This window comes from Myotis daubentonii, chromosome 4 (assembly GCF_963259705.1).
Source record: "Myotis daubentonii chromosome 4, mMyoDau2.1, whole genome shotgun sequence".
In the NCBI taxonomy this organism is placed as follows: Eukaryota; Metazoa; Chordata; class Mammalia; order Chiroptera; family Vespertilionidae; genus Myotis; species Myotis daubentonii.
This window is the reverse complement of record NC_081843.1, coordinates 61,041,610-61,329,967: the sequence shown is the minus strand read 5'-3', so window position 1 is coordinate 61,329,967 and position 288,358 is coordinate 61,041,610. Positions and strand designations below refer to the sequence as shown.

The 288,358-nt window shown below is 42.2% G+C and overlaps 2 protein-coding genes and 2 long non-coding RNA genes across 19 annotated transcripts; 1 reads left to right on the top strand and 3 right to left on the bottom strand.

Moving 5' to 3' along the window:
• Window positions 1-92,860: 92,860 nt before the first annotated feature.
• Window positions 92,861-99,259, bottom strand: LOC132233405 (uncharacterized). Its single transcript, XR_009452618.1, has 3 exons — window positions 99,052-99,259; window positions 96,282-96,392; window positions 92,861-96,075 (listed from the first exon to the last, which is right to left on the bottom strand). It is a non-coding gene; the product is annotated as an uncharacterized LOC132233405 (long non-coding RNA).
• Window positions 99,260-99,409: 150 nt separating this feature from the next.
• Window positions 99,410-213,435, top strand: CAST (calpastatin). 16 transcript variants are annotated; one of them, XM_059694040.1, is made up of 32 exons: window positions 99,413-99,630; window positions 115,642-115,704; window positions 137,584-137,655; window positions 162,079-162,138; window positions 165,591-165,656; window positions 166,234-166,275; window positions 167,786-167,842; window positions 168,357-168,470; window positions 169,487-169,570; window positions 173,120-173,188; window positions 174,389-174,487; window positions 175,906-175,986; window positions 176,797-176,835; window positions 177,324-177,416; window positions 177,545-177,634; window positions 178,761-178,862; window positions 181,851-181,934; window positions 182,880-182,927; window positions 184,216-184,311; window positions 186,015-186,110; window positions 190,065-190,166; window positions 190,668-190,751; window positions 192,735-192,785; window positions 192,948-193,019; window positions 194,711-194,812; window positions 197,792-197,893; window positions 199,025-199,117; window positions 200,380-200,415; window positions 200,809-200,901; window positions 202,163-202,234; window positions 211,698-211,763; window positions 212,674-213,435. In XM_059694040.1, the coding sequence occupies exons 1-31, from the start codon at window positions 99,556-99,558 to the stop codon at window positions 211,746-211,748; spliced, it is 2,388 nt and encodes a 795-aa protein (XP_059550023.1). In that variant the 5' UTR covers window positions 99,413-99,555; the 3' UTR covers window positions 211,749-211,763; window positions 212,674-213,435. The 16 variants fall into 16 exon arrangements, with proteins under 16 accessions (XP_059550031.1, XP_059550029.1, XP_059550024.1 ...); XM_059694038.1 differs by having other exon boundaries at window positions 166,234-166,284; XM_059694042.1 differs by lacking the exon at window positions 99,413-99,630 and adding an exon at window positions 100,161-100,314 and having other exon boundaries at window positions 166,234-166,284.
• A 2,667-nt stretch (window positions 213,436-216,102) lies between these two features.
• Window positions 216,103-254,831, bottom strand: ERAP1 (endoplasmic reticulum aminopeptidase 1). The gene is made up of 19 exons (XM_059694037.1): window positions 254,687-254,831; window positions 248,527-249,072; window positions 242,963-243,101; window positions 239,312-239,446; window positions 236,209-236,329; window positions 235,284-235,438; window positions 234,827-234,940; window positions 233,492-233,623; window positions 230,191-230,322; window positions 229,961-230,032; window positions 228,485-228,639; window positions 226,978-227,057; window positions 226,235-226,418; window positions 224,927-225,083; window positions 223,889-224,073; window positions 222,849-223,010; window positions 221,457-221,597; window positions 220,850-220,931; window positions 216,103-216,553 (listed from the first exon to the last, which is right to left on the bottom strand). Exons 2-19 carry the CDS (start codon window positions 249,057-249,059, stop codon window positions 216,398-216,400), a joined length of 2,835 nt encoding a protein of 944 aa, XP_059550020.1. The 5' UTR covers window positions 249,060-249,072; window positions 254,687-254,831; the 3' UTR covers window positions 216,103-216,397.
• An 18,814-nt stretch (window positions 254,832-273,645) lies between these two features.
• On the bottom strand, window positions 273,646-282,369 carry LOC132232412 (uncharacterized). The gene is made up of 4 exons (XR_009452422.1): window positions 282,292-282,369; window positions 278,791-278,856; window positions 277,449-277,568; window positions 273,646-273,973 (listed from the first exon to the last, which is right to left on the bottom strand). It is a non-coding gene; the product is annotated as an uncharacterized LOC132232412 (long non-coding RNA).
• Window positions 282,370-288,358: the final 5,989 nt, after the last annotated feature.

Below are 288,358 nucleotides of genomic sequence, written 5' to 3'. Positions count from 1 at the left end.
CCAACACCCTGATCGCCCTGCGGCTCTGTGTGTGACAGGGTGCGGTGCCCCAACCACCCCACCCCACGGGCCCTGCTCTATGTGTGACGGGGTAGAGCCATAACCTCCCCATCAGCCCTGCCCTGAGTGTGAGAGTGGCGGCGCCTCAACCCCCTGATCGGCCCTGCTCTGTGGGTGATAGAGGGTGGCGCCCCAACCCCCTGATGGGCCCTGCTCTGTGGGTGACAGGGGGGAGCTCCCCAACCCCCTGATTGGCCCTGCTCTGTGCATGACAGGGGGTGGCGCCACAACCTCCCCATCGACCCTGCCTTGAGTGTGACAGGGGGCGGAGCCCCAACCCCCCAATCAGCCCTACCCTGAGCGTGACTGAGGGTGGCATCGTAACCTCCCGATCCGCCCTGCTCTGTGCATGACAGGGGGCGGCGCCCCAACTCCACAATCAGCCCTGCTCTGAGCCCGACCAAGGGCTGCACCTAGGGATTGGGCCTGCCCTCTGCCACCTGGGAGCAGGCCTAAGCCAGCAGGGCTTTATCTCCGGAGGGGTCCCAGACTGCGAGAGGGCACAGGACAGGCTGAGGAACCCTCCCCCTCCGCCCCGAGTGCACAAATTTTTGTGCACCGGGCCTCTAGTTTTATATAAAAGGGTGCATCATACTCTCATAGCATAACAACATTAAACATACAGTTGAATCACTATTACCTAATTTCATACTTCCTGAGTATCATTTGGAAGCCCATATGGATTTGCTCATGACTGTTCCATCCCCATATCATTAACAGTCACACTGTGCATTATTGCATTAGCCATCTGGTTCTTAAGCATCGGTATCTCATGAGCTTGAGTCAATGTCAGTTGGTCCATGAAACATATCTATTCTCAGACACTACTTGAATCAGGCTTCAGAACAAAGGACTCCTAGATTCAGGATAACTCACTAAATTTAAGCCACTTTAAGGGTACTTGATAGCCTGCTGAACTGTCCTTGTAATATCCCTGCCTTAACTTGAACCTTCCTAAACTCTAACATAAACACTCCTCTTGAAGAAAGTGCTTAGACAAGACTAAGTTCAAAATGTAATTCTGGAGTGTGGCTTTTGAAAACATGTGAATGAAACTTAATTTACATTCTGCCATTGCTGTGAATCAGGATGGCATCAAGAAATGGCACCAAATACAATGTTAAGTAGAGGATTGAGGTGTGTGACATTATACGTTAGGAATAAAAAATGCAAACACTTTTTATGCAAGATTTTTCTCTAGCATTCCTCTAATCATTAATAACCTCCTCCTTTTTGTTTTTATCTAACCTTATTATCTAAGTTTTATACAATATGACTACCTAAAATTTTAATGGAATTGGACACATGGCTAAATATATCACCTGTTACTGTAATTATTAAGTAACTTTATGCTTGAGGTCAGAACTTATTGAGGTTGGGAAAACAATCCCTTTTCGAAAAGTTATTTGTTTACTAATTCAATGTGTTATGGGGAAGATTGTCCTTAAAACAGTGGTCCAACCCAAGGTTGAAGTGACTGTAAAAGACTTAGAAGCCCTAGCCAGTTTGGCTCAGTGGATAGAGTGTGAAGCAGTGTGAAGCAGTGTGAAGCTCACCTTGGCCATGTGTTTCCTGATGTACCTAGGCCTGCTAGTCAGAGGTTTTGCATCAACAGTGTGGCCCTGAAGTTCAAACCACAGCAACCCTGACTCTCTCCAAGAGTCCTGAACTGAAGGATCCAGATTCAATTCCTGTTAAGGGCGCATACCTGGGTTGCGGGCTCTATCCCCAGTAGGAGGTGTGCAAGAGGCAGCCAATCAATGATTCTCTTTCATCACTGATGTTTCAATCCCCTCCTGCTCCCTTTCTCTCTAAAATCAATACAAATGTATTTTTTTTTAAAAAAGAAGACTTAGAGAATTGTAGTCCCTTTTCCTGGGAATTTAGTGTTCTGTGACAAATAGAACTTAGATATTTCTTCCTGAAAGTAAGAAGTCTTAATGACATCCAGAATTTTAAAAAAATAAAATTGAAAAGTAAAAAAACAACAGCAAGTATTTGCAAAATATATTGATGAAGCATCACTTCTCTCATTTTTTTATTTTTGTTACATCCAATGATATATTTCCAATGTGAAAAAAAAAAATGCATGACCCAAAACTAATAGCAGCCTAATAATAACAGCCATTTTTTGGATGCTGAATGTGAACAAGGCACTTTGGCAAATGCTTTGTATTTTGCAGAGTGCCCAGTGAGATGTGATATCCTATCTAATAAAAGAGAAACATGGTAATTGGCGTACGACCGCTACCCTTCCCATTGGCTAATCAGGGCAATATGAAAATTAACTGCCAGCCAAGATGGCGGCCGGCAGCCAGTGAAAACTAACATCAGGCTTGCTTGCTTCAGTGACGGAGGACTCCAACCTTCCCCGCCCGCTGCTTCAGGCCTCTGAGATGCAACTCTAAGCAACTATGTAACAAACATAGAAGCTAAACAAAAGCCCAGAAACCTACTTTAGTCTGCCGGGCTTCAGCCAGCAGGATCACAACATTGTAAGCAAAGGCCAGAAACCTACTTTCAGCAGCAGAGGCCTAAGAGCTGGAGCCAAGCCTCAAAGCTAAAGCTGGCCCAGAATTTAAAAAAAAAAAAAAAAAAAAAAAAAAAGGAGTGGTTGGGAGCTTCAGTCACTCCCAGCCTGAAAACAGCCCTCAGCCCCTCACCCAGACTGGCATGGCACCCCAGTGGGGACCCCCACAATGAAGGATGTGTGACCAGCTACAAAGAGCCATCATCCCCTCACCCAGGCTGGCCAGGCACCCCAGTGGGGACCCCCACCCTGATCCAGGACACCCTTCAGGGCAAACCAGCCAGCACCCACCCGTGCACCAGGCCTCTACCCTATATAGTAAAAGGGTAATATGCCTCCCAGCACCGGGATCAGCGGAGCCGCGAGGCCTCCTGGCACTGGGATAAGCATGACAGGGGGCAGCGCCCAAACCCCCTGATCGCCCTGTGGCTCTGTGTGTGACAGGGGGTGGGGCCACAACCTCCCTATCCACCCTGCTCTGTTCGTGACAGGGGAAGGCGCCCCAACCCCCTGATCAGCCCTGCTCTGTGCCTGATAGGGGGGAATCTCCCCAACCCCCTGATCGCCCTGCGGCTCTGTGTGTGACAGGGTGCGGTGCCCCAACCACCACCACCCCACCACCCCATGGGCCCTGCTCTGTGGGTGACAGGGGGAGCTCCCCAACCCCCTGATTGGCCCTGCTCTGTGCATGACAGGGGGTGGCGCCACAACCTCCCCATCGACCCTGCCTTGAGTGTGACAGGGGGCGGAGCCCCAACCCCCCAATCAGCCCTACCCTGAGCGTGACTGAGGGTGGCATCGTAACCTCCCGATCCGCTCTGCTCTGTGCATGACAGGGGGCGGCGCCCCAACTCCACAATCAGCCCTGCTCTGAGCCCGACCAGGGGCTTCACCTAGGGATTGGGCCTGCCCTCTGCCACCTGGGAGCAGGCCTAAGCCAGCAGGGCGTTATCTCCCAAGGGGTCCCAGACTGCGAGAGGGCATAGGCCATGCTGAGGGACCCCCCTTCCTCCCCCAAGTGCACAAATTTTTGTACACCAGGCCTCTAGTATATATATATATATATTTTTTTTAATTTAGAGACACTTCTGAATAGTTGTTGCTAGATGGAGGTAGCAGGTCCCTTAGAGTAGATCTTTGTTGGAAAGGCCCTTTTGGAAATTGTTTGACTCGATGTTTAAAATTATGCAAATGAACAGGGAGTAAGTGGTGACTGCTATCTTGGAGGAATGATGTGGCAGGCCTCTGTGTATATGGCACATGCTCAGCTCTCTGAAGCTCTTTGGATGAGTTGTGTAACATGAGAGGTTTTAACAAAGCTCCTCCTCCCAAGGTCCCTGGTGTTAGGAAAAGTTTAGTAAATTTATTTAGAGAAACATGTTCTTTTGGGGAGAAATAAGAACATACCCCAAACTGTCACCTTTTGAGATTCAAATCTCTTCAGACTTCTATAATAAATGAAAACAGCACAAACTGAGATAGATGTTTAGTCAGAAAAAGGTGCCAATGATCCCAAAGGGCAGATTGGCTTGAAGGAAGGAGGCATAGCTTGGTGACCTGGATTCAACACCAGACCCAACCACCTTGTTATAGACTCGACCTCATAAGAACCTAACTATGCCCACTGATCCTGGAAAACCCCTGCAGTGCATCTGGCACATGCTCAGCTCTAAACTCTTTGGATGAATTGGGTAAAGGAATGAGAGGTTTTGAGAGTATAATTACAAACACTTGTCCTGCCTTTGCAACTATAGATCTAGGTTTCAACAGAAACTCTTAGGCACAACAATTTCTGTTCTTCTTTCTAAGCCAGATTGAGGGTGACTAGGGGGTAACTAGGGTGAGGTCTTTTTTCATGAATTCAAAAAATTAATAATGGCACAAGGGTTGCCATTTACAAATGTGCAGATTGAATAGTGCACAACCACAGAAAATAATGTCCTCATTGATTAAAAAGAGAATGGTTCTCCTGGTGGTACAGATTGTATATAATTAATTCACTACATTTCCAAAATTATGTTATATTATACACACACACACACACACACACACAAACATACACACGCGTGCAAACACGTACTACCCAAATCTATAATAAGGAGAGGGCATTACTCCTGGTTTCCTGGATGTACTATGTGTTATGACAACATGATCACAGATGAGTCATGGCTGATAGTAGATATCAGACATACGATTCACTTGGCAGGCTTGCCTTCTCCCTTCCTGCCCTTCTCAGCCTGACCTCCACCCCCATCGCAAGACTACCAATAACAACAATACCTAGGGTATGTGGACCCTCCTGCTTGCTGACAAGTGGTGATACCACTTAGATAACAGGCCCAAACAGCCTCTAGGACAGTGGTTCTCAACCTTGGCTGCATAGTAGAAACACCTGGGAATCTTTTTAAAATCCTGATTTCTGGCCTCATCCTCCAGAAATTCTGTTTCTTTGTTATTAATGTTGTGGCCCCACCCCATAACAAAGAAACAGAATTTCTGGAGGATGGGACCCAGAAATCAGGATTTTAAAAAGATTCCCAGGTGATTCTAATGTGCAGCCACGGTTGAGAACCACTGCTCTAGGAGATGCTGCTCTCTCTCCACACAGCTGGGTTGTGGGGTGGCATTCCTGTCACATAGAAAGAGGCAATTAAACCAATTGTGGCTTATTAGTGCCACTTAGTTCAGGAACAGTGAATTTCGGGCTCTGAATAAGAAAGAATCTACTTCTATGAGATATGCTTGATGACTTCTAGAGGTTACTTCTGTGTCACTTTGGACAGTAATGAAGAGGAAAATGCAGCCACCGAGCAGACTTTATAAGAGACTAGAGGCCCAGTGCATGAAAATTCATGCACTGGAGGAGGGTCCCTCAGCCCGGCCTGCCCCCTCACAGTCCGGGAGCCTTCAGGGGCAGGAGGCGACCCTGCGATCAGGGGAAGGCGATACCCCCATCACACCTCTGCTGCTGCCACTGCCGGCAGCACAAGCCTTGGCTGACCCTGGTTACCTGAGCCTTGGGAAGCCCTGGGCAGCTGGGCAGCCACCATCTGAGACTTGCCTACACCGTGGGCCGGCCCTGGGCAGCTGGGGGCTGAGGGGAGACTCTGGAGGCATTTGCACAGAGCGGCAGAACCTACCTGGGGGCGGGCCCGGCCATGCCACGCCTGCCACCCCAGCATGGCTGAGGGGACTGGGCGCTGTCATCTTTGAGGGTATGGCAGTCAATTAGCATATTCCCTCTTTATTAGATAGGATTACATCTGGACACATGTGCTCCCTGGTGCTGTAGATGTCCACAGAGAGGAACCATATCCTCACAGAGCTACCGCTGGTGAGGGCCCGATATCTCCAGGGAGTATTAACTCCCCCTGCAGTGGCTTTTCTTTTCTTTTCTTTTTATTTATTTATTTTTAAATATTTTTTAATTTTTATATTATAGTTGACATATAATATATTAGTTTCAGGTATGTAAAACATATATATATATATATATATATATATATGATTACAAAGTGATCACCCCATAAGTCTAGTGCCCACCTGATTCCACACATAGTTGTGATGATATTAGTGACTGTGTTCCCTGTGCTGTACTTTACATCCCTGTGACCCTTTTTTCTTTTTTTAATCCTCACAGGAGGATATGTTTTTATTGATTTTTGAGAGAGAGGAAGGAAGAGAGAGAGAGAAACATCCATTGGTTGCCTCCTGTACGTGTCCGGCCTGGGGATCAAAGACACAACCTAGGTATGTATCCTAGGAACCAAACCCACAACCTTTTGGTGTATGGGACAATGCTCCAACCCGCTGAGCCACCTGGCCAGGGCGCGTGACTATTTTTATAACTGGCAATTTGTGCTTCTTAATTCCTTCACGTTTTTCACCCATCCTTTCAACCCTCCTCCCCGCTAGCAACCATCAAAATGTTCTTGGTATGTATGAGTTTGTTTGTTTGCTTGTTTTGTTTCTTAGATTCCACATTAGATTCCACATGTAAGTGAAATTAGATGGTATTTGTCTTTCATTGCTCTTGGAACAAAGCTCAAAATGCCTCACATGATCTGTTATGTCCTGCCTTACCTAGGCCCACTTTCCTTTTCAGCTCCTCTCTTTCTACTACTCTCCTCCCCGCTATGCCTGGAGAACATAGCAGGCCACTATCCACAGGATCCAAATATCCAATACACCTCAACCAGAATTTCAGCAGAGGGGTGTGTGTGTGTGTGTGTGTGTGTGTGTGTGTGTGTGTGTGTGTATGTGTGTAAACTGACAAAGTGACATGCTGACCAAAATGCATGTAAAATGCAAAGGACCAGCAGTAGCAAGTCAGAGTTAGTCGTGAAGAATAGCAAAGCTGGAGGAGGTGTTCTATTCACTATCAAGGCATATTATAAAGCATTAATAATAGTGTGGTATTGGCATAATCATATGTAAATAAGATAATGGAACAGAAATAGAGAGTCCAGAAACAGAGCCATACATATGTGGATACAACTGATGGCAAACTCATGCTTCAGTGCAGTGGAGAAAGATAGTCATTACACAAATGTTACTGAATTGATTGCATATCCATATAGGGGAAAAAATGAACCTGAATACCTACCTCATACTATACACAAAAATCAAGTCCAGATGAATTTCATATGTAAATAAGAAGTGAAAAACAATACAACTTTTAGAGAAAAACATGGGAGATTATTTTGGGATAAGCAAAACCTTCTTAAATAGAATACAAAAAGTACCAGATATTTAAAAGCAAAAACAAAACTCTTATTTTTATCAAAGAACACCATTAAGAGAATGAAAAGGCAAGCCCCTCACTGGGAGATATTTGCTATACAAATGTCTGACTAAAGACTCATGTATCAGAATAATTCAATAAGAAAAAGATTCAATAATTCTATATTTCATTAAGAAATTCAATAAAAATATGCAAACCGATAGAAAGATGGGTAAGAAATTCAAAGAGACATTTTACAAAAGAGAGTGTGGAAACATGGGAAGATACTCAACCTCGTGAGTCATCAGAGATACGCATATTGAAATTATAATGTGACATCTCTCTGCACACTCACTAGAATGACTGAAATTAAAAAGACTACCAAACCTTGGTGAGGCAGCCCAAGGAAGCTACAGGGAAGTTTCGTTTAAAAGAAAGACAATAAAAGGATCCCTCGAAAGTGATCATTGTTTAAGTTGGGTCACGGGTGCACGGGATCTGACTACATTATTTTCTCTAATGTTGTATGTGTTTTTAATTTCTATAATAAGAGCAATTTGTTTCTAAAATCTATATAATATCAACCCGATTTACACTCAAATCAAATCAGCAGCCGCTGTAGTCTCTTTCTACTTCACCTAGTATGTTAGCTCCTAAGGAAGCATCCACCCAGAGCTTGTTGCTCACATAGGAATGCTCTCCTCCTGGTCACTTGAATCTTTGGAGAATTCTTTCTCATGTGTTCTGTTTTTCTCTCCTTGGAAATAAAGATGTGCATTATTTCCTCTCACTCAAGATCCCCACCAGCCAATTACATTCTCTTTTATCCTCGTGTTAGTGCCTAAGGAATGACTGAATAATAAACATAAACTTCTATAGATAACATACAGGGAAGTATATGAGACCAAAGAATAACATCCGAGAAGAGGAGACTAGATGTCAAGCTAATGAGAGGTCCCATGTCAAATCAAAAAAAAGGAAATGATTAATTATGGGAAGGGAGCAATAGAGATGTCCCCAAGTGTGTCAGTAAAGTGGAATGATGCAAGTTAGAGTCCAAAATAACAGACCCGTGGGTCTGATTTGGGAGTGGGGGAAAAATATATATATATTTTTTTAATTTGTAGGTCACATATAGTGGCCCTATTTTTACAAAAAAGAAAAAAAAAATCAAGAAATGCTTTAAAAGTTCAATAAAATAAAGCTACAGGGAAAAAGTTACATTGGATTTTTCCTGGCCCCAGGATGTGCAGGGAAATGTGGAATGGCATGGAGTGAGCTACAGAGTGTGGTACCAAATACAAATAAAAAGAAAGTTAACAAAGTCATTAACAACGTTATAACTAAAAGAAAGTCATGAGAATGCTAGCTGAGGTGTCAACTTGAAAATTTAGGAAGAGAGACTCGATCCAGATAAAAGGCCAAGTCAGATATCAGCGGGATCAAACAGGGAAAGAGGTTATGGATTGTAAAGTCCTGGGGCAAATATACAAAGTCATGTAGTAAAAACGAACTTAAATATGTCAGTAAACACACACACAAAATACATGGACTAAACTCTTCACTTAAAAGACAGAGATTAGAAGAGTACATTAAAAAACATCTTACCTATAAGCAGTTAACCAGAGTCATATCTAAAGTTAGACATAACAAGGCATAAGCTTGCCGTACCACTGAAATACCAATCAAAAGAACACATGTGTAACGACATTAATATTTTAAAAAAATTATTTTAAGACAAAAAGCATTACTAAGAATAAAAATGTAATGATATAGTCATAATAGGTTCAATTCACCAGAAAGACATAGTGTATGGTGTAAAGATCAACAAATTAATGAACTGACCCCCATATCCACCACTCAGTTTAAATAATATTCAAAGAAATGGACAAATCATTAGAGTAGGAAATGTTAAGACACTTCTTTCAGCAATTTTAAAAGGCAAAACCATCAGTAAGGATTTGGAAGGTTAACCTTTTCTTTCCCACAGTAGCTGTAACACAAATCCTGTACTTCAAATCCCTGACATTGTCCCTACCCTAACCAAGAAAAACAACACATAATTCTACCCTCTTGCCTTGGCCCACATTGCTGCCCAGCCTCCAAAGGAACAAAATATCTTGACATGTATTGTCATTTATATTTTCTGGTTGTTTTCTCTTTCATATTATTTGGACTAGATGGTGAGTTGATTGATGGCAGAAATCGGTTCTAAATTACCAGGATCTCAGCACAGGGTTGAGTTCACAGCAGTATTTTTTTAACTAAAGAAATTTAATTTTAAGAATTTATTTAATTTAAATTAAATGTTTTAATTTATTTAAACTAAGGATTAATTAAAGAAATTTCTTTGCTTTAATTAAAATCAGTGCATGTTCATTGTTATAAGTGAACAATCCAAAGATGTATAATGAAAAAGTAATTGCTGTTCTCACCTTCACCTCCCTAAGGAAGTCAGGATTACCTAATATGTCTGTCTGTCTATCTCTCATCTATCTATCCAAACTTACTTACTTATATCATTGAGTGGGGGGAGCAGAGGGTAAAGGGGTTGGAGTTTATATTTTTTACTAAATATTAGGTCTACTATAAATGCACACTTAACAGATCTTGGACATTTTTCCAGATTACCAAATATGGCTCCAACTCATTAATCTATATGACACTTTGACCATAATTCTTCTTTCCTCCTTTGCCGTGGGCCAGCTCAGCCAAGGGTTTGGTGAGCCTGAGTGGGGGCGGCGAAGGCTGTAGAAAAGACAGACACAGAGAATAACCTGGGTCTAGGTCAGTGGTCGGCAAACTGCGGCTCGGCAAACCATGGCTCGTGAGCCACATGTGTCTCTTTGGTCCCTTGAATGTGGCTTTTCCACAAAATACCGGCTCTTCCACAAAATACCGACTTCTGCGCATGGGCCATGAAGTTTCAGTCGCACTGTATGTGCGCACCAGCACGTGGTATTTTGTGGAAGAGCCACAATCAAGGGGCCAAAGAGCCGCATGTGGCTCGCAAGCCACGGTTTGCCAACCACGGGTCTAGGTGGATCTTCCTGTGCCTGGCTGAGGCCACAGAGAGAGATCCAGACTGGCAAACTGAGCCCTTATATTATAGCCAGAGGTAAACAAGATAGTGGTCAGCATAGTTACAATGTTCTTGTGAGTTTCACTTATTTTGGCAGCACTTGCTGCACCTCCCACAGCCCATTAGCTACCCAGATAAGATCTAGGGAGCCTCATAAGGTCAAGCCTAATTATGCTAAGATGGCTGTGCTCTCTAAACTGGGACTTATTTGTTGTGGCTTTGCCAATAGGTCAGTCAGAGGCTTAACCCTATAGCCCAGTGATGGCAAACCTATGACACGCGAACTCATTTTTTTGGTTGATTTTTCTTTGTTAAATGGCATTTAAATATATAAAATAAAGATCAAAAATATAAGTCTTTGTTTTACTATGGTTGCAAATATCAAAAAATTCCTATATGTGACACGGCACCAGAGTTAAGTTAGGATTTTTCAAAATGCTGACACGCCGAGCTCAAAAGGTTCGCCATCACTGCTATAGCCGTTCCCTACACTCCTTGGTTATTGGCTTGGGGTTGTTTGTTTCCAGTTTTTCTGCCCCCCAACATACTGGTGCTTTTCATTTCTGTAGGAAAAGTTACTAAGAGGGGGATTTGTGGACCCTTTTCATTTTAACTTTAAAAGTTAGCTCTTTATTGCGTTTCCAAAAGCTGTTGTAATTTACATTTCCATAAGCAATATATTGCAGTCGCTGCTCCCTGTTTGATTTTTGTCAGTTTGAAATGTGAAAACTGGTATCTTGTTGGTGCTTTGTTTTGCTTTTCCCTGGCTACCGGGCGCTGAGCCTTTTCACGGAGTAACTGTAACAGGATGTCCTTGTCTGCGAGCTGTCTGTCTGTATTCTTTGCCCTCTTTTCTGTTTATTGTCTCAGAATACTTGCTCACAATATATCTTTTGTGTGAGATGGAAGCGAGGGAGGGTGGTCGCCCCATGTCCTCTTTGGCCTGAATTATTAGAGCCTGCCTCAAACCTCCCTTTCGCTTTGGCTGCGGAGACATGGTTCCATCTCTCGGAGAGTTGAATGCTACCATTTAAAAAAAGAAGAAGAAAGGGGAGCACAGCACTCCCTACATCACATAATCCTCTTTGCTATCTGTGAAGCCTGCTGCTGCTGCTGCACAATTCACGCGCGATTTATATGCCAGCAACCGAAGAGCAGGACATAAACGCACCTGCAGAGACCCTGCGGTCTGAGTGCCAGTGTTCAGGAGCTGTCTGCTTAGCGTCGTGCTGCTCTATTGAAAACCGTGGGCTCCTTCCAATGGCCTCGCCCGAGGGAATAGAAGCCCCAGGCTTATCAGCCAAACTGGCAGGGCCAGGCCTCCCGGGCACCTCCCTCTTCCCACCTTTCTGATCAGTCCCCCACACAGTGTTTTTCTCTTCTTCCCCTACCCTGCACCCGCTTTTCATGTTTTCACAGGAGTGCCTCACATTCCTAACATTAATGAGTTTCAGGCTGGTTTTTAAAAAGTAGAAAAAATAGAAAAAGTAACCTCATCTTGCCAGCCAATATGCTTCCAGCCAATATGCTTTCGCACAGAGGGAGAAGAGTGCGCTCAGGCTGCAGGGGAGCTGACATGCAGGGCAGGGGGCAGCTGTCCGCTTTTATTAAAATGCCCCCTTGACCAGAGTCTGCGTTCTTTGAGGGCCAAGTGACTATCGTCCAAATGCGGGACCCTGGCACGTGCTCTGCTGCTTGTGTCCATAAGCCCTGTGGGCAGGCGGGTTGTAGGGAGGAGATTAAGGCGGTGCTGCCAGCCCCCAGCCCGTCACAGCCCCGCCCCCACGCGGTCTGGCCCCTTCCCCTTCTCCAAATGGGCTTCACCAGCACAGCCCGTCAGCACAGGGATTGTCTCCTCTTCTCTCCCCCTGCGTGGTGGCAGGTGACTCGCGGGTCCTGTCAAAAAGTCCTCCAGACAACTCCAAGGAGAGGATAACAGGGATGTGCTTGCATATTTCAGCCCACACACAGGCCAGCTTGAAATGTCAGATGATAGCTGTGTCTGCGCAAATATTAATTTCCCCAGGAGCAGATTTTAAAATTAAATCATATCCCAAAAATGTAGTTGGTGTTGAGGATAACTTTTTCTTTGATATATTTTTTTTTATCGTAAAGGAACTACTTAAACAGTTCTGCTCCTTTCCTCTTTAAAGAACTTTATTGAGGTATAATTTATCCCTAAAACTCACCCATTTTTAATGTACAGTTTGAAAAGCTTTTGTAAGTGTATGCCATTGTGCAACCATGAACACAATTCCGTTTTAGAACAGTCCCATCACTCAAAACGTCCCTCTGACACTTGTAGTCTGTCCCTGCTCCCACTTCCAGTCCAGGCAACGACTGATCTGCTTTCTGTGTCAGCTAGTTTTGCCACTTCTAGAAATTGCATATAAATAGAACCCCATGATATCTAGTCCTTTGTGTCTAGCTTCTTTCACTTAGCATAATATTTTTGAGGTTTAGCCATGTTGTTGCATATACCAGTATTTTTTTCTTTTTTATGGCTGGGCAGTATTCCATTGTATGGATATACCACATTTTGTTTATCCAACTGATGGACACTTGGATTGTGTCAACTTTTTTTACTATGGTACATCTACTATGAACATTTGCATATAAGCACTTATGTGGACATATATTTTAATGTCTCTTGGGTAAATTCCAAGTAGTAGAATTGCTGGATTGCATGGCATTTATATGTTTAACTTTAAAAAAAACTTTTACCATTTGCAACAGCATGGATGGAAGTAGAGAGCATTATGCTAAGTGAAATAAACCAGTCAGAGAAAGATAAATATCACATGATCTCACTCATTTGTGGAATATAATGAACAACATAAACTGATGAACAGAAACAGATCCAGAGACAGAGAAGTATCGATCAGACTGTCAAACCTCAGAGGGAAGGAAGGGGAGAGTGGGGGAAGAAGGAGAGATCAACCAAAGGACTTGCATGCATGCATATAAGCATAACCAATGGACACAGACGCCAGGGGGGTGAGGGCATGAGTTGGGGGCTGGGGGGACAATGGGAGGATAAGGACACGTATGTAATACCTTAATCCAGGGGTCCTCAAACTACGGTCCGCGCGCCACATGTGGCCCGCCGAAAACATTTATCCGGCCCGCCGGGTGTTTTTGCCGCCGCTGCCTGTCCTGCTTAGCAGCCGACTCGTCCTGGGCCCGCAGTGCGCATGTGTGGAATGTCTGAGGGACAGTGAACTGGCCCCCTGTTTAAAAAGTTTGAGGACCTCTGCCATAATCAATAAAGAAAAAAATAAAAACCTGCCAAACTTCAAACAAATTCTCAAGAAAGATAATTACATCTCACTTGCAAGGTTGTATTTGCTATGAAATTACCCAATCTAAAATAATAAATAAAATTTTGCAACATTATTTGGCAAAGATTTTTAGAAATAGATTCACGGGGAATAAAAGTAACAGAACTAAGGAAGGGGAATATTCTTAAATTTTATTCCATTCAGTCTTCAGCCAAGAGGACTCTTTTAAAAATTTGACTTTAGAGGGAGAGGGGAAGGGAGAGAAAGAAAGACAGAATTGTTGTTCCTCTTAGATATGCACTTATTGGTTGATTCTTATTGTATGTGCCCTGACCAGGGATCAAACCTGCAACCTTGGTGTATTAGAATGATGCTCTAACCAACTGACCTACCCAGCCAGAGCCCCAAGAGGCCTTCTCTAGAACTCTACTGACGAAGGAAAAGCACAGAATCACCACTGCCTCTCAGTCCTTTTGCTTCCCCTTTCCTTGCCCCACTTCAGCTGAAGGTGCCACTTTCAGATTTCTTTAACTAAGAGCCTTCTGAAGGGGCAGAGGGTCATGGGTGCACAGGTCTAGCCAGTCCTTCGGCCTCTAGTGGAGTGGAAGCTGCTAGAGGGCACTTCATTGACAGGGCCACTCCGGGCTTCTGGGGCTCCTTCCACCAGCCTTCTGAGTGCCTGCATAGTGGTAGGCTAGGATTTCCCTGATCTTGTAGTAACTGTGGATTCTGCATCCCTGGTATCAGAAGAGAAGCTAGTGGCTTGAGATGGCACAAGGCCATGGCTCCAGAGAAAGGAGAGATTTTTTCCGTTGCAGTTCTGCTACTTATAAGTTTTATGACCGTAAGCAAATGACTAACCTTTATAATGTTCCATTTTTACCTGACAGGGTTGCCGTGAGGATTAACTGGGATAATGATAGAATGAATATCATGTAAGTTCTTTGGTGGCAGGGAATCTTTGTACAGATCTCAGGAGCCTACAACAGTGCCCAGGGACATCGTAAGCCATCTGTAAATGTTTATAAAATGACTAAAGTTCTTAACATAATACCTCAAGAGATTATTCATTCATTCATTTAATCTTTTGTTTAATATTTATTGAGCACCTATTATATGTTTGTCAAGAGCTAAGCTGAGCCACAATGTATCAGACTAGCTAATTAAGACAACAAGGCAAATTAAGACTATAGTCACTTACTGTGATAGTATAAACAAGAGGTTGCACTAGAAGAAGCACCGATTCCCCCACCATTCCGTTTTCCCCATGAAATGACACCTGTTAGGGTTAAATGGATCGGCAGAGACATGGAGAATTGTGTCACTATCAGAGTCCAGGTCAAAAGACACCTGCCATCTTATGGACCCAGGGGTCAGGGGTTGAGAAGGAGATAAGGGTGGAGGGAAATGTGCTGGAAGTGAAAAAAATACTCAGTCCTGAGTAGAATGGAGAAAAGTATCTTCCAGTTCTCTGCCCTCCTTTCCTTATTAGGAAGTCTCAGCAGTGATGCCTGATAAGTCCTCCATGTACAGGCCCCAGTGAAGAGGCCTCCAAGTGGAGATCGCCTGGCTAGGAATACGGATGAGAGTAACAGCTTGACGGGCCAGGCGAGTCCTTGATTGCAACACCCTTCTCGACTGCAGTGCAGGGCTGTACACCAAGTCTGGTGTGGGGAAGACAGCTTGCCTCTGTCAGGCCTGCCAGGTCGAGCCTTGTAAGTGCCTATGGTCTGGCCTGAAAAAATCACACACAGATTTTGTCCAGGAGCCAAGCTCCTCCATGTTGCCCTTAGAGTAGATGCAGCCTCTGCTCTCACAGAAGCATGCACACTGCTGAGTAGGCAGCCCATAAATAAGTAAACAAATAGCTGCATAATTGCACATGGTAACGATGGTCCTGAGCTGGGGGGCGGGGGGGGGGGGGGGGTGCGCGGGACCAGGCTCTGGGGAGCTGTCCCTGCATTAGCCTGAGTGCCAGCACCATCAGAGGGACTCCGGGACGACTGAGCTGAGAACTGAGGAGAAGGAGCCACATGAAGGGCAGGGAGCAGGGGCTGGGAGGAGTAGAGCAAAGAAGCTGCATAAATCTTTATTTGTCCCCACTTTGCGGCATTGGGCTTTATCTAATTATAGATGCTCTGCTGGAGAGGCAATGAGGCTTCTGCTGAGCTCACCGGCATCTGTGCAATAATCCACACCTTTATCACAGTGTTTTCTTTGATGTAGAAACTGGTGCATCCAGTCAAATCTGTGGTTATCCAGCTCTCAAACACATGAGTCAGATGTTCCTAGAATCTAAACAATCTTTTGTATATTAGAATGAACTCTGTTGTGTATGTGGAGAGATCCAAAAGAATACATTTTGCTGAAACACTAGCATCAGTCATCTTACTTCCGGGCTTCATTTATGTGAGAAGCAGCCCCTCCCCCCAATTTGTTTAAACAATAGTGCAGGTAATATTCCTGTTTTCCCTGGGGCCCACTCCTGCATTTCCAATTCTGTTCTGTATTTCAAGACTGGCATTTCCCAGGCTCTCTTGCCTTCTGCTTTTCAGAGAGAGTCAGCTAATGGGGGTGGGGGGGAGGGGGCACTGGATAAATACCAGAAGGCATTCTCTCATTTTAAATCCCACAGAGCAAAATTCAGTGCTTGGTCACCTCTGTCCCCTTGTGGTCCCCTTCACGGGAAGATACACCAACTACACCAACAGCCCAGACTGGGTCTGCACATCATTTGTGTGCAGTGGCACAGGTCCTGGCTTATTTCATTTGGTGTGGCCAGTTCCATTACTGTAGTCCAGCAATGCCACCCCTCCCGTGTTTGTTAGGTATAATCCATTACAAGAATAAACCCAAATTTATTCATAGGTGATCACAAACATGCAAAAGGTTCAGAAGATTGTCCAGATATTCATTTATTATTCCCATAGAGGTTTCTTTTTAGACCATACAGAATTAAAAGTTATTTTTCCCTTTGCACTCTCTGCCCTGTCCTCAGGGTATCTGTGATCAAGGCTAACAAGGCCTGTCCCTGTTTCTAGCCCCAAAAATCAAAGATAGATTTTTAAATCCTTCAATGTGCAGCACCTATATAGACAAGCAAAGCTGTCTTTGCTAATATTGATCATGTCTCAGATCCTAACTTCAGTGTCTGCACGTTCTGTGAGACGTGTCTTTCTCCTTCGAGGGTGAGAATAGGGAGAAATAAAGAAATTGACACCAGACTCCATTCTGCAAGAGAAGAGAATACCCAATGTATTAATTTTATAATAATGAAGAAAAATCAGAAAATGTATTTTTAAAAAAGTTTTAGGGCAAATAGAATTGGAGTAAATAGAGATGGATAAGGATTTCTAACAAAAATCCATACAATTAAGGGGTCTTTTTTCCTTTAGTCTTTCTCTACATAATTGTTGTCTTATAAATAAATCTTTTTCAAGAAATACAGATAAAAATAGGCTGATAGATAAATCTTCAGTATATACCCAATTATCTATGAAGAAATTAACATGGTAAACATGCATGTAGGGGGTGGGGAGGAAAGAGAGTCTTGTACACATTCTTTCTACAAAAGCAATTCTTTTTCTTCATACAGAACGTGTGGCAAGGGGCATACAAATGCTGTGAACTGAAGGAAACATCAATATGTTGCTTTTGCTCAAGACATCTCTGCCCGGTTCACTGATCTCCCACACTCCTGAATAACACCATGAATCTTTGAGTTAAGTGAAAATAACAAATTAGATTTGTTCTGAATAATTCCTTACATTTTTAGCATGTTGCCTTTTCTCTTGCTGTGAGGCAAAGAAATAAGTTGACCTGGTGCCTTTTAACATCCATTCTCACTTCTCAGGCAGAATTGGGAGAGTGTAGAAATGTACACATCAGTGAGTTTCTTATTGGTGTTAAAGGTGTTTGCAATGGCAGAGTGATGTGCCCTAAATCATACATTTGCTTTGAAAAATATATATATATATAACTCATTCTCACCCACTCCCCCCAAACAGATTTTTCTTCTTTGATGGAAATGTTGGGTAACAACACAAGTGAGAAGAAGCATGTGATTTGAGTCAGTTAGCTAGAGTTCAAGACCTGCCCAGTTGCTTGGCTCTGTCATATCTAAGCATGCTCGGCTCTGACAGAAGTGCACTTTCACTTCCAATATGCATTTATAATTGGGAAATGAAGCGTGATATGCCATCTTCGTAGTGAACTTGGGTGCTCCTGGGGAAAATACCCATCACTACTAAACGTATGGAATCACACACTCAATCTGAAAGGAACCACAGTGATCATTTCATTCAGCCCCTTACCAACATGAAGAAAATTAGGAAGCCCCAGGCTGTCCTGATTTCAGCACTAGGAGGCTCATGTGCCAGGAAAGCCCTCAGTCCTGAGCCGTTGGAAATCCTAAGATTAGGTCTAGATTTCGGGTCTTCTGATTACTGATTCGGTGAGGTTTGTCCCACCCATTTTTGTTTTTACTGAGATATTAGATGATCTACCATTAAAGACAACTCAAAAATAAGTGTAAATGCTAATTATGCATTCCTCACATATTTAAGGAATAAAAAATGTTGGTTTTGGTTTCATTCATGCATTTTTTAGAGGCTTATTCCCATATGAGACATGCCTAAATATTATTTTACTTCATTCTCTCTCCTGTCTCTCCTTTTTTATTCCTGGAAAGACGTAGATTTGTGTTGTTATGCATGGCTTAGGCTAATAAATCAAATCAGTAGACATTTCAAATAAACAAACAAAATGAATTTGAGAGGTTATAAGTGTTTGCAAGTGTCTCCGTGGAGACCAGAAAATGGATTGTCACCATGGAGACTTACATAAACACTGCCTGTATGATTTTCATGTGAAATCAGATACAGAGGATATTTGGGAAAGAGGATGTATAAATGGAGCTGGCAATTAGGATGGTTGGAGTGAGTTGTGTAAGGCGGCTGGCGGATATTAAAGCAAATTGACAGTCTAAAATGTGTCTGTGCTCACCATTGCTCCATCAGTGAGCAAGAAAAACCTTCAGGGAAAACCCCAAAGCTTAGAGACTGAGAAGGGTGTGTTTCATCAGCTACTAAAATCCTACAGGGTTGGAGGTGGTTTCTACCCACTCTTTCACTTTTTTGTTCACACTGGCTATCCGTTATGTCATAATGTGATGTGATAAGAATGACAGAGGGTCTTTATTTAAGTCTTATCACATTGCAGGGACTGTGATAAGCCCATTAGTGATTTTATCACATTGAACCTCAGTACTTATAAGGAAATGCAAATATTGTTCTCATTTTACCAGTGAAGAAACCAATACACAGAGAAGTTAAGTATCTTACCCAAGGTCACACAGCTAGAAAACGGCAGTCAGGATTCTTATCAGGTAGTCTGGTGGCAGATCCCATGTTCTTAAATACTATACTCCAAAGAGAAGAAGAGGTCCTTGTTTTTGAGGTACCTCAAATCTAAATAAGGAAATAGGAATGGAATTGATGTACAACACTAGGGCAACAATATGTATTTATAGCACATATACACATTTTAGCTAGTATTTAATTATAGGTTATTATCCACATGAATCGTATTCCTTTACCATCTTTCCTCTACAGATATTCTATCATTGGGGTTCTTAGTTTCAGAGAATAGAATCCATATTAGCTAGCTAAAGGAGCAAAGGACTGTATTAAAGGGTATCAGTGTGGTCATAGGATACAAGGGTCAGAGAGTCAAACTTGAAAGCTACAGAACCCAAATTACATCCTATTCCTATTTCAATGTATACCCACCAACCCGCCAATCACATTTGACTTAAAATGTACATTTAAACTTTCAAGGTGGGTAGACTCCGGGTTAGACTCAGTTGGGATAATGCTGCCTTCTCTACGCTCTAATTTCTCACAGAACACCCGTGGACAGCATCCCACGGCCAAGCTTCTCGAATGGTTACAACGCTCTAGATAAGGGATTCCCAGTGGCCTCGGGAAGCTTTGTGTTGGGCCAACCAACCGCTCCTGAGAAGTGTTGTCTGGCAGCAAGGATCAACAGAATCGATTGCAGTCTTAAGAAGGCCGTGAGTATCAATCACCTTGGATAAAGTCCTTTGACTCAAATCCTGTGGAAGACTCCTTTACAAATGAATGGTACACAGCATGAGACGCAACCTTGATTTTGCACTAAGTACTTAGCAGATAGCAAAAGGACCTTCTTTTTCTGAGGGGAAGCAAAGGACAGTGTGAAGTGCACTGGATTTGTACTAAGATTGAAGTTGTTTTGAATATTAAATTAGAAAATAATGAGGGTAGTGCCTGGCCCCAAGCAGACCTTCTGTAACTGGTGGTTCACTTCCTCCACCCTGAGACCATGAACATAATTCCAGACGAGGCTTGGATAAGCCAGACTGGAAGCAGTTCATTTGTTTTTAACCCTTTAGATACTGTCAGTTAAGTTGTTTCCATTTTTCATTGATTGAAAGTTTATAACCAAATCTGTGGCCCAACTTTATCTAGCAAGTGCCTAGGATTTTATGGCAAGATTTTTAATGCACACCTAGCTTCATCTTACTTTCCAATCCTCTTTTCTCTTTCTCTCTTTAAAAAACTATTTAGTTGTATTTTATTTCACTACCTTGCATGCATCTTTTCATGCTTCAATCCATTTTTGGAAAAAAGTGGCAAAACCACTGAGCCACCTCTGCAATACCCCAATCACTCTGATGTTGGAAGAGGAATAGATCTTTGAACTGTTTGTGCCACTCACACTGAGGGTAACAGGAGAGCCTATCAATAATTGATCATGTTTCATTCTCACTGGTGTCGATAGTTTTCCCTCCCTCACCCTGAAAAGGTAGCTAAGCTTTATGTTCCCATGGGCAGGCTCTGGTGTTATGGGGCCAGTAGTAGAAGTGGCCAGGTACCTGGCCAGTAAACCAAGCCTCAACTTTTGTTTTCAAGGCATAAGCTCATGAAAGCGAAGTAGCAAAATACTTAAAAGGTAAAAGGAACTCCAATGTTTGAAGAAAGTAGAATTGGATCCATTTAAGGCAGGGGTTCTCAACCTGTGGGTTGCCAACCTGTGGGTCGTGACCCCTTTGGGGGTCGAACGACCTTTTACAGGGGTCGCCTAAGACCATCGGAAAACACATATATAATTACATATTGTTTTGTGATTAATCACTATGCTTTAGTTATGTTCAATTTGTAACAATGAAAATACATCTTGCATATCAGATATTTACATTATGATTCATAACAGCAGCAAAATTACAGTTATGAAGTAGCAACGAAAATAATTGTATGGTTGGGGGTCACCACAACATGAGGAACTGTATTAAAGGGTCGCGGCATTAGGAAGGTTGAGAACCATTGACTTAAGGGGAAAGAGAGGCTTTAAAGCTTCCTTGAGGATGAAGGGGTCAGGGCTTTGGCCATAGGCCGGGGCGTGAGGACCAGCGCCTGGCTCATTCGTAGTATTGGGCACACAGGCATCCTGTGTGAGAATGGCCATGTGCTGAGACTCAGGCAGCCAATGTGGGCTTGGAAGCACCTCCCACACTTGGGCATGTTTCCTATGCCCGAGCTGCCCACTTCCCAGGAAGCAAGACCTGGATGAACCCAACAGTAGGGTGTTTTCTCTTCCGCTGGACTTACAAGTCAGCTAAGACTGTAATTTAACCCTGGAGAAGTGGGGAAGTGCCCCCAAACGAGATTAAGGATAAATTCTCTACCATCCATCCCAGGCAGATATAAGCTTGGGGAGAATCTTCTTTTCCAACATAACGTTTACATAACGTTCTCAAAACCAACATGTTGTCATGTTAATGTTTATTCTTGCTACAAAGGGTGGAGCTGGGAGCAGAACTCAGGCCCCCTGGGTGTTGACCTTGCAGTATCCTTGTGTAGCTCTGCTGTCTCTCAGAGCCAAGGGTAGGGTTAAGCGAAACAATATTGATTACTGAAGAATGAGTCATCCTAATTTCTCAGCTTGCTTCCTTGGCTCATCATTTGTTCTGTTTTCCCCCATATTAATTTAATCCTACATGGTCACCTTGTAGGCTAGAAACTTCTTGAGGGCAGGTACTTGGTCTAATCTATGACATGGAGCACAGGTGCGTTGCCTTGCTCATAGCTTGTCATTTCACCAGCCCTTTGTCAGACCATCATGGCGAAATTTATTAGCCAGGACTTTTCTGTTTGAGCTGGATCGCTCAGAAATCAGACCTAGAGAGGAGCTATCCCCTTGACCAAGTTGTGAGTAGAGGTGGGATACCAGGATTCTTTCCCTCAATCTGGGGGCTTGTTACAGATTTAAATGCCAGAACCAAGTCTCCAAAGGAAATCCAGGGAGCTATAACCAGTGATATTAATAATTTAGTAGGTAGTGGAGGGTTTTTTTTAACTTTAGATGAAAGCAGTGGGTTATGAGGAACCATTCTTCAGCTGAGTCATAGAAACAAGTTCCTGCCCTCTTGCAGTTAAAAAATCATGAAGCATTTTCAAAAGGCTATTGAGAATGAGGCTTGTTTACATCCTTTTCCTTTCTTTACTTAAATATTGTCCATATGATTATACTTTTGGAGGTTTCCACTTTTAATGAATTGTAATCTGGTGTTTTTAAATGTGAAGCCTGGTTACCACTTAGTGAAACTAAAGAAAAATATAAGCATTATACGGAAGCCAGCAACAAAACAAAACATAAATGTCAGTGAGTTTTACTGTGCTTTGCTACAAGGGCTGGCAGGCTTTGAAACTTGGCATGCCAAGGTTGGCTCTCTCCCCAAGGTGGATAACCCAAACTGCTAAGTCGAGGCTGGAAACATTTGTCAGCTACTGCGTTTTCCTGTCCCGTGGTAGTTCCCTGGATCAGAGGAAACTGTGGTTGGGGGGTGGGGTGGCACTTGATCCCTGACAATGAAATCGGTCTGTGTCTCATAATTGGCCCAAGTGCCACAGATGGCCGGTGTCTGCATTGGTCCCTCATAACTGGTTTTCAAATATTACCTTTTGCAGCCACAGTTCTCTGAGATGCCATTGCTTTTGCTATTAGAAACATAAAAAGACATCAGAATATTTCCCTTGGCTGAATATGGGAAGAAAGTCCAGGACCTTGGAGAACTTACTATTTCAGGACTGATGATGTCACATCAGCACATCCTCTATGTGCTGCCTGCTTGTAGTTAAAAATGCATGAAGCATTTCAAAAGGCTCTTGAGACACAACACTAGACCTCCCTCCCCCAAGTTACCCAGCTCCTTGACCCTGATCTCATAGAGTCTAAACCATGAAGATTCTAACCTTGCCAGAGTCCCCCATATTCATGGAGAAGTTCAGTAAATCCCTCTTTTTTAAAAAAATTTTTTAATTGATTTCAGGCAGGAATGGAGATAGAGAGATAAAAGCATCAATGATGAGAATCATCGATTGGCTACCTCCTGCATGTCCCCCACTTGGGGGGGGGGATAGAGCCCGCAACTCGGGCATGTGTCCCTGGCCAGATATGAATCTGGGACCCCCCAGTTCATAGGCTGATGCTCTATCCACTAAGCCAAACCGGCCAGGGCTCTTTGGTCTCTTTTTGTGTGCAGTACTTACTCTTCCCTTCACAGCAGGCGCACAAATGGTAAAAGGCAAATATCAGGACTCTCCAGAAAACCTGGAATTGTCACTGAAATAATAGGAATAACGATGATGATGATGATGATGATGATGATGATGATGCCACCTCCCTTCTCAGAAAGGCAAGGATGCTTCTTTCCCAGAAGGCCTCAGAAACCATCTCAAGTTTCATTGGACCAAATCAGATACAGACCTACCCTAGGGCCAATAACTGTGGGCAGGAGGTGGGACTATGCTGATTCCTATAGGACCCAGTCAGGTCTCCCACCTCTGAATCAGAGGGATATTGAGCCAAGGGTGTGTAGAACTTCACCCAAAGTATGAAGGCCTTTGTGGGGGTGGGTATGCAAAACCAAACAAGAACTGCCCATTTCCAATAGGAGGATGAATGATGGCAAGACAGCCACAATGTCCACAGCAACTAACACTATTTATTTAGCACTCGTTTTATTTTTTCAGTTTTAAAAACGTTTTCATTTAATCCTCACAAAACATCTGTAGAAAGATGTTCCAATTGTATGCACCTTTTCAGATGAGAAAATTTAAACTCAGAGAAGCTAAGTAACTTGGTACAGTCACACAGCCAGGAAGTGGCAGAGCTGATATTCAAATCTGCATGGCCTGACTTCAGAGCTCAAACTTATTCATTCTCCTCATAAGGAAGCACTTCTGACTTAGGCAGGGCACCCGAGGGAGGCAGGAGCCATTCTGGGCCTGGGAGACCAGCAAAGCTGCAGAGCCAGAGCCAGTTAATTAGCACAACTTCCTCTCCACCTGTGGTTCTGGCAATAGTCACCTCTCCAGGCAACCATCTACACCCTCCGCCAGGCCCTCCCCCTTCACTTTACACCTCCCCTGAGAGCAGAGGAAGGCCTTCCAGGGGCAGTATGATTTCCTGTGAACAACATCCCCATAGGGTGGCAGCAGCTGGCAGAAGACCAGTGCAAATGCTTCAAGTGTCCCCCTGGAAGAGAGGGTTAGAATGGATGCCCTCCCCTAGCAGTAGGCTCCCCTTGGATGTGATAAGACAAGCTCTTGTTGCTACACAGAAATAGCTCTTGTTACTACACAAATGATGTACTCTGATTTAAAACTGGGTAAAAGGATAATTTCTAGGAATTTTCCTATTAAAACAATGAATTAAAGCATATGAGATAGTCTTTTCTTATGATAGCGAATAGCATTTGTAAGGTTGGCCCAAATGGTAATAGAAGGCTCTTGTGCTTGACTAGACCGGGCAAAATATCACACCCACAGCCATTCGTGATGTCTTATCTGTCAGTTTTCAGGGCTCAGTTCTCTGGATAACCAGTCTTGCTTGGGTTTCTCTTTCTTCCCTGAAGAAGTGGGTGTTGGGAATCAAGCCAGGAATCGGTAGCGGAACAATTGACATGTACCTGATGAACACAGCTCCTCCTGACAGTGAGATCCTCCCGATTCATCCCATCTAGTTCGTGACATTTTATTGGGCAGGTTTAAAGGAGTGAAATACAGAGAGCTGTCTGGATTAGCAGGAAAGTCTTGCCTCTTTATTGTTCCTGTTGAAGCATCTATCTTATATAAAAACTGCTGTTTGAAATTTTAACCCTGCTATTTCTGGCTTCTGTAAATGCTTGCTGGCTTAAATAATAAGGAAAATAAGACTACTCCCATTTCAGAGAGGCCATTAAACCTTCTCCAGACGAAGTTATCAGTGCTGGCGTCAGGCCAAGCCTTTGGTTGAGGTCTCAAAGCCCCAACACATAGGGCCCTTTAAGAACTTGCAAAGGGAACCGGAAAAACCCCATATTGGGGAGCCAAAGAGGTTAAGATAGTATAAATACAGGAAACTTCTTGTGTGATTTCACCCAGAATTTGAGAGACATTTTCCTCTGGGCCCGCACGTAATAATAAATGTAACTCCATCTTTCTAAGCGTTGCTTGATTCTTCTCCGGTTTTTCTGTAACACTGTGTTCTCAGGTGGTGTCATGATTCATAGTTCATTTTGAACTGAACAGTTGTGGCCCTTATCAAACAAGCCATGTTAATTTCATACAGTTGGATCAAAAGGGTGAAAGGAAAAGACTGGTAGAAATTTATTTGGAGGTATAAGCCTATAAATGGTTAAAGCGTACTTCAGAAAATTATATATGCCAGTTGTTCTGAACTAAACCATGTTCATAAGTATTACCATCATATGTTTTAATTGAGCCACATTTTTCAGGTTTGAATTAAAATTTAAAAATTAAATAAGCAATATGATAAGCTGTTACAGTATTATTGAGGTCCTTTGAGGCAGTTTTAAGATGGTTATAAATAAGAAAGCTTTTGAAATTTCACTATTTATTTTAAATGCTATCTACACTTATTTGTTAATTTTCTCCTATTATAGTCAAGCACTATGTTAGTATTGGAAAAGCAGTGATGAATATGACATCACAGTCCTGCCTGGAGTAGGCCTTACCACTTAATAAGAAGGAGGAAAAATCTGCATAATAAATAATTTCAAATTTGAGAAGTTCTATGAGGGTTGATAATAGAGTGCCAAGAGATAGACTAACAATGTGGAAAGGAGAGTCCAACTTATGCAGAGTAATTATGTAAGGCTTCTCTGAGGAGACACCGAAGTCTGAGAAGAAACTAGCCAGGCAGCTAGAGAAGAAAACAGTATTCTAGGAAGAGGAAACAGGATGTCGAAAGGCCATGCAGAGGGAGGGCACCTTAACTGAGATAGGGAGCCCAAATAGGGGGGATACTGGAAATCAGTATTTGAAGTATCTGTGAAACACTGAGATTTCAAGTAGAAACCTAGATAATAAACCTAGAATAGTGATTTTCAACTTCTTTCATCTCGTAGCACACATAAACTACTAAAATTCTGTGGCACACCAAAAACATATTTTTTGCTGACCTGACCAAAAAAATAGGTATAATTTTGATTCACTCACAGCAAATGACTATTGTTGTGTTGGTGTCATATTTTGTATTTGGTAGTTTAAGGCAGTAGTTCTCAACTTTCCTAATGCTGTGACCCTTAATACAGTTCCTCATGTTGTGGTGACCCCCAATTTCATTGTTACAAATTGAACATAATTAAAGCATAGTGATTAATCACAAAACAATATGTAATTATATATGTGTTTTCCCATGGTCTTAGGCAACCCCTGTGAAAGGGTCATTCGACCCCCAAAGGGTCGCGACCCAGAAGTTGAGAACCGCTGGTCTAAGGGAAAAGTGCCCTTTACTAAATAGTCCATTGCTGCAAGTTTTAAAAATTCTTGTGGTGTACCAGTTGAAAATTGCTTGCCTAAATCCAGAAGTAAGGACAGGGTGACATCCCCCCTTACTCAACCCTGCATTCTGATTCTCTGGGGAGAAAAATCCTCTATATAAAACTGAAGGCCTGCACTCTGCAGCTTCTAGAAATTATCTGGTATAAATGGCCTACCTTCATAAAGAGCACCTTAAAGTAAAATCTGTGAGCTGAGAAGGTCTGCCCCTATACCCAGAGCTCCCAATTAACTTTTTTATCGTTTCCTTCTTAAATGTGAATAGACAAAGTTCACTAGAATTTTTTTTAAAAAAATCTCTAACATGAAAGAAAGAGATCAAGATAGATCAATAGGCAAAAATGACACTGGGGGAAGTGAAAATTTAATACATGGAATAAAAAAAATTCCAAAACTTGATTTCTCATCAGAGAGATTTGAGAAAATATTGCATCACAACACAAAGAAAAATACAATCAAAATACAGGAAAGATGTCTTAAGTAATAAGATATGACTGCCAAAAAATAAATATTCAATATAAAGATTACAAGTGAAAATGAAAAAAATTACTTGGAAAGTAGAAAAGCCAAAGAGATAGACAATATTATTTAAATATAAAATTATAAATGTGGAAAGAAAACTAAAGAATATATTCAGGTGTTAAAAAAAGGACTAATGGAAATTTAAAAAAGAGAAAACAAATGATAGAAAATGATTATCAAAGAAATAATGCAAGAATATTTCCAACAACTTAGTTGCATGAATGTAGATTTAAAAGGTCTAACGAGTATAACAATGAATTTAAAAAATGGAAAGACCCACACATAGGCACATTGTGTTGAAACTTAGAAACACCAAGGATATAAACATAATCTGAAATGCTTTCACAATGCAAGGTCGGGTGTGTGTGTGTGTGTGTGTGTGTGTGTGTGTGTGTGTGTGTGTGTAAAGGAAACAACTTAGAAATCACCTTCTTAGCAGACTTGGCAAAAGCAACACCAAGTGCTAGAAGGCAGTGGAGCAACGGCAAGTTTTGAGGGAAAATGATTTTCAAACTGGTATTCCTTATTACCTAAACCATCATGTGTGAGGATAGAATTAAGCTTCTTTATATATGTAAGGACTCAGAAAAAATGTGCCTCCCATATAACTTTCCTTGTGCTGCAATAAAACCAGAGAGCAAACAACAGCAACAAAAGATGGCATGGGATCCAGGAAACAGTAGCTCTAATCTGCAGCTTGGAAGGGAAGTCTCAGGACTATAGCCCAGAGAAAAAGAAGGCAGAGGGTCCTCAGAGGAAGGTCTCCAGGCCCAGACTAGATTAATGGTTCTCAAATCGAGCTCCACAGAACCTGGAGACATTTGCAGGAACATGGAAGACTGTGAGACCAAAACTCTTTTCATAATAATACGATGATATAACATGGCTTTGGCATCTGTACTGATTATGCATAATAGCAGTTAAAATTGTTGATGCTGTATCATAAATCAGTGTGGTGGTACCTAGCAGACATTGAATTCTCTATCCAGCACTCTAGATAAAACCAAAATGCCACTTTTCATTTAAGAATATAATAGATGAAGTTGTGAAAATTACTAATTTTATTAATCTGGGTCCTTGAATACATCTTTTCAGTATTCTGTATATCAAAACCAGTGTGCATAGTCTTCTATCTACCCCAGGATGAAGTTGTTCTTGGAGATAAGTACTTGTGCAACTGTTGAGCTGTGAGCTGAGTTTAGATGCTTTTGCCATGGAATACTATTGTTACTTGACTGAGCAAATGGTAGGAAAACTATGGTTATTCAAACTTGGAGTTCGAGCAGACATTTCCTAAATGGAATGAAATGAGCCTGTTGCTTCAAAGAAGAAAAAAACTGGCGGCATTTATTGCCACTGATAAAATACAAATTTTCACAAGAATTTTGGAAAACTTGTATCCACTACTATGAACCTGACACACTCCTCATACTTAAAGTTTCCTGATAAGATCAGTGATAATATCAACAAATGCTATTTTTGATATTGTAAAATAAAATGTGTCACCATTTGGAAAATCTGCATAACTCATTCAATCAACATTTTCTAAATAACCAGTGCATGATGTTACAATATCACACATGAGCAAAAGAGCTCTTCAAAGTTAGAGACAGACCAATAGATTGTTTTTTAAGTCCTCACCCAAGGATATTTTTCCATTGATTTTAGAGAGAGTGGAAGAGAGAGGGAAAGACAGAGAGAAATGTTGATGTGAGACAAACACATCAATTGATTGCCTCCTGCACGAGCTCCAACCAGGGTCCAGGCCAAGGAGCAGCCTGCAATCGAGGTTCATGCCCTTGACTGGAATTGAAACTGGGACCCTTCACTCCACACGCCAATCAGAACAATAGATCTTAATGTGACAGAATGTGAAGATGTCAGATTCCACACTGCAATCAATGTGTAATAAACTATTATTTGTCCTATTTTGGTGAAATATTTAAAAATATTCACAATAGGAATTATTAGCTCTTCAGTGAACAATATTTACAAAGTCACAATAATGTAAGCACTTGGTTGATTTTCAGTATTTAGAAGCAACTTATTGGCCTAATTATTGTTAGAGAAGAGACGGTAAATAATATCAACCTTGTCAATTCCATAGAGCAAGTACAGAAGCCAGAAAGTGGGACATACACCTGGGAAAAAGAGGTGAAGAATAGGGCAGGAGGACTAGTCCCCTACCTTACAAAAAGATCAAGGTGTTACCTATAGTTGATGGAATAAGAATTTGATAGTGTTGGCATTTTACTAACTGCTGTAAGGAAACAACAATTAGCAAAGCCAGTGTAATTCTATTGAGAGAATAGGGAAAGGAGGAGAGAGAGGAATAGAAATTATGCAATGAAACTAAATCCTCATTTATTATCATAGAAGCAAAGAGATAATGTCAAAGAATCAAGAAATTTAAAAATATTACTTAGAAATATGCAACTAACTATTAGAAGAAGCTGCGTATAAAAATTAGAAAGTATTGCTCTGCCTGATGTGGCTCACTTAGTTGGTTGAGTGTCAGTCCCTGCACAGAGGGTCGCCGGTTCAATTCCCAGTCAGGGAACATACCCAGGTTGCAGGTTCAGTCTTCAATAGGGGTGTGTACAGGAGGCAACTGATCTATGTTTCTCTCTCACATCATTGTTTCCCCCTCTCTCTAAAATCAATAAAAACATATTTTTAAAAATTAGAAAGTATTGCTTCTGGAGAGGAGGACAAGGCATGGGTCATGGTGGAATGAGTTAGATAAAATATAACCAGTTAAATTTGAATTTCAGATTTAAAAAATATACTTTTTTGGTGTAAGGATGCACATGTCATGTTTAAGACACACTAAAAAAGTAATTGTTGTTTATCTAAAATTCAAATTTAACTTGGTGTCCTATAATTTTGTTACATCTGATAACTGCATGGATGGTGCTTTTGTTTTGTCTTGTTTTGTTCTAATGGCCCTTTTATATGTTTACATTTTTAATCAAATGTTAAATTTTTATATTTTTTTTAAAGAAGGAGGAGGGTGAAGGTAGACCAACAGTGTCAGTGCCAGTGAGAGGTTGGCTAGATGAGGTTATAGGCGTGTCTACTGCATTTGGCACATGAAGAGCAATGGAGGCTTTGACAAGAACAGTTTCAGTGCAGTGATGTGGCTGTACTGAGACTGTTTGGATTAAAAAGTGAATAAAAATTCAGGAAGGGGAGTTAATTATAAAATCAGAAAAGAGGAAAGTAAGGCACAGGTATGAGATTTGAAGAAAATCCTTGGATTACAAAGTAATGATACGTTTTTCTTTCTATGTATCCCTCACATATTTTAATCTTTTTTTGAGCTGTCACATCAAATCTGTGCAACATTATGAAGGATATGAAATTCTAAGAATAATTTGGGATTAGTAAGTGTCTGACCTTCTGGTGGAGGATATTTGGAACAATATGAACGTTCTTTGTAGAAAGGAGGAAGTAAGTAAAAATAGAGTGATTTGCCAAATAGTTCAGTCAGATATGGGGCTGGGTGGGAATTTACAACCCCATTCTCACTGATAAAAGTCACTAAAGCAACCTAACTTCTTTCATGAGGACTTGGAAGTCTAACTCCCATGAAATTTAAATCTACCCAGTGCCTGTACTGAGCACATGATATATGCAAGGCCTTGGTTAAATACAAATATGCCTAAGACATGGAGCCTGCCTCCAAGGAAGAGAAGCTTTCAACACACAGTGGCTGGACTAGTCCAATTCCTCTGACTACCAATTGACGTGCTGGCTTGGTGCCAGATTGAAGACTACCCCTGCTGAGCTCTGTCCCACACACCCTTACCCCGACCCAGTCACTATGCTTCACTTCCCCTAAAGCTTCTCTCAGAACTGGATTTGAACTGGCTTCTTTACCAAAAGATATAAAACCAACCTGACTCTTTTCAGCAGGTTTTATAAAAAATGTCTGAACACATTTCTCTCTAGTTGAAACAATATGCAAGCCATTCTGACGTCTTTTAAGCTTTCCAAGTACTCTTTGTTCCCCATCCATTGTGCTATGATTTTAAAAAGCCAGCTAATTTGTATTGCTGGAGTCACATATGTGTATGATGAGCCATCAATAGCTTTGAAATGAGAACTTATTAAAACCCTTCAGTTATATTTCTCTGAGCAACACAGGAAGAGTAAAAAAAGAAATCCCCATCTTTTCATCTTTCATGGCCAGTGACTCATCATTTCCTCTCCTCCCTGGAGGTTACCCTCCTTGTAACCTCATCTCACTTCTCGATCCTCCAAATGACCTCGAGACTCTGCCACCTTGAAAGCAGCAGGAAAAGGAAACAATAGCAGCAAGAGGTGGAGGACTTTTCCTCTGTGTTGGAGGTGCTTCTTCCAGGAGTAATCAGGTTGTCACCAAGGCCCTTGGGCCATGCTTCTTTCTCTGTGAGGCCAGTTTAGCACCCTTCCCCCTATCAAACCTGCAAGATGTAATATTTTTGAGAGGAGGAGGAAATTATGTTGCACATCATGTAGCGAAAGCCTCCTTTATGTCCTCACTGAGCATCTCAGCAATCCCCTAAAATGTCTCCCTACAGCAGCATCCACTCTTCCAGCCTCATCTCCCACCTAACCGCTCTCTTCTCAGCCCCTCAAGCAACCAGGCTCTCTCTGTTCTCTTCCTTAGTGTTAGGTTGGAGAGAGCCCAGGATCAGAGACATGTGATGAGACAAGGGACTTCCCCTGGGATTTCTCACAGATCAACGTGCCAGACACAGATACCGGCTTCTTCTCCCTGAATCCACATACCCCCACACAGATAGGGACTTCTTCTGAATACCCCCGCCCATCCCCTGCGGCAGAGAATTCCTCAGCTCATGTCCCCGCCCCTCACCCAACTGCAGTATAAAAAAAGCAACCCCCTCCCTGTTGGTGTGAATCCACGTGCCCTGTCCTGGGGGTACGTGGGTCTCCCGGGGACGCAGAATAAACCTTTTCCTTTCCTTTCTTTTCTGATTCACTGGACTCTATTTCTTGCGCCGCCTCCTGAGCCACCTAACCTAACACTTAGGACCTGTGAATACCCCTTTCAGATCATGTAAAACTACACACAAGGCAAACACTGATGAAACAACAGCCAAAAGAGAAGTATGCTTTATTAAGCAAACCAGGGTCGCCTTGTATCCTTCAAGTTTTCCAGCGAGTAGCTTCCTTTCAGCCACAGAGGTTATCAAGAGCAGTGTGGGTTCTAAGGATGGCTCTTTGATGGGATACAATTACCAGTTCATTTGAAGCATTTAATTAATGCTTAACAGGTAATTAAATGGTAACATATATGGGTGTGATCCTTATATCATGAAGGAGAATTCCTCTTCTCCTAAATTCATCTTTTAGAAAAAATAATGAATGGTTGAAAGTCTTTTGCAAGGCTACTTGCTTTGGAAAATATTATTAAACTTCAGAACATCTCTTGATTTATGGATTGATAATATAATTAAAATCCGTGGGAAAACTAGAAAATGTTCAAATAGCTATAAAATGGTTCTGGACCAACCTCAACCTTAAATTTTTGTCTTTTATAATAAAAAACTAGAGGCCTGGTGTACAAAAATTTGTGCACTCGGAGGGGGGATCCCTCAGCCCGGCCTATGCCCTCTCTCAGTCTGGGACCCCTCGGGGGATGGCCACCTGCTGGCTGAGGCCTGCTCCCCGGGGGATTGGGCCTAAGCCAGTAGTCAGACATCCCTCTGGCAGACTGGCAGCCCTCGGGGGATGTCCACTTGCCAGCGGGGAGCAGACCTAAGCTCCAGTCGGACATCCTTAGCGCTGCTGAGGAGGCAGGAGAGGCTCCCACCACCACCGCTGTACTGGCAGCCATCAGCCTGGCTTGTGGCTGAGCAGAGCTCCCCCATGTGGGAGCACACTGACCACCAGAGGGCAGCTCCTGCATTGAGCGTCTGCCCCCTGGTGGTCAGTGTGTGTCATAGTGACCAGCCATTCCCAGTCTTTCTGCTCTTAGGGTCAGTTTGCATATTACCCTTTTACTATATAGGATAGAGGCCTGGTGCACAGGTGGGAGCCGGCTGGTTTGTCCTGAATGGTGTCCCGGATCAGGGTGGAGGTCCTGCTTGGGTGCCTGGCCAGCCTGGGTGAGGGGCTGATGGCTGTTTTCAGGCTGCTCGCACCCCCTTTAGGGTGGGGTCCCCACTGGGGTGCCTGGCCAGCCTGGGTGAGGGGCTGATGGCTGTTTTCAGGCTGCTCGCACCCCCTTTAGGGTGGGGTCCCCACTGGGGTGCCTGGCCAGCCTGGATGAGGGGCTGATGGCTGTTTTCAGGCTGCCTGCACCCCCTTCAGGGTGGGGGTCCCCACTGGGGTGCCTGGCCAGCCTTGATGAGGGGCTGAGGGCTGTTTTCAGGTGGGCCAAGCCTGCAACTGAAGCTCCCAGTCTCTCCTTTTTTTTTTTTTTTTAATTCTGGGATTTATTTACGTTCTGTAAGTGAAACTTTGTTGTGGCTCCAGCTCCGAGGCCGGCTGGCTGAAAGCAGGTATCTGGGGTTTGTTTAGCTTCTATAATTGCAACATTGTTGCTTAGACTGGAGCTCAGAGCCGGGCTGCGGCAGGCAGGGAATCTTGGCTTCCTCCATCACTGGGGCAACCAAGCCTCATGTTCGCTTCAGCTGCCTGGCTGCCGGCCGCCATCTTTGTTGGCAGTTAATTTGCATATTGCCCTGATTAGCCAATAGGAACCCTAGCGGAGGTATGGTTAATTACCATGTTTGTCTATTATTAGATAGGATGTAATATTGAAATACTGTATCATCAGTTATACATAAGGCTTCCATACCTCTCTCAGCTTTATGGTCTTCTGGTCAGAAATTGAATGAGCTTTGGGATACCATCTCTGTTTCACACTGTTGGATAAGAAATATCAGGTTACTTCACTCTGGCAGTTTTGGGCTTTCAAAAATATTTTTAAGGAATTAAAGATAAAAAGTCAATATTACGTGACTCATAGAGGCATTTTTTAATGGTTCTGCTGCTGTCATGTCATCCTAAGAGAAAGCTCTTCAGATTTGGTCAATATGGTGACACTACATCATTCTGAATTTTATATGAAAAGACCACAAGATTATTTTCATTATAATGACCCTGCTATGATGATTCCATCAACCACTAATGTTTGCAGTTAAACTATATGCAGACTTTGTTTTGGCTTTTATGCTATTATTGGCATACAACTTGTGCATATATTATACACTCCACAATACATTTTTTTTGTTTCAAACAGCTGATTATTTTTAAAGAGATTTAAATAATAAGAAAAATTTCAACCCACATAGTTTCCATTTCCAGGACTTTTCATTCCTTTGTATAGATCCAGATTTCCGTATGGTATCATTCTTCTGCCTTAGGATCTTCTTTAACATTTCTTGTACTGCATATCTGTTGTTGATGGATTCTTTCAGGCTTTCTAAGACTAAAAAAGTATTTATTTCACCTTCTTTTTGTTCTCCCAATAATTTTTATATTAGTAGACCGACTGTGCTTAGAACTGTTTTAGAGTTACAGAAAATAAATAAGAAAGTAGTGCAGAAAGTTCTCATCTATCCCCCACAGAGTTTCCTCTATTATTGACATCTTACTTTAATATGACACATTTGAAACAATATTGACATTCCATTATTAACTAAAATTCATAGTTTATTCAGATTTCCATAGCTTTTATTGAATGTCCTCACTCTGTTTCAGGATCCCTAGACAGTTTTGAGGGGTATTCATCAAGTATATTATAGGATGCTCCTCTATTGGATATTGTCTGAAACTTTTCTCATGATTAGACTGGGGCTATGAATTTTGGGGTAAAAGAGCACAGCGTTACTCTCTTGCACCCTCTACTGGCAAGGGAGAAACACTTACAGGAGCCAGCTCCAGCATCCCTGGGGGACAATGAAGGGTAGGTTTAGAGCTGGATTTAACTGATACAGACACAAATGATAAAATTCTGTGCTACTAGCATATAAATGGAACACCAAAAACACCAAATTAGATTTAAATGCATTCTGGCACTTGGCATATGAAAAATTAGGCATTTCAAATAAGTGCAGGGAAATGGATTATTTAAAAATTGGTGTTGAAAATAGCAGAAGGGCTGTTAGCAAAAATAAATTGAGCTAGATCCTTATTTTACCTACTAATTTAAGAGAGAAACCTTGATTTATTGTTGCACCTATTTATGCATTCATTGGTTGATTCTCGTATGTGCCCTGACCAGGAATCAAGCCCGCACCTGTGGCATTTCAGGAAGATGCTCTAACCAACCTTATTTTACTTCTTATACTAAAATTCTAAATAGATCACAATGTAAATATTCAAAAAATGCATGGGAATGATATATATGTAAAATATCAGAGTAGAAAAGTCTTTTTAAGTATAATAGAAAACTTAGAAGTCATTAACAAAAATATTTCTACACTAAAAAAATATATAGGGTAAAATATTTTGAATAGTCAAAAGAGAAATGACAGCCCTAGCCAGTTATGCTCAGTGGATAGAGTGACGGCCTGTGGACTGAAGGGTCGAAGATTCAATTATGTTCAAGGGCACATACCTTGGTTTGAGGTTTTAAGCTTGATTCCCAGCCTAGTCAGGGGTCTGTGCAGAAAGCAACCAATCAATGTGTCTCACGTCGATGTTTCTCTCTCTCTCTCTCTCTCTTCTCTCTCTCTCTCTCTCTCTCTCTCTCTCTCTCTCTCTCTCTCTCTCTCTGGTGAGGATTAACAAAAAGAAACAAAAAAAGAGAGAGAAATGACAACTGAGAAAAATGCTTGCAACTACAGATCAGATGGGGACACAAATCTGTGTAGGCTCAAGAGGCCTCACCAATGAACAGGGAGGGCAGGCTTCATATGGGGCGGAGGCTCCTTGCCAAACTGTGTTCCTTTAAATCCAACTAATAATGGAATCTAATCATTGCAGCAGGGGCATAACCAGTAAGCAGTAATCTTTAAACATTTTTTAAAAACACTTATTTTTTAATATAGTTAATACATGTAATATGGACAAAATTCAAAAAGTATCTAAATGTAGACACAGTTCAAGTATGCCTTACCCCCACTCCCAAGAATTCAATATTCACCTCCTTAGAGAAATCACAAACAAATCAGTAAGAGATAAACAATTAAATTATTTGCAAAACTACATAAACAAATATTTCATAGAAAAAATGATACAAATGGTCTGTAATATATAAAAATGATCACTATAAAGGAAATATAAATTTCACTCATAATAAGAAAATATAACTTAAAATCACAATGAAATGCAAGTTCTTACCTCTTAAACTGAAGCACTGAGCAAAAAGTTGTATAACACATTGTGATAGTAGGGGTGTGGGAAAATAACTCATGCATATTGGGTTGGAGTATGACACTACTTTCATCACAGGCAGTTTTGCAAAATTATTAAAGTTACATGGAAACATACTGTTCCACTCAGCACTTGTATTTCTACAAGCTTTACTATAGATATACTAGCACTCCTTGCACTATTGTTAGTGATAGCAAAAGATTAAAAACTAACTCAGTGTCTGCTATGGTCTGTTTGTGTGTCGTCCCCTCCTCCCCCATTCATACGTTGAAATCCTAACCCTCAAAGAAGGTGGTATTAGTAAGTGGGTCTTTAGGAGGTGCTTAGAACATGAGGGTGGAACCTTCACTAAGGGCACTAATGGGGTTATTTTATTCTTATAAAAGAGACCTCCCAGCCGTAACCGGTTTGGCTCAGTGGATAGCATCGGCCTGCGGACTCAAGGGTCCCAGGTTCGATGCCAGTCAAGGGCATGTACCTTGGTTGCGGGCACATCCCCAGTAGGGGGTGTGCAGGAGGCAGCTGATTGATGTTTCTCTCTCATCGATGTTTCTAACTCTCTATCCCTCTTCCTTCCTCTCTGTAAAAAAAATCAATAAAATATATTTTTTTAAAAAAAATTTTAAAAACGAGACCTCCTAGAGACCCCCTCACTCCGTGTACCACGTGAGGACACAAGAAGGTGCCTGCAATGAACGAGGAAGAGGGCCCTCAGGCGACCATGCTGGCTTGCTGGCCTTGGACTTCCAGCCTCCAGAACTGTGATAAATACATTTCTGTTGTTTTTAAACTGCCCAGGCTGTGCTATTGTATTATAGCAGTCAGTCTGAATGGACGGAGACAATGTCTATTAAGGGGATTGGCTAAGTGCTTATGATATCTCCACTCAGGGAATACAATGTGGCTCATTTTTAAAAAATGAGGTGGCTTACTCCCATTTGGAATGTGGGATAATGTCCAAGAAAAATTTTAAGTGAAGAAAATCGAAGTGCAGAAAATATGCTTAGCATTATACTATTGCCATGAATATGCATATGTATGTATAAGCACGGGATCCCTGGAAGGAGACACAAGAAATTGGTAATGGTGGTTTTCTCTGAGGAGGTGAACACTGAATTGTTGGGAGTGGGGGGAAGGCATACTTGAACTGTGTCTACATTCAGATACTTTTTGATTTTTGTACCATATTGCATGTATTACCTATATAAAAAATAAGTATTTTTTTAAAATGTTTAAAGATTATGGTTTACTGGTTATGCTCCTGCTGCAATGACTAGATTCCATTGTTGGTTGGATTTAAAGGAACACAGTTTGGCAAGGAGCCTCCTCCCCATACGGAGCCTGCCCTCCCTGTTCATTGGTGAGGCCTCTTGAGCCTACACAGATCCGTGTCCTCATCTGATCTGCCGGTTTCTTTGCATTTCACTGAGTGTTGGCAGCACTCTGTGCTGTAAGCGTCTGTGGAGAGCATTCGTCTTAGAAGGTGTTGCTTGAATTTCTGAGCGGTGGAGTGACGCAGGCTCAGGAGTTATAATTTTAATTTAAGAGGCCCTGTTTCGTGATACATTTAATAAATAATGCTTTCTTCTTCATAAGGCTGTCACCTCTGCTTCTGCACAGCGTTTGATATGCAAGAGAGAGATATGCTTTTATTCACCCCACAGAATCACCAAATACCTTAGTTTTTTAGGCAATAGATGCAGTAAGGGATCCTCTTATGTCCTACCAATTAGAAGGAATATGGAACACTTTTGCTCAGTACCGTTTACTTTATTTGCTTTGGGAATATAAAAGATGCCTCTCACAATATATCATTTCCAGAGAAAAGGTGAATTGACCATATGGTCTTCAAAATCAGCTTTTTCACTTAGATCTGCTCTGATTCCAAAGACTATTTTCTGAAGCTGACTTTGTTTTCCAGATTTTTTTTCCCTTTTGAAACAGAGCCCCATCCTGGTGTCCAGAAAATATTTTGAGTTCAAGAGGATTAATACACATTGAAAGAAGAAGCAGCTTTTCCACCAGATACCACTTGGCTATAATGAAAGTCCTTTAGGCCCCAAGGCGTTCAACTAGAGAACGCATTCGTTAAGACGCCAAGCTAAACATCACCTCCTCTGTGAAGCACCTACCCACTCACCCGAGCAGAGTTACTCTCTCCTTCCTTTGAATTTTAAAATATGCACATACCTCAATAAAAACATGAAAGCATGCATCACATGTATTATAAGCATTTTTATACACACTTCTTCCCTCCCAATTGGACCCTTTCCTCTAGCTAAACCAGCAGCTAAGTGTGTTGTTTAACATGATGCTTGGCCCATTATAATCACTCTTTAATTAATAAATAAATGAGTGAGTGAATAAGTGAAATGGTACTGAGCCCTCTGAGAAGGAAGCATTTAAACAGGTGGACCCCTGGGTGAGTCCGGGAGAGCCACTGAAAATAGGCTGCCTAATTTCTCTGGAGCCAGCCAGCCAGCCTAGAGGATGTGTAGAACAAATACAGGAGAGATGGACAGGACAGAGGGAATACCTGCTCTCCCACAGGGTAATTGGTGCTCAGATCAAACCTAGAAATCCTATATTCACCCTCCCTTTTAGTGGGAAACACTGTCTGTCTAGCTAGAATTTCAACAGACATATTCCCAACTGCCTTTATTACCATGACCTAAATATAAATATCATGGCAGGAGCCCATGAGGTGGGAGCACGATTTATTCTAACTGGAAATAGAGGTGGAAAACATCAGCCTTAGTATCCTTGATACTAGAGTGGGGTTTCCATAGCAACCAGCTGAGTCACTAATGAAAAACGAACAGTTGTGCTATGACTAGGCTGACATTCTGTGACATTCTCTTATTTTACTGTAGCTCTAATGATGTCTTCAGTAGGAATGACAAAGGGGAAGTGTCTGACCTCTCTATTAAACCTGCAACTGCCTTGACACGTTCTGCCTTGAGCCTAATGCATGTGAATTTCTGTGTGCAAATTCTGTCTTGGAGAAAAGCACTTTAGGAATCTGTCTGGTTCATATATTAAACTTGTTGATTCCATTGTTCCTTTAATGAGGCCCCTTCTCTTGCAAATTAAGATGGCAGTGCTGCAGATGAGCCTCAAAGCAAAACAGGAAGGGAACAGAATAGTGAAAAGATGCAACGGGGGCATGCTAATCCATCACTGATGACATGAAACTGAGGAAAACAACCCAAAGCAGCGTCTGCCCCTTCTTCAAACAGGATGAACCACAGCCAATTAAGCAAGAAAGCTAGGACAGGCTGCAAAGACAGGGAGCCCTGCTGGATATGGTCAGAGAGCTTCATGACCCACGAACTCACTGGTCGCCACAGTCAGAGCCCTGAGCTAGGCACTCTGGGTATTGCAAAGAAATGGTATCCTCAAGTCATTTGAAGTCTAAAGCTGAAGGAGGGGGTGAAAAGGATTAGTAACTTAAAGTGCAAACTGCACGCGACCCCTACCACTGCCAGGAAACATGTGCAGGAACCCGCACATTTGTAACGCTAAGTTTTCAACATTGAAGTTGGTAAAATAGAAAACTGCCACAACGTTGAGTATACAAGTGAAGTTTTAAAAATAAAACTGATCAAGACACTGTCGCTGAGTTTGTGAAACAGAGAGAATGCTTTATTTATGTTTTTCCCCAAAAATGTACTTGTTTGCAAACATATGGACTTGTTTTAAGCCCAACATTGGGTTGCTTTCATCTGCACAAGAAGGGCCACAAGAACTGGTGTCAGCATTTGCTGCACACTGTGTGGGAGTTTCTGAATGTGAGTGTAGGCATATACATCCCTTCCTCGGCAGGAGAGAAGAGAGCTCCTTCATTATTAAACAGCCTTCCAGCTACTCGCTCTCTCGTCAGCATAGCAATGCTTGACGAATTTCCTTCTTCTATGACTTGAATCATGTTATTCTTCTCCTCAAGATCTTATTTACCCTTTCACATGTCACTCTCCTGGTTCAGAACAGATGGTGGTTCCCCTGCAAAACAGATCACACCCAATTCTGCTGCCTGATTTGAAATGCCTTCCACGGTTCTGCCCCAGCATATCTATCCACACATATATCTAGTCCTTCCCAGCACCAACCTTCCTTCCTGCCAAGCTGTCTCCTGCCTGACCACAAAATGGCCTTACTAATTCTCCCCCCCCCCACAGCGTTCTCTCTGCCCATGCAATCCTAACTTGTCCAGTGGGAGACAGCAAGGGCCACTTCCGAGTTCTCGGAATGGCTGCTGCTTTTGCAAACGGGCCTTCGCTCCCCTGACTACTCAGCATTTTCCTAACATCTTCTCATTTTTTTGTGTTGACTAAATTGTTTGCCCCTTGAGAGAAGGCCCCCCATTCTATCTTTCTTTTCATGTACATATTCTCCTAGTTCATTTACAGTCAGTCATGCCAGAATGCATTCATTCAATAAATGTCTATGGACATTAGGCCAGGGTAGCTCAAAAGACCTGTGGGCATCTTCATGTGGGATGTTTATACTGCGCGGTGTCTGGAATGTAGAGAAGGCATGATGCCGGTGGGGCGGTTTGGAACCAGACAATGGAGAGGATTGGAGTCACCTAAAGATTTTGTTATTTAATCAGCCCTCCTTTGGTGGAGCGTCAGGGTCTCATTCAGGGGAGGGGACAGCAGGAAGGGCAGGTGACAGGCTTTGCTCTTGATTTAACCAGAGCAGTTTTGCTTACATCTATTCTGTGGATTTAGATTTCTTGCACTTAGAGCTAAAATTTATTTTGAAGTGAGGGCTCTTTCTGACTGAACATTTGGAAACCTCTTTTCTGGGTACTGGAGAGCCTTTAGCGTTTGTAAGTGGGGAGGGATGAGCAGGTTCTGGCTCTGAGTCGGGCGGAACCCGCAACAGAATTCAGTGTGTCACTTAGCCCCCTGGGGGCTTTCGCACCGGCAGCATCATGCATCTCTGACAGATGTTCTTTCACTCTTTGTTTGCTACTAAGACACAGAAGGTAAAGGTGGTTGAATTATCTCTTTAATTCTGAGAGGCTTTGGGGAGAAAGTATTCTGTCATTATATTTTGTCTTCATTTACCAAGAAATAAGGTGCTTCCTTCTCTATTCTTTCTGTGCCTATTTCTTTTGTTTTCATAGGGGATATTTACTTTCTTGGCTTGTCACACAAGGGAGTATTTTAAAGGACTGGTAAAAGACAAGTAAAACGGATCTCTATCCATATGTATAAGAACTAAATCTATATCTAGGTAGCATATAGTTAACAAAAGCCAAGCATAAGGGACAGTGGAAGTGGCGTGGAAAGGGAATAATTTATGTATGAGAAATCAGCACAGAATCGGCCTTTGCTATTGATACTGAGTCAGAGCCCAAAATAGAAGAGTGGCTGGTGCAACGCAGCCGCCAACCCTGCACAGCCCAGGCCTCTGATGCCGCACTCCAGAAACAAGCCCAAGGCTGCCACCTCCTCAGCTGCTGCTGTTGCACGTTTTAGGCTAATGAGTGGAAGAAACTCCCTGAGGGTTTCTAGGTGCCAAACCAATAAAACACCCTTCATTTTATCGAATGCCTCCCTGCTGAAATAGACATTCAAAAAAAAAAAATCCCTAACACTTCAGCTCCTGAAAGAAACAGGCACAATGAGAGAGACCTCTCACTCATAGCTGCTTCTGTCACAAGAATGTGACACGTGTGGCAATCAAGAAAAAGCATCATGTCAGAGCCAGAAGCATTCGGGCTTGGAAGTCAGATGGTGCTATGTTCAAATTCTGGCTCAGCCACTTGAAGACAGAGGAACAAAAATTAGGAAAAATTATCTTGTTCCCTGTGACTTGCACACAGAAAGGAAAGTCCACTGGGAAACCGACTAAACACCGTATCTCTCAGACCTAGAGGCCACGCCCATCCTGCTGTCCTTGTAAGCCACATCTCTCTGCACCTGTCACCCTGCTCCAAACATACCAGACTCTGCACATCCCCCTCCCCGAGCTTCCATAGCAAGCCGCTGATTTCTACATCCATCTTCAGTTTCCTTTATTGTGATTCTTAACTTCTTCTTGTCTCACTGCTAACTTAGGGATGATAGAATTTTAAGACTAAAAGTCTCAAAACAGCCATAAACAAGTCATGAATACAATACAATCACAGCTCCAGTATAATATGCCGTGGTGCCTATAAAAACACCCACGGTGATTGCATTCTTCATTTGGACACCCCTCAGCACTGTTTTACTGTTTGAACAGAACTGTTTGCTGCCTGCCTACCCTCTTCCATGTGCCCAGGGCAAATTTCTCCTATGAGTCAGTAAACTGGGCAATCTGATTATGGCCCTGGTTTGACATTCTGCCTCACCTATTTCATTTGCTGAACACGCATGGCACCTGGTTCTCAATCACATTTCTCAGACTAAGACCTTCTCAGTCTAATTCCATCTGAATGACATCACAGGGACAGGTTGCATCCTCAGATAAAACAAAAATAAGTGTATATATAGCTGGATCTAAAATCGGTGGCTCACTGGGAATGTTGAACAGCACTGTGGTTGAAAACCACAAGTTTATGAATTTGTCGGACTGCCTCACAAGACTGTCAAATCCTTAAAGGGTCTTGGGAAAAGTGCTTATGTCTTGTTCACCACTGAATGTCATGTGCTGAGCACATGTCCTGGTCTTCTCTTCCCTTACCCCCTGCAACTGTAGATGACCTGGGCATCAAAATAAGGCTTGCCTGGGTCCCTCGGCTGAAAATACAGCCTGCTTGCTGCTAGTCTCTGCACTTTGGACAGGCTTACTGCTTCCTCCAGCATGTGCCAGCCAGGAGAACAGCTGTGAGCCTGTCGGAGCCGAGAGGAGCTCTGTATTTGTCCACCAAGTGTCTGTACTCCTGGGGGTATGGCTCATTGCACCATGCGCAGCCTGGTGGGAGTTGGTGAGAAAACAGGAAGAAAGGTTAAATGAATAGAAGAGTTGGTGAGACAACAGGAAGAAAGGTTAAATAAATAGCATGTGTGCTCAGGACAGAATAGAAATAAACTGGGCAGGGAGTTGAGTGGTGACAGGAACAAGTTACCTGATGACTAATTGGGGGGAAAGACAAAAGCTGTGATACTGAAGGACAAGGAAGAGCAACACATGTTGTAGGTAACTGCTGTGGTTGCTGAATCTATCCCATCAGGCGATTTTATTTTATTTTATTTTATTTACGTTTTATGGTGTATGCCCTTGGATTGTGCACTGAGTGTGATGACTCAGATGGTTAAGAGCCAGATGGTCTTCTACCATATCTCCATGGGAGTCCCCAGAAGGGCAGAAATTTGAATTTTAAGGCATTTTCTGTTACCATAAAACTTAACTTTTCTTATTTTTTTATTTTGTTTATTTATGCTTTTTACAAAATTACAAGCGCAGATTGTAAATATAAATGTACAGTCTGATGAATGTTGACAACTGTGCCAACCCACGTATCCTGCTCTGCAAACAAGATAGAAAATATTGACATCAATTTAGACAGTCCCCTTGTGCTCTTTCCCAGACAGTCCCACCCACCACTCCCTCGAGCAACCACTCTTCTGATTTTCATCATAGTAGGTTAGGTTGGCCTATCCTAGTACGTCATAGAAATGCAATCATATAGCATATACTCTTTGTTTCTGGCCTCTTTGGATCAGCATGATGCTTTTGGGATTTTTTTCATGATTTATGCATTATTTTTTCATAAAATACTAACATATAACACATTTCTATTGCTGAATAGTACTCTATTGCAAATATACAAAATTTGTTATCCAAACCCTCATATATTTGCTCATTTTCTAATTGAATTGATTGGTTTGGTTGTATTAGATTTTGACAGTTCTTTATGTACCAATCCTATATTGACTATGTGGCCTGTAGATGTGTTCTCCCATCACATGGCTTAGCTTTTCAATGAGGGCTTTCACATATCAATAGTTTTTATTTTGATGAGGCCCAGTGTTTCAGTGTCTCCTGTTATGGATTGAATATTCTGTGTCAAGTCTAAAAACTCTTCACCTGCCCCTCGATTCCTAAAATTTTATCCTGTTGGGTTTTTTTCTAAAAGTTATATAATTTTACACTTTACATTTATGTCCATGGTCCATTTTTGGTTAATTTTTAATGAGGTATAAAGTTTAAGTCAAGATTTATCTTTTTTGCCTATGAATGTTCAAGGACTCCAGCACCTTTTGTTGAAAAAGCTATAATTTATCTATTAAATTATTTTTGCACCTTTGTCAAAAACTAGGTCAGCATATTTGTGTGGGTCTATTGCTGGGTTCTCTATTATATTCTGTTGATAAATGTGTTTATTTCTCTCCCTATGCCTTTACAAATACATAGTAGAATAAGCTTGTCTATTAAGTAAATACATGTATACATACAAAATAAATAACCAGCCTTACTGGGATTTTGACAGAAATTGCATTGAACCTTTAGATCACTTTTAGGAGAATTGGAATTTTTATTGAGTCTTCCAAAACAGAAGCACAGTAAATCTCTCCATTTACTGAGGTCTTTTTAAATTTTTTTCATCAGCATTTTGTAATTTTTAGCATGTAGATCCAGTACCTATTTTGTTAGGTGTATACCCTAGTAGTTTATTCTCTGGCATAATTATAATGGTATTGTATTTTTAATATCAGTTTCACATGTTACTCATATAAAAATGAGATTCATTATTGTGTGTTGTTCTTACTGAACTCACTTAGTTCTAAGAGGGTTGTCTGTTTTTGTGTATTTCATGGGATTTTTTACATAAACATTAAGACATCTACAATCAGAAAAAAGTTTCATATATTCCTTTCCAATTTGTATGTTGTTGTTTTTTTACTTATTGCAGTATTATCTATACTAATAAAAGGGTAATATGCAAATTGGTCACGACGCCCTCACAGTCACAACCAGATATGCTAATTAGTCCATTGCTAATATTCAAATTGACCATCACTCCAACATACAAGATGGCTGCCCCCATGTGGTCAAAGATTGCCGCCACAAGATGGCCTGCAGGGGAGGGCAGTTGTGGCAATCAGGCCAGCAGGGGAGGGCAGTTAGGGGTGACCATGCCAGCAGGGGAGGGCAGTTGGGGGTAACTGGGCCTGCAGGGGCGGGCAGTTGGGGACAACTGGGCCAGCAGGGGAGGGCAGTTGGGGGTAACCGGGCCTGCAGGGGCGGGCAGTTGGGGGCAATTGGGCCAGCAGGGGAACAGTTAGTCATCTATTAGGCTGGCAGGTGAGTGGTTAGGGGGTGATCAGGCTGGCAGGCAGAAATGGTTAGGGGCAATCAGGCAGACAGGCAGGTGAGCAGTTGGAAGCCAGCAGTCCTGGATTGTGAGAGGGATGTCCAACTGCCCTTAAGGGGGTCCCAGATTGGAGAGGGTGCAGGCTGGGCTGAGGGACACCCCTCCTCCCCAGTGCACGAATTTCGTGCACTGGGCCTCTAGTGTTGAATAAGAGTAGTGAGTGAACATCCTAACCTTGTTCCTGATTTTTGCTGATGGTGTTCAAATAGTTTCAAAGGAATTCCCCTTCAATGTAGGGGAGGAATGGGCCTAGCTGGGCTGCCTCCATTGCTAGCTTGGGAGCCAGGAAATACTAAGTCTGGGTTACCTTCTCCTGTTATGTACATAAGGCCTGCAAGATACCCAGCCATTGTGCTGTTTCTCCTGTCTGGAGTCCCAAACCAGTGTGCCTTCTTCTTACCAGTTTTCAGAGTTTCCTTTGGCTCTTTTGAGTTATTTCCAGGGTCAATAGTTGTAGGGATGAGCAGGGAGAAATAGGTCTACATTATTTTCTTCAGGTTGGAAGTAAAATATACCTTTAAAAGAGAAATTATTTTTGGTTTTCAACTGCCCTCTTTCTGTGTTTAGTAATTCTAGGGCCAAAGCCATTGTTACAATAATCATTTCCAGACATTGCTGATTTGAGGTACTAGCACAACCCCCAACTTTCTTCTGGGACTAGGTGCCTGGATCTAGCTCAGAAGCAGATGGTGAGGATTAGGGGTCAGCAGGTGATTGTTTTGAAAAAAGAAATGAAGTCACTCAACCACCACCACATGCATAAATACCTTCAGTTAAATGTTGTATATTATATTGCCTTCTTTATCTTTCCCCTGAAGGCTTATTGTAAAATTCATCTTAATTGGATTTAATATGTCCATAAGACAAAAAAAAAAAAGGGTAGAGGGGATTATCAAGGGCCTGACCATACCTCTTTATTCAAAGCTTTAGATAAATTTTCCCAAAAACTGAGTAATGAGAGCCTCTACATTAAAATTCAGATTCAATATTTTAAAAGCATATCATAAATCAAAATCATGGGTTGAAATGAATACAATGAAATTCATTGGGAATAAGGGTAAAATCTTTTATTTAGGTACAAAGTGTTCATTAATAAATACATAAATAGGGAAATGGTTTAACAATAGTTTATTTGTAGGCAGAATAAAGAACTTAATTACTATGACTTAAAAACTATGGTAACCTATATATATAAAAGCCTAAGTGACCATCACAACCGAACAAATGACTGAACAGGCTGCATGGGGCAACCAGGCTGGCAGGGGGGTTAGTGAGGGACAACCAAACAACTGAGCAGCAGGCTGCAAAGATGGCACTGCCCACAGCCAATAAGGAGGGAATATGCTAATTGACTGCCACACCCTCAAAGATGGCGGCACCCACAGTCACAAGATGGCCAGCAAGGGAGGGCAGTTGTGGGCAATCAGGCCAGCAGGGAGGGCAGTTAGGGATGACCAGGCCTGCAGGGGAGGGCAATTGGAGGTGACCAGGCTGGCAGGGGAGGGTAGTTAGGGGTGACCGGGCCAGCAGGGGAGGGCAGTTGGGGACTATCAGGCCAACAGGGGGTCAGTTAGGTGTGGATCAGGCTGGCAGGGGAGTGGTTAGGAAGTGATCAGGCAGGCAGGCAAGCGGTTGGCAGCCAGCAGTCCCAGATTGTGAGAGGGATGTCCAACTGCCTGTTTGGGCCAGATCCCTGTGAGGTCCCAGATTGGAGAGGGTGCAGGCTGAGCTGAGGGACAACCCCTTCCCCCAGTACACAAATTTTGTGCACCGGGCCTCTAGTCTTAATATAAATATCAGAGACAGGGGCAAGAATTAAAGACCCTTCATGCTCTGTTATAGTCTTTCTGAAATTTTAGTGTGCATGCTGATTACCTGGGTACCTTGAAAAATGAAGCTTCTGATTTAGAAGACCTGGAGAAGGGCTTGAGAGTCTTCAATCTAACAACTTTCAGGTGATGCTGGTCCTGTTAGTCAGTGGACCACACTGTGAGACCTTACTGTGCAGGTCACTTTTAGGAGATATTCACTTATGAGCCAGCAGCACATCTTAAGAGACTCATTGAGAAGTGAACTTGTAAGTCAGGATAGAAGTTATAACATAGTTCCATGAGTAACAGTAGAAAAGTCAACCCTTCATCCACTAAGAGCTCTTTCAAATTGATAATATAAACCATCCAAAGACAACAGGTAAACAATTGAACAACAACAAATCACACAAAACCCAAATACAGATAACCAATTAATATTCGAAAAGATGTTTGACTTGAGTAGTGATCATGGCATGCCAATTAAAAGAACAGTGTGATATCATTTTGCTCCTGAATAGGCAAAGTTTAAAAGCTTGATAATATCCATCCTAGCTGGTGTGGCTCGGTGGATAGAGTATCGACCTGCAGACTGAAGGTTCTCTGGTTTGATTCCAGTCAAGGGCACATGCCTGGGTTGTGGGCTTGATCCCCAGGAAGGGGCATGCAGGAGGCAGCCAATCAATGATTCTCTCTCATCATTGATGTTTCTGCCTCTATTGCTCCCTCTCCTTTCCTCTCTAAAATCAATAACAATATATTATTTACAAAAATAAAAACTTGACAAAATCCAATGGGAAAATAGGTGTTGTCATACCCTATTGTCATGTTGGTGGAGCATGAAGTACCACAGTCTTTTTTAAAAGCAATCCAGCATTAGCTATTATAATAAAAAGGGTGCACATATACTTTGACTCCATAATTCCACTTGGAGGAAGTCTTTGCTGATGAAATAAACCTAGAATTATGGCTATACTCACAAAGATGCCTATTGCAACATCATTGAGAAAAACTCTGCATGTTCACCCACTAGTGATAGACGGTGTGCCCTGTGCACTGTTAGAGAGAACTTGCTATAAATTCCTGCCTCCCAAGGGTGGAATGATAATAGAGGAGGCTTCTTACACCAGAATGCTCAGCCAGAGGCCATCAGAAGTGCTATTGAGGAAATCCTGTGGAGGCCAGACATTGGTCTGCATGATTTCCAAGTTTCCTTCCGACTATAAAATGCTCTGATTCTATCCACGGGGCACAGTGACCCTTAATGAAAGAAAGAAGAGGAAGGGAGGTGAGTTGTCTTCCCCGTTTTTTGTCTGCTTTCCTCGTTGTATAATTGGGACTTTGGGAGCAGGTTTAAGAGCTGGAATATTTTCATCAGCATGTACAGAGGCCACAGACTCAAGCTGTTTCATTTAGAGACATAATACATGAAAAAAACTGGTTATTGGTTTCTCTGTCCCTAATTGCTGAAACGAGATCCCTATTTCAGGAATGCCTCCTTTATATTCACAGTCACTAACGGAAAGTGACTAATTTGTGACTGTGCAGGGACACAGCGCCAAACACCCTGAGCATATGGATAAGTGACTCTCTGTGTGTCTAAGATCAATGGAGCCTGACGCCTGCTGCTTTGCCTGAGCGTGGGCCAGCATAAATGCTCTCCATCCGGAAAGGGAGCCGGCATCCCGTTACACACTGGGATGGGGTGACGCCTGCATTTCCCTTCTCACTGGTTTGCACACTGTGGTGCTTCCTCAGAGGTGCCTCTTGGCCCAGCAAGCATTTGTTTAAAATAAGTTTTAATAATTATTTTTTAACAATTTAAAGAGTTATTTTTAAAACTGTAAATAGAAACTAACCAGCAAACACATTCAAGTGTGATGGATATATGCCAAATTTTAACATTTGATTGTCTGTTTAGAAAGTAAATATCAATGTCAATGCTTAAGATGAGTTCATATAAAAAGTACTGTTTTGCTTGTTCTATGGTACATTATAATATTTCATTTGAAAAATAGAATGTTGCACTGCTATAATGTTTTATAATCACTGCCCCAAATAACAAGTTAGGAAAGATGGAAAAGTAAAAGTGGAATGAGTGAAGCCTGAGAAGTTACTATTAGAATAATTAATTCATATGTATCTCAAATCTTTAAATAGTCCTCACTTCCTTCAGAACATTCCACCTGAACACTAAAAGCTCTTTATTCCACTTTAGAACATTTAAACCTATTTTGTTTCTTTTCAGAAACTGAGATAATGTTCGTCTTCCCTCATTCTTAATGTTTTACTGTCATTTTGAGGGAGAGGGAATTGGACTGGGAGTTGGAGCTGAGTTGAATATTGGTGACAAGGGTTAATGTGATGACTTGCATGACTGTTTCTGTTCAAAGGGAGGGGGTTCTTCTCAAAATACTCAATTCTTTTTCTTTTACAAACATATTTTGAGAAATTAAATGAACCAGGAAACTTTCCAGCTCAGGGTCTGGAGTTTGAGCACCTAGGTTCAAATTCTAGGTTCCCCATTAGTACCATCCTTAGATGTGAAATTGAGAAGGCTCACCCCTATTTTGTAAAACTACTGTTTGGAATTCTCTGCTATTCTTTAGATGGCCTCTTATTCTAAAAAAGTAACTTTGCTTTCTAGCCTGCTTTAGCCTGCTTGAATAATGAGGAAGATAAACTTAGCTGTCTGACCTTGTAGGCCAGAGACTAGATACGCCCATACTCTCAATGCCATCCCAGGTTCATTTTTTAATTGGATAGAACTGTGTAGTTTTCAGGGCTACCAGCGAGATAACCAGTAAGCACACATAGGGCTGGCTCTTTCATAAAAAGGGAAGTTCTGCTTGTAGCTCTGCTTAGAATTTGAATTCATTTTCTCTAAGCCCACCGCGGTGAGTAAAGTGTAACTCCAAACTCTCTGAGCATTGCTTGATTTATTCCGGTTCTCTGTAACAAAATAAAGAACTATCTGGGAGGTTTTATTAACCAAATTTTTAGAAACTATTGTAATAATTTGACAATAATTAAATGTCTTTACAAAAATAAGAACAGTAGCTAACATGGAAAACTTCTGTGTCAAGCACTACTTTAGGCACTTTCCATACACTGTCTCATTTATGTCTCACTAGCTCCCTATAAAGTATATGCTTTTGTTATTCCATTTTACAGATGAGGAAATGAAGCTCTACGACAGTGGTTCTCAACCTTCTGGCCCTTTAAATACAGTTCCTCATGTTGTGACCCAACCATAAAATTATTTTCGTTGCTACTTCATAACTGTAATGTTGCTACTGTTATGAATTGTAATATCTGATATGCAGGATGGTCTTAGGCGACCCCTGTGAAAGGGTCCTTCGACCGCCAAAGGGGTCGCAACCCACAGGTTGAGAACTGCTGTTCTACGAAGTTAATTATCTTCCCCAAGGTCAAACAGTCACCAGGTACCAACTAGCTCTTTGAGAACTAATAAGAAGACAGGTCAATAACTTCTTGAGAATTATCTTTCGTTTCTCCCCATGTCTAGAAATAACTTTTTTATATCTGGTTTTGATAATTTGAGATTATCAAGAAGAATTATAATATCAAGAAATACTATAATGTAAATGAGTCAGAATTTGCTCTGCTGAAACAGAAATGTTATATCTGCAGGTAGACGAGGAAGCCACATCTCCTAGCCTGGAAGTTGAATGTCATACTAAGCAAATCAGAGACAAGATCTTGCCGCAGCAACAGTGTGGTGAGGAAAGCTGCTCTTCTGGGTAAGTTATTAATCTAGTAACCAACATGACAGAAGGCTACAATTCATGAAAGCAACCGTTTCCTGAAGGCTCCCACTTCCATGATAGCCCTAACCCTGCAATCAGGACCACAGTGAGGAAAGAAAAGCTGCTGATCCACACAGTACAGGCACATCTCGTTTTATTATACGTGGCTTTATTGCATTTCACAGGTGTTGTGTGTGGGTGTTTTTTTTTTTTACAAATAGAAGGCAAGACCCTCCACCAGCAAAAAGATTACTGCTTGCTTTATTGCGATACTGGCTTTATTATGGTGGTCTGGAACTGGAACCACAATATCTCCACAAAGCATGCTTGTAAGTAGTTCCAGTATAAATTACGTACGTACCTACTGCAAGTTAATCAGGGGTTAATGCAGAAAAGATAGAGAAGAGCAATAAAAATCGCTACTATTCATCAGGTGTCTACTGTGTGTTAGCCAGGCACCATGTTGAGCCCTCTCTATAAGTTATCCCATGAAAACCCCAAGTGAACACCCTCAGGTATTTTTTATCTCCATATTACAGATAAGGAAATAGAAAGTAAATTAGACTGCATAGCATGTTCAAGATCACCAAGGTAGGAAAACTGCCTTCAAACCCAGGTTTATTAGGTTTAAAGACTAGTCTTTCTACTGCTTCAAGCTGCCTCAGCTATTACTGAATGTTATTTGTTTCTATAATTGCTATGGTTATTTAAGCAATAGAGTTTTGTTTGCAGAAAATAAGACCCTCATTTTCAATTCACCACTTCAGCTAGGAAGGTTTGTTAAGTAGTTCTTAGCTCTGAAAAACAAAATTGACCCATTAGCAGCCACCTCTTTCAGCTGCAGGAGCCATTGCCTCTGTAGCTCAGAAGGTCTATAGCAGGTGCCTGAGGTCTGCAATCCTACCCAGCAAGGTAATAATGCATTTGGTCATTCCAAGGGTAAAGAGCCAGGATTGAGAGTGGTTCACTGGGAGAATGGATGGAGACTTTCCGACTGGGAAAAGGATAGTTATGTTGGTAAGAATAGGAAGGAACAATAATACTATTTCATGAATAGTTGCTACTCATTAAGTTGGTAAATATTTTGAGTGTCATCTCTGTAAGAAGTGAATTGTTGGGGCACAGAAGGAAAATGATTGTTTCTTTGTTTTTAAAAAGGCATGTGACTTAAACAGAAAGAGGGGTAGAAAGTGGGTAATAAGAACATTAGACAAATTAATCATGATAAATAATACATTTACTGACAACTTCAGTGCCTCGAAGATGTTCCAAGGGCTTTTAATTTCAAGTGATAGTCAGTTGTATTCAAATCCAGAAGAAATGGCTGGTTGAGAAACGCTGAAGACCGTTAAAGTCCCAAGACTACCAAGGTAAGAGCATTCTTTATTTTTTCTAATTGTGCATGGTATTTAAATAAGGAAGATTATGGGAGTTCTGTTTTGCTGTTTCAGAAGAGTCTTTATTTTCATGAAAAGTAGTCTTTCTTATGGATAAAATTCTTATGAGAGCACATATGCAAAGGGCCTGGCACAGTGCTTACCGCGGTGTAGCTCCACTCTCTCTTCCCGGTTGGAACTCGAGCTGTTCAGACTCATTGCGTGATCCTGCACCATCTGTGTGAATTACCTGGGCTGGAATCACTTCAGAGGAAATAATAGCTTCTGGAGCAGCGGTGCTCAACCGCAGGGGTCACCTAAGACCATTGGAAAACACATATATAATTACATATTGTTTTTGTGATTAATCACTATGCTTTAATTATGTTCAATTTGTAACAATGGAATTGGGGGTCACCACAACATAAGGAACTGTATTAAAGGGTCGTGGCATTAGGAAGGTTGAGAACCACTGTAGAGTGATGTTGCTTTCATTAACCAAAAGCTTTACAATTAAAGTAGCTATTATAGCCCATGCTAAATTCATATTTTCTTCATAAAAATAAGGTATCAGTTCACCATGTTTTGTCATTTGATAACTATAGTGGTGTAAGTCAAATTCTGTCGATGTAGATAAGAAAAAATAAAGGTGTTTTTTACCCACTGGTTGAAATTACAGTGAGGTGGCTTGAAAAATGATTTATGTTCAGATCCCAAGAGAGTAATCAATTTACACTCCGAAGCATGAAATTTGATTGCCCTTTTCTCTAATGTAAAACACCATGTACTACAATTTATTGACCATAAAACTACTCATCCATAGTCAAAGCATTTCTTTTATAATTTCTCTATGCAATCTCCAGAGAAAGGATTGATGTAAGATTGATCAACTATTTTACTTCATCTAGAGAAAGCCCCACCCACCCTTTTTTAGCTCTGCACAAAAGGGAGGCCTCCATAAATTGGAAATGGAATTCTGCAGTTCAGTTTCATAACTTATTTCATTCAAATGCACAGTAATTTTTTAGGCCTCCAGAATAATTAGTCTTCCCACATAAATATTTTTTATTCCCTGAGTTAAAGTTTGACATTTTTCTTTTTCAGCTTTTTAAGGTTATTGCTACAACTACCCTGCCTTCCAAAGACATTTTCATTCAGAAAACAATTATTTCACTTGCATTACTTTAGAGATAGTACACTTCTAAATAAGGTCAAATTCTCTTTCTATTAATAAATGTATATTCAAATGTCTCAAATGATGCTTATATTACAAGGATTGATAGACTAAATTGCCAAATGTTTAATAAACTTTTCAGAGACGTTGAAGAAAGGTGTTTGGATTTTATATAAGTAAATATTTTCATAAAATTTTTTATAATTTGAATTTGAATAGGAATATAATTTATTTTAAATCTCATAGCATATCAATGCTTTCTCTTAAAAAACTAGCATGTATAAAATTAGAACATTTACATTTGTTATTTTGAAAATGCTGGAATTTTGGGAATTCCTTTCCTCTTTCAAAGAAATTATAATGCCACTGAGCTTATCTTAAATGCCACTTTCTGCTTTATCTAAAAGTCATTTTTACATTTTCCTTTAAGTTTATTTCCATTTGGAAATGAAACATACCATTTATAGTCTCCAAGTCTGCATTCATTGACAGCTGGACAGAAACAGTAACAGTTTCTAGAGCAAAAAATCTTAGTCATAATCTGAGGAGAAAAGAATATTTTCTTTAAGGTCAAGTGATTCTTTTAATAGTTTCTCTACATCAGAGGTCCAGGAGAATATAATAATTTTAATATAATTATGCATTTCTTTGAGGATGTTCAATCTAGCAAAAAAATCTTGATAAATAATCAGCTCTCATCTTTCCTTTGCAAGGGTCTTTCTTTGATTACAAACAAAAACAAAAACAAATTTAGTAGTTTTCTGCATTCCAGGCAAGTGTTCCTTATAAGAAGAACTGTTCATAATAATGACTTTAAAATAGATTTTAGAGTGTTACCAAGAACAACAATTTGAATCTTCTAATATATTGGATGTGTAACACTGAACCAAGGCAGTTTTAGTCAAATACAAAAGTTGGACTTTACCTGCAATTCAAAAGAGGCTGTTTTATACTGTTTCTTGTTTGATATTCCGGTAACTAATATTTGAAGTCAGGACATTTTATGAGTTTTATACATTTTCTAAGTTATATTAATTTTTTTTAATTTTGCAATTTTCCAGAGAAAGTTGTAGTAATGAATCATCCAGTTCCTTGTTACACAAAGTATGGTCCATGAACCACACTGGTGCCGCCTGGGAGCTTGTTATAAATGCAGAATCTCAGACCTACTGGATCGGAATATGCGTTTTTAATAAGATCCCAATGCACTGCATAAGCATATTAACATTTGAGAAGCACTGAGCTAGTTAACATTGATAGTTGGAAGGACTAGAGACTGTCACAGAGCTTCCTGCCTTACGTGCTGGGCTGCAAATGGGTTGCAGGTGCACTCAAGTAAGGGCTCCCTCAGCCCTCAGCAGATGGGTAGGGACTGACACAATCAGAACCCCCGACAGTTGCAAGTGTCCTTGTCCATTAGCTCCTGCGTGCCATACAGATATCATCATTTTCTACGTGTGCTGCTACATGAAAAAGGCAGCAGACCACTGCTCTGATGAATTAGATTTAAAGGTTAAATATTCTGATGGGGAATATTTTGATGTTTGGGTCACAGACAGATCTAAAGTGAGGAAGCCAGGATGAGACTGGAAATTTGCTTCAATTCTCTGGCTCCTTGCATAATAAGTAGAACTTATGCAATAGCTAAACGATGTTGGAAGAATAGTTCCTGGCTCATAGATTTTATTTTCCCCCCTAGCTCTTGCTTTAAGATAAACCAGCATAGACAAAAGCATGCTTAAAATTCTTCAGCAGTAAATCCTTGGTAATGGCAACAGAAGGATCACAGAATAATAGTAGGATATAGACCAAATTTTAAAAACAATACTTCTATTAGCCATATTTGTTAAAGCATCCGTCCAGGGCTGTGAGGGGAGTGGCTTAGAAATTATATAAGAATCTAACGCTATAGCAATTGTGGCTGCTGTAAATGACATTGTACTTTAGTTAATATTTTCACTTTCATTCCTCAATATGAGTCTGCCTTTCTCAATGTTTTTTTTGAAGGGACAAAATTAAAGAATCCGACTGTCTGAGCTTCTCTCTTGTAGTACAGCAATGGCTTCAAATCGGTTTCTCTTGCTATAGTTTCCCTCCTTCAAGCCCATCATCCACATAAGAAAGGCCCTTTGCGAATACAAGTCATTTTATGTCACTTTTCTGCTTATACTATCCAGTGACGTTGCATAGCTTTCTGGATCATTTAATTCCCCCCATTTGGCACTCACATACCTTTAAGACTCCTTAAAAGGACGGCACCATCTTTTACTTTTAGGATCCAGGGCTCATATTTATCACGGTTATGAGGACCACATCGGGAAACATGATGAAAAATACTTCCAGAATACCTTTTAATTTTCAGGCTTAATTAGAATTCTTAAGGCTTTCTAGATATCACAGTCTGACCAGGAATTTACCCATTTGCCCTAAGAAAGAGAAGATAAGGTTGGATATTGTCACCATTTCCTCAAGCACCTATATGAAATGCTAATTACAGAAAGTACAAGAGAGAAAATACTGTCTTTTTGTAGGAACCATGCAGCTGGGGCCTGCTATCAGGATATAATTGTACAAACTGGAATAGCTCTCAAGCAGGGCACGTAGGTTACCGTCCCAGCTCCATAAAGTGCCTAGGGGGCTCCTCTAATTACCACGGACTGGAGATTTAGTCTTGTATCTCTTTCAAATCATGTCAGCAGCAGCCACGACAGCCTGCACCTTCCCACATCACACTCCTTCATTAGTGTGCTCTGACTCACCCTCCTCATATCCGACCCAATAAACCTTTCACTGGGTGATTTATTTCTCCATCTACCGAGTAGCACTGAAGCCGCTGCCTTCTTTCTTCCTTCTCTATTTTCTACCAAATAACTATCAAGTGTTTCCTCTGTGCAAGGACATTTATATAGGCTATTTTATTCATCATATTTTTAAACTTTAAATTGCAGTTGACACACATTATTATATTAGTTTCAGGTGCATATAGGCTATTTTATTTAGGCCGCACGGTAACCCTGTTGAGTAGACATCACCCTCTATAAATGGGAAAAGTGAGTGTCAAAGCAGTTGTGCGGTTAGGCAACAGTATTGAGTCATCCTGATGGGCATCCAGAGGGATGGGGGGTAGAGGGAGAGCAGGAAGGAAGAGGGAGAGAGGATGGAGGAAGGAGGGGAGGGGCCAGCAATCTGCAGTACAGTTAGCTGAGCCCCATCTCTGCCTTCCCTCCGGTTCAATAGAGCTCCTCACATTCCCAGTGTTCTATGCCCAAATTTTATGGGAATTCATTATAACAGAAACTTGAATAACCTACTTGATGAGAATTGGTTGGACTTTCTGTCCAGTCAGAGCAAAACTGTTGTGCAATTCTATAAATAAGCTGTGACTCCCATGCTTAATGAGAGTGTAAGTCAGCCTGAGGGAAAATATACTCTATCTTTGCTGTCGATTTCTTTGTGTCCCAAATGCAAGAGAAGTGATTTTCTTTTCCTGCCTTTTCCCCATATACTTCTCTCTATCCACGTTGGGATAGGGCCCCAAATCTGCCCACAGACCAGCCAGTTTCCCTGTTCCCAACCTACGCCCCGGGCAGGATCAAGAAGGACTATCATGTCCCACCCACCCAAGCACCAGGTGAAACAAACTCATCCCCACCTGCCCTTTCTCTAGGCCAGCAGCCTTGATTTCTTCAGGAGAATGAGCGGTGGCCTGGCTCTAACCCAGCCGTGGGCAAACTACGGCCCGCGGGCTGGATCCTGCCAGTTTGAAATGAATAAAACTAAAAAATAAAAAGACCGTACCCTTTTATGTAATGATGTTTACTTTGAATTTATATTAGTTCACACAAACACTCCATCCATGCTTTTGTTCCTGCCCTCCGGTCCAGTTTAAGAACCCATTGTAGCCCTCGAGTCAAAAAGTTTGCCCACCCCTGCTCTAACCTCTTTCTTCCTCTCAGTGGCTTCTAAGCTGGGCCACAGGGGCTGGTGCCACAGGACAAACCAATGAACACAGCTCTGCTTCTGTTTTTTTCTATGAAAAAGGTGATGATCACTGTTGTGGACTTGAATGCTTGTGTCCCCCCCAAACTCGTAGGTTGGAACCCTACAGTGTGATGGTATTAGGAGGTGATCGCATTAGGAGGTGGGACTTTTGAGAGGTAATTAGGATTAGGTGGGGTCATGAGGGTGGAGTCCCCATTATGAGATCAGTGCACTTATTAGAGTCATGAGAGAGCTTGCTTCCCCTCTCTGCTGTCTGCCATGTGAGGAGATAAGAAGTCCACTGTCATAACCCGGAAGAGGGCCCTCGCCAGGACCTCATGCTGGCACCTAACCTTGAACTTCTGGCTCCTAGTACTGTGGTAAACAAATTTCTGTTATTACCTACCCGTCTATGGCATTTGTGTTACAACAGCCTGAGATGCTTAAGACCATCACTGAGCTACAACTTGGTGAGACTTTTAGCATTATGGTTATGTGTATGAAAAACTTCAAGTTGTCAGACAAATGCACAATGTAAAAACCATTGCCTGATAACTTAGGGAACTGAAGAGAAGGAGGACCTGGTGGCTGCTTGAATTCACTGTTGTCCCCAGTGCTCAAATCAGTGGGTGGCATGGTCCCCCGGCTCTATTTATTTGGGGGATTCAAGAAATATCCATTTCTGTAAGTCGGGTGAGGTACAAGTTCAGCCATATATTTAACCAAGTTATAAGGAAATTCATCGGAGGCAATATTGAGACTGGCCACCTATTCAGTCTGATAAGGGTCTGATAAGAACCTGAAAAATCTTACAGGGTATCCAGAAAACACTTCAGACCATCTGCCTTTCTGGGGTCTTCATTCCTTAATCCACCATGGACACCACTGACTAAGCTCACAGAGGTCCCTCCAAGTCTGATAACCTAGGTCACATAGGAGGTACAGAAAGGTTTGCAAAGAGGTGGGTTCGAGGACACCCACCGCCCATAGACCTGTCTCCCTTTCTTGTCACAGGGAAATATTATTGCTTTCTCTTCTCTTTATCTTCTCCCTCAAAGAGCTTATTTAATTTCTGTATTTCTCATTCCCCTCTACCCGAAACAATTCTGCATTATTGTTTCATTGGGTTTGGTTTTTTAAAAAACAAACCTCAAAAGTTATTAACTTTAGATTGCAAGTTTGAAGTGTTTCATATCAGTTCTTCTGGATGTAGTGACTAACCTTGACTTTGGGTTGGTGAGTGTACATGTAGTGGTTTAACCAGGCTGCATGGGCACGGTGGAAGCCATGTGCCCAAGAAGAAAAAAGTCTGATATGCCTGGTGTTTGAAAATGAAGCTGTCCTAGATTAAAGCATCTCAAAACTCACTAACCCACCCTCCCTGCTCCTCCTTTTTCTCTCTGTGTTCCTTCTGCTTGTCTTCTCTCTGTGTACCTACTTCCCATCTCCCCCGCTACCATTTATCTGTGATAGGACTCCCTTATTTTCCCTCAGCCTCTTCCCTTTCCTTTCTCTCTCTGGTCTCTTCCTTCTGTGTGAATGTCTCTCTCCCATTCTTCTTCGGATTCTCTCATTCTCTTACTCTTCCTTTCATTCTCTTTTCCATCCCTGGTTGCCTCTCCTCCCACCCTCCTCCTGTTGCTTTCCTTACTATCCCTCTTTAAAGATTACAAAATGGAAAGGAAACATATTTATTAGTGCTTGTCATCGTTTGTGTTCTAGTTTTTATTTAACAGCAGGTGAACATCTATTTTTTTAATGAGAGGAAATACCTAAACAAGCTGCTTTTGCATGTGTCCCTCAGCTGATTGTTGTCTCAGTATTCTGTGGCTTTGAGAGAAAACAACGGTTCTCCAAGTCTAGGGCTCTGCTTAGAAGGTTACCAGGGAAACAATAGATTCTCTGATCAGTTTATATTGGAAAGAATTTTTTAAAATCTCCCTGCTGTTTAAATAAAAGAGAAAAGAAAGAGAAAAACACAACCCATTATTTACTAAATTAGATTGTTAATCCAAAAGGGACAGAGCTGTTATTGCAGTGAAAATAGTGATTTTAGTTTCATTATACAGAACTTATCTCTCTTGGTGGTACCCTGGCGCTGACATCAATCTTTCCACTAGGTTAGTTTCGTAATGTTCCCCTGTTGCACATTTACTTTGTGAATCTGAAAGTAAAGTTCAGAACACATCTTACTCTTCATAGACCAAGTCCAAAGCCCTTCTCATAATTTGTATTATCCTGTCAAATGATTAAAATCCCTTTTGGCATTTAATGTCAACAGAGAAAGTTATCCAGCATTTGGTAAGCATTCTAATGCTAATTACTCCCTTTTGTATCCAAGAGCATAGTCTCCTGCCACCTAGTGTCTCAATAAAAGATTGCAGTAAATGATCCATTCAGTCAAGGTCTCCCGGGCTCCCTCTGAACTCATTGGACTCCTAGGGTTTACGTTCAGAGTCTTCTCTCTGGGAGAGGCTACTAGACCTGGCGTCTCCACTCTGAACAGCAGAATCCCATCTCTCACAGCCGGGTGAAGTCCCTCTGGTCTATATGTGAGAATATCCAAAGGAGTGCTCTTTCTCCAAACTTTATGGGAGAGCAAAGGATGGTTGAAAATAGCTGAAACATACCCAAACCGTGACATGAAAAGTACATACAGTACATACACTTAATGTTATATTGTTACCTCAGCAATAATTACATGTAGTGATTGCACTGACATTTTAATTTAACATTTCACATATGTTTAAGTGTAATATGCGCTGGGCACCATGCCAGGAACTGAGAATGAGGCAGTGAGTGTCGGATGAGGGTCCTGCCCTCACAAAACTGATGTTCTTTGGAGGAAGATGGGTGACAAACAAAACAAGATAAATCCATATTGGGATATATATTATAAAGGAAATAAACAGGACCATGAAATAAACTTATTGGAGAAGATGATTTCGTTTAAGGTGGTCAGGGAAAGCATTTCTGAGAAAGTGGTATTGAGTGGGACTCAAACAATAAGAAGATGCCATTATAAAAGTAGCTGGTGAAAGTTGCAGAGGGGTCAGCAAATGCAAAGGCCTGGAAGAAGAAAGGGACATGATGTGTGCAAGGGCCAGAAAAAGGGGCACTACAATTCAAGTGTGATGAGTGGGAGGTAGAATGGTGTCTGTTCTTAAACATTGCCAATTTAGGACATGAAAAAAATAAAATTGTCCTCTGAGATTTAAATTTTGAAATCAATGCGTAATGGACTATGTATTTATTGGGACTGTTTAAGCCAAACCAAATTAAGAGGAAACAAAGTCATGTTGCAGGAGAGGGAAAAGAATTTATTGGTATATGTACCCAGAAAGGATATTAAATGTTGAATGTTGAATTCGGTCATTCTAGCAGGAGAAGCATGGATTCTGGTAGCTCTGGGCTTACATATCCTAAGCTAAAGCTTCTCTCCTCTCAACTCAGGGAAGGATTCTGATTGCCCTGACTCTGTGCTCAACCCTTGGGTCCAGGGAAGTGAGGAACTATGCCTCACCGCCTGCACCATGGGGCCAGGTCAGTTACTACAAATGGAAGGGAAATGTGTGGTGACACAGATATGGCCCCTGGGATATTGAGTTATTTTTGTCTACCAGAGATGAGAAGAAAGATATGCTAAATCATATTAAGACTAGAATGCCAATAATATGAATATGTTTCTTTTTTGTTTCTTTTATTTATTTTTTCTTAATCCTCACCTTAGGATATTTTTTCCATTGATTGTTTAGAGATGAGACACGTCAATTGGTTTCCTCCTGCACATGCCCTGACTGGGGCGGTGATGGAATCTGCAACCCAAATATGTGCTCTTGACTGAGAATTGAACCTGTGACCCTCAGGTGCACAGGTAGATATCTAACCACTGAGAAAACTGGCCACGGCAGTAATATGTTTCTTTAGGTTATAAATAAAAGGGGAAAACAAGGTACTGGATAATGTTAATACTATCCAAAGGGGGAAAAAATGTGTCCTTCTGAAGGAGTCTCCATCAGCCATTAAAATACAGATAGAGGAAAGCCACTGAGATGAACCTTGGTGAGTCTCGCCTAAATGCTGTCTGGGGGAGAGGAGGTCTTGGCCAGCGGCCCTAGGGGAAGGTGTGTTGTTGAGCTACCCAATCTCTGAGCTAGCCCCTCTGTGGGCCATTTTATTTTAACTCTACATGATCAGTGCGTTTCTGATTTTATTTTGAAGTACATCCTCACTGAAGAATTTAAGAATCTTTACTATAGTCAGGATAGTCTTAGTTCTTTTCCCAACCAGGTCTTTTTCTTCTTGCATGATTCAGACTCTGTTGATGTGCTTCTATGTCCCCATACCAGTTCAGGTAAGATTTTGCTTTCTTATAATATGGTAACAGAAAAATCTAAGTCTCTGCATCAACTATTGCTGTTAGCTCACAAAATTTGGCATCGTTTTTGCTAAGGACACTTTACTTCTCTCTAAAGGGCTATACAAAATGCCCTCCTGCTAGTTACTTGCTGTAAGAAAATAGCTTCTCACTCAATTTCTATGGTACTGCTGCTCAGCTGTGTGTGTGTGTGTGTGTGTGTGTGTGTGTGTGTGTGTGTTTCCCTCTGGCTCTTAGCTGCCTTGTTAACAGTATGATCAGCATTCCACCTTTTGGAGAAGGTCTTATATGGCATTACTTTTGACATAAAAGTAGCATTTAACCCTGCTGAAAACAGATCTAGTGTTGGACAAAATTATGAATGATAGTAAAGATCAAAACAAACTCCTAATTGAATCACACAGATACCCATAAAGCAGTGACTCTCAATTCTGACAGCACATTTGAATCACTTGAAGAACTTTTCAAAATACTGCAGCCCAGGGCCCCACCCTGAGATTCCAGTTTAATAGATCTGGGTGGGGCCCAGGCACCACTATGATGCTGCTAGCCAACAGGGACAACCACGGACTCCAAGTGAGCAGATCAGAGAAATGAGAAAGAGCTTTGGAGGCAGATAACCTGAATCTGAGCTCTACTTCCCTACCTACTGGCCTTGCCGCTTTGGGTACATTAGCTTCTCTGGGTCTCTGTTTTTCATCTGCATAGTCAGAACAATACCTGCTTCGCGGCGTCATCCTGAGGACGGGCTGTGACAACGTAATAAATGTGGATGGAGTGGCTGAGAGCCTTGAGGGCAAGGACAGAGGAAGGGACCAGAGGAGGATGAGAAGCCAGAGCAGAGAGGCAGACAAGGGGACCAACCAAGCTAACAAACCTGCCTCACCCTTATAACGATTCAGTTCCTGACTCATATTTTCTTGAAATCTAGGGAAAGGCAAGAGGTTAGGTCAGAAAGAACAAGGACTTTTACTCTGAGGAAGCCCTGCAGTGTGGAAAACCTCGATGCTCCCAGTCACCCTTCTCATGCTCTCTGACATGGGAAGGTGTGCCCCACCTGTGCACAACCAGCACCCAGCTCCTGGGGTTTGACGCTTGCTCTAGAACATCACACTCCTCTAGTGGTCCTCAGGATGTAGTCCCAGAGCAGCAGCAGCATGTGGAAATTTATTAGAAATGCTAAATCTTGAGGCCCCTTCCTAGACCAACTGAATCTGAGATTGTATTAAAGTATTATAGCAGGTGCCCTCTGCAATAATAATGGTTAGCAATAAGTAAACACCAGAGCACTTTTCTTTTCTTTTCTTTTTTAAATATATTTTACTAGAGGCCTGGTGCACAAGATTTGTGCACTCAGGGGGGTCCCTCAGCCCGGCCTGTGCTCTCTTGCAGTCCTGGAGCCCTCGGGGGATGTCCGACTGACGGCTTAGGTCCACTCACAGCTAAGCCATCAGTCAGATATCCTTAGTACTGCTGTGAAGGAGGGAGAGGCTCCTGCCACTGCAGCTGTGCTCGCCAGCTGTGAGCCCAGCTCTGGCTGAGTGGCGCTCTCCCTGTGGGAGCACACTGACCACCAGGGGGCAGCTCCTTCATTGAGCATATGCCCCCCTGGTGGTCAGTGGATGTCATAGCGACCGGTCTTTCTGCTGTTTGGTCAATTTGCATATCAGGGTTTTATTATATAGGATTGAATTTTTACAGAGAGAAAGGGAGAGGGATAGAGAGTTAGAAACATTGATGAGAGAGAAACATCAATTCAGCTGCCTCCTGCACACTCCCTACTGGGGATGTGCCTGCAACCAATGTATATGCCCTTGACTGGAATCGAACCTGGGGCCCTTCAGTCCACAGGCCAACGCTCTATCCCAGTGATGGCGAACTTATAACACGCGTGTCAGAGGTGACACACGAACTCATTTTTTTGGTTGATTTTTCTTTGTTAAATGGCATTTAAATATATAAAATAAATATCAAAAATATAAATCTTTGTTTTACTATGGTTGCAAATATCAAAAAATTTCTATATGTGACACGGCACCAGAGTTAAGTTAGGGTTTTTCAAAATGCTGACACGCTGAGCTCAAAAGGTTTGCCATCACTGCTCCATCCACTGAGCCAAACCAGTTAGGGCAAAGAGAGCACTTTTCATTTCATTCACTATCTATATATATAAAAGCCAAGTGACTGGACCGTCTGAACGACTGGAACAACTGGTTGCTTTGATGTGCACTGTGGCCCTGATTGGCCCCCAATCGCAATTGGGGGTGGGGCTGGCTGGCCAACCTCTCGTGTCCCCTCCCCCTGGCCAGCCTGCCCCATCAGCCCCAATCAGGGCAGGCTGGCCAGACTCCACCTGTGCACAAATTCATGCACCAGGCCTCCTTGGCTCAATACATTTAATAAATGAGGAGATATCCAAATCATAAAATTCTCCCTCAGAAAGAAATAGGCAATCATCCTTTAGACTTCACTTGCTAAAACTGTCAGACAATACTTTTTTTACGTATTAACACAGGTATATCTACCTGTGTATGAATGCATGTTCTTCCCTATGTTTAATGTGTATTTATTCATTTGTTCACCTTTGCAAGGACTTCCCTTCACTATCACGTTTCTAGATGGCTCAGGTTACTCTGCTGCTCTTCCTAATTAAGTGTCCAGGAAGGCAGGCTGGTCTGCCACTGGTGAGCCTGTTATATGTCCACAATGCTTTTCACAGTGCAGGGAGAGACTGCCACTGCAGGGTGTAAAAGCTTAGATTCTGCAGTCAGCGGGAATAGGCTTAATCCTATCACCATGTATAATATGTACAATGCTAGCTTGTATTTTGGGACAAGTTATGTAATCTCTCAGAGTCTTGTTTTCTCATCTATTAAAATTGAGTTAATAATACTACCCATGCCTACCTCATAGGGTTTTTGAGGAACATGTTAAATGCTCAATAAAAAATACTTTTTTGTACTATGACTTTCAGAAGTCTCTTTTCTTGTGTTGATGATATGAAATACAGATTTTTGAAATAAGAAGACAGGATTGGAATCCTATGGTTTTTGTAGAATTTGAGGTAAAGCGTTCAAAGCAATGCTTTTCAAACCTTAGCATGTGTGCGAACCACTGGAGGGTCCTGTGACAATGCAGCTGTTGGTCCAGATGTGTGAGGTGGGGCCTGACATTCTGCACTTCCAACAAGCTGGCAGGGGCACCGGTGCCGCTTGTCCGGACTGAAAGCACTACGCGTGTGTCCTCAAGCGTGGCAAACACTCCGTAAGCGTCAGGCCTTGGTATTGTGACTTCCAGAAGCCTCTTTGCTTAGAATAACAATTTGAAATACTTGCAGAGTTTTGAAGTACATGGGCATTAAGTGGAATCTATATCTTCCCAAGCCAGGAGGTGCGTATAAGATCTAGCTATTCTTAACTGCTTTGTTTAGGGAAAAGTGGGGAAGGGATACTTTTTCCTCTTTTTAATAATGAGCTGCTCCTGCACACACACCCGCAGAGGGCTTTTCTACATGTGCTTCCATTTCCTTCTACCTGAAATGCCCCCCCCCCCCACCCCCGTTTCTTCCTGACCCTCTCAGGTATTAGCCTGACCTCAAGGTCCGGCTCTTTCAGGAGAAATCTAGCTCTCAGCAGGTTCTACTGCACAACGTTGCATCATGTGACCCTACAGGGATAACAGCACATTTTAAGTTAAAAACCGCCCACACCAACATACTTGACGATGGATGTTGCTCTCAGGACCATTTTAAGAGATTGGGTTCATGATGCTGCTGCCATTGCTTACAACTGTTTTGGGACTTGTTTGGGGGCAGTTGCCTCTGTATTAGAATGTGCTAGGCTATGTCGCATGACAAAAATTCCCAAAATGTCATTAGCTTAATGCTGTAAAGTTTATTTCTCTCTCTCATCATACTCCATTGCAGCTCAAGGGGCCTTGGTGGAGGCTCTGCTCCAAACAGCCACTCGGAATTAAGGCTCCCCCCATTGTGTGATTCTGCCGTCTGTCTTGGAAAGCCTGGCTATGGGCTGAGGAGGAGGAAGAACGTGAACAGTTGCTCAGGAGGTCTGTGGTCGGGACTGAAAGGCGTTCCCACATTCCAGACTCTGGTCAGGTGATTCCAAGGTGGCGGCTAGCAGGATCCAGCACATGAGTGTGCCGCCACAGGGGAAAGGGCCCTGGAGAGCCTGGCCGGTCCCGCCACACACTGGTTCGTTTGCATGATGTGCAGGAAGATGAGCTGCTCTGTTACAGAGCTTTTCAGCCAGGGCCTGAGGCCCCGCGGTGCGCAGTGATGAGTCACAGATACGCAGAGGTACCCCATCCTCCCACTCTCCGGGGGCTGGGCAGAGGGTTCTGGCAGCCGGAGGGCCCCCCAAAGATGATGGAATGATCATCTTTCTTCACCTCCTCCTGCTCTTTCTCCTCCTTTCTTATTTCAAATATGCTAGCGGCCAGGTATTCTGCCCCTTGTATTCCCCTCGTCATAAGTTGCTTGCAGCCACCGCGGTCATCACCAGCCTCATACAGGTATCATCCTGTCGTGGAAAACAAAAGGAATCACTATTCTGTGGTCATACGGAGTCATTGACCAAAAGTCATATTAACTAACTCGGCTCTTCTCCAAACTCAAACTGAGCTCCCAGATGTCTTTCTTATTATAGAAACTCAAGCTAGAGTGCTGTATATGCTAAACGTTATTCCAAAAGGGGTTCCAAAATTATTTTAGTTACTAGTGATACCTCCGAGGTAAATGTTACAAATCGTGCGGGGCTGCTTGGAAAGGGATCGCCTTCGTTTTTATGTGTGAAATGGTGTGCTTGTTAAAATAGCAGCATCATTATTGCATCGCCCGAGTAGACTCCCTCCTGCCTGGAATAATCATCTTTCTTCTCCTCCTCCTGCTCTTTCGCCTCCTTTCTTATTTCAAAGGTACTAGCGGCCAGGTATTCTGCCCCTTGTCCTCCCCTCATCGTAAGCTGCTTGCTGCCAGGCCCCTGATAGGTGCCCAGAACATAAATGCTTGGTGTATTAATTTGCTCTGTAGACATGTTGATAAAAGAAAATAGATTTAAGCCAAAGTATGTTTTAAATTTTCCTCCCAGAAATAAATATTTAATATCAGAATTATTTATTTGGCCGGATTTCAATCCTCTTTAATAATCACAAATGCATTTTAATATGTGCCACTCATTTTATGGACATTATCTTTCTCTCTAAACTGTTTCAAGCATATAAAAGTTCCAGAGAACATTATAAAAAATGTATCTAAGCACTAACCTTAAATTATTAAACATTGCAGATCTTACTGAAACTCTGTATCCTTCCTGGAATGCTATCATCTCTTCCTTTACAGAAGTAGCTACTAACCTAAATTTAGTATTTATTATTCATATGCCTAAATGGTATTATATTGTTCGTATATCTTCGACAATTGCCTTTTTTTTTTTTTTTTTTTACCTAACATAAGCTTCTGAGGTACGTGTTATGTGCAGCTCTAATTCACTTGTTTTATTGGCTATATAGCATTCAGTTCCAAGAGAAAATATATTCACCCATTCTGCTGTGTTAATGTAGTTCTAGGTTATTTCCAATTTGGGGCTTTTGCAAGAGCTTCTATAAAGTCCTTGTGAATGCTTTCTTGGCGCCTGTGGTAAAGCATTTCCAGGATAAATGCATAGAAGTGGGGTTGGTGGCTTTATAAGGGTGTGCTTTTAACTTTACAGGTCATGCCAAAGTGTCCTCCAGGGATGCTCAGTTGGCGTTCACCCCCCACCAACCTTCATGGAGAGTTCCTACTGCTTCTTCACTTGGTATCATCAGACTCAAGCTGTTGGTTGTAAATTGCTATCTCAATTTTCTTTTCTTTTTAAAATAATTTTATTGAGGGATAATTGACATAATATTAGTTTTAGGCATACAACATAATGAATAGATATATATGTCTGTGTGTGTGTGTGTGTGTGTATGTATGTATGTATGTATATATATATATATATATATATATATATAGAGAGAGAGAGAGAGAGAGAGAGAGAGAGAGAGAGAGCTGATCACCACAATAAGTCTAGTTAACATCCGTCACAATATGTGGTTACAAACATTTTTTTTCTTCTGTGTCGAGGATTTTCAAGATCTACCCTCTTGGTAATTTTCAAATATGCAATACAGTATTATTAACTACTAGAGGCCCAGTGCACAAAAATTTGTGCACTCAGGGGGGTCCCTCAGCCCGGCCTGGGTCCTTTTGCAGTCTGGGGCCCTCGGGGATGACCACCTGCTGGCTTAGGCCTGCTCCCTGGGGGATTGGGCCTAAGCTGGCAATCAGACATCCCTCTGGCAGCCTGGGAGCCCTCGGGGGATGTCCACTTGCCAGTGGGGAGCAGGCCTAAACTGCAGTCGGACATCCTTAGTGCTGCTGAGGAGGCGGGAGAGGCTCCCACCACCACCGCTGTGCTGGCAGCCATCAGCCTGGCTTGTGTCTGAGCAGAGCTTCCCCTGTGGGAGCTCACTGACCACCAGGGGGAAGCTCCTGCATTGAGCGTCTGCCCCCTGGTGGTCAGTGTGTGTCAAAGTGACCAGTCATTCCCTGTTGTTCTGCTGTTAGGGTCAATTTGCATATTACCCTTTTATTATATAGGATAGTTACCATGCTGTTTATTATATTCCCATGACTTATCCTATATAATAAAACCCTAATATGCAAATAGACCGAACAGCAGAATGACAGCTGTGGCAGCTGTGCTAAGGACCCCTCGGGGGATGTCTGCCTGCCAGCTTAGTCCTGCTCCCCCCAGGCCTAAGCCAGCATGCAGACATCCCCCAAGGGGTCCCAGACTGTGAGAAGGCACACGCCAGGCTGAAGGATCCCCTCCCTCCCCCCAGTGCACAAATGTCATGCACCAGTCCTCTGGTTTATTTTATGACTAGAAGTTTGTACCTTTAGACCCCCTTCACACATTTCACTCACCCCCCACCCCTGCCTCTGGCAACCACCAATCTGTTTTCTCTATCTATGAATTTGGTTTGTTTTGGTTTTTGGTTTTAAGGTGTGTTTTTTAGATTCCACATGTAAGTAAGATTAGATTGTATTTGTCTTTCTCTGTCTGACTTCAAATGGCAAGATTTCATTCTTTTTATGGCTAAATAATATTGCATTAGATAGATAGATAGATAGATAGATAGATAGATAGATAGATAGATAGATACATAGATAGATCCCATATCTTGGCTATTATAAATAGTGCTGCAATGAACACAGGTGCATATAGCTTTTCAAGTTAGTGTTTTCATTTTCTTCAGATAAATATGCAGAAGTAGAATTGCTGAGTCATATGGTAGTTCTACTTTTTGATATTTTATGCTATATCATTTTCAACTTTCATTTCTCTGTTAAGTGCTGAGACTGAGCACTTTGTCTAACAGACGTTGATATATCTTCTTTTGTGAAGGGCATGTTCACATTTTTTCTCCACTTTTCCACTGGGTTATCTTTCTTTGTTTTTATTTATGTACTCTGATACAAATCCTTTGTCAAGGAAGTATTGAAATATCTTCTCCCATTCAGTTTCTGGTCTTTTCATTTAATTTATGGTATCTTTCCATGCACAAATTCTGCTTTTCAAAGTGCTCCTTTATTTAGGCATTCACAAATAGCTTTCAAAGAAATATTTACTTTTTGCATAATTGCACACCTTTTGTTAGATTTTATATTAGGCATCATATTGTTTATTATTACTGCTCATGTTAACCTACATTTTCTGTTTAAATCTTCACAAACCCATGAGTTAGATATTTTATAACTAAGGAAACTTGATTTAGAAAGATTAAGTAATTCACCAAATGTCACAGGTAGGAAATGACCAGGTAATACTAACACCACTGGTCCAAAGGACTCACTTGAGAACCACAGCTCTGTAAGTCTCTGCAATGACCTTTAATTAACAATGACTTAAGGGGAGTGCTCCACCAGAGGGCAGCAGAAGCTCATCATGTCATCTCGAGCGCATTTCCACTTCCCTCTGGATGCAGACCCCCGATTGTCAGGCTGTTTCTGGAAAATGAATCAGGTCCCCTTCACTCCTGCGGCTCCGTGACCTCCTACCTGCTACAGCGCGCCCGTGTTGTAGGGACTTTCATCAAGCGCACCCCGCTGGGCAGGGTATCGTGCCCACAGCTTCCTCCGTGAAGCTTATTTCAAGAGGCTTGTAAAGGAGGATGAAAAATTGTTTTCCACCACTTGCTTTTTCATCACAATGAGTTCAATTTAGGCACTTAACCAAGAATGGCAGGCATAATTTGAAATATTTGGCAGGATATGAGAGGAGGAAATGATTCATTCCCTGTGGAGGGAGGGAAAACTGTTCAGGCAAATAAACCCGAAACAGAGTCCAAAGACCAGGGGACACCCAAGCAACACGCCCGCGGACCATTAGCTTCACGCCAGAGCCCAGGTTCAGCTTGTACCGAGAGGCCTCGCCCCGCACTCAGGCCTTTTATTTTCTCTCTGAACCTGAAAAGGAATTATTTTTAAACATGAAAAGGAGTCCATTATCTCCTAATGGCCCCACCCTGAGCTTGGTAAGGTAGGAACCCTCCAGCCTCCTTAAGGAGGAAACGGACTATTGATTTTTAGTTACTCAAAAGCATGAGCTTGTGCCCGGGGAGGCCCCGCCTCCACCTTCCGCGCAGTCAGCAGGCTGAGGCGCTTGGTGCCACTCAGTAGTCCTGGGCGGTCCCACCTCCTCAGCCTCCTCACTCCGTGGTGACCATTGATGTCAGCACTCATCTTGCAGAGACTCCCACCGGTTTCAGATGGTTTCATCAGGGGGCCAGTGGGCACCGTGGAGAATTAAACAAACGAAAGGGGGCAGTCTGAGGCTGTGCTGGCTGGCACTAGCACTGATGGGACCCCTAACATGCTCCAGCTCTAGGGGCACCCTGGAGGCAGGGAGCCTGAGAGGGGCTGGGGCAGAGGACCAGATTGTCAGGGGCCCTATTGTTTAAGGTTCCTGCTTCAACAATGTCCTAGGGGGCAGGAAGGAGGACAGAGAGCAGGGCTCATGCCACTGAGGCCCAGAAATGAAAGCTCAGCGAGGTCAGGCCACTTCTCTGGTCAGCTGGGCTACACAGTGTGGAGCTGAGCTGAGGTCCAGGCTCTGATGTGTAGGCTCCAATACTCAATAGAGGTCTAGTGAACTTATCTGTGCGAGAAGTTGCACTTTGTAACAAACAAACAAAAAATACAAAAGAAAACACCGGACATAAAAAGCCAATCACCTGGAGATGGGTCCGTTCCAGAGAACAGGAAGGTCCTTGGCAATTGGCTGTGGACGGTGGACCCCCGCTCTTTCCTCTGGGTCTCAGGATTCGTCTCACACAGGGCGTGGTGCCGGAGATGGGCTTTCAGCCACACTTCCCCGAGCTTCCCTGACCACACCTTCCTTAAGGCTCTCGGAGTTCTGCCTTTGATCCATTGAGGCTAGACTAGAGCCTGAATCATAGGCTAATACACTGGGATAAGTTGCTGCTGTGAATCATTTCATAAAACGAAGACACCTTTTGTAAAAAATAAAATTTCTTCCAAGGTAATTCTTGTTAACTCACCAGTGGTTGTTAACTACCTTTTGATCACAGACTCCTCTACCCTATAAAAGAGTACACACACACACACACACACACACACACACACACACACAACTTCAGGGAGGGTCGTGTACCCCAGAAAATCCTATCCAGAAACCCTAAGCTGGGAACCCCTGCCTTAGTGGCCATTATGTGGAATTTTATTTAAGTTGAGACACAAAATCCTATTGGTGTCATTTAGTAAGGATTAAGCTAAAATAGGAAGGGATGAAATTGGAAGTCATCTTAAATTTGTACCTTTTTAGGCAGGCATAAATAATAGTGCTCTTAAAACCCCATAAAGGGTATGTTAATGGGAAAACTTTAAAGGTATTGTAATTCTTTAAAGTGGCTACATTGGGTGGAAAGCAGGCAGAAGGATGTGGAGAACATTCCAGCACCGTGGGACAAGGACCCGGGCTCTGCTGCACGCAGGGCAAGGCCCTGCTCCCGGGCAGCACGGGGCTCCCCTGGGTGTGAGCCGCTGGGTGTGTGGAGCTGGAGTCCTAGCTTAGATGGTAAGACAGCGCAGAGGACACTTTACATCTATCACACAATCCTGTTAGCTCTGCTCCAGGGCCCTTCTCTAGAGATGGGAGCAGATTCCCAACCTGAAGGTGAAAGTTGAATAATCTTAGGATGTTCTGAGGATATCTGTCTGAGCTCCGTGCTTCTTGGAGCTTAAAGCTAAGATGCACTTAGCATGATACTCTCTAGGTCCCTCCATGCTGTTTCAAAGGGTAAGAGGTCCCTCTTTTTCATAGCTGCATAGTATTCCACTGTGTAAATGTACCACCACTTTTCTATCCACTCATCTGCTGATGGGCACTTGGGCTGTTCCAGATCTTAGAGATAAAATTAATAAAGAAAAATAAAGGTAATATAACACAGCTTTGTGGTCAGACAGCTGGAGCGACCAGCTACCCTGGTTTGCCTGGTACTCTTCTGGCAGTTCTGCATCGCAGGAAACCCCTCAGTCCTGGGCAAAAAGGGACAGTTGGTCACCCTACTTGAACCCTAGGTAGTGACCTTGGGCCAGATGCTTAATCTCTCTGAGCCTCCGTTTGCACTTCTGTAAAATAAGGCTGACGCCCTCGCCCTGTGTTCCAGGGGCTTCGGGAAGACTAGATTAGGGACAATGCATGGCAATGCCCAGTGTTTGGTGGGCAGTCAGTAAGCAGAATGGCAGTCTTTTACTGTTGTTCTTTTTGTTATTGTTGTCCTCCTGGTCTTTGCCTGGAAGGCCAGGCTTTTGGGATGCCTCAGGGCTACAAAAATACTTTCAGTGCCTTCCTCCCTGTCCCCTAGGGCCTCTGAGGCAGGTCATGAGGCCCCAAGTCCATGAGGGTTAGTAGAACAGGCCCAAGATGGAAATGTGATAGAGGCAACGCATCTTTAACTCTCACTTTCCAAATCCTTCTCTCTTCTGCCCACCCTCTTCCTCCTCAAACTCCCCACGGCACCTTGAACTCCCTGTCTTCCACCTCCCAGTCTGCCTCAGGAAAGGAGTTGCTAGAAGTCATCTGCACTTTGGGTGGTTTAAGAGAACCTCCTGAAAGTGATGGCATGTTAAATCTCTCGTCTTGAGAATAAAAGGCTATGTCTCCTTTTAAAGGAGGTTCGCAGGAGAATTTGACCCTTTGACAGCTGTATCACTTAGGCTAGGTTCAGCTGCCAATACCGAACACATAAAATTATAGTAACTTAAGCAACAAGGAAGTTGATCTCTCTCTCTCTCTCTCTCTCTCTCTCTCTCTCTCTCTCTCTCTCTCTCTCTCTCTCTCTCTCTCTCTCTTTCTCTTAAAAGATCTGGAATAGCACTTTCGCAGGCATCATGGACAAGGCATCTTCCATCTTTCTCCCCCTCCACCTCAGTGCTAGTTTCTAACTTAAAGGTCACTTCCTGTTCCCAGAAAGCTGCTGGAGCTCCAATTGTTACAGGTCATTTAAGGGCAAAAGAAAGAAAAAAGCTAAAAGGGCAGAAAGGATACCTGCTAGTCAGTTCCCTTTAAGCAGCCTTACCGAAAGTCCCACCTCATTGGCCAGGGCTTAATCACATGGGCACCACTAGCTGCAAAAGATATTGGGAAATGTGCAAAGGAAGGAAGGGAGAATGCACCAAAAAATGTGCCCCCCTCCCCGCCATGGGGAGCTGCACTGGTGAAAGGTTTCACCATTTCCCTGATAGTTGGTTTATCAGAATCACTGTACGGGGGTAGTGGTGACCAGTGGGAATTAGGCACTGCTCAGTGACCAACAAAAGAAAGAACAAAGGGAATTATACTAATATTGGAGGGATTTGAGTTCAATTGCTAGTCACTGGGTCAGATTTTCGGGGAATGTTCTGTCTCAGGATTTTAAAAACCTGTTTTAAAAACCTTTATCGCATATCTGGAGGTTTAAGGATTGTTATATTCTTTTATGATTTTATTTATAGCTTTATAGTTGTTTCTCAACTATGTAATAAAATTAACTTATAAAAGCAGTCAGGCCCTGGCCAGGTGGCTCAGTTTGTTGGAGCATCATCCCACACACCAACAGGCTGCCAGTGAGATTCCCAGTCAGGGCACATGCCTCGGTTGTGGGCTCGATCCCTGTGGCATGTGCGGGAGGCGACCGATCAATGTTTCTCTTTCATTTCAATGTTCTCTCTCTCTCTCTCTCTCTCTCTCTCTCTCTCTCTCTCTCTCTCTCTCTCTCTCTCTCTCCTCCTCTCTCTCTCTCTCTCCTCCTACCCCTCTCTCTAAAATCGATAAAAACACATCTTCGAGTGAGGATTAAAAAAATAAAAAATAAATAAAAGCACTCAGAAACTCTTTAAAACAGAGACTATTTCTTTCCCAACATTTATTGACCATGACTCACATAGGAAATACGGAATGACCAATGAACCTTCAGCTTGCGACTTAGAATTGGTAATATAGCATTGGTAATACAGTGGGGCTGATTTCTGCGGAAATTTTAACCCTGTGGGACAATTTCTAGCCTGTCCAAGAAGGAGTAAATCATGTCAGCTTAGTTGCTATGTGCAAGCAGGAGCTGGGATTTCTCAGCTAACATTACAAATGACATCAGACGGATGCAATGCACATAGTGCTGAGCCTGATGCCAAAAACATTCTCCTGACTTTTTTCTCTGGATACATGATTCTTTTAACATTCACGTTTAAATCTCAGAAGTATAGGCAATAAACTAAATCACCTTTTCAGCTAAAAAGCTATGAGTAATAAGTGCTAGCCTAGAGTTGCCTGCACAAATAAGACAGCTATGATCCATGAGGAAAACACCCCTAGATATGTAAGTCTGATTGACCATAAAGAGAGTAGGAAACATTAAATGCCCTAAAGAGCATTTACTATTTAGGGAAAACATTGAACACAAAGTCAACCAGGAGGTATATTTATTTTAAACTGAAAAACAAGAATGAACAGTCCTTTTCTCAAGGGAGAAACACAAGATTTGAAATGGACAGTCAGTTGCATTTGCCGACCCATTCTTTGTGGAACCTCTTGGAGATGTTACACCACCAGCCACAGCAGTTGCGGCCTGAGCACATTAGTCCTGATGGAGGAAGAGTGCTTGGCCCTGTTTTCTGTATTCAAAGCATTCATGTCCAATTTTGTATCTTAGTGAAATGCCTCATTGCATGAGGAATATAAATTATTTTTCCTTTACAAATATATTGTTCCTCTGGCATTTCATAAATTGCATCATATCCAGTGTGCTTCAAAAATTGTTGTACCCAGTGCTCTTAACTGTCCTCTTCTGTGATTGTCTTAGTGACAGGTCACAGAATCTAATATGCATTAATAGCATCTGTTTTCATCAGCTCCAAAACAGCAAGTGGAGTGACTATTACAGTGAACTGACACTGCAGATTCATAGTATAGCACCTGGGCTTGAGATGGAACCCTTGGGTTAATTCTTTCAAAAATCAGTAATATTAATAATAGCAGCTGTCAAGGGAAGTACCCGCTTTGAGCCAGGCACTCTAAACGTAGCTTTACATTCATAGTCTCATTTAATTCTCCTGACAACCTTCTAAGGAAGGATTTACATCTCCGTTTTTTAACAGAGGAAAGTAAGGCTCAAGGTTTTATTGATATCAAATGGCAGAGTCATCATTTAAATCTGGGCTTGCCTGAACCCAAAGCCATGCTATTTTTCACATTTAGCTGCCTCATGAAGGTTCAGATTTCATTCTCCTCTGATTATTTTAGCATACCTTCTTGAAATAAAGGAGAGGAAAGTTAGGGCTTTTTTTTTTTTTTTTTTTAGATTACAATAATTTTGTTAATTTTGTTAATGACACTCGTGCCATATTATTTTAACTAGATCTAAGTGACACCCACAGCTTTCTGTACATTTTCCTAGATTAAAACTGGGCCTGTCTTTTAACCATGTGCTCTACTGGGGATTTCCACAAATGTTTGTGGGTATAGTGAGGAAATAACCACAACTAATTCATGGGAACAGTGTTCTGATACCCACCCCATTGTGTGTGTGTGTGTGTGTGTGTGTGTGTGTGTGTGTGTGTGTGTTCTTGGAAGAAATTCAAGGCACAACCTTTCTTTGAGAAACAGACAGCTATTCTTAGCCAGACAATGAAGCATTTCGACCCACTGACTAAGTATATGACATTGAACAAGTTTAAACGAGTCTGGGAAAATAGGATAGATAGTGTGATTCCAATCTTGTGAACACACACTAGCACATGTCTAGTTCATTGTTTAATATATGGATGTAATTATCTGGAAAGAATTATACCAGCATCATAACAATAGCTACTACTGAATGGTAGCATTGGTGATTTTTCTTTTAGGTGTTTTTATAAATGTCCTAAAACAAATGGGTGTTACTAATATAATGCCTTCCTGAAGTGATATTTTTTTAAAAGATATTTTATTGATTTTTTACAGAGAGGAAGGGAGAGGGATAGGGAGTTAGAAACATCCATGCGAGAGAAACATCGATCAGCTGCCTCCTGCACACTCCCCACCGGTGATGTGCCTACAACCAAGGCACATGCCCTTGACCGGAATTGAACCTGGGACCCTTGAGTCCGCAGGCCGACGCTCTATCCACTGAGCCAAACCAGTTAGGGCTGAAGTGATATTTTTAATGTGCATAAAAATTCCCAAAGCATTGAGTGAGTTGCGGGAGGCAGAGCCATGTTTCATGAGACTTCTTAGTATGGCACCCATCTCTTATTTATGAATATAATCATTAATAATAAGATCTTTGCTATTTATTTGCCACTTTTTCATTAACTGAAAAGATAAACTGGTCTCAAAAAAAATGGCAAACTCAAAGTGTTTACCATGGGTTTAATCTCTATGAACCAGTATGATTTAATAAGCAAATATTCTCATCCATTTATATGGCTTTGTACTTGTGTTCCTTTTGTGTGAGAATTGTTTCTAGAGATAAGAAATCACTGCATCATTTTTGTTATCTATTTCCATGGCAACACATGGATTCAGGGAAGAGTTCTTGCTGTCTTGGCTATTTGTTATGTGCAATTTTTATAGACACATGGTCCTTCTAAGTTAATAAGGTTAATGCCCTGCAAGACTGCCTCAGTTGTCATTTTTCATGACAATTTCTCTTAAAAGGTCACAAAACAAAAATCGTTTTAGGATTACCAGTGAGTATAGAGCAGTGATGGCGAACCTATGATACGTGTGTCAGAGGTGACACGAGAACTCATTTTTTTTTGGTTGATTTTTTCTTTGTTAAATGGCATTTAAATATATAAAATAAATGTCAAAAATATACATCTTTGTTTTACTATGGTTGCAAATATCAAAAAATTTCTATATGTGACATGGCACCAGAGTTAAGTTAGGGTTTTTCAAAATGCTGACACGCTGAGCTCAAAAGGTTCGCCATCACTGGTATAGAGTATAATGATGATGGTGTTCCTAGCAAAGGTTCTACTTTCTCTTGAATGCACACACACACACTCTTAGAAATCAGAATATGATTTTTTCTTAATCTTTAATAATAAGAATAGACAAAAATTTAGGCCAATATTCTCTCGTTGAAATGTTTTTCTGGTGAATGCGTGAAGCTAGAAATAAAATTGCGAAAGCTAGGAGGCAGAATTCTGATCTCTTACCACAGTCTCTGTAATCTTGGGCAATTTTTCTAAACTCTTTGTGCTTTCAATTTCTCATCAGTAAAGTAATATAAGCTAATAAAAGACAGGAAAACCAGTTTTAAAAACGAGTTTAAAAAAACAAAATAAAAAAAGTAGGATTTCCACTCCACACAATTTCTGTTCTTGTTTTCTCCATGAGTGCAAGGTTCAAAGAAGGAAAGAAAGACTACAAGAGGCCTCCTTGCTGTTGTCCAAGCACACATATAACCCCCCAGAAAAGTTCAGTTTGTCATTTACTAGTACTCCAGGCTCAAGCAATGTACTCCTAGGCCCCAGAATTCATGCGGCTGGGGTTTATCTAATAGTCCATTACCTAATGGTCTATTAAATTTGTACCTACCAAGTTTAACTAGGCTTTCAGGGATTTACTTCCAGATTTTCAGGCAGCCCTTCTTTTAATCTCCCTAGTACTTTTTTTTTTTATGGAACTTATTAAAGGATACTAGAGTGCTCGTAGAATTTCCAACAGGGCCAGTCTTGGAGAACATATTTAAAACCAACATAAGTAAGTGTTTCTCTGGGGACTGCAAAGCCAGAGAGAAATAATAGTCACAAGTCAGATTCTGCTGGCTGAGCAGACTGGTGGGTGGCTGTAATCTGGGAAATCCAGGAAGACACAGTGGCCTTGGCCTTGGTACGATCACTCTAATCCAGCGGTTCTCAACCTGTGGGTCGCGACCCCGTTAGGGGTCAAACGACCCTTCACAGGGGTCGCCTAAGAGCATCGGAAAACACATATATAATTACATATTGTTTCTGTGATTAATCACTATGCTTTAATTATGTTCAATTTGTAACAATGAAAATACATCCTGCATATCAGATATTTACATTACGATTCATAACAGTAGCAAAATTACAGTTATGAAGTAGCAACGAAAATAATTTTGCGGTTGGGGGTCACCACCACATGAGGAACTGTGTTAAAGGGTCGCGGCATTAGGAAGGTTGAGAACCACTGCTCTAATCTAACCCACAGGTGATCCAAGAAAAGGGAATTGAACTTTATCCAGCCCTGGGCCCTGTATTAAAACTCCAGGCCTTTGGGGCAAGCTGATTGCAATCCTTTTTCTAGGGCTTTCAGGTATTACTAAAGTGTCCCAAGTTTTCCCGGCTGGTAAGTAGCTAAGTCAGGATTCCACCCCAGGTCCTGGATACTCCACATGTGGTTTGTGGGTGGGCGGTGTCAGCATCACCAGAACTCATTACTCCACACCTCGTAGCCCACATTTCCTGACAGGTAACATGAGAGTAATTCCTGTTCACCTACTGTAGAGGTTGGAGGGGTTTTGACAGAGGTTTTACTGCTCTGCAAAAGAATGAGAAAATTCAGGATAATATAGTGAATTTTCCAAAAAGTCCATTGAAGGCAGTTTTAAGGGCTTTTTATACTAACTGACCGCCTTGCTCCTTTGCTATGACAATGGCCTTTTTTTCATGAGTGATAGTAATTGTATATGACAACGTTTTTCTCTCTCAAATATTGTTATTTAACAAAATACAAAGTTGGACACTCTATGTTGCTATTCCTTTTTTTATTTTATTTTACGAGTCTGTGAAACCCAAAAATCTGTGATCCACCATATGAAAATGCTTGGAAAGCTGCAAAAATGTTTAAAAAATAACATGAGGTGTTGCTGTTTTCTTAATTAAGCACAGATTACTTCCTGAGAAAGAAGTTTATGCTCACAGATGTCAATGTTTTACTGTCTCCTGGATTGTGTGGCTGGTTCATGGAAAGAAAGAGAAGAGCCTTCTGGGGTGACTTGCAACTTGTGCCCTTAGGGTACCACTAGAAGCTGCTCAGGGCCCTCTTCAAGTCCAGGCCTCAGGCACCCCGAGTTTCCTGGTCCTAAAGGAAACCCTGGAGGTGAAATTCACCTACTTGCCATACTTTCATTTTCATTTCACTGGTCATGTGCTTTACCCCACAAAGTGAAGAGGAAAAACTGGTTGTTTGCTTGGTTGCTATCAGTGACTTTATTGCAGGAGCAGAACACTCCTATATTAAAAGTGCACATAAATATTACCCTTTACTGTACAAATATTTAGAAAGGAAGTAAATTCTTTTAATTATTGTTGAGTTTTTTAAAGCATTCTTTTAAAGCAGTGGTTCTCAACCTTCCTAATGCTACGACCCTTTAATACAGTTCCTCATGTTGTGGTGACCCCCAATTTTATTGTTACAAATTGAACATAATTAAAGCATTGTGATTAATCACAAAAACAATATGTAATTATATATGTGTTTTCCGATGGTCTTAGGCGACCCCTGTGAAAGGGTCATTCGACCCCCAAAGGGGTCGCGATCCACAGGTTGAGAACCGCTGTTTTAAAGGGACCACTTCAGTGAACAAAAACTTTTCTCCACTTAATTGTCTAATTTGCCTTCATCACATGAAGGCCCCATATGGGCTGGTATGCCCAAACAGCTTTGGCAGTTTACCTGAACTTGTTCAAATTACTCTATAAAAAAGACAGTTAATAAATAAATTACTCTAGAAGATCAGACACTCCCCCATGGCTAACATGTTTGGAATTCAAAACCTCTTGTGCTCAGAAGAGACTTCCCCAAAGATGACAAGAATCAGTGTTGACCCTTCCATAAACACAACATTAAAACTGTGGATACAAATTGAGTAAGGTTTCTATTTCTATGTGATAAGTACGCCCTAGTCATACATGAAGCATTAAAAATATAAGGAAATTTAGAAATCATCCAACCAACCTCCTTTAAGAATCCGGAAGGTCGAGTGACATAGCTGAGATCATGCAGGCTCAGAGCCAGGCAGACAGATCTGCCCTGAGCCTGGCTCTGCTGTTTGCCAGCTGCAAGGATTTCGGATGTCATTCATCGCTCCTTATCTGTGAAGTGAGGATAATAATATTCCGAGATAATCTAAGTCACAGAGACCTGGGCAGTGAACTGGCTTTCTCAAAGTGACCCAATTAGTTTAACCTTCAGAACCCAAATTAGAAAGTTGTTTGGGTGCTGTTTTCCCTGCATCATAAAAACATAGCCAGTGAGCGAAGAGCTTACTCCTGAAGGGAGCTGTCATGTGATTACACAGCTGCTTTTTATCTCCGTGGCCCTGCTCAGGGCGAGCATAATGCTGGGAAGGGGGTTCTGAGTGAGCTTGAAGTCTGCACTGCATAGCTCGTCCTGAAGTACCCAGAGGAGTTTAGCGTCTATAACAGATACTCCCTCTCCATGGAGGGCATAAGAGACAGGCAATGCCTTTGACTGCTCAGAGTCACTCACCTGTCTTTGAAAGGCAATGCCTCCTCGTTAAGTGACAGTTTGAAAAGTTCACCTCAAAGAGCCTGGCACTGGAGGTATGCAATGAAGTTCATTTCCTCTATCCCCTTATTCTCTTTCCTTAAAAATAACATCACAGGTAGAATTAAACGGCTTCTAGCCAAAAAGGGAAACATGGCCTTTTCTTTATCAGTCGATGGTCTTAAAAGTCTAAATGGTTTTAAAGTCTTATATTTCAAAAACCAAACCAAGGTGAAGGATAGCAAAATGTCATCTTAGGCCTAACAGTGTCTCCGGAAGAGTTAAGGAAGATGAAGTGGTCCTCCTGCTTGCTACCTATTGTTTAAAAAGGAAGGCATTCGATACTATTTCTTATGGGCTAAAAGAGGAAGAAAAACTATCCCATGGACGGTATTTACAGTGAAAAAAGTAAAGAAACAAGCCTTGTTACAATGTCAGCCGATGGTAAGGTGGGCTTGTGTGGTAGAGGGGGGACCAGCGAGCAGAGCCCCTTCAGGCAGACTTATCCAGCTGCAGAGAGCGTGGTCAGTGGGCAGCCTCCACTGCCAGCTCCTTCCAGTGGGCCTCCCCTGCCAAGAACGGCTTGGCCTGAGGCTGTGCCCTCATTGGGCAGCCTGTATGGCCACTGAATGGGCGCGCAGGGGTGGGAATAAAGGGCCGTACACTTGGCAGGGTGTGACCACCCTGTTGAACAGTTCTCTTTCCAGAGCCCCCTCTGGGTTGGCTAAGGAATGGTCAACCCTCCACCATCGTTAATAGCTCATGCCACAGACTCTTAGCATCGTCTTCAGAGAACCACACCTGCAACCAAAGTGTTACACCTCCCTAAGAAGTATGGGTTGGCACTTGCCTCAGTGTCTCTCCGGCAATGAGCACATTGCTAAACCTGAGAGCTGTTATAGATCACCCAAGCTGATTTCAAACGCTAACGTATCTCAACCTTTCTTCCAACCTCATCCTCCACATGCCTCCCATGAGCCTTTCACTCAGCAGCATGGCTTTGCTTGCTTCCCATCTTCAGAACCCACGGGTCTGCTGCCTGAGAGCAATGCCCTCGCCATCCCTTCCTGCCCCACCTTAACTAGCCCTTGCTGCCCCACCTTAACTAGTCCAGGCCAACCCCTGCGTCACCACCCTTATTTGGGGTTGACTTTGGCAGCGATGATTTCTTTCCTCTGTCAGGTGCTATAAAATTTGCAAACACAGAGTTTAACCACAGCCAAGCCCTAGACCAGCTAAGCCTGGGATATTGTGGACCAAGCTGGACAGAATCAGCTTCAGAACAAGGCAATGCCACGCGCTCTGGGCCGGTAATCTGAGGAGGCTTGGTCTACTATCCCAGCTCTCTGCCTTCATTAGTCATTCATTCAAGTGATTTTTATGAGTCACTGTCCTAGGCAGTGGGCATGTCACTGAAGAAAACAATCGTGTTCCCTGTCCTCAGAGCTTACCATCCAGAGTTAGACATAAAAATCCAACAAACAAGCAAATAACCATAATTGCCTGAGTAGGGACACTACCAGAATGCAGTGACTGAAGATAAAGGTGAGCAGTGGGAATCCACCAGGTGGCAGGGGCAGGGAAGGCCTCTCTAGAGAAAGACTTAAGTTGGGCCTGAAAGAGAACATGAGCCCTGGAGAGCCAGGGGGGAGTGCATTTCAGGCAGAGGGATGATCCCCAAGCATTCTTTGTTTATTAATCAACTAAATTACTTCATGAGGACCAAAATGCAAATAAATAGCTTTAGGATGATGCGTTCATGGTAATGAAAGCCATTTTCTAATCACACAAAAAGCTAGTGCTGTATTGACTTATTTTAAAAGATTTGTTTTTTGTGTTTTAGCCTATAACTGATTTAACTGATTCTTTTTTAAAAATATATTTTAAATAATTTTTAAATTTTTATTTATTTATTTATTTATTCAGAGAGGAAAGGCGAGAGAGAGAGAAATAGAAACATCAATGAGGAGAGAGAATCATTGATCGGCTGCCTCCTGCATGATCCCAACTGGGGATTGAGCCTGCAGCCATGTGCCCTTGACTGGAATCGAACCCGGGACTCTTCAGTCTGCAGGCTGATGCCCTACCCACTGAGCCAAACCAGCCAGGGAGGGGATTCTGCTTTTTTAAAAAATATATATTTTATTAATTTTTTACAGAAAGGAAGGGAGAGAGATAGTTAGAAACATCGATGAGAGAGAAACATCGATCAGCTGCCTCCTGCACACCTCCTACTGGAGATCTGCCCGCAACCAAGATACATGCCCCTGACCGGAATCGAACCTGGGACTTTTCAGTCCGCAGGCCGATGCTCCACTGAGCCAAACCGGTTACGGCAGATTCTACTTTTATTAAGTCAAGTGTGGTGGACTAATGTTTCCTGGGCTCATTATTGGTGAATCTAAAACATAAGAGTGGGTAATCAACATGCTATCTAAAACATAAGAGTGGGTAATCAACATGCTGTTGTCTGTGTCTATGAGTTTTTTTTGTTTGTTTGTTTTTTGCTTAATCCCTTAACCTTTTTCATCCAGCCCTGCAACCTTCCTCCCCACTGAGAGCTGTCACTCTGTTCTCTCTATCTATGAGTCTATTTCTACGTTGTTTATTAGTTCATTTTGTTCATGAGATTCCACATATGAGTGAAACCATATGGTATTTGTCTTCCTCTGACTGGCTTATTTCACTTAGCATATTGCTCCCCAGGTCCAGCCATGGTGTCGTAAAGGGTAAGGTTTCCTTTTTTATGGCCAAATAGTATTCCATAAATGAAAAAACACACACATAAGAATGGGAATATAAAGCATGGAGAAGAGAAAACAAATAAATGTACAGATAGTTACTGAAATAAACTAAGATCTCTAAAACAAACAGCTTCATAGTGGGAGGTGGCTGGGATCTTTATCTACTCTTGTGGCTGGAAATGTGTTTATTCCAGATATTGTTTTTGTTTGTTTGTTTAAGTGGATGCCCCTCTGGATATCTCAGCAATTAAAGCTTAAGTCAGTCACTTGCATTACAAAAAAGAAAAAAAAATTTCAGGACTTATGCTACATGTATATATTTTTAAAGTTTTTTAAATAGTTGCTTGCAGAGTCCTGAACTGAATAACATATTGCTTCATGGCTCTGTGCTTTTGAACATTTGATATTTTCTGCCTAGATTTTATTTCTCCACTGTCCACTCATAGGACCTTTCCTTGCTTATTCTTCACAACTCATTTTAAGCATCTTCTCTTTTTTGAATAGCATTTCAAAAATTGAGATAAACTTCATATGACATAAAATTAACCACTTTTAAATGTGTACTTCAGTGGTTTTTAGTGTATTCACTATGTGCTGCAATTGTTGCAGTCAATACCACTATCTAATTCCAGAACATTTTCATCACCCCAAAAAGAACTTTAGTACCAATTAGCAGTTAGTCCCACCTCCACCCCATCCTTTCAAAACCATTTATCTGCTTTCTGTCTGGACATGTTATATAATAAAAGGCTAATATGCAAATAGACTGAACAGCAGAACCGGTTGCTATGACGTGAACTGACCACCAGGGGGCAGACACTCAATGCAGGAGCTGTCCCCTGGTGGTCAGTGCACTCCCACACTGGGAGAGCCGCTCAGCCAGAAGCCCTGAGACAAGCTCACAGCTGGTGAGCACAGTGGCGGTGGCGGGAGCCTCTCCCACCTCCATGGCAGGGCTAAGGATGTCCGACTGCCAGATGTCCCCATGGGGAGCAGGCCTAAGCCATCCGTTGGACATCCCCCGAGGGCTCGCAGACTGCAAGAGGTCGTAGGACGGGCTGAGGGACCATCCGTGCCCCTTCCTCCGCCGAGTGCACAAATTTTGTGCACCAGGCCTCTAGTCTTATATAATTGGAATCAGACAACATGTGGCTTATTGTGTCTGGCTTTTATCTTTCATTTAGCATATTTTCAAGGTTCATTCTTATTGTAGCATAGATCAGTATCTTATTCATCTTTATGGCTAAGTAATATTCCAATGTGTAGTTATACCATTTTCCAATAAAAAGAATCAGGATGCCTTGAAGAAATGGTTAATTCTAGTGCTGCAACAGGGAATACATAAACGGGCCTGAAGCATCTTGTAGGGCCAGAAAGGATGTTCAGAGATAAAATGATGGGGTATGTCAAAGGGAAACAGCTGACTGGAAGAGCTCCCAATGGCTAATGCTGGAACATTTCAGCAACACAACAAATGATGTAGTATAAACTATAACCCAAAGTATAAAATGTATATCCATGAGTCCATACTGATATAAATAAATCAGTAGGGGAGAAGAGACAAATACCCCATACAGAGGAACTGCAACTAATACTTCCTCCTCAAGAAAGTAGAGCTTAACTTTCCACCCCTTGAATGTGGGCTGTCTAGTGCTTCCAAAGAGTATAGACAAGTATAAAAAAGTAAATTTATAGTCATAGAACCTGACAAACACTACAACAGCTAAGTGACCCAGATTAATATGGTCAGTGGTAAATCATGTTGAAAGTATGTACCATTGATACATTCTTATAACAAAGGGTTTTAAGAATGACCCTTTGTTTCTATGGTCCTGAAAGTCTGAGAAGCCTTCACAGCACAGGGAAGCCTAAAGAGACATGAGGACTGACTGTAACGTGGTGTCCTGGATGGTGTCCTGGATGGGGTTCTGGGACAGAAAAAGGACATCAGGGAAAAACTCAGGAAATTAGAATAAAGTCTGGTTTAGTTAATGGTAACGTACCCATGTTGGTTCATCGGGTGTGACAAATGTACCATGGTAATGTGCAATGTTAACAACAGGGGAAACTCTCTCTACTATCTTTGCAACTTTTTTTGTAAATCTGAGACGATTCTAAAATTTAAAAATTATTTAAAAAAGGAATTAGTAATAGATTTTCATACAAATATATACTTGAATCAGAAAATCTATAGAGTAATAAATACCAGAGACAAACACCAAGGTGCGCATCAAAAGTTCCATTTCCTGGAGGCCGTCACATTTTTGAGATGGTGGGTAAGTAGACAGCATAGTGGGTAAGCAGACAGCATAGTGGGTAAAGCAGACAACCTTTAGATCCACCCAGCTGTGTCCAAACTCCAGGTCTGCCACTGACTGTCTAACCTTGAGCAAGTTACTTAATCTCTTTGAACATCAGTTCCTTTATATGTTACCTGTAGATAATTAAATTGGAATACCTACTTTCTAGGGTTATTCTGAAGACTGGATGAGGCAGTGTATTAAAGCACTTAGTACAGTGCCTCATGTATGACCATTGTGTATTAATGCTGGTTGCGATTATTGCATTACATTTATTATTGTTCATTGAAAAAAATTTAAATCCTAGAGCATCCTCTGGACAGGGGCAAGCCAATTTTGGCAGAAGTCAGAAGCAACTTCCTCCAGCTGATGAATGTTTTTGATCTGTCCCCATTCAGCCAGCATTCCAGACATTCTCCAAACCGTAGGGTGATCCACAGCTGAGCAGTACTCCAGGAAAGCCCTGCTCTAGACCCACATATCTTACTGAGCTGGCAGCCAGAACTCATCCTGGTGTGTTCATCCCCGAGAATGGGTACTTTTTTCCATTTCCTCATGAACTTAATTGAGGTTCTAGTTTTGTTCGTGTTTGTGCTGATAGGATGTCTGGTTATTGAAACAACTGCAGCATTCGCTAGGCAACCAAGAAAACAACTTTAGGATGATGTGTTCATGGTAATGAATACACCAAACCCCAGCCCCATAGTATCCCCATCCTGAGGTAATGGCATGCTCATTATGGGCCCACAGACCTGAGGCAACACTGAAAACAGAGTCACACAATGAAGTACTCTGGCTGGCAAGTGTATCTCTCAAGTTATATTCTTGAAATCTGGCTGTTTTCTTTTAACTTCCATTCCTCTCACAAACACCATTTTATTAAGTTAATCCTATATAATAAAGAGGTAATATGCAAATTGACCATCACTCCAACACACAAGATGGCCACCCCCATGTGGTCAAAGATGGCCACCACAAGATGGCTGGCAGGGGAGGACAGTTGTAGGTGATCAGGCCATCAGGGAACGGTAGTTGGGGGCAAACAGGCCATCAGAGGAGGGCAGTTTGGGGTGACCAGGCCTATAGGGGAGGGCAGGTGGGGGCAAACAGGCCATCAGGGGAGGGCAGTTAGGGGTGACCAGGCCTGCAGGGGAGGGCAGTTGGGGGGTGACCGGGCCAGCAGGGGAGGGCAGAAAGGGCCAATCAGGCCAGCAAAGGAGCAGTTAGGCATCGACCAGGCTGGTAGGGGAGTGGGTAGGGGGTGATCAGGCTGGCAGGCAGAAGTCGTTAGGGCAGTCAGGCAGGCAGGCAGGTGAGCAGTTGGGAGCCAGCAGTCTCAGATTGTGAGAGGGATGTCCGACTGCCAGTTTAGGCTCCCAGCTGCCCTCCCCTGCAGGCCTGATTGCCCCCAATTGCCCTCCCCTGTGGAATCAGACCTAAACCAGCAGTCGGACATCCCTCAAGGGGTCCCAGATTGGAGAGAGTGCAGGCTGGGCTGAGGGACACCACCACCACCAACACCCCCACCACCACCCAGTGCACGAACTTTGTGCACCGGGCCTCTAGTTTCCTATATAAAAATGTAAGCAGCCCAATTCTCTCAAAGGTAAAGAGCTTACTTCAGTGCTTAGCAAAACCAGATTTTCCGTTAATGTGTTGTTTCTGTCTGGAATTTACCAAGACAAAATGGTCTATTTTTTATTTATCAATTTTTATTTATAAGAGTTATACCCATGTGACACAGTTTTCATATGAATTATCTTATCCTTTCTATATATCCTAATCTACCCCTCCCACTCAAAGTATAGTCACCTCGCTTTTCCTTCATCCTTGTCCTCATTTCTTCTTTCAGTGTGTCTTTTACCCATTAATAAATATTTCCTGCAGTGTATCTAGAAGGCATTTAACCTGGGCTGATTTGCTGAGCAAACCATATTTCCTCACTATAGAGAAAAAGAAACCACAATTGGTCATCAATGTGACTCACCCCTGCTTCTACCACCACACCCAAACCACATGTTACTGCAAATGCTTTGGTTAGATTTAACCAAGGAAGAAGTCATTAGCAGAGTAAGATTTTGTGTATCAACATAAGCCTAATGTCCTATCTCTCTGGTGTTGATAATAGTCTTAATCTTTCTTATTTCCGATCACTTCATATTACATGAATAATGGTGTTGGATTTATTTTTATTCCCCGCCCCCCTATATTTCTGTTGTTTCAAGCTCAGAGGACAATGTGCCCTTTCCAAGAGGCTCCTCAGTGGACTACACACCCATTCTATGTCCAGATGTTTTTTTTTTGAGAAAAAGTATCTCTTTGATTATAATACTCAAGGTCATTTTGGGCCCTTGCATAATCTTGATTTTTATTTTATTTTATTGCAGTACCTCAGAGTGTCCCTAATTTTTGGAGAGAAGGGGTTGAGAGCACGCACAGGACCATTTGGAGTATCCTCCGCACATGTTCTAGTTCCTCCTTCTTTGGACTAGTTTCCTAGAGCTCATTATGGCCTCATCACTCCACCCCCTTTCTCTCCACCCATACTTGATAGGACTGAGGGTAGACCTGACTTGAGCTGACCCAAACAGGGTTGCTTTCCTCATTGGGAGGTGGGGCCTGGATAGAAAGGTTAAGAAGACAGAGAAAAACTTTCTAAATGACAACAACTATAAGAAGAGTGTAGAACTGGGATTCGCGCACTAACTGGTTTGGCTCAATGGATAGAGCATTGGCCTGCGGACTCAAGGGTCCCAGGTTCGATTCTGGTCAAGGACATGTACCTTGGTTGTGGGCACATCCCCAGTAGGGAGTGTGCAGGAGGCAGCTGATCGATGTTTCTCTCTCATCGATGTTTCTAACTCTCTATCCCTCTCCCTTCCTCTCTGTAAAAAATCAATAAAATATATATTTTAAAAAAAGAACTGGGATTCACTACGGGAAGTGACAACCCAGCAAGCCAGCCTGCAGAGAAAGAACAGGGTAGGTCCCTGAGGGAAGCAGAGAGACAGATAGCGATAGAGGAGGGTGAGCTTCCTTGTTGCCTTACAGCCATGAGTTCCAGTCTGAAGTGAGGCTGGTTGCATTTCAACTCTTTCGTTTTGGCAGGTCCCTTAGTTCCTGTAACTAATCCGCCCTCTTTTTTGTTTGAACTTATACCGTTGTTTTTTTTTTCTGTTACTTAATAACAAAAGAGTTTCAATAAATACAGAGCATAACTAGAAAATCGCTCCTCTCACTACTGCACATCACGTTCATGATTCTCTTTATGCGGAAAGACTGTGGGCTACACTCAAACCCATTCCTCCCTATTTGGTTCTCGGAGAGGATAAAGAAAAGTTGCCCTAAACCCTCCCTTCTCCCAGCCCTACTCACCCTTTCCACAGGAAGCCAGCTGTCTCCCCCTTCCCTGCAGTTTTCCACATTGCACTGCCTGAGAGTCTCATCCCCTGATTATTTAAATCCTGCCTATGCTTCAGGGTCCAGCCTAAGCCCACCCACCATGAGGCCTGGCCGATCACTTACCCCACAGTTTTCTCTTCCCTTTCTGATCTCTTCAAACACTTCTAATACATATTTATTGAGACCAAAAACTATTCAAGGTCCTATTTTAGGTAAATAATGCAGTTACAAATATCTTTATCTACATCTCTGTGTATTACAGAGATGTAGATAAAGATAAAATTATATATCAATAACTTAACTGTGTATTGGGATTTTGGGGTAATTTTATTTCACTTTTATTTTTTTCTGTTTAGGTTTTATGAATAATAATTTCTACAATAAACACAATAAAAGGAAAAGTCGAAGCTCCTTGACCTGGCTTTTAAGGACTTCCATAATTTGCATTCTTTCAAAATTTAGCACAAACCTATATTGTCTTAAGTTGTTCTCATTTATTTAGGTTAGCTCCCACTTCCAAATGTATTATAATATACTTAATATTTTTATTGATTTCAGAGGGGAAGGGAGAGGAAGAGAGAGATAGAAACATCAATGATGAGAGAGAATCATTGATTGGCTACCTCCTACATGCCCCTTACTGGGGATCGAGCCCACAATCTGGGCATGTGCCCTGATAGGGAATCAAACTGACCATCTTCTGGTTCATAGGCCGATGCTCAACCACTGAGCTACTCTGGCCAGGGCTACTGTTCATCTTTCTGTTTCCATAATTCTGATGTAACAGTGAGTTATGAATTGATTTAAATATTCTTAAAAACATGAGTAGTCACGCAGAAGCTCATACTATGTGTAAACGTGTGAACTCCTTCTGAAAGTTGCAGTAGTCAGCCTTTCATTGTTGGAGTCCTTGTGACCACCATTTCTGTCACCAGCCTTTTTGTTGCTGGGAGACTTCAAGTATCACATCTTACATTTTGCCTTTGCATCATTTCAATACAGGCAAGATAATCACATGTCCAAATAATACATGTCAAGTGTGAGTCTTAATAAGTAAATGGCACACACTCATTCCTTGAGTGGGCTTGGCCAAATGCTGCAGATCAGGAGGTTCTCTGACACAGGGCGTTTAGTGGAAGCTTCACAGAGGAATCACCTAAACATGTATTTTCCACCCTGCAGGTGTGTCATGAGCTGATTGTATCTGCAGTTAAACTTATAATTAGGTGCTGTGGATTACTCACCTCACTTTTCTGCTTCATATCCCTCCCCCTGGGTTTTAAGCACCATTTAATGCTTTAGCTAAAGTGATATTAAATCAATTATCTTTGCTTAAAAATATCCTTGTGACAACATTTGCTTTGATTATCAAACATAACAAAGGCAAACAGAGTTGGAAGAAAGCCTTAGGGTTGTCTAGAACTTGCATGACCTGTATCACGTGCCCCCCTGACAGTGGCTGCCTTACCTCTGCCTAGGTGACTACCGCAGGTAGGATGTGTACTAGTGAAGGGTGTGGGCTTTGGGCTCAGTTAAATATAGGTCTGAATCACAGCTCTGGTACTTAGCTGGGAGATTTTGGGCAATTTACTAAATTTCTCTGAGACTCAGTATCTGCATCTGTAAAATGGGTGTACTAATCCATACTTTGCCAACAACATTGTGGCATCAATTTATATTTCAACCAGCAATGTGGAATACTAGCTCCTTCTTTACATTATTGCCGGTGTTATGTGCTATTAATCCTTCTCGTGTTTTCCAATCTAATAGGATAAAAATAGTGTCTGATTATGGTTTTATGTGTTTTTGCCTTATTTTGAATCAGGTTGGAGAGAATTTTCACTTGCTAATAATCCATGTAATATCCTTTTTCTGTGAATTTTCTACTTGAGTCCTTTATAATGTGATGTTTCTATTGAATTGTTGGTTCTATTATTGGTAAATAGTCATTTTTGTATTATCTTTTTTATATACTTATTTTCTGTGAGAAAAATTTAATATTAATCTTTTCCTTTTGGGCTTCTAAGTTTTATGTCATATTATAGAGAGAGGTTTCCAATCTAAGATTATGAAAAATAGTCTCTCATTTTGTCCTCTGAACTAGTAAAGTTTGAGATGCTTTTACTGTGTTTCCTCACTCATTCACATCTTAAAATAAAAAAATCATAATTTTAAAATTTTATATATACTCACATTTCACCTCTGGGAAAGTAAGAGTCACTCTGTCTTATAATTTAGAACATATTTCTTTCCAAAGCACTAGAATCTAAAAAAATTAAAGTGTAGTATTAGACGTTAAAGAAAAAGAGAATCCCAGTCAATTGTAATAAATTCTGAAATAATTTTTGAAGTAACTGGTGAAATTCAAATAAGTCTGGAGTTTAATTAATTGTACTATCCCAATGCTGGTTTCCTGGTTTTGACAAATGCATCTGAAAAATATGAAAGATAGTCATATTCAGGGAATCTGAAACTGGGAACCCTCTGTAAAAATGCAACATTTCTGTAAACCTAGAATTATTTTAAAATAAAATTTTATTAGAAAAAGTTTTATGTTTAACAAGAATTTTCTAAAAATAAACACCCCTAAAATATTTGAACTAAATTTTTACTTGTAATACCCATTTTTAAAGATAATTTCCCAGCAATACATTTATTGCTTGAAGTAGCTGACCAACATGCAATGTGAATCCTCCCAGCAAGAAAACTAGTCCTGCTGTGAGTGTCTCTCTATAATCCTTGGAGGAGCTGCAGATGTTAATGGGTAAATAGAAGATTAGGGGATAGCCTTGTCCTATAGAGCCGTGGTGGGAAAACTTCAGCTCGCAAGCCACATGCAGCTTTTTGGCCCCTTGAGTGTGGCTCTTCCTAAGCCTTAGGAGTACCCTAATTAAGTTAATAACCATGTACCTTCCCATATAGTTTAAGTTTAAAAAATTTGGCTCTCAAAAGAAATTTCAGTCGTTGTACTGTTGATATTTGGCTCTGTCGACTAATGAGTTTGCTGACCACTGCTACAGATGGATCTTAAAGTGCTCTTGTGAAATTCATAGTTATCATGTGGAAGACAGATTTGTAAGCAAGTATTTTTTAATAACAACTTTATTTTACATATTATACATTTCACCCATTTAAAGTGTACAATCCGATGTTTTTAGTATATTTTTCCATTTTATTCAGGCACATAAATTGCCAGTTTTAGAACGTTTTCATCACCTGAAAAACAAACAGCCTGGCCAGTGTGATTCAATGGTGGAGCTTTGACCTCTGAACCAGGAGGTCATGGTTTGAGTCCTGATTGGGCCACATGCCCAAGTTGCAGGCTCAATCCCCAGTAGGGGGCGTGCAGGAGGCAGCCAATCAATGATTCTCTGTTATCAATGATGTGTCTATGTCTCTCCCTCTCTTTTCCTCTCTGAAATCAATAAAAAATGTATTTACACTAGCAAACAAAACCAAATTCCCAAACCCTTTCTTTATCACACCTCCTGGTTGGTTTTGGAGCATATACACGTTTCAGAGCATGGGGGAGTTAATGGGAATAAGGTAAAGAAAGGATTAAGATGTTCGGGCTGAATGTTCAGACTGTGTGCCCACTCAGGCATTTTCAATTGCGGTAAAAATTAAAATGCTTTCAATTACCTTTGCAATGCTGGACCACTGTTGCTTTAAATACAATCTGCATTTAGGACGGAGCCATGCAGATTCTGGACCTTATTTGGGGTATAGACAGTTACAATATAATGAAATGCCAGGGAAAGTTGGAGAGAGCTTTGGGAATGGGAAGAGAGGGATATTTTGGGGGATGGGAAATGAGCAAAAGCAAAAGCATATCCAGGATCTGAAAGAGGAGAGCAAGGGGGATAAAGGCATGTGGAGCCACCAGGTCAGATCTTGCAGCACCTGGGAGACCATATTAAGGGGTCTAAACCTCATCCAGAGGCATCTAGGAGCCATCGAGGACTGTAAACCTTGAAGAAGGCGATTCCGCAGTGCTAGTTATTTGCTGGCCCGCAGATTGTACTAACCCTGAGAACTGAGCTCTTTTCGTAAACCAAGGATGGAAAGCTGCAAACCTGAGGGGAATTAGCGATGGATGCAGAAGACAGATGGAGACTCTTAGAACTTCGTGGCAAGCTGGGAGTGTCTTATACCTATCTCCTGGCCTGCTGCCAAACCTATAGAGCAATCTTTTTTGTTTTAATGTTACTAGATAAAACACAACATAAAAATTTTATTTTCCCTTTATTTCTAACCATTCTTAGCAATCACCATCGTAAAAACATTGTTTCTCTATATCTAGATAGTCATATTAACAGCTTGGCTGCTCTGTGAAACCAATTGCTCTTCAGTGACACCCTTGGAGGCAAAAGTCATTATAAGAGGGGGAGAAATTTAATTGAATGGGTAATATTTTTAAACCTAATGTTCTGTTCAATAGCAATTTGACAACATGCTTTTGCAATATTTATTCCCTCCTCCATTCTATCTGCAAAATTGTATGATATTATATAACATTGAAGAGTGTAATGGGTGATATAAGCTACCTGAATCCCCTTCAGGAATAAAAGAGCCCTTATCTCAGCCTCTGGGAGTGCCACCAACAGACAGCCCTCATCTTCCAGTCCCCTTTGGGGGTTGCCACAGCTCAAGGGAGCTACCTTCCTCCCCTAAAGCCATGTTCCCTTCCCTCAATCATATCCAGGGACTGGTTGATTCCAGGTTCAAAGGCCCTTTCTTGCCAGCACCAGCCATCTCTGAGGCGATCTCTAAAGGGCATCCCATTTCATCCTTCCCTGCAGGTTATCTGCGGCTTCTCCTAGATAGGCATCCCAGCTCAACTGCTGCCTTTGCCCATCCTCGCCTCCCTTCCGCAGACATTTAATCCCAAGAGACTCTCTAATAAATCCCTGGGGGGGAAAAGAAAAGATGTAATCTCAGTCCTCTTTGGTCCACATAGACAAGAAGCAGGAAATTTTGTCATGCTGAAGAATAGGCCTGAAGGTACTTTTAGGTGTTTTACTATCTGGAGGGAACATAAAGGATGAGACAGAAAACCTAACTATAGGCATGTGTGTGACTTGAGTTCTTGTCAGTTAGTTCTTGTCTGGTAGTGAAAACTTAAAACTACTTCCTCTGCAGTTTATTTTTTTCTCTTCTGCCTCTGTCTCTCCATCCTTCTGTCTCCTCCCCTCCCCTCTACTCCTTCTGCCATCCATGCACAAGCCCATGTGATCTGAGAAGCACAGTGTCTTGGTCCATTTGGGATGCTATAGAAAAACAAACAAACTATGGACTAGGGAGCTTAGAGACAACAGGAATGCATTTCTCACAGTGCTGGAGGCTGGACGTCCAACATCAGGGTGCAGCATGTTTGAGTGAGGGCCCGCTTCTGAGTTGAGTCGTCTCCTTGTTTCTTCACATGACAGAGAGGCAAGGGAGCTCTCTTGGGCATTTGTTTTCAAGGGCATAAAGCTCTGCCCTCATGACCTAATCACCCCCCAGAAGCACCCCCACCTACTAATGCCATGGAGATGGGCATTAACATTTCGACTTATGAATTTGAGGGGGACACAAACATTCAGACCATAGTACAGAGCAAGGCTCCGGTGGTCTACACATATTCTCCACCTGACCAGCACCTTCCTCTCCTTTGTTTTCATAAACCCAAACCCCGAAGGATGGAGAGAACTTCACCACGGAGGCTTCATTCTACAGTCAGATGCATGAAGCTCCTACTCAGATCCATGATGGCGTTAGGGAAAGGAGGCTGAGAGCTTTGCATATTTGCTAATTAGTCGTTGCCTGTCTACAAGGATTCTTTTTTTTCTTTTTTTTTTTTCTGATTTACTCAGGAAAACATCACTATGGAGTGGAGCAAAGTTGACCGAGAGTCTGGAGATGGCAGAAAGGACAAGTATGCTTCAGTGGCATTGGAGGACACTGGGATGTCAGCCAGAAGCTCCAGGGTAACGTCCCTTCCTGGGGTGCGTGGTGGTAGAAAAAAACACCACCCAAAGTGAAGGGGCCTGTCCAAACTGCGGGCCCCGCAGAGAAACACTGTCTCCTTCCCAGTTTTACCCACTGACTGTTATCAAAAACCTCTCAGCTGTCAGATCAAAAGGACACTCTTCATACATTGTCCCACCCAACCTTTGAGTGACATTTTTTTATTGTGGACCAGCCCTTCCTTTTAGAAGGCCCTTCCCTTGGCCTTTAGCACCACTTCTCTCTTAGCTTCCTTCTGCCCCACTGACACTCTTTCCTGGGCTCCACTGCCTTCTTCTCTGGATTCCATCCTGCCTTTTTCTCATTTTATATGCTTCCTGGTGAGAAGTGAGAAGTTCCTGAACAATTATAGGGATGAAGAGGAAGAGATAAAATGTGGAGATTACTTGGAGGGGATTTCAACTCACGCAAGTCAAACCGGGGGTGGGGGGGTGGGGGGGGAAGAAGCTGCCCCGGAGCTCACCGGCCCCTAGGTCAGCATGGAGAGCCCCTCCTCAGGACCCTGCAGCACTCCTGAACCACCGCTCCTGGCCATAGTCCTAACCTGCGGTCACTTGCTTGTGGATTTGTTTGTTTGTCTTTCCTTCTGGACTGTGGGTCCTTGAGTGTAGGAGGTCCCTGGTCCCTCCACAGAGCCTGACACACAGCAGGTATCCTGTTACTGAGCAAATAAAAGGATAAAATTCTTATAACATATAAGTGCAAATAGAAATGTAGCGAAAGTTGCCATATATATTTAAAAGGAGCTTCCCCAAGATACTTAACTGCTGGTTCTGGTATTAAAGTTTCAAATTCCTCACTGACGATTAGAGCAATTGAGACCATCACCCGCTTCTTTAACTTTTTTGAAATTTTTCTTTACTCACAGTCATCAAATCATTGTATTTAGCCTGCAAATGTTCTGTTTATATGAGTTCCAGCTATCTCTTCCAGAGTTTGGTATCAACTGTCTCATGAGCACAGTATAGCTGCTTGATAAATGGATGGATGGATTACTCCTGAACTTGGACTAGCAACTTCAGCCAGGTGGATGGGCACTTTTTATTTCCTCAACCCTTTCTTTTTCAGGCCACATCCCACCAGGCAGCCAGCCCACTCAAGCCTCCTTTCTCTTCCTATAATCACTAAAATCCACAGAATCCCCAACTCCCAAAACACATTTGTACTATTCACACATTGTATGTCTCTCAATGACACCCAAGTGATCACATGTTATAAATGCCACATGGCTTCAGCTAAAGTGTAAATCTCTAGAGAGCAGAAAATGTGTATTTAAATCTTCATTATCTTTTGTTGTTGTTGTTGTGTTAATCCTCACCCAAGGATATTTTTTCCAGGGTACCTGCCCTTGACTGGAATGGAACCCACAACCCTTCAGTCCGTGGGCAGACGCTCTAACCACTGGGCAATCCCGCCAGGGCTAAATCTTTATATCACTCCCTCTACAATTCCTTTCACAGTGATATACATGGAAGCCTTTCAGGAAATATAAACCTAATTAGTTTAAATTCCAGTTGAAATATTCCGTAGGAAAACATCTCAAGCTTTAATGAGAACCGTTCTTCCAGATGAATGTTCTCAGTGATCAAACCCCTGGATCTAGGGCCTCTAGGCTCCTGAGTTAGAAAATGGTTCCAGTTCCTGGGCCCGAGGTGGGCATGCCTATCACTCATCCCTATAGTTTTACTGCTCACTTAAATTACTGTCGTTGTTTGGTCACAATCAGAAACGTATTTTTTCAGGCTTATAACACTTTCCCCAACTATGCATGTAATTGATGCCATCAATCAATTTTTCTTAAAATGACAATCATAAACCCCATATCCAAGTTGTTTCATTTTTTATGTATAAATCCCTTTTATGTATAAACTGGCTGACAGTCTCTGCACGAAATTCATGCACAGGGGTGGTGGGGGGGGGGTCCCTCAGCCCAGCCTGCACCCTCTCGCAATCCGGGACCCCTCGGGGGATGTCCAACTGCCAGTTTAGGCCCAATCCCCTCCCTGCAGGATCAGCAGTTGGATATCCCTCTCGCAATTCGGGACCACTGGCTCCTAACTGCTCGCCTGCCTGCCTGCCTGCCTGCCTGCCCCTAACCACGCTGCATGCCTGCCTGATCTCCCCTAACCACTTTGCCTGCTTGCCTGATCACCCCTAACTACTCGCCTGCCTGTCTGATCAACTCTAACCACTCTGCCTGCCTGCCTGATCACCCCCAACCACACTGCCTGCCTGCCTCATTGCCCCTAACCACTCACCTGCCTGCCTGATCGCCCCTAACCACCTCTGCCTTGGCCCCCACTGCCGTGGCTTTGTCTAGAGGATGTCCGAATGACAGCCAAAAGGTCATTTGGCTGTCCAATCTAATTAGCATATTACACTTTCATTATTATAGATTCCAACAGACTGCAGCTTGCTTGTTGGAAATACTACATACCTAGGCAATAAGTAGAACACCTTAAGAGGAAATGCGTTTAAATCATCCCTCCTTCCTCCCCCCATTAAGAATGAGGCTAGCCCTAACTGGTTTGGCTCAGTGGATAGAGCGTCAGCCTGTGGACTGAAAGGCCCCAGGTTCGATTCTGGTCAAGGGCATGTACCTTGGTTGCGGGCACATCCCCAGTAGGGAGTGTGCAGGAAGCAGCTGATTGATGTTTCTCTCTCACTGATGTTTCTAACTCTATCCCTCTTCCCTCCTCTCTGTAAAAAATCAATAAAATATATTTTTTTAAAAAAAGAATGAGGCTAGCCAGTCTCTTGAATAAAGGGAAATCAGAATCCCTAAATGAGAAAAGGCAAGAATTCCATGCTGCCAAAATCCCTGTAGCATGACAAATCTTTCCCTATAATCTGGCCTCTCTCTCTTCAACTGCCTAAAACACAACACTGTAGAGAGTGGGGACCCGAGGCACAAAGTGTCAATGCCATTGCAGGGCAACAGGTTTTATGGTCAGGCCTGATCACAAACAGGCAACAACCCTGGCTGACAGTCTCTGCAGAGGAGCGTTTTCTAGCCGGGCTTGTAACATTTCACTTCCACCCCCAAACCAGGAAGTGCTGTGCAAGATGAGCCAAAGACAAAAGCAATCAGCCCCAGAAAGAAAACCCGCCAGGCTCCGGAAAGGCTATAAAGGGCTTCAATTTGGGACTGTTGTTCAATTTGGATTGGGACTTGGCAGTTTCCTCCCAAAAAACATTATTAAAATTTCCAAATTGCAACACCACGCCTCGCCCCACCCCACCCCCACCCCCAAAAAGTAAAATGTCAAAACAGACGCAGGCGCTCGCGCGCGCACATTCACAAACACACAGACCAATTTGTTTTTGTGGTCCGCTTTCCCATCCGCACGGTCCCGGATCAGATTTGGGTTGGCAAATTCTTCTAGCTAAGCCGGGGCGGACTGCAGAAAAGGTGTCTATTTCTCGAGATTCTAAGGGCGAAGAGTCCAGAAGTAGGCGGCCACACCCGGGTCCCCGCTCTCCGGTTGCACAACTGCACCAGTCTGGCCAAGTGCCCCTCGGGCCTCCCGCCCTCCTCTCTGTGACCCGCAGGGAACCGAGCGGTCCGGGGTGCCGGGCCGAGGGTCACTGGGCGAAGACGGGACCGAGAGTGTTAAGTTTCAGGCCCGGACCGCACAGCCCGCAGCGGGCAGGAAGGGGAGGGCCCAGCGGGGCTCGGGGCAGCCCCTGCACGGGCGCGGGGCTGGATCGGAAAAGCCGTCTCACGGGCGCGCCCGCCGGCCCCTCCCCGCCCCGGGCAGCCTCCCTTCCAGTCTCCGCTGCGCCCTCCCGGAGGCAGCGCTCGTGGCCGCCTCGCCATGTCCCAGCCGGGCCAGAAGCCCGCCGCCTCCCCGCGGCCCCGGCGCGCTGCAGCGGCCCACCGCACCCAGGAGGTGAGTGGCGCTCCCGTCCGAGCCGCAGGGCCGGGCACTGGGAGGACCCCAGCCCAGAAGCCGCGGGCAGCCGCCTCTGGGCGTAGCCGGCCTGGCCGCCACCCCGTGCGCCGCCTCCCGTTCTGGGAAGGACTCGGGCCCGCCGGGGCCGGGCAGGTGCAGGAGGTGGCCAGGGATTCCCGGGCCGGGGCTGAGTGCGCTGGGCGTGGCGCGAGCCGGAGCGGGGGTGGCCCGCGTCGGGAAAAGTTGATGGGGAGACACGAGTGAAATGCTATGAGGATGAAAGGGACCAACGTTCATTCGGGACCCCCTGCTCCGCCCCAGGGTGGGTGGGGTCGTTCAACTGGACCGCAGGCTCCAGTCTTCCGCGTAAAGTCGGGGCTGCAGGGCGTGGCCGCAGGGCGTGGCTGCCGGGAGGAATAACACCTCGCGCCTACCAGCCCGGAGCCAGATGGGGGCGGGGCCAGCCCGTTCGGGGCGGGGCCTGTGTCCGGCCCAGCCCAGGTGCCCGCCCACCTGACAGCTGCGGGACTCGCTGAGCTCTGTGCCACCCAGGCCCAGAGCAGGTGGAGTGGAGCCCAGCGCCTTCAGCACCGCACCCTGAGTTCTCGCTGGGTCCTGCGTCGAGTTGCTCAGAGCAAACCGGTTATCACCATGGCATTCGCTAGCTGGTGGTACAAGACGGTAAATAAAAGCGAACGTCCTGGGCAGGACCGGGAAGGGAAGGGGAGGGAAGGTGTTCTCTTTGCCTTTCTGGGCGTGCGGACGAGGTATTGTCCGGGGTTTGGCGGGGAAGGGGTGGAGGCCGGGTGCGACCTCCGCTCGTGTCTTCAGGCTAGGCTCCTGGAGAGGCCTGGGCTCACCCTGCCGTGGTATGTGGGAGCGCGCCCGGACGTGCAAGTCCGTGTGAGCAGATGCACCGGGCTCAGCTCGTGCTCAGAACTTGAATGAAACAGGAATTTTTGCTGTAGGAATTCCGCCCCAGATCGGGGATTCCTGGGTGAACTCGGACTCAGCTCTGGAGAGCTAATATCTAGTGTTCGTTTTTAACCCATGAGTAAAGCTTAAGACAGGAATGTTGTTGGCCGTGCATTCTCCAACGCAGAGGAGAGGCAGTTGGAATGGAGGCGTGGAGAAAACCCCAGACTCCAAGGAGCAGAAGCAACTGAGTGTGGTTAAGACCCTTGTGCGGAAGGTGAAGGGTAGCGCTGCTCTGTACTTTATTACTTTGGATGAGGGACAAAGATGTTCCATTTGTTTAGTGTTTTGAATGCCAGGCCAACCGATTAGGTGTGATATCCAGTCAAGCTGGCATTTGTAATGTGTAGGAACTAGGAGGCACGATTTAACATTAGATTACATTACTTATGTATACCAGTCTCTGCCAGCATGTGGTATTGTAAAAAAAAAAAAAAAAAGCAAGGATGTTGTAATCAGACCCTCTTTAGAAAGCAGTCTTGTGTTGGAATTAGTACACCGTCTCTTACTAGCCAGTGACCATATACTGAACATCTAATGTGCCAGCCAAAGTGCTAGCCTCCAGGTACACAGTGGAAAACAGGACAGGGCTCTTCTTCTCCGTGGGCAATGAGACAACTTTTTTGAACCTGTTTCCATATCTATAAAATGGGGGTGGTAATAGGCACCACGTAAGGGACTCATTAGATTCACGAATCAAAGTACCGTGGGTATATACTTTTAAAATATTGTGAATTCCACTTTCCCTTGAGATATTTCTTCGTGAATGTTTCCCATTATGTATTCTGGGCTTTTAAAAGTTTGCTTTGAGCCATTATTGTCCTGAGGTTATCAAAATGCACCACGTGAAGTCTGCAAATATGGATGTCAGTGGTTCAGAGCTGATATCAGTCAGAATCCTTCCAAACTGGTGGTTCTCTCAAGGAAATTGTGGGGAACATTTGGATGAAAGTAGTTTAAATCTATGCTTTTAACTCTTACTTTTAAGAGCAGGGTGCCATTTTGTTAAAACCTCTCTTAGAATCCAATTTTGGAAGTATAGTATTAGAGAAATTGTTTGCTAGTAGGAAGGTCCTAAAGTCAACAATATGCCTGTGGCCAAACTTTGACTTTTCCTAAACCAGTGCTGTCCAGTAGAAACATAGTGAGCCACCTATGTCATTCTAAATTTTCCAGTGGCCACATAAACAAAAGAAACAGATAAAGTTAGTGGCATATTTTATTTAGCCCACTATATCTCAAACATCATTTTAACATGTAATCACTGTATAAGTCATTTATTTTATATCTTCTTTTTCATATTAATTCTTCAAAATCCAGTTCACACTTGCCACATTTCAAGTGCTCAGTAGGCATGAGTGACTAATGGCTAAAAATGTGGACAGTACAGCTTAGGTTCCTAACCAGTTTTGTATGGTGATTGTGAGGGGGTGATCAAAGGCAAAATGTGGACAGTGCAGCTTAGGTTCCTAACCAGTTTTGTATGGTGATTGTGAGGGGGTGATCAAAGGCCATTTGAGAATTAAATGCAAGTTAAGGGCCATTTTTCCACAAAACAATATACACATACACACCCAACAGCCCACCAGTAAATCTCCTAAAGGTTCATGGAGCCCATTTATAACATATATACATACATGATATATATGCAGGTATGTATATATAATAATATATAATTTTATAAAATATATTGATATATAATAGCATGGCTTTTGGTAAATCTCATAACAAATATCTTTAGTGGGATCCTTTAAATACTGAAAAAAATTGTGACTGACCTAACTTTAAAAATTTAGGCAGAATATAATTAATTAAAAGAAATATCTGTGATGTGTTTGTTTGAAATAATGCCACATTTCCCTTAAACATTGCAATGTGTATTTCCACATTGAATGACATCAGTATCATTGATCTTCTGAAGTTAGAGTTAAAGAACATCTGATGAGCATCGTAATGATGAAGAATAAATTTGGTTTACACCAGTAATTACATTCCTCAGTTCTAAGTTGACTTGATTAGTCCATATTAATTAAAGGTGTTCCTTAGCCTAATTAGACCTGTGGGCCCCGTGGCGGCATGATCAAGGAGCCGAGTCATTTGGGAGGCCCATCCTTGCAGCCAGCCTGGGAAGAGTGTCTGTCACAAGCCTTCCATGGCTGGACAGACCACGTGGCTGCAGTGATGCTTAGGAGTAGGAATGCAAATTACAGTGTCTGCAGAAAGGGCACAGGCTTCAGGTGAAGAGAGAATGGAGGTCAGACACTTCAGTCTTTAGGTTGACAGTTGATGAGTTACGTTGCCTCCCATTGCAGATAAGACTTTTAAACTAAGAGTGATATCTCATGATGGTGTTCTTTAATCAGTTTTGACACTTCCCAAAAAGTTAATTATATTCTACAAGTGCTTTTTAAAGAATGATATAGCTTGCTGGGGGTGTAGAAGTGGGTGGTCATTTGAGATTCTTAGGTGTATGAATAATTAGTTCTGAGTAGGTTGTTTCAGTGGAATACAAGACTTCTCTAAGCAGCCCATTTCTATTCTCTCTTTTCCTTGAGGTTTTTTTGTTTTTGTTTCAATTGTGGTAAAATACACATAACATACAATTTACAACTTTAGCCATTTTTAAGTGTAAAGTTCGGTGAAATGAAGTATATTCATATTCTTATGACGTCATCACCACCATCTATCTCCAGAACTCTTCTTATCTTGAAAAAATTGAGACTCTATACCCATTAAACAGTACATCCCAATTTGCTTTGCAAACATGAATTCAAATATATAGCATTGTATTTAAGTATCTATGTTCTTTACCATTTTCCTTTTTTTATTCTATTGTAAGGACATTTAAGATGATATTGATATATAGGACATTTTGTTTATTCATTCATCTGAGAATGAACACTTAGGTTGCTTCCATTTTTAAAGGAACCACCTTACTGTTTTCCAAAGTGGTTGTACCATTTTACATTCCTACCATCAGTACACAGAGGGCCCAACTTCTTCACATACTCAACAATACTTGGCCCACTGCCTTCTGACTTTTAAGGTTTGCAATCTTATTGAATATGCCTTGTATGTGACAGTCAATTTTTCTTGCTGCTTTCAATATTCTGTCTTTGTCTTTCAACAGTTTGATTGTAATGTGGATTTATTTGAGTTCATCCTACTTGAAGTTTGTTGAGTTTCTTTTTCTTAATATATATTTTATTGAGTTTTTACAGAGAGGAAGGGAGAGAGATAGAGAGTTAGAAACATCGATGAGAGAGAAACATTGATCAGCTGCCTCCTGCACACCCCCCACTGGTGATGTGACCACAACAGAGGTACATGCCCTTGACTGAAATCGAACCTGGGACCCTTAAGTCCCCAGGCTGACGCCCTATCCACTGAGCCAAACCGGTTAGTGTGAGTTTCTTGTTTATATTCATATCTTTCATCAAATATGGGAAGTTTTAGGCCATTATTCTTTAAATAATCACTGCCTCTTTTTCTCTCCTTCTTCTTGTGGGACTTCCACCAAAGATCTGTTAAGTTCTGTTCACTTTTCTGTAGTCATTTTTCTTTCTGTACCTCAGATTCAATAATTTCAATTGTCCTATATATAGGTTATTATTATATTTCTTCTGCCTCCTCAAATCTTCCTTTGAAAATCCCTCTAGTGAATTTTTCATTTTAGTTATTGTATTTCTCTGCTCTAGAATTCCTTTTTACTTTCTTTTTAATCTGTCTTTTTACTGAGGTTGCTTTTGTTACATACTTTTTTTTTTTTAGTTTCTCTACTCACTGATTTTTAAAAATAAGTATGTATACCTCTCACATTAGCATTCTCAATGAGTTTGGGGTTTTTTAATTAAAGTAAAATGGGTGAGTAGGGAAATACATAGTTTTGATAAGAGGACTCTAAAATTTTCAAAAATTTTTATCACAGAAGAAGAGAGAATAACATAATGAATTCCTCATGTACCAATCCCCTGACTTCAATAATTATCAACATTGTAACATTATGCCAGTCTTGCTTTATTTATCCAACTTCCAGCCCCACCAACATACACACACACATACACACATCCTTCCAAAGTATTTTAAAGTGTGGGAATTGCACATTTAAGTGTCATCCCTGTGACCAACTCAGTATAGGTTGTTTGGAAAATGAATTGTCTTTACCCTGTGTACTTCATTTTCTTAGGTATAATATGGAAATGTGAGACTAATATAATACACAGTCATGAGACAAAGTCGTAAACATAAACTTATCAGATGAGCCTAGTTCCTTTGTTCTTATAAAAATAAAAAATAAAATTTCTGTTCTAATACTTACAGCCTTAAACTTTTGCTTGCATCTCATATTCATTTTACTGTCTCATAATTCGCCACAATCAGATTAGTGCCAAAGAAAAAGAAGGGAGTGAAATAGCTTTTATTGTATTCTTAAAATGAGCCAGGCAGTGGGCCAGGTTCCTCATTAACTCAGCCAATTTCATAAATATCCCATAAATATCCCTGGGGGTAGGTTAGCTCCATTTTACAAAGGAACACACACACACACACACACACACACACACACACACACACGTTAAATTATTTGCCCAAGGTCACATATCCTTTCAGATTCATGCTCTTTCTGTCCTATTAGAGTTTGTCAGGGAAAGGAATTCAGGCGATTGGTTACCCAGGTTATAGAAGAGGCTGGGAAGCCAACTGGAGTGGGTGAGGCAACCCAGAGATTAGAAGTTGCAGGAAGCTGCTACAATTCCTAGGCTGGAAAGACAAAGGGAAGAGCTGGATCACCCTGCAGAAGCTGGAACCACCATTGGCTTGTCCTTCAGGAGACCCTACTGCAGAGGCTCCCAGAGGCAGAGAGGAGGGGAAATACTGCCCACCCACCACCTCCGGTCTCTTGCTGGTGCCTCCCACTGGCCAAACCTAGGCTGAGGCCACCCATCTTGGGAGCCAGCAAACATCCCTGCTACACCAACAGGGCAGGCTCAGGGCGGCCCAGAACTCCACTAGGAAGACTGTGTTAAAGCAAAGCCAGCGTTACATCTTGGTCCTCCTTGTTTGCTGAACAATCCTGTTTTAGCAAGCAAAATACATAGAATAGATTTGAAGGGTTTTGGTAGGAAATATCAAATTTGCACATTGTCTCTAATTTTTCTATATATATACTAGAGGCCCGTGCACAAAATTCATACACAGGGGCCGGGGGGGGGGGAGGGGGGTGACAGACCTCAGCCCAGTCTGCACCCTCTTCAATCTGGGACCCCTTGGGGGATGTCCGACTGCCGGTTTAGGCCCAATCCCTAAACTGGCAGTCGGACATCCCTGTCGCAATATGGGACCGCTGGCTCCTAACCCGTCACCTGCCTGCCTGCCTGATCGCCCCTAACCAATCTGCCTGCCTGCCTGATCCCCCCTAACCCCTCTGCCTGCCTGCCTGCCTGATTGCCCCTAACTTCTCTCCCTGCCGGCCTGATTGCCCCTAACCACCTCTGCCTCGGCCCCCGCCATCGTGACTTTGTCCGGAAGGATGTCCAGAAGATGTCTGATCTAATTAGCATATTACCCTTTTATTAATGTATAGATATATATATAGATATATAGATATATACTAGTAGCCCTGCGCATGAATCCGTACACCAGTAGCTCGCCAGTAGCTCCCTGCTGACCTCCAGTAGCTCTCCGCCTGCTGGCCCACCCTCCTGTAGCTACCCCCATCCCCCCTCCACCCCTCATAGCTTGCTGCCCTGCCCCCTCCTGTAGCTCTCCACTGCCCGCTTGTAGCTCGCTGCTCCACCCTCCTGCTGATCCATGATCTGGTCATTACGCAGTCGCTATGCTTCACAGCGTAACAACCATTTGCATATTACATCTTTATTATATAGGATATTAGCTTTTTGTTCTTTTATCTAGTTTATGGACCTGAAAAGAACAAAAGTGCTTCACAGGGAACATTTATTGAAAAGTATTCATTCAATTAAGATTTAGTTGTCATACCCCCACCATGGGGAAAAAAAAGAATATAATTACCATGTGGTTAGGAAGGCAAAATATACATTTATGAAGTAATCAGTAAGGAAGAAAGTCTACAATAAAGTGCTAATTAGTTTGCTTTACTAAGAAAATAGAGACTTATGTGCAGACATGAAGATATGATGTGCCATGCATTGGGCAAGGCTCAGAGTTAGTCAGGAAACGCAGGTGTGAACACAAGGCCCTGAGCCATCAGAGCTCACCCAGGAGGCCCAGAGCTGCCCCAGCCTGCCTGACCAGGACAAGCCCCCCATGGAGGCTGACTCAGTGGGTGATTTGAGGAGCAGAAATCTCCACTTCCAGTCATGGTGCCACAAATCTCCCTGCAAAACCAGTGGTTTCCAATCCTAGCTGCATATTAGGAATTTCAGAAACTATACTCACGTCCAGGCCCCACCCTGAGCAAGCTAGCTCCAAGTCCCGGGCTCCCGTGTGAGTGTTTCCAAGCGTGCCCAGGGCCATGTGGCCCTCTCTGAGGGGTGGAACCCCTGCTGACCGACGGCTTTCTGATCCTTAGGAGGCCCCGGTACAAGCCTTCCTCAGTAGGTGCAGTGGCGGTGCCGCGAGAGCTGAGCTTTGTGCACATGAAAGTCCAGAGGGCACCAAGATAACATTTTATTGCTTCACGGTTTTGGTACAGTGGGCGCTGGACATGCAAATACTGATCTCTGTGGCCTTGTCTCCAAGTTGAAGAAGGAAAACTTTTAAAAACAACTTTAAAATAATATATAATTCACAAACCATAAATTCACCCATTAAAACATACAATTTAATATTTTTAATGTACTCATCGGGTGGTACAACCATCGCCTCAATTTAATTTTAGAATATTTTTGTCGCCTCCTAAAAGAAACTATCTTTATTATTATTTTTTAAATAAAGCGAAGACATTTCAGCGTTGGGTGCTCTTTCACAGCTGGCCTTGGACTTGGAAAAGCTCATTTGTTTCTGCCATCTCTCCTCGTTCACATGTGTAGAAGTTTGTTGGTTGTGTCTTATTCAGTGCAAGGTATGCCCTTGTGTGTGTCCGTGCACGGTGCAGTAGGGAGGGTGCCCAAATGCTGGAAGGTCCTCAGCTGGGTGGGAGCACGGGCTCCACGTCTTACTGCTCCTGGCTCCTGTTATTTCCGGACAGGTTCAGGATTTGGTTTGCTAGGGAAGACAGTTTTAGCATATAAATGCTATCTCCTAGAATGAGGAGAAAGATAGCTGTACTTCCCTAATATGTGGTGATGCCAGGGGCTGGAAATCGTTTGGAAAATTATTCCTTCTTGAGGGAGGAAAGGAAAGCCCTTTATTTGATTTGTTTCCCTGCTTCTGAACGCCTATCTTCGGTGGGGTGGTCTTCCCCATGAAATTTTCCGTGCTTTAGGGCTGGCCTCCTGCTCTACCTGTCTTTGGCCTCATCTCCAGCTGCTACTACAGGATGAAATGTACAAGTATTGTGTGTCTGATAATTTTATAAAACAAACCAGTCTTGGAAAAGAAGGGTTTTGTTTTCCTTTTGTTGTTGTTGTTTTTGGTGCTGATTTTCATTTCAGAGCATTGGATTGAGACTTTTTTTTTTTTTTTTGTTAATCCTCACCTGAGGATATTTTTTCCATTGAATTTTAGAGAGAGTGGGAGGTGAAAGGTTCGGGGTTGGATCAGGGTCACACAGAATGGACTCAAGCATCAGTGTAATCAAAATGATATTTATTCACGGCACCTGGACTGATTTTGAGAAAGAAACCAGTGGCAAATGGGGAGGGAGCAGGCTTTTTATGTGCTCAGGGAGAGCTGCAGATGGGGCTTTGGTTTGACACACATATCAGGACCGTGCCCCTGGTCTAGTTTTACAGCCTTGCCCTTTTGTCCTTATGCTGGTGCCAGACGTCCTCCTCTGGGGGCTGTGCAAGAATTGTGGTCTTCAGGAATTTCTGTAAAATAACCACTCAAGGGGAGCATGTTTGTGCAAGGCTTAGGCTTGCAGAACAAGCTTTCTTTTGTTAGCCCCTGCTAAGTTAGCCCTGTTTCTTGATTAACCCTTTCAGAAGGGAGGGGAAGCAACAGAGGGAAACATTGAGGTGAGAGAGACACATCAATTGGTTTCCTCCCGCCTGCACCCCAACCGGCAACTGAGGTACATGCTCTTGACCTGAATTGAACCCGTGATTCCACAGTCTGGGGGACCAACGCTCTAACCACTGAACAACGCAGCTAGGGCTGGATTGAGACTTTCTGGATGTGAATCTCAAGAGCTTAGCTAGCTTTTAACTAGATGCAACTTAGCCCAGCCTCTGACCATAGACTGTAATCCTGACATGTGTTGTGACCAGGGAAGACCTCACCTTTCAGATTCTCTATTTTTTCCCCATTTTATTTATCTATTTATTTCTTTATTTATTTTAATTCTTTATTGTTGGAAGTTTTATATATGTCTCCTTTTTCCCCCAGTTGACCTTTCCCTGCCTGCTCCCCCCATCCCGCCCCAGGACATGCCCCCACCCTCCTATTGCCTGTGCCCATTGGTCATGCTCATATGCATGGATACAAGTCCTTTGGTTGATCTCTTACCGCCCCTCCCCCTCCCTCTCCTGCCTTCCCTCTGGGGTTTGATGGTCTATTTGATGCTCTATGTCTCTGGATCTATTTTTGTTCATCAGTTTATGTTGTTCATTATATTCCACAAATGAGTGAGATCATGTGATATTTATCTTTCTCTGACTGGCTTATTTCACTTAGCATAATGCTCTCCAGTTCCATCCATGCTGCTACAAATGGTAAGAATTCCTTCTTTTTTACCGCAGTGTAGTATTCCACTGTGTAGATGTACCACAGTTTTTTAATCCACTCATCTGCTGATGGGCACTTAGGCTGTTTCCAAATCTTAGCTATGGTGAATTGTGCTGCTATAACACAGGGCTGCATATATCCTTTCTGGTTGGTGTTTCTGGTTTCTTGGGATATAGACCTAGAAGTGGGATTACTGGGTCAAATGGGAGTTCCATTTTTAGTTTTTTGAGAAAACTCCATACTGTTCTCCACAGTGGCTGCACCAGTCTGCATTCCCACCAGCAGTACAAGAGGGTTCCTTTTTCTCCGCATCCTCACCAGCACTTGTCATTTGTTGATTTGTTGATGATAGGCATTCTGACAGGTGTGAGATGGTACCTCATTATCATTTTGATTTGCATCTCTCGGATGATTACTGACTTTGAGCATGTTTTCGTATGTCTATTGGCCTTCTATATGTTGACTTTCAAAAAGTGTCTATTTAGGTCCTTTGCCTATTGTTTGATTGGGTTGTTTATCTTCCTTTTGCTAAGTTGTATGAATTTCCTATACATTTTGGAGATTAAACCCTTACCGGAGATAACCTTGTCAAATATGTTCTCCCATGCAGTGGGCTTTCTTGTTTTGTTCATGGTTTCTTTTGCTGTGCAGAAGCTTTTTATTTTGATGTAGTTGCATTTGGTTATTTTCTCCTTAGTTTCCATTGTCCTAGGAGCTGTATCGGTAAAGATATTGCTACAACATATGTCTGATATTTTGCTGCCTATGGACTCCTCAGAGATTTTTATGGTTTCCCATGTTACGTTTGAGTCCTTTAACCACATGATCATATCAATTGATTCAGAAAAAGCATTTGACAAAATTCAACACCCTTTTTTGATAAAAAAATCTCAGCAAAGTGGGAATAAAGGAACCATACCTTAACATAATAAAAGCCTTTATTTTTGTGCATGGTGTAAGTTGGTGGTCTAGTTTCCTTTTTTTTTTTTTTTGCATCTATCTGTCCAATTTTCCCAACACCATTTATTGAAGAGATTGTCTTGACTCCATTGTATGCTCTTGCCTCCTTTGTCAAATATTAATTGACCATAATGGCTTGGGTTGATTTCTGGATTCTCTAATCTATTCCATTGATCTATATGTCTGTTCTTGTGCTAGTACCAGGCAGTTTTGAGAACAGTGGCTTTGTAGTATAGCTTGATATCTGGTACTGTAATCCCTTCAACTTTGTTCTTCTTTCTCAGAATTTCTATGGCTATTTAGGGTCTTTTTTTATTCCATATAAATTTTTGAAGAGTTTGTTCTAGCTCTGTGAAATATGCCCTTGGTATTTTAATGGGATTGCATTGAATCTATAGATTGCTTTGGGTAGTATGGACATTTTAATGATGTTGTTTCTAGCAATCCATGAACACGGTATATTCTTCCACTTGTTTATATCTTTCTCTATCTCTTTTTTCAATGTTCTGTAGTCTTCTGCATACAGGTCTTTTACCTCCTTAACATTAAAAAGATCACACACCATGACCAAGTGGGGTTTATTCCAGGGATGCAACAATGGTACAATATCTGCAAATCAGTAAATGTGATACTTCACATAAACAAATTGAAAGACAAAACCACATGATCATATCAATTGATGCAGAAAAAGCATTTGACAAAATTCAACACCCTTTTTTTGATAAAAACTCTCAGCGAAGTGGTAATAAAGGGACCATACCTTAACATAATAAAAGCCTTATATGACAAACCTATAGCCTACATAATACTCAATAGGCAAATACTAAGACCATTTCCCCTAAGAACACGAACAAGACAGGCATGTCCACTTTCACCATTCCTGTTCGACATAGTATTGGAAGTGCTAGCCATAGCGATCAGACAAGAAGAAGAAATAAAAGCTATCCAAATTTGAAAAGAAGAAATAAAACTGTCATTATTTGTAGATGACATGAATTGTACATAGAAAACCCTAAAGACTCCAAAGAAAGACTTCTAGATTTAATAAATGAATTCTGCAAATAGCATGATACAAAATTAACACTCAGAAATCTTTGGCATTTTTATACACCAAAATGAGCTCACAGAAAGAGAAACTAAAAAAAATCCCATTAACCATTGCAACAAAAAAATTAAGATACCTAGCAATAGACAGATCCTCTATTCTTTTTAGTAGATGCTTAGCACATGTTAGTTTCTTTTTCCTCATGGAAAACTGCTTGGATTTATCGGGTTTGTGGTTCGATTCTCTTCCCTGACCTCTCTCTCCTTCCCTTCTCATGCTCATCACCTCTCCCCATCTCACCAGCCTCACATAGTAGTAGCAGACAAAGTTTTCTCTCTTTGTTCTTAGAAAGTCTTCCTGCAGATTCCTAAACTGGATAAGATTTGACATATTTCCCAAATATTTCATTTCACCATCTCAATTATGTCAAAAGTGCTCAATTATTCCTTGAATTAAAACATTAGGCACTTTGACACTCTCAGTAAAAAGATATAATTGATTTTATGTCATTAATTAAATGCTGAGTGTTGAATGAGCCTCAGAAAAGGGTCAGGGCAATGGTTCATTCAGAAAGTTGCTATTTACTGGAAATTGAATGGCATTAATAATTCTTGTTAATTCTCTTAAAGTGACGATGGTGGAGTTATATGGGAAAAGTCCTCAATTTAAGGAGATGCGTGGTGAAATATTTAGGGGTGAAGTTTCAGGATATTTCCAATTTACTTTCAAATATAGGTACATATACAAACATAGATAAGTAGATTTATGTATCTGTCTATAATATATGACAGATACATAGATCTGCGTTAATAGTTGTTGAATCTAAGTGGTGGGAATATTGGCATTTAGTGTATTCTTTTAACCTTTTGTATGTTACCAAAATCTATATATAAAAGGCTAATATGCTAAGTCCCTCCGACCGTCCGACCGGTCACTATGACACACACTGACCAACAGGGAGCAGATGCTCAGCACAGGAGCTGACGTGACGCGCACTGGCCATTTACAAAGAAATGTCACTGCAGACCTGGCACCAACAAAGTAACATTCAGCTTCCCCCAAGTGGGACACAGACCCCCCTACCACCCCGGAGCGACACCCCACCAAATCACAGCCAATGCTGCTGAGACCCCATGGCGCAAAATGTGGCCCACAGCCCAGCCCATCCTGGAAACAGTCGCTGTGGGCACCAGGTAATGACATTACGTAGCAACACCTGGCTTCCTCTCCCTGGCGACTGGCCTCTTTGGAGTTTCTTCAGCCCAGGAACACGGCTTGCTTTATAGCCAGGTGCAAACATTTTACAGTTTGACCAAATGTCTGTTAAGCATTTTCCCGTGCCTCATCTCATTTGATCCCCACAGAAGTCCTGGAGTAGGTAGATAGGAGACTCAGTAGAATCCTATTTTCTTTTCATTAGCCAGAAAGTGGAGATTTAGAAAGTTTAGAAACTTGACCTGACTGAAAAGAAGTAAGAAATGGTGGACCTTGAAAATGACTTCAGGTTTTCTCACTGCGCAGAATATAGTCAAACACTACTGCAGTTAAATATTTTACCCTTTGTTCTCTCTGTGTGATCTACAATAATAATCTGCCTTGTGTTGATACTTACTGCTGTGTTGCTGACAATTACCTGAAAGAGAAGTTGGGGTGCTTCACTGGGCTGGAAAAAAGTTTAGTAAATCAGAAAGCAGGTCTAATTAAGCAAGTTTATTCTATGTATGTATATAATAGGCTAAGTTGACTCACGCACGTGCGATACATATAAAGCTCTGGCTGCGCCAATCGGATGCGTGTGTTTCAATCTGTCATTGTCGATCGTGAATTTGGTTGACACTATTCTATTATAGAGAAAGGGCAAATAGTGACATTAAAATATTTCCTCTGATTAACTTCTTTTCAATGTGCATGAATCCGTGCACTGGGCCTCTAGTTTTATAACAAAAAGCTAGGTTAAAAAAGTAGAAAATGGAAAAATATCATACATACAGTTCCTAAAATTTTTGCCACTTGTTTATGTGATTTTTATTTGTCATTATGCTTTTGAATATTATAAAAAAGCTTCCTATTGAGAGCAAATATTTCTTTTGAAATGACACAATACCAATTCTTAAAATCCGTAAGTTTTATAAGTTGTCATTATAACTTAACATTTAAAAAATATTTGTTTTATATATATATATTTAGAACCAACATTATTTTGAATAATTTTGAGCATTTCAATGAAAGCATGTAACTAATATTATTGCTTAATCTGGAGAACTGCAACTTTAAAACACCATCAGGAAACAACTTTTTAAAAATTTCTAAAGAAAAATACCTGAATACCAATAGAGAGAAAAAGCTGTACATTTACTGTGGGGTAATAAGTCATAACATATATTTGCTACATGAGTAGAAAGCAGATTGAGCGCTTCTGGAGAACATGGACCCTTGCACTGACTAGAGCAAACTGCCTCTTTATTTGTAAAATGGAATAATAGTACCTCCTGGCAAGTAAATGAGACGCTCAAGGCAGCGTGTTCAGTAAAATAGTGGATACTGTTGTGTTATTACCTATATCTAATCTGACAAAGACATGGGATTGGAGATCATAAATGCATGTGATATCATGGCTCTAAATGACCAGTTCTGGAAGGAGACAGACTGAGTAAATTTCTATCTGTCCCTCTAGAATTCTGTCTCCAAGTGCCGAAGAATTCTTCCCCCTAGTCTGGCCTTTAGGGATCTTTATTCTAAAACTTACCAATTCCCACCGTGGTGCATATGGGCTTTTAAATGGTGTTTCCCCCCCAAGATTTATTAACTACTCACTACTGATTGCTCTCAACTGTGGACAAGCAAACTCCTGACAGGGACATGTGGGTAAGACGAGCCCTGTGTACAGGGCTTCATTCACAGGCTATGCAGCAACCTGCTTTTCTGTGGATTCCACTCACCAGCTCATGAGAGCTTTCATATGGGGAAGAACTTTCCATTCGTCAAAGTGATTTCTTCATAGTCTTTCATACAAAAATGCCCATGTGTTGGGCATTCCTTGGCCTTTCTTTTTTAATTTTACTAAAATATCTGTTGATATGATTTAAGGGAATAGTATTCTATCTTGTTTGTATAATGACAAACAACAGATTTTAAGTGAGAAGACTTGCTTTTTCCCATTTGTTAGGTTCTGTCCTTGTGAAAAACACAGCAATTGACTCTTATTCTTAGTATTTTATCCACAAAATCATATGAGCCTCTTTTATTGTCAAATAAGAATGTATATGAAAGTGCCATGTAAATAATAAAGAATGATATAATTATTATTACTATTACAACTCTTCTTAATATGGCTAATTTCAATTACATATCATGTTATGATTCTGCTCTAGGGAATGTAATAGAATTTTAAACTTTGGTTGAACTGACGGTAATTGTGATTGAACACAATGAGGAGCTTTTTTTAAAAAAAAATATTTAGGCCTCCTTTTCTCACTTTTTTGAACATCCCACAGTGTGCAAAAATGAAATAATTCTTTGTACTCTTTTTTCAGGAATATGCAATTTTCAGTTTTCAAAATTATTTTACCTTAGCATCAAAACAAATGAGCCTGTAAGCTACTTGAAACTTGTATGTACCACATACAAATACTTGCATTCACCCCCAGTGTTCTAGTGAGAAAAATAATTCTGTTTCTGGATATTATGAACTTTTAAAGCCATAGTGAGTGGAGGTTGCAGGTGTGGTCTTGCCACTTCAGGGTTTCTCTCTCTGAACTGGTGAATACTTAGGAGAGCTGTAGGGAATTTTAAGAGCCATCGAAGTGATGGTTGACTGGGAAGACCTGGTCCTCCCTCCTGTCCATGCTGACTGAGGCTCAGGTATGGCTTTACCCTCAGCATGACCCTCAGACATCTCATCTCCCTCAGGAACCAGACATCTCCCACACTGCAATTTGTCATTTTGTAGGAGATGAGATGACACCTTAGCATTGTTATCAGTCTGTGTCTGGTTAATTACAGACTGACTTTCTACACCCCAAATGCATGTCTGTAGTTCCCTTGAGTTTTGAAACCACCCACGACAGTGGGTATAGAATTATCAACATTCCTAGGAGGAAGATTAAAGGGGTCCTTGTTCTTAACAGTCTATATATTTAGCCCTTTGGGATTAAAGTCACTATTATATTATCTTGTATCACCTCCCTCTCTTAAACATTATCTTTTTTTTTTTTTTTTTACAGCATGTCTATGAAAAAGACAGTGGATCGCCTTCCAGGTCAGGAGAAAAGAAAGGAGCAGATGAGGTAATTTCCACAATACTGGGTTTTCATTTTCTCTTGCTTTTAAATTGCGAATTCTTCCTTGAAAGAAATAATGAGGTAGCAAAGAGTTCCTAGTGGTATATTGCCAAATTTAGTTTTAACTAAATTTAATTCAAGAATATAAATGGAAATCATTAAAAAATAAAATGCTTGCCCTGGCTTGTGTTGCTCATTGGTTAGAGTGTTGGCCCACACACCAAAAGGTCACAGGTTCGATTCCCAGTCAAGGGCACGTACCTGGGTTACGGGCTCACTCCTTGCTCTTGATTGTGGTGCATGCAGTAGGCTACCAGTGGATGTGTCTCTCTCACATCGATGTTTCTCTCTCTCTTTCTCCCTCTCCCTCCCTCTGTCCCTTCACTCTCTCTGAAAAGCAGTGGGGAAAAAATATCCTCATGTGAGAATTAACAATAAAGTAAATGCTCCTGGAGAAAGAACCTTTAGAAAAAGAACTAAATTATTTAGGGTATTTTTCCCATAGGAATTGGTGAATCTTAAATGTTCTCTTGTAAACATGGCAGATTGAGAAGGGGAAACCAAATGCTGCAGCGGAAAAGGAAATCTTTTTATTTTATTTTATTTTTCAGTTATAGTTTACATTCTGAAAACTATATAGTTTGCATTCTGAAAATAATGCAATATTATTTTGCATGAGTTTCAGGTGTACAGCATGGTGGTGAGACCATTATATATATTTTACAAAGTGATCCCCCCAATATTTCAAGTACCCACCTGGCACCATACATAATCAATACAATATTATTGACTATATTCCTTATGCTGTACTTCACATCCCAGTGACTATTTTGTAGCTGCCAATCTGTACTTCTCAATCCTTTCACCTTTTTCACGCAGCCCCCAACTCCCCTCCCCTCTGCAGCCATCAGTCTGTTCTCTGTATCTGAGTCTGTTTCCATTTTGTTTGTTTATATTGTTCTTTAGATTTCACGTGAGGAAATCTTTTTAAAATTAGAGTGCACCGTGAAAGGAGGACAGTGATGGCCTGGATTAACCAGTCATTCAAGTTCCTAAACAAAAGGAAGAGAGAAAGAACTATTTTTACTTGGAGTGATTCTGTGGAAATGCTAGTAAAACCAAACCTCCCCCCCCCCCCCCCCCCCCCCCCGCTTTGAGATGGGTTTTCTGTGAGCCTGTGAGTGTCTCCTTTCAGTGACGATGCGCCATTGTGTGCACATCAGCACTGGCCTGCTTCTCCATGGGAAGGTCATGAGAGAGTGCTGTCCTTCAAAAGGGCACTGGGCTTGCCTCCCTTTTGCTGCTCTTTACCTTTTAAATCTCAATAGGTGTACTCACCTTCATTCAATAGAAATTGTTTCATTCCAACTTGCTAAATAGCTCCTGAAAAGGATGTGCAAAGTTAGAAAAGCACAAAGTGATCATTTTATTTTTCTCTATTTTATCAACATGTTTATAGAAAGTTCGCTCCTCTTTCTGTTTATTTTCTGCACTTTTGAAATACTCAATATATTCCATATGTAAGGAGGACATAGCGGCCAGAACCAGCCAGGAATTATATGCACTAAGGTTTACTTTTTTTGCTTTCTACTACCCATGAGAATATAATTTAGATTATTTCTTACTAAGAAAGTTTGCAGTAAATTTTTGTGACCATGGAAGGCAAGTGTTTTTTGAAAGGGAAAAAGTAAAATTTTATTAAGCTTTTTACCTGCTTCTTGGTTAAATTATTAAAAAATAAATTTTCATATGAAAACCACATTTTTTTCTCTTTACAAGCATGAAAATCTATATAATATTATTCAGTTCCCTTATTAATCTTACTCTTAAAATATATTCCTAGATAAGTTTTCTATGAAATAATGTTCTTTTTTTAAAAAAAATTGATTTTAAAAAGGGAGAAAGAGGGAGAAGAAGGGAAAGAGAAAGAGAGAGAGGCTGGAACTTGCATGTGAAAGAGATACATCAACTGGTTGCCTCCCGTATGTGCCCCGATGAGGGATCAAACCCATAACCTATGCCCTGATCGGGAATCAAACTGGCAACCTTCTGGTGCATGGGACAATGCTCCAACCAACTGAGCCACACTGGCCAGGACTATCAAATAATTTTCTGTTTGAAAACTGTAGTGTTTCTGTATTCTCCAAACAAGAATATAATATTTTTAGATGTTATTCTCTATTAATATTACTCAAGATTAAACTATTTGTACAAAAAAAAGTATCTTTTTGAATACAGTCAAGTGCTTAGTAGTCTAGTTCTTATAGGCTACTTCTCCCCAATTATGTTATCATTACATGTATTACTGGAGTGTGCATGCATTGTTGGGTGCATGATTGATAACACAGTGTTAGGACTTATTTTTTATAATATCTGGACTATAAAGTGTCTCATTTCCACTTTTATAAAGGGCTTGGCAAAACTGATAAGGAACCCTGTTACAGATGCAGCCAGGGGAGAATTCGAGATTTCTGCCAGAGGAGGCAGACTAAATGAACTTCTACCTCAAGAAAAGGAGGAAGGGATTTTTCTTCTCTTTATCAGCCATTCAAACAATCCCAACATTGTTTCATAACACTTGAGACATTCAGATTTACAGCTCCTGTACTTGTGTCAGAGCGTGGACATGTGGGTCTGTTCTGCTCTGTCCCAGCCAATAGAAGCAAGGAGAGGGCAGAGGCCTGTCCCTGCTCCCATGGAGTGAAGCACTGTAGAGATTCATATAGTCTGAGGTGGAAGATTGTTTATTATCTCAACAAATTCTGCCCAGGCCTATCAACAGGGTGGACAGGCCTGTGGGTGGGATGATTTGGTGAGCAAGGTGTGTTTGTCTCCAAGGAGCCTCTCATTCTTCACGTTATGTGAAAATTAGTCATTGAGGAGATACTGTGGCCTTGGAGACAGTTCAAGGCAGTCAGCCTGCATTAGGCATCATTTTAGCCTTTGCATTCACAATTATGAAACTGTGTACAACCTGGAATTGTTATCTGCCCTGCCTCCCACTGTGGCTGCTTCTCAAGATTATCAGAGAAGGGTTTCCCGAAACCGATTCTTTCTCCCAAATATTTTTCTTATTATTGCTCTGCTGAACAAGAGGTAGGATTAGGAAGTGTATTTTGGGTTTTGGTAATCCATTTTCAAACTAGCATGCATTCCAAAGGTTAAATACCGCATTGCCCTCAACATATGTAAACATATTGGTTAGACTTTCAAGGACAGACCTAGGCCTTTGAAATAAAGACAGTTTGAAAATTTGCTTTCTAGGCTCAGGGTACTTCCTGGTGTTTTTTCTTCCCCCTTTATTATTCTGCATTTCATTTGGAGGTGCAAGGAAACAAGGGTACAGAAGAGGACTTTGGGAAGTTGCAACCAGGAGAAAACAACTGGTTTTAATTCCTCCGTCTCTGAGAAGGACCTAACAAATTCATAACGATTGTATAAACAGACAAATACATTCTCATAGGCATTAACTCTAATCTAATCTCAAGTGTTTGCATTGCAAAACCGCCTTACAGTTTTCTCTCTTTGACCTTTACCTTTGCATTCTGGGAGAGTTTCTGAAGCTTATCCCCCATATTTTTATTTCTATCATCTAAAGTCTGCTCTTTGAAACTTAAAATACAGATTTAAATTTTGCCCCTTTTTTTGTGGGGGCGGGGGAGGGTGTTTACTTGTAACCCTCTCTACTGTCCACTTACCTTTCTCTCTCACTCTGTTGTCTCCCCATCTCAATCGGTCCTGGACCTACAGCTCTCGGGCTTCATGGAGCTAAGACCATCTTGTTTCCTATTAAGGATGCAAACCTTTTTCTAAAATTTCCTTCTTGTAGCATATCATTTTGTGAGATCTGTTCTCTTTTTTCAGTCTTCAGGGAATTGATGCTCTCTTTCTTCCTCGGCAGTGTCTTTTAGAGTCCAGATTTCTTTATTTCTGTTTGATCATTTGTAAGTAGAACTCTGTGTACATCTGGTTTGCCCATACTCATGAGCCTGTCGTCCACAGCCCCGCTCTGCCCATGTTTAGGCCAGTTCAGTCTCCTCAGATCTCCATCTGTTTGGCAGGTGGATATGTACACTACTGGTAAAATCCCCACTATTCACAGGCTTTCATTCAGTACAGAAGACTATCATCTGTGTGAAATGACATGCGTAGAAAAACTTCACTCTGTAGCCCATTTACTGCTAAAGGGGCTCTTCTTACCCCTGTCCCCAAGAAGACCACTCTACTCAGGACACCTACTCTCCCAGGCTGCAGCGTGCCACCTCCACACCCTGCCCACTACCCTGCCCTCCCACGTCTTGCCCACTCCACGTAACCCACTCCAAATGCTACTTAGTTGGTCCTCAGAGTTTGTAACCTTGGCTTAGTTCAGAAAGAAGAGACACTCACATAGAAAGAGGCACCGATGGGGAATGAAGGTAGACTGCCTCATGCCTAGGCTTTCTAGGTAGTTGCATTTCTAAATGAGGAGCCTGAGCATTCCGGGAAAAGAAAAGGGTTCTCAGGGCCATGTAGGCTTGCCCTGTTTCACCCCTCATGACGCAGGTGGTTCACCGATTGTGAGCATACAGAGTGCTCTGTCCATGCTAGCTGCTGCTGTTATTGTCGTTGTTGTTACCATTACTTTATTATTATTAATTTTTAGGGCAACAAAAAGAGCTCCCATGACGATAAAGGCGAGCCTTGTCTTGATTTCTAACCATGGGATGGGACAGGACTCAAATTCCTTTCTTGATTACATATTGCAGAGACCTACCCATGAATAAAGGAAGAAAGTTTTGTAGTTCATTAAGTTTAATCTTTTGTTTTTAAAACCAACCAAGTGTAACACCTAGAAACATATGCCAAAAACTGTGTTTAAAATAGAGAACTTTTGCATCATCATTCAATAAATAGTTTTATGAGAAGCTGTTTTATGAGAAGGGTTTAAGCTAATAATATTTCTAGACTGATGGGTCTTTAGCTGGAGGTATTGTAGGTCCCTGTGGAGCTGTTGCTGCTACGATTGTGAGGGAGTAAGTGGAGATTCTGCACAGAAGCCTCTTCTCTCTCAGTGTCACACATGGATTTATGTGCTGAACATCAGATAAAGCAAAAAAAAAAAAAGTTGAAATCGGTGTTTATATAAAAAGAGATAAGTGTTCCAAGATGCATTTCATGTTACAGATTTCTTGAATTATTTCCCAGTTGTCTATAGGTAAATGGATTCAATGATTAATTGAACAATAGCAAATAGGGACATTATTTGGAAAGAACTCATGAGTGATTTCTAAACACATGTTTACCTCAATTCCCAGGGCTCTAGACTTCCTGGTTGGTTATTCACGTTAAGATTGGCATCCCTGGGCTTTCCCTTTTGCAGATCAAGCCTCTGATTCCTAAGTAGTCTAATTGAATCTGCAAATACAGTTTTGAAGAAAAACATTTCTCTTTATAGGAAATTGATAGCTAAAATGATATCATATTTCCATTTCAATTTTGGTTTCACTTAGTACCGGGATAAAAAAAGTTGCTTCTCTGAATGTAATTTTGTTATTCATTTTTTTCTGCTTCCTTTCTTTAAGCCCTGAGTTACACTCAGTAAAACCTGAAACTATATATCTATTTCACTGAATAGTGAAAGCTGAACAGAAAGCAGAATCACTAATGAACTGTAAAAATAACACATTTAAAAGATAATGAAGGTTCTTACTACCAGCTACACAGATTGCTGAAATACTTCTTAGGTATGATGCTGTGCTGTCTACCCAAATGCTAATTGTATAGTTCAGGGGACACCCAGTGGTTAAAAGGAGGAAATTCCTTGCGGTTGTGCAGTGTTAACAAATGGATGGAATAAAACATTTCTAGCCTCAGTGGTGGGAACACAGTTGATTTTGTCATTCTGAATTAGGATATGTTAGGGTATGTGTGTTTTAAGAAAGAGGCTTGCTTTTGAGTTTTTGTGTAAAATTTCTTCAAATATTTGAAAATTTATAAATTATAAGATTGAAATGTTAGAAATATGATTAAACTTTAAAAAAATTTTATTGCTGAGAGTATTACAGATATCCCCTTTTTCTCCCCATTGCCCTCCTCCACCCAGTTCCCGCCCCATCCCAGGCCTTCACCACCCTGTTCTCTGAGTCCATAGGTAATGCATATATGCATATAATATCTTTGGTTAAACTCTTCCCTCCTTACCCCCCTTTCCTCTGAGATTCATCACTCTGTTCCATGTTTCCATGCCTCTGGTTCTACTTTATTCATCAGTTTATTTAATTCATTAGATTCCTTGTTCGTTTATTTTGATTTTTCCTTTAAAAAAAAGCATAAATGATATTTAGAAATGAGAACTAAGTGACTGAGATTAATGCACAAAACAATAATTAAACCTTTTTGACCCAGAAATACTAATTGTAGGAATTTGTTCCAAGTACATAATCGGAGATGTATTTGATGGCTATGCTCAAGTATATTTATCCTAGCTTTACTTTATCATTATAGCAAACTAGGGGAGAAACAGTTGTACAGCAGTAATGAATCAGTGAAGTTATGGCACAGATGTAGTGACTGAGGCATCTTTAACACCATGCTTTGAAAACATTTAATGAGAGAGGAAAATGTTTGTTAGGTTAAAAAAAGGAAGACTTACAACCCCATTTATATAACATTTAAAACACATATTACTTATTTTTGTATTTGCATAAAAATAGAAAAATAACTGAAAGTGGTTGTCTTGCATGGCAAGATTTTGAGTGATTTGCATTTTCTTTCTATTTTTCTCTTTATTTTAAATGTATGTTTTTAATCAGAGTAGAAAAAAAATCACAGAATAGAGTTAATCCTATATAATAAAAGCCTAATTTGCAAATAGACCAAATAGCGGAATGACCCATGGAATTACTGGTCACTACGACACACACTGACCACCAGGGGGCAGACACTCAACACAGGGGCTGCCCCCAGCCTGCAGCCCCAGGCCAGCCAAGGAGGGTGCCAGAGGGGGTCCCCCGCCTGCTGGTTGCCCTGCAGAGGGAGGTGACTGGCGGCAGCGGAGGGTGGGGTTGGTGAGCGGGCGCCGCCAATGTGTTGCCCCACACATTGGCCCTGATTGCCAGACAGGCCTAGGGACCCTACACATACACAGATTTTGTGCACCGGGCCTCTAGTAAAATAATAATGAAAGAGAGTGTTTTAACAATGATCAGAACTACGTCTCTGCCTTTGTCTGCTTAGGCCTTGAAAGAGAGAAGTGTTTTAAATGTGAGCGTTTTTCCTTGGGAACCCATAAGAGGTAATTTCAGAGCAAGGCTGCTGCTCTGTGTGTATGTATGTGTGCATGGGGGTGGGGGCAAGGCGGGGGAGGGAGTGCATGTTTGAATATAAGTGCATCTCTTAGATATGGATAAAGAATAAGGATTTAAGCAGCTTAGAGGGCAAAGACTCTTAAATATTTTTAGTGCATGGTCCCTTTGGCATCTGGTGAAAACTGTTATCTTTTCCTTTGAAAAGTACACATATACGAGAATACAAAAAAATATCCCCTAAATGTGACCACAATTTAAAGAGGCTTAAAGGACATTCCCGCCCCTGAAGGGGCAGTCTTATCAAGTAGGGATATGTAGGAGGCACCATGTAATAATGATTTCCCAGGTGGCTTGTTGTTCATGCCTGAACTTCCACCATTAGCAACTTCCTTAACCTTTGAGTTGAAACATTACCTTCCCCTGGGTCCTCTTTTAAATTGTCAGTATTCCTAGGAGGGAAATTACTATATTAATTATTAACACTTTAGTGAGAACTAGTTTACAAAATGGGAGGAGAATTACATAAACACTATTTTCTATAGATTTGATAAAGGTAGTTGAGAACTGGAAATCATTTGTTGAGAACTAGAGATTAAGAATAGCTAACACATATATAGGCATTACATACACTTACACACACACACACACACACACACACACACACACACACACACACCTTACAACTGCAGTCTTCTGAGGAGGAAATTGAGGCACAGCTTAAGTAACCTGTCTGGGTCACAGTTATTTAGTAGTGGAGCTCAGAATTGACTTACTTTACAGAGTCTGTGCTTTTAACTAGTAATGATACTAGTTATAAAATTACCTATTTTAGAATTCTACCTAAGGCAACGCCATAATTTATTTTGTTTTTACTGTTGACCATTTTTGCAACTCCCTTCTCTAACTCTTTCCTTCTTTCTTCCTTGTGCTGTGCCCTGTTTTCATTCAAAAGATCATAAAGTAAAATAGTCATTCCAGCTCCCAGTGGAAGAAAGTGTAGGGACAGACATTCCCTCTTTTTTAGGTAGAAAATGTGGCATGGAGGGAAGCCAGGCCTCAGCAGAGGCAGAGGCGGGAGAAGATGGGATTCTCCTGCCTCCAAGTCAGCCCAGCCACCTCGAAACTAGAGACTTGAGCTGATGATGAATGGGCGCTGAGTCATCAAGGAAAAAAACCCCACCTCACTGACGTGTGGCTCCCATAGTGTGTCATTAAGGCCGTTGTATATGGTACATCTCATTTAATTCGTTTCTGGGTAATCTTGTGAATTAATGGATAACTTACTTATTATGACTGACTTATCAGTGTTTCCCAAGGCCACCACATCCTACTTGCTGCGTTGCCTTTGTGGTAGCACACATTTAGACTTCTTTTGGTAATAAAAGCAGTTTGTACTTCTTTGCAGACTGTTTACAACCAGGGTATGAAGGAACACCTCTACATGAGAGTCACAGATTTATAATTGCCAGTGTTGGGAAATCTGCTTACCCTTTTGAAAAACGATCTATTTCTAGAGACTGTTTTCCAATAAAGCATGTGTTTTCATGTGGAAATACAATACTTGTCATTTCATAGTGTGACTACTAAGAAGTGGAACTGATTTGTTAACAAATATGTCAAAACATATATTTTAATGAGAGTTCTTGTCCTGAAAACTACTACATTTCATCAAGCTTAAGATGCCACTGATAAAAAAAATCACTGATTAGAAAATGCTAAGAAAGAAAAAAAAAACCTAGCAATTAATTTCTGACCAAAGTTTTCTTATACTGGCTTTAAGAAGCTTCTGCATACAAGAGGTGTGAAAGAAGAAAGTGACATTGAGTCAATAAAATAAAATTCAGTAGTAACCTGAAAATTTATGTAGTTAAGGTGTTCTCTGTTGTTCAGTTAATTTTGAAACTAATTTTACTTTTACATTCAGAACATAAAAAAGTTTTAACTTCTCCCTCAATATTTTTTTTCACTAAAATCAATATTATCCAGTTTAATAGCCTTCCCATATTTACCAGATATGAATCTGATTAACTTTTGATAGTTTAAAAAAAATGTGATCGCCATTCGGAGGATAAATATTTGTTTTGCCTTTAAGAATAATCAAGTAATAGGTGACCGTTTCTGAAGACAGTTAAACAAACAGGGTTTCAAAAATAGCTTAAGCAATTATTTGAGCATGCCAGCTGCCAAGTTGAACCTTTGAGGCTTTCAATACTCATTTAATGCAAAAGTTTTTGTGTATTAGTGCACTCAAAATTTTTGCCACATGTCACATCTCATCTGTTACTCATAGATCGTCGCCAGCTACAGAAAGAATCCCCTGGCCTGCTCTCCCTTGAGAGCTCCCTATGGAATATTCACTATCACTGGTTGAAAAGTGGTCCAGCCCCTTTTCCCTGCACTTTGGGTGGAGAAGACAATCAATGGCTTGCAGGCTGCAGGAACCCTGACCAGCTACGTGGCAGGGAAAGGCACCGAGTCTCAGCTGGGGCAGGAGGAGGAGCTCTCACCCCACAGACGCTATTTCCTCGTCTCCAGTCACCGGGAGTCTTTGAGGATGTCCATCTAAAACCAACTTGCCCCTTTCTTCACTCTTACTTGGGATTTGCTGAGCTTGAGTGGTGGGCTTACACTTTTTTATCAGATATTTTAACCATTTTTTCTCCAAATACTTGGTTTTGTTTCCTCATCTCTCTCCTCTCTGGAGGCTGGGGTTGTACGTGTATTAGCTGCTGGAAGTTGCCCCACGCTCACTGATGCTCTGGTCCCTACCCTCCGGTCCTCTGCTCTCCAGTTCTTTACTCTCTGTTTCATTCTGGGTAGTTTCTATTGCCACGCCTCCAAGTTCACTGATCTTTTCTTTTTCAGTATCTCACTGGTTCTTTTTTAAATATATATATGTGTGTGTGTGTGTGTGTGTGTGTGTGTGTGTGTATACATATCTACGCTAATAAAAGAGAAACATGGTAATTGGCGTACGACCGCTACCCTTTTCATTGGCTAATCAGCGAGATATGCAAATTAACTGTCAGCCAAGATGGCAGCTGGCAGCCAGGCAGCTTGAAACTAACATGAGGCTTGCTTGCTTCAGTGACGGAGGAAACCAACGTTCCCCGCCTGCAGCTGCAGGCCTCTGAGCTGGCAGTTTAAGAAACATTGTAATGAATACTGCCGGACTTCAGCCAGCAGATTCGCAACATTGTAAGCAAAGGCCAGAAACCTACTTTCAGCCGGAGGCCTAAGAGCTGGAGCCAAGCCTCAAGGTAAAGCTGGCCCAGAATAAAAAGAAAAAAAAGGAAAAAAGGAGCAGTTGGGAACTTCAGTCACCCCCAGCCTGAAAACAGCCCTCAGCCCCTCACCCAGGCTGGCCAGGCACCCCAGTGGGGACCCCCACCCTGATCCAGGACACCCTTCAGGGAAAACCAGCCAGCCCCTCCCATGCACCAGGCCTCTACCCTATATAGTAAAAGGGTAATATGCCTCCCGGCACCAGGATCAGCGGAGCCATGAGGCCTCCCGGCACCGGGATCAGCGTGACAGGGGGCAGCGCCCCAACCCCCTGATGGGCCCTGCTCTGTGTGTGACGGGGGCAGCACCCCAACCCCCTGATGGGCCCTGCTCTGTGTGTGACGGGGGCAGCACCCCAACCCCCTGATTGGCTCTGCTCTGTGCATGACAGGGGGTGGCACCACAACCTCCCCATCGACCCTGCCTTGAGTGTGACAGGGGGCGGTGCCCCAACCCCCCAATCAGCCCTACCCTGAGCATGACTGAGGGTGGCATCGCAACCTCCCGATCCGCCCTGCTCTGTGCATGACAGGGGCCGGCGCCTCAACTCCCCAATCGGCCCTGCTCTGAGCCCGACCAGGGGCTGCACCTAGGGATTGGGCCTGCCCTCTGCCACCCGGGAGCAGGCCTAAGCCAGCAGGTCGTTATCTCCCGAGGGGGCCCAGACTGCGAGAGGGCACAGGCCGGGCTGAGGGACCCCCCCTCCCCCTGAGTGCACATATTTCTGTGCACCGGGCCTCTAGTATATATATATATTTCAGAGAGGAGAGAGAGGGGGAAAGAGATAGAAACATCAGTGATGAGAGAGAATCATTGTTTGGCTGCCTCCTCCATGCCCCCTACTGGACATCGAGCTGACCTGGGCATGTGCCCTGACTGGGAATCGAACTGTGACCTCCTGGTTTGTAGGAAGATGTTCAGCCACTGAGCCACCTCGGCTAGGCTCTCACTGGTTCTTTATCCTAATGTAGTTTTCATCTGAGACCTTGTATTTATTTAATCCTTAAAAGTTTGATGTGGATGTGTGTGTTTTGAGTATCTTCTATGTCTTGTGTATGGTTTTTAAGTATCTTCTATGTCTCTCCTTAATATACTTTTGAAAAGTTTTTTATTTTGAAATAATTATAGATTCCCATGACCTTGCAAAGATAGTATGGAGGGATCCCATGCACCCTTCATCCAGTTTCCCCATTGTCTGTATCTAATGTAGTCATAGTACAATGTCACAGCTAGGAAATTGACATTGGTACAAAATGTGTATATCAGTTCTAAGCCAATTTATTACATGTGTGATTCGTGGGGGCAGTACTGCCATCAAGAGACTAGACTTTTGAACATTGTATTTCCCTGCATACAGAAAATCAGTTGTATTTTCCTGCTTCTATGCATGCCTTGTAATTTTTTATTAGATGCCAAACAGATGTGCATTTTGGCTTGTTGGGTGCTTGTTTGTTGTTGCCTTAAGTTTTCTTGAGCTTTGTTCCAGGACACAGTTAGGTTACCTGAAAACAGTTTGATCCTGTGGGTTTGCTCTGAAGCTTTGTTTGGCTGGACCAGAGAGCCTGTGGATGGGACTGCCTTTCATCTGCGTATCCCGCCCAGTGACTCACTGCTGGGAACACGTCCTGGCCTGGCCTGTGCGAGCCCCAGTGATTGTGCCTCTGCCCCAGACGCTGGCTCTCCTCGGTGTCTGGCTCTCTCTCTGCAGCTCTCCTCTCGGTGCTCTCCCTGGGAGCCCCTGGAGGCCCCTGGCCAGGGAGCTGCCAGCTCCTCCCCCTCATACCAGAGAGACCAGCAGCTTCTGCCGGTCCCCCCTTCTCAGCCATTCCAGTCGCCTGGGAGCTGCGGGCAGCAGGCTGTGTCAGCCCTCCCCTCCCTTCTCTTTCCTCTTAGGGGCACTGTCCTGGGCGCCTGCTGTCCAGTGTCTGAAAACCACTATTTCATGTAATGTCTGGGAATTTTTAGTTTAAGATAGGAACACTTCTCACGTTTGAATCTAAACATCCTTACCTAAGAACGTCATTAACACAAAAGAGAACGAAACCTGTACTCGTAAAGGGGCTTGGAAATAGTTCTGGAGTTGGGTTATTCAGGTTTTCTCAGCCAGAAGCCTTGTCGTTGACTTACTTTTTTGTCCCTATACTAACGAGTTTAGTGCTTTCCAGATATTCTGCTGAGGCTTAAATGTGCAACAAAAACTGTTGAACTCGCCTCGGCAATATCCTGACCTGACACCTCTGTAATACCTCATACAGGCCCTTGCAACTTTCAGGAAACACACTGAGGTCATGCCCATTCCTGTAGATTGTAATGACTCTGAGTCACTCCTCTTCCTCCCCCACTCCCAGACCCGTGTGACAGTGTTGGCACCTGGGGGCCCCATCCCAGCAAGGCCAGAGGGGCCATCACCTTTTTTAAATTTTATTTTAAACTTTTTAAAATTGATTTTCATTGATTTCAGAGAGGAAGGGAGAGGAAGAGAGAGATAGAAACATCAGTGATGAGAGGGAATTGATTGACTGCTTCCTGCACACCCCCCACCGGGGACCAAGCCCGCAACCCAGGCCTGTGCCCTTGACCAGAATTAAACCTGGAACCCTTCAGTCTGCAGACTGACGCTCTATCCACTAAGCCAGGGGTTCTCAATCTGTGGGTCTAGACCCCTTTGGGGGTCGAACGACCCTTTCACAGGGGTCGCCTAAGACCATTGGAAAACACATACATAATTGCATTTTGTTTTTGTGATTAATCACTATGCTTTAATTATGATCAATTTGTAACAATGAAAATACATCCTGCATATCAGATATTTACATTACGATTCATAACAGTAGCAAAATTACAGTTATGAAGTAGCAACGAAAATAATTTTATGGTTGGGGGTCACCACAACATGAGGAACTGTATTAAAGGGTCGCGGCATTAGGAAGGTTGAGAACCACTGCACTAAGCCAAACCGGCTAGGGCGGGCTGTCACCTTTGACATCGACTGCAGGACAGCTGGGACCCGCTGCTCTGGCAGGTCCCCCCAGTGGGCAGGCCTTCCAGCGTGAACGCTATGAGTGGTCCCGGGCTCCCCATAGCTGGGGTGTATTGAATGATTGTACATCCATCTGTGGGTAGGTGCATCATATTTATATTTCCATGTGATCTCCAGAGCTCGCACAGGGCCAGGACAGGACATGCCCCCACTAGTCAGAATCACTGGGTAGAGTACTCTGAAGGGTATCATCTCTGCACTGAAAAAAAGTTACTCCTAGTCTCAAAGCTGCTCTCATTCAACAAAGCTTAAGAGCCAACCTCAAAAGCATCAAATTGTTTCCAAGTAACTTAAGTGTGTCCCTTATTAGAATTGCAGTCCTAAGGAAAAAATCACTTTTTTTTTCCTATCCAGTGAAAAAACAATTATTTTCTTCTTGATGATATAAATAATAAAATCTCATGGGAGATTCTCAGGACTCCGAATGCGTTAAAACTAGTCCCATGAGTGTTCCCCTGGGGAGATCAGTGTGTTTGATTGATGTCAAGGACCGTGGGCCTGTCCCTTTAGAGCAGTGGTTCTCAACCCTGGCTGCACATTAGCATCACCTGGGAATCTTTTTAAAATCCTGATGTCTGGGCCTCATCCTCCGGAAATTCTGTTTCTTTGTTACTAATGTTGTGGCCTCACCCCATGCCGGGAGCCGGTCCTAGACAGAACTCAGAACACAGAACTAAGGACACAGGGCTTGGAAGACAGGACCAAGAGAGACAGAGCCTAGGCACAGAACCTACACAGAACGTTCTCTAGAGACAGAAGAACTTCGCTGGCGAGAGCATGCCAGAGGATCCTGGAGAGGGACTGGCCTCGGAGCCTGGAGGCGGAGCCTGGCGAGAGAGCATGGCAGGGGATCCTGGACTGAACCTGACTGCGGAGATTGGCAGGACAGCCTGACTAGAACCTGGTGACTGAACCTGACTGGAGTACCTGTACAGAACCTGGCTGGAGACCCTGACAAGCGAACCCGGCTATGATGATCAACTGAACGCTATCTCTGTATCGTTCCTTCTTCGCCGACTCCGTCCACACCTTTGGGGAACCCCTGGACCTGCTGGGGTTGGACCCCGGCATCTGGCGCCCGAACAGGGACCCCTAGGTAAGCGCCCCGCACTCGGGACGGATCGGACTCCACCGTAGGAAGAAGGTGGATAGTCTTCGCCGACTCCGTCCACACCTTTGGGAACCCCTGGAACAGGATTCCCCTAGGTAAGCCCCCCTCCCCCATTGAGAACCCCCACACTCGGGACGGATCAGACTCCACCGTAGGAAGAGGGTGGATAGTCTTCGCCGAATCCATCCACACCTTTGGGAACCCCTGGAACAGGATTCCCTTAGGTAAGCCCCCCCCCCCCCCATTGAGAACCCCACACTCGGGACGGATAGGACTCCACCAGGGTGCTACAGACCCCCCTATAGAGGATAAGTAGGGTAAGAAGGTGGATAGTACAGAACTTAGATTGAGAAGATGTGCCATACTGAGTCCAAAGAAAGAAGACTCTGTATTGATTCTTAGATTGAGAAGATGTGCCATACTGAGTCCAAAGAAAGAAGACTCTGTATTGATCTTTAGATTAAGAAGATGTGCCATACTGAGTCTAAAGAAAAAAGACTCCGTATTGATCTTTTAACATATATGCTTGTTAGCAGAGGAATTAAGGTTACTCCCAGTCAGACAGAACATTTTATACAAGAAATACGTCCATGCTTTTCTGAGGAAGGAAAGGTGCCGGAAAGGTAAATGTAGAGGCATGGGAGAAGGTAGGCCCAAGGAGCCTTATCCTTAACCCCACTGCAGCCTTTCCACCCCGGGAAAGTGCAGGATTGGCAAGCTCTCCCTGGGGTGATAGATCAGGACTCAGGTAATAGCAGAAAGCGCCAATCCTACTCTTAAAATGGATACAAGAGAGCGTTTCAGGTTTTTCTTTTTAATGCTTGCTTTTAAAAAATAAAAAAGGGGGAATTTGCCGGGAGCCAGTCCATCCTTGCTGTTTCAAGGGACCTGGCATATATGGCATACGGTTCTTAATATGTTTGCTCACCTTCTTGGCGCTGTGTTTTAACCAAAGTCACCTCTCCGAGAAAGGTTGAATCCCCAGGTAGGGATTTTCTCCTGAAGTTAGGGAGGGAATAAAACCCCTCAACTAAGTGCCAGGCGGGTAATTAATCCCTTTAACTACGAACAATCATGCTTAAACTACATAATCTTTTCTCCCTGGAATGGAGATAAGAAACGCCCTAACCTTTGTAATAGAGATTGATAGGATTGAATCAACTGGTATAAATACAGTTGTAACAAGACAGAAACACTCAGAACTTAGAACAGAATCAAGAAGACAGAACCTACATGGATCCTAGAGACAGAAGAACTTCGCTGGAGAGAGCATGCCAGAGGATCCTGGAGAGGGACTGGCCTCGGAGCCTGGAGGCGGAGCCTGGCGAGAGAACATGGCAAGGGATCCTGGACTGAACCTGACTGCGGAGATTGGCAGGACAGCCTGACTGGAACCTGGTGACTGAACCTGACTGGAGTACCTGTACAGAACCTGGCTGGAGACCCTGACAAGCGAACCCGGCTATGATGATCAACTGAACGCTATCTCTGTATCGTTCCTTCTTCGCCGACTCCGTCCACACCTTTGGGGAACCCCTGGACCCGCTGGGGTTGGACCCCGGCAACCCCATAACAAAGACACAGAATTTCCGGAGGATGAGGCCCAGAAATCAGGATTTTAAAAAGATTCCCAAATGATTCTAATGTGCAGCCAGGGTTGAGAACCACTGCTCTAGAGGAGGGATTTCCAACCTGTGCAACAGGCCTCAGGCCATCCCTCATCTCCTTTCATCCTCACAGTCTCCCTCGGAAGTGTGGGTAGGGCCATTCCATTTTTCAGATGAGAAAATTAACTTGTCCAAGGTTTCATAGCTGACTCTTGATGGAGCCAGAATTCTTGCCACATACATCAAAAGACAGAACCATTATTCTAGAGGATGCGGCACCTTTCTTTGCAGAGCCACCAAATCTCAGCTGGCATGGAGCTTCACGCCCAGGGCCTTTCCTGAGATTTTTAGGAGGTAGTCATTGAGCAGCTCTCTGCCTGCCTCTTGGTCCTTCATTTCGACTTTGAAAACAGCTTTTAAGACTTGAGTTCTTAGTCATTCAATAAAAATGTTTATTATGCACTACAACAAATACAAAAAAAGTGAAGTAATTCTTTTCAGGCCTTCCTGCAACTGCAGATAGAATTGATCTAATCTGGACATTCTTTATTGAACGTCTCTGCTCCAGCATGAGGTGCCACTTTGTGGGTCTCTTGGCTGTCAGACTCTGCCCCACTTTTGGGGGCAGGGAAGGCGCCTTCCAGGAGCAGGTGTGGTTGCATAGTGCATGGAATCGGGGCCCGTGCACACTCAGGAGCCTGTGCCTGAGCAGGAGGGATTACTCATGCTCTCTGTAACTGGACCAGACTTGGTGACCTGCAGTTTGAGTCCAGTAGAGGCAAATAGGGCGTGGAGGGCACCTCTGTCCCTGTCAATCGGGAGGACTGAGGCCCTGTGACATGACGAACTGCTAGGAGGGCATGACTCAGCCAGGCCTGCGATTTGACATGTAGGGGTGAGGGGCAGGCTGCTCCTGATAATTTTCTTTCTATAAAACTTAAACAGAGAAGAGCTCACAAATTAGAAGGAAAATGATTGGTTGGCAAGGAAAAAGCTGCTCCATGGCCTTCAGTCTATAGGTTTATGGGAAAATAATTTAACTCAAAATTTGAATTATCATAGTATTGATATCCTCATTTAACATCTTAATCTTGTAAAGACGAGTTAATTTGTATGTTAGGACAAATGCAGAGTCATAGATAAATGAGCTTATTTGAGCCTTCTGTTTTATCTGAGGGTAGATCCAGCCCTAGTACTAGTTAGTGAATATGGTGTTGAACTCGACTCAGTAGTATCCGAGAGATGTGTGAGAGATGTGTCCAGACCTGAGCGGGCTGTCTGAGGGCCAGTGATGATGGTGAGGAGCTGGGGGAGTGAGGGTGAGGAAGACACCTGTCAAACTAAGCAGGAGGTGACTGGAAGCCAGAGGACTTTGAGAACTTTTCACTTGGAGGCCAGGGAGGACTCATGAGGGCTAGATGGCACCCAGAAAAGATCAGGAAGCAGGCCAATGCTGGAAGAAACTAGTGATCTCAAACACACCTGACTGTGGGGCCATCCTAAGCCTCTGTCACTTCAGTTCAAATGTCTTAATCCAGCATCCTGTTTCGTCTCATACCACATGCCTATGCCCGCCTTGCTTCACCTGCACTAACTTCTTTCTCTTCCTCAGACTTGCCAAGCTCATTCCCATCAGGGCCTGTGTACATGCTGCTCTGTCCCCCTAGAATGCCTCCCCTCCCCCACCCCATATTTACATGATCGGTTTATTTGCAGTCAGGTCTCAGTCAAACATCACTTTTGTCTATCCCGTCGGAAGCAGCCCTCAGCCAGTCACCCTGTTTTAGTGTCATTACCCTGTTTTAGTGTCTTTATTCACTGAAATCATTTTGGTTTTTGTTGGCTTATTTAGAGTCCTCTGACTGTAGTGTAAGCACTGTAAGAGTAGGACTTTTTTTCTGTTTAAATGATCATTACACCCCTACTGCCTAGAATAGGACCAGGGTTCAATAAATATCTGTCCAATGAGCAAATGAATGAAAGAATGAATGCGTAAAGTCAGACACAATTGGAGAAAGAGAACCAGGTCTTATATATCAGCCAAACCATCTATAGTTAAATGTTGGTCACTAATCTGAGAATAAACAATATGTGATTTGGTATTTGTATATATTTCTAAGCTTTTCTATTATCTTGTAAGTGCTTGACATTGACTAAGGGCTTAATAAATATTTGTTAGATAAAAATTTAATGAAAGATATTTTGTTTTTACAAATTCTGCCCTTGTTTCAGCTGAATTGAATTGGTCCTTTGTAGACCAGGTAGTCCAGGTGGCTCAGAGGACAAGGCCAGCTTCGAGGGACGGGCCATACCCATAGGAAAGCTGAGAGGTCCTCAACTTTTGAATCATCTTTTGAGTTAGAAGACCTTGAACTTATTAGTAAATCAATATTTTAAGAGTACACTTTGATTTGATGTACGGGTAAAATAAAAATCAGCATGTGTCTAAATAGTTACTGTTTTTAACTTAATAGTTCTATAACTCAGACAAAGGCAAGTTTTTGAATTCTTGCATGTGGCAGTGGAATTCGTTTACAGATGAGCCAGGGTTCGGAATGTGGGCTTGGAAGCGATGAACGGGAGCGCTAGTTAGCACAGCGCCGGAATGTGACCTTCCTTGGCCTTAGCTGAGACCACACACCGATAGCTGGAGTGTGGGGCAGCTGGGGAGCACCGGACAATGGCGTGACCTCTCTGGGCCGAAGTCTCCTCCCTGAAAAATGAGGAGGTTGAAAGGGCAACAAGGTTAAGATGAGCAACCCCATTGCTGTGGCCTTGTCTTTATTTCTTAGGCCTGGTCCCTTACTCTGAATCCGAGTACACACAGTGGTTATCAGAGCTGTTTGTGAGGACACTTTATATTTTTAAAAGAGCCTTGTGATATGGATAAAATTTATGCCATCCCCTCCTTTCACCATCCCCCATATCACACCTGCATTGCCAGCTTTTTAGCAGCCTCTGTTATTTCCATCAGTTTACCTGGGATTTTTCTTCCCTTGGTTGATGATAGTGCGTGTGTGCTTTGGAGAGACTGTTCAGTCTACAGGTGGTGCCTGGGAGCCTGGGACTCCTGCAAGTGCCTCTGAGGCCCTTTTGATACCCATTTTATAAAATGTATCCACCTTACCGTTTTGGTGACCGATCTTCCTGAGCTCTAAGAATGGTCAGCCACTGGGCACATAGAGATTATACTTTGAGGACAGGAAGCTAAGGTTTGGCTTCTCTTCTTGCTAAGGCAACGTTTACCCTGACGGAAAACGAGGCTTCTACTCAAGCTTCCATGGCAGGCATTTTCAAAAATATGAAGCAAAGCAAATTTTACTAACTAGTCTCACTGAATGTTAAACAATTAAACCAAAATTTTCTCAATTATGTATTTTTTAATTTTTTGCTGCATAGACATACAACTCTTTAATATGTTATGTGTTAGCTAATTAGTGCATCACCATCCCTCCTGTATTCTGTGTAATGAGTCCATTATTCACATTTTATAGATGGAGCCTAATCTCACCATTTTATATGATAAAACTTTATAGTTTATATGCATGCTTCTTTGAAATATACATGTTAATGAGAAATATAAGCTATCAAGGCCTTGTTCAGAAAGTAACTGTGTATTTTACATTTCTCCTCCTCCCCCATTCATTGTCCTTTTATCAGTTGAATAGTTACAGTTATATAAGAAAATACAAAGAAGCACAATGAAGAATATTTTTAAAAATCAGTCTTAACCCTACCATCAGAAGATAAGCCATATGAACTGCAGAATAATACTCTACCTGCTATTTTATAGTCTGAATTTCTTTACATAAAATATGAGTATTTTCATTTAATGAAAGATTCTTCTCAATATGAGTTTTAATAATAGCATAGTTCATCCTGTAGCTGTCCATAGCATAACCCTCGATTGCAGGAGGCAGGATAAGGTGCCGGGAGCCGGTCCATCCTTGCTGTTTCAAGGGACCTGGCATATATGGCATACGGTTCTTAATATGTTTGCTCACCTTCTTGGCGCTGTGTTTTAACCAAGGTCACCTCTCCGAGAAAGGTTGTTTCCCCACGTAGGAATTTTTCCCTGAAGTCAGGGAGGGGATGAAACTCCTTAACTAAGTGCCAGGCGGGTAGTTAATCACTACAAATAATCATGCTTAAGCTACATAATCTTTACTCCCTGGAATGGAGATAAGAAACGCCCTAACCTTTGTAATAGAGATTGATAGGATTGAATCAACTGGTATAAATACAGATGTAACCAGACAGAGAGACAGAACTTCAGACACAGAACTCAGGAGACAGAATTCAGAAGACAGAAAGACACAGAACTGAGAACACAGAACTCAGAAGACAGGACCAAGAGAGACAGAGCCTAGGCACGGAACCTACAGGGAGTGTTCTCTGGAGACGGAGGAGCTTCGCTGGAGAGAGCATGGCAGGGGATCCTGGACAGAGGCTGGCCTCAGAGCCTGGAGACGGAGCCTAGCGAGAGAACATGGCAAAAGATCCTGGACTGAACCTGACTACAGAAATTGGCAAGAGAACCTGACTAGAACCTGGTGACTGAACCTGACTGGAGTACCTGGCCACAGAACCTGGCTGGAGATCCGAAGCAGAACCTCTCTGGAGATCGAGACCAGAACTTGGCTGGAGATCCTGGCTAGGCTGCTGATCAACTGAACGCTGTCTCCGTGTCATTCCTTCTTCACCGACTCCGTCTACGCCTTTGGGAACCCCTGGACCTGCTGGGGTTGGACCCCGGCAATAAGGAGATAAGAAAATAGGGTCTGAAGCAGACATCCTCCTTTTTAGTGGCTGTGACCATGGCCACAATTTGTACCCATTCCATTCCTCAGTCCCCTCTTCCAAAAAATGGGGTAACAATAGTCCCAGCATTATATCCGATAATGTAAGGATGAAATAAGTTTCTACATGCTTAGAGCACTTACAATAATACTCTCAGATAATAATAGAATATATTATTATAATGGAATATATAATTCCATTATTCTAATAGAATAATTACTTGGCACATGGTAAGTACACAATAAGCATTCATTATTACTTATATTGTTTTCAATTTTTTGATGTTAGACTACTGTGATGAGTGTCTTGGAAGAAAAAAAGGCCTTTGCTCTATTATTTCCCGACGATAAATTTTTAGAAGTAGAATTTCCTCTTTGCTACTTCCTCGAAGTCACCTGCATAGAGGGTGGCTGTACTATGTTCTCTCGCTAGCACTGTAGGGAGGAGGCCACCGCTCCTGAGTTTCTGGAAGCGCACTGTGGTGGAGGCAGCAATGGCCTATGGGAGGATTTTCCTGTTCTCCAAAAGCACTGAATATTGACCAGCTGGGATTTACTCAGCTTACTCTTGCTTTTCAATATTGATGTAGTCTTCAGGCAAAGGTATAACAAATTACAAGACGTAATTTTTTTTGTTAGTATGTGATAGTCTGATTTTTGCTTGAGAGGATATTTGTGTTGGTATGAAAATTTGCACTTGACTACATTGTTAAGATGTTTTCCCCCATTGAAACAAATATTTTCTATTTTCAAGAAAAAAGCCACAAGCCATGAGAGCAGTCAGCCCTCCAGAACCCATGCTGGTGGAAGAGCCCCGGCCACCAAGGTCAGTCATTTCCTAATAATTTTATTGATAAAACCACGAGGGGACCTTATGCTAGAGTATACAGTGGGGCTTACAGTGTCCTATATCACCGAAAGGTTTTCAAAAAAGTTATCGTTTGTGCATTGGGGGCGGGGGGGGGGAATGCAATTTCTTAATGATTTGATTTAAAACCTAGTAAGACCATTTATATTGTAATTTTTACTGCCATTGTTTAATGTGTACAATGTATATTATTTTCATAAATATCTCTAATAATATTGGACTTTGTACATATTATGAGTAGAAATATAGTCCTCCCACTTCTTTAGAAAATAATTCAAATTGTCTTACTCTGAGCATTAACCACACAAGGCTCTCTGCTACATGTGCTATATAATTATCTTATGTAATCCCACATAACCTTATAATTATTATTCGTTTTTACCTGAGGAGACCAGGGCTCAGAGAGGTTAAGTAACCTTGACAAGGTCACAGAGCCAGTAAGATGGAGTTAGAGTCTGAGCCCAGGTTTCCTGTTCACACAGGTCCTGGATGTGCTGGGCCTCATAAAATCTGATTGAGTACTTTTTGTTAATGTAACACTTCAAAGCTTTGCAATTTATAAAAATCACTGAAACGTCACCTTTCAAGACAAGAAACTGCAATTTTAGCTAGTAGTTAATAATATATAAAATAGTTACATTCAGCCCATTTCGACTTGTGTTCTTCCAGTATGTTGCAAGGTTATCAAAAACCTTAACCTATTTCAAGTCTGTCTAAACAACTTTTAAAATAAGCATTTTTCCTTTAAACCTGGTGGCTCTCCTAAGGAGGTCTGTGGATTTTCTCATGTAGGTTACTTGCTTGGTGAAGTTAATTTTTATTGCCTCCCAGAACCCTAGCTGCTTTCCAAACCCCTAAAAGGTGCCAAAACCAAAACTCAGCTGAGAAATGAGAAGAGGTTGGGCACAGAGTTGAACACCAGGCTAACTAAAAACGATTTTTCCAGACATGTTGTCTTTTCTGGTATTAGGACCTTTATTTAACTTACTAGAGGCCCGGTGCATGGGGGGTGGTTCCTTCAGCCCGGCCTGCACCCTCTCCAATCTGGGACCACCTCAGGGGATGTCCCCCTCAGGGATCGGGCCTACACCGGCAGTCGGACATCCCCCTCGCAATTCGGGTCCACTGGCTCCTAACCACTCGCCTGCCTGACTGATCGCCCCTAACCGACTCTGCCTTGGCCCCCGTACCTGGGACCCAGGCTTCCCTCCTTCTGGCTGGCTGCAGGCACCTGGGATTGTGGGCGGCTTTGCCTGGGTCCAACTTTGTCAGGAAGGATGTCTGGAAGGTCGTCCAGAAGATTCTGGTCTAATTAGCATATTACCCTTTTATTAGTATAGATTCTTAAGTTATGCCTTTAAAAATGAGAAGCCTCATTGGCAAAATGGCAAGGCCAGTGAGATCGTTTGTAAGTGGTTTCCAGAATTGTTAGTGCCTAAACCAGCCGTGGGCAAACTATGGCCCGTGGGCTGGATCCGGCCCGTTTGAAATAAATAAAACTAAAAAAAAAAAAAAAAGACCTTACCCTTTTATGTAATGATGTTTACTTTGAATTTATATTAGTTCACACACACACTCCATCCATGCTTTTGTTCCGGCCCTCCGGTCCAGTTTAAGAACCCATTGTGGCCCTCGAGTCAAAAAGTTTGCCCACCCCTGGCTAAACTCTTGGAAGGTCTGTACATTGTGGAAAAACACACTCAGTTTTTCTTGAACTTTGCCGTAAGAAGCAGTACCTTTCCAATCTGTTATTTTCACACAGGAAATTATCATTTAATCATTCTGCGGTGGAATGGTTATCGAGAACTAGATGTCTCCCTCAAAGCCTGCTCTGCCTCAGGAAGCTGGGGAGGGTGGGAGCTGGGAGGTGGAGCTATTTTAGCCACATGTTTTCCCATTTAATGGCAACCTTGACATTCTTTCCTTGGCTTCGAAAACACCGTCCTTCCCGACTCCATCCTTCTCTCTCCTGTTACTCTATCTCACCATGGTTTCCCGGCTCACTTTGCTTCACCAGTTTCCTGAATATTAGTTCTCCCTGGGTTTAATTCTTCACTCCTTCCTTTCTCTTTAACTCTTACACAGATTGGAAGAAAAATAAATATATATATTATAAAATATACTTTCTTATTTCTTCTTTTGATCCAGATTGAAAGGGCTTTAACTCAGTATCATTATCACTTTTTAAAAATCATTCCTATGACTAATTTGGAAAAGCTGGGGGTAATAATAGCATTTGTGATCATTTGAAGCTTTTATTACACAAGTAATTTTCATAACACACAGACAAAAATAATATTTTCTCAATACATTTTAAAAAGGCATGACAAAATAATAGATGTAATTGGCGGTGAGAATTAATCCTGGGTTTTTTTTTATTTTGGACACATCCTACTTGAAAGTTAAAATAAATGATACATTTACAATTATTAAGAAAACCAAGTCTGTCTTTAATATTAAATACTTAATTTGAAGCCTATGCGTAAGCAATGTATTATAGAATAGTCACCATGTATTTCAGAACTGTTTAATAAGAATTCTTACAAAATGAGTAATTACATGCATGAATAATATCACTTATGCCGTGAAGTGCTGGTCTTGGAAGATCCAAAGCGTTTAAGTGGCATAGCAATTTCTAACTCAAAATAATTTTTGTAAGATTTTTAGGGCTTAAAATTCAATTTTTTTGAAAAATTAATAATGAAGACTAATGAGGCTACAGAAATTATATAGGCTCTAAAGCCCATTGAAAATAGTTGTGATTCATCATGTCATTCAACTTTATTGCTGAAAGAGTTGTCAGGCAACTTCTGTCATAACCATCTCCCTGTTCAGGGGAGGAAACCAAGGTTGACCCTGCATTAGGAATCTCTCTGTAGAAGACCACAGCTGTTAAGAAGATGTATTGGTTAAGGTTATTAATTCCAATTGGAACCCACTTGGACTAGTCCAAGCCAAAAAAAAAAATTAAAGATAGCAGGTAGCTCCTAGAGCAGTGATGGCGAACCTATGACACGCGTGTCAGAGGTGACACGCAAACTCATTTTTTTGGTTGATTTTTCTTTGTTAAATGGCATTTAAATATATAAAATAAATATCAAAAATATACATCTTTGTTTTACTATGGTTGCAAATATCAAAAAATTTCTATATGTGACACGGCACCAGAGTTAAGTTAGGGTTTTTCAAAATGCTGACACGCTGAGCTCAAAAGGTTCGCCATCCCTGCCCTAGAGAAATCCAGAAATGTGTGGGAGCCTCTCCTGCTGCAGCTACAGCTCAGCACCTATCACATGTAGTACCAGATGCCAGAAATTCTGCCGCTGCCAATTTTGAAGACTGACAAGCCTTATCGTAACATAGATTTCCTGGTGGACAATGCCATCCTCACACTGCTTGCTTCCAAGCCCATTCTTCGTTGGCACATCTGATTGGCCAACACAAGTCACATGCCTCCGCCTTGCTGCAGGGGAATCTGGGGTTGTGAGTATTCTGGATGCTACTTTGGGAAGGTGAAAATTAAGTAGGTGGGAAATTATCAGTATGTATGAGGGTTTGTAAGTGTGTGTGGTCAGCTGCCAACTGACAGACACCCACCATGGAAGGGAGAACAAGGGAATTACCTAACTGAGCTGAAGGGAATCACAGATGATAGGTCATTTAGTGACATTAGGGTTTTTAAACGGAAGAAGATACAAACAGCTTTTCTCCAGCTGAAGGGGAGGAACTCTAATAAGCACCCGTCGGAGAAATGCTTTGTGATTTTGGTCCTGGTTCTGCCATAAACAGCTGTGTTAACGATGCCCACACAGCTCTCCATTCAGATGCACTGGCTTGTCTCCTCTATTATCTGGTGAGGGGCTGGCTGCACTCTCTGTGTGCTGTGCGAGGTATTCCGGCCTTCAGTGTCAGCCTCACCCACAGTGCCTTGGGCTACCTGTAGTTAGTGAGCTGACTCTGTGTGTTAACCGGCAAGCATTTTTATTTTAATAATGGTGCATGTATTTTTTTTTAATATATTTCTTTATTGATTTCAGAGAGGAAGGGAGAAGGAGAGAGAGATAGAAACATCAATGATGAGAGAGTGTGCCTCCTGCACAGCCCCTACTGGGGATCGAGCCTGCAACCCAGGCATGTGCCCTTGGCCGGAATCGAACCTGGGACCCATCGGTCCGCAGGCTGACGCTCTATCCACTGAGCCAAGCCAGCTAGGGCATGGTGCATGTATTTTAATATGCTATAAAGAAGTAAACTAGAACTTCAAACTCATGATCCCATGACTAGTTTTGCTTAAGACAAGGCTAAAGGAAAAGTTAAAAAGTAAATCTATTTTTTAATATTAAATAAATTAAGTATACTAATTACAGATTAAAAATATATATTACAGATAATATACAAATAACATGAGTTTAAGAAACAATATCCAGAGCAGTAATTTTCATATTTTAATGTGCATATTGAACCAGGGGGAGGGGTTATTAAAATGATTCTGACTCAGAAAGTCTGGGGTGAAGCCAAGCTTCAGCTTTTCTAACAAGCTTCTGGTTGGTGCTGAGGTTTCTGGTCTGGCAGCCACACTTTGAGGAGCAAGGATGCTGAATTGTGCCGAAAGGGGGTAGTTTAAGGTACCTGCACCTTAGATTACCTCAACATTGATTGGAGAATCGGGCGAAAACACAGATTCTCAGGTCCCAAGCCAGGAGATTCTGATTTATCAGGGTGGGGTAAGGCCCAGGATTTTACAAATGCAATAGGTGCCCCCAGGTGTTTCAGATGCAGATGCTGTGAGGACCACACTGGGAGAAAGGATGAGCTCAGCGACTGGGTAGCCACACAGTATCATGGTGCACTAAGGCCCTTCTTCATCTCTTAGGAAAGGAGCCACTTTCTTCCTGTCTTGCAAGATATGAGTCTTTGGAAATTTTATTACATAAAGTGTAATTGCTCATCTGTACTCTTCAGGAGCACATGAACACTCGCCTTTATTGTGGGAGATATGCTGCCTAACATGGGACTATGGAACCCAGAGTTCATTGAACCCTACTGGGGTGTGGCCCAAATAAGTCACCCTGTGCTGGTTTGTCACAAGAGAAATAAATATCAGTAAAACCTAGATGAGCTGAGGTTTAGTTTAAAAGAAAAAAACAGGAGAAAGAAAATACATTAAATAAAACAGGAATTTTTAATCTATATTTTGATTTTAAAAATTGCAAGGATGGGGTCTTCTGCTCAAGGGATTATAGAATATTAGGGTTGGAAGGGCTCTTACTTCAGCTTTATTTAACAGAAGTAAGTGAAAAATGAAAATAAATAGGTGGCTGTGAGGAACACCTCGTAGGAGCAGCCAGAGGGACCCCAGCTGCTCTGACTCCTGGTGGATGGGTGGATGGGGGTACAAAACTGTGCAGAAGGCTCTCCATCTGTGCAATGCCAGCGGCCGTCACCTCTGCCGTGGCTGGATGCTCACCTGTCAGGAGGTGGGTCTGAGGTGTCTGCTCCTCCACCACTGACCACCGCCACCTCCTCCGCTCACACCCCAGCCGAGTGTCTGCAGTCCTCATCGTCATTGGTTTATGGGGTTGGGAAAAGTTGGCTTTCCATATTTCCTTTGAAATTGCATAGCTCTTTTCTCTAACCCCATCATTCATTCTATATTTATTCATTTATTTTTTTTCCAACAGATTAAAATCCATTCTTTATTTTGAAAAATTTAGTCACTATTTTTAGCAAAATCCTGCCTCTGTTAAACTGCTCTTTTAAAAAATCCATTATGCAATTGGAAATGCAATTTCTAATCCCTGGCGGTGGACATGATTAATTTGCTTTATAGGTTAAAAAGAGAGATGGGGTGGGTCGTGTATCTGCATAGAGCACCCACAAAGAGCACCCATTGTTGCTCCCGTATGTTGGTGGAATCCAAGGATGACAGCCTGGGAGCGGCAGACTGTCAGCCTGCAGTGCGGCCTGAATCACAGGCCCAGTTACTCAGTTAGCCGGCCTCCGGGAAGCCACCCCGTGACGAGGCGCTGAGGGAGGAGGGCGGGGCGCAGCCTGCGTCGTTTCCCAGGACCGCCCCGGAGCTCTCTGCAGGCTCAGAGCTAAACTGGAACCGCGGGGCGAGCCCAACCAAGAATGCAAACACCCTGAAACCCCAGCGGAAGTCTCTGGGCCCGGGAGCTGCGCGCAGAGTGAGTACTGATTTCTGCCGCTTCCCTCCAAGGCTGCGTCTGCTTCCCGGGCAGCCGGCCGCCACCTTCGCTGGGGCGGCCGTGCGTCCCAGCCTCAGACCCAGTCGCTGGCTTCCCTGGGCTTGGACATGCGCTCTTCTCTCTCGTCTCTTTCCAAATGGGTTCTGAGTTAAAGTGTGCTACTTGTCGATCCTTGTTGACAGATGGGTAACACTGTTTGTTGCTGGCTGGTGACCAGACTCGGCAGGGTTATAAAACCAGAGGTTTGTGTGACCCAGGAGTAATGCTGAAGGAATTAAAAGAGCAGCTGTGTCTGTGTGGTTTGGCACTTTCATCTCTGGGGGGTTGGCCCTCGCCTCCCCCCCCCCGCCCCCCCCCCCCCCGGCCCTGCCCCACCGTGGAGTGACCTCAGTTTTAGAGAATGAGTTCACTCACTGTAACCTCTCCATGTACCTGATACATGCTGGGTGTGGCATGGCAGATGTTGCAACATGTTTGTTTCCGTGATCAAAACCTGAGACCCAGATCGGGTACCATCCCTGAGGGGTGTTTTGTATCTCTCTTTCAAGAATGCGAAGTGTTTTTATTAGAGATTTAACAATCTCTTTTGTACACTTAGGGTCCCAGCGTTCCTCAGTTACAAATGCCCAGGAGGCATCCCCCCCCCCCCCCCCCATGGTATAGCTGGAGAAAATGAAGCAGAGAGTGTAGGGAGCTCCCCTCAGGGGCGGGACCTGGGCACCCACCTATCATCAGCGGGCAGTGCGCTTAGTCAGCAGCCCTGGAGCATTTGCTGTACGAGACGCTTTCCAGAGAGAAAACCCCTGCATTGCAGGGAACATCAGCAAGGAGTGGCCTCCGCAGTTCCAGGGGAAAGTTTGTTTTCTGATGACCAACTACAGAGTACCTCTCCCTGATGTTTTGTTTGTGGGCGCTGAATTCAACTTTTGCTCACTGATTTCTCAGTATCTAAAAGGATATTTGTTGCTGGGAATGTAGCGAGGCAGGAGTGCTGTCTGGGTTCTAGGAGGCAGTGGAGTGACATTTGCCCTGGCTGGTGTGGCTCAGTTGGTTGGGAGTCACCCTGTGTAAAGGTTCCTGGGTCCAGTCAGTGCACATGCCAGGGTTGCAGCTCGATCCCAGGTAGGGGTCGTGCAGGAGGCAGCGGATAGATATTTCACGGACACATTAATGTTTCTATCTCCCTCTCCTTTCCTCTCTCTCTCAAAGTCAATTAAACTTTTTTTTTAATAGTGACATTTAACAATCATGCCGAGTTAGGAAAGGCCGCATCTGCTGACTGATGGAGAAGGGGTAGATGGCCAATCTCAATGAGGATGTAGCGGCAATCTGTGTGTGTGCAGCAAGGACTCCTAATGTCTGTTATAAACCCGTGAGCGGTGCCGACTGCCCAGCAGTGGTTAGGAAGCAGCACATTGAAATTTAAATGTTGGCTGTGGTTCAGTTCATATGTGTTGAGAGAGGTTCCCCAATGCACTGGAGCGGTGGTTCTCAACCGTCCTAAAGCCGCGACCCTTTAACACAGTTCCTCATGTTGTGGTGACCCCCAACCATAAAATTATTTTCGTTGCTACTTCATAACTGTAATTTTGCTACTGTTATGAATCGTCATGTAAATATCTGATAGGCAGGATGTATTTTCATTGTTATAAATTGAACATAATTAAAGCATAGGGATTAATCACAAAAACTATGTAATTATATATGTGTTTTCCGATACTCTTAGGCGACCCCTGTGAAAGGGTCGTTCTACCTCCAAAGGGGTCTTGACCTACAGGTTGGGAACCGCTTCACTAGAGGAATCGGTTACGTAGTATTAGTGGTGAGTTCAGTTCCTTGGTTGTTCTCTGAATCGGCTGAGTATAATTCCTCTCCAACAATGAAAATGTAAAAGCTATCACATAAAATAACAGTTTGAAAGAATGAAACTGAGAGCAAGAGAGGGAGGAAGGGAGACCGGCAAGGAGGTAGGGAGGAGGAGGGAGAGAGAGAAGCAAGAGAAAGCCATTAGGAAAACATGAAGAATTAATTTGAACTAATTTCTTAAAATCAGCCAAGTATTTGTGTTCCTATTCATTGTTTATAATAAGTTATCTTTTTTTTTTACCTCTACACAAATCTTTATAGCTGTTTTATTAATAATCACCACAGCCAAGTGACCATCAACTAATACAATTGGATAAAAATCCAGGGCAATATCCATATAATGGAATACTACCCTTGAATAAAAAGAAACTACTAATACATTCAAAACATGTACAAAATTTAAAAATCAGATAGCAAAGACTAAAAGCTATAAGGATTCATTTACTAGTACTTGAATTTCTGGGGAAGGAAAAAACCATTGAGACAGAAATCAGATCAGTGATATTAGAGGTCGAGGGTGAGGGTAGGAGACTGAGAGAGTTAGAAGGGAAATTTGGGGGGTTATGGTAGTGGTTTACCATTAGTTACATTTGTCAAAAGGTATCTTTTTAAAAAAATCTACATTTTCTGATTGTTTCTAGTACCTACAAATATAGCTGACTTTTGTATATTTATGTTAGATCCAGCACACTTGCTGGACTTTGCTACTAGTGTTAATGATTCCTATGTAGACAACTATATAATTTGTGAATTATAAGAATGGTATTACTTCCTTTTAATTTCTGCTATTTTTATTTGTTCTTATTTATTATGGTGGCTAAACTCTTTAATAAAATGCAATCCCTGAACTAAATAAGAATGTTTCTAAGATTTTACCATTAATTATGCTATTTGCTCTATTTTTTTAGAATATGCTGTCAGTTCATAATGCTTTCTTATATTCATAGTTTGCTCTGAATTTATAAGTGGGTATTGAATTTTTTTAGTTTCATTTTTCAATTACACTTTACATTCAATATTATTTTGTATTAGTTTCTGGTGTACAGCACAGTGGTTAGACAATCATATACTTTACAAAGTGGTCCCCCCGATATTTCAGGTACCCACCTGGCCATACATAGTTACTACAGTATTATTGACTATATTCCATATGCTGCACTTTACATCCCCATAACCATTTTTGTGACTATCAATTTGTAGTTCTTAATCTCTTCACTTTTTTTCACCCAACCCCACAATCTCCTCCCCTCTGATAACAATCACTGTTCTTTGTATCTATAAGTCTGTTTCTATTTTGTTTTTTATTTTGCTCTTTAGATTCCACATATAACTGAAATCATATGGTATTTGTCTTTCTCTGACTTATTTCACTTGGCATACTGCCCTCTAGGTCCATCAACGCCATCACAAATTGTAAGATTTTGTTCTTTTTTATCACCAAGTTATATTCCATTATGTATATGTACCACCACATTTTTAGCCACTTGTCTATTGATGGGCCCTTGGATTGCTTTAATTTCTTGGTTATTGTAAATAATGCTGTAATGAACATAGATAGGTGTGCAAATATACTTTCAAATTTGTGTTTTGGGTTTCATTGGATATATAACCAGAAATGGAATTGCTGGGTCAAGAGACAATTCTCTTTTTAATTTTTTGAGGACCCTCCATACTGTTTTCCACAGTGGCTGCACCAATTTGCATTCACACCAACAGTGCATGAGAGTTCCTTTTCCTTCACATCCAAGCTAACACTTGTTTGTTGATTTATTGGTGTGATAACCATTCTGACAGGCGTGAGATGGTATCTCCTTGTGGTTTCATTGTATTTCTCTTATGACTAGTGACTTTGAGCATCCTTTTCCGTGTCTATTGGCCATTTGTATGCCCTCTTTGAAGAAGTGTCTATTCAGGTTCTTTGCCCACTTTTTAATTGGAATGTTTGGGGTTTTTTTTTTTATGTTGAGTTGTATAGTTGGACTATACAGAGCTTATCTGTACGTAGTCTTCACCTGGCCTTGGCAGTGCACTGAAATCTTGGTGAGAATTCGAGCTATCTACAGGGTCTTAGAATTCTGAGTCATACTAAGGCTGCCCCATGAACTGGATTGCTTGATGTTCATGTCCCACATTTGGATCCTAAGCAAGGATCTGACCACTCCCATTTCACTCAAAGTTTCCATAAGAGATTGAGTCCAGCCTAGTATGTGAGCATGCTCTCTAGACTCTGGACTGGATTGAGGTCCCCTGCACAAGTGACTTAAATATAAGGCTTAGACCAGACTTTGGAGCCTCTAGAGTTGCCCATAATACAGTTGTTAGCGGAGGGATGAGAAAGCCTTGTTACTACATAGAAACCAGGGACTCAGTCTCCTGTGTTGTTTCTTTATTGGCTATTCTAAGAGGGTGGCAAAGAATAGAATTATTTGTACATTTTTCAGTTACATATAGTTTTTTTTTAAATTTCCAATTATGAAAATAGGAAATTGAGTTTATGTCCAAAAGGGAAAAAAAAATCCTTTTATATAATTCCATTACTATGTCTTGCCATCATCATGCTAACAGTTTATCTAAAACAGTACCTCACTGGCTTTTAGACATGCATCTTTTTGTAATATTTTATTTACAAAGGTGTATCAGGGTTTGAGGGCTTGGCCTACTGCAGAAAATTGAAACTGGTAGACAGAATATTTTATCATCTAGGATTCTTAACCTCTCTCATATTTACTATCCCTTAGATTATCTCTTCATTTATTTAAATTTTTGTTAAATTTTATGCAGTATTTCTATGTATCTGGAACAGAAAAGGATTCTTCCATTAGCATTCATACTAATTTCATTAGACCTGCATAATGTACTAAAATATTTCACCCTGGCCAGTAGCTCAGTTAGTCAGTGTCATCATGATACGCCAAGGTTTAGGGTTCAATCCCCGGTCAGAGCACGTGCAGGAATCAACCAATGAAACCATACAGAAGTGAAACAACAAATCAATGTTTCTCTCTTTCCCTTCCTCTTTCTCCCAGATCATTTTTTTAAAATGTCTGAAAGCCTAAGGTGAGGAATGCATGCTCAGCTTTGTTACAAAGTCCACTACCCCCTATTCATACTGGCCTGATACACTCCTTCACATCACCCAACACATATTTGCATTTGTATTTTAGACCCCTGACCTACAAAAATAGACAAATATTATCTTCTGAAAATTCAATCACTATGTCATTTGAAAATTGCACGGTTAAAAAAATCCTTGCAGATGAGCTGTATACTATTAAGTGTTTCTGTAATGGTACAAGATATCTGCCTATAAAACGACAGCAATATTGGGATTGGTGATGTTTACAGCATACAGTTCCTTATAGTATAAAAAAGGGGGTGAGCCACAGGCATAATCGCATGTATCAAGAGCCGCTAAGCTTTAGGGCCATAAGACTGGAGCGGACAGATATTCTTGAGGCACTACAGGAATATCTCTTCAGGGAACACTTGGGCTGGCAATATTAGCACTGGCTGGAAAGTACTTTTGAAAAGTAATTTTTTTTAATGTTTCCTCATATCTTGTGTAGTCTGGTTCCTTTCTTTTGAGCAAATGAAAGCATAAAGAGACTGAGTTTGTCACCCGGAGGAAAGTGCCAATGGGTAACAATAGGTGGTAGAACACAATAGTCATTTCCATGACCCACTATAAAGCCGTCTTTAAACTACCTACAGTCGTGATTCTTAATGTCAGGGAGTTTCAGAATCACCTAAGGCAGTGGTCAGCAAACTGCGGCTCGGCAAACTGCGGCCCATGAGCCACATGCGGCTCTTTGGCCCCTTGAGTATGGCTCTTCCACAAAATACCGACTTCTGTGCATGGGCCACGAAGTTTCAGTCTCACGTACGTGTGCGCCTGCACATGGTATTTTGTGGTATTTTGTGGAAGAGCCACACTCAAGGGGCCAAAGAGCCGCATGTGGCTCGCGAGCCGCAGTTTGCCGACCACGGACCTAAGGGGCTTCTAGCTTATTGGGCTACAATCGTTCCTCTTCCTCCTGCCCTTTCCTCTTTGTAAGTTTCTAAGTGTCCTCCACCCTCTCTCCCCACACACTGCCTATGACTGCTCCGTTCCTGGGCCAAGACCCATTGTGCTAAGGTGTTAATGCTTGGCCAGTCACATTGCCCAATGACATGACATAGCATTCATTGCCAAATCATTACGTATATTTTTATCATAAAATGTTTAAATAATTATCTATTTCTGCACATTTTGCTTCTCATTTCTTTGATTAGAACTAATGATCATTTTTCCCTAGCAATGTTATAAAACTAAACTATCTTCTGTGTGATATCTTGCTCTAACCTTGACGTTTAAGTCAATCAATTAATTAATCCTTACTAGTTTAGAATTTTGCCACAAAGGGAAGGTTAACCTCTTCTGGCTATTGAGTTTGAGCCTTTTCCTGGTTTTAAAAATTTTTGCAGTAATGGGTTTTCAATTACTCTCAATGTTTTTGTTTTGTTTTTTGGTAGACCAGGATTCCTAGCCCAGCAAATTAGAATTATTTTCTTCTCTAGTCCTTCTGACAATCATATTCTTATACCTCTTCACATGTTTCCAAAGATTGTATATGATGAACACTGATCTATATATTTGCAATTAAAATCTTGGCAAAATACACCAACTCATTTCCGGTTCAACCACTGGTAAACCATACCTTCTCTGTGTATGTATAACTTGCACACATTCTCCCATAGATCAATGAACTGAAGATTTGGTTACTGTTCAGAATGGAAAGACAACAAATAAAACATAACAAAGGACATTCTACCTAGTTCTGATCATCTGGAAATAGTTCTGGAATGCTCTGAGAGAGGGGTTAGGTCCAGCTGCAGCTACGTAGTTTGGATAAGTTCTCCAGTATCCAGATATTTGAAAATACATGGGAAGAAGAACAGGAAACCAACCATTTATTACTTCACTGAACAACTGCTGTGCTAAGTGATATGCATGGGATTTCATTTAATCCTCTTCAGAGTTGAATATTTTGCAACTAGGTAAGTGGGTGATAGGGCAATTTTATAAATGAGAGCACTGAGACCCTGAGAGATTAAATAACCTATCCTGGCTCACAGAGCAAGGTTCTATTTAATTCTGAAGCTCTTTTCAGTAGAATGGTCTTATCAAATCCTGCGCTCAGTAGTTTATGTCTCGGCAGGTTAAATAGCTGAGAGAGGAATTTGTATCTAAATTCAAAAGGGCACTAGAAATCAATATTGTGCTCTCTATTGTTGTGCTCAATATCTTCATTCTGTTGAAATTCTCTGTGATGGATGAGGTGCCCCGCTTGTGTGAAAGGGAGTATTGTACCCTGATTGGAATTAGCAGATGATAGTTTCGTTGACAAAGTTTCTTTAGACATTTTAATAGGAGGTCGAGAAGGGATGAATTAGCCATCTTTGAATATGGTGAAATTTTTAAACAGCAGGATTAAAGAATATGTAACTAAAAACTCCCTGTTGTGTAGGAATACAGAACTTTTGCTTCGGTGGAAGGATAAGCAGCAATGTTTAGATTTTACATCCATTTCAAATGAAGCCTACTTTAAAATCATTTCTTCTATTCCCCTAAATTTTTATTCTTGGGGAAAGTGGAATGAAATGCAGTAGAAGGTGCTATTCTTATTCCCATTTTATAGATGAGGAAACTGAGGCACAAAGCAGTTAAGGAATTCACTCAAGGTCACACAATGGGCAGCAGAACTGGAATCAAACTCAAGTGGTCCGGCTTCACAGCCATTCTCCTAACGACTACAGAACACTACCCCTTTCGTATTTACAAAGGATTAAACTTGCTGTTAGTATACATTTGTGAATTTATTATTTTTATATGGTTTTCCAGAATGAGATTTTAGTTCACGCCACAGTTTTGTTTTGTTTTGATTGTTCAAAGGTCAGCTTGGACAAGGGAGCCTTGTTATAATTTTTGTCATGAAGCCTTGTTAAGAGCCTGCTTCACCGAGAAGCTGGCTGCAAGAATGCGCATGTGAGAGGCCCCTCTCTCAGCCGCCTCATGATTGGCTCTCAGTGTTTCCTTGTGAGTTCCCACTCGCTTTCTCTTAGAGACATTTGAGTCTATCATCCCGGTAGAGATTAGGCTGGCAATTGGTTTGATAACACAAGGACTGTAAGAGTCCGCATGTTCTCTCGCTCTCCGTTCGGTTTATAGCTAAGAAATGAACTTGAATGCGCTGTGGAAGCCAAGCTGGAAGGCTCTGAGACAGTTGTTGAGGAGAGCTGGAACTTTCTACTCTTATGCAGCAATAATATCAGTAGCCACAGGTGCTCTAAGTGAGCTCATAATCTTCTAGAATTTGTACAAAACTTTGCTGCTACCGAGATTCCCGTCTCTGTATTGCCTGGAACCTAGGCCTCAGCAAGCCATGCATTTGAATCCAAAGAAAATGCTGTAATGCAAAATAAGGTTGCCCTTTTTTCTTTAAGGAAGATAAACAACGTTAGTGCGTAACTTCTCAAAGCAGTGGTCGCCACAGAACTGCACTTCCACTCGGACACTGAGGAAAACGTTTGAGGCTGCTGCTATTCATAAAACAAAAATCACTGCTGTTTATGGACTTACCATGTGCCAGGCACCGAGCCAAACACTTCATAAACACGCCCTCCTTTAAGCCTCATGACCAGCTTATGACGTGGTATCATTTTTATACCCATTCAACCCAGATAAAAGCTCTGATTTGGAAGAGTGAAGCAGCTTCCCTGAAGTTACAGCTTAAAATTAGACCCCAGGTCGGTGGGACTCCAGAGGCCAAACTCTTGTCTTTCCAATTTGACCATGTATCATTGGCTACATTATTTAATAAGCTTCACATAATTACAGTATATAACATTAGAGATGCAGCATTCCAGGATTCTTAAGCCTGACAATTTACAGGTGAGGACACTGTTCTAGAGGGGTTAAGACTCAAAGGTCACATACCTTGCAAGGGCCTTCTTCTTCATTGTTCATTATGGAGCATCTATTATGCTGCAATGGCTTGACTCACAGGCGTAAGAAAATCCTAGCTGGACAAACTTTTTCTCGGGGAAAAACCAGAAGAGGGGGGCAGGCTATCTTTTCCGGGTCGAACTTCTCTACTTCGTTTTATGTTGGGCAGCCAACATCAGACATTATTTCATGCATTGAGAAAAGCAACGGGGGGGGGGGGGGGGCGGGGGAGGGGGGTTGCGGGGAGGTGGCAAAAGGGGGAGGGGAAATGAGGACCTCTGTATTAGTGTCAACAATAAAAATAAAGTGGAAAAAAAAAAAAGAAAGAAAATCATTTAGGATCCTTAGGGGCAGGAACATAATGTCAGGAAAAAAGTTGTGTTTCTACTCTTCGATAACGAATCCAGGCGCTTGTTCTTTAACCTTGCCCCCAAGATAATTATCATTCCAGAACAAAACCAAAAACAAAACACGCCCCACTGGAATACTGGGGTTTGCAAAGCAATGGAAATGAATCCATTTCCTCGTAGTACCGGAAGTTCAACTTCATGCCTTCTGTGGATTTTTCCTAAGCACTTAGAGTGGTCCAGTGTCAGAGCTCTTAATCAGATACTCGCAGCGCGTGGCCAGAATTCCTGCAGCCTCTCTGGCTTTGATTGAGATCACAGATCAGCTGTGGCCATTGTCTCGGTTTCCAGGCAACGTTAGGATGTTTGTTTTGAACTCTGCCCACATGTTGCATCAGAGGCCAAAGCTTCTGTGCTTTTCACTTTCCAGAGCAAGCAGAGTAGACACTATTTTTATCCTGCCTGTGTGTCCCTTTTAGTGGTCTGTTTCGGGAATGCACCTCATACTCAGCTGCAATGGAATCAACCATCCTGTTTCCCTCAGACTCGCTGTGGTCGGCAAACTGCGGCTCGCGAGCCACATGCGGCTCTTTGGCCCCTTGAGTGTGGCTCTTCCTAAGCCTTAGGAGTACCCTAATTAAGTTAATAACAATGTACCTACCTATATAGTTTAAGTTTAAAAAATTTGGCTCTCAAAAGAAATTTCAATCGTTGTACTGTTGATATTTGGCTCTGTTGACTAATGAGTTTGCCGACCACTGCCCCAGAGGATGCTCAGAGCGCCTCGCTTTGCAGTGCTCCCCTTCATCTAGCCGGCTGCACTCTGGATTGAGTATCTCTGATACTTTCCCCCCTCTAGGTCTAGCTCATCTGGAATGACAGACACATCTCCATTTTTTAAAAATTCAAATATTTTATTTTAGTTTTTGAAAGTAGGGGATCACCACTTCTTAACTGTGAGGTCTTAGATAAATTACCTAACTTCTGAGCCTCGGTTTTCTCATTTATAAGATGCAGATAATAATGGTGACCTCCTAGGATTCTATACAGATCTATTGAAATCAGACAGGTAAAGCACCTGTCACATGGAAGATTTGATAGTCCCTGCCCCTCTGTTGATCAGACAATTAGTATAAATACTAAATAAGTAGTTCCCATCTCCTCTGAAGTCTTTCCTAACCATCTCCCAAACCAGCATCTCAGAAATCGTCTCCCTCTTCTGATCTCTTACAACATCACATTGCACTTAAGTTCCTATTGTAATCAACCTTATATTCTGCATGTGCTGAGATGTGCGTATGTTGGTGCCCTAAGTAGATCTGCTGGCACAAAGGGATGGCTCAGCTTCACTTATAGGTGATCCATTATCTTTCATCAGAATCACAGGCTTGTTATGATAAATAATATACTTTGGTAGGTGACTGTATGGCAGGTCTCTTTAAAAGCACCGTTATTATGCTATGTTAGTAATTTAAGGCATTGCAAGAATGTATGCCATGGTGTGACAGCATGGCTAACAATAGACAGACCCGAACATCTGAATTGAATCAGCCTGACGTGAATGAGCCCTCACTGCAGACACCTGTAGTCACTGGGTCCCCAGGTGCTGTTTGTGAAGCGCAGGGGAGCGCTCCTTAAAAAGCGGCGCCCTCAGCCGACGGTTGCTTGCTCCAGTGTCGTACAGGAGGCAGCCTCGGGATTTGTCGTGTACATGTGTCTTTTAAGTTGTACAACTGCCCAGTTGATGACAATAAGCTTGTAAGTGACTATGTATTTAATCTGGGTTATCCTAACCATTTTTCTGATGTGCTTTGAGCAAAATTTCTGGTAATTGTAATACTCATAATGTTGCTTTTGAGCCATCAGATAATACTTTTGGGTTTATTCATGCACAAATGCATACATTTATTTAACAAATAATTTGTTAAGGAACTACTGTGTGCCAGGCTCTGGGGATGTGCAGCAGCTGAAACAGGCATGGCTCCTGTCCTCGTAGAGTTCAAGTTCAGGTCTGCCTTATAGCTCCTGTGAGGAAAGAACTTAAAAAAATAGCCATGATTCCCTCTTTCATTATTTGAGATGTGTTATTAAATAAGAATCTTATTATGGTTGAGAAACATATTATTTGTTTTTCCTCTTGTGCATCCAGCAGAGATAGTTTTAAAAGTTAAAAAAATCATTATTGATTTGTCCAAGATTTTAAATTGGGAACGTTTTTAATACTTATGTTGTGTTTTGCCCATCTTGCTTGAGTATGTTGTATATAACTTGACTCTCCTAGCCCTGTGGGGTGCATGCTATTCCCATTGTGGGAAACGAGATGCTTATCAGGCTTAATGGACTTGCTTGTGGACTCTTGGCCACTAAGAAGCCATCAGTCTGAAACTTAAGCATTCTAATTTATTTATTATATTCTTGAGTCTAGCATTTTTTTAAAAAAATGAGGTATTAAAACTATACCTCATTCTTTTTTAAGTGAAATTTTAATTGATTAGAAAATGGAAACAAAGGTTTGAATCAACAGTGATTTTTGAGTTTCTCTCTGCAACAGTACACTCAGCGTTATAGTGCATGGTGGGTTGCAAAGATGACCCCTGTCTCTTGAGCAATGTATAGCTTCATTGACAAGCCATGACATGCATTTAGAAAAGAGGCCAGTAACCCTCCAACACAGCATCTGTGAGTAAATGTTCACGTGAGAAGTACAAACATGAGTTGAGAAGATAATCTGAGCTAAAACAGATGCAGGTGTTGTATCTTGAGCTAAATCCTCAAGGGGAGGGGTAAGTGGGACCTGAACAGGGAAAAGGCTTTGTAGGGGATGGGATGGCAGGATGAAAGGCTCAGGTGGAATGTGGCGTGATGGTGGTGAGGACACTAGCTGTTGCCCAGATGTATCGTTTGCCAAGCACTGTTATTGGTTCATGTACATTAACTGATTGTTAAAACAACCCTATGAGGTAAGAATTGTTACTATTCCCATTTTACAGATGTGGACCCTGAGGCACAGAGAGGTTAAGTAACTTGCTTGAGGTTGCACATGAATTCAGTGTCAGCTGGGATTCCACCGGACAGTCTTGAGTCCAGGCTCCTCTTTCACTCTTAACCAGTGAGCTATGCTGCCTGATGAGGCGCCCACGAGACAGGAAGGACACCCTGGCTGAAGGGGAATTGTGGGCAATATTGAGGGAAATAGTGGAATAAATAGATTAGGTCAAGGCCAAGTAATAGAGTCTCTAAAGTTCAGGCAGAAGATTATGGGCCTTATCTAGGACGCAGTGGGAAACCATAGAGAGTTCAGTATTTCATTAGGGTGGGAACATGGTACACATTTATTTCAGATAAATTAGTCAGGCAGACAAAGACAGAAAGGATTGGGAGCTAAAGATGAGGGTTGGGATGGGGGTGGGAAAGAACCAGACCTGGAAACTATTAGAAGGGCCTTGATGTAATCCAGGTGTGGGAGATCCGTGATTAGATCAGGCAAAAGAAATGAAAAGAGTGGCGTGGTGGTGACGACTAGCACGGTGCCGACGCCGGTGGTTCCGGGCCAGGGGAGTTCCCCGCATTCCGTCATTTGACCTTTACATCAACTCCAGTGGGAGGTGGTGTTACTCCCAGTTTAGAGTGGAGGCAGTGGAGTCTCCAGGAGGTTAATTACTGTGGATTAGCAAGTGCTGGAGCAGGGATTGGAGCCTGCCTCTTTCTTGGCTTCCTCACTTTAAGGGAAAATAATGTAGTCTGGTGACAAAGTAGGGAGTCTGCTGTTAAGTTAGGGAGAATAGTTCACATAATCATAATAAATGATAGTTAGGGTCATGGGGAGAAATCAACTTCCTGAGATAGCAGCACTGCAAGAGAGAAGGAGAGGGTTTGTGACTGAATAGTAAAGAACACAGAGCAGGATGGGCAGGTGGAAGAGCTTCCAGAAGGAAACAGTTCAGAGGGGGGTGGGGGGGGGGGGGCCTGTCGCTCTAGGGCAGTGGTTCTCAACCTGGGCTGCACATTAGAATCACCTGGGAATCTTTTTAAAATCCTGATTCCTGGGCCTCATCCTTCGGAAATTCTGTTTCTTTGTTATGGGGTGGGGGCGAGGGCGGTCTGTGATGCAGAGTGAAACTGCCTGGAACAGCGGGTGGAAAAGGAGAGTACCTCCGTGCGACTGGCGTTCCTAGCAACCCTCCACAACACAAGCTAACCTACCTGACCAGGTGTGTGAGGGTGGTTAGTGTTGCAGGTGGGAGGACACAGGAATGCTGCCGTGAGGGCGGGGAGAGGAAGCAAGCTCTGGGCTGAGGTGCAGCCACTCTGACTCACTCCAGTGCGCTCTCTGAACCACGCCAGCCAGTGACAGCAGGAGATCCAGGTGAGGCCGCGGTGGGTCTGGACGGGAGGGAGTGCGGAGTCCCATAAACCGGATGGAACTACCCAGAAAGACTCTGAAAGTCTTCTGGGAGACCAAGCAAGTGAGAGGACGCTATGACGTTGAAGACAGAAGTATGGAGCTGAGGGAATGACTTTGTTGGCCAGATTTGATGGCAGCAGAATGGATGAGTAAGCCCCCGAGGTCCACTGCTTCTAAGGGAGCCTTTAACTCCCCCGGCGTGGCCCTTCACCGGGACCCGTGCGGAGCTCACAGCTTCTCCACTCACAGCCAGCATGGTAGGAGAGTAGAGCATGGTCCTAGGTCTTATATCTCTTCTTGGGAAGCCTCACTAGAAACCCCATGTAAATTAGAAGAAGCCCCACATAGAGACCTGCTGTCAGAGAGGGGGCAGCCGATTAGTGTACCCAACAGACAGCACTTTTAAAGGGACTCCATGGGGTGGAGGGGCCATTCACGATGCGATTGAGTGATGACCTGCCTGTACAGGCACTGTGAGCGGGGACTGGAGAAGAGTGCCCATTAAGGAGGGAGCTAGTGAGACATACACCTGGAAGGAAGGGCAAGTAGGATTTGGATATTTGGGGAAGAGAAACATCTCAACCAGTGGCACTTGTATGAAAACCATATGAAGGAGAGACGAGCGAGGTGAGCTCCGAGACAGGATGGGCAGCTGCCCGGAGCAGCTGTTCTGGATTGGGAGATGGGGTGGGATTGGGATCTTTAAGGGCAAGAGAAAGGAGTTGCATGTGATACAGTGGGCAGCAGGAGTCACTGCGGTGCTGCTTTACAGGGAGACATGTGCCTGGGGATGAGCAGAGAGGGTTAGAGAGCTGGAAGGCTGTACTCTGGGGGACCTTTCCAAATATTTGTGAAAAAGGAGAGCCATTTCCATGTTCTGAGGGTCTTAAAAGCATACCGTCTTTCCCTCATATCTCTAATCCTTTACGGCAGTAAACCTCCCAAATTCTTACTGTGGCTGGTAAACACACTTAAAGAGACTTCATGGAATGATGCCAGAAGACGAGATGCTGCATTTGATATACAGGATTAAATATTAATTTTTCCTAAGCTCAGTCACTCTGTTTTATCGACATTGGTTTATCTTTTATGTAACGACAATATGGCCAGATTATTTGAGGTGGGCCTGAAACTGACGGAGCACTCAAACGTTCGCTTTGTCCTCTAGGATTCTCTTCAAGCCTCTGTTAGAGTCCTTGGCTTGTAGGGTAAGGCTGCACGCCATCCAGGCCACCTCCGTGGGCTACAGACCCTTTCAGGGCTCTGATGTGTCTTACTCATTGTGCATCCTCGGTGCCTTTTAAATAGCAATGTGAATGGGTGGGTGAGTGGAGAATGATTGTAAGAGGTAGTTTTTCTCGACTTTGTTACTCTGGTTTATGCCTTCATTCAAGCTTGTAAATGACAAACAATACTCTGGACGTTAAGAGACTTGGGCGGGTCATTTGGGGAGGAAAGTATTGTTATGGCTGCAATTCAGCCTGATTTACAGCACTAATCCCTGGAGAGCTATTTTCTTACATATGAGTGCTGATGGTTGTGTTTTAAAATTGTCTGCCTCGGGATGTTGACAGGACCTGCAAGGGTAGGTCCTGCAGCAGAGTCACTGGTTCAGAAGTCAGGCCACCAAGTCCAGCCTCGCACCTGCCCCTCAGAGGGGCCGCTCTGGCCTTTGCCTGGGTGATGCCTCCTGACCTTCCATTGCCACATGAACTGTCACCTCCTCAGCATCACCTCTCCTGACTGCCTCCTGCACTAACTCTGGTTGCCTAGTCTATGCTCTTGTGGGACCCTTGATAACACTTACAAGTAACAATTGAAGCGATTATTCTATTAATGGTATCTCTGATGAGGCAATAACTTTTGCAAGGATAGGAACCTGTGCATCGGTTTCACCACTGTGTCCTCGTCACCAAACATAGTAGCTGGCACTAAGTACATTGGAATTAACCTTCAAAAATTTTTAAATTGTACGTTATTTATACCCATGATTAGAAATTCAAACAGTACAGATTTAAAATGAAAGTATATTCAATCCCTCACTAGAGATAACAAGGATTAAAGGTTCCTTGTCTTTACAAACAGAAGAAACGTTGAACAAAACTACAGTTGGTTGGAGTTGAATGAATTTGCAGAGGGAGGGGATTGCTTTCCTTCTTCCAGACCCTGGGAAGCAGCCTGCCTATTTCAGTTCCCAATATCCCATACCTCAGTGATGCGATAACACTTCCGTGGAGGAACCTGTGCTGAGAACATATGGGGCCAAGACCCTGAGCTAACTACCCATGATAACCTGCTCCATGCTAATTATAGCTATTCCTTGTAGAATTTACTGTCTTGATGGGCCTCTGAAAATTATTTTTTCTAGGAATAGAGTATTACATCCAGCTATTGTTTAATAAAGTAGTAAGGCAGGTTGGAAACCCAAGTGATTTGGGGAATGTTTTAATAAAATTGGTGTTTAGGAAATAAATTAATGTTCCCTTGAATATTTGAAGCTTAAAAAGCATTTCATGTAGCATGTTTGGTCTTTGGTGGTTTTATATGGTGAGGGAATTCATTGAAGGAGTGGGATATATCAAAGCAAACTTTTTGTGTTTGAATGGAAATTTGTACCACCACTTCTAAGTGTGGAGAGACAGAATTATATGCATAAGGGAATGTTAATCCCCACAAATTAAAAAAATTCTCAAGGAAAAATAAATACACATATTTTGTCCATTAATTCAACGTGGAGGGAGGATTTATCTTAGTTCATCTTCTAGTTCTTTATCCCAAAGATGATGTGAGAGACCACTCAGTGCCCTCCTATAGGACCAGGTGTGAGTGAGTGTGTGTGTGTGCGTGTGAGAGTGTGTGTGAGTGTGCGTGTGAGAGTGTGTGAGTGTGTGTGTGAGAGTGTATGTGTGTGTGTGAGTGTGTGTGAGTGTGTGAGAGAGTGTGTGTGTGTATGTGTGTTGGAGTGGGGGGATGCTCAGCTGGTGCTGAAGTGTACTCAGAAATAGTTAAATCCATATGATTATGTTGAAAAATCAGTATATTAAAGCTTTGGACTTTTATCTGTAAATTGTAATTTTATATAAGTATATAAATTTCATAATTCATAAACATATAATCAAGATGTTCTACATTAAGTTAGGTCTGTGGGGAAGGTGATATTGTTCATGGGCATGGGCTGTAGTGGGTTCATACAATCACCGAGAGAGGTGTGTGGAGGTGGGTGAGGCAGGGGCCTCGCAGGGATGGGCTCATCCCGCCCTGGGTCTCAGCCTCTGAAGTGGCTCAGGGCCCGGCATCAGGGACGAGGTCTGGGGACTGTTGGCAGGGCAGCAGCTGTTTGCTGACAGCCAGTTACTTAAGGAGGCAGCGTGTGCCAGATGGAATCCCTGGGCTCTAACACCTAAGGACTCAAATGTTAAGGAGGTTTAATGAGCCTGGGTTGGAACTCCCAAGGATAGTAATTGTCCATTTAATATTAACCAGTGTATTGCAAGCTAAGTACTAGAGTAGTATTCAGTCCCATGCAAGTATCACATGCACGTCCTACTGTTTGGGTGATAAGATATCAGGGGCTGGTTTCCCCTCTCACTGGCATCCCTAGGAAAGGTGTTTCAGTTACCATTCATCCCCTTCTGCCTTCAGGTAGGAGCCTAGATGAGACAGATAACAGAGCAATATTTCCTCCACAACCCTGTCCCCACCTTCTCTTCTTACATGACACTGGAAGGACAATTCACATCTCCCTGAGTCTGTTTTCTAGAGCTATGCCCTGTTCCTTCTATTTTGTATAATATATTATGAATAATGCATGGGCAATTTAATGAGCACCTACAATGTGTAAACACTTTATACACATGATCTCAAACACAATCCTGCAAAATAGATGTTATAGGCCCCAAACTGAGACTCAAAGTCACAGAGCTAGTAATTGGCAGAACTAGCATTTGAACAACATTGTTTCAAGCTTCGAAGTCCATGCTTTTTTCTAAAAAGAACACACACAATAATTATAATATTTCCTGAGCATTTATGTACTAGTCAGTAGTAAACTTATAAGGCAATTATCTATTGAAGAAAAATTGAGAAAGGGGGAAACTGAAGATTAAAAAATTTAAGTTGCCGAAACCGGTTTGGCTCAGTGGATACAGCGTCGGCTTGCGGATTGAAAGGTCCCAGGTTCGATTCCGGTCAAGGGCATGTACCTGGGTTGCGGGCACATCCCCAGTAGGAGATGTGCAGGAGGCAGCTGATCGATGTTTCTCTCTCATCGATGTTTCTAACTCTCTATCTCTCTCCCTTCCTCTCTGTAAAAAATCAATAAAAAATATATTAAAAAAAAATTTAAGTAACTTGCCCAAGATTATTTGGTAAGTGGCACATTTAAACTTTGAACCATTTGATCTGGTTACAATGGGTTTTACCCACTGGGTAAAACCAGTTGGACTTTTGTGGGAGTGGCACTCCAGACAAGGTGAGAAGAGGTAAGAGCAAGTATGGTTAAGAGGAGCTGAAGGATGAAGTAGGGTGTGGGTTTATACTAGAATCAGACTTTGTTTCTTTCCTTCCTAGGTGTCTACTTCCTCTGCATCAACCAGCAAGTCTTCCAGTATGAACACCACAGAAAACAAGGTATGGAGCATCTTCCACGGTCAAGTTGGGTGGAGGCCTTTAGGTTGATTAATGTAAAGCAAAACAAATGTGGATTGATAGTTGGCAAATGAGTTGTATGTCCTAGGGAGCTTATGTTATAGAAGTAAACGTTCTCTTTCCAAGGTATGGGGGTTGTTGGAAACTCAAATTTCCTTTCAGTATTCACTTCAAACATCACCTATACACTTCTACATCCTTTTAGAATATCTAGACAAGACTGGTCACCCAGAGGTTTTTTGGTCTTAGACTGGAGTGAGTTTTTTTTTTTTTATTTGTAAGATAACCCAAGTACATTTCTCTGGGTCTAAATACTAGTAAGATTATGAATTTTTAGCTTCTAAATAAAAATATTTGATTATTATAGTCATTTAAAACTAAATATAAGAATGAGAAGTGACCTAAGTGAACATAGATGAGCAATGGATATTGGTCATTTCAGCTGCTTCCTGAAGTTTCTTCCTGAAATTTGAATCATGTGGGGCACCATATTATTGGTAAACCTTTGTTGAATTCTACTTGGGATCTATTCTAATAATTATTTCTTGGAATTTCAGAAGAAAAATATAAAAGAATGTCCTCCAATGGGATTGCCACATAGAGGGAGCCTAGTTCTGAAGAGCTGGCCTTAAACCAGCCATGGGCAAACTACGGCCTACAGGCCGGATCCGGCCCGTTTGAAATGAATAAAACTAAAAAAAAAAAAGACCGTACCCTTTTATGTAATGATGTTTACTTTGAATTTATATTAGTTCACACAAACACTCCATCCATGCTTTTGTTCCAGCCCTCCGGTCCAGTTTAAGAACCCATTGTGGCCCTCGAGTCAAAAAGTTTGCCCACCCCTGGCTTAAACCCTCACCCTCTGTTACCAAGTCTCAAGCTCTGCTTCTTGGGAGTATTCTTGGGTGGAGGTTTAAAGAGGGACTCTTTTCAGAGGTTCTCAACTTTATGAGGTGATATTATTTAGTCCCTCTAAGAACTACCCCAGCTCCATTATTATTAAGTTGTGTTTGTTTAAAATCCCCGACATACTTTTGCTTTCTATCTTCCACCTTACTTTGCTGTCCCACTGGGCTCCTACACCATAATTTAATACTGCATTGTAATTTAGTGATATTGAGGGATCCTATGGCCTCATCTTGAACTGTGTTTAAAGGACATTGCAAGTATCTTGAAACACACAGTTTGACTATAAGCTCTTACAAATGTCATTTAACATTCATTTTAATTTTTCAATTTATTATTAACCTAAAATTGTTATGGAATATTTTACATTTGTATTAATTTTTTATGTTCACATATATATGTATGCACACACTCACACATCTACAATAATAAAAGCATAATATGCTAATTAGACCAGACATCCTTCCGGATGAAGCCAGGACTGCAAGGAAAGCCCGGGTCCCGGGTGCCAGAGGGAAGCCAGTGCTGGCAGCCGGGGGAAGGAAGGCCTACTCTTGCATGAATTTCGTGCATTGGGCCTCGTGTGTGTGTGTGTGTGTGTGTGTGTGTGTGTGTATTATTGATTTTAGAGAGGAAGGGAGAGAGATAGATAGAAACATCAATGATGAGAGAGAATCATTGATTGGCTATCTCCTGCATGCCCCCTACTGTGAGTATCTAGCCCACAACCCGGGTATGTGCCCTTGTCTGGAATCAAACCTGGGACCCTTTAGTCTGAAGGCCTTATTTATACCTCTCTTAATCTTAAAAAATAAGAAAAATCTAATTTCAGTCTTAAAGTAATCTTAAAACTATGGTAAAAACATCTACCAAAAGACAGTTCTCATTGACTTTAGAATGCATGAAAACTTAAAGTAAATAGAAAGGAGAGCCAGAAATATTGGATTTCCTTTGTATTCTATTGGTTTGTCTTTGACCCATTGCCTGATTCTAATCATCCCCCCAACTCTCAGCTTGAGGACCAATGCTTAATTCAAGTGTGCCCTGTTTTCCAGAGCAAGTGTCAGCAAACTCTGCAGCCATCCATTGCTAAGCATTAAACAGGAGATTCCTGGAGGTTATGGAACTAGAGGAAGGGACGAGGGAGAGGAGAGTAGGCGAGCTAAAAGAGGGAGCAAAAATAAGATGCACCCAGTGTAGTATCACCAGTGGCTGACGCGGGACAACTTTGGCCTTAATTCTCTGTCCTTGGTAGACTTCAGTCCCTGTTCTCATTAATCATCTTGGTGTGCTTCTGATGTTGGCTCATAAACATTTTTACTAACCTCCTCTGAGAGATTTTTGTGAACTTGATGATCGTATTCCTCTAAATATTTTGAGTTCTTAGAGAACAGATTTTAATTCAAGTAAATACCTAAACCAAATCGTTGCCATGTTCTACACCTTTCAAATGAATAGATTATAATAGAAGCTATGAATAGATTCAGACCATTACAATACCAACTGGCTTATTTTCTTTGTTAATCACTTAAAAAGTTATATTTGCATAAACTCAGAAAAGCATAGTAGTACATCTAGAAACTCATTAGCAAAGATCCAATTTGAAAGGGTCCAAAATGTAAACGTTCTTTAAAATATTTCTTTGATCATAAACTGTGTTTCCCCCCCAAACCATAAGTGTGTCAGCAGAACAAGGGCCTGTCATGTGAGGAACTTATGTACCTTCATTACTGAAGCACAAGACATAAATTAAAAGGATATTTGGTGTTACCCTTTTCAGATAATAGATTAAAAATAGAACTTTGTGCTAATATTACCAAACAGATAAAAGGGAAAGAAATGACAGGAAGCATTAGGCCTTATTGTTAATCTCTTACTTTGAAAAGTTTATAATATGTTTTATCTCTGTTTCTGTATCTTGTCTGTACTGAGAATGTATGTATGTACTTAAGGAATTGCCTCTTTTGACACAGGTTACCTTTGGTTGGGTACAACTCTGTAGAATACTCCACTAAAGATCCTAAATCACAGCCTGCTCTTCAGAATTATTCCTAGAACTTTAGATTAGATCTCTAAATTTTTATCGTGCAATACCAATCCATGCACTATTTGCAAAATTGTTGTAAGATTATGTTGCCAAAATTTCAGAAAACTTTTGACAACACCTGTGACTACTCCTTTGATAATAACCAAACGTTAGAAATATAGGTGAAAAAAAAAATATTGTTCAAGCAACCTTTACACAGGAAAGGAGGGGGAAGGAAAGAGATCCCAAATTAATTTTATCAATGGAAAACTTACAGATTTCCTCTCACCAAAAAGAGTAAATTCAAACTGAAATATTTGCTTGAGACTTTAGAAATTAAGAGCCTGCAACTTCTTGGAGTTGTATCCATCTGCATAGGGTAAATGCAATGCATGAGTACAACGGGTTTTGAAATAAACATTTTAGCCCTTTTTGTACATGGTACTTATTTTACTGTCAGACAAATAAAACCACACTCGGGGCTGTGCTCTTACGTTAGGCCATTCCAGTCAGCAAACAGACGGAAGGAACACCTCCTCCTCACAAGAAAAGACACAAAAAACAGGTGATGTGGCTCCTTGTACTAGCTCACTTTAGCTGCTTGGCACGTGCTTATTGCAGTTCACAGTCTCCTGTAACTCTCCGACCCATCACAGACTTTCTGGCTTAATCACCCATTGCCCACATTCCGGCACTAAAAATGAATTTCACTGCTCTCTGTACTCTTGGTTCTGTCACCATCCCATTGTTTCACACTGTCAGATGAAACGTACAATGACTATTTCACTCATACAGAGACTGATCATGCTTAGTGTGGCTTTGAAGGATGAGGGTATTTATTTTATGTTGCTCATATATTTGCTGCAGTGTTCATAGTAATAAATCTCTATCTTTGATACATATAGGAAAATGTAAGATGTAAATTAGTACTTAATAAGAGCAGATTATTAATTAGTGTGCTTAAGTGTTTATCTAAAGAGTTACAATTTCAAGCAAAGTATAATCTTAACTCATAACAATTACATATATAAATATATCAAAATCATCTCTTTAGCTTCCTTAGTTGAGGAAAATCTATGATAAACTTTGTAAATAATGTCCATTTTTCCTTCCTTCCTTTTTCTTTCTTTTTCTGAATTTAGGCTGTAAAATCGGAACCTGAAAAGAAGTCACAATCAACTGAAGTAAGTGTTGTAAGTCAGCTATGCGATATTTGGATTCTTTATTTGGATTCTTTGCAATAGTAATGAATAATGAAGTTCCTTATTTGCTGGTACTGAATGGTAAAAGGATTTTTGTCAGCTAATTTAATTAATTAGGACATGATTTTATAGAGTATATGTAAAATAATTATAACATTAAATTTACATATCACTAAAATTAATGTATACTAATCTATAATAATAAAAGCAAAATATGCTAATTAGATGGGACATCCTTCTGGACGACCTTCTGGACAAAGCCAGGGCTGAGAGGGAAGCCCAGGTCCTGGGTGCCAGAGGGAAGCCGGTGCTGGTAGCCAGGGGAATGAAAGCCTACTCTTTCACGAATTTCATGCATTGGGCCTCTAGTTTATAAATAAAGATAATTTGAATTTTGTTCAAATCTATATATTCTTTTATATTGTTTAAAAATAAGCAACAGGAGCAAAGGACAGAGTTCAAAGGGTAATGAGTGTCTAATTAATGATGAGCTGTCCAGAATGACTGTGTCTGTTGAACCTAGCACCCAGATAACTAAAGCTGAGAGCCTGGCTTACTCCTGACAGTCTTACCTTGGTTGGTAGAACTAGTTACTTAGGAGATAGCTCTGACTTCCCCTTGGGAGCAGCTTCCCTGGCTTCCTTGACTCAAGGCTGTTTAGACTGAAAGCCAACTTGTGTCCACATGGAGAGTGATCCCGGGGTGTCTGCAGCCACGGCATATGTTCTCATCAATCGGGTGCTGCTCTTTCTTTCAAGCACACCCAAGCAAATACTCAGGTAAAACCTCAAGGTTTCCTGTGGGAAAGCACAGAGGTGGTTCTGGCTAAAGTACTTTAAGTGCAGGCAAGGGTGAGGTCATCTGGGTGAAAGCTGAGGCTTGTCTGATTTGGTGTGAGGCATCGTGGCTGCCCCCCGAGGATGGTAATTCCATAGTCCGCTCTAGAGGAAGAAGTCAACAGCCAGGTGGGGGTTGTCTTCTATTTTATATCTAAATGCTTTTGGTTCTCTACCCAATATCAAGAGAATTGCAACACAGAAAGACTATGTAAATCATTCTGTTTAAGAAAATGCAAGTTTTTAAAATCTCATGTGAAAGGAGATTTTTAAAAAATTAATTTCTAGAGTAGAATCCCCTTTTTTTCCACCAAACTCGGAGGTCACAATGACCACTTGTCATCTCTGTGGATAAACCTGCAGTCACCGAAAGAACTGCATGAATTATGAGAAACAGCCCATAATTTAGAGATAAATACCTATTTGAAAAGTTGTTCTAGGTGAAAACTAAATTTTTTATTATTCTTCTATAATTATCATTATCAGACTGTTGGTAGGATTGCTGTTGACCAGAAAGCACATGTCTGCTTCTCTAGTTGAGTCATTCTCAAGAGAGGCAGAATGGTCTAATTGGGAATTTTGTTCTTGAGCCTGTTCAGAGTTATGAAAACAGTCAACTCCAATGTAATTGATGTTTTATCTTTTGAAATTGACAGCCACCTCTACTTATTGACGGAAAAAAACTAGAAAAAAAGCCAAAGGAACAACACGAGGTAAATGATCGTCATTAGTACTTGATAGCATAAGGTGAAGCCTTTTGTGTGTGTGTGAGGGATGAAATACGAAATTCTCATCAGTCAAGACTTAAGTCCCCAGGAGGATCACTTTGTGAATTATATGACTGTCTAACCACTATGTGTATAGCTGAAACCAATATAAAATAATATTGAATACCAACTGTAATGGAAAAGGCTTTTAAATGTAAATTGCTATAGAAACAAGTCCTGCGAGGATGGCTGGTATTTGTTTTTAGCTGAAATAGCACCACCATGCGGCAGTAGGAGGATTTGCAATTTACTCATGATTCTTGCTGAATTTGGGGGGAAGGATTTGCGTTATTTCAAATTTTGTACCTAAGGTGAAATTTTATCACATTGATATCGCACTAATTTAAATGTGCACAATTCAAAACCGCATAAAACACAACTGTTTTGAGCACTTCCTACTCTATTGAGAAAAGTATCTGTATTTGCCATCTTGTTAACAATGTGGTGTGTGTGTTTTCAGCCAGAAAATCTATCCAAAAGCACATCACATACAGCAAGCAAGCATGATCATAAAGAAAAAGCAGTTTCCAGGCCAAGTGAGCAGCCAACATCAGAGAAACCAAGCAAACCAAAGGTAAAGAAATCAGATGAATAGTTAGGAAAACACTAACATCAACTGGGGGGTGAGACACAGGTCCTCTCTCGCCATGGACATGTAGGTGAAGCTGCTGAGCTGTGCCAAAGATATCTTTGATTGTAATGATTTGGTGCTACCATGTTGCTGGTTTTGCGAATAGCCTTGTGGAAACATGGGCCTATGAAAAGCCTGAGAAGAGCACCAGACGGGTCCCGGGGGTGTTCCATCCAGTCCTCTATGGCCCATCAGGGTCCAGGCTCTGGTGCCTCGCAGACAGGAAGCTGCCTGGACCCCTCTCCTTACGGGCGGTGGGAACCCAGATGCCCTGCATGATCTGCTGACATGGAAGCCTGGAAGAGTTTTCAGGGTCTTGTGCTAGAAGAGATGAACTTTCAGAGCCAAGAATCAGAAGGAGTCTCCATATTCCTAGAACCACTGGGGGTCAACTATTAGAAGAATAAACAAATATGAGAGGAACTTTCCCACTGATAGCTCTTGCAAGACAAGAACCAGTCCTGCTTAACAGTGTACTTCGTATCAGAGATTGTAATCTCTGGCCCAGCAGTTAAAGGCAGCTCATGTGTGTTTTGTTCAAGTGTATTTTGTTTGGCTTACAATATTATTTAAATTAGCTACCGACAAAGTCAGAATATTTCACATAAATTCAAAATGTCTAGCTTCTCTAGAAAAATCAGGATACTTGGCAACAGTGGGCTCACGTGTCAAGAATTGACGGGAGCTTGACACCTGGTATATGTGCTCTAATTTACCACAGTCCCTCCCTGGCCCACTTTACTATTTGTGTTACCTGCACGGACTCTGTAAGCTCGGAGTCCAGCCTCATGGGGTTGGTGCTCAACGTTGCATCATGTTCAGCGGAAGCTAGTGACCTTTCCTATACAAGATGTCCACAAGGGCAAACTGGCTCAGCAGTGACATTTGAAAAATGCATAATCTCAAAAACAATCACTCAAAGAGACTGAGTTCTGTTCATCTTTCATCCTCCTCCTTAGACTAAATCTCAGGACACAGGTGGAAAGAGTGCTGCTGCTGCTGCTGCTGGTGTGGTTGTGGCCTCTGGCAAGTCAGACGACAAGGTGAGCACACACAAGCAGACATGGGGTGTGCGTGGGCCCAATGTTTATCAGTCTCTCGTGAGAAACGTACTCAGGGGAGTCCCATTCTACCTGGGCTTTACCGCTGGCTCTCAACGACCATTTAGGGTTCTGGTGCTGCCACACTCAAAACTGAACATTGTTCATATATTTGTGAAGAGGATCACGTAGCTGAGGGATATAGAGTGAGCAGAATGCTGAAATTGATTTTAAAATCCATATATTCAATAAATATTTATTGGTCACCTACCATGTATAAGGCCTGGTATCAGGATTGAGGTAATTGACATGTGGGTTGACTCAGAGCCTGCCTTCAAGATGTATAGGCTTGAAATAAAGCAAATAAAATTGCTGTGAGCATTTGAATGGCATTACTCTGAATTGTCAACAAGTTTGTTCCTTGTGAACCATGAATAGTCACAACATCTATATGAATTGATAAGGGAGGTTTTCCAAGGGAACAACATAAACCCCCTCAGAAGAGAATATATATACCCTTCTGGCCAGTTATGGGCAATTTTTCCTTAGGTCCTTGATGAGCCAATTAAGATTCTTGCTTGGAAATGTAAACTGAGAAGTAGTCTGTGTTTCTACTCATGCAATAGAGTGTTATCCATGTGGAGCCATCTCCCTTAGAAATGCTAGTACTTATTTCTCTGGAAACACAAAAAGGTAATTGAAGCAATAATGAGAAGATGAAAATAGAAAGGAATATGTACTTGCCTATTTTCCTGCTTCTCGCAATAGAAAAGATATTCTCCTGAAGGCTCAATGGTAAGGAAAGTCGTAGGATAAATTATGGCACATCTGCCCGAAATATCGAATTTTTCTCAGATTGGGGGAGAAAATGCACATTGCTTTTGTTCAAATAAATGCAGATATCTTAGAGTGTAATGGTAAACTTTATATACACTTTTAAATGAAAATACCCAACTTTAGTTTAAAAAGTATTTTCTTGCAGTAGACCACTTGAGACCCCTACCCCCAACCCACCCAAGGGGTACACGTTACTCATGTTGAAGAAATGATTTGAAAAAAAAGGTGGATTTAAGACAGAGGATTAGATCTGATAGAATAGATTTTAAAATTAAGCAAAAATTTAAATTTTATTTTAGATATAGAGTTATCAGTGAAATCTGAAAAATAAAATTAGGAGAGGTTTATATGGAATTCTAGTTTGCACTGATTTGAGCTGGTAAATCACTTTTCTTTGCCTCTGATTTGTCTCCCATAACATGGGCTTGATCAGATCTGCATTTTTTAAGTTATTTTTTTTAGTGCATACCAGGCTGAAAGCACTGTGTGTGACACCCGCGCTGCAGGCTGGCCATTAGGGGTGGGAAAAAGACACTGCCTCAGCTGCAGTTCAAGGCAGGCTGAGACAGGGAGCTGTTTGGTGAGGACAGAATAGGTCCCGACTGCGGGAATCCACAGGGACCTTGAGTAGATTCAGTCTGAGTGGGGCATGGAAGCATAGCCTGGATTGCAGTTTTGCAAAGGCATCAACATGGAAAAGGAGAAGATGTGTTTTGGGAGCAGCGTGCATTCCAGTGTTGGGTGAAGCACAGGGCGGTGAGCAGTGGGGCTGTAAGACCAGAAGGACAGGTTGAGGTGTTGCTGTGGAGACTGCTAAGGGGAGTTAGTGATTCAACAGGCAGAGGATAAACAGTGTGAAAGAGATTAGAGAACAGATGCAGCAAGCGGAGCCATTAACACCAAACTGCAAAAGGATTGTGAAAGTGACCACAGGGGGACTACAGATAGGAAGGTGGGAGGTTGGTCAGGGGCTGTTCCAGTAGTCCTGGCGAATCCTAATTTAGTGTAAATGCGAGCTGAGATAGAATAAACTAGTGGGGAGAAAGGGAGGAGGCATTGCAGAGGTAAATCCTTCAGGTTTTAGGGAATGATTGGGCAAAGGTAAAGAAAATCTCAGGCTAACCTGGGGCTCGAGTCTGAAGGAACTAGGTGAGGGCTCCTGCCAGGGCAGGGAGAGTGAGTGCCTCCTGAAACTGTGAGCCGGCCCCTGGTTGCCACTGGGAGGTGGACACAGTTCACCAGAGGAATTGGTTGAGGAGGAAACGTGGTGTTTGATTTTGGACAGGCTGAATGGGTTTGAGGTGTCCCAAGAAAGATGTGTAGTCAGGCAATTAGAATACTGTTTTGGAGTAGCGAAGAAGGGGGAGAGAGAGAATTGGGGATGGCCCCCACCGTATTTTTTAAATCTTCACCCAATGTTTATTGACTTTAGAGAGAGAGAGGAAGGAAGGGAGACAGAAAGCCAAACAACGGTGTCAGGGCGGTGACCTCCCATCCGTGCCCAGATGGGAATCAAACCATAACCTTTTTGATGTACAGGAAGGCGCTCCAACCAACTGGGCCACCAGGCCAGGCCTCTCCCCCACCACCCCTCTTGTTTTTACTGTGACAATCGCAGTCATTTATTTAACACTTTCTTAAATTAAGCACTTAAAAAGGGCTCAGTATGTGCAAACACTGGCTCTCACACTTTATAGACTCATTTACCTAATCCTCACAGCCCCTGAGGTAGGTGCAGTCACTCTCTGAGATAGAACAAACATGAGGACACTGAGGTGCAGCCAGTGCTTGTCGGGGTGCAAACCCAGGCAGTTGGAGTCTGTGCTCTCCGCCTCCAGACTCTGCTGCCCAGAATTCAGGGGCTGGCAAATGGGACATAGTTTCCTATTGTCTTCATCCTGGCAACGTCACCATTGAGTTGCTGCCAGGCCCTGAAAGCATTTGGCCCCTGGCCCTAGAGAATGGTCTTGGACCGGACCACCAGCACAGGCAGAAATGTGTAGACCGTGTATAGTTGGGGGTAAAGCAGAAGAGACGCCAGAGGCGGCAGAGAACGGGGCACAAACACCCGAGTCGACCCAGGATGGTGCTGGTCATGGCTGCCGTGGGAGGTGAGCGTTATAGAGGGGTCCTTGCCAGGGTCTGGGTAACGGCATGAAATCACAGATTGGAAAGTTATTGGCAATCATTGATAGAGCAATGGAAGTGCTGGTAGGAAGGAAATTCATTTTGGGGAAATAAAGGGAAGAGTAGGTGATGAGATACCAAACCAAGGGGTGTGGAGGTCTTGTTGTGTGGGGAGCAGAGACTGAAATAGCAACAGCTAGAGGAAGTGGACACTTACAGAAAGAATTTCTGGGACCCACAGACACTGGCTATGGGCCCCAGGAAAGGCAACCAAGAGTAGTGAAGAAAGAGATGGGCAGTTCTGGATTCACATCTTGGTTCTGTTTTTTGACTGTGTGACCTGGAAAAAGTTACTTAACCTCTCAGCCTTGATTTCCACATCACTAATTTATATTATGATTTATTAATATTATTTATGCTGTTCTGAAAAAGGGCATAACACATACAACATAGTGTCTAGCACTGAGCAGATTCAGTATATGATCAATGCTATTAATATTATATTGAATTCATTTTAATATATGTAATATTATTGAATTTTATAAATGTATGTGAAAACGTTTTTATTCCTTTCTAAACCTCCACCAGAAAAAAGAAAATAAATCATTAATGTCGGCTGTACCAGTTGAGTCCAAACCGGGTGAACCATCTGGAAAGGTATGAAGACAGCAGTGCATTTCTGCCTAAGATATTTGCTCTCAGTCTCTCTATCATGATCTCATTTCTTGAGGCCAGACAATATGAGGTGGGGGCACCTGAAAGGATCTTTTTAATCAACTGTTTCAAGCTAATATAACTCGGTTGAAAGTGTGGTTTTCCCACATATGTTTGTAACATTTTATAGTATAACCCTCTGTTCTGAAAACTCCAGTTACATCCCATGAAGTTTTCATTCCACTTTCTCTCCTGCAAATATATCTGCTTTAACCAGGGGTATCACTAAAGAATGCCAGGTACTTCTTCACTCTGAAATTCCTAGTTTAATCAGGCTAAAGCTAGCAGGCCCCAAAGTCTAGTACATTACCAGGGGAATTTCTAAAATTATAGTGTTAATATAGTAGTTATTCTTACTAATTAATCTGAGTTAAACAGTGAAAGGTCTTTTGCCAAATTGTTGTTTTCCCCTTTAAATTCAGGTTATCCTTCACAATGAGTCATTCTTAACCTCAAAATTAGAATGGAGGCATTCTTTCATTATACTGATATAAGCCCACACCCCAGGCATGTGCCCTGACTTTGGAATCGAACCGTACCTCCTGGTTCCTAGGTCAACGCTCAACCACTGAGCCACGCCAGCCGGGCAAGATAAATTTTTTTGAAAAGTTATTTTTACTAAATAATAAAGTGTACTTTTCTTTAAGCCTTGCATTGCTAAATTTTTCTTTAAATTAGTTATAAATCATTATATAGTCTCAAATAGGCCATTATCTTGTCATAGTTTAGAGTGTTTCTGCCTTTTTTTCTCTAAAGACTTCTTTCTCTTCAATACGTGTAAATATTTCTTGCTTCCATTTTCATTATTTTTTAAAAAATTGTTGACCCTATTACAGATGTCTTCCGTCCTCCTCCCCCCACCTTTGCCCACCCTCTCCCCCAGCCTTCACCACACTGTTGTCTGTATCTATGCATTATACATATATGTTCTTTGGCTAATCTCTTCACCCTCTTTTATCCAACACCCCCTCTTCCTCCCCTTTTCCCTGAAACCCTAAGACCAGATTTTAACTGTTTGATATTTGAAGAAGTTTTGGTGTTTGGTATTTTTCTACACAGATTGGTGTTTTGTAGTTTAAAAAAATCAAAAGTGGAGTATGTGTCACAAATAACATTTAAATATCTGCTCTCTCTTCTTTCCAGTCAGGCATGGATGCTGCTCTGGATGACTTAGTAGACACGTTGGGAGAACCTGAAGAAACTGAACACGATAACACAGCATATACTGGACCTGAAGTTTCAGTAAGTGATCTTAATTTCTGTAAAGATTCACTCTTAGGGTAGGAGAGCAAAATAAGGTCATGATGCACAAAAGTCCACTTGGTGTTCTGTTACTTGGAGAGAGATAGGACGGTGTCAGTATCAGCAACAGCAACTGAAATTAGTGTTGGGATGGAATGGCTGTTGATGCAGGAAACATTTATTAATTGTCTGTGCTGAGATTATTCCTGGCATATAGTCCTTTGGGCCACAAATACCTTTCTGTCCTTGAGATCGGAGTTCCATGGACTTGGATTTATTTTGATTTCTAGATATTTACCATCCTCTCTTCATCCCTATTCCTAATTCCTTAAAAGCAAGAAAATAATATGACATTTTATTTAAAGAAAAAGACATACCATAGACTGGAAGGAAATATTTGCAACAGACACCACAAAGGATCTGTGCCAGAATTTACGAAGAATTTTAAAAAGTGAGAAAAAGACAATCCAGTAGAAAATTAGGAGAAAACTTGCTGGGCTAAAACAAAATGCAAGTGTCCCTAGTAATTAGGAAAGTGATACTACAACATGGAGAGGAGTCACTTCACACTTATTAGATTAGCAGCTCACCTGGAGCTCATGGATGCTGACTATGTGCATACCCTTCCACCAGCAAGTCCCCAGAGGGAGCCTTGCACGCCTGTACAAGGAGGGATGAGAACAGCTGAAACATTTGGAAGTGGTTGTGTTCAACAGGAGACAAGATAATAAAAAGGGGATGCTTTTATAGTGATTAAAACAAATTATTCATTTATCAACATGGATACATTATAAACACATAATGTTGAATATGATATCATTTATATAACATTTGAAAATATGCAAAGTAATGCTGCAAATTGTTTGTGGATGCCTACATGTAGCATAACTGTTTTAAAATATGCTCCACTTTCAGTGGGTGGGTATGATACCCTTAAAGTTCACATTAGTAGCTATCTCTGGTTAACAAGGAATGGGAATGGGATTGGAAAGGGCCAAACAGGAGACATCATTCTAATTGTTTTGAAGAAATTACATAAGAATGACTATAGATCTGATAGAGTTGGGTGTTGGGTTATATAGAAATTTATTGTTTTTAACTGTATTTTTGTATGAATTGGAAACATCAGACAATGAAAAACATTTAAAATCCAATGTATTTTAATATAGGAATCAAATTTAATATAGTGATTTGAATATTTTCTAGCATCACATATGGGTTAAGCTATTTAAATAAGGGGAGGTATTTGTGTAAAGAAATTTCAGAGTTGTATAAAGTATTGGCATCTTAATAATTTATATCTTATTTCAATAGTTTCATAAATTAAGAATGGAATAGTACTTTGGTTTCAGAATATGCATATAACATTCTCAGATAATTAATTATATAATGTACCTAAATGTGTGATTTTATTACAGGATCCCATGACTTCTATCTACATAGAGGAATTGGGTAAAAGAGAAGGCTCAATTCCTCCAAAGTACAGGGAACTTTTGGATGTAAGTTAATCATTTACTTTTACTTTACTATTTCCTTTTGGAATATATTCGTTATCACATCAGTATAGTTATAATTTTTTAAATTTAGAAAATAAAATGGGCAGATAAAAAGTTCATTACTATGACATTCACTGTATTAGTTTTCCACAGCTGCCATAACAAAGAATCACAGCTTAGATGGCTTAAACAACAGAAATATATTGTCTCACTGTTCTGGAAGCTGGGAGACTGGAATCAAGGTGTGGGCAGAGTTGGTTCCTTCTGAAAGTCTTATGGAGACCTCTCTCCCTGGCTGGTAGAGAGCTATCTTCTCCCTGTACCTCTTCATGTGGTCTTCCCTCTGTATCTCTGGTCCATATTTCCCCATTTTATAAGAACACTAGTTATATTGGATTAGCCTTATCCTAATGTCCTCACGTAACCTCAGTTATCTCTCTTTTTTTAAGTGCATATTTTTATTGACTTCAGAGAGGAAGGGAGAGGGAGAGAGAGATAGAAATATCAATGATAAGAGAGAATCACTGATCAATTGCCTGCCGTACGCCCACCACTGGGGATCAAGCCTGCAACCTGGGCATGATCTCCTGGTTCATGGGTCGACAATCAACCACGCTGGCCAGACTCAGTTACCTCTTTAAAGGCTCTATTTCCAAACACAGTCATAGTCTGAGATGCTTATGATTAGGGATTCAATAATATGCTTTTGGGGAGGACATAATTCGACCCATAACAGTCACTGAGTAACACATTTTGCTGATTGTAAGGATTACTCTTGCCTTCTCAACATTATCAAATTGATGTTTGTTTCAGAAAAAAGAAGGGATCACAAGGCCTCCTCCAGACTCTCCGGTGAGTTTACATAAATGTCTTCTAAGATCCAAATGGACATTTTTTGTATCTTTGGTTGGTGGATAGGGCAATCAATACCGTATTTTATGGCTAAAGTAACCTCTAAATCAGATGAAGTTTCCGTCTGTTCAGAGAAAGGGAGAGGATGTGGGGGTTGTGTCAGTGCTCATTGGTTTGATATGGATTTTTGTTTGTGTTTTTGAGAGGAAGAGAAATGGAGCCCAGGAAGTTTTAGGATAAAATAAATATTAATAAAAATAGGATGGGAATATCTTAACATGTAATACATTTAGAAGAAGGAACAGAAAAATAATAGTGCAAAACCCATTCCCTACCAGACATAGGCTTTCATCTGAGATATCTTACTAACACATCTCCTTCGGTGGTAAAGGAATTGCCAGAGTACATTCTTCCTTTGCTGGGTGTATAATCTGATCTTTCGCTTGAATGATTCCCCGTGATACCCATCCTGGTATCTGTTTCTTTAGAAACCCCCAGGGCCCGATGACGCCATCGATGCCTTGTCATCTGACTTCACCTGCAGCTCTCCTACCACTGGTGGGAAGGAAACTGAGAAAGAGGTATTGTGCTGAATGTTATTAGGGGGACTTGTTAGAAGCCCTCCCGAACGTTAGAACAACAACTTTCTAGTTTTGGTTATTACATTTCCCTCCTCTGCACATTTAATCTCTTGCATTTTGTTTTTCAGAAATCTACGGGAGAAGTTTTAAAAGCTCAGTCAGCCGGAGTAATCAGAAGTGCTGCTCCGCCCCATGAGAAAAAAAGAAAGGTGGAGAAGGTATAAATTAATTACTTTTTGGAAAATAACCATGTTTCGAGGGACAGCAGCTGCCTTCCTGAGGCTGATGTAGCTGATGCCAGACAATCCCAAAAGTGTATTACAAATCAGGGGGAGGTGGAGGGAGGGGGAGGTAGGGCGTCTTTCTCCCCGAAGGTCTGTGGAGCAGTGAGATCAATTGGGGCGATACCCCTCACCTCCAGCCAGGTCTTCCTTGTTTCTGCAGCAGTTTATGGGAGATTTCAGCACAATCTTCTTGATTGTGAATTGAGACTATCTTACCATTCCAATGCACAGAGGGCAGGACGCCAGAGAAATGACACTCTTGGAAGATAACAATCTTCAACGTGGTTTCCTCAAGGAGTCGGAGCCCTGTGAAGCCACTCGAGGGGTCTTGTTGTAGCTGCTTCTGTCCACCTCACTTAACCGCAGTCAATGTGGGCTAATTCTCACCAACCCTGAGATGTGGTCCTCCAGCTCTGGGCTGCAGGAGAAAGCATGCCCCGTGTGCAGAGAGTCCAGATAATGCGAGGAGCGGTTGCTGTCAGGGCGCTCTGCCTCTCCCCTCCTGGAGGGGACAGTTTATTTTTATCTGGCTGGCGGAGGAGCCGTGAGAGCACCACACCCCGGAGAGTGGGTGTTCCCACAGGGAGCAGCCTTGGTGCCTGCAGAGAAGAAGGCGGCGGGGGCCACCCCGGGTCCCCCTGCTTTCTGGGCTTAGCTGCTTTGCTCAAGGACAGGGTTGCCAGAAGTCATTTTTAGAAAAAGAAAAGCAGGATAGTGAAAGTTCACTTTTTGCAGCTTTTATTTTGGCATGGGTATTTTATAATGGCACAGTTATGATTATAGTGATAGGTCTAGCTTGCTAAGGAAGAGGTGCAGTGCCCCTGGGACCACCGTTACTGTAGAAAGAGTCTTAGCCCCCATTTCCACTCACTGGTAAGTTTTTTTTTTATTCTTTCTTTCTTTTGCCAGGTTTCAGATAAACTTGCCTTCCTAAAGTCCATCCCCAACCCATGATTCATCTTTTAGATTTAAAATGTGTATTTCACAAAGAAGTGGATGGATTGTTCAGGCTGAGGAGATGCTCTCTTTTTTAATGGGCAGAATCTTTGCTTTGTCACAGGACGCAATGAGCGACCAGGCCCTGGAGGCTCTTTCGGCTTCGCTGGGCCGCCGGAAGTCGGAACCCGAGCTCGACCTCAGCTCCATTAAGGAAGTCGACGAGGTACTGACCTTCGAGTTCATATATAGAGCATGATAGTCTGCAGGTTACAAAACTGAATGTGTTATGCATGTTTCAAATGATTGCATGACCTTTATTTTATTGGAGAGTTGAAATGGACTATTCTTCATTCTGCCTTACTTTCAGGGTCTCTGGGTCACTTAGAGACTTCTGGCTGGGGAGTTAGCAGCCAAGAGGATATTTGAGTGTTTGTCTTATAAACCATCTAGAATTTTAATATTTAAAGTTAACACTAATCTCCTCTGCCAGTGCTTGAATGACAACTGACTAAACAAGATAACATGGAGGCAGTGGGCTGTTGAGAAATAGGTTTGTCTACTCCTATGGAAATTGGAAATTTGTATTTTCAGAAGGGTGTGGGGTGACTGTTTATAAGGAGAGAAGTAGGTGACTGTAGGTGGGTAGGGAGTTCCTTTTCTTTGTTTTTATAACTGTGGGGAAAGATGTTGAAAATTTGTCTCAAATTAGAATAAAATCCAGCAGCAGCCACTCGGTAACTGAAACTGCCTTGTGCTTAGAGCATGATGCTGTGCAGTTTTTACCCACCTCACTTAACAAGATCTTGACAAAGCCAAAGCAAGCTTGTAGTGAGTGGAGTTGTAATACTACATTACAGTTTTTAAAGCATTTTTCAACTGAGTCCTGTGGGGGAAAGAGGACAGACGAGAATTGCCCTGGGACATTCCCAGCAAGGCAGTGTGTGTGTGTTGTGGTGGTGGGGTGGGGGGAGATGGGGGGCGGGCGGGCATGGATGTGCAGCCTGGGCCCTTAGGAGCCGCACCCTGTCAGGTGGGGGGTGGGGGTGGGGGTGGAGCTGGCAGGTGCTGCCGTCACAATGCACTGCCTCTGCTGTCACTTCCTGTTCTGACTCACTGGGGAAGGCGAGTCTCACGGACTCCCAGCAGCTCTCCCTGAGTCTGGGACCCCCCTGGTCCAGAATGGGCCAGTTTCTATCTTCGACTTTCCTCGAGGGCTCACCAGATGCACTGTGGCACAACATGCTTGGTGAAGGCGAACAGAAGGGAGCAGGGGAGGCGGCCCTCGTCTTCCAGGACCAAGTAATGTATGGGGAAGAAAGGAAACTGATTAAAACACAAGGCGGGGTGCACATTGCTGGGAACTGGACAGAAGCCCCATCTAAAGTAAAGAGTGAGCCAGGCAGAACCCAGGTGTCAGCCCAAGTTGAGCTGGGGTTCCACCACCAGAGGCTCCATGGCCACGAGCCTCAGGCTTCTTACAGATAATTAGGGTGATTTAATGAGACGGTCATTAGGGGAGGGAAGGTATCAACATAAATCCCAGGACAAAAAGAGTCTTAGAGGGATTAAAATTAGGTAAATAGCTGTAACAATAAGTTAAATAGTGTAATGGTTTACTATCTGATGATGAATTCGTTACTTCCTGGGTAGTCTGGTGGGATAAGACTGGTAAAGAGCATATCCTACAGGAGTTCACAGCCATGCTGTACATTCCACCAGGGAGCTCTCTGAGCAAAAATTACATAGTGCTTCAGAGAAGGGGCCCGTGCCTACTGGTCATTTTTATAAGGTATCGTAACACAAAATAATATTGATAATGATACTTCATTAGTCACCTCCCCCATTTCTATGTGTAGTTACCTAGTCTGGCGCTATTTCAATTGAGTAAACATTTACTTCCCATGCCTACAGTGCAGGCATTTAAAGAATATAAAGATCAAAGGAATAGAAAGGATCTAGCTGGGCAGGTACTTTTCCTTGTGGGCAGGCCTGAGCAAAAGTAGGGATGGGGGGGGGGGAGGGGAGGCCCAGTCCTACCAAACAGGTGACCGTGCCTTTCAGGAAGGCTGGTTTATAGGCGGAGAACCCACTAATCTCTGAATTGAGGAGAACCACTAATCATAGGCCTTCTTCCATATCTGCAGAATATAACTGGAAATGTTAAAAAAAACACACAACTTTCATCACTTATTGAGAGTTGTTATGCTATAAAACATATAAAACTGTAGAACATATATAGAACAATAAAACTATCCCAAAGCCTAGAAGAGTGCCTGGTTTATTAAAGTGCTTAATCTTTTTAAATGAATCAATTAACTAATCATTCAATGGAGAAGTACAGTCTTAGGCTGAGATGTAGGTGGGAGCAGTGGGTTGAGCTGGAATTGGCTGAGTGACACCTGCCCACCTTTGTGCCCAGGAGCTCATTGGTTTGGGGTTTAAAACTGTGCCTTGCTATAGTACACATTGTGACATATCATGGAACCTCGCCTTACTCACCAGTTGTTTAAAATGCAGATGTTACATATATCCTGGGAGCCAGCGATCTATTATAGAACTACTGTACCCTTTTATGTCTAATGGAGTTGGTAATTCATGGTTCACTGATCAAGTGGAGCCCTGGTGATATTGAAGGGAGTCCTTGTAAAAGAGGCAAAGCTAGCGGTCCATGGATCAGCCTGGATTGGTGATGGGCTGCTTCTCCCGTTTCCGAGCTGTGGTTAACACTCAGGAGGATTGGGTTTCTCCCCGGTACAGAACTGCCTCATTGAGTACGAAAGATGAAGGCTGTTGAAATAATTGCAACTAACTTCTGCACTGTGCCTGACTGTCTCCTAGGATATTTTATTCACTTTCCTCTGGCGATCCTTACAAGTCAGTAGCTGGGTAAGGATTATTAGTAGGCCCATTTTATAGCTGAAGAAACTGAGCTAAAGAAAGACTAAGTGGCTCCCCGAGGTCATGCAGCGCCTGAGAGGAGGGCTGGGTCACCTCCCCGGGATTCCTGGCTGTTTTTCTCAGTCACCCCACTTGCTGCCTTCCTCAAAGCCACTCACCACGGTCTTTGCTTTGTGGTTTGCAAAGCCCTTACAGACACTTTCGTCTGAATTGGTCTTCTCTACACCACCTATGAAGTACATAAAGTGATACCATCTTGTTTTACATATATTATCCAAATGTTTACGTATTTTATTGTCTCCATTTTCATCAGGCAAAATCCAAAGAAGAGAAACGAGAAAAGTGTGGTGAAGATGACGAAACAGTCCCAGAGGAGTACAGATTGAAACCAGCCACGGTACGTTGTTAGCCACGGCGCACACAGCAGCGCACGCCTCTGGCTTTCCGTGGCGTTTTGGGTGTCTGTCCCAGGATGCGGGAGGACATGTCTGTTTTGGTCTCTATACTAACTCTGAGCGCCCTGGACCCTTTCATCTCTGCTCTCTAGAATCGGACCCCCTAAGGGATGGTTTCCTAAGTAGTGACCAAGTGGTAATTAAAATTCCCACAAATTCAAGCTTTTCTACTATTTACAATACTTGACGTAGGTCCTTTACCTTAAAGCAGAAGGGACAATCTGGGAATACTTTTTTTCTCTAACTGCTATCTGGATAAAAGCACCATAGATCTCAGTGGTGGATAGAAACGGTAGGCTGTTTATCATTGTCCTCAGTTAAGGTTTTGTTTTGAGGTGAGAATGGTGGACGAGTGCCTGTAATTATAGCTGTAATATGTCTTTGAAGTAATCACATAAACGTATGATAGAAAATAGTTGTGATTCTCACATATGTTCATAGATGAAAAGTCTTTCACTTTTAGAAATACTCTAAATTGTGAAACCTTATATCGAAAAAAACTAAAACAGTATTTTTGGAATAATATCTACTTCTTCACCCTGGGTTGGAAAATTGGCACTTAAAAATATATATATTTCACTAATGTAGTAGCTCCTTTCTTGCCGAAGATATTTTAAATTCAATTTTCCTATTGAATAGGTAAAATTTTTAAAGCAACTTTTAAAGAAAAGTACATGTGCATTATATTTGATATTTGGTCTCTTGATTTTTACAACTCAGCTCTTTATTCTGATACTTTATAAATAAATCTGAAATAGAAATTCACTCAAATATGAGTAGAAAAAAGCTCTCTTCTCATATCCTGCAATTTTCCAAGACAAACATAATGGGATATGAAAGCAAAAGTTTCTATTTAGTTTTCAATGAATTTTCAATTTCATTTGCAGGATAAAGATGGAAAACCACTGTTGCCAGAGCCTGAAGAAAAATCCAAGGTTGGGAAATAAGTTTTTTCTGGATACTTACAGAATAGTAGAGCTGTAAAGTATAAATTCAGATAATTGTGACAGAAGGATAAGGATAGCAACACTTGGCACAGATCTGTGACTCCTTTTCACATATTTATTTTCCTCATGGATTAGCACTAGACTGTTGTACATTGCAAGGTGACATCCCCTGCACGTTAGGAGCTAATGTCAGGAGGCCCTTAAGTCAGATTAACACTTTACTTGAGTTTGATTCTAATCACAGCAGCAAATACTCTAATGATTCCGCACTGCCATCACTTAAGTTGGTTTGGTATCAACCAGCAGCATTTATTAATCACTGTGTGCCTGACATTGTGCTAGATGCCTTTCATATGCTGTCTTTTTGTGTCCTCACTAAAAGAGGAAGGTGCTATTATTATTCCCATTTTACAGGTGAGGAAACAGATGTGTAAGTAGCCTAAAGCAGGGGTGGGCCACAATGGGTTCTTAAACTGGACCGGCGGGCTGGAACAAAAGCATGGATGGAGTGTTTGTGTGAACTAATACAAATTCAAAGTAAACATCATTACATAAAAGGGTACGGTCTTTTTTTTTTTTAGTTTTATTCATTTCAAACGGCCGACGGCTGGCCTAAAGTCACGCAGTTAGAACATAGCATGGCCAGGAATCCAAATTCAGGCTGCCCAACACAGGGCCCCGATTTTGAATTCTGTCATAGGTTACTCTTATTAGGCAAAATCACCACATGCCCTAAACAGATAAACCACCTCTCCTGCAGGAACTAAGGTAACACAACTTCCTGCCAAAACCCCACGTAGTTATAGGAGAGGAGAACATACTCTATTCTTCCTCTGACTTATGCAGACAGGAAGTCAGTGGGAAGGAGAAAGAACAATCACAAAAGAAAAACTACACATATCTTCATTAGAAAGAACAGGCAATTTTATTTCAGCAAAATTACTCTGTAATTGAAGTGTCAAGAAAACTTTAAACTATTAACATTTTTGTGGCACTGAGGTGTCTAATATTCCCTATTTGTTGCATAACACTTATCTTACATTGATAAATGAAATGTCCTCTATAAACTAGCTTTTGTTCACATTGATGTTTCTTTCTCTACTTCTCCCCTCCTCTCTCAAAATCAATAAAAATATTTTAAAAAATAAATTAGCTCTTGGTTTTAGATCTCATATGTCCTAATTTGTGTTAATCAGAAAAAATTCTCTATGAAAACTTTTTTTTAATGAAGTAGAAAATACCAACTTCATAATATACAATGTCTCTTGTTTTACAGCCCCGGAGTGAATCAGAACTCATTGATGAGCTTTCGGAAGATTTTGACCAGGCTAAATGTAAAGAAAAACCATCTAAGCCAACTGAAAAAACAAAAGTATGTTTCTAAAAACAAGTCTCTAGCTTTGTTTTTTTTTAATGATTTTCTAAAATCTTAAAAATATGATGCCAAAAGTGTTTTAACATGAAGTGGTTAATAAGAAAGCCCATTATGCTGTCTTTTTCTACACACAGGTTTTGTTTTGCCTTTTTCTGAAGGTGCTTTCTTCCCCCAAGCTGACCTTGACTTTCTTGCAATTTAAGACCTGTAATTATTCCTGCAGGAAAGCGCTCACACCCATGCTTTCCTTTCTATTCCTGCCTCTGTGACTGACCTAGCTAACGTTGTCATCACCACTCTCCTCGAGATGGAAATGGCCTCTGTCTTCAGTCTCCTTCCAGTCCGTCCTATATGTCCACCAGAATTCTTTCTTGAGCATGCTTGTAGTCACGTCGTTCCCCTGCTCCAGCCTTCAGGAGCTACCCATTTCCTACAGAAGAAAAATTTCTGCTAATGTGTTCTGGCCCCAGCTTCCTTTTCTACTCAGGTGCATCCCCACATCACTAAACGATGACACTGAATGTGTGTCTCCATGGCTTTGCTCACATGGTTCCTTCCATCTGGAATAACCTTCCCTCCTAATCCTACATCAACTCAAATCTTAGTCATCCCTTTCAGGCTGTGCTAAAATATGGCCTTTGTCTCCTGCTTTCCCCTCCCCAAACCTGACCACACTTCCAACTCTAATTCAGCAGGATATAACATGCCAGGGAGTCTGTAGTTCGTTCTTTATATATCCCTGTTAAGGCATTTGTCGCAAACAAGGTATTAGCTCTTGGTCCTTCTTTTTTTTGTTTGTTTTTTGTTGTTTGTTTGTTTGTTTTGTTCTTGGTCCTTTACACCTTACATTTATACATAGTTTTAAATAGTAAGGTCTTTGAAGAAGAAATTGTACCCTATTAATAGTCATCTGCTAAACACCGTGCACATAGGATAGATTTCCATAAATGCCTGGATTATAGTTTATTTGAATTCTTACCTTGTGATAAAATAAAGCTCTCAAACTCTAGCATACATCAGCATCACCTGAGGGTTTGTTAAAACAGATTGCTGTGCCCTACCCCTAGAATTTCTGATTTAGTGATGTTGGCGTGGGGGCCTGAGAATTTACATTTCTAATAAGTTCTCTGGAAATGCTGAGGCTGCTGGTCCAGGGACCACACTCTGAGAACTCCTGGGGTAGTCTTACTGCTTGCATTTGTAGATAGCTGTTTACAATGTGCAGGGTGCTCTTAGATACATAAAAATGATGTATTGATGTTAAATATTGCATTGTATTATGTGATTGATATATGATGAGTAATAATTTATAAAAATAAGAAATCAGAAATCATAGTTGCTAAAATTTATTGCATTTACTGTTCCCAGGTACTATGCAAAACACTTCACATGTTTTATCTCCTTAAAGCCCCCTGTTAACACTTGATATATAGGTACTATTATTGTTCTCACTTTTCAGATGTGGAAACTGAGTCTTAACCTACCTAAGGAGAGAAGTAAAACTACTAGTAAGTTGAAATAACGGTAGCCAAAGAGCTTTAACATGCCTTGATTTATTCACTATTCAACAACCTTAGGTGTCCAGGAAAATCATGCTCACAGAGTATTCTATAGCTGAGTGTATTGTTGATTCATCATTGTTCAGTGTTACTAGCCAGTTGGCTCAAAAAATGCGTCATCATACCTGCTTCTTCCCACAGGAAACGCAGGCCGCCGCCCAGGCTCCGGTGGGAGAGGATGTGCCTCGCACCTCCTTGTGCAGTGTGCAGTCAGCACCACCCAAGCCTGCGGCCTTGGTGAGTGGTCCTCTGGGCACTGAGAAATGTCCTGGGAAAGTGATATTCCTCCCATGCACTGTCTGCTCTTGCACCAACCTATGATTTTATTCTGACACAACAAGAAATCTTCTCTAGCTCTAGTGGCTACTGTTTGGGGCTTCAGGGTGTGCTAGAAAGTCAGGCTATATTTAAATTTTTAATTAGATTCCTGTAAGCTGTGTTTTTTCTTGCACCTTCTGAAATCCTTTCTAGTTCCTCAGTGATGGTGAGTAATCATGCTTTTTTCACTTTTCTGCATTTTTCGAGCCTATTTGTAGTTCCACAAAGAGCCCGATCTCCCTTTTCCTGACTCCTGGGGGGACAGTCTGCACCAGTATCATCAGGACCCCCACTCCCACCTGAAGGGGGAGAGATTGACTCAGCTCCTCTCCCTTCTTCATTTCTTGTTTCTCTCTCACTTTCTATCTTTTGGATGAATTCTGATATTTAACTAGTGGAATCTTTGTTTCCTTTTGAATTCACTAGCCCATAGAGCCTGACTTAGAAAATAACATCAGTGGTCTATGTTTCAGTACTACGGACTTGGTGGCTCTGTACTCTGAATAGTTAACCTGTTCTAGATGCTTTATAGTATCTTCTTAAATTTTCACAGGGACATGATACAGACTGATCATCTGTTATAGATGAGGGAAATGAACCTATAAACTGACCTTGAATAAGCAACTTAACCTTTCAGAACCGTAGCTGAAATGAAAATATGGCTCCAGCCCTAAGCTACCTTCAAGTCTAGTGTGGATATGGGTCAGATCTCAAGCTTATGGCACAACTTGATCACTCATGTGGAAAAGGGCACAGGGACTGTGGATGCCTCACCCTCCGGGAGAATTAGGAAAGGCTTGCAGGTGATGGGCAGCGTCATACTGAGGGTGGGAGTAGCGCTGTTTCGTGGGGAGACCAGTTAGCTGAGGACAGGCCAAGCACCAGGTGTGCGGCACTTGGGATACTTGGGATATGTGCATCTAGGTGTTTGAGGTGTAGGGCCAGTGTCCTGGGTGTCCGGCAGTGGCTCTTCCCACCAGGGACGGCCTTGGTGCCAACTGCGAATCCCCTCAAAGCCCAGGGTCTCCCTCCTGCCATATGCAAGATTTGAGGCCCCCCTCTTTCTTGAGGTTCAGGGTACTCTCTAGAACAGTGGTTCTCAACCCTCCTAATGCCGCGACCCTTTAATACAGTTCCTCATGTTGTGGTGACCCCCAACCATAAAATTATTTCCGTTGCTACTTCATAACTGTAATTTTGCTACTGTTATGAATCGTAATGTAAATATCTGATATGCAGGATGTATTTTCATTGTTACAAATTGAACATAATTAAAGCATAGTGATTAATCACAAAAATAATATGCAATTATATATGTGTTTTCCGATGGTCTTAGGCGACCCCTGTGAAAGGGTCGTTCGACCCCCAAAGAGGTCGCGACCCAAAGGTTGAGAACCGCTGCTCTAGAAGTTCAGCATTGTGGGAGCCAGGCACAGGCCATGGTGGCAAAGAGCAGGAGAGAGGAGAGAACCTGAGAACAGGTTGGAGAAGGAGTAGGAACAGAGGCCGTGATGGGAATCAGGACGATAATAGCCAGCATTCCAGGGCAGAACCCTGTGACCTAAGCATTTGTCATCCACTTCTCATGCCAAGTGTGACTGCCAGGGCCTCAGAGGGCTCAGTGACTTCCTTTCCAACCTCACCCTGACTGTAGAGCCCAGCATTGGGTGTTTAGTGGACAGAAAACAAACAGAGCTCTTGTTTTCCCGCTCTCTGACCCCCTTTCCCGGGCCTGTGCCTCAGCAGCTCTGGTTACCACAGTTGCCAAGATTACCGTCACCGAGGTTCGCTGGCATTTCTGGGATTGTGACACCCTTGGGAACCAGAGAGAATAGCTACAGTGTGTGATAAAGGTCAGAGGACTCGAGAAAGGTTTGAGGATTAGTGAGCAAAAGGTAACAAAGACCAGAGGCAGGAGGTGACCATGTGGTTCTTGTTTGTATGTAAAGAACGTTTATTGAGGAAATCCAGAGACCCGAGTTCTGGTTCTGAATCTGATAACATGAAATGCTATAGAAATAAAAGTTTTAGTCCTTAGTCCTATTTCCCGATTCCTTAGTTCTTAAGACTGCTGCTGCTTCTCCAAGCTTTTCTGTTGCACTTTTTTCCCCCATGAAATTTATTGGGGTGATGTTGGTTAATAAAATGATATAGGTTTCAAGTGTCCAATTCTATGATTTACTATTTGTATATTGCATTGTATGTTTACCACCCAAAGTCAAATTTTCTTCTACCACCATATATTTGAACCCCTTTGCCCTACCTTCCCCCCCCCCTTCCCTCTGGTAACCACCATACTGTTGTCTGTGTCTATGAATTTTTGTTTGTTTTTCTTGTCTGTTCATTTGTTGCTTTCAGTTTTATATCCCACATATGAGTGAAATCATATGGTTCTTGACTTTCTGTCTGACTTATTTCTCTTAGCAGAATATCCACCCATGTTGTCACAAGAGGCAGTATTTCATCTTTTTTTAAGGCTGGAAATCACTTATTTCTTAAGCAAAGGACAGAGGCTCAGGAAAGAGTGGTTTCGAAAGATTCTACAGCAGAGAGTAGGAGAAAGCAGACATAGAGTGTGAGCAGGTGTCTGGGATCAGATAGCAACTCCAGTTGCTTGGCTAAGATTTGGGATTGCTGCAACTCTCGCAATTTAGATATAATCGCAAACAAATTAGTTACAGCAGGGATTTTTGTTGCTCTTGGAATAAAAATCTATGCAGCATCCAACCACTAGAGGGTGATAAATCACTTTCCACTTAAGCTCCCTTTCCTCGGTGGTGGTACTCCCTTAGGCAGTGCAATTTAGGAGAGAAACAACTTTTTTCACTTGGAATGATGGCCAAGCTATACAAGAGAAAGAGGCTTTTACTCTAAAATCCCAATATATACTCAGTCTGAGGTCATGGACTTTTCTGATAAGAATAAAGTTTGGGAGACTGTTTAATTCAGGGGCTTTCATATTTTTGACCAAGACCAATAGTAGGAAATGTATTGATATCACAACCTAGGACCCACACAATAGAAACAGCAGTTTAATCAGTGGTACTTATCCTTGTTATGCAAGATGTGTTCTGTTCTACTGTTTTATTAAAAAACAAAATGTCCTGGCCACGAACTCTAAATTGATTTCATGAGCCATTAACATGTGGCTCGTGGCCTGTGGTTTGGAAGAAGCCAGAGATAGTCCTTTCTTTTAGCCCAAACGTAGTTAGTTTCTTCTTGTTTTCCCTTTTATACCATTTATGCTCGATGTCCACCCACGTTCTCACTACATCATGAGGGAGCACATTTCATTTGAACCGGACCACAGTGTCATTGTGCCCCTCGGGTCAGTCAGCCACGGGCGTTCACCTGGGTCAGCGTGAATCCCTTTGAGCAGGTGAGGCCAGCTTGCCGACATGGGCTTCTGTGCCTCAGCGGGAGCCCCCCACCCCCACCCCCCTCTGGGACAGCCAGGCTGGTTCACAGCACATGGAGAAGAATGTCCTCTCCTGGGCTTCTCTGGAAACCTTTCCTTCGCCGCCTCAAGAACAGTCTCAGAAAACCACTCCTTTCTTCTGTCCTGGCTGTCAGCTTGTCTGTGGTGCACCTCTTCCGTTGCCTGCCTTATATCCAAACCAAAACCGCTGGGTTAGACCTTACAAGTTTCTCAGCGTCGGTATATCCGTTGCACACACTTCATGCTTAATACATGAAACTTGCTCTGATTTCTAACGTAGATTTTAATTCAGTTGATAATCCAAATGATTAAAAGGTAACATGCGCTTCTTATCCAGGTCTGAAATAAGGATGTGCCCTTCTGAATTGTTTGACGTAGTCTCTTTAAAGGGAGGCATTAACCCCCGATTCCGTGCCTCCGCTCCTGTATTGTAGAAGGGCATGGTGCCCGAGGACGCTGTGGAAGCCTTGGCTGGCAGCCTGGGGAAACGGGAGGCGGACCCAGGAGATGGAAAGCCGGCGGAGGATAAAGTCAAGGTAATGGCAGCTCAGATGCTTCTGGAAATAACTACCATTGATACCCTCAGTCCCCAAATAAGTGCGCCATTTTTTAGAATGTTTCCCACAACACGTGGCCAGCTGGCTTTCCCTGTTGCTGCACATACCCTGCTTAAGAAGCTCGGCCTGAGCGAGCATCGGGCGTGAGCACGGCGGTGGATGGACAGCATGCCGTGTCAGAGCCCGGGGTCTCCCTGGCCCACCTGCACGCCTGTTGCCCAGGGCTCGGGAGAGAAGTGGCAGTTGCCCGCTTCCTCGGGACTTCCTTGGAGCCCAGCAGGCTCCGTGGTGGGGTCTGAGCCCGCTAACCCGGGACACTGTTAAAGATTAAGGTGCTGTGGGAACTCTGCACATAGGGCCATATGTACGTTCTAACCTAACGATGGACGTACTAGTATTTACCTCAGCTTTAGTCCTTCAGGCAGCCGCTCTATGGAGAAAAGACGTATTGACAATGGAAATGGTATAATTTCTATTTAGGAGAAAACCAAAGAGGAGGATCGTGAAAAGCTTGGTGAAAAAGAAGAAACAATTCCTCCCGACTATAGACTAGAAGAGGCCAAGGTAAATCGGCTGGGGTGTACTTTCTACCTTATATTAATTCATACTGAATTCCACATGCGTAAAAAGGGGCATGGGAGCAGACCTGGAACATAAAGATCTGCTTTTTAATACTTCAAATACCAAATAGTATTGATATCCTGTTAGCTCACCAGATGTGAAGCTAAAATATTCCTAACTGGCATTCTTAGTCCTCCCTGAAGTGAAAATAATTTAAGGTCTAAGCCAGGGGTGGGCAAACTTTTTGACAAGAGGGCCACAATGGGTTCTTAAACGGGGCCGGAACAAAAGCATGGATGGAGTGTATGTGTGAAATAATATAAATTCAATGTAAACATCATTACATAAAAGGGTACGGTCTTTTTTTTTTTTTAGTTTTATTCATTTCAAACGGGCTGGATCCAGCCCGCGGGCCATAGTTTGCCCACGGCTGGTCTAAGCCCATGATCGGCAAACTGCGGCTCGCGAGCCACACGTGGCTCTTTGGCCCCTTGAGTGTGGCTCTTCCTAAGCCTTAGGAGTACCCTAATTAAGTTAATAACAATGTACCTACCTATATAGTTTAAGTTTAAAAAATTTGGCTCTCAAAAGAAATTTCAATCTTTGTACTGTTGATATTTGGCTCTGTTTGACTAATGAGTTTGCCGACCACTGGTAAGCTACCTATTTTTTCCCATCTAATTCATGGTTTGTTACAATGCCAGAAGAAAACTTAGAAAGCTTTATATAGATAGGAAAATGGAAATGGACAGTTGTTTCCTATGAGGGAAAATTTGCAACTTTTAGATATAAAGAAAAAAATAAGAGTGCTGTTTTCTTTATTTTGGATGTACAGATTGTTCAGATCAAGTGACAGGGGAGACCCCAGTATTAATCTTGTAGTTTAAGTTCGGCCACTTGAACAGGAGCAGATGCATGGGCAGTAGAACAGATGCCAGTCATCTCCATTATGTGCCGTTACTTAAGAGGATATCCAACTAAACATGAACAGTTCAGGAAAGTCCACCTGATACTCCCCTTCCTCGTCCCATGTGCACTGCACCTTTTGTCTGGCAAAGATGGGAGCTCTATTGAGCTCTCCCAGGTTAAGAGTTTATTATTCTGCTTGCTCCTGCATTTTTTTTTAATCCTCACCCAAGGGTATTTTTCCATTGATATTTAGAGAGAGGAATATCAAAGTGAGAGAAACACATCATTTGGCTGCCTCCTGCACAAGCCCCAACCTGAGCCCGGGCCAGGGAGAAGCCTGCAACTGGAACCAAACCGGGACCCTTGGGTCCACAGGCCAATGCTCTGTCCGCTGAGGAAAAGGCGGCTAGGGCTGCTTCTGCATTTCCCAGTTCAGTTGAGACCGTGGCATTTCTATTAGTAATATGGGCTTGGGTGTTTGCTTTTGCAAGGTTTTTAGAGAGCTTCTTACCAGCCACGTGTTCTGTCCCTACTCACCCCCTCCCCAGATGTGTAGAGGCAGGTCACTCTCCTCCTCATGGGATGTTGGTTGCTCTCTCGCTCCCTTTGCTGAATTTTAGTAGCAGTGGATTGGCTTTCCCTGACCACTTTGTTTGGTGGAAGGTTCCTGTTGCCTCTAAAGTTAACCAGCTTTTTCTAAGCTACTTCTGCAAGCCCTCCGACCCCCAGGCTCACCCCAGGCTCCCATGGCGCCCTGCAGGTGCCCTGTCACAGCGCCACGCACCGCATACATGAACCGTCACATGTTTTTCCGGCACTTGTTTGTGGGCTCCCAAGGTCACAGGCTGCCCCGTCAGCTTTGTAGCCCTGTGCCCAGGGAGTACCTGGCATATGTGAGCTGTTTGGTGCCATGAACTAATTATGGCATCTTCTCTGGTGAGAGACTCTGTTTCCTGAAATGATGATCTAATTGATAATGCACAGCAACATCAGGTATAACCTGATAATGTTGACAAGGGTCCATCCTTAGGATGAATGCGAAATGACTCGGTGCCATGTTTTTCTCCCCCTGGATAGGACCAAGACGGGAAACCACTCCTGCCGACAGAGTCCAAGGAATCGCTCCCAGTAAGCAAGCCAGTTTTCTCCGAGCATGTCTTTCTCACGTGCCCCTGACTGTAATTCAGGAAGGGCATAGCTCTTCTTAATGAGTTGACCAGCTTATGAATACTAACGTCATTTTGAAGATGAGACAAATGAGGTGTCTGATACATTTCCTGGTTCTTGCAGCCCTTGAGTGAAGACTTCCTTCTTGATGCCTTGTCTAAGGACTTCGGTGGACCCCCAGACACTTCACCACTTGTAAGTCTGAAACCCCTGGTTTTATTTCCTCACTTTCAGAGTGGCAGAAATAAATGGAAACCTGTGACTTGGAATCTGACTTGGGAGCTGAGGAAACAGTCACAGAATTAATGGCCCTCAACCCACAGTAGCCACTAAAAATGTGTTGCATCATGAAATAGTAAATATTGTTCCAGCACAGTTAATATTTTCAACAGTGTCACTAAATCAGTGATGAGCATGTACTCTATCAGTACACCTATCAAAAGAGAATTTCAAATTGAGTTTATCTAAAATTACTTCTTAGACAACTTTACCAGTTGATATTCTACAATTTGGTCATTTTCCAAATTACCTCTAAGGAAACTTAGCTTCCTGTGGAATATATAGGCCTTCAAAGGGAATTCTGTTACTAGAAAGTTTGGAAAATGTTGGGTAACCATAAGCAGGTTTCTCCACTGTAGGATTTTCAGGACTTTTGGAGTTTCCAAACGTATGTAACTGCAGAACCTTTTCTGTGGAGTCTGGGTTATTTAATCCTATGTGGACAATGGCATGGAAAATATGTATCAGTTGAGAAATAGAATAAGTGACAAGTAGAAAAAAATAATGATTCCTTGGAGTTGTCAGAAGTTTTTGCTCTCACCTTTGTACATAACATTATGTATGCTATGTGTATTAGTAACAGATTAGAAAATATAATTAACAAGATGTAGACATATATACAGAAAATTGCAATAGAAGACAAAACAAAAACAAAAACAAGAATATGAAGAAATTAAAACCCATACATCTAACGCAGTTTGATAAATGTCTTAAAAGGATGACAACAATTATTTCCAGTTATTTTTAAGTTAATATTTTTTAAAAGTAGTAATGTTACCTTACTATAACTCGAAGTTATTCTGAAATATATTTGAAAGGGAATGCATAAAAATGTGAAAAAAAATACTGAAAAACATTTTTCGCTCTTTTTAGGGAAGATTAACCTAACTAAACACAAGGCTTTATAATACAATAATGGTTAAAAAAAATACAGTTCTGATTCAGAAAGCAAAGTCACAGGGCAATGGAAAAAGAAATCAAGAAATGAACATAAATGACAGATTTAGTATATTTTTAAAATGAGAGAAGAAATCACTTCATAAAGATTCTGGAATAATAATAAAACTGAAACTTCATACTATATAACAGGTAACAGTCGTACATCATACCTAATATATTATCAGAATTTGAAATATATGATAAATACCTCATTTTGGTGAGCAAGGCTTGCTTATTCACTGCTTTTAACAGTATAACTTCCTAGTAACTTCTGAGAGGGCAGTTTGACAGAATTTAGCTAACACCAAAAAAAAAAAAAGAACCACTGCTAGAACTTTGATTCAGGGCAACTAATTACACAGAAGAAAGCTGAAAAACTGCAAAAATATAATAAGAAATGTGTAAACAACCCATGAAGCTCTAAGTCATTAGATTACTGAGCACCATTTAGAATCATAAATAGGAATAGAAGTTGTGCAAAATAATACCATGGAGTAAGAAATAGAATAAAAATCGTTCTTAAGATTCTATGTTACTAGGCTTTCCCTTTGGATCAAGAGAATTAACAATCATAAAGCTGTATTAAGAGTTGTATTTAAGTGAAGGCATTGTGAACATAGTTTTGTATATAACATATTAACAATCAAAGTCTGTTTTTCTTTTAACAGAAGCCATTTGACAATACTAAACTCACAGCTGCCATCTCCGAACTGGTTTCCCAAACCCCAGCTGCAACCACGCACTCTGCAGGCCCACCCCCTAGCACTCTGGTAAGCAACATATTTTATAAATACTTTTTCCACGGTAGCAACAAGAGGAAAGAAAGTAGGACTCCTGCTTAGAGTAAGTGGAAATAGACAAAAATTGTTAGAAAGATTGGGCACCTTCAGAAGAGAGAAGATTAGCGACTTAGGGAGATGACAGAATATTGAAAATGATCAAAGGAAACAATATATATGAAAATATTTTATACATAGTTGAGGAGCTTAAATTGTTGCTTTATTAGAATTGAAAGTGCAGTGTGTACATATTTAAATTATTTGATTTGAAATTTTTTTTTCCAGCTTTTCTGATCATTGCTTTTTCTCCTTTTTTTCTTAACACACACCGTAAATACTATCCATTATTTAACTTCAAGTTTATTTTATGGAATTGTTTAGTATTTGAGCTTCTCCCCCCCAAAAAACTAACAAACGTATCATGGACTGGCATTGTTTTCCTCCCATTCACACCAGTTGAAAATGTGTCATTTTCATGCTAGCAATAGAAAAACCTCAGCATCAATACTGTTTTAATTATTTACATGTTCCGAGGCAAGACTGAGGGATCAAAGTTCTTCCAGACTTCCTTGATTAATTTTCTGTGCAGTACCAAATGTGAAATTATCGAGGAGACCACAGCACATCAAAAGATAGAGATTGCCCTAAACCAGACCCCCATCTCCCCTGGTTGAGAAGCGCCGGGTTTGCTAGATGGAGATGAAGTAGCTTTAGTGAAGTCAGCTATGCTTCCTCTCCTTTTGATGTAGCATCAAAGCTCACTTAGTGGTGTAGTCAGAGATTCTGAGTGAATTTTCAGCTTGCTGGGTCAGCCTCAGGAGCATCTGAAAATATCCAGAGGCACAAATGACAAAGCCCAGACCCTGCGGCGGGCGGGCAGCTCCACCAGCAGCAGCTATAATCCTGGGCTCTCAGGGGGCACGTAAAGCTAGTAAAATGCTGTGTGTGTGTGTGTGTGTGTGTGTGTGACACCCACAGGATGAAAGTCCCTGTGCCGCAGAAAGGAGGAATCATTAATAACCCAGGCCGCCTTAACACTTCAGGTCTTAACGCTCAGGTGAGGGGCTCTGCCCCGACGGAGGCTGTTAGTAAACATCCACAATCAAAGGCCTTTTCTTTTTAAGCAAAAAGATTCCCGATTTTATTTTCTTTCAGTTATTTTTCTTTTTCAACTACAGTTTACATCTAATATTAATTTGCATTAGTTTCAGGTGTACAGCATAGTGGTTAGATAATCATATACTTTACAAAAGTGTCCCCTCCCCCCTATTTCCAGGACCCAGTGGGCACCATACATAGTTATTAAATATGAACTATGTTCCCTATGCTATACTTTATATCCCAAGACTATTTTGTCACCTCTCAATTCCTTCACCTTTTTCACCCAGTCCCCCAATGCTGCTCCCCCCTGGCAACCATCAGTCTGCTCTCTGCTCTCTGAGTCTGTTTCAGTTTTGTTCTTTAGATTCTACATATAAGTAAAATCATGTTAGTTGTCTTTCTCAGACTGACTCATTTCACTTAGCACAATACCCTCTAGGTCAGCGGTTCTCAACCTGTGGGTCGCGACCCCTTTGGGGGTTGAACAACCCTTTCACAGGGGTCGCCTAAGACCATCGGAAAACACATATAGCATATCAGATATTTACATTACGATTCATAACAGTAGCAAAATTACGGTTGTGAAGTAGCAACGAAAATAATTTTATGGTTGGGGGTCACCACAACATGAGGAACTGTATTAAAGGGCCACGGCATTAGGAAGGTTGAGAACCACTGCTCTAGGTCCATCTGTGCTGTCGCAAATGGTAGGATTTTGCTCTTTTGATGGGCACTTGGGCTGCTTCCAAATCTTGGCTATTATATATGACATTGGCAATGAATATAAGGGTGTATATATCCTTTCGAATTAGTGTTTTGCGTTTCTTTGGATATATACCCAGAAGTGGAATTTCTGGGTCATAAGGCAGTTCCAATCTTTTTTTATGAACCTCTATACTGTTTTCCATAGTGGTTGCACCTATCTGCATTCCCACCATCACGTGGTTTTAATTTGCATTTCTCTGGTGATTAGTGGCAGTTAGCATCCTTTCGTATGTCTATTGGCCATCTGTGTGTCCTGTTTGGAGAAGTATCTATTCAGGTCCTCTGCACATTTTTAAATTGGATTGTTTGTTGTACAAGTTCTTTATAAATTTTGGTTATTAGCCCCTAATCATTGGCAAATATTTTCTCCCATTTAGTAGGTTGTCTTTTCATTTTGTTGGTTTCCTTTGCTGTACTAAAACTTTTTAGTTTGATGTAGTCTCATTTATTTTTTCTTTTGTTTCTCTTGCCTATATATGTCAGAAAAAAATACTGCTAAGAGAAATGTCAGATTTTACTGCCTATGTTTTCTCCTAAGAGTTTTATGAAGGTGGTCTAGTTTCTTTTTGCATGCATCTGCCTTTCACAAGTGTGTTTTAGAATGCTACCTTTTTTAAAATCAGTTTTTCCAACAGAGGATCTAGTTTTAGTTAATATTTTATTTGGAGCCATCACCAAAACTAGGTGTAATCTGTATTTAAAGGAATATACTCCAGAATCAAAGAGTAAACTAAACTATAATAATTCATTGCTGGGGACATTAGATTGTCACCAGTAGTGTTACAGACACTGAAAGCATTTTAAGACCTATTTCCAAGCAAATCAGGCCAGAGAACCCCATTTTTTTTAGAGAGACTTCTTTTCTTAGATGGTACAAGATATCTGCGGGTGGGGCAGGGGTAGACAGGTGCCAAGAGGTCACTGAGAGCCAGAGAGCAGAGAGAAAAGCACTGACCAAGGGTTGGCAGTCCAGGGCCTTCCACCCACCCAGTCCATCTCCCTCGTGAAAATCCTCATGGAAGTATTAGCGGTGATGTTGGGGCCATTCTCCAATGGGTGATCTGATTTGGATAACCGGTGATTAATTCAGATTTACCTTAACAGAAGGACAAAGAACTCGACGATGCCCTGGATCAACTTTCGGACAGTCTAGGGCAGAGGCAGCCTGACCCAGATGAGGACAAGCCAATAAAGGATAAAGTCAAGGTAAAGAACATTTAAGGCTTTTTTCACAGCATAGAATACTCTACCCTCTACACACACACACAAATAACTTCCAACTTTGTCTGGAGTTAGTGAATAGTTGGAGAACTGTTTCATTTTTCCCCCTCTCTGTGGTCTATGTTGTATTTCTTTACTTCCTTGGTGAGGACTACGCTGTGTCACAGATTCAGGCAAATGTCCTGTTTGTGAGGCCAAACCTTGTTATGAAGGAAAAGCACATGACACCCATAAGTGTGCATTTCTTAGGTTGACACAGTCTGTGCACGTTGTGGCAGAGGTTTCCCGAGAAGCCTTCTCTGCTGGCATAACTGTGTGCAAATTCCAAAAGGAAGAGAGCGTGGGACCAGGAGTTCAACACTGTGCAGAGGTGTGTCTGCAAGGCACAAACTGTTACTCTCCATCTCTTATACAACATGTGTTTATACTTAACATACAATAGTCAACAATCCATTTAGCTTGGATCCAGGAAGTAAACTGACCATCCAAATTGGTGTCCCAAAAACAAGACATTTCAAAGAATCATTTACATAGGAATACTGAATGTGAACTTAGCCTATATTTGGAAAATGAAACTTAAAAGATGCAGAAAAACAAAATCTAAAGCACTCCCTGGGCGGGGGAGAGACCAGCCACACCCCACTGAGGTGGGATGCTAGGCTCCAGGTGCTGCTTACTTAACAGCAGGTATTTTCTCACTTGCAACACCAGCAGTCAGCGCATCCAGTCAGGGTTGCTAAAAAATAGTGGCTACCTATCTAAAGCCAAGCTACAGTGACTTGATTCTTTTGTTTGAAAAGTGAAACTCACAGAAAAAGGTATTTTATGCCCTTGAATTTTATCTCTTTACATGGTTTCTGGAATAATTATTTAATAATTTACTTCAGTTTAAAATACAGGTGGAAAATTCACAGATGTAAACTGACATAGAAGCACATGGGTTTACTTTTTTCCATCAACTAATAGTATGTTCAAGTCATGCATTTTGTTCTCTTAAATAAAAAAGATCATATGTTTTGACTCAGAAAATAACATACAATAAATGCTGAAAATGCTGCATTTCACGATAAGCAAAGGAGGAAAGGAATATTAATTATATCCATTCAATGTTTATAGGAAAGAGCGAAAGCTGAACATAGAGACAAGCTGGGAGAAAGAGATGACACTATCCCACCTGAATATAGACACCTCTTGGATAACGATGATAAGGTAAACGAAGGCAAATGTCTAGATTGGATACATATAACAAAGCCTTTTAAATTCAACCCTCACTTGACATGACGGAAGGCACACTTTAAGAGTAGCATAAGAATGTAATGTGACTATTTTTAATGTGCCCATGATAAACAGGCTTTCTAGGATTCTATTTAATATTTATTGACACCAATATTGTTTGATGTTTCGTTATGTGGACACCGTGGTATAAAGAGAGTTGAATAATGTGCAGTCACTCACTGATGCTCAACGGAGATTCCAAGGCATGTACACAAATGAATTCTTTTTACAAGAAAAGACTATCAAAAAGAATAATGGTATTTGTAATCCTAACTGAAGCAGAGTCTCTGTTTAAGGAGCTAGGATTGGAATAATTAATAGGGCAAATAAGGCACCTGCAAACCTGGGGTCTCCCTTTCTTCCTTCTCCTACACCCACAAAACCCTATCCTCAATCATAAGTCCCATTTCTATAGCTACACATATTCTGTCAAGAAATCCTGGCCTTTGCCTCTAACAGAAGCCAGTTTTTCTTAGGTCAACCTGGCCTGTATCTCTCCCCATTCTGTTTGGCTCCTAGCTTCAAGTCAATTAGATGACACATAACCCTTTCCAGGCCTGTTCATCAAATACAAACAAGGGAGTCCAAGTTACATCCGTCTTTCTGTCCTGCATTTGGTTTAAGGGGGTTACCAGCTTGAGTGTCTCTCTTACAGGAATCCATTCTCCTTGCTTTCATTCAGTATTCCTCGTGATAGCAATTCTGCACCCCGCTACAATCCTCCCTGCTTTGGTAGTCCCACCTGATCCTGCTTGAATCGTTGGGAAATGAATTATTTAATGTCCTTGCCTTCGTAGATGGGAAAAATCCCTGACGGGTTGTGCTCTGCAGACTGCTCCTCAAATCCTTCTGACCTATAATAAGCAGCAGTAACTAAGACATAAAATCACAAGTTGCTTTTGTAATATTTTAAGTAGAATTGTAACACATGATGGCAGAAAGTTCCTAAACAGTGTTTCTTTCACCTCCAGGAACAGACTCTCACTCTTGCATTTTCTCCCAGGAAACTGAAATAGTTATAGGGTGGTAATTAAGCAAAGCTGGCGGAGAAGGGTAGGGGCCCAGGTTATCAGTTGTTGCAAATATATACTCTCCAAGTCAAGTCATTGGATAATATTGATGATATAAATGCTGACTACACTTAAGTAAACCTTTCAAAAATTTATGTCTAATCAACAGTCTGCTTTGCTTTTAAGGACAAACCAGTGAAGCCACCCACAAGGGAACCAAAGGTAAATACCATAGGCGCTTATTTCTATAAAAAGATTTTTTTTTTAAATTCTAGCTGCAACTTTTGCAATTTAGAAATATTTATTGAGTGCCCACCCTGTGCTTGGTGTGATGCCAAGAGTATTTAAGAGTGTATTATTTTCTTTCAGTCAGTCTTCCCAAGAACCTTTCAAAATAGGCAGTTTCATTTTCCATATGAGAAAATCAGGGCTCTGAGAATACTAAGCAACTTGCTGTCCATGTTTTTTGTTTTAATATCTCCCTTGTAAAACATTACTTCATTAGAAAAAGAATGTCATCAAGTTTTTTTTTTAATAAGGGGTGTGGAAAAAGGTACTACCCAGCATTTTTTTCCTTGCTTTCTTCACTGGTGGTTATTTCGGTTAATGTTTCAGAAACCTGCAGATGATCAAGACCCCATTGATTCCCTCTCAGGGGATTTTGACAACTGTTCTTCAAGTACAGAAACCTCAGAGAACACAGCAAAGGTACTGTACTTTGACTTTCTTTGAATGTATGTCTACACATATAATTTTAGACTATAAAGTATATTGATGCCATAGAGGGAAAACAATTCTACTACCCTGAAAACACTACTTAGTACATTTCTTGTCTTTCAATCTCTATATATTTTATATAGTTGTATTTAGAGTCCATAAAATACAGTGGATAACATTATTTCATAAATATTTTCCATGTTGCCATCATTTTTTACTGCCACACTATATTGCTGTACAACAGTGCTTCCTCCTCATCCCTCGGGGCCCAGTTCAACTATCAGCTCCTTCAGGAAGGCTTCTCTTACCACTTCTTCCTTCCCTGCCATCTGGGTTACCTATGGTCACATGTGTATTACACCACTCAGCTGTGTACTTCACTTAGTAGTGATATGCCTTTTACCTCTGTGCTCATCATTAGCAAAATGCCTGGTATATAAAAGATGTCAAAATGTGTTTATTAGTGAATGAAAAAAATGTGTGTGGCATTTTACCTTTATATTATACCCTTCCATAAATCAGGAGAAAAAGTGAAATTGACCGTAGATCTCGGTTTGCTATTATGTGTATCTCCCAATCACTGAATTTCCAGTCCTTCCCCCCTATTGCAGTGGTTCTCAACCTTCCCAATGCCACGATCCTTTAATACAGTTCATGTTGTGGTGACCCCCAATTTCATTGTTACAAATTGAACATAATTAAAGCATAGTGATTAATCACAAAACAATATGTTTTCCGATGGTCTTAGGCGACCCCTGTGAAAGGGTCGTTTGACCCCCAAAGGGGTCGCGACCCACAGGTTGAGAACCACTGCCCTATTGGGTGATTTAATTCCTAGTCTGCCTCAGCAACTGATTTCTCATTCCTGGAAACTCAATGTCTTTTTGGTGAGTGGGCTTTATTTTTATACATGACTTCCCCCAACTATCTGTGGTTATCTCCATTTCTCTTTGTAACACTGAAAACAATGTCCTATTCTTATTCTTGATGAGCAACATAAGGTCTGGGTGAATCACAGGCATCATGGAAATTGTCAGAGCATCAGTGTGACCCCCATTTCCCGCATTTTTATCCTCTTACCTCCACCCTTAATCACTTCTGTATACATTCATCATTGTTCAAAAAATCCTGACTAAAACGCCCAAAGTTTTTAATTATTTAATTGGAGATCTCCATGCTACTAAAAATAGTAGTGTGAATTGATAGATGGATTAATGATGGCAATAGCCTCATTACCTTTCCTTTGCTTTAGGACAAAGACAAGAAGACTGCTTCCAGCTCCAAAGCACCCAAGAATGGGGGGAAAGCAAAGAATTCTGCAAAGGTAAACAGAGCACTTAAATATATTACAACTTAATTTAGCAGTTACAAGTGGCACTTATCCTTTTAGTCATTTAATTTCTGATTGGAATCTATTTAGAATAAAAATTTAAGCATTAAACACTACCTATCCCATGTCTTGGTAAAGAAATTGAAGTTTTAAAGACTTTTTTAAAAAAACTAACTGGTACTTTAGAAACCTAAATGAGCATTCTTATCACAACCGATAAAGCTCCACTAGAGTCACCCTAGCTGGTTTGGCTCAGTGGATAGAGTGTCGGCCTGCAGACTGAAGGGCACATGCCTGGGTTGTGGGCTTGATCCCCAGTAAGGGGTGTGGAGGAGACAGCCAATCAATAATTCTCTCTCATCATTGAAGTTTCTATCTCTCCCTTTTCCCATCCTCTCTGAAATCAATAATAATAAAAAAAATTAAACAAAACAAAACACACCACTAGAATCCTATTCTGATCTGGAGAATATCACACAAAGTACTGATGGTGTCCAATATCAGGTCTTCACATTCCCTTCCCAGCCACATCCCCCCTGTCTTCAGATGGCCTTGCCTTCTACTTCAAAAAGAAAAGTGGAGGTCTCTGCAGAAAGTCCCTAAGGTCCTCTTCCCACTACCCATTTACTAACCCTCTCTCCCAGCAGTCAATAATCCACTCCCTCCAAAATCTTCAGTTTCTTCATCTCAATTTTCCCCCTTACAGTAAATATGTTTAAGTTCTTTCCTCACTCTAAAAGCAATATTCAAACTTAGTAGCCCCCTGCCTATTTCCCTCCATCCTTGAAAGAGCCAAGATTTGTTTCCTCATCTTGAACTCTGCCTGAGATCAGCAGTGACATGCTGTTAGCTATATCATGAATCTCTCTTAGATCTGATGCTGTCATGTGATTGAGAGTTTAGGGAATATTGGGATGGGTGAATGCGTTTTGCACCTTCACCTCTCTAAAGACCCAGGCCACCACTTGCAACTGAACATTTCCACTTGGATAACACATTGACAGTACAGGTTCATATACTGCAGTTCATTAAATCTAAATTACCATCTATAAAATAAACCATTACTTTGTGTATCATTAAGGGGAAAAAAAGTCAATTTGATTATGATATGCTATTCATTGAAAGAACTATTGCAAATTCAGATATTTTAAAAGGCGGGGTGGGATACCACCAGAGAATATGGTTATATAAATTTAAGAATATAGAAGTAGTACATAGGATTAGGGAAGATCTTAGAGTTCCAATACTATTGTATATGATTTTTCATGTTGCTCTAGAAAGTAGAACTAATGCTGAGTGGAAGCTTTTTGTTCCAGTTTCAAGCTTCTCCTATTATTTAAATTATTCAAACTGTTGTCAGTAAAGAAATGGAAATTGGATTAGATAATTTCTGGACCCATTCCAATTCTTAAACATATGATTCATATGGTTACTACTCTGATTCCCTAACTATCATGAGAAACTAAAGGTACAGGTTTAAAACCAATAGCCCAGCTTCATCAAAACTATACAATTAGATACTTCCAATTCAAGATGGTAACACAGGAAGAGCCTGAACTCGCCTCCTTCCATGGACACGGAATCTAAAACTATAGGTGAAACAATTTCCTCTGAAAAAAAAATCCAGAAACTAGCCAGTGACTCTTACTCATTGGACAAGTGAGAAAAAAAAAACCCACATCAAAGGTAGGAGAGGCTGAGATATATAATCTTGGCATAAACCTTACACCTAGTATGGCAACCCAGAACTTCTCACTGAAGAACTTACTTTGAAGCCCACTTTTGGCACCCGATTTTTAAGAATTGCACCTGCTGAAACCGGTTTGGCTCAGTGGATAGAGCATCGGCCTGCGGACTGAGGGGTCCCAGGTTCGATTCCGGTCAAGGGCATGTACCTGGGTTGCGGGCACATCCCCAGTGGGAGATGTGCAGGAGGCGGCTGATCGATGTTTCTCTCCCATCGATGTTTCTAACTTTCTATCTCTCTCCCTTCCTCTCTGTAAAAAAATCAATAAAATATATTTAAAAAAAAAAAGAATTGCACCTGAAAGACAAGGCCCCCAAACATCTAGCTTTGAAAGCCAACAAGGCTTGTAGCCACAAAGCTCTGGCTAGCTGATAACATGGTCCTTAAAGGGCTTGCACGCTTGGACTCAACAGCCCAGCACAGAGGCAGCCAATTGAGAGGCCCCTAAACTTTCTGTGAAAGAGGCTTCAATGGCTTGTGAGCCTGAAGGTCAGGCATCTAGCACAGACTAGGGGCCGGGGAATTACCTACCGGGGACAGAGGCTGATGGGTACCGTCGTTGCTCTCCTTTGCTCCAGCCGGCAGTGCCATCTTTGTGCTCACCCACTGCTTCACTGCAGCTTGCCAGTAGCGCCTGGAAAGGAGCTTGCACCTTGCTCCGGTGCCTCAGTAGTTGCGGCTGCTCCCAGAGGACACCGCTAGATCAGCTAGTTCTAGATCACCAGTGCGACTGAACCCTGGGGGTCCCACAGAACTATACATTGGCATACTCTAAAAGCTGCTGCCTGAGGGTCTGGCTTCTGGTCAGCCTGAACCTAGGTCCTAACTGGGACCCTCCCCGCTTTGGAACTCTGACAGATCTCTGCACCCCCTCAGCTACTGGGAGCCACTTCCATTACACAGGCTGCTTGGACAATCACAGAGGTTTGAGAGACAACTAATAGCTAGAACAAGGTTCAATGATAAGAGAGTGGCCTCATGGAGGAGATGAAGCTTAAGACCAGAAGAGGTGGCCATTTTATCTAAAGCATAGAAACCAACAGTATCAGGAAATGAAGAAAGAGGAATGTGTTCCAAACAAAACAAGATAAAGCCACCGAAACTGTCCTTAACCACGAGACCCACAGAGGAGGAAACTGGGTGAACACCAAACTTTAACAAAGAGTCAGAAAATATAAGTACCAAATAGAAGTTACAGAGCTGAAGAATACAATAACTGAACTTAAATATACACTAGAAGGGTTCAACAACAGACTAATTGAAGAAGAATCAGAGTAGCAAAACGAAAAAAGATGGAAAACAAAATGAAGATAGCTTAAGGAATTTATGGGACAACATTTGCATTATAGGGGTCCCAGAAGGAGAATAGGCAGAAAACGTCCCTAACCTGGGGAAGGAAACATTTAATCTAATGTTGTAAAGGTGGTAGACTAGTCGGTTAAAAGGCAAAGGGTAAAAAATAACTAACTACAGTAATTAAAGGATATATACAACATTAGAGGATGTAAAATGTGACATCAAAAATATAAAACGGGTTGGGGGTGTAGAGCCCTGGAATGGATTCAAATTTAAGTTATCAACCTAAAACAGACTGTTATAAATATAGGTTGCCTCATGGTAACCACAAAGCTGAATGATATAGTAGATACACAAAAAAATAGAAAGGAATCTAAGCATACCACTATAGAAAGTCATCAAATCATAAGCAAGATAGCGAGAAAAAAAGAAAAGGAACTGCAAAAGAGCCAGAAAACAGTTAACAAAATGGCCATAAGTACAAACCCATCAATACCATTCCTTTAAATGTAATTTTCCTATCAAAAGACAGATTAAAAAAACTCAAAAAAATACAAGACCCATCTATGTGCTGCCTATAAGCGATTCACTTTGGATCTAAGGATATACATAGACCGAAAAGTGAAGGGATGGAAAAAGATATTCCATGCAAATAGAAACCGAAAGAAATCTGGGGTAGCTATATTTAGACGAAATAAGCTTTAAAACAAAGACTGTGACAGAGTGATGTCAGCATCCTGGCCGTGTGAGTCGATCCTTTTTCCTTTCCCCTTCAATTTACAACACTTCAGACCTTCATAACCGAGCACATGTGACTGCAGAGGAAACCTGATGGGTCCTTCCGTCTGTGCATCTGAAAAGGGGTGGATTGAACTGCAGAGGAGGTAGAGCCAGGAGAATGGTGGCATAGTGGCAACCTTGCTGGCAGAGGAGGGGGAGGGGGAAGAAGTGGGTGGGGGTCTTCCCAGCAGTGCATGCTGCAGCAAGGGGGGCCCAGTGCTCTCTCTGAGGAGAGACTGCAGTGATGACTTGGGGGGATGGGGACAGAAACAGAACTGAGGGTAACTCATTTCTGCCTGAATTACAGCAAAAAGCCTGCCAACAGACTTCCAGGACGCCCCTACTCGAGGATCCCCCTACAGGGCCATGGGCACACCCAAAGCCCCATGTGCTAAGCATGTATCTCTCCCCACACTGCCACCAGCCTTTCAATTTTTTTTTAAAGCCAGCTTATTTTCACAGGCACGCTCCCAACTTTAGCAGCAAATCAACTCTAGTAAGAGAAACCAAAAACGTGTGCTGTACAGCCAATGTCTGGAAAAGTCTAAGTATTCTAATTGCCCGTCAGTTAAACAGAGTCACAGTAAACAAAGCATCACCTGAATAAGAAAGGCATTGGTTACTTCAAATGCAATGGTAGAGGCACATTTCATCGAACACTGTGGAAAACCATAGCAATACAGGATCACAAAAAGAAAACCACTTCGCAGCAACCAAACTCAAAGACATATGGAATATTCTTATCTAACTGATAATTCAAAATAGTTGTTATGAAGATATTCAACAACCTATAAGAAAACTCAAGCAATTCAATTAACTAATGGAATTATTTTTTTTTTAAATATATTTTATTGATTTTTTACAGAGAGGAAGGGAGAGAGATAGAGAGTTAGAAACATCGATGAGAGAGAAACATTGATCAGCTGCCTCCTGCACATTTCCTACTGGGGATGTGCCCGCAACCCAGGTACATGCCCTTGACCGGAATCGAACCTGGGACCTTTCAGTCCGCAAGCCGACGCTCTATCCACTGAGCCAAACCGGTTTCGGCAACTAATGGAATTATTAATGAACAGAGGAGTACTTTATCAAAGACCTAAAAATTGTAAAGAACCAACCAGAAATTCTGGAGCCAAAGAATTCAATAAATGAGATACAGAATACATTAGAAACGCATTGGAAATTGGGCAGATAAGACTGAAGAAAGATTAAGCAGTCTGGAGCATAGAATCTAGAAATTATTCAGGCAGAAGAGGAGAGAGAACTAAGACTTTAAAGGGGAAGAAACCCTATGAGAGCTGTCAGACTCCATTATAAAAGGCGATGTAAGAATAATGGGTCTACCAGAAGGAGAAGAGGGCAGAGAGTTTACTTAAAGAAATAATAGCTGAGACTTCTCAAACCTGGGGAAGGAACTAAACATAAAAGTCCATGAAGCTAATAGAACGCCTTATTATCTTCTCCAAGACATAGTATAATGAAACTGTCAAGAGTCAATGATAAAGAATTTTAAAGACAGTCAGGGATAAAAAGAAAAGAATCCCCATTAATAGACCAGAAGATTTCTCAGCAGAAACTCTATAGGCCAGGAAAGAGTGGAATGACATAGTCAAAGCATTGAAAAGTGAAAATTGCCAGCCAAGAATATTCATTTTGGCCAAGTTACCCTTCAGATATAAAGACTTTTCCAGACAGACAAAAGCTGAGGGAGTTTGTTGCTTGGGCGCTGGGAGCTAGAACTGCCTTTCAAGAAATGCTGAAAGGAGTTCACACTGAAAAGCAAAGAGAACAGTACACAAAACGTTGATTACAGTGATATTCAAAATTAGAAAATGCTAATTCTCAGAAAGGTGTGTTAAACAATTACAGCATAAAGGTTAAAGGAAAGAAGCATTAAAAATACAGCTGCTACAATTTATAACAAATTCACAGCATAAAAAAGATGGTATGTCATGTTAAAATATAAAAGGGAGGAGTAAAAGGGTACAACCTTTATAGGTGAATAAAGATAAGTCGCTATCAGCAGAAAAAGGAATTTTTCAATTTTTAAATAATTTTATAATTTCCCAATAGATTTTGTCTGTGAATAAAAGAAATGAACAAAGTGTTTACAATAATTGTCAAGGCAAAGTTGATTATAACACAAATTTCTTTGTAGTGTCAATATTCTGTCAGTAACATGATTCTGGCCACTACACACACACACACACACACACACACACACGCGTGCGCGCGCGCGCGAAGGCAGTGGGTTTTTTGTTTGCTTGTTTGTTTGTAAACTGCATGGTAACCACAAAAATATCTAGAGCAGAGACACAAAACAAAAAATGGTTGGTAGGGGTGGGGCAAATGAACAACTATCAGCTTAAGAAGGTAGACAGATCAGAAGGAAAACAACAGAGTTATAAAAACCAGAAGGCAAGATATAAAATGACAGCAGTAAGTCCTTACATATCAATAATCACCTGAATTAAGCTCACCAATCAAAAGGCACAGAGCAGGTGGAAGAATTTTTTTTTTAAGGACCCAATTACACGCTGCCTACAGGAGACTCATTTCAGCTCTAAAGGCACACAGAGGTTCAAAATGAAGGGATGGAAGATAATATTCTAAGCAAGCAGGAGCCTAAAGAAAACAGGTGTAGTCATATCAGACAAAATAGACTTCACACCAAAAATGGTTACAAGAGACAAAGTCATTATCTAATGATAAAGCAGTCAATACATCAAGAGGATATAACAACTCTAATGATATATCCCCCCAATACCCAAGCACCAAAACGTGCAAATACTAACAAATCTTAGGGGACAGATATACAATAAACAACAATATAGTAAGGGACTTCAATATCACATTATCAGAAATGGGTAATCAGACAGAGAATCAACAAGGAAATGTGGGAATTGAGCCATACTTGAGAACAAATTGACTTAACAGACATACAAAGAACATTCCACCCAATAGCAGCAGAATACACATTCTACTGCTGCATTTGGAACATTCTCCAGCATACATCATGACAATTTTATGAATTTTGTGAATCACAAAAATTAGCAAGTTTAAGAAGACTGAAATCATACCAACTACCTTCTTTAACTGCAATGGTATGGAACTAGAAATGAGCAAGAAGGAGAGAGATCTATAAATATGTGAAAACTAAACAACACTCTGAACAACCAATGGGTCAAAGGAGAAATTAAAAGGGAAATAAGAATTATCTCAAAACCAGTAGAAATGGAAATACAGCATGTCAAATCTTGTGGAATGCAGCAAAAACAGTTCTGAGAGGAAAGTTTATAGCAATAAATGCATATATTAAGAACTTAGAAAAGTCTGGGAAAAAAACCCCAACCTAAATCTACTAGTACACCTTGAGGAACAGATGAACAACAAATTAAGCCCAACATAGAAAGAAAATAAAAACCAGAGTGGAAATAAAATAGAGACCAGAAAAACAGTAGAAAGGAACAACAAAACTAAAAGCTGGATCTTCAAAAAGAAAAAAAATGACAAACCTTTATTACTTACTAAGAAAACAGACTCAAATAAATAATATTAGAAATGAAAGAGGAGATATTACAACTGGTACTACAACTATTCATAGGAACATAAGAAATTACTATCAATAATTATGTGGCAACAAATTACATAATCTAGAAGAAATGGTAACATTTCTTACCTACCAAGACTGAATCAGGATGAAACAGAACATCTGAACAGACCAATGAAGAGTAAACAGATTGGATAAGTAATCAAAAAATTCCCAATACACACACACACACACCAGGACAAGATGGCTTCACTGGTGCATTCTATCAAACATTTGGAGACGAATTAACACCAAGCTTCCTCAGATGCTTCCAAAATAGCAGGAAGGGAGAACACTTCTAAAGTCATTCTATGAGGCTATTACTACCTTGATTCCAAAACCAAATAAGGATGAATATAGATGCAAAAATTCTCAAAAATATTAGCAAACTGAATTCAGGAACACATTAAAAGGATTATACACCAGGACTAATTGGGATTTATCCCTGGATGCTAGGAGAGTTCAACATACATAAATCAATAAATTTAATATATCACATAAATAAAATTAAAGATAAAAATCACATGATTATCTCAATAAATGCAAAAAAAGCATTTGATAAATTACAGCATCCTTTCATGATAAAAACCCTTAAAATATAGGGTATAGAAGGAACATACTTCAACATAATAAAAGCCATATCCAACAAACCCAGAGCAAACATTATAGTCAATGTCAAAAAACCCACAAAAACCTGAAGCTTTTCCTGTAGGATCAGGAACAAGAAAAGGGTGCCCACTCTCCTACTCAATACTCTATTCAATATAGGAGGTCCTAGCTAGCTCATTTAGGCAAGACAAAGAAATAAAAGATGTTCAGATTGGAAAGGAAAAAGTAAATTGTTTGTATTTGCTGGTATGGTTTTGTATATAGAAAATCCCAAAGAGTCAACCAAAAAAGTGTTGGAACTAATTAGTAAATTTTCAGGATAAAAAAGAAATCAGCATGCAGATATCACTGGTATTCCTTTACACGAATGATGAAACATCTGAAAAAGAAAATATCCCATGCACAATAGCACCAAAAAACAGTAACACAGGAATAAATTTAACCAAGAAAGTGAAAGATTTGCAGACTAGAAACTGTGTGACTGCTGAAAGATATCAAAGACAGCATAAACCAATGGTGAGATATCCCATGTTTATGAATCAGAAGAATTAACATTGTTAAGATGTCCTTACCACCCAAAGTCTATCAATGCAATTCCTACCAAAATTCCAATGGCATTTTTCACAGCAATCTAACTTCTATGTATTTCTCCAAGGAAAATGAAAACACTGATTCTGAAAGCTATGTACAGCCCCATATTCACTGAAGCAGTTTTTATAAGAGCCAAAATATGAAAACCTAAGTGTCCATCTAAGGATGAATGGATTTTTAAAACTGTGATGTATATATGCAAAATAGAATATTATTTGCCCATAACAAAGAATGAAATCCTCCATTTGTGACAACCTGGGTGGACCCTGAAGACATTAGGTTAAGTGAAATAAGTCAGAAAGACAAATAACATATGATCTCACCTACTTGTGAAATCTAAAAGTTGCTCATGCCATTATCTCAAATAGATTAATCTGCTTATTATTTAACTTCAGTTATACAAAGCATATGACCAACCCTTTCACAAAAAGTAGAAAGCATAATAACCCTCCATGCTGAGTGGGTTAGCTGGCCAGCAATACACCCCATTGCAGGGAGAGGAATCACTGTAGAATGAATGAACAATTCCATCCAAGAACACCTACATATTTTTTTTGATTACCTTGGTCTTAAAAAAAAAAAAAAAAAGGAAGTCTAAAGAAAAACATTTAGAATCACTTAAGGTTATTTTTAACTTAAAACTTGAAGGGGAAGAATTCAGAGTATTTTGGCTAAATACAAAAATAATTAGAAAGAACCATCTCATTTTCCCTAATTGACTACCAAGTTTTGCCCCTTTAATTTTTAGAAGCCCATCTCCTCATAAGGATCTTCTGGTTGATCAGTTTTATGATACTTAATCCAGAAAAGAAAGAGCTCTTTGATGGTTTTGCTTTCCCTTTTAGGCAAAGGAGGAAACTTCCAAGCCAAAAGCTGATGAAAAAAATACAAGTTAAAGTTCACACTATTTGGTAAGTTGGACGTTTGTTGCAAATGAAGGCAACGGTATCTTCTACCAACCTAATGTGTTCTAGGCAAGAGAAACTAAGTCTACTTCTTGAGTATTTCATGTTCTCAACTATTGGCATGAAATGCACATTGCAAAATCTATAGAGTAATTCTCTGAAAAGCACAAAATGGGCTGATTGTGCTGTTGAAATATTAAAAAATCTTATAATAAGAGCTCTTTAAAGTATTAGGCCAGGCTCTTGAAGAAAATGACCATCTAAGTCTAGCTGACTCTTTGAAACCCAATTGCTCATAATTTTGCAGATTACTGTGGCAAAGCAAAATTAGCATGTTGTATTACCTCTTATAGTAAAATGCCCCTTGTTATTGATACCAAGACATGAGGGGTGAGGAGAAGTACCCCTTAAGGTCTGGTGGAAATTATAGGGTTTTTGGAACCAAGGGCAAAGGAAAAGATTGACTACTTTTGGCCAAATACTATGTTTGATTATACGTTATGGTGACTCAGGAGCTTGCATTGATGAGGGAATCTCTGAGATCTATCTTGAGAGCTGGACCCTTAACTTGAAAAAGAAGAGATCTTATTCTAAAGTATAAAAGCTTATAATTGCTTGCCAAACAAAGCCTAAAGGAAATAAAAATACAGATTTTTCTCACCATGTTCCACTTTTAGTTCCCATAATGAGGGAGGTATGCTAATGAGAACTACTCTAAAGACTCCCTCCAAAATTTAAAAAAATTATATGAATAATCCACTTTCATGTTTACTTCTAGGAAATTCCTTCTTGTCTATATATATATATATATATATATATATGCTTTTGCTAAATGTTACATTTATAATGCCTTGTAACAACAACAAAAAACTACATACCAAAGTGGTTCACTGGCTTTTTCTCTGAATTTTTCAAGGTATCTACATATAAAATCTTCAGCTGGTGGTTGGTGACTTCTGAAGAACAAAAGGCTTTGACAACGAATTTTTCTGGGTGGCTTCTAGACAGTGATCTTTGTTGGGTTTTTTAACATCCTAAACATTGGTTTGTTATTCTTTTCCCAGAAAGTGAATTTGCCTGGTTCACCTGTGCTATTGTACTGAGTATTGATAAACTTTGAATTTTTAAAAATTGCCTGCAGTTGGGAGAGAAGGGAACTTTATATTTCTAAGAGATATATTTGATAGTTTCTTAAAAGCAACACACACAAAAAAAAAATAACAGGAAAAACCTTTGCAAAATTTTGCACATTCTACACGCAGTGCCTGTAAATCTCATTAGTATTTTTGGTTTGCACTTAATTTGTTGTTATTGTTAGCATTTGGAAAACAATGCTGTAAACATTCGTCAATGTTCTGATTTCTCATTACCCCTTCCCCCTTGGGCTTTTGAACTGTACTTGATGTTTCTCTGGGTTAATGTTTATAAGCCCATTAAATATTGTACATCGGGCACATATCTCCTCTTGAGCTGCTAATGAATTGATAGGTAACCTGGACAGACCAGGAAGCACTGCGCCTCTTTTCAGGTTAAACTCTTTGCCAGAGGTTAGGACTTATGCACCTTATAGCCGCGCAAAACATACTTACTGAGACTTGAATCAAGTCAGAAGAGCAAGATACAGACTATATTTCACTGCATAGCAAGTTCCAAGAATAAAATCTACTCAGAATATTCATATGGCTTGAACTCTGTTGGTTTACTATGTTATGCTGTGCTTCCACTCACGCTATATAAAACCTGAGTAGCGGTTGTTTGCTTAGTCTGTTGCACTGTATAGCACCTGGCTTTATGGGAAGTTAGGATTACCCAATACAAAACCGAACTTCTGCTTTAAAAAAAGAAATCTGGAATGTAAAAGTTCGCTCCCTTCCCCCTCACAGAAACTTAAGAACTAGGCTCTGTTGTCCTGCAACTTCGAATGGTTTCTTAGATCTTTCTGAATTGCTCATGAACATAGCACTGAGGTCATTGATGAGATTTTGATAAATAATTTCATCTTTACTTCCGGTAGTGAATGCAGGAAAAGATATCAGGTACATATCATACACTGATTTGGAATTTCTTGTTTCAGAGAGCACAGCCTTCCTTAGCCTTTGTGTGGAGGTTTTATTTATTAGGACTTAGCTGACGTCAGTAAATATATCACCACCAATACTGCCTAATAAGGGGCGGGGGGGGAGACACAAAAACAATAACACTGCTTATCACGGGCGTCAAATTTTGTTAATGCCCTTATAAATTCTTTTTAAAAATCATGCAGTACCTATCGGATTCCAAGCTTCACCCACTTTAAATGCTATGTCTGTCCCATCAGAGACACGGGGCATTTTTCTATTAGTCTACGTCTGGGAAATGTAAGCCAGTGTTATGGTGACTGAACAGACCTCTTCAAGGCACTGACAAGAAAATAAAACACATGTTTCCTGAGGGATTTTAACTATGTCTCTAATTCTTCCATTTGGGTAGTACAAAGTGGGGTGTTTTTGTTTGTTCAAAAAGGTAAAACCTTGGACACTGACAGATGTGTTTGCAAGGATATGGCTGCAGTATTATTAACTTGATGCATATATAGTATTTTGAAACAACATACCAAAATCCTGAGATTTAAGGAATGCCTGTAAAAGTAAACATTTAAGGTACTCTGAATATGCTTTTTTTGTTTATTAGAAATGTCTTCAAGAGTTGGGTGTTTGTAATTAATGATGGCTTGAGTCAGCTTCAGCATCCAAAGCAGTCCTTTCCACCCATCTAATTAGGAGGAAATAATTGCAAATATCTGCTTACAGGTAAATTATAACCTTTTATTACCAAACAGGTTTTGCACATTGTTGTGGCAATATTGTGTCCATTTAGGAAATGGACTTCTCCAAAAGCAATGGAAAGTAGGTTCCTCAGGTGACCAAACTGAAGATCACTATTTCCACGTTTCATATTTCATTAACCAAGATGTAAAATACAATTAAAAATATTTTACACTCAAATCTTGGCTTTGTATGTTTTTGGAAGGAAAATGCCTGGGGTAGAAATTACCAGTGATTTCTGTTTCTGTTTCTCAAACCATTAAACCATGCAATATGTTTTAAAAAGGAACTGTAAACGCATTTAGGTCCAGAAAAGTCACTATTCCTCATGTATCAGAACACATTTTGACATTTTCCCTATCACATTCCTTTATCTTAAATTCTGCAGTACATTAAAAATTTCATAAAAGACTTCTCATTTAGAGGAATATAAGCAAATATTTTCAGTTTCACAATACATCGTCATTTACAGAAGACTGCAATGACTTACTGGCAATAGGTGGCAATAATGAGTAACTCAGGAATTGTAAACTAGGCCACATAACGAGCAGGGAGGGGAAGCAGCACCTACCTAAGGACCAACAGCTCTCAGGTTCAACTTCAAGCGACAGGTTCCTTCTCTAGACCTGAAGGCACTCTGCTGTTTCAGAAGGAACACTATCGGTCAGGATCCCTGAGGAGTAGATGACACTCCAATTAGGATTACTTGAGGAGGGTGTCATGCAAGGTGGTGGTTTGTTTTTAAGCAGAGGTAGGGCAGGGACATATGGAAACCACAGGTACAGCCAAGACTAGTAAAAGCCAGGCTGCCACTTCTCCCCTCATCCTGAGGGAATGAGAAGGAAGCAGTTGCTAGAAGGCAGAGATGGGGGAGGCTCAGTGTGGGCAAAGGGGCCACCTCCAGAGCGGGAGACCTTCAGTGCAGGCCAGCCTGAGGCAGCCTGAAGGGAACTAGGGGAGTACACCCACCTCCTCTCTCCCACCCCAGCTCCAATCTGCCTTCCTGGGAGACTGACCACAAGCCAGAGGGCCAGGAAGCCCGAGGAGGTGGCCCCACGTTCGCCCCAGGGCATGGGCAAAGAAGAAAAGGTAGAAGCAGATCAGACATTCTGGCTTTGAGTGTGTCTATTTAATGTGTGTTCTGTATATACACACAGATGCTAACTTAATCTTTTTAAAACATGGTATCTAAAAGGCAGATCCAAATGGTCACTGTTAGTAGTTCCCACCATTCACAGAGTTCCAAGGAGACTAACAAAAACAGTTTCTGAATGACAAACACATGGGAGGGAAGGGTTTGGAGGCTGTGGGGCTTAAGTATAAAATAAAAAATAAGAATATGGTACTTTGCCGAAACCGGTTTGGCTCAGGGGATAGAGCGTCGGCCTGCAGACTGAAGGGTCTCAGGTTCGATTCCGGTCAAGGGCATGTGCCTTGGTTGCGGGCACATCCCCAGTGGGAGATGTGCAGGAGGCAGCTGATCGATGTTTCTCTCATCGATGTTTCTAACTATCTCTCTCCCTTCCTCTCTGTAAAAAATCAATAAAACATTTTTTTTAAAAAAAAAAGAATATGGTACTTTACTCTTCAGCAGTGAAAAACTCACCACATGGGTTTACATTGGGGGCAACAACCTGTAAATGAAACACACAACAGAAATAACGCATTGATGGAAATATTAACAGCCAGGCTTTTCACAGGATCGGTCAAATGAGTAAGAAGAAAAAGGAGGTGTCTTCAGTGGGGAGCCCAAACAGCCATCTTTAGGTTGAAGGTATTCATATTCAACAAAATTTAGGTGATTAGAGATCACAGAAACCAACTAGGAACGGATTGTTAAAGCAGTTCAAGATTTTGGTTTTGGAGCCACACTCTGATTTTATCAAAATTCTTATCCATCCAACGTATGTTTTCCTCAATGGTTTCAATTGTCTGTTGGACACAACGGAGCTGAGAACCATTTTCTTTCAAAGAGCTGAAGAATTCTTTTACCTTGTGAGAAAAAAAAAATGAGTTTTTAAAATTTTGCTTTATTACATTATACAAGTCCAGGCTCGTTAAAAGAAAACCGAAGCCAAAATTCCAGCATTTGTCAAAATTCTATACGGAAGGCAGTGCCAGGTGTCTGGATACGATTATGTACACAAACTTAAGCTGTATGAAATGAGCTCATGCCTCATGATGTCAAGTTTTGTGTGTGTGTGTTTTTCTCTGCAGTTTTTTAGTTTATTCACAGTTGCCAGATTCTAAAAGACTTCACTGTTTACCACTTCATAATTAAGGTTTAATTGAGTGTGTCTATTTAATGTGTATTCTGTTATAGACACACAGATGCTAACTTCATTTTTTTAAACATGGTATCTAAAGAGCAGAATGTGCAGAGTGTCTTCTTTGCCAAGCAAAACAGTTTCAACCACATAAGTGTAGTCTTTCTCCACGGACCTGGCCTTGTGTGTGATTATAGAAACACTGTGGGGAATGGGGTTCTTAGCAAGTTATGGTGGTAATACCCCAAACTTTGCCAAGTTTTTATTATCTTAATCCACAATTCAGGTATTGTTCCCTTAAGATAAAATCCACACAAAGTTCCCCATAGTTTTAAAGAGATAAGAAACTCTTGGCTCCCTCCATAAAAATAGATTTTTGTTGTTTCATCGCTGGGTATCTGGACCCCTTTTAGCTCACAGGAGGAATAGGCCGGCTTTGCCACACCATTGATCACTGTGCTACTCTGTTTCACCTTAAAGAGTTATTAACCTTTTCCCATAAATTTTCACAGCATTAATCCATCAATTTTTGATTTTGTAGACAGAAAGCAAGTCTAGACCAAGATGTATTGTCTATTCAGCATTGATTCCAGACAGTTAATTCCTTAAAAAAAAAAAAAAAAAAAAACACTAAAAAAATAACACCACCATGCCATAATATCACGAGTTTGAAAATAAGAGGGGGTAAGAATAGGTTTTTGAAAGACCAAATCCCAATTTTAAATGATGCAAGGTGGTTTCAAAATTATCCCAGTGCAACTTTTCAATGAGCTTAGAGGCATGCCCTCCTGTTGCAGCAGCCCAGAAAACACTCTGCTTCTCTGTCCCAAGTTGCAGCTCAACTTTCTTTCCCCCTCAGAACTCAAGATTAATTGATATTCAGCTAAAAAATCACCCTGAGCACTCCTCAACAGTCACACCTCATCGACAGTCTTACCCTTGGTCAAACTGCCTAAACCTGAGGAGCCCATCACGACAGTACCACTAAAGAACACCTACAAGACGGGCAACAAAACCAGTTTTAACACTTGCTCTTAAATTCTTTTTCTGACCCCCGAAGTCTCTCTCCTATATGACCTGATTTGGGAAACGCAGCATGTCATCTGAGTATTTGATTCAAAACTGCCTCCTTGAGAACATTTCCTGTGCAACAAGCAGCATGATACAGGGAAAAACAGGTTTACCCTAACTTGTTTGACCTTGAGCAAATAATTTAACTTCTCTGGGACTCAGTCTCCTCATTGGTTAAATGAGGGTCATCTCTACATTGCAGAGGATGTAGTTATAGAATGCGGTAAGGTGCAGAACCTAAAACCCAGCTTGTGTCAGGGCTGCAACCTCATCCATTTAGTCACGCCTATTTACATTGGTACTTATTCACCCCTTGCCTTAGTTACTGCGCTAGGACTGAGGATGTGGCGGTGAAATCGAACAAGCACCCTACGCTCAGGGAGCTTACAGTCTCCCTGGAAGACAGGCAGTAAACTCTGATTAATATAAACTGTGAAATAAACTAGGGCTATGACAGTAACTGTGGAGGGGGTGGCCTGCTACACACACACTGGTCTGGAAAGGTGACCCTCAAGCTGGAACCTCTAAAGCAGCGGTTCTCAACCTGTGGGTCGCAACCCCTTTGAGGGTCGAACGACCCTTTCACAGGGGTCGCCTAAGACCATCGGAAAACACATATATAATTACATATTGTTTTTGTGATTAAAAACTATGCTTTAATTATGTTCAATTTGTAACAATGAAATTGGGGTCACCGCAACATGAGGAACTGTATTAAAGGGTCACGGCATTAGGAAGGTTGAGAACCACCGCAAGGATAAAATGAGCCTTTCCAGCGAAAAGTTGGGCAAAGAGCCAGCCAGGCAGAGAAGAAAGTGCAGAGCCTTTGAGATCAGAGAAATACTGGTAGCTGGTGGCCCAGGAGCAGGGGGAGGCTGAGTGCCTGGAGTATGGAGAGACAGTGAACAAGGAGAGCAAGTGAGAACTGGCTGGAGTGGTGGACAGGAGCCAGGTCATCCCAGTTTGGGCACACAGGAAAGAGGTTTGGAATTTATTGCAAGAACAATAGGTGGGGTTACAAGAAGGGGGTCAATTCAGTTTTAAATGTGGAAAGTGGTTTGGTTAATGGCAAGTGGCAGGAGGGAGGCCAGTTAGGAGGCGATCACCATAGACCAGACTAAAAAAAATAAGTAAGAAAAGCTTGTATGGGGTAAGTGGCAGAGAGAAGTGCAGAGATACGATGCATATGCCACAGACAGGGCCGACAGGACTCGGGGATGGACTGGATGTGAGGGGAAGGCAGGGCTCAGGAGGACTCCTATGTTTTAAAGGCAGTAGGACGCTCTCTATGATGGCAGTATCTCAGGCTTCTTCATTTCCATGTCCTGTCTCAGTTTGTGCACCTGATGTTTCCTATGCACACAACACTCTCCTCCTAGATACCTGCATTTCCTTTGATGTCCACCGAAACGTCTCCGAGTCATCCTGTAAAACATAGCACCACTCCCCGTCCCAGGCACTCTCTATCCTTACCTTGCCTTAGTCCAGTGGTTCTCAACCTTGGCTGCACATTAGAATCACCTGGGAATCTTTTTAAAATCCTGATTTCTGGGCCTCATCCTCCGGAAATTCTGTTTCTTTGTTACTAATGTTGTGGCCCCACCCCGTAACAAAGAAACAATCTCCAGAGGATGAGGCCCAGGAATCAGGATTTCTAAAAGATTCCCAGGTGATTCTAATGTGCAGCCAAGGTTGAGAACCACTGCCTTAGTCAATCTTCAACCTGTTTGTCTGTAATTGTGATTGTCTGATTCCCCCGGTAGAATTTAAGCTCCATGAGAGCAAGGGCTTTGTCTATTCTGCTCATTTTCATTCCCTAGAACCCAAACCAAGCCTGCCATATAGCAAGAGTAGGACGTCTTGAATGAATTAATGAGAAAGCAAATGGACAAGCGAGTGAATAGAATATTCTGTTGCCACAGATCTGGTCTATGGACAGCTATCTAGCTAGTTACAGTCTATGGACAACTCTGTGGTCATCACACAGTTGTAGTCCTCAATGGAGGTCAAGCTTGAGATATCATGTGCAAGTTAATTTTACAAGCCCGGGTGGGGCTGGGGACATGACATTTCTTTTGCATTTGCAAAGCACTCTTCCTTATACAGCTGGATCATGGTGTAATCAGACTACACATGAAACTATTCCTTAAAAAATTAATATTTGGCACTCAGATTTTATCTAAACGCAGCATAGTTTTGAAAACACATAAAGTTTGTTCTACGACCTTACTACAGAAAACAGTATCATAGAAGGGACACCACAAACAACCCATTGATCCGATTCCTCAGAGTTTAAGACTCAGAAAAAAGTACGTTTTTGCGGTTCCCTCTTCCTAGGCAATGAGGATAACTCATGCTGTTTTCTCATTTTTCCTTGACAGCTAGGGAAGCTGTGATAACGTTAGGGTTCGAGTGCAATAAATTACCCTCAGCATAAATCCTTCAGACAGTTACCTCTTTCTGTCCATCATGCAACTCTGTGTTCTTTTTTTTAACATTTATTTTATATCTGGACCTTATAAGTTGCCTAAAATTCTTTCTGAAAAGTAGATGGCATATAAATAAGTAGCAGGAAATCATGAACTTGGAAGTAGAGAACCTGGATTCCAGACCTACCTCTTTCGCAATGGCTGGATGATCACTTCAGTTATTTTACACTTCCAATGATCACTTTTATCATCCCAAAACGGATTCCGTATCTAAAGTAACCTTTAAGCTCTGAACTTCATAATGGCAAGGCTAAAACTTCTTAATGTGTTTGGGAAGAGGCACAGTTTTTACTAGTTCATTCACAACTGATTTTTGCTTATGTTAAAAATACTACAGCACCCAAAAGGAACACCTACCAAGCGACAAAATTCATTTCTAACTCATCACACCCTTAAAATATTTTGTCTACCCCATGCTTACTCGCTAATTGTCACTTAAGCTTAAAAAGATTTTTTTTTACCTCTTCAAGCCGTGCCCTTGTGGAGAACTGATTTGTTGTTCCCATCACCATGTGGGCTATGGAAGGTGAGCCAAGGTCAAACCTAGAAATAGAAACTATCAAGTTATACTGTGAAATATTCATTCTTTCACCATATATTTCTAAGTGTCCCTTATATTATAGCATTTATGTAAAAACTGGTTAAGCATGGAAAACATGGATATAATCCCTGCCCTCCAATGGATTAAGATCTAGTTGAAAAAAATAGACACCAACAGGTGAAGAAAAGATGAAGTACCCAAAAGAAAATGATAGAAGTAGTGATGCTGCACAAGTTAGACAAGGAGAGATACAAATCAGCAAAGGTGCTGAGCAGGAGACTTCTAATAGGTCAATGGGTGTGGGAAGGGATTACTCCAGATGGAATAGAAAACCTGACTGTCCAGATTCATGGGCTAGCAATGAATTAAGAGTTTTATATTGTCTAAGGATATTGTAAGGACCTCTACTTTCTAGCTTCAGTCAAAAACCCCCTTTGGATGGTCACTGTTGTTTTACAAACAAATAAAAAAAAATAGCCGGGTTGAGGAACTTCCCCAGGCACAGCACAATCTTTGGCACTACTTACTTGTGTATAAGTTTATTCCAGTTTTCCCTCAGAAATTGCCAGGCCAGTGGATATCCCACTGGGTTTCTGCCAATAGCTCTAAGAATATCTGGAAACTCTTGAGTTTTTATTACATCTCCCTTAAAACTTTGCTCTAGTAACCTAGAATGATTAGGAGAAGAAACGTTAGCAATGAATATGCCCTGGAAAAGTTATGAGAAAGTTATTCCATAAAATAATTTAAAGCCAGCCTGCCAATAACAAAGACTGAAAAGATAAATAGGTAACCAGAGCCCTGGTAAACTCGCTATAGCTATGTAACAATAAAACTGACACACAGTATTCATAATGCACATTCTCACATATACTCTCATTTTCTCATAAGAGGAGCTAAGAAAGTATATGTTTCTAAATTTGTTATTCTTAAAGAAACACAAATATATGATATGCTCCTTTAAATATTTTTCCTGACACTGGCTTCTCCCTAATTATTTACCACTAGAGGCCCGGTGCACGAATTCGTGCACAGGCAGGATCCCTAGGCCTGGCCGGCAATGAGGACTCATCAGGGCCAGCTGGCCGAGGGGAGGGACAGGGAGAGGGACCATGGGCTGATCGGGGCCTGCCAGCTGGGGGGAATAACGGGGCGTGGGAGGTTGGCTGCTGGGCCCAAGGAGGGAGCCGGCCCTCAGCTCCCCTGGGAAAGGGGCCTCATCTGCAGCCACCCACCCCCTAGTTCCCTGTCCTAGCCCAGGGCCCAAAGGCCCCAGTGGGGTTGGGAAAGGAGGTGACGGTCACTGGGCTGGGCCTGGAAGAAACGGATGCTTGTGACCCACAACTGCGTGGTTTCCTGCCTCCCCACCCCCCACTTCCCTCACCACCATGCCACCACTGTGGCAGGCAGGCGGCAGGCCAATTAGGGCCTGCCATCCGGGGGGAGGGATGGGGTGTGGGAGGTTGACTGCCAGCCCGGAGAAGAGAGCCGGCCTTTGGCCCCCCTGGGAAAGGGGCTGTGTCTGCCACCACCCACCCCCAGTTCCCCGTCCCAGCCTGGGCCAAAGGCTCCGGCGGGGTCAGGAGACGAGGCGACGGTCGCTGGGCTAGGCACGAAAGGGCCGGACGCTGATGCTACTGGCCAACCACAGATGGTTGGCAGCTCCTGCATTGAGCAACTTCCCCCTGGTGGTTAGTGCGCGTCATAGCTACTGGTCGACCAGTGGCTCCAGTCGTTTGGTCCTAAGGGTTGCTTAGGCTTTTATATATATAATAGATAGCCGTTAGCTGTCTCCCCACTAATATAAATGTTCCCAGAAGAATAAGCAATTCCTGGTCAACAGAACAAAAATGGATGCGAGAAAGATCTGATCTAAATTAATTCCTTTGTTCATACATGAACATGAATGAATTACTCACCACTGAAGCTTTTCCTTGTTTTGGCTAATACAGAGGGCAAATTCAATTTGGTTTTTCTCGGTACTGGACAGAGAAGACTGATATTTACGATAGAGAAAATCCCATCCCTCAGTGGTCTGGGCTCCCACAGCAAACACTGCCATCGTCACATCATTGGGCAGCCTGTGGGAAAGAGCACACGGGCAAGAGTCAGAGTTGCAGGAACTGTGTTTAGATGCAGGATGGTGACCAATTATGAACTGATAAATGGCCTCGGGATCAGAGAAGCAAGCCTGGAAATCTAAACAAAAATAACTTTTCCTTCCGTTAAATTTTTTGAAAGAGGCAAGAGAAAATATCTAAAATTCGGTTGTGAGTAGTCGTCTCAAAAATGTTAACATGAACTGCCACTTTCACTAGTAGCTATATGTCTCACACACTTTAATGACACTGGGTGACTCCCAATGGGTGGTCACTTGTCAAGCCAAAAGAAAGGGATTCACACTAGACTCAAGATGTAATCCATTTAGGAATCCAATAGGACCACCACTTACAAGCATGCCTTTCAATGGAAGCATGTATGCTATGGGCTTAATGTTTCCCAGGTGGGATTTAAGACCCAGATATACCTAAGTATAGCGAGAATTAAATTTCCACATAGAGGAAGAACTGTACTTACATAGCATAGGCAACTACTAGGCACTTCCTGTCGGGGCTTTGGACACCCAAAGAAACTACTGTTAGAGGCATCGCCTCTGTTCCTGGCAGTGCGGCTCTCTCAGTTCTGGTAGGTTTTGTACCTTTGGCTGCATAAAGTGGGAACTATTCTAATCCCATTTTAACTCTCCAGATATTTGACTTTTGTGCTTAGAAGTTCCCTCCTAGCATTACTGCAAGTTGAGAGATACACAGATAAATCTTAAAAAGTAATTTATTTTCCTAAAAAGGGAGGCCAGGAAGACTTTTTCTAGTTCGTTTTGCTCCCAACATGTAGCAGCGATGATGGAAAATAGAAAAGGCACCCCTTTCATGAACAAACTAGCTGTTTGCTAAGGACAGACCTCAAATCTCCATTGGTTTCCTTCCACTCTCTGAAGTAGCCTTCTGCCCTCTGCACGCAGGGCTGATACTTGCGCACACAGGCGAGGAGGAGGAGCTGGCTCCGCAGCATTCGCTCTGAGACGGAGCCCTCATCAGTCCATGCCTGCTTGTCAATGAGGCTCCTCAGCAGCCTGATGAGAAAGCCCTGAGGGAAAACCGTGGTGTCAGCAGTACAGTCCCAGGTCCCCACATGTTTTATGTAATCCAGTACACTCAGGTGAGGGGGGATATTTTACAAAGTGTAATAACTCTTATTTCGAAAACCATGCAGTTCAGTTTCCTATATAATAAAAGACTTATATGCAAATTGTCCCCTTGACTGGGAGTTTGACCAGGGGGACGGGGTCAGCTGGCCAACCGCCCTCATCTCCTCCCAGTCTGGCCGGAACCCACCCATGCACGAATTCATGCACCAGGCCTCTAGTTTCATTATAGAAGTTCTCAGACACAGAAATGATGAACTATTTTAGTATCTGTATAACAATCTTTTACAAATATATCTTTATGTACTTAAAATCAAGATAAACTACCACTTTTAAAAAATAAACTAAGAGAGTTTATATGACTACATTTTGAAGGCAAATTTTACAATGGAACTTGGTGAACTTTTGCCAAAAAATAACAACTCTGTACTTCTTCTTCAAGTACCCGAGTCCCAGAAAATCTTAATAGCAGCCATCATAATACAGAAGTAAAATGAATTAAAGGATATGCAAAAGGAAGGGAATAAGAAATCCATGAAAATTAAGTACGGAGTCTCATAGTTCCATGTCTACTTTTAGTGCTAAAATAAAACCAAATACCTTTGCTAGTTAACCCAAATACTAAGTTAATTTTTATTTACTTTTCTTTAATATATAGTGAGATATATATATAGATAGATATTTTTACACACACACACACACACACACACACACAGACACGACAGTAAGAATTCTTGCACACCCATATAAAAGCAAACCACTTAAGTAACCACTCAATTTATTTCAGGCTTTTACCTTGAATTGAATTTCCACTTCATTCATATCTCTTTTCTCCATTAACTTATACATAGGTATCAGCTCATTCAAACCTTGGAACACAGGCATAATTTCTGTTTCATGTTTCAAGTACAGGGTTAAATTCAAGGCTTTTTCAATCGGTAGCTTTCCAATGCTGTCAGGATACACCATGGTGAGCAGTTTAAAAGAAAATTTAGGAAATTAACTTTTTGTTTCAAAAAATATTTTAACAATCTACCAGCAAAAAAATAAACCAGTTATTAATGCCCCTTATAAATAAGAATCTTCCTATTAGTATCTTTTCCATCAGACATAACACAACATCGGCATGTTTACACGGTGAAGGGAGTTGCTCAAACACAACAGAGCTAGGGCTAACTTGTAGTTAAGACAAAAAGTAGGGCAGGGTCTGTTCCTCTACGAAACTGTGTGCTGATCTTTGATCGGGATTTTGATCACAGATCCTTCAGGAAGCCTAGTCAGAGAGACTGCCACTCAGTTGACATTATAAGTCTCTGGAGTCAACACATCCTCTTCTCCATTCCAACAGAACCGAATATAGATAAAAACCCTTCGTTAGGGTTGATGCTAAAAGCCTCAGTGGTAAGGTATATGCTCATATAAACACAACATCCTCTAAGATTGAAGATGTAAGCAGTAGTATGCTACAGAGGGGAATATTTGTCATTTGTGCTTGGGGTTTGGAGGTGCCAAACTAAGCACCCCCTACTTTTATTCCCCATTGCTACTTTTCACCTCAAGAGGCCCTGATGAGGAAGAACTTGACATTTAGAAGCAGAGGGCAATTATAAATTATTCCTTTCTACCTGAGTGATTCATTCCCCTTAGGACTTCTGTTCTGCCCAAATACTGTATTCCATTAAGAGGCTGTGAAGTTCAAGGATCCAGGTGTGGGCAGGGGTGGATGGAAACCCCTTTAACCCAGAGGGGAGAAACCAGATCTGGTAAAGCAGGGCTAGAGCCAGAGAAAGCCACAGGACAAGGCTTTAGAAACCAGCCAAGGAGCTTCTCCAGGGAGTAGGTCTCCTGACTTTCTACACTGTTGCCTCCATGTGATCATAGCTGTTAATGAAAAAGGTTAAAACACAGATTCCTTCCTTTACCTGACTCAGTAGACGGTTAACCATACGGCTACAAGCAACCTTGGATGGTTAGAAGAACTTAGGGGAAAACACCCTTCAACTTATTATTAGCAATCAATCATTTTCATCTTTAGAAATCAAGAATTTGAGTGATAACAGCTGCTTTCAGAAATAAACCAAGCCTCTGAGGAGCGTGTATTACCTGACAAGCTGAAATGCATTGTTAATGAGACTGGCCCGATCATTACTGCTGATTGCTGTGTGCGTTCCTTGTAAAAGGCCAGTCAGAGAATCCCATCCATCATCCTCATAATGCACAATGTAATAGCCATTCATTCCCACGTTAAATTTGATCCATTCCACCTCTTCTGGGAGGATGAGCACATCTAGAGCAAATAAAATAAATCATAGCTCTATTTTCTCTCTTGACGGATGAAAGCTTTTCTGATCAGAGACTAGACCACAAAACTACAGGCAAGTTTAATACTGAAATGAGTTTCAGATTGAACACGTTTCTTTTAGAAACCAAAAAACAGCATCCCCATCGACAAAAGCCAACACTAGTTTTAGGTACTAATTTTGGGAGATTTATAGATCTATGAGAAGAATGCAGCCACATTTCAGGCCATACATACGATATAACCCAGCAATGTTAACAAAGTAATGGGGATTTTTCACTGGTAATCCCTTCTCTTTATTATTATATAAATAAACTGTTTTAATCTCTATCTGGCAAGATATTGGCCTTTTTTTTGCAACCAGATAGGATTTTCAACCTATAGTCTTCACTAGAAAATGAAAGCCAGAGATCTGCTGAAGATAAAGGTTGACCTGGTCCTTTTTGTTTTAAACAAGATAAATAGCAAAAGAAAGGTGGTATCTAAATCCTGCACAGCTTTATAGTTCCTTCTTGCATTAACCTAGTTATTTCCCCCAACAAATAACCTGTTTTTGTCTTCAGCAAAAATCTCTGGGTCGATTCTGATTTACTGGTGATGAATGTCAGTGGAACATGCCACAGGTACCTAAAAGAAAGGAGGATGAATTGCTCATTTGTTGATTCAACTGAACAAGCAGTTATTAAATCACCTATCACGTGCCAGGCACTGGCTAGTCTAAGAAAGAATGGTACCAAACTGCTATAGCCAAGAGATCAAAACAGCCCTATCCTGTTTTTCAGGCACTATTCATCCTTCTCGGGCTCCTTAAGTAGAGTTAGGAATTTGGGCTCAAGCGAGCCCTGACAGCCTTTACAGTGATTGGCTGGGAGCTCACAGGGCCGGACTTAAAAACCGTGACCACTAGCAATGGCACAAATTGACATCATGTGCCTCCTAAATCATACACTAAGAAAAACACATCACTTCTATGGAATTCCTACTAATGATGCAAAGCCGGAATCTGATCATGAAGAAACAGCAGAGAACCAAGCTGGAGGACATTCCATAACATAACTGACCTGTACTCTTCAAAAATGTCAAGGTCAAAAAAGACAAAGACTGCGGAGCAGTTTCAGAGAAAAAGGACTAAAGAAATGTGACCATTAACACAATGTGACCCTAATACTGAATCCTGCCTGAACCAGAATATTTTTTTCTTTTGCTACAAAGACATTATTAGGACAATTGGAAAAACTTAAATAAGGTTTAGATTAAATAATAGCATTTCATCAAATTTATTTCATAATTGTGATAACTGTGCTACAGTTATATAAAGTGAATGTTCTTGTATTTTAGAAAATACCATACTAAAGGATTTTGAGGTGAAGGGGAAATTACTCTCAAACAGGGGAAAGCCATATGTATAATATACACACATATATATGGCATATATGAAGAGAGAGAGAAATATAGAGAAAGCATATCTTGACAGAGAGAGAGAGAAACATGGTAAGAAGTTAACATTATATCTGGGTTAAAATATATGGGAATTCTTTGCACTCTTCTTACAACTTCTGTATTAAGTGTAAAATTCTTTTGAAACAAAACATTTTTAAAATAGTGTCCATCTAGGGCCAGTCAAGCTGCAGTGTGTCATTTCCAGTGGTGTCCTTCTGTCCTGTTAAGCTGGCAAACAAGTTCCAGGATCCAACTCAGACTTCCCAAAGAAAAGAACTGAGTCTCTCCTAATTCCCAGTAATTTCCAGGCACCTTTGTAATTTAGTGACAGTTACTTAGAGCTTATCCCAAGCCAATAACTGGACATTAGCATCCTATCAAAGTATAAAACATGTTAATTATACATCATCAGCTTCACCAAGAGGAACCAAGGTTTAGAGCCACCTTCATCCTCTTGGGGAGATGGTGGGGTATAAATCGACTTCATAGGATATGCAGATTTGATTGCAATATTTTAGCAATAAAGGTAAGGGCACTCTTTCAAAAACAAGGTTTTATCCTACAAGGCAGATGTTACCGAAGCAACCAAATGCGTTTTCCTCAGGGACCCTTACCCAGATTCTGGGCTGCCTTCAGAGCCTTTCATATAGTGCTCTTGCTTCAGGTGGACGTTCCTCCCTTTCACTGTGACGGTTATCAGGGGGAAGCCCTTCTGCAGCGTCCAGGTGTTCATCATGGTTTTCACATCAAGGCCTTCCTGTTGCCAGTGCTGGTTGACACGGAAAAACACAGATGCATGACCCACTTAGACCCAACTAAGAAAAGACGGAACCCAAGCTTTTGCTCACACACGGAGCTGCTATCCGTGGCCACCGCCCCTGAGAAGCTCCTTCTCATCCCTCCTCCGCTCCCAGCCCCTGCCCTGCTCCCTTCCCCACTGTCTCCAACCACAGCATGCGGTCCATGAAAGCACTGACAGTTACTTCCCGTTCTTTCTCTACCCATGTGTGTCTTGAGAACAGCTACCATATCTGGTTCTACTGGGCATGCCTTGGGCGTGGCACCAGGCACAAAGTAGGCATGTGCATGAGTGAATGAATGAATGTAGAGGAGGGAAAGTGGCCGGGTGTCCCACACCTACAGAATAATGCTGGCTCCCAGATAAGCAGGTGGAGAAAAGTGTTCGAGAGCCTGTACTTCCAAACCCCAAAGCGGTAACACTCAGATGGCCCACACTCCACACGCAATCATGAACTCAAAAGAGGATGTTTTCTTTGATACTAAGAAAAGCTTTTAAGAAATATTTAAAAGTTAGTAAAAGGATAAAATATGCTACAGAACTAATCCACAAACTTCTGAAGAAAGCTGCGTCTAAAAACAAAAAAGCCAAGAAAATAAAAATAGGATGGATGAAATTCTGTTAAATCTCCAGACTAACCCGCAGCTGCCTAGGAAAATAGTCCACAAGTCCAGATAAGCAGAGATGTAGACTGTTTTGTGATTCAGATATTTTTTTTTAATTCTTTATAGCTTATTGGTTAAAAACACAAGTTAGAACTAAATTCAAATCCCAGCTCTGCAATCTACTAACCACATGCCTTTGGATTTCATATTCACATCTGTAAAAATAGGGATAACAGTGCTCCACTCATGGGCTGACGGTGAAGAGTAAAGGCGATAATGCACATAAGTGCTTAGCGCGTGCCTGACGCAGAGTCAGGGCTCAGGAATGCTCGCTGCCATCATGTTTCCTCCCAAATGAAGAGCTCTGGAAATGATCGACACAGCCTGACTGATAAAGCCCTACCTCTCACAGAAACCTGTCATAAATTCACTGCTTTACAGAGTGAAGCCGAAGAAATTAGTATCAGTGAGACGTGTTACCAAAGAAGGCTGTGCGACCCCCTCGTGTAGATAACTCTTAAAAAATTGTAAAAGGCTGTCAGTCTGGTATGGTTTAAATGCAGTCCTATCAAGAGCGAGGGTGATATAATCGAGGACCTCAGAGAGCCTGGCACAGAGCCGACCTTCAAAGGCTGTGGTGGAAAAGAATGCGAAGAGGGGCGCCGTGTACAGACGTAAAAACTTACTGAGGAGGAAGATGAATGTTGACCCCGAGAGCAAAAGCCCTCCATCCTTTGTGTGCTGTCCGTAGGGCAAATCTAAAAACCGAAAATATACACGTCACTCTCAGGCAGGCCTGTAGAAAACCCTCATGATTCTTCTCAGAGGGATTAATATGATGCAGAAAAAAACAAACACCCAAAATGATAATAAGCCTGTCAATCCCAAGCGCAGAGATACACAAAAACATACTCACACTTGCCATACTGTTCCACAGGTCCTCGTTCTTTGTGTTTTTATAACTATACGTCTGGAGATAACGTACAATACCACGTTTAAATGTATCGGCACTAAGATAATCTCTTAGCATATTCAGAATACAAGATCCCTGAAAAAACAAACAATATAAATAAAAAGTGCTAACTATACTTCCTCAATCTAATCCACCATCACACTTTATTTTGGAATAAATCTTTTAAAAGTCTCCTTTTCTGGAAGAATTTCCTAGGTCCTTTCAAAGTAGAGGTAGTCTCCCTCTCCCTTTGGCTCTAGGGAATGGTAGGGTCACAAGATAGGCAAAGCTTGGATCCCTGAATGTCTACATAAAGTGTATATCCCTGCCAACAGGACTGGATTTTATTATTGAGATACTAGAGGCCCAGTGCATGAAATTTGTGCACGGGTAGGGTCCCTAGGCCTGGCTGGCAATCAGGGCCTGTCGGGGCCTTCTGGCTGCCAGCCAGGGCCTTCCTTCATGTCGCGCCACCCCCTGGTGGTCAGCACACGTCACAGCGAGCAGTCAAACTTCCGGTCTCCCAGTCGAACTCCCAAGGGGACACTTTGCATATTAGCCTTTTATATATATAGAAGAAGATAATGACATAGCATTATATTAGTTTCAGGTGTACAACATGATGTGATATTTGTATATTGCAAAATAATCAAAATAAGTCTAGTAAACATTAACACATATAGTTACAAAATTATCTTCTTTGATGAAGACTTAAGATATACTGTTAGCAACTTTCAAATATGCAGTACATTATTAACTACTGTCACCAAGCTATATATTACATCTCATGATGTTTTTATAATTATAAGTGCATACCTCCAGACTCCCTTCATCTATTTTGCCCAGCACCCCTCCCCCATCTCTGGCAGCCACCAATTTGTTCTCTATGAGCTTGGTTGTTTTTGTTTTTTGTTTTAAAGAGTCCACATACAAGTGAGATCATAAAGCATTTGTCTCTCACTTATTTCCTTAACATAAAACCCTGAAGGTCCATCTATGTTAGAAATTGCAAGATTTTCTTTTTACGGCTGAATAATATTACTTACACACACACACACACACACACACACACACACACACACACACACACACACACACTAGAGGCCCAGTGCATGAAATCCATACACGGGTAAGGTCCCTAGGCCTGGCTGGCGATCAGGGCCAGCTGGGGCTTTCCTTCTCCCAGCTGCCGGCCAGGGCCTTCCTTCATTCCACGCTGCCCCCCGGTGGTCAGCACATATCATAGCAAGCGGTCGAACTCCTGGTCAGTCGAACTCCCGAGGGGACAATTTGCATATTAGGCTTTTATTATCTATATATATAAAAGCCTAAGTGATCGTTAAGACTGGTTGGCCAGTCACTATGACGTGCACAGACCACCAGGGAACAGACGCTCAATGCAAAAGCTGCCCTGGTGGTCAGTGCACTCCCACAGCCAACCTCCCACAGCCAGCCAACCTCCCATGGTCCCTCCCCACAGCGGGCTAGCCCTGATCAGATCCAAGTGGGACTGGGCGAGACAGACCTGATCAGCCCCGATCACTGGCCAGGCTGAGGGGCCCCACCCGGGCACGAATTCGTGTACCGGGCCTCTAGTATAGGGTGTGTGTGTGTGTGTGTGTGTGTGTGTGTGTGTGTGACACACCCTTTATCCATTCATCAATCAAAGGACATTTAGGTTATTTCCTTATCTTGGCTATAGCAAATAATGCTGCAGTGAACATGAGAGCGCATATATCTTTAGTGTTTTCATTTACTTTGGAAAAATACACAAAAGTGAAATTACTGGATCATATGGTAGTTCTATTTTTAATTTTTTGAGGAACCTCTACAGTGTTTTCCACAGTGGCTGCACCAATGTACATTCCCACCAGTATACAAGGGTTCCCTTTCCTCCAAATCCTTGCCAACATTTGTTATTTATCTTTTTCATAGTAGCCATTCTAACAGGTGTGCGGTGATATTTCATTGTGGTTTTGATTTGCATTTCCCTGATAATTAGTGAAGTTCGCATCTTTTCATGTACCTGTTGGCCATCTGTATGTCTTCTTTGTAAAATTTCTATTCAGTTCCTCTGCCCATTTTTTAAAAAAAATTTTATTGTTGAAAGTATTACAGGTGTCCCATTTTTCCCCCATTGACCCCTTCTAGACTGCACTCACTCCCCCACCCCCAGCCTTCACCACACTATTGTCTGCCCTTTTTAAAATCAGATTGGTTTTGTTACTGAGTTGTAAAAGTCCTTTATATATTTTATATTCTAACCTCTTATTAGATACATGATTTGCAAATATTTTTCCCATTCTATATGTGGCCTTTTCATTTTGTTTCTTCTGCTGTGCAGAAGCTTTTTAGTTTACTGTAGTCCTACTTGTTTGTTTTTGCTTTTGTTGCTTGTACTTTTGGTGTCAAGTACAAAAAAAAACATTGCCATGACCCATGTCAAGGAGCTCTCCCCATAGGTTTTCTTTAAAGATTTCTACACTTAAGGTCTTACATTTAAGTCTTTAATCCATTTTGTGTTAATTTTTGTGAATGCTATAAGATATGGGTCCAGTTTTCCCAACACCATTTATTAAAGGGACTGTCCTTTCCCAATTGTATATTCTTGGCTCCTTTATCATAAATCGACCAACCACTTATGTGTACTGTATTTCTGGACTCTCTATTCTGTTCAATTGATCTATGTGTTTGTTTATACCTGGGTTTGTTTGTGTTGGTTTTTGTTTTTGTTTTTGTTTTTTTTATCTCCCCTGCACTATTACAAAAACATCCAAGCAAGAAATACTTTTCTGTTTGCTGCAAACAAAACAACAGCCAAGCACAATGATAAATGACACATTTTCCGCCTCAGTGAGAAGACAACAGAAATGGTGACATTGGGAGGGAAAGTGGAAAAGCAGAAACCTGACCTCATAAAGGAGCCATCACTTAGCTGCAGCCTATGTTGCCAAGGGAAGGAGATACAGGCCCCGTGGAACCAGAAGCCTCCTTGCCTCCCCCAAGGACATGAATTTCCAACTTACAACATTTATAATTAAAGTAAATAAAGCATTTACCAAAATTTAATCTTTAGAATTATGAGACAAATCTGCAAGTTAGATCTAAATGGGTGAATTCCAGCCAGCCCAGGTCAGAACAGAAGGTGTTAATCCGGATTGCTCCTTATGAAGGGACAGTCACCCCACAACCCTAGCTATAACCACTCCACCCCAGTATTTATAAATTTTAGTGTCCAAACTGCACCCTGATAGTCCATTTTTACCTTATCATAAGAAACCTCATCAAACATCTCCCGAATCTGAGCAGGATTCTCCACATGTGTGGACACAGGGTGTGAAGAATTCAATGCGTCTACCTCCATTGCATCAAAACACTTGCCAAGGAAATAATCTTCCTATTGAGACAGAACAAAGACACATCAGTTATGATTTACATGTAGTTGAAAAATATAAAAGGAGGATAGCTTGATCTGGGGAAACAGATTTATACTTCAAATTTCTGATTTATACAAATTTAGACTTCAAATAATTCAATATAGTCTATATTTCTGGAATTTACAAAATAAAATTACTATCTCTTATAAAGAGCATCCAAGAAACAATGGTTTTAGGTAAACATTTTAGATTTCCCTCATCTTAAATATTTACTTATCACTTTATAGTAAAGAAAGGTTTGTATTAACTTAAAAACAAACCATTATGCCTATAGCCAAACAAAACAAGAAACTGAAACGTATAATAATTTCAACATTTCCAATCAGCCTATATTATTTTAAAGCAAAGAAATCTGGCTTTAAACACATGCAGTGAAAGAAAAATAATGGAAGAGGACAAATTCCAACTATAACCTGATTATTAAGGCCTATTAACCAATAGAATAATACGCCTACCTAATCATTTTTAAAGATTATGTGGAAACAGACAAACATTATCTATTATAGTGTAATAATTTTAACTATGTATAAATTATGTGTATAGAAGATAAAATAGAAAATGAATATGAACCATTGAAATCATTATAGAAGGATAAAGAATTTTTTTTACAAATTTTACATAGTTTTTTAAAAATTTTACTGCATGTGATTTTCACAAGTTAAACACATGACTTTTAAGATAAACATGTAGAGGTTCCAAAGCATTAAATCTGTGACCCATGAGTCTAGGTTCACATATAATCAAGTGTGCAGTTACCTTAAGCATAATTTATTTGATTTGGCAAGTAGAATTCTACTGAAATAATAGCAATCTGTACCTAATACTTCTTCAGAGAGCAACCTGATGGTTGGGGAAATGATACAGAACAGACAGGCTGTCCTTATTTCTAGTTCTCTGATATTAAGGGAGGACAAAATTTAGTGCAATTTCACAACAATCATAGATTCACAATTTATTTGGAAATAAGCATTTGTGATCTATGTCCTGAAAGTTCACTAGCATTTTGGGAACATGATTCATATATAAACCCCCAAGGACGTTATTAACCTATGAATTCTGTCATCAAAGCTCAGTAACTATTTTCCAGAAACATTGGACAAAACAACAGATTAACCTAAAATGTAAAAAATAATAATTCATAATAATAAGTAAATACTTCTTACAACTTTCAGTTCTGGATGAGTTTCACGGACAGACACAAACTCCATAAACTTGGCAAATCCCTCATTGAGCCAAAGATCATTCCACCATTCCATAGTGACCAGGTTCCCAAACCACTGGAAGGAAAAACATTCCCCAGATTATTCACACACTTCTATGGGGACTGGCTTATTTACACAGCCATAAACATAAAGCCTTCAGAAGGAAATATATGTTACCGGTGTAATGTCCATCAGATGGATGTTAACATAGTCACGGAACTCACATTTTACCAAAAGAAAAACATTTTAATATGCATTATAAAACATGGCATCTAGTGCTTCAAAGAAATCATTTTTCTTATAGAAAAAAAAGACAAAGTAGCATTATCCCTACAAGATATGAACAGCCTCATACATCCCATGAAAGCAATTCAGATGCGGTTTACACCATTTAAGAAGTGTGAGTGGGCTTTTGTACCTGGTGGGCGAGCTCATGGGACACAGTCATCGTGATGCCGAGCTTGCTTGATGCAGAAGACTTTTCCGCATCAAACAAGAGAGCAGATTCCCGATAGGTGGTCAGTCCCCAGTTTTCCATCGCACCAGACTGAAAGTCAGGAATCGCAGCAAGATCTTGGGGTGGAAGCAAGAAAAATATATTAAAAAGCTACACATTTTCCAAATACCCTACCTTTCAGAGTGAACGGATGTGGTCATCAAAAGGAAGTCTAAGCTGCCCGTGCAGACTCATGGAGTTCTAGACTGGAAGACCCTTTCACAATGGAGAAAAGGCGCCTGGTGACTCAGTCATTTTGCTACCATGACAAAGTTGGACTCGGGTCTCTGGCCTCCTGACTCCATTTCTAACTTTCTGACAAGGAGTTTAGGATTGAATGATTTTAACAACTGACTCAATAATCCACTCTACTTTGAATTCCCAAGATCTCTATACACCTAAAAACCTCAAACACAAAATAATTTTAAGGGGTCTTATAAGAAAATGCACATTTTCCTCTGCTGTGTAAATTCATTCATTCAAAATATATGTTTTTTAGCATCTTATCCGTTCCTATCAAGTATGTGCCAATAATGGAAAAAGTGCAGCCTTTGCATTTTGCTGTCTGCCCACAAATATGGTTGGGTTTCTTTCCTCTTTGAAGTCCAAAGGTGAAATTACTTCCATGCCAGGTGCCTCGGGAACTGTATCAAGATCTGCTTTTACTATCACTAGTTTACTGAATAGATCAGGGGTGAGTAGGATCAACCCAATGGTTGACACCTGCCAGGGTTTTAAAGCCTTGAGGGACTGGCAAGATAACCACGGGGATGCTAATTAGGGGGATATTGTCTATGGCTGGGGTCATCAAATGCCACAGTTTGTAATATCTGTGCAAAATCTCTACCTTGTTTGGGTAAGGGATACGGAATGCTAAAATAATCCTCATAGAATTCCAGAAGAGTCACCGCAGCATCCAGCGCATAGTCTGCCTGGCTGATCTTGTCTGGCACGGCATACACGGACACCTGAGGAGAAAGGCATACGGACGTTACTCAAATGCCATCGTGGCTGCTCTCCACCCCTGCACGTGTTTAACAGCCTCATATTGTGAACATGGCTGCCAATACCAAAGAAGGCCACTGGAGGTTCTATTTCTCATATTAATGCTGACTGTTCCTGACCAACTCCCCTTCTGAAAGCAGCTACAACGGCTGGATAACATACACAACAAGGTCTCCTTAAGCGTTCTCATGAGACAGTGATAAACACAACTTAGAGGCCCGAAGTGAAGCGACAGTAAGACCCTCAAAAGACAGAACAATGCCGCCAGCTTTTGCCCTATACACTAGCCCAATACAGAGAGATTTGAGCTTTTGTTTTCATGCAATTGAAAGACTCAGGGGATAGGAGACAACGTCCAAAGCCTGTTTAAGATGGTCGGTGTAACAGAAGACGCACCTCAGCAAAAGGCTGCACCCTGAAGGACATGCCCTTTCTGTGAGCGAACCAGAAATAACCACCCCTTCCTCAAGAAGAGTGCATTGAAAAAATATGGTTTTCAATCTTTGCTACTATATGGAGAAATTGAACTAAAAGCCAACCTTCATGCTGTTTAACAGTTAGATTCGCAATAACCAGATGGTCCAAAAACCCAAAGCCAGTAATTCAATTTAAAGTGCCGCCCAAAGTGCTTCCAGTCACCTGACAAGGGCAAACCCAAATTCTCTCTGGAAGAACCCACCTCTGACTCAAGCAATACAAGTTCACAGACATAATCCACAATATATACAAAGGAACAAGACACCGTGAGCAAGAGCCAGCACAAACCATAAACCACAGAACCAGATACACAAAGACTCTAGCCATGACAATTACTACGGAGTATAAAATACGCGTTTAATGCGTTTAAAGAAATAAAAGGACTAAAAATACTAGTATGTAAAAGGGATTCTGGGACCCAGTTCTAATGTAGAGGTGTGTGAGGAACTGCAAGGGGATTGTAGGGGGAGTTTCCCCCACATTACCAAGCAATTCTTCAACACCGGCTGGGTGTCCTACAATTTAACTCAATTCTGACACTTACTAGAGATAGCGTCCAATCCCACAATTTAAGGGTTCAGCCCTACATGACTGCCCCCCATTCCCACCTCAGATGCCAGTCCAAAGTCCAGGTTGTCAGCTATGCCTCTGACTAGCGGATATGAATTGGAGGTTTCATCACCCCCTCCTTGGGTTTGCTTAATTTGCCAGAGCGGTTCACAATCCAGAAGTTGACTTACTAGATTACTGGTTCACCGGAGAAGGATACAGCTCAGCAGTCACACGGAAGAGGTACGTAGGACAAGGTACAGGGGAAGGGTACCAAGCTTCAGTGCCCCTCCTAGCATGGTGCCCTCCCAGCACATCCACACGTTCCCAACCTGGAAGCTCTCTGACCCCCGTCCTGTGGGTTTGGTGGAGGCACGGACACAGGCAAAGCTGATTAAATCACCCTCTATTGGGGCTGGAACTCAATCTCCAGCAGAGGTCAGGGGAGGGGATTGCAAGTCCCAACCTCCAATCGCCTGGTTGATTCCTGGCGGCCAGCCCCCATCCTTAAGTTACCTAGGGGCTTTCCAAAGGTCACTTCATTAGCAAAACAAGAGACACCTTAATCACTCCCTTGGCTTAGGAAACACAAGGGTTTTCGCAGTTCACTGCCAGAATCATCGGGAGGAAGACAAAATATGTATTTCTTATTATAAACCACAGTATCACAGTAGAGAAGAGACCTTATAAAAAGATTCATAAATGATTCACAAAAGAGGGGAACTCAATGAGTGGGTGTTTTTGTTGGTAGTTTCCCTGCTGAGTTTAATTGCTCCCTACATCCAAGTCTCAGCATCATCTCCAAATCCCCAGGTAAGTGGTGGTATTTCCACAAGGAGAAGCAGCCTCAGCCCTGATAGGCACAAAAGGCAATTTAACAGAGAAACCTAACTACCCAGGCCTCAGTGAAAACCAGTACAAATAAAGGAGCTATCTCGAAATCAAGTGTCCTGCAGCTCCCTGCCGAAAAACGGATTTGCATTCAGTGTCACAGGAAAGTTGTATGGATTGTTCACTGCTACCTAATGGTACCCAGCCAAGGAGTGAGTGCTCCTTGAAACGAGAATTTTTTTCTCCAGTATTCCAGTATTCCCTAGCCCAGTGGTCAGCAAACTGCGGCCCCTTGAGTGTGGCTCTTCCACAAAATACCACGTGCGGGCGCGCACCTACAGTGCGATTGAAACTTCGTGGCCACACTCAAAGGGCCAAACAGCCGCATGTGGCTCGTGAGCCACAGTTTGCCGACCACTGCCCTGGCCCAACGGCTCTCCCCAGAGCCATTTAATACTCCAAGCTGACTGCTCTATCTTTCTTCCTTCCAGAAATCACCTGCTCAGATAGTCAGTGGCATTCATTTCCAAACTGCAGAAAGTTATAGCCAGAAGCCACCTTAGAAACCATTGCAGGGTCATGTCCAACTAACACACTTTACAGACGTATACACCAGTCCCAAAGGGAGGGAGGCGGGCCAAGGTCAGAGAGCCAGTTAGCAGTGGGGCCAGGACAGCCGTGGGCAAACTACGGCCTGTCTGAAATGAATAAAACTAAAAAAAAAAAAGAAAGACCGTACCCTTTTATGTAATGATGTTTACTTTGAATTTATATTAGTTCACACAAACACTCCATCCATGCTTTTGTTCCGGCCCTCCGGGCCCAGTTTAAGAACCCATTGTGGCCCTCGAGTCAAAAAGTTTGCCCATCCCTAGGCCAGGACCATGACGCACGCCAGGCCAAGCTTCCCCACATGTTTTTGTGATTAGAACCTCACTGTAAATACGAGCGTCTGTGACAGGAGGATCACCCACCCTGGTGTGCCCCTGACTGCGGGGTTCCCAGGATGTGATTTCCAGTTTAAAACCAGGACAGTCCCAGGCAGACCAGGACCAGGTGGGCACCCCACGTGACAATCACAGGTTCACCTTGACTCCGCTCTTGGTCATCTTGCTGACAGACTTGAAGTCTGAGATAATGAAAGCCACGAGGTAGGTGCTCATCTTGACGGTGACATCAAAATGGTCTTCTATGAGTCCTTCAGCAATGGTCACGGATTTAACCTAAAACCAGAATAACTTCCATCATCAAATAATCCAATTTTATCATTTCCTACCAGACATATTGAAAGTGTATGGCAAGACATTCGTGTAATTATTTTAAAATTTCTCTTTCCAATATTCGATTGTAATTTAGGTATCAATGAAACCAAAACGTGGGGTTTTTGAGTCCACGTTCATTGTCTCATGAAATTGAAAAATGAAGTCGTGGGCAAAAATGGTTAGTGGAACCGAAGATGAGTGAGAGAAGCCAGTCCTGGAAGAGGTGCAGCTGGGGTGCCAGGAGCAGGCCAGCATCCAGAGCTTGCCTTCCACCTTACGGTCGGGAGTAGTTCAGCATCCAAGCTAACTGAAGTCCATTAGCCCACGTGTGGAGGCCCCCATGGCTCATGGCTGTAAGCCACATGGGCAACAGGTTGTGCGCTCCCCAAGCCAGCCCCCCCGCCACAGGAACAAACATCAGGAACCCATTGCCTGCTGGGTAAAGGAAAGAGGGGGAGAGGAAGCTCCATGCTTTTGAATTTAGGGGGTGGATACAGCCTTGCTAGCTCCTGATTGTTTTTACCAAAGAATTCTGCGTTAATAACATTCTTGGGATTAGTTATATGCCTCAGGCTTGGGGTCGGTTATCTGCAAGCTGCCTGTCTTAGCAGCATTCATGCATTTTAAAGTTCACACCTCTCATTCGCCCTTCCTTCCCCGCCCCGTTGGGGTACCTTAGTAACTCCACCTAGTTGCGTTCCCCTCTCTACCTAGCTTCCTTTTGTCTCATTAAGGCCAAACCATTCTATTCAATTTCTTTTTTGAAATATCATTTATATACCATAAAATCCACAATTTTTAAAGTGTAAAATTCAGTGGGTTTTCAAAATTATATTCAGCGTTGTGCAACGATCACCACTTCATCTCTTAAAAATAACCCAGATGACTGCAAACTGACTCATATTTGGTACATGATGATATGGATGGGACAAAGCAAAACTGAGACTGCTGGTTTTGCCAAGTGTAGTCCACTTGTCCTTAAATACAGGTATGAGAATTATCTAGCGGTGTAATGTCTAATTTATTTTCTGCACTGGGCAAGTATGTAACGATTACAAAGCCTAAAATGAGCTGTTTTCCCAAACAAGTAACCCGTGCCTGGGCCTGCCCCGAAAACCTCCTCCAAAGTGATTTGCTTCATTGGAATCAGCTGTTCAGTGCACTCAGGAGGCAGCCTAGCAGAGTGGGGTGGGAGGGAGGGAGGTACCTGCTCCCAAAGAAGAAAGTCTAGTACAGTGATGGCGAACCTTTTGAGCTCGGCGTGTCAGCATTTTGAAAAACCCTAACTTAACTCTGGTGCTGTGTCACATGTAGAATTTTTTTGATATTTGCAACCATAGTAAAACAAAGACTTATATTTTTGATATTTATTTTATATATTTAAATGCCATTTAACAAAGAAAAATCAACCAAAAAAATGAGTTCGCGTGTCACCTCTGACACGCGTGTCATAGGTTCGCCATCACTGGTCTAGTACCTCCGCCAACAGAAAGCACTGGGCCAGGATTTGGAGAAAGGACCCTCCAAAACTAGCCTGGAGCATTCCATTGTTAACATATGCTTTTTTCCTTTCATCTTATTTCCACCCAATTTCTGGGCTCTGGTCCTTAATATCCACCAGCTGGTCACCCTCTGGTCATTCAAACCCTGATGCTGACAGCCAACCTAGGTTTACACTTGAAGGACCCAAAACTACCTTTTCTTTTTAAAATGCCTTTACCAACCCCTAACCAAAATTTCCATTCCTGATGTCGTGCTAATTACTAGAAAAGTAAGCTAAACTAATAAATGTAATTAACTATTTGCTTTTCTAGCCTCCCAAAAAGATCCTGTGAGTCTCCACTGTCTTTCCCCTCAACTGCAGTCTGCAGCCTGATTCAGACCCCTCCCACTCGGACAGGGGAGGGCTATCCTGCCCAAAGGGCAATATGACATTAGAGCAGCGGTTCTCAACCTGTGGGTCGCGATCCCTTTGGCGGTCGAACGACCCTCTCACAGGGGTCGCCTAAGACCATCCTGCATATCAGATATTTACATTACGATTCATAACAGTAGCAACATTACAGTTATGAAGTAGCAACGAAAATAATTTTATGGTTGGGTCATAGCAGGAGGAACTGTATTAAAAGGGCCAGAAGGTTGAGAACCACTGCATTAGAGAGTTTCCTATCCTCAAGTGGGTCCTGGATATTCTTGGATTTAGACTCTGGCATCTTCGCAAAGCCCTGGGGGCTCCTGGCCTTCCCCCTGCAAGCCTACAAATTCCTCCACCAACCTTGTGTAATCAGTCTCTCCTGGCTCCTTTATTCTCTTAAAGCTGTACTTCTCTAATTAGAGAACTCACTCCCATTCCTGAGAGCAATACCATCATATTGGGGGGAGAGAACTATGAAAAAGCATGTTCTCTATCTCAAATTTACATATATTAGAAAAATGACAAAATATTTTCTTATCTTTTCATATATGAATGTGGGGAGGGGGAGACAAAAGTTCTTGCTGGCAGGGATTTTCAGAGAATGCTTTTCATAGGGGACAGTCCTCTATGGGGGACCTGTCAGAACCTTGTTTGAGGAAGGGACCCTTAAGGTTTGTAGAGGGGATACAGAGTTTTAAAGGTTGAGAAGTACTGTCCTGGAGGTTGGTCTGTGGCACTCTGGGTCCCTTCATGCGAAGATGCACAGGGATAAGGAGGGTCACCTTTCAGGGCTCCCGACAAAGGGTCCACCCTGAGTCTCATCCACAGTGAGCCTCTCGGGACAAATACGTGCTTCAGGAGTTGGCGTGCATCTGTTGCAGAATGACAGCTCAGCTGATGCTTTTTTCTAAGCTACCAGAATCATAGGACAGTGGCACTTACGTCCTATATTCATTTGGCACAGTCATCTTTCTGGCCACTTTGAAAAATCAGAGGAAACACTTCCACATCTGCTTTGAAATTTGAAGGATAATGATTTAAAGGAAACTGAGCTACCTATTATTACTAACTCAGTACTGTAATGTTCTGAAAAAAATTACTTTTTCCTTTTTTCTATCCGCCCAATTTTGTGCATATGGTTACAAACTACATAGTTAACGTTAAATGTAGAAATTATAGAAAATAACTACAGACTAGGCCCTATTTGACAAAGCATGCTCTTTAAAATCCCTTTAAAAGATCATATGAGAAAACGTAAGTGAAACTGCTTTGTGAAGGACCTGCATTCATTAGACTGAATCCCTCCTGAAAACACTGATGACCTAGAATGTCACTCTTCCTGAAATCTTGCATGTTTTTAGAGACATTTTTTTCTCTGACTACAAAGAAATGATTGCTTAAAACAAAAGCATAGGCTAGAAATAAAAAGGAAAAGTTAGCTATCCGTCAGGCAATTAAACAAACGAAACAGGGAGCTGAATAACAACTATTGTTGGGGTAACGCAAGTCACAGTGAATCAGTGGGTTTTCCCGTGAGTAGGCGTGGAGGAGTTCAGGCTCACCAATGGCATATTGGAGATGGCGAGGTGCCTTGGCTCCCTTCTGATCCTGATGGAAAAAGTCGCTTTGAAGGCAGGTTCATCGAAGCAGGGAAAGGCCATTCTGGCTGCCGTAGGTTCAAACTGTGTTGATGCAAGAATCCTAAGACGACAGCAAACAAGATAAAAATCCAGCATGAAGTACCAGGGACTCTAAAATAGGTGTGTGTGAAGGGCAAGCCTTCACCCAATGTGACCGATGTCCTTATAAGAAGTGGAGATTAGGACATAGTCATGTACAGAGGGAAGAGCATGTGAAGACACAGGAGAAGGCAGCCATATGCAAGCCAAGGAGAGAGACTTCAGAAAAAAACCCAAAAATCAACCCTGTTGGCACCTTGATCTCAGACCTCTGGCTTACAGAACTGTGGAAAAATAAATTTCCTTTGTTTAAGACAAATCAAATCTATATATGCCATATAAAAGCCTAAGCGACAGGTTGACCAGTAGTAATGATGCGCACTGACCACCAGGAGGCAGACACTCAACACAGGAGCTGCCCCCTGGTGGTCAGCATGCTCCCACAGCACAGCAGGAGCACTGCTCAGCTGACCTGGCTCATGGCTGGCGAGTGCAGCTGTGGCAGAGGGAGCCTTTCCCGCAGACACTCCCCCTGCGTGCCCCTCCCCAATCTGGACCAGACCATGGCAGCGGCAGGTGCAGCGGGCCGAGATGAGCGGGAGCTGTGCAGTGCCTGGCCCAGGCTTAGGCTCGGGCTCCTCCCTGACTGCCTACCACTTCTCGCACTACTACATTCCTCAAGGGATGTCGGAGAGCCAGTTTCAGCCCATCCCCGCAGGCCAGGCTGAGGGACCCCACTGCTGCACAAATCCATGCACCAGGCCTCTAGTTAAAATCCTATCTAATAAAAGACAAAAAGGGTAATTAACCGTACCTCTGCTATGCTTCCCATTGGCTAATCAGGGTGATATGCAAATTAACTGCCAACAAAGATGGCGCCCAGCAGCCACGTAGCTGAAGCAAGCAGGAGGCTTGCTTGCTCCGGCGATGGAGGAAGCCAAGGTTCCCTGCCTGCCGCGGCCTGGCTCTGAGCCCGAAAGCAACAGCTCCAAAAGCAACAAAGTTTCAATTATAGAAGCTAAACAAACTCCAGATACCTGCTTTCAGCCAGCCTCAGCCTCAGAGCTGGGAGGCCAGTGACGGCAACAATGTTTCAATTATAGAAGGTAAATAAATCCCAGAATAAAAAAAAAAAGGAGAGGCTGGGAGCTTCAGTCGCTGGCCAGCCTGAAAACAGCCCTCAGCCCCTCACCCAGACTGGCCAGGCACCCCAGTGGGGACTCCCACCCTGAAGGGGGTGTGACCAGCTGCAAACAGCCATTAGCCCCTCACCCAGGCTGGCCAGGCACCCAAGCGGGACCCCCACCCTGATCCGGGACACCCTTCAAGGCAAACCAGCCAGTCCGCACCTGTGCACCAGGCCTCTATCCTGGTATAAAAGGGTAATATGAAAACTGACCCTAACAGCAGAAAGACTGGGAATAATGACCTGTCACTATGACACACACTGACCACATGGGGGAGCTCTACTCAGCCACAAGCCAGGCTGATGGCTGTCAGTACAGCGGTGGTGGTGGGAGCCTCTCCTGCCTCCTCAGCAGCGCTAAGGATGTCTGACTGCAGCTTAGGCCTGCTCCCCACTGGCAAGTGGACATCCCCCGAGGGCTGCCAGGCTGCCAGAGGGATGTCTGATTGCCATCTTAGGCCCAGTCCCCCGGGGAGCAAGCCTAAGCCAGCAGGTGGTCACCCCTGAGGGGTCCCAGACTGCGAGAGGGCACAGGCTGGGCTGAGGGGACCACCCCCCGAGTGCACAAATTTTTGTGCACCGGGCCTCTAGTAAAATAATAAAATAAAATAGGTGTGTGTTTTAATTTCTAATGTTACCATGAGATAGATGGATTTTATACTACTAAAAAATATTTTACAGTATATGACAAAAGCTATCATACACTAAGTGAAAAGACAAATAAAACCCAAGAAAACTGAAAGGTATTTGACAAAGGGTTAAGAGTCTTAACAGATAATGAGCTCTTAAAATGAGTAAGAATATCCCCAGCAACCAAGTGGAACAGCAGACACAGATCATAAATAGACAATTCACAAAAGAAGAACCTTCAAATAGTAAATATATCAAGAGCTGCCCAACTTCCTCAATTATCAATGGAATTTAAATTAAAAGGAGATATCTGTAGGCTTTTGGCTCTAAAAAGATTGCCAATACACAAAATTGATTAGAGGTGAGGGATATGGCAAGGGAATCAAACATTTGTAGATCCTTTGACTTAACAATTTTAGTTCTAGGTATTTATTCCAAAGAAATAATTTATGAAGATGTTCCCCAAAGTGTTGCTGATGTTATAAATTTGGAAACAACCTAATCTCCATCAGTGGGGGATTAGTTAATAAATCAGTGCACAAACATACATTTTAAAGTGATGTACAGTGATAGCCATCTATATAAAACATCTTCTCAACATATTTTTAAAAATCCCTTCTAAAACAGAAAACGAAATATATCTTCCATTTACATAGAGTAATGTATATACATATTCAGAGAGAAGTCTTTAGGATGTTCCCCTACTAGTAAAATAGAAGTAGTGGTTATCTCTAGGAGCTAGGAGTGGGATAAGTTTTACTTTCTTAAAAATAAAAATTATTTTTGGGAGCATCTGAATATTTTTTACTTCAAAAAAAATACATAAAATCAGAAAAGTATATAATCTACTGACAAATAAAACTTAATTTAAAAATGTAGCATAAAATCTCCCAAAATAAATTATACCTCCTTAAAAACAGAACTAAAACAAGGCAGGTGAAAATCCCTAAAAACTTTTAACTGAGAGGAAAGTATTCCCTCTCATAGACTGGGTTGAATTATGTCTTCCAAAAGAATATATTGACGTCTTAATCTCTAATATCTGTGAATGTAACTTACTTTGAGGAGAGAACCAAGATGGCGGCATAGGTTAACGCCGGAGTTTGCTGCTTTGAACAACTACTTCAAAAGTGAAACCAAAAAACGGAAGGGACATCACCCAGAACCACAGGAACGCTGGCTGAGTGGAAGTCCTACAACTAGGAGGAAAGAGAAACTCACACGGACACTCAGAGGAGGCGCAGTGCTGAAGTCAAATTCTGAGGTTCGGAGTGCGTGGAGCTGGCGGCGGAGGGCGCGGTTGTTGTTTTCAATCGGGAGGGAGTCGCAGACTCTGAGCACCAGATCCGGGCGAGTCTTTAGGGACCCAGACTCAAACGGGAGAAGCGGGACTGTCTGGCTTCGGTCAGAGCGAGTGCAGCTTTCTCTCCCAGCTTTGCAGCGGGTGCTGGGACTCAGAGAGGCAGAGCCCCTGGGGACAGGACTGAGAGCCGCCATAACTGCTCTCTCCGGCCCACCCTGTTGATCCTGTGCGACCCGCCCTACCCAAGCCCTGCACAGAGGCATTTGCCGGCTAGTCTCAGGCAAAGGCTAGATTAGCACCTCCCTAGAGGACAGAAGTTCTCTCACTGCTGACACAGCTGATTCTCATAGCCACTTGGCCTGGAGGTCAAACCCTCCCTGGAATTAGCTACAACAATCAAGATTTAACTATAAGACTGCGAACAAAGACCACTAGGGGGTGCACCAAGGAAGCATAACAAAATGCGGAGACAAAGAAACAGGACAAAATTGTCAAAGGAAGATATAGAGTTCAGAACCACACTTTTAAGGTCTCTCAAGAACTGTTTAGAAGCTGCCGATAAACTTAATGAGATCTACACGAAAACTAATAAGACCCTCGATCTTATATTGGGGAACCAACTAGAAATTAAGCATACACGGACTGAAATAACGAATATTATACAGACGCCCGACAGCAGACCAGAGGAGCGCAAGAATCAAGTCAATGATTTGAAATGCGAGGAAGCAAAAAACACCCAACCGGAAAAGCAAAATGAAAAAAGAATCCAAAAATGCGAGGATAGTGTAAGGAGCCTCTGGGACAGCTTCAAGCGTACCAACATCAGAATTATAGGGGTGCCAGAAGATGAGAGAGACCAAGATATTGAAAACCTATTTGAAGAAATAATGACAGAAAACTTCCCCCACCTGGTGAAAGAAATGGACTTACAGGTCCAAGAAGCGCGGAGAACCCCAAACAAAAGGAATCCAAAGAGGACCACACCAAGACACATCATAATTAAAATGCCAAGAGCAAAAGACAAAGAGAGAATCTTAAAAGCAGCAAGAGAAAGAAACCGAGTTACCTACAAGGGAATACCCATACGATTGTCAGCTGATTTCTCAACAGAAACTTTGCAGGCCAGAAGGGAATGGCAAGAAATATTCAAAGTGATGAATACCAAGAACCTACAACCAAGATTACTTTATCCAGCAAAGCTATCATTCAGAATTGAAGGTCAGATAAAGAGCTTCACAGATAAGGAAAAGCTAAAGGAGTTCATCACCACCAAACCAGGATTATATGAAATGCTGAAAGGTATCCTTTAAGAAGAGGAAGAGGAAGAAAAAGCTAAAGATACAAATTATGAACAACAAATATGCATCTATCAACAAGTGAATCTAAGAATCAAGTGAATAAATAATCTGATGAACAGAATGAACTGGTGATTATAATAGAATCAGGGACATAGAAAGGGAATGGACTGACTATTCTTGGGGGGGAAAGGGGTGTGGGAGATTCGGGAAGAGACTGGACAAAAATCGTGCACCTATGGATGAGGACAGTGGGTGGGGAGTGAGGGCAGAGGGTGGGGCGGGAACTGGGAGGAGGGGAGTTATGGGGGGGAAAAAAGAGGAACAAATGTAATAATCTGAATAATAAAGATTTAATAAAAAAAAGAAAAAAAAAAGAAAAGAAAATAGGGTCTTTGCAAATGTAATCAAGTTAATATAAGGCCATCAGGTTGGGCCCTAATCCAATATGACTGGGGTCCTTATAAGAAGAGGGAAATTTGGAGAATGGCCCCATAATAACAGAGGCAGAGACCAGACTGGTGTAGCTACCATCCCAAGAATGGCAAGGACCAATGGCCACCCCAAGTGAGGAAGAGACAAGAAAGAATTCTACTCAGACTCAGAGGACAGGCCTGCTGACACCTTGATTCTGAACTTCTAGCCTCCAGAACTGTGAGAGAATAAATTTCTGTTGTTTTAAGCCACCTACTTTATGGTATTCTGTTATAGCAGCCCTAGAAAACTAATACATAGGCCAAGAGGATTAAAGATGCTTATTACATCCCAGAAATCTAATGAAATAAAATAGATATTCACTCTGATAGAGCTGAAAGCAAGAAAATTGGTTAAAACAGAATGAAAAATGAAATCCAAAAAAAGAAAAAACAAAGAAAACAAACTACTGCCATTTTTAACTCTACAAAGATGTAAAAGCCAAACACCACAGAAAGAATTCAACATTCAAGGGAATTTTAAAAGACAATCCATTTGAAATAATAAATGTAGTGTGGGCAGCAAGTGAAGCTTTAAAAAATAATAGGAAAAAAAATACCTCACTTCCCCTTCCTTGGTTCTGTAGGTGCTTTTATAAAATCCACGGAAGCTCTCAGAAAGATTGGCAGCGTAACCAAGGACAACTGTGTACGGGAGCCCCACCTCCAGAGGCCTGGGAGCCAGAAGTGCAATCTGCTCACGAGGCGGGTATTCCAGGACTCGCAGCGGTTCTTCGGACTGCGTCTCTCCAGCTCCCTTCTTGAGGGTGGCTCTCAATATCTGCAGGTGCTGACTATGCAGGATGATGGCACTGGTGGGCTGGCTGGCTGTGATGCTGATTGCCGTGGTCCCCTCGAAAGTCAGAGTGGTGAGGTTGGCATGGACCAGGAGATCATAATGAACTGGGACGATGTGCTCAGGAAGTCTCATCTTATTCCAAGGAAACAGGGTCCCATCACTAGTTCTTGGAGGCGCAGTTTCACTACTCTGACAGCAGGAAGGAGTGGGCACAACTAAGAGAATCAACAGTGAGGAAAGTAGAAATGACATGGTTCTAAGTGACCATTTGCTGGACAGAGATATCATCTTCATTGTTCAAACTACCCTAAAAAAAAGCAAAACAAAAAAAAGTCACTAAAATATTATTAAGACAGCATGATGATTTCAGAATGTATCCACCTAGAATTGGCAAATGCAGATATAAACTTTCAACAAAAGTCTTTGGTCTTTTCCTAAAAGTAAAATTACCTTTCCAGCGTTATTGATTCATAGAAGAAAAAAGCTTATGGTTATCAACAATCATTAACACCTACTCAAAGGCATCATCTGGTTTTCAAAGTTTAAATTAACTTTATCAGTAGGGTTCTTGGTTGAAAGCAACAGAGCAAGCTCTGGCTGAAGATCCTGAATATCTCACTAAATAGTTTCAGAGTTGCCAGGACTTTTGGGAAACCAGGCTCATATGAAGGCAAAGATGAACCGCCAGGACCACATCAGAGAAGCACCTAACCCAGCCGTGGGCAAACTACGGCCCACGGGCCGGATCCGGCCCGTTTGAAATGAATAAAACTATTGGGAAAAAAAGACCGTACCCTTTTATGTAATGATGTTTACTTTGAATTTATATTAGTTCACACAAACACTCCATCCATGCTTTTGTTCCGGCCCTCCGGTCCAGTTTAAGAACCCATTGTGGCCCTCGAGTCAAAAAGTTTGCCGACCCCTGACAGAGAACCGCCCCTCTCCCCCCCCGCCCCCCCCCCGTTCTCCCCCCCCCCACCTCCACCATACATACATACACACACACACACACACACACACACACACACACACGGCCTTGGAGGAAGCCAGCGCCTCACTGCCCTGGAGATCAGATGCTTGGCACAGCTATAGGCACCACTACAGTGAGCTCTCCACAGCTCCTGCAACTGTGCTTTGCTTGTTCCAGCTTCAGGGTCCCGACTTTCCACTACCACTGTCGGAGGCCAGGTGAAGTGTCCACACTACCAGGCAGGGAGGTGGAGAGAGCAAGAATCTGGACTTTGCAGGGTCTGCAGTGGAGGCTAGCCTTACGTCCCACAAAGCTTACAACCCAGAGACTATAAAACCTAGGGAGCACAGGAAGCAGGTGCAGATACTGAGGAGCAAGGGGAGCAAGGCAAGTATCCATAACAGTGACCTTCAGGAACACTGGTATCTTTGCCAAAAGTTCATCTGATATTTATGTAGCCAAGAATTACTGAAACAGTTTATGGTGATTTTCACCATAGTGTGTGACAAACCCACCCGGCACCTGGATTCTCTCTTACAATCAACCCAACAAATACGTGTTGAATGCCTGCTACATAGAAGGCCACGTGCTGAGCACTGTGTGGAATATAGTCCCCCACAAGACATGAATCCCACAGTCAAGGACTTTAAAACCTGGAAGGGCAGAAAACATTCATACACAAATAATGAAACACAGCAGAAAGTGTGGAGTGCCATAAGAGCAATAAAAGAGGGTGCCCGGGACGAATGGAATGATGTTTCTAAAGAAAGACAGTGACTTAGCTGCAGTGACTCCAGGATGCCTCCATGCAAGACCAACCTTGGAGTGTGGTCTGAAAGATGAGGCTGGACCTGGAGATGAAGGGAGGACATTGAAAGCATTCATTGCAGACGGAGCAAGCCAGGGCAGGAGCTAAAGCACAAGGGAGAGGGGGCTGTTCAGGAGATTGATGTGGACCAAGGGAGCCTTAGAAAAATGTAATGGAGCATGATTTTTCATAAGCAAAGAGGAGACTCAGATTATGCTCAAAGCATCCTGGGATTCATACCATATTTTGCCCTTTATTCTAAGGCCATAGGACACAAAAGGAATGTGAATCTTAAGGGCGAGCCCAGCATAATTCTTTCTGTCTTCGATAAAGACGTATCTCTACTGGGTGTTTGCCAGGAGGGGTCCCTGTCAGGTGAGCCCAGGTAATTCCCTTAAACTCCTCTGTCTCCTAGACATTTGGATCAGATGAGAACAACAGTAATGCTGCAATATGGATCCCTCGAAAAGATGGTGGTGCATGGGATTCTCCCCCTACATGTCAGTGGTTTTCAACTCTGGCTGCACATTAACATCACCATGGAGACTTTTAAAATAACTGTTGACTAGATCCCTATCTAAAACAATTAAACTGGCCGTAACTGGTTTGGCTCAGTGGATAGAGCATCCGCCTGCGGACTCAAGGGTCCCAGGTTCGATTATGGTCAAGGGCATGTACCTTGGTTGCGGGCACATACCCCGTGGGGAGTGTGCAGGAGGCAGCTGATGGATGTTTCTAACTCTCTGTCCCTCTCCCTTCATCTCTGTAAAAAAATCAATAAAATATATTTAAAAAATAAATAAAACAATTAAACTGGAATCTATGGTGATGAGGATGAGGCATCAGAATTTTTTTTTAAAACTTCCTAGAAATTCTATTGAAGAGACAGGTTGAAAAGTTCCTAGATAATTCTTGCCAAACTCTGGTCTTATCCGTTGAACCCTACATGGGGGGGGGGGGGATAATAGTTCAAGGTAATCACTGATGTGCTCTCTCCCACCCCCCACTTTCCATCCTATTCCCTTCCCAAACACACAGATCAGGGCACCTACCTTCCCTTCCCCATGGAGCAGACCTTCAGGCTAAACAGAAAGGATACCAACGCAGTAGAGACAGCCAACCACAGAGACACCCAATTCAAAAGGCATCATCCAAATAAATAAAACAGAAAAGAGGTGGGGATAACAAGCTGTTTGTTTGTTTGTTTGGTCTCAGAATCAACTAAAGGATGCCTCCAGCTCCAGAGGATCAGAGCGAACTGGTAAACAACAAAAATTAAATATCAAAATGGTAAAGAGGTCTTGCCCCTACCTCCTCAGGCAGAATCCCAGGGCAGGGGGAGAATAATGGATTTCCCTTGAGGGGACCAATTTCTGATGGCAGTAGCTTAGTGGGGGTGGCCAGTGACCCAGGATGGTAGAAGAGTGCAGTGAAGGTCCAAGTTCAGGCCTGTGAGGACTTTGGAAGTCCCGGAGTGTTCTCCAACAGCCAAGAGGAAACCTGAAAATTCCAACTGGTTCTGAGCTGACAGCAAGGCCCAGGGGCTGCTAAAGTGGTCGGCAGTGAGAACTCACTCAGAGGAAGCGCAGGGTTGAGTCCATGAGGGGTGGGGGCCAAAGTGAACATGGCTGTGTCCCAAGGAGAATGCAGTGCCAGGAAACCAAAATGGAACATGTAATACAGACAACTTAAATGTCAGACTACATGCCTGCATAGACATACAGATATAATTACAGCTATACTAATCATATAAATACTAGGCTTACAGTCAGAAAAACCCTGGCTTTGAGGCCTTGCTCTGCCACATACTGTATGAACTTGGGCAGGCGATTTAATGCAGGTTCCATTTTCTTCATGTGTAATATGAGAATAACAGCTCTCTGAGCTAATCGTGAAGATTAAATGAGTTAAAATATTTTCAACCACTCGTTCCACAAATATTTATTGAGGGCCTATTATGTGTCAGGGGTTTTGCTGACCACTAGTAGTGCAAAATTGCACAGGTCCCTGACCTCACAGAGCTTACAGTGTGGGGGGAGGAGGCTAACAAGTTGACACAAATCTATATATAGTTACCAACAGTGACTACCTATAAAGGAAAAGCACACACACATACTGAAAGAATAACACGGCAGGCCAGTTTACATTGGGGCTCTCGGATATTTTTAGCTGAGATTTAAAGGACAAATTCGTGTGAGCTACGCAAAGATGGGGAGGGAGAGTTTCCCAGACACAGGGAACAGCAATCATATCTGCAGGCTGAAGGGGGGGGAAGGGGGGGGAGTCTCACAGCACGCAGCAGGAGACACGAGCCTGGGACAGGTGGGCAGAGGCAGACCACTGCACACAGTAGGCTTAAGGATTGTGGACCCACTCCTAAGCGCCATGAGAAGCCACCAGGCTTTGAGCCAGCAGGTCTTCGGATCCAGTTCACACCTTGAGAAAATCACTCTGGTGTGAAGCAGGGAAGACTAGGAGGGAGCAAGAGTGAAGGCCAAGAGGCCAGTGAGAAAGTAGTCTAGACAAAGAAAGCGGGGGTTATACTGAGGTGGTGTCCATACAGAGAGGGGGAGGAGGGGGGGGGATTCCACATCCTAGGTGGGGGACAAGGAAAGAATGTATCGGGATTGCTGCTGGGTTTCTAGAATGCACATCTGGGTCGTCGTAGGCACCCTTTACTGAGACAGAGAAGATTCGAGACTGAATACATTTAAAGGGGAGAGGAATCAGGGCTTTTTTTTTTTTTTTTTTTTTTTTTTTAGTTTAACTTGTGGTATCTATGAGATAGCCAGGGGGAAATATCAAGTAGGCAGTTGAATACACAGGTTTGGAGCACACGGATAAGGGTTTAAAGGACTTTTCTTAAACACTATTTTTTAGCAGCCGATCTTAACTAAAGAATCTTGCACAGTCACTGTTGTCAAGGAAAGTGCAGCAGTAACAGTACCTAATTTGAAAGTCAGAAAGAGTCCATGATACCTCAGGAACTGTATCTAGGCTGCCTCTTCCCACTCACACAGGAAGTCGGGGGCAACTGGTTCTGTTCTTCACCCTTCCTTTTATTGGGGGAGGAGGGGTGTGTGAAATCGATCACCAAGAGGTAACTGACTTTCTTCCAAAGTCTTCTGCACAAAGAAACTACAAGCACTGATAAACCTGTCAGTGCGGGTAAATAACAAAAGTGTTGAATTGATTCTTTTTTTAACATACTAGAATTTTTTCTATTTTTCAAGCCCACCTGAAAGTATGCTAGGTATTAGTTACGACTTCAACTCCATAGGAAAACAGGCAACCCTGGCCAATTGCAGTATTTTTAAAAATTGTTGACTACACGCTGAGTTGAGTTGAGTTGAGTTGAGCTGAGCTGAGAGCGAACCCTCTGGGCACTTGCAGAAACAGCGTTTCTTGCAGCACCTGCCCGCGCGGAGTCTGCGCGGAGCCCGCCCGGGAGTCCTCTTCCTGGGAAAGCACCGCAGCCGCCTGCGAGCAGGGCGCCCAGAGAGGGCGCGGATTCGCTCCCACGCGAGGGTTTTATCGGGACAGAAGCTGGCCAGAGCGAGGAAGTGAGCGCAGAGAGCTGCTGGCAAGGAGATCAGAAGCCCGGAGAGCATGGGATGGGTCCCTGGGACACTCACAGACGCCAGTCCTAGACCGCCCACCCCCATCCCCCGGCCCAGCAGTGACCCAAGCCCTGTTCGTCTCTCGGGCACCTTCCCGCCAGGCGCCCCAGTCCTCCTACCCCGCCACCCACCTTCTGGGAGTCCGGGGACGGGCGGCTAGCACACGCCGCCGCGAGGCGGAGCACGGGGCGGCTCCCGCCCGCGGGGACGCGGCCGAGCCCCGAGCACGCGGAGGGCGCGCCGCCGGCCCTGCGCCCCCGCCTTCCCCACGGACAGGGACCCCCCGCGGACAGGGCCCCCCGCGGACAGGGCCCCCCGCGGGCCCGCCGGCCACCGCCCCGGCAGCCCTCCCCGCGCGCTGGGCTCCGGGACTGCCCGCGTCCGCGTCGCAGCCCCTGGGCCCTCCTTCCCGCACCCCCGTCCCGGCCTCCCCGGGGCGCAGGGAGGGTGCCGGACCACGCCCTTCTCCAGCCACGCAGCCCCCTCCCCGCGGGGCGCGCCTGGGACCGTCCCGCTGTACCTGGGGGTCCGGGACCCGGCCGCTCGCCCTCCCGCCGCCGCTTCGCACGCCCGAGACCGAAAGTGAAAGTGGAGCCCGGGAGCCGCACGCGGCAGCGGCGCGAGGGCCTCGAGGCTGGCGCGGGAGCCCGGGCTGCGGCGGGAGCTGGGAAGGGGAGACCCGGCCTGGGGCTGCGCGACGGAGACAGCCGGTCCCTCGGCGGGAACTCGCGGATCAAGTCTGGGAAGCAGTGGGGTTGCCATGGGGGGGGGGGGGAGCACCCTTTCTGACTCGAGTCATTTTCTCTGCGTGTGTCCTTGGAGGTGTTTTTTTTATTAGTATTATTATTATTGGTAACATCTGTCGCAGCGGAGTTGGGACCTAATGAGCGGGCAGGTGCTCCTGGGGCAGGGAGCTGACTCCTCCGTCCGTCCAGCAGGGACGGGCTTTCCTACCCCCCTATCCTCGCCCCCCCCCCCCAACCCGGTTGGACTCAGCGGGTGTCCATCATCTCTCTCTCTGCAAATGGGCTGAGAGCTGTTGACCGCCTCAGGAAGAATCGGGGGACCCAGAAGAACCCTTAGCTGCAATATGCTAAGCCCCCAGGCTTTCCGTGGAGAGTGGTTTCACTAGGGACGCCTCCAAGAAGGAAGGAGGTATAGATAGTTCCCGAAACCTCCCCACCTCTACCCGGGGACGTGGACCCCAGAGATTTGCTGCTCCCCACATTAAAACGTCCATCTTGCTTTAACAGATCAAATAACCATTGCTACGCTCCCATGAAAGCATTTAACACTGAATGAAATGCACACCCCGTTTCCCGGGCCTGTCTCTGAACAGCTGATGGTAAACGAAATCACAAATGTTCATACTCACCCTATGCGACAAGCTGGTGAGGGTACTGTGCCGCCTGCCTCTGGGACCCCTTTCTTAATGTACTCTGGCTTTCTCCTCTCACTTCCCTTTTAGCTTCCTTACTTTTCGGAATTGGTGTTTCAAGTCACTGAAACAGTAAATGCCAACTCTATTTCCCCAGTCTTATGCATCCTTTTGAAAAATACACTTTGTTCTGCATATTCTCTCCAGTCAAGGACACTTTGTAATATAAAATTAACACCCTGTCCCCAGGTCCAACCAGGGTGTGATTAAGGGAAATTTTTCACTAAAATTCAACAAGAAACAGGGCTTTGGGATCAGGTGACTTCCCAAGTGTGGCAGGGGCGTCAGTGCATAGCTATGGCCTCCAAGACCTCCAGGGGTCAGTGAGTGATCCCAATTTGCTCGGATGAGAGGTTCTTGTCCAGGACACTCATGCCTTTCTTCCCTTTTATATTTATGTTTTGGGATGTAATAGTTCCCTTTTAGTTCTGAATACAGTTTCTTTAAAATATATCTTGAAGATCAGGATGGAAGGGCACCAAGCAGACTGAAGGCTGCTATAAATGGGGGGGGGTGTATGAATGTGGGCAGAAGAGAGCTGAAATGTCCCTAAGGAGAGCGCTGCCACCGGCACGGGTCTCTAGACTCTTCTCTCACAAGCTCTTCCTTGCTCGGACTTTAGACTCAGTTACACTGGCCATGATTCCCTCTTCAGAATCCAAGTGCGCAACAAATGAAGCAATAAAACAGAGTGTTTGGCTGCCTTCCCTTCTAATATCGAAGCTCTAGCAGGGCTACGAGGGATGCAGACCTTGGAGTGAGGGCTTTAAACGTGAAGGAGTCCCAGTTGTAGAACCTGTGACATCAAAACTCAGCAACTACCAAATGTAAAGGTAGTATAATTAGAGGGAAGCGGGCTGAAAGAAAGGACACCTGAGCTTGATTACTGACAATTAGATGCTGCACTAAGTGCTAGCCATATGCATATGTGTATGTAATTTAATCTTTTCCAGCAATCATGTCATGTTATTGTGCTTTACAGGTAGGAAAAGTGAGAGAGGCTGGCAGCTTGGTCAAAGTCAGAGAGAAAATAAAAAGTGAAGCCTACACTTGAACCCTAGGTAGGTCTATTTGACTCCAAAGAGCATGCTTTTTCCACTAAATCACACCGCTTCCTCAGTTAGCTGTTTTTCACTTGCTCCTCCTCCTCTTCACTTCACCCCCATTTCACTGGGCACTCCCAACTTTGCTCTTTCCCATCCAGCCCCTATGGATTTCACATCCTGGGAAATCTTCCTGGAACCTCCAGAGTTCTTCTCAGTGGATATTAGGTTATGCTGCTGTAATGGAGCAACCCTACGTTGGCAGTAGGTCAAGAACACAAAACTTTCTTGCTCACTCAGGGTACACAGCCCTTGAAGACAGGCAGGGTACTCCGCCCTCCGTGGCCACTGGATACTCAGGGTGACAGGGGCTTGTCCTCTTATAGTGCATCCATCAGAAACTTGGCAGGAAAGAGAAAGTCCAGAGAATTATGCATCAGCTTTTCCTCACCCAAGTGCTGAATAGCACGCATCGCCTCCACTCACATTCCACTGGATAGAACTATGAACACTATAAACACTAATAATATTGTCTTATCAGCAAAGATGTGGGCTTAAGCCATTTAAGCATGAATGACTTTAGGCTACTACTGACCAGTTTTTTATATTGGATTCCAGATTTTGATCAAATGGGGTTTAATTTTGCTCCAATTGATTGAATCAGTTCTGCCTTCATTAGCTTTTAGTTGATTACTACCAGCATTTGGCTAATTTCTTCCCTTTTGCTGCCAAAGCTGCTGCCATTTTGATCATATTACTACACTTCTTTTTGATGTAAAGTCTTACCTAGAGTCATGATGTAGAAAATACACACAAGCAAGGCTACTCTGCTTAAATGGAATAGCTTCTGTCTTTGCCAGCTGCCTCCCAGCACCTCCTGTCTCCCCTCCACACACATACACACGTGGTCCCTGAGACACCTCCACAGGCCCTAGGAACCCAGAACTCAATTTCTAAAATGTCAACTTATAAAGGAATAGCGATGTCCCTCATTCCTTATGTTCTTGGTAGAGAGGATGATGCATTTTTTCCCTGTGTGCCAACTTCCAGGAGAGCCCTGCTCAATAACATCGATACCATTTTATTAATAATCAGAAATAGGGAAGAAGGTATAGATGCCAAGTTAAAAGAATGACTGTCTCAAAGCAGACCTGAGCTAATAACAAGGAACAAATTCCTCTGAAATGTTGTGGTTTGAACGCACTTACATATACTCTCTCTCATTGGATCCTTGTGTAGGTGGCCTGTAGTTCCATTTTTCTAGAATGAGGAAATTGGGGATGTGAGGTGGTAAGTGACCTACCAGGGGATATCACATGGGGAGGGCCTGCTCTAAAGTTAAGCGAATTCACAGGAAAGCAGGGGTGACAAAGACCGAGAATATCCTCCCTGAGGCTCTCATATCCATTGTCCTGAGCAAGCCCTGCCCCTGGACTTTCCAGCCAAGAGAGCCGATGATTTCCTTTCTTAATTGAGCTGGTTTGTGTCAGGCTTTAGAAAGAGTCTCGAGTCACCATTATGACAAGCACTAGAGGAGGGAGCAATGGGTCCCAGTTTCTGGAGGAACAACTGAACTTCTTACCCAGTGACCAAAACTGCTGTCAGACCACTAGGACCACCAGGTCCTGAAAAACATTCTGGGTGACGTGAGGACTGATGACATGTCCCCTTTTCCCTCCCTCCTCGAACATCTAAAGTATCTAGTTCTTTCAGCCTCACGGAGTCCAGGGAACCCACCAGGATTTGTGCTCATCAGTAAGTGAGAGGGCCCATCCGTTGCTCTCTAGCCAGCATTTTGTATTCCTATTGCTTTCCCTTTGCTCCCTTCATTAAGGAGGTAAATCACCACAACACATGTGTGTTTTTTTTAATTTGCATTTCTTTCATTACTGATAAGACTGAACACAGATGCTGAACATATGTTGATGAGACGTTTTCACTTATTTCCTCCTTTGAGAGTTATATGTTGATGCTCAGTGCCCATTTATCTACTGGAAAATCATTACTTCATTATATAAAAATTATGACAACTAAGAAAAACCCATCAATTCTATTAACATTTAAATATCACAGTAAGGCTCTATTGTTTCAAAGCAATCCCACAAATACATTTAGATGAGTCAAGGCAATTTCCTAAAATTCAGACCTAAGCCTGATATATTATTTATGTTGGAGTTTACCTGATATTGTCAATCTGAACAATTCACCTGCTCTTCGAATGCAACAAATAATGCCAACCTCACTTCATGTTTTGTATCCACGTAATTACAAAGACAGAAAGGAAAAACAAAAAGGCCAGTGACATTTACAAAAACTAATTTCTATTTTGGATCAGTCTGGATTCAATCCCAGAGAACAGAATTTATTCAAGTCATTTAATCAGAAAAGGATTTATTCCAGGCTATTAGGTGACTCACATAACCATTGGGTAGGCTTAATGAACGCGTGCTAGCCCCAGACCCTAATGGTGAAATCAGAAAATTTGTACAACAAAGGAGTCTCTCAAGTTTGGCCCCATTTCTTTTCCCTCTTTGGTGTTGGTTTCACTTTTAGGACTGGGAGCTCCAGGAACAAATCCCAAAGCCACATTGTAGAACTTGGCCACCAGCGAAGCTACTTCTCTTGCCTCAACCCAGAAGCCATCTGCTAATTGGGCCGCTCCTATCACAGCTGCAGACAGGTCTAGTCATGGATGCTCTAATCTGTTGGAACAAAATGAATATCTCAAGCCCTGCCTCTCTCTCCACTTAACTCAGTTGCAAATTCAGTTCTCCCACCAGTGCTTCTGTTTGGCAGAGCCTAACTCCCACCCAGAACCCAGGAGCCAGGGAGTCTGGGAAGTGAAGTATTTGCTTTCCAGACTGCAGTGGAGTGAAGAATTCCGAAAGGAGGTTGGAAGATGCACACAGTGAGCCTATGACAGTATCCACAAATGTTAAACTGTGTCAAAGCTGAAAAATAAACGCAATTATGAGAAGACCTCGAGTAATTCTGAATGTTTTTATGGAAAAGAAATAATATTGGGAAATTGATTGTAGATTTAGATTATGAAAGGCAATAGGGCACTTAGGAGTGTGAGGAATATTCAACTTTGTGACATTAGCTCACTGCTAAGCATCAGTTATGACTTGGAATCTTTGAAATTTCTCAAGGGCTCTTTTTTCCTTTGTCCATTTAGCACCCCTTCCTCCCGCATTCTGGTAGACACATAGTCACATGACCCAATCTCAGTCGGAGATCATAGCACCCTCTTTCTCTGGCTACAGTGATCCTGCCAAGGATTGGCACGTGAGCAAAGCCAGGGCCGAGGCCTTGCCCGCGAGTAATCTGGCTGAAGCTGACAGGGAAGCCCCTTTTTTAATTTTTTTTTTCTCTCATTGTGTTCCCTATACTGTAAGAATGTGGCCTTAGGCAAGTTTCCACTCGGAGGCAATGCCCAAGAAGTGAAACCAAGACCAAAGAGGGAAAAGAAATGGGGCTGAGCTGGAGAGACTCTGCTGTACACATTTTCTAATGTTACCTTCAGGGACTGGGGCTGCTTCCTTTCTGCAGTTATTTCTTCAGTTTGTGAGTATCCAGCATCCTTCCAATAAGTACTCCCTTTTGGACTAAAATCGCCGATTGAGTTGGGTATTAGTCACATGCAATTTCAAGAGTCCATGGCAAGTCACAGTCTCAATTTCATAACCTACTAAATCCACTCGGCGCTTGGAGGAAGGTGGTGTCCTTTGTGTTTCATGGGAAAATAGAGTTTTGTGTTTTTTGCTTGCCATACATTGTTTGCGGTTGACCTAAATTTCAGTGATGCCTAAGCCAGAACTACATTTCTAATCAACCAACTTGATTTAAGTAACATTGGTAGTGACCCTCAATTGCAGAGAAGCAGCCTCTCAGAATAATTCCACTTTTTAAAAAACTCACTGACCACAACAGTGTCTGCACCCTACAGCCACCTGCTGTGTAGTCCAGAGAGCCCCAGAAATGTCACTGTGAGGGGGAAGAGCCAAAGGAAAACTACTGTGAGACCAGGAAGGGAAGAGAACCTATGGTTCCAGAGGGCAGGCTTTGTGAGCGTGTGTGTGTGTGTGTGTGTGTGTGTGTCAGAAAAGGAGAAAGAAGAATCAAAAACTTTTCCTACCAATAACACTCAGGTGTGTTGTTTTCCACTTGCTTTTTTGTTTTTTTAAACATATTTTTATTGATTTCAGAGAGGAAAGGAGAGGGCAATAGAGATAGAAACATCAATGATGAGAGACAATCATTGATCCACTGCCTCCTGCAGGCCCCCTACTGAGGATCAAGTCCACAACCCAGGTATGTGTCCTTGGCCTGAATCAAACCTGAGACCCTTCAGTCCACAGGCCAACGCTCTATCCACTGAGCAAACTGGCTAGGGCTCCACTTGCTTTTAAGCTTCCTCAAAGCTCAGTTCTACTGTAAGTTTGAAATGAGTAAAACCTGCCCCAGGTTTGTCTTTTCAAACACCACATGATCAAATGAGATGGGCATTAGAAATGTGGCATACAAAATAATCACCCTTAAGCAGGGTTTAGTTAGGGGTGAGTCCTCATCATGGACATGCACCTTTCCCAGCACTGTGTTCATTCAGCACAGTCTTCTAGTATTTTGTGGGAGATATTGTCACCTTCTAGGACATCACAAAGAATTGAGCATATAATAGACTTCAATCAGTCATGGATTTAATATTCACAGTTTTTACTATTTGAGTAGTTTGTAATTTTGCTGAGGCATGAATCAGAATTGCACGAACTGATGCGACAAAAGGAGCCACTTGACCCTTGAGTGGGCCTGGCCAGCCATTCAGAATCCACACCCCCATCCAATTCATCAACACAGGCACAATTTCTGAAGTGATAAAATCTAAAAAGTAATAAAAAAATTGAAGCTACATTTCTAGAATTTTATTGAGAATCTTGAGGGGTCACTTAAAGTTTTAACATTCATTTGACTGCATTTTATGGGAGAAAATATGTACTCACGTGGTATTTGAAATTGGAGTCTTGGAAAATTCTTGCAGAAGTCTGCTGTAATTTGAACATCACTAGTTTTTCTTAAGCTGTTGAGGGTAGTATAATTCATGAGTAAGGCCACAAAAGTTTTTAGAGTGAGTCCTATAAAACTGCTACTAATTCTGAAAATGAGATTTTCTTTTATTTGTCTTGAAAGAAAAAAAAAGGAGTCATGTCCTTTGCAAAACTGCAAACAACAAATGCTGATTGATTAGTTGTCAAAATGGTCTTTTCTAATTCTTTATGCTGTTGGTTTTTGTATTTGATGTAGTTTATAACCTCTTCTTTCTTGAAATCTCTCACCTCCCTTGGCTTTAGAGATACCACTCTCATTAATAACCCCAAACTCACTTATAGTTGTCCTTGGTATCTTTGGGGTGCCCTGTGGATACCAAAATCCATGGATTCTCAAGTCCCTTAAATAAAATGGTATAGTGGTTGCATTTAACCTATATTTGCATAGAGGCTACAGCAAGAGTTGCCTACATATAATTTCATTCGTGTGGATTCAGCACAGTGCTTGGCTCACAGAAAATTCATGTTTTGCTTTTTGGAGCTTTCTGGGATTTTAAAAATATTTCAATCTGTGTTTAGGTTGAATCTGCAGATGTGAAACCCACCTACACAGAGGCCTGACTGTACTTGGATTTCTCTCTTCAATTCTAGATCAGTATAAACACTACTTAACTCTGGAACATTCTCTTGGATTTTCTATAAACAGACTCCAAAAGAGACTGCCCTTGTTCCTCACAAACTCATAACCTTCTTCTGTCTTCCCTTTTTGATTCTTTTCTCTGGTGGCAGACCTAGAAGACAGGCAGGCCTGGCATTCAGTCCCATGGACCCAGGGGAAGTACAACGTGAAGAAAAGGGCCAGGGGCAGAGGGGTTCCTTCTCTATGACCAGGGACTGGCTGTCATGGCCTATAACTAGGTGAGTGCCAAAGTCAAAGCAAGTAAAACAAGCCTAACCTAGGAGCTCAGTGAAAACTAGGAGGAACTACTTATCCATTTTTTTCCCAGCAGTTTCAGTTACCCACAGTTTTAAAATATTAAATGCAAAATTCCGCAAATAAACAATTCATAACTTTTTTAAAAATATATATTTTATTGATTTTTTAGAGAGGAAGGGAGAGGGATAGAGAGTTAGAAACATTGATAAGAGAGAAACATTGATCAGCTGCTTCCTGCACACCCCCCACTGGGAATGTGCCCACAACCAAGGTACATGCCCTTGACTGGAATCAAACCTGGGACCCTTCAGTCTGCAGGCCAACGCTCTATCCACTGAGCCAAACCAGTTAGGGCACAGTTCATAACTTTTAAGTGGAGTTCCATTCTGAGTAGTGTGAAGAAATCTTCTCCAGCCCACCAGGGATATGAATCTTCACTTTGTCCAGCATCTCCATGCTGTATCTGCTTCCACTCCCCACTGGTTAGTCACTTAGTAGAGAGAGGGAGAAAGACCCATTCATATAACTTTTATTACAGAATACTCTTACAATTACTCCATTTTATTAGTAGTTATTATTGTTAATCACTTATTGTGCTAATTTTTAAATTATACTTTATCATAGGTATGTATGTATATATAGGAAAAAAATAGTATATACTATTAGGTTTGTTACTATACATGGTTTCAGGCATCCACTGAGGGTCTTAGGATGTACCCCCGTTGGATAAGGGAGGACTACTGCAGTTTAAAAAGGAGATCTCAAAGCAGTAGAAAATCTGAGACTGATTAAAACATGAGTGGACTAGAGGGGCACATCTTAATAAAAAGAACTGGTATATTTTGAGCATTTCTGAGTGCCAACTGCCATGCCAAGCACTTTATATGAAGAGGGTCCTTTAATGCTCACAACACTATAAGGTATGCTACCAGTATCGTTTTTATGGAGAAAACGGAGGCCCTGCAAGGTTAAGTAACTTGTAGGATATATGGCTAGGAACTGGTAGAGCTGGGTTAGTGGTGAATTCTCAAGATTAAGTACTCCTGCTTTTCAAATCTCTCTCGGTGCAGGTTTACTTGTGTGCCATCTTAGTTTAAAAGGGATAGGTGAGAGTTAGACTTTTCCAAGTGTGATTATGATCTTGCCTTCAACCTAGTTACCCAAGCTACCCATTAGCATGACATTATCATCTAGCTCCTTCATTCCTTCACCACTCAACCTCACCAGGTCCTGTCAATATTACTTCCAACAGAAGTATATTTTGACTCTTTCTTTTCCTTACCATTCCCATGGACTATAATCATCTCTCCTGTGCTAGTATAACATCCTCTTAACTAGTATTTTAACTTCTAATTTCTCCTCTTTCTTCAATCTGTTTTCCATACTATTGTCTGTCTAACCCTCCATCCTAGGCAAGCATGGGGCCCAGAAATGTAAACCAGGAAGCCAGAATTTGGCCAGGGATTAAGACAGAGCAACTACTGTGATGACAAAGGTGGGGAGGGGCATGTGGTAGGGATGGGGTGGGAGGAAGCAGAACTGAAAATATTGTCCAGGGAAAAGGTGATCCAGAAACCTAGAAACAGTTCAAAGAAGGTATCATTACAAATAGGAGCAAGCAGAGATCCAAAAATTGGGTCTTAAGCAGAGAGGCCGTAACTGGATTCAGCCAGACGAACATGTGGAGAAAGAGTGTGAATAGAAGGTAAGATTTTTTTTCATATGGGACTTTAGATTGGTCTGTGGGTGGGACAAGACAGGTCCTCTTCAGAACACTGTATTAGTTTTCTGTGCTACATAACAAATTTAGCAGCTTGGAACAACCCATTTGTTGCCTCACAGTTTCTCTGGGTCTGGAGTCCAGGCACAGCTCAGCTGCCTCCACTGAGGGTCTCACAAGGCTGCCATCAAGGAGTCATCCAGGGCTGTGGTCCCATCTCAGGCTCGACTGGGGAAAATGCAATTCTAACCTATTCTCAGGGCTCTTCTCCTCTCACTAAACACCCTCTCCTCCGCCAACATTGGGAAGTAGCACACTTAAGGAGGGAAACTGGACAGTGGCCGCTGTGTGAGTCACTGCGTCCTTTCCCTGTTTCTCTCCCTTGCTAAACGAGACACTACGTGGTCTGTGTTCCGTTCTCCACCCAAACCTGAGGAGTCTCATTTCTCACTTTCTTCTCTGCACTCCAATCCCAATAGCCTTATTTACTGCATGGTGTCCTTCCGGCTCCCCATGTTATACATGTTATTCTACTTGCCTGAACTTTCTCTAGTCCCTGCTTCTCTTACTAGTAACTCATCCAACTCTCAGCCCAAATGGTCTTGCTTTTTCTCTCTGAGGGCAAGAGGAGATATAGGTGCCAACCAAGTCTGACACTGTGAAGAACCAAAGTAGCTCCCCTGTCTGATCCCTCTCTGATTTCCTGAGATTACCCCCTAACTCAAGCATGCCTTAGCTCTGTCATTGCTAGCTAGCAATGGGCTCCCACTTATTTTTAAAATATATTTTTATTGATTTAGAGAGAGAGGGAGAAGAGGGATAGAGAGAAATATCAATGAAAGATATATCGATCAGCTGCCTCCTACACGCCCCCTACAGGGGGTGAAGCCTGCAACCTGGGCATGTGCCCTGATCGGATATCAAACCAGGGGCCTCTAGGTTCATGGGTCAATGTTCAACCAGTGAGCCATACCAGCCAGGCAGGTTCCCACTTTTTAAAGAAAAAAATACTATGAGATATTTGAGAGATATTTGACATATCTTTGACCCAGAACCTTGCTAAAGATATCAAATATTGTGACTATAATTCAATTCCTGAGGGCTCTTTTAAGTGTAGTCTACAATGAAATGTCCACCTTTCTCATGATTCTTTGGCACTGCACTTGGTTGTCTTTGATTTCCCATAATTCCTTGGCACTTCCATGACTGGTTTTCGTGAATTTGTTTTACCTCTGACTCTGTGCAATACCATGTCTAGTTTTTGTGTGGCTCTGATATCGTGTCCAAGTTACTTTCATATCATGTGTTCCAACAGTAGATTAAAAGACATTTTTGGTAGATTTTGAGGGACCCCTTCATGGGCAGCCAGCTCTTTGGGAACCTACAAAAGGCTTCTTCCACCCAGGAGTCCAAAATGAAGCTCAGAAATAGTGTTGTTGAAGTAAGCTCGTCTTCCTGAAGGGACAGGGCCATGGCTGGAGTTACTAAAATGGACACATCTGGGCTGGTCACCTTTGCTTGTGTTGGTGCCCAAACACTTCCTTCTCTTTCCTACCTGGACCACTTTAGCAGCTGAAGGGGACATTCAGGGCTGATCTTGAAGCAGAGGGAAGCATCAAATTTTGCTCCTGCCCAATCAATCCTGTTATGAGTTCTAAGTAAGAAAGTTCTATGGGTCAGTGTCCTCTGTACCAGTGCCTGTCATGGCTATGTAACTGCACAGGCAGCCTTGCCAGCTGGATTGAATTTAAGAATTAACATGCTATATTCACACCCAAAGCCCAATGTTCAGATGTTCAGCCAGACCCACTTGAGAACATGAATCACCTCAGAAATTAGATTCCTCAGATGTTCCACTGGCAGCCTGGCTTGGGGACTCAGGTGGCTGCCTCTTAGGCCTGAACCAGCACCCGAATGCCTCTTCTGCTGGCCCTGGAGTTCTGTCTCCACATAAAGATCAGATCATATTTTCCTAATTAAAAACTCCAATGGCTTCTCTTGACACTTCCCAAAGTCTATAGGACCCTGTGTAATCTAGCCCTGCATGCCCTTACAGATAATCTCACATCTCTTTTCTCTTTGCTATGTTTCACCATACTGACCTTCTTTCATTTCCACAAACAGGCTAAGCTGTTTCCTGCCTCAGACATGCTATTCTCTTAGCCTGGAAAATGCTCCCCCCCGCACCCCCAGCCTTTCCCAACAATTGGATTTCAACTTGAATGTCCCTTCTCTGACCACCTTAACAAAAACTAGTCACATACCTTTTATTCGTTAACACAGCTACAATCACATTTTTTTTATTCTTTTACAAAATTTCTGTTTCCTTGATCTTAGTCAGTCTGCTCAGCTATTTTGTAAGTTCTATGAGGCCGACCCGTGTCTATTTTTTTCTAAGCAGTACTTTTACTGTGTCCTACACATTTTGATAGGTTGTCATTTTATTTTGTTCAATACTTTTGATTTCTCTTGAGACATCTTTGACTTATGTGTTATATAGAAGAATGTTATTTGGTCTCCAAATACTTTGAGATTTTTCAGTTATCTTTCTGTCATTAATTTCTGGTTTAATTCCATGCTGGTCTGAGAGCATACTTTATATGATGTTTATTCTTTTAAATTTGGAAAGGTATGCTTTATGGTCCAGAATGTGGTCTATCTTGGCAAATGTTCCATGTGAGCTGGAGAAGAATGTGGATTCCGCTGCTGCTAGATGAAGTATTCTATAAATGTCAATTAGATCCAGTTGATGGATAATCATGTCTCTTTTCACCATTAAATGCCCAGGGCTTAACAGAGAACTTGGCCTGCAGAATGTGCTCCATAAATGTTTATTGAATTAGAGGAGTGAGAACAAGCAAGAGGAAGGGAAGAACAGATACAGTGACCTCACATGTTATTCCCCCGACTATAGTTTTCAATATTAACTATTATCTATATAATACATTTTAACTATTATTCTTCCTACTCAGTAGTAATATGTCAAAATCATTTACCCTGTTTCTTCTCTTGTAACAGATGCAATTATTTTATGAACCACTGTAAAAAGGAGGGAAAAAGAAGCACCACCAATAAAATTGTGAAATGCCAATCAATTTCAAAGATGTTTAAATATGAGAAAAGCAAGTCACAGAGTTGATGAAATATTGTAGTTAGCTACAAGTCTGCCTTGTGTGCTTATTTAGCTTTGTATCCCCAGCACCAAGCTCGTGGCATAGAATAAATGCTCATTAACATTAGTTTAGTTATTTGATGTGTCACTCACTCCCCACCACCAGCCCCCTGGCCATCCTTCATCCCCCAGTCCTCCTATTTCCTGTGTTCCCATGCTGTCAGTGTTCCTAACTGGTCAGAGATTTTAATTTCTTTTGAAATACATTTGCTGCATGAAAATCTGATGTTTTTTTATGTTTCTCACGACCTGGCTGTGGGCAGTCAGCTACACTACAGCTAAATATCTGTCAAGCTCATGTTTGCTCTTAAAACTACTGTGATAGACTGGTGTCCCCTCCACTCTCCTGGCTCCCTCAGCACAACTGCATTGGGCCTAGTCGTAGATGCTGTGGCAAACCAGTGACGAAGAGAAATCGGGTAAAGAGAAGGGGTAGAGGAGGTCAATGGGGGAAAGGGTAAACATCTGTAATACTTTCAACAATAAAAATAATATTTTTTTGTTAAAAAAAAGAGGGAATTGGGGCAGGGAGAACTTTGGGAAGCTTCAAATAAGTTGCTGGTAACTCCTTGTTCATTCACTGGCCTGACCTTTCCCTAAGCTTTATTTTTAATATTTATTTAGGAAAAGCAAAAAGAAGTAAAACTCAGGGATCTTCACCCCAGTCAAATAAACCATATTCCTTTTAATCCCTTTTATATAGGACTTCTTTAAAATAAGGATCCCCAATGGGTATCATGGTGCAGTGAATGTAGCCACTCGGTTCAGCCAGCATGGTGTTGTTTGAAACGCGAATTGGCTGTGCATTCTCCAGTTGGCCAGCACATCACTTCTAACCATTTTATTGCATTAGATTTTTATATTCCTATTACCCGCTGGACCCTTGAACATATCTGAATTTTTGACCCCTGCCTTGACTGTGTGGTTTTTCTTCCCCAGGAGGCCCACCGGCTCACCATGTCCCCTTGGTTTTCTTACCCTCATTTTGAGATTAATTGGCCATTAGAGATGGGTCAGTTTTTCTAATTGTAGAGAAAACTATACCCTGAAGTTGAAATAAACTGGTTATAGAAATGTTTGTTAGATATGTTTATTGGTGCAGGATGTAGCTATAAAAATAATCCCTGCCTCTATTCCCACAAGGCCCAAACACCCATGGTCATTATGAAGTAGTATTGGAAGGAGGAGGGTGGTGGACAGAATTTTAAAAATTGTCACAATGTTAGTTAACATTTAAAATTGCATAAAGAATTTGGGGATCTAAGACCTCCCTCTGAGTCTAGCCCAAGCTCTAATCACAGCTTTTAAACAGATCTTCCCTGGGCTTTTGCTTGGAATTTACTAAATAAAGCACAGGTAGGGGAAGATAGTGTTGGATGAAGCTGTGAAAGCTTGGAGTAGTCTAGTAGTGTGTCCTTTAAGGCATGGCCACAAGGAATAGGTGTTCTTTTGTCTCCATTATGAAGTCAATTGGGTATAGAAGACAAGTGATTAAGTTAAAAATAAAACTGAAGTGCTTCCCTCTGTTTCAGGAATAAAAATATAAAAATGTTTTTTTTTTCTTTCTGGAATTGGTTGCTTTTAATCTTTTAATAGTAGTTTCCATTTCACTTCTCCCCTCCACCTCACCTTTCCCCTTCCCCTGTACCCCCTGCAAGGTATTCATTCCCCTGCATAAAACTGAAGTTCCCAAATTCTTATCTGAAAAATGCTGACCCCTGCACTGGTTGAAACCCCGTGAGGGTAATAGAAGGGTATTTCATTCCAAAATGCTGATCATTAATTTTTCTACAGGGCTGATTTAAAGTCAAACTTATTAGGTTTCATAATTATTTTCCAAATAAGACTTTTTAATTCACAGACTAACCTATTTAAAGCTACTGTGATAAATGAGGCCTAAATGAAACACACTCATCTTGTAAATTATTTTAAATTTGAGCCTGGAATGTATAAAGAAATAAAAATTTTCTACTAAGCACACAAAGAACAGAGCCACTAAAAACATGGACACCATCTCTGTTGCCTCTTGTGATGTCTAACCCCAAGTTCCTTCTGTTTTCTATCTATTACAGGGTCAAGTCTTTAATTTATAGGTCTTGTTTTATTGAGAGATAATTGGCATATAACACTGTATAAGTTCAAGGTGTATGACATGTTGATTTGATACACTTATATATTGTATATTGCCACTGTAGTGTTAGCTAACATCTCCATCATGCCACATTATAATTTCTTTCTTGTTATGAGAACGCTTAAGACCTTATAACTTTCAAGTACACAATAGTATTGTTAGCTATAATCACAATGCTGTGCATTAGATTCCTACAATTTATTTATCTTCTAACTGAAAGTTTATACCCCTTTACCAACATCTCCTCAATTCCTCCATCCATCCCACCGCCATTCTGCTCTCTGTTGCTATGATTTGGCTTTTTAGATTCCACATATAAGTGAGATCATATAGTGTTTGTCTTTCTCTGTCTGATTTATTCCACTTAGCATAACACCCTCAAGGTGCATTCATGTTGTTGCAAATGTTGAAACTCAAAATCTTGTATATAGCTTCACAGAAAGAAACAATTAAATTGTTAGTATCACTGGATTTTTGGTTCTTCAGTAACTCAATTACATCTATAATTAAAGTGGGATTTCATTAGAGAGAAATGTTTTTGATTACTTCACTCTGTCACAAGAATCTCCTCCAATACATTATGCCGGGATTGACTAGCAGACCCTGAGCGACGGATGAATGGATTACTCTGACATGTTTCTGTGAAAGAGAGGGCTAAGGGACTGCTTGGTTATAGGAACCAAGCAGCCCCATTTGCCTGCCTCCTTAGGCTTTTATTGTAACAACAGCTTGAACTAAAATTAACTATTAGATACTATCAGCAGGGTAATCATCCTTGAGAAAACACATGCATCCGTAGTGTTCTTCAAGCAAGGACGTGTCTAAGTAAACACCCAGGGGCTCAAACTTGTTTGGAAAAGTCAAGGCAGGGTCTGCTGCCTTTCAGCAAAATTCCCCTAGAGGCCCCCGAACTTTTGAGGATTTCTTCTTACATACTTTCCAAACAAGTCCTGTGCTCCCCCACAACATTAGTTTTCTTTTTGCCAAGAAATGTGTGTCCTTACCTCCTGGGTTTGCCGTTAATAGACTGGGTTTCTATTCTAGCTCTGCCTCGTTCTATCTATGAGAGTCCATTACACTTTCTAGCCTGGGTCCTCTAAATTATGAAATGGAAATAATAACTTCAGCCAGAAAGAGTGTTGTGCATAGTGGGCATGTCATTAATGTTGATTCCTTCTTTCATTTCAACACGGTTATCAGACCATGTTCAATATGAGGAATTTTAAATTCTTTGCTAAATTGTGGAATAATAAGTGAACTACTAGGCTTGAACTTTTCATATGGCCTGGTTCACAGTAAAACAATCTACTAGGGCAGTGGTTCTCAACCTTCCTAATGCCGTGACCCTTTAATATAGTTCCTCATGTTGTGGTGACCCTCAACCATAAAATTATTTTCGTTGCTACTTCATAGCTGTAATTTTGCTACTGTTATGAATCATAATGTAAACATCTGATATGCAGGATATATTTTCATTGTTACAAATTGAACATAATTAAAGCATAGTGATTAATCACAAAAACAATATGTAATTATGTATGTGTTTTCTGATGGTCTTAGGCGATCCCTGTGAAAGGGTCGTTCAACCCCTAAAGGGGTCATGACCCACAGGTTGAGAACCGCTGTACTAGGGGAAGAATAAAGAAAGACAGGACAATCAAAATAAAATCGATCCAAATCAGCGGTAGCTGCAATTTGCTGAACTTGTTCAGTAAAGAACATAGAAAATAGGTCCTGAATGTGACCATTAGAAGTACTTGATGCTGTGTGAAGGAATAATTTTTCTATTTCACTGTTATTACTAAATCATCACTGCCTTATGTTTAACCCATACTGTATAAATCATCTAATGAGGATTCATTTCTTTGTTTTGTTTGTTATGAGATACAGATGTTGACACCAAGAAATATGAGATAATTACCTAGTAATCGGCAGTTTTACAGACCCATTGAATCAAAATCTGATTAGGGGACTAAAAAGGTGCATTTTAAAGAAGCACCACACATGATTCTTATGCACACAGGTAGGTTAGTACCACTAGCATGAAGGCTTTTAGTAATTGCTGTATGTTAACACTTCTAGATCTTAAGGAATACTACAGGGCTGTTACGAGTATTCTGGTGGTTGAAAAGTTTGCTTTGATATCAGTGGAAAAGTAACATTACGTCATTATCTGTGGCTTGAAGTAAAATCATGACATTGCCTATTGAGAAAGACAAAAGCCTTCTGCTGACTGTTCCAGAAAGCTCAGAGAAAACTGGAGTTGCCAAGTAGGGTATGACAAAAGCTGCTTTGGTTCTTCAATAGCTCAACTACATGTGCAATTAAAGTGGGATTTCATTATGAAAGAAGGTGAGGTGAAGGGGAGAAGTGATATGGAAACTGCTATTAAAAGATTAAAAGCAACCAATTCCAGAAAAAAACAGTTTTATATTTTTATTCCTGAATCAGAGGGAAGCACTTCAGTTTTTTACTTAAGAATTTGTCTTCTATGCCCAACTGACTACAGAAAGGAGACAAAAGAACACCTATTCCTTGTGGCCATGCCTTAAAGGACACACAAGACTATTTCAGGTCTCCGCAGCTTCATCCAACACTACCTCCCCCTACCAGCGCTTCCTTCCCCTAACTGCTTTGGGGCTTGCTGAGTGATTCTTGCCATGTGATGGGTCCACAAGAACCTGTCAAGTTCCTAATAACTGAGAACTGGACACTGCCCCATTAAAAGGCATGAATTGCTACAGAGATCCTGAAATATATCAACAAAAGCCACAGAGAGGCCCAAATGCTGGCCTCAAATACCTATCTTGTGGGCAGCATTTCCTATTGTATATCTTTGAACAGAAATAACAATAAAATAGAATATCCCATTGTCGGGTGCGAGCTCCTCAGCCAGGGACGTGATCCTCCTCCATGAGGAAATCGGAAGAACATGCGTGTACAAGCAGGCAAATGGGACATGGTTTATTCCACACAATAGCAGCCATAGAAGGCTGGTTAGTGACAGCTTATATATCTGCTCAACCAAGCTCAAACAAAAGAGGCACATTGCCATCAGTATTTTGCTACAGAAAGGCATGTCTGAGCAGTGTAAGGCTTGTGGTGACCTTGCACCTGCATAATAGTATCTTAGCCTTGAGCACCCCGATTAGGCTCAAGCTTAGAGTGGCCTTGAACATTCGGTGTATTCCAGACAGGGCCCCACACTCCACCCTTTACACCGGATGGTTTCTATGGGGTGCTCTTGCCCATATTCTAGAACCTTGGGCACGGAGACCAACCACAACAGTAATACAAACTACAACATGACATGAGCAGTACTCCAGCTCCAATAGAACCAAATGCCCAGAGCCATGATCCTGACCACCAAACGTTGAGGGGGTAATGGGACAGGGCTTGTACTTCCCTATCTATCTCTTCTAGGGCACTGGTTACATTCCCTTGATTATCAGGCATATATGTACAGCATTCTGCAGCAGTTAAAAAATCCAGTGCCATTCTCTTCTGCAGCACCACCTTTTGCATCGGTGTCGTTTCACCCATCATTAAAGTAAGGGCTTGCTGGGTCTGATTCAAGGCTTTGGCTGTATGCTCCACTAAAGCTGTTCCTTCTAACTCTACCTTAATTGTTCCTGCTACAGGGAGGAATACAGCTAAGGGGTAACACCACCAGGGAGTCCGTTTAACAGGATGCCACCGGTGGCATACTGAGTCCCAGTTATGGGGAATTTCTCCTAAAGTCTTGAGAATTCGCCCAAGGATGTAGGGCCTTCCCCAGGTGCATCGACCCGACCAATTCGCTGGGAGGTAGGGCCAGCCATACCTTCCACGCACCCATAAGAATCCTGGCATCATCATATCTGCAGGTTTTGTGCCGGTATAACGCTTTCCATTCCGGCACTTCTGGGCCTCAACATTAATGGTTATGTTACGACATAAGTTTGAAGGCAGCCAGCCAACAACGTGATTCTTACTGCTTCGCTGCTGCTCCGCATACCTGTCTGTAGGCTCTCTTAATTCTACTTGCTCTCCTAACAGCCACCCCCAACCGTTCCACACTGCATAACCAATAAAGGGGTGGGCATTGCCATAGTCCCGCTGGATTAAAGTCTCGATGGCTTGACACACAGAGTCCCAGGAGGCGTTGCCGAAGTCTTGGTCAGCTAGCCACATCCAATTGGCAGCGGTGGCCGGGTGGATGCACGATGGAAATCCGCCGGCCTGTCCTGGGGGAATCTCTGTGCACACCCAACAATGGGAGACATTGTGTACTCGAGCATAGGTGTGTACCCACGACACTACGCTGTTAGCCAAGCTCACCCTGGTGGAAGAGACAAAAGAGAAACTGAGACCATCATAGGGAGATCACGGCTTTCCGGCATGATGCCAGCAACTGTGTCTCCCCAGCACTGTGGCTGGAATCGGAGGATGACCTGGCCGGTGATACCAAACAGGATCTCCCCTTTCTCAGGGGAAGCAATGGGAAATCTGGCACTGGCCAGAGGGCAATAGCATAAGCTCCTTTTAACAATGTTCCCTTCCTGTGTTTACCAGTTTTGACTTGCCCGGTTACAGGCCAGGGCTGGATTAAGGGGTGCAAATGTAACTTGTAGTCATACCTGCTTCCCCAAGGGGATAGGAGGGCTACCCAGGGCCCTTCCCCAGTAACAGCCCATGGCCAGGTCCACACTGCTTCCTCCCCCTCTGCCAAGGGGGCAGGTGTAGGCAGCGGCAAAGTTCCAGATGGGTGTACCTTGGAGTGTAATAGTTCATTGGTTGTTTTTGCCTGCCTGTGCAGTGTCTGAGGATACCTCTGCATCATTAACTCTAATGGGGAGGCAGCCATCTTCCTGGATGCTCATTCAGCAATCCGATGGCGGTATCCAATCGTCTAGCCCCGTGGTCGGCAAACTCATTAGTCAACAGAGTCAAATATCAATAGTATGACGATTGAAATTTCTTTTGAGAGCCAAATTTTTTAAACTCAAACTATATAGGTAGGTACATTGTTATTAACTTAATTAGGGTACTCCTAAGGCTTAGGAAGAGCCACACTGAAGGGGCCAAAGAGCCGTATGTGGCTCGCGAGCTCCAGTTCGCCGACCATGAGTCTACTCTAGCCTAACCTTTTAAGCTAGGTGGGTCCACCCCTGATGGAGCTTGTCTTTTAACAGGACTTTATACCATTCAATCATCCCAGCAGCTTGGGGATGATATGGATCGTGAAACTGCCAAGCTCTGTCCTGGGCCTTGGTCCAGCTCTGTACCTCTTTCCCTGTGAAATGGGTTTCATTATCACTTGCTACGCCTAGGTGGCCCATAGGTGGCTTCCAAGTGTTCCACGCCTCAGACGACTGTCCGTTGGGTGGCCTCCCTTGCAGGCTAAGCAAAGAGGAGCTGGTGGCAGTGTCCACAGCCGTCAGGGAAAACTTAAAAGCCTGGTCTGGAGGAAGAAGCCCAGTGAAATCCACCTGCCAATGTTGCACGGGGGCCCCTCCTCTGAGGACATGGCCCTCCTTCCCCTGGAGGCCATATCGGCAGGGGTGAGGGGGTGGGGGAGGGAGGGCGGGGTGTCTGAGCACAGCGGGGACAGCCTCGTACTGCAGCCAGGGCTTCCCCCGTGGATAGGACCAGGCCCCATCGCTTAGCTACCCGCACCATTGTCCGTGGTCCCACGTGCCCCAATTTCCGATGGAGCCACCAAGGCCGATCTTCAGGGGAAGGTACTACCTCCCAGACCCTGGCCAAGGCATGTGCTTCATCATTCCCAGGGGCTAGCAGTGGTCCATGGCCACTCAAATGGTATATTATTGCTTGTTTGGAAGTTCCTACTTCCCATATGTCCTTCCACATTTCCTGTCACTACACGGGACTATATCCTACCAGCCACTGCTGCTTGTGCCATTGCAGCAACCATAAAGCTAAGCCTTTTAAGTCAGCCCAGCTGAATGTCTCAATTGCCAAAGGGCCAGGCTCCTTTGTCAAAACCATCCAGACTGCTCTTAGGTCAGTCCATTGGCCACTTTGCCCAGTACCAGAATCAAACCACAGTTTGTCTGTATCCAAACGGACAGCCACTGCCGTCCATGTAGCAGGGTTCCCCTACTTGACCTGTCCGTGTACCACATGGTCTCCAGAAGGGGGGGCATGCCCTCTCAGAACGGACTAGGGCAGGGGTGGGCAACCCCTGGCACGTGTGCCAAACATGGCACGCCAGTAACTTTTGCGGGCACGCGAAACCCTCTCTTATAATCTTCCATTTACAATTGTGAATCTTTGTTCTCAGTGATGAATTTTGTTAAGTCTCGTAATAGGAGTAGCCTGACGGATGAAAGTAGTAGCTCGTGCATATCTCTGAAGGTCACGAAATATAAACCTGATGTAAAATCTCTGTCATCAGTGATGCAGCAGCAAAAGTCCCACTGATAATATCAAACGGAGTCATAAAGTTTTCTGTCGGACTATCAGTGTACATGTATACATTAAAAAATAAATGTATTTTTCATCATCATATACTGTGTTTTTGTCGCTCGAATGAATTTTATTATTTCTTCAAAGTTCTTCACATACGTACACCTTAAGACAGTGATGGCGAACCTATGACACGCGAATTCATTTTTTTGGTTGATTTTTCTTTGTTAAATGGCATTTAAATATATAAAATAAATATCAAAAATATAAGTCTTTGTTTTACTATGGTTGCAAATATCAAAAAATTTCTGTATGTGACACGGCACCAGAGTTTAAGTTAGGGTTTTCCAAAATGCTGACACGCCGAGCTCAAAAGGTTCGCCATCACTGCCTTAAGAGATATCAAGTAGCCGAAACAGGTTTGGCTCAGTGGATAGAGCGTCGGCCTGCGGACTGAAAGGTCCCAGGTTCGATTCCGGTCAGGGGCATGTACCTGGGTTGCGGGCACATCCCCAGTAGGAGATGTGCAGGAGGCGGCTGATCGATGTTTCTCTCTCATCGATGTTTCTAACTCTCTATCTCTCTCCCTTCCTCTCTGTAAAAACTCAATAAAATATATTAAAAAAAATAAAAAGAGAGATATCAAGTAGGCATAACATGTTCTCAAAAAATTAGGGTTGGCACCAGAAGAATTTTGAGTCAGAGATTTTGCTGGTTTTGGCACGCAGTCACAAAAAGGTTGCCCACCCCTGGACTAGGGAGTAACTCTTCCAGAGGAGTTTCATCCCTTGACAGGATCTCATATGTCATAGGACCCAAAGGGTCTGCAATTCCTGTGACAGAGGACTGGTACTCACTACTGACCTCTGTTCCAAATAGGCCCCCCACTTTGCTAAAGTTGGGGTTTGTGCCACCCCCAACTTGGGCGTGGTCACTCAGGACCTAAGCCAGCTGCTGGCTAGAGGATAGGCAGTCTTCACAAGCACCTTACTTTGTGCCGTGATTGCCTCACAGGCCTGCAAGGCCGCATAAGTGGCTGCCAGCTGCTTCTCAGTGAGGGAGTACCAACTCAGCCCTCTTCCATAGCTGAGACCGGAACCCAATGGGCACCCTTCTCTGCCCATGCTGTTGCCCCAGTGGTTGTGTTGGGTCTACAGCCTGTAAGGTCTGGGCTTGGCAGAAAGGCCTCCTCAACCTCGAGTCCAGTTCCACGCCGCTCCCTTCCGGGACAACTGGTACAAGGGCCGCAACAATTGCGCCAGGTGGGGAATGAATACTCTCCAATACCCTCAAAGACTAGTAGGTCTGTAACTGTCTCACTGTAGTAGGACGGGGGAAAGCCTGCACTTTGTCAATGACTGCTTTGGGCACCACCTGGGTCTTACCCGACCAGACAACTCCCAAGAATTTGACAGACAAGCCAGGTCCCTGAGCCTTGCAGTCGTTCACTGCCCATCTCCAGAAGCCCGATGCCTGCCGCAGGCTACTGGCAGCTGTGTTCAGATCTGAAAGAGAATCAGAGGTTAGCATGACATTAGCAATATAATGAAACATTGTCACTGTGGGAGGCTTGCCTCAGGTGGCTGAATCTTGGGCCACCAGGCCATGAGAGATGGTAGAACTGTGCACATATCCTTGAGGGAGAACAACAAAAGTCCACGCAAAGGCAAACTGCTCCTGGCTCTCCGGGCTATATCGATGGAAAAGAAAGCATTAACCAAATCCACCACATAGTGATATTGCCCAAAGACAAAGTCAAACGGTCCATCAAATCTGTTACAGCCGGCAGTGTGGAGTGCACTGGGGGAGTCACTGTATTCAGTTCTCTGTAATCCACAGCCATGCCCCAGCGGCCATCAGGTTTCTTCACAGGCCATATTAGAGCGTTGTAGGGGCCATGTGTGGGCCTATAACGATCTTTGCCTTTGCCTTTGCCAGCTGCAAAATTGTCCAATTTCCTCATGCCTCCTGGGAGGCAGTACTGCACACTTGCACCACCGAGGTTGGGGGTGGGGGGTAGGGAGGGTGGGGGAGCTAGGGGGTGGGGGTAGGGGTGAGGGTGGGGGCTTAGGCTGAGTCACAGCTGCATGATGTAGGTGCCCTCTTGTGGCAGGTTTTATCACAAGCACCCACAGGTGGAATTGACTCCCTCATTGCAATGGTTAACCCTTGCAGTACATCCATTCCCAAGATGTCTTCAGGTATAGGGGAGATTTACACACTGTAGGCCTTCGGGGGAGGCGGCGAATACCCAGTGTTATGGTTGCCTACCGCACACGGACAGTCCTGCCTCTGTACCCATCTATATGGGACCGTATATCTGTCCGGGTTGCCATACAATAAGCTGCAGTCTGCAAACGTATCCACCATTGCCAACACATGTTGCACATTGCTGGGGGCGGGGGTGGGGGGGTGGGGAGGGGTGACCAATAAATAGTTTTTGGAAATAATTTTGAAAATAAATTTTATTTGGAAATAAATTTTATTGGGCGACCAATAAAAAGTTTAACATCCAATAAAAAGTTCAACATGCGGCCTCCAGTCCTCCGGGTCCCCCCACTAACTGGGTCCCTCGGCCTTTTCCTCATCGAGAAGATTATATTCCTCCTCCCTGGGACAGTCTCAGTAATCCTGGAGGCTGTTGACCTATCTTCTCTTTCTGAACTCCTGCAGCCACAACCTGGTCGGGGGCCATGTGTCCTCCCACCGGGTAGATGGGGTACTTACCTCAGAATCCTGCCTCCAACTGGCCAACTGTCGGGTGCGAGCTCCTCAGCCAGGGACGTGACCTTCCTCCATGAGGAAATTGGAAGAACGTGCGTGTACAAGCAGGCAAATGGGACATGTTTTATTCCACATAATAGCAGCCATAGCAGGCTGGTCAGCGACAGCTTATGTACATGCTCAACCAAGCTCAAACAAAAGAGGCACTTTGCCATCAGTATTTTTCTACAGAAAGGCATGTCTGCACAGTGTAAGGCTTCTGGTGACCTTGCACCTGCATAATAGTATCTTAGCCTTGAGCACCCCGATTAGGCTCAAGCTTAGAGTGGCCTTGCACATCCGGTGTATTCCAGACAGAGCCCCACACCCTTTTATTTGCATGAAATCCTGTAAAGGAACACCAGATGCTTTTTTCTTTTAAATTGCTGATTATTTTATTTAGTATTTCTATGATAATTTTAAAGCCTAAGTTTATAATGTGCCTTTTCCCTATATAACCATATTTAAATGGTACGATGCCAGCTAAATTCAGCAGAAACATGAGTAAAACCTTCCAAAAGCCAGCAATAGCAAGGCACACAAATAAGGAAGGCCCATCCTATTTGTTTGCTATCAGAAGCCTATTAGCTAGGTCAGGGTCTTCAACAGGAGTAATCACACTTCTGGAAACTCAAAAACTTTCCAAGGACACCCAGGCTGACAGGTGGTTCTCATGGAATCAGTTTCCAGAACCTGAATTTTATATGTACCCTATCTCAACATGACCTGAGAACACTCATGTGGTTTAAAGGTCATACAGGATCTCCTTTCACCCCTTGCTTTCACTTTACAAAGATGGGCCACCCTCTGTTCATGGCTAAGCTTACTATGATGAAATTCCTGGCTTCAGAAAACCTCCATGAGGCAAATAAAGAGAAATGTGAAATACTGTTGTTAGTATTAAGAAAGCCAATACCTCTAATGACTGGGTAACTAATTTTCATTTCAAAATTATTTCCAAATCGTTGTTTTCAACAAAATTAAAGGAAGACCTAACTAATGATTAAAAATACTTCTTATTGGTATGTTGCTATGTGATTTGGGGCATACATAAATGGCAAGGAGTTCAAATAACTGAGTAAAATTTCTAGAACAAAACTCATTACATTCCCAATATGTGAACAAAGTTTCTCATCCTTCAAAAAAAAAATCAAAACTAGAAATAATTGGAGCTGAATCCTGGCTCACTTAAGCAATAAAGAGTATACACACATATATCAACTAAAAAAATAAGGCTCATTCATTTCCTTAAGAGACACATAATGTTTAATTATGTGTCAAAATTTGCAATATATTTATGTTGTTTTGCTTAATTGTGCATCAATAATGATTGTAATAGTAGTGTAAACTATACAATTAAAAAAAATACCGAGCCTTATGGTCACTGGAAGTTAAATTTTTATTTCCACTTCCATTTATGTCTGTATTTTTGTTTCAGAAAATTATGATAAGGTAAAAACATTAAACCAAAAAATATATTAGATGAATATTCTTGGGAGGAAGTGAAGTGGGGAAGAAGGAAAAAATTCAAACTATTAGAAAAAGAACATGTTCATCTTTTTTAGTGTAGATGTGATAGATAACAAATCCTTATGACATTCACATTCCATTGGACATATTTTAAAATGAAATATAAGAGTTTTAAGTGTCAATATGCCAGAAATGGTATCACTTGCCACTATTAATAGTATCTAAGTATTTTGGATATTTAAACTTTAGGTGTAGATTTAAATTTTTTAAATGTTGGGAAGGTACATAATTTCTCAAAATTATTTGATAGGAAACTGCAACAAAAACACTTAAAGACCAATGGTAGGCCAGCAGTAATCTGCAAGTGTCTGGATTGTTAAAAGGGTTGTCACAATTAGTAGAAATTGAGGTCCCAGCTGAGTAGCTAGGAGGTGGACCCCCTTCCTGCAATAGATCAGGCAGTCCTCATGGGGATTCGGATGCCAGTAGTCCCAGCACTATAACTTGAGAAGTACCCGTTGATCTAGGCTTCCTTTCTCCTGTTTTGGGAAACTTGGTGGTTTAGAGGTGTTAGCCATATAATAGTACTTGACTTGCAATTTGAATTCTTAAATTTGTGGGATAAAGTTCCCCAGTTTTATTATTTCCTTTCTGTTTTCCATATATTTCCTTCCCAAATCCATCCATGAAAACAGTTTGAAGCCATGTAATTGTAAGTATAGTGTTTTCCTGAGTTCTGTGAATCATAAAAACTGCTGAAGTTCAGTGAATAGGGATTTACCTCTATTGTCTTCCACCTGAACATTCATTCATTCATTTATTCATTATTCACTCATGTCCTAGAGTGGGACCTGAGGGTCTGAAGAAGAATCAAACAAGCTCCCTATTCTTGAGTAGCTCCCTGTCAAATGAGTGCTTCAGCTACTTGAACCAATAACTTTAATACATCAGGTAAACTTCAAAACAAAGAACAAAAGGCTTTAGGAACACAAGTAATGAGCTACAAACTCTGCCATGAAGTTGGAAAGGTTTCATAGATGAAGCAACAAAGCTAAGTTTGAGCCCCAAACAGCAATGTGGGAGAAATGAGTAAATCACTCACCATAACACACACACACACACACACACACACACACACACACACACACACACCCAATACAATACAATTTGAAATACAGTTCTTATACTAACTATCTGGAGTTAGTGCAGACGTCACAGGTTAAGGGCATAGCCTCCAAAAACAACTGCTCTCACTTCAGATATCAGTCGTAAGTTTGGGAAGTCCCTGCCACCCACACTCTGACCAACTGGCTACACATTCAGGCACCCCCAAGACCCCTCAGGTCTGATGATTTGCTAGAATGACTCACAGAACTCAGGAAAGCACAATACTTACAATTACAGCTTTATTATAGAGAATACAAATCAGGACCAGCCTAATGAAGAGACACAACGTCTGAGAGGGTCCTGAAGGCAGAGCTTCCATGTCCTCAGAACATTTCACCATCATGGGTGATATGTATCAACAGCCAGGAAGCTCACCTGAGCTTTGGGCAGCCAGCGTTTCCATTGGAATTGTATTACTTGGGCATGATTGCCTGAATCACTGGCCATGTGACTGACCTCAATCTCCATGTGGTGTCCCAAAGAGTTGTTTAAACAGAAGAAAGAGAAACTGGTGACAGAAGATAAGGTGTGGCATGACAAGGTAATAAGTAATTTAGACAGAGGACCAGAAGTTATAGTATGAATAGAGAAATGTGCTGTGGACATATTTACCCGGTGCCCTGAGGTTGGCCTTATCAACCACCAGGACATTAGCCAGATGCCCGGAGGATGGATTTACCCCACTCAGACATGCTAGCCAAACAAGGGGGAGGAAAGGGGTCCCTTTGGACATCAGGGTGGGTCCCGACTCACCAGACCCCATCACCCAGGTGTCACCCAGGGATGGTTGTTCGGGTGGGTAATTCTATGTCCAGAGGTCAGGCTTACCTTCTGTTTTAGCGTTGACCAGGTGCGTGTTGACAAAGGATTTACTCCACAGCTGGCAGGTGTATCCCCACCACTGACAATGAGAACTGACAGGAAAGATGATTTGAAAGAGAGTACAGAAGAGAAAACAAGTCTACCGGCCCACCCTGGGCTCCAGAATGTAACTAGATGGGGTCTGGGCCCAGGGCAGGTCTGCCTAGGGCCCACCAGTAGTGTGTGGGTTCTTGACTTTGTGTAAGAAAGATTTCACGACATGAGTCCAGGTGGCTTTTGAGAGTATGATTATTAAAGCGGGGGGGGGGGGGGGCAGTGAAACAAAGGGAGGGCTTAAGGTAGGAGAAGCAACAGGAGAGGAAAAGTCAGAGAAAAGGGGGCTTTGGAGACAGGTTTAGGGTGTTAGCCCTGGTTGAGCTGCTGCTGCCCACTGCTTCCCTGGTTGCAAGTCTCGTGGGGTCCCCTTGGAGTTTAGGAGAAAAACAGCCAAGATACAAGGTGTGGGTAGTGTGCTCTTGTGAGGGCTCACCGTGTCTCCTTTGTCTTGAGGGTTTTTATCTCCCTTGGCCTGCCGGAATCCTAGGGGAGGTCTCAGGGACGGTCTTAACAGAGTATTTATTAGCTTTTCAGGTGTGTTTTTCAATTTGTTGATTCATCACAATGTGCGTATGAAGGGGTCAGGGGTTGTTTTCTGGTTAGTTTTATTTTTAAAGAATGTCATTGAGGAAGGGCTGGGATCAAGACCATTATGTCCTGGGACAGTTTGAAATATGTAAACCATTTGCTCCTTAATGTCCTGGGCGAGGGAAGATAAAACCTTGTGATTCAGTAGCTGGCTGTAAATTGCTCAGATGGTTTGGCCTTGTTTAATTCTATGGTCTCAGTTGCCCTTATTCTACTTGTTAAGGAATCCCCCTAGCTTCTTACTATCCTGCCTCAATATCTCCCAATTTCCTAATTGCTTAACCCTGGTTAAAATACAAATATATTATCTAAAAAGGGATAGTGACTGTATAGAAAATCCTTGGGTAGCTGCCAGGTGTGTCTTAGGTCACCATGGATGTATACATACAGGATTTGCTATATCTGTATATTATAACCCGCTCTTCCTGGTCATACATAACTCACACAGAAATGGACACTTAGACTGCATCAGTCCAATGATCTCTCTTTAGAATTTGAAGTTTGGAAGAAAGTTAATGCTGATTGGGAGAGTGCTGAGGATGCTTTTGGTAGCATTTGCCAATGCCCTTGGCATAAGTACATCATGGCCAATTTCAAGCGACCAATGTCGTATCATTTGGTTTGCAAAACTCCAAAAAAATTAACTGGCTCTCCCAAGCCCTGGTGATCCAGCTCCAACAAACCTATGGATACGAGTCACGTTAATGTCAGGCCCTCAGTAGGATTTAAGCACACGTCTACCCTGTTTCCTACATTTCCCAGGGCTAGGGAATGCAACTCCTCCTTAAATCCTTCTTAAATGAATGGGAGACATCCCTCCCATTCATTTCCTTTCCTTTTTCTGCTTAAGCTAGTCACAACCCGTTTTTGATATGTGTGATATATAGAACCTAAGGTAATATGGTTACACATTAACAGAGTAAAATTTTAGTTTGAGCAAATTTATGAGATGCTCAAGTACCTGCGAGAAGTAGGAAAGCATTTTAGAGGGCAGGCCTGGTAGATGAGTCCAGTGGGGAAGCGCTCAGCATCAGATGGTAGCTCAAAGGCTCGGTGTGCTATTGGGAGGTGGTGAAAGAGAGGGTCACAGGCAGGCTGGAGGACAATGGAGTGCTAAACACAAACCTTATTTTCAGAATTCTGCTCAGCATGGCTTCTGGCACTCTACTTCTTTTGGAGAGAATTGCTCAAACATTTTAAAAGGACTATTGACCTACACACCATGGGAGCTCGCTTCGTTTATTCACAAGTACTCATCTTCCGTCTTGTAAACGAGCTGAGATATTGCTGCTGAGAGAAGTAGGTAAGAGAAGCAGAGGAATCAGGGATAACCAACGGGGCAAGGACAATAATGTCTGAGCCTCCTCCCAGATAAGCCTGGGCATTGAGGCAATCTAACCCTCAAAATTCACAAACCTTTCTACAGAGCAGTGTGTCTATTTAATATTTCAAACTGTGTCTGTTATTGGGGGAAAAAACCTAAGCCCTAATGCTGGTTATATATAATACTAGTAGCAAGGTGCATGAAATTCATGCACATTAAAAGGGAATTAATTAGCAGAAATATTTTAATATTGCTATTTGCCCTTTCTCTATAATAGAAGTGTGAGGGATGAAAGGAAATTAGTAAAATGTATATGAAAATAATATATACATTTATTAATAAATAAACAGTAACAAAAGGATATAACAACAGAGGCATGATATAAAAACAACAAAAACATGATATAAAAACAACAGTGATGCAAACAATGACTGATAAAGTGATTAAACTTATTCTAATATCTCTCTGTATACCACACTGAGAGTGAAAACACTTTCAGAATGCTTGACTAATTTCCCTTGTGATGAAGTATTTAGAACTTTAACTTTAACGTCACATGCTCTTCAAACTCGAGAGAAAGCAACATATAACTGACCATGTGCGAAAATGGGTTCAGGTAGGAATATTCCTACTCTGTCTAGAGTTTGTCCTTGTGATTTATTAATAGTCATCACAAATGCTGGCATCACGGGAAACTGTCGTTGAATCAATTTAAATGGGAGGCCAGTGTTAGATAGGGACAAATCAATTCTTGGAATCAGAACAGCCTCTCCCTCTGCAGATCCTGTTAATACTTCCGCTTCGATAATGTTAGGTCGTAATCTTTTGATAATAAATCTGGTACCATTACAAAGACCCCATTTACTATTGAGATTTCTCAATAGCATGATGATTGCACCCACTTTCAATTTTAATTTATGACACGGCATTCCCGAAGGAGTAATACTATTAAGAAATTCGATGGGCCCTAACTGGTTTGGCTCAGTGGATAGAGCATTGGCCTGGGACAGAAGGGTCCCAGGTTCGATTCCAGTCAAGGGCATGTACCTTGGTTGCGGGCACATCCCCAGTAGGGGGTATGCAGGAGGCAGCTGATCGTTGTTTCTCATCGATGTTTCTAACTCTATCCTTCTCCCTTCCTCTCTGTAAAAAAAATCAATAAAATATATTTTTTTAAAAAGAAAGAAATTCGATGGGAAAATTTTCCTTTTCAGCATCATCTGTTGAATCAATGGAGTCATACTCAAATATGTGTGAAAATCTCCATTGAGTATATCCAAAATTTCTTCATTTAATTTTTGAATGTGCTCATTTTTTGGACAAAGAATTGCACGTTTAGATATATTTTTAATATTATCTATAGATAAAGTATTTCCAAAGGTAGCTTCAATAATAGATCCATTACAAATCATTTCATGGGGGATTTCAATAATATCCATTCCTAAATGAAAACTGCTATCAAGTTTGCCATCTCCAAGTTTTATTAACCATTCACTATAAGCAGAATCCTCTGATCTCATATTTGTTGTAAGAGACAACTTTCTGAAACATTCCCAAACATTATAGTACTTTAAACTTGTTTGTACTATGGCTGGTCGCATAGCATGTGGTACAATACTGAGACATTGGCGAAAATCCCCTCCAAGAAGGAGAACTTTCCCACCAAATAGAACATTCAAATTTATAATTTCTCTTAATAATCTGTCTATGGCGTTTATAGCATGACGGGATGCCATGGCGCATTCGTCAATAATGAGAAGTTGGGCCTTTTTAATAGTTTATGCAACTTCACTGTTTATGTCGAGTCTAGAAATGAAAGTTTCATTTAATGGAATCGGTAATTTATATTGGGAATGAAAGGTGCTTCCACTGAGAAGTAAATTTGTAGCAATTCCTGTAGACGCTGTGGGTAAAACAGTACCACCACGGCCTCTAATATAATGCATTAAAACTTTATACAGATATGCAGGTGAATAGGATTCCTAGCTGGCAGGCTCCTGACATCAAGCTGGCCACCTGTCGATTCCGTGAGGAATTGGACTCCCTCCTCCCTACTGTCAGGGTCTGGTTTGAAGGCCGGCCACACCCCCTGTTGGGCCAGACCCAGAGCTTCCTCCTCAGCAACCAGGACTGACTGCTGCTGGGCACTCCTGGCGCTCTGGAGGGTAGGTTCTTCCCTCAGGCCTTGAAGGAAATAGCTTGGGGAGGGCGCAGCTGTTGCTAAGAGGACCCAGGACTCAGTGGGTCCATGCTCTGAGGGAAGGTTCCTGCCTGAAACCTCGCCCTCGAGGGAAACAGCTCAGGCAGGGCGCAGCTGTTGCTAAGAAGACCCAGGACTCAGTGCGTCCATGCTCCGAGGGCGGGTTCCTGCCTGAAACCTCACTGCCCTCACGGGAAACAGCTCAGGGAGGGTGCAGCTGTTTCCAAGACGACCCCTGCAGGACTGACTTCCTTCCGGTTGGTCGAGGCTCGGTCATGACATTACACCCAGGGTTTTTACATAAATAGATTTAAATGGAATAGAAACTTTGATAAATAAAAAATAAGGATGTCAGTTTAAAGTAATACAAATTACAGTCATTTATCCAAACTCCTTGCCATGTGGGCTTAATTATGCTGCAATTTATTAATTACATGCACATTAGTAAATATTACCTATAAACTTGGTTCTTCTGTTTGATCAATTTATCCTTGTAATACATAACTCACAAAGTTTAGGCTGATGTAGCAGGTTTGCCTACTCAAAAACTTCTAAAAATTAGCAGAGCTATTGCTCATATTCTGCCATTCTCTGTGTGATCTTGGGGTGCTCACTTATGCCTTCTGGTCTTCCTTGTCCTCAACTGAAAATGACAGATTAGATTATCCATAAGAGCCACTTTAGCTCTATCAGTCTATAAATCTAAATATATTTGCACATGCAAATTTTTATGTATGTTCTGAGAACAGAGGGAAAGAAATTATATGAATACATGATTTAAAATGTCTGGATTTTGTTTCTTTGAAGATTACATATAAAATAATGTTCTTGGTAACACTAGTCTAGCAAACAGGCCATAATTTAATGCCTGGAAAAATCAGTGCTTGACATACATTACTTGATAAAACAGAAAGGGAATAAGTCATACTAATGCTTATATCAGGATTCTAACTCAGTCATAAATAAACAGAACGCAAGGGAAATCTCCGGGAAACGTCAGAGGCCCTTCCAGCTGCCCAGTGATTACTCATCCTTTACTGCTCCAGGGGTTCTGAAACACTGGTGTTTGTCAGAATCAACTGTGAATCATGATACAGACAAAGGCTCGGGGACTGACCTAGTCAGCAGCCTGGTCCTCTGTGTTGCTTTATTGTTTTATTTGGTGGTGACACGCACCAAATGTTGAGAACAACTGCCCCAGGCTATTTACTCCTCCACTCTCCTTGACCAGTGGTTTGCAAAGTTTTCTGCACATTAGAATGAGCTGGGAGCTTTAAAAAACCCTGACACCCAGGCCAGACGTCAGGCCAATTGAATCAAAATCTTCCCAGGGGAAGCCAGGCATCAGTACTTTCTATCAAGGTGACTACAATAGGCCGCCCCCTTTGAGCACTGGTGTCCTTTACCTGTTCTTCTTAAACGTCAACGGGCATATGGATTTCCTGGGAATCTCGTTAATGTGCAGATTCTGATTCAGTTGCCTGAGGTGGGGCATGAGGGTCTGCATTACAAAATGCTCCCAGGAGGTGCCATTGCTGCTGGCCTTGGATTGAGAAGTAACGTTGTGGACGACAATTTATATTTTGTTCTCTTTCCAAAATCCCCAGCATCTCTTCTCCCATCCAGCTAACTAGAAAGTGAATTAAAGTTCAGAACTTAGAAATAGAGAAGCCATGGCAAAAGAATGAGCGGTCGATTTGGAGAGTGCTTCTGGTAGTATAAAGACATTTAGAACTGGAGCAAATGGTGCACTTGAGGGCCTATTTGGATGCTATGATCAGCTGGTCATTGGAATGGCATAATTCGTGTCCGGGAAAAGGCCATTTAAAAGTTAAATAACACAAATTAAAAAAAATATGTACTGG

Excerpts from the sequence above, each read along its gene's own strand:
- CAST (XM_059694038.1), top strand. The coding sequence starts at position 99,556 with ATGTCCCAGCCGGGCCAGAAGCCCGCCGCCTCCCCGCGGCCCCGGCGC. Across the intron at positions 176,836-177,323 it reads GGCCTCCTCCAGACTCTCCG|AAACCCCCAGGGCCCGATGA; the intron begins GTGAGTTTACAT and ends CTGTTTCTTTAG. Across the intron at positions 178,863-181,850 it reads CCATTAAGGAAGTCGACGAG|GCAAAATCCAAAGAAGAGAA; the intron begins GTACTGACCTTC and ends CATTTTCATCAG.
- ERAP1 (XM_059694037.1), bottom strand. The coding sequence starts at position 249,059 with ATGAAGATGATATCTCTGTCCAGCAAATGGTCACTTAGAACCATGTCA. Across the intron at positions 239,447-242,962 it reads CCATCTCCAATATGCCATTG|GTTAAATCCGTGACCATTGC; the intron begins GTGAGCCTGAAC and ends TTCTGGTTTTAG. Across the intron at positions 224,074-224,926 it reads AAGTGGAAATTCAATTCAAG|GGCTTTCTCATCAGGCTGCT; the intron begins GTAAAAGCCTGA and ends GTTTTCCCTCAG.